General features: G+C 59.0%; 3 protein-coding genes across 5 annotated transcripts; all 3 read left to right on the plus strand.

The window, feature by feature from the left end:
* The first annotated feature begins 7,199 nt into the window (after positions 1-7,199).
* EIF4G3 (eukaryotic translation initiation factor 4 gamma 3) lies at positions 7,200-174,486 on the plus strand. Its single transcript, XM_054175939.1, has 36 exons — positions 7,200-7,280; positions 13,959-14,034; positions 24,467-24,610; positions 48,678-48,773; positions 54,353-54,385; positions 64,846-64,866; positions 66,235-66,414; positions 66,972-67,086; positions 71,461-71,561; positions 75,715-75,837; positions 80,898-81,009; positions 88,467-89,336; positions 99,999-100,087; positions 102,800-103,049; positions 108,250-108,383; positions 110,814-110,939; positions 112,568-112,678; positions 122,644-122,814; positions 124,491-124,688; positions 127,104-127,250; positions 127,548-127,784; positions 134,631-134,735; positions 138,601-138,733; positions 140,450-140,544; positions 140,925-141,018; positions 141,508-141,625; positions 143,729-143,952; positions 147,086-147,201; positions 153,479-153,651; positions 159,419-159,544; positions 161,397-161,478; positions 165,504-165,602; positions 167,252-167,398; positions 169,101-169,182; positions 172,606-172,752; positions 174,166-174,486. Exons 4-36 carry the CDS (start codon positions 48,744-48,746, stop codon positions 174,345-174,347), a joined length of 4,971 nt encoding a protein of 1,656 aa, XP_054031914.1. The 5' UTR covers positions 7,200-7,280; positions 13,959-14,034; positions 24,467-24,610; positions 48,678-48,743; the 3' UTR covers positions 174,348-174,486.
* Positions 174,487-193,196: 18,710 nt separating this feature from the next.
* HP1BP3 (heterochromatin protein 1 binding protein 3) lies at positions 193,197-225,961 on the plus strand. Of its 3 annotated transcripts, XM_054175729.1 has the most exons (14): positions 193,197-193,292; positions 208,234-208,436; positions 208,832-208,934; positions 210,923-210,976; positions 211,416-211,566; positions 211,949-212,108; positions 214,327-214,470; positions 215,267-215,347; positions 217,231-217,385; positions 218,307-218,397; positions 219,071-219,230; positions 222,919-223,030; positions 224,702-224,842; positions 225,562-225,961. In XM_054175729.1, the coding sequence occupies exons 2-14, from the start codon at positions 208,341-208,343 to the stop codon at positions 225,836-225,838; spliced, it is 1,725 nt and encodes a 574-aa protein (XP_054031704.1). In that variant the 5' UTR covers positions 193,197-193,292; positions 208,234-208,340; the 3' UTR covers positions 225,839-225,961. The 3 variants fall into 3 exon arrangements, with proteins under 3 accessions (XP_054031704.1, XP_054031705.1, XP_009909638.1); XM_054175730.1 differs by lacking the exon at positions 208,234-208,436 and having other exon boundaries at positions 193,199-193,292; XM_009911336.2 differs by lacking the exons at positions 193,197-193,292; positions 210,923-210,976.
* A 4,776-nt stretch (positions 225,962-230,737) lies between these two features.
* SH2D5 (SH2 domain containing 5) lies at positions 230,738-240,287 on the plus strand. Its single transcript, XM_054175874.1, has 9 exons — positions 230,738-231,591; positions 231,758-231,838; positions 231,945-232,019; positions 232,232-232,375; positions 232,472-232,675; positions 237,519-237,687; positions 237,778-237,874; positions 237,981-238,140; positions 239,957-240,287. Exons 1-9 carry the CDS (start codon positions 231,508-231,510, stop codon positions 240,164-240,166), a joined length of 1,224 nt encoding a protein of 407 aa, XP_054031849.1. The 5' UTR covers positions 230,738-231,507; the 3' UTR covers positions 240,167-240,287.
* The last annotated feature ends 22,873 nt before the right edge of the window (positions 240,288-263,160 follow it).

Below are 263,160 nucleotides of genomic sequence, written 5' to 3' on the forward strand. Positions count from 1 at the left end.
CCTGCAGGGGGTTGGGCTGGATGACCTCTGGGGGTCCCTTCCAACCCAGTGCAAGCTGTGGTGAATTCTGGGGGCCTTGGGTGCTTTGCTGGATGTAGCTTCACATCAGGGTGAAGGGGATGGAGCCATGAGCTGCAGCTGAGAGGGTGGATCTGCTGTCACTGGGCTGTGTCTTGGTGCTGGCTGCCTTGTCTGGGCTGTCACCATCATGTGAGCCTTGGGTGAGTTAAAGCAGCTCATGGAATCCACTGAAAAAAAATAGCTGTGTGTTGAGTCAGTGCTGAGCTGGGCACAGCCTTGTGATCTCTGTGCTCCCAGCAGGCAGCTGGCAGGGGCTGCCTTGGGCTGGAGCAGCTGGGCAGCAGCAGGGGTGCCATGAAAGCTGCCCCAGGGCAGGTGGCAGAGGCAGAGGGAGCCCAGTGCCCCCAGGCAGGCTGCCCAGGGGGGTGGTGGAGTCCCCAGCCCTGGAGGTGCTGAAGAAACCTCTGGCCATGGTTTGATGGCCATGGTGGTGCTGGGCTGATGGCTGGGCTGGCACAGGCTGCCCAGGGAGGTGGTGGAAGCCTCCTGCCTGGAGGTGTTTGCAGCCAGGCTGGAGGTGGCTGTGAGCAACCTGCTGTGGTGTGAGGTGTCCCTGCCCATGGCAGGGGGCTGGAGCTGGCTGAGCCTTGAGCTCCCTTCCAGCCCTGGCAGTTCTGTGGCTCTGTGATTCTTTGAGCTGGGAGAGGGGAGACTGAGAGTGGAGATGAGGAAGAAGCTCTTTCAAGTGAGGGTGAGGAGGCTCTGGCACAGGCTGCCCAGGGAGGCTGTGTGAGGGGTCCCTGCCCATGGCAGGGGGCTGGAGCTGGGTGATCTTTGAGGTCCTTTCTGAGCCTGACAGTTCTGTGGTTCTGTGTTGCTTTGGGCTTAGGCCCAGGCTGATAAATCCAGAGCAGCAGATCCCCAAAGCACAAAGAGCAGCACCACCCAAAGCCTTGCAAGCCTCACCCTCTGTTCTTGGGCAGAAAGCAAAGGGAAGCTCAGTGATTGATGAGAGCAGCAGAGCCCCAGCAGATGAGGCCTGAATGAAGAGCCCTCAGCCCAGCATTGCCTGGCTTGAGCCCAGCTCCCTGGCATCTCCCTGCCTGGCACTTGTGGGCTTGGTTCCTGTCTCTCAGCAGCTCAGAGCTGGCAGGATGTGCATGGTGCTGGCACAACACATCCCTGCTGCTGGTTTCTGGGGTGGGTTTTGGAGTGCAGGCTTCATCTGGCCCATGATGGTCCTCTGAACCTTAGAGCAGAGCCTCCAGAGCTCAGCCTGGCTCAGGGCTCACCCTCTTCAGTCTTTCCCCCCCCATGTCAGTATTCTTGGCTCTTTATCAGGTCCCTCAGGGGGGCTGTGGCTGGAGGACCATGAGACATCCCTGTGAGCAGTGGGGGTGGTGGCTGAGCAGGGCAGGACCACTGCTGGGCAGAGCCTCTGGTGTGCTGGAGTGGGAGGTTGCATTAAGCATGGTCTTAGCAAACCCTCCTCAGTGAACTGGGCTTGTGAGGCCCCATCAGCATGTTCCCAGGATGCTGTTGCCTCCCTGGGGAGGTAACACCATGGCTCCCAGCTGCAAGGAGCTGAGGAAATCTGGGGACTTGTGCATCTCTTGGAAGAGTCAACCACAGAATCTTAGAGGCTGGGAGGGACCTCTGGAAATCATCCAGTCCCACCCCACTGCCAAGGCAGGGTCACCCAGGAGCACATCCAGCTGGGTTTGGAATGTCTCCAGAGATGGAGACTCCACCACCTCCCTGGGCAGCCTGCTCCAGGGCTCTGCCACCCTGGAATCCAAGAAGTTCCTCCTCATGTTCAGATGAAGCTTCCAGTGGTCATGTCTGTGCCCCTTACCCCTTGTCCTGGCCCTGGGCACCACTAAGCCTGGCCCCATCCTCCTGCCCCCCACCCCTGAAGTGTTGCTCAGCACTGCTGGGATGCCCCTCTCAGGCTGCTCTTCTCCAGCCTAACCAGCCTCAGTTCTCAGGCTTGCAGCATCACAGAGCTGTTCCAGGCCCCTCAGCACCTCTGTCCATAGGCTTCAGGAGCAAAGCAGGGCTTTGGGGAGCCTGCAGTGGTTGCTGCTTGGTGCTGCTGATCCAAGGCAGCTGCTGGCAGGCCTGGAATCCCCATGCCTGAGGGGCTGAGAAGCTGCAGAGATGTGGTGCTGAGGGCTGTGGTTCAGCCCAGACCTTTGGGTTAGAGAATGCTTGGACTGCATGAGCTGAAAGGTCTTTCCCACCCAGAGCCAGTCCATGAGCTCTGTAGCTGAGGCAGAGAGGCTCTCCTGGCACATTGCTGGGACCTGAGCTGGCACAGACAGGACCTGAGCTGCCTGCAGCTTGCTCTGAGCCTGGAGTTAAACTTGCTGAGGCTGTGTGTGGGAAAGCCACAGCTTGGAGGTGCTGTGGATAGAAATACAGCCAGGACAAAGCTCCCAGTCACAGCAGCCCTGTGGCTCCCAGAGCCATCCCCCACCCCCAGCCACCAGGCTGGCAGGAAAAGCCCAGCAGGATTAGCAAGGGTTAGACACAGTTTTCTTCCACCTCAAACAACCTTTCCAGATTTGAGCTGGAAATAGATGATTTGCCTTGCTGCTGGGGTTGCAGCTGAGAGCAGCCTGCAGGAGAGGGGTTTGGGGGGGTCAGGTGGTGACAAAGTGCCCAGGAGCCAGCAGTGGTCCCTGGCAGCCCAGAGCCTTCTGAGTGCAGCCAGAGCAGGGAGAGCAGCAGCACGGGGAGGGGATTCTGCCCCTCTGCTCTGCTCAGCCCCCACCTGCAGCACTGCCTCCAGCTCTGGGGCCCCCAGCACAAGGACCTGGAGCTGCTGGAGAGGCTCCAGAGGAGGCCACAGCGATGCTCAGAGGCTGCAGAGCCTCCCCTGTGGGGCAGGCTGGGAGAGCTGGGGCTGTTGAGCCTGGAGAAGGCTCCAGGGAGACCTCAGAGCAGCCTTCCAGGACCTGAAGGGCTCCAGGAGAGCTGGGGAGGGACTCTGGACAAGGGCTGGGAGGGACAGGGTGAGGACAATGGCTTTGAGCTGGGAGAGGGGAGACTGAGACTGGAGATGGGGAAGAAATTGTTGAGAGTGAGGCTGGGGAGACTCTGGCACAGGCTGCCCAGGGAGGCTGTGGCTGTGCCCTGCCTGGAGGTGCTGAGGGCCAGGCTGGATGAGGCCCTGAGCAGCCTGGGCTGGGGGGAGGTGTCCCTGCCCATGGCAGGGGGCTGGAGCTGGCTGAGCTTTGAGCTCCCTTCCACCCCAACCCATTCTACCAATCTGTGAATCAGATGGAGCTGAAGTACTCAAATTTGGTTGCCCTCAGAACCCCATCTGAGGGGCTGGGGGGGCTGCAGTGTGGGGGGGCCAGGGGCTGCCAGCTGCTGGCTCTGGGGCTGAGGGAGGTGCAGCAGGGGGAGGCCCTTGCTGCTGAGCTGGCTCCAGCTCTTTCCAATTTAGAGATGCAAAGCTGAGCCTGGAAGTAATGAGCTCTGGGTAATGAGGTGCTTGTCTGCAGGTGGAGCTGCTGCAGCTGCCTGCAGCCCCTGCTGAATGTATTTGCAAGCATTATGGGATGTGGAAACACAATGCATGGGCAGCAAGGGGGGGGCTGTGTCGTTATCTTCCCCTCTCCCCCCCAGCCTTGCTTTGGTGCTCCCAGTTGGCCTGGCTGGGAGATGTTAGCCAAGGCTGAAAGGAGCTGCTGGTGGTGGGCAGCCAAGTGTGTGACACCCCCAGGGGGGCTGGGCCTGCTCTGATTTTCTAATCACTGGTGATGAGCCAGATGGGAAGAGGGAGCCTCACAGAGTGGTAGGGGGTGGGAGGGAGCTCTGGGACCGTCGTGTCCGATGCCCCTGCCGAGCAGTTCCACCCGGGGCAGGCCACACAGCAGTGCATCCAGGTGGCTCTTGAAGCTCTCCTGAGAAGGCCACTCCACAACCCCTGGGCAGCCTGCTCCAGGCCTCCAGCACCCTCCCAGTAAAGAAGTTTCTCCTCATGGTGAGGTGGAATTCCCTGTGGTGGAGTTTCTGTCCCTGGGCATCGCTGCAGAGAGCCTGGCTGCATCCTCCTGACAGCCACCCTGCAGGTGCTTGTAGCCTGCAAGGTCTCCTTTCAGCCCTGTCTTCTCCAGGCTCAACAGCCCCAGGGTTCTCAGCCTGTCCTCCTGAGAGGTGCTCCAGGCCTTGGAATGAACCATCCCTGAATTGCTGCCTGGTGTGCAGTGGGAGAGAGCTGGAGAGCAGCCCTGTGCAGAAGGCCCTGGGAGAGCTGGCAGACAGCAGGCTGCCCAGTCCAGGGCCACAGTCCCTTGCTGATGCAGGCCTGGGTGCTGGTGGCCTTCTTGGCCTCCTAGCCCCAGGGCAGCTGTTCATCCCCACTTGGGTTCTATTGCATGGGGTGTTCACTGTCCATCTTCAGTCAGGGGTCTGTGGAGGAGCCCCCAGCTCCCTCAGCCTCTCTTCCTGCTGACCTAGCTTGGGAATTTGAAACCAGAGCCCCAAGTTTGCTACTCACAGACACCTTTTGTTTTGTTGCCTTCTCTTTAAAGTAGCTGCCTGGCCAGAAGGATGTCCTTACTGTCCTTAATGGTGGTGTGGGGCTGGCAGGGCCTGTCCTTGATGTCCCAGCTGAGTGGTGGTGTGGGGCTGGCAGGGTCTGTCCTTAATGTCCCATCTAAGGGGTGGTGTGGGGCTGGCAGGGTCTGTCCTTAGTGTCCTTAATGGTGGTGTGGGGCTGGCAAGGTCTGTCCTTGATGTCCTTAATGGTGGTGTGGGGCTGGCAGGGCCTGTCCTTGATGTCCCAGCTGAGTGGTGGTGTGGGGCTGGCAGGGCCTGTCCTTGATGTCCCAGCTGAGTGGTGGTGTGGGGCTGGCAGAGTCTGTCCTTAGTGTCCCAGCTAAGGGGTGGTGTGGGGCTGGCAGGGTCTGTCCTTAGTGTCCTTAATGGTGGTGTGGGGCTGGCAAGGTCTGTCCTTGATGTCCTTAATGGTGGTGTGGGGCTGGCAGGGCCTGTCCTTGATGTCCCAGCTGAGTGGTGGTGTGGGGCTGGCAGGGTCTGTCCTTAATGGTGCTGTGGGGCTGGCAGGGTCTGTCCTTAATGTCCCAGCTAAGGGGTGGTGTGGGGCTGGCAGGGTCTGTCCTTAATGGTGCTGTGGGGCTGGCAGGGTCTGCTGAGGAGGTCCTCACCTGCAGCTCTGCCCTCGGCTCAGCTGTGTGAGTGCCAGCACCGAGCTGGGTTGATGCTGTCCTGCTCTAATCACACCAAACACCGAAGCCAGCAGCCCCCCCTGGGCTCTGACCTGTGCTCCAGTCAGGGCTCTGAATCAGGCTTTGTTTGGACACCCCAGCACGTTGCACAAGGCCAGTTGCAGCCAGCTCAGAGAGCAACAACAACCCCAGGGAAGTGACCTCTCAGGGCAGAGGAGCAGCTCCCTCCTGGGGGTCCCAGCAGCAGGAATCTGCTAACAAAACAGCCCCAGAGACATGACCCCAGCCCCCCCCCCAGGAGATCCTGCAAGGCTGGGTGCAGAGATGGCCTTGCTTTTCAGCCCTGGTGCAGTGTAGCTGGAAGCCTGCAGCTGCTGCTGTTCCCCAGGGGTCAGGACCGGGGGCAGGCTTGCTCAGCATCATCAGTGCCCTGGATGAAGGGGCAGAGGGGACCCTCAGATGATCCAGAACTGGGAGGAGTGGCTGATAGTCCATTCAGCCAGACCTGGGCGTGCTGCAGAGGTGGGCAGAGGAACCTCAGGAAGCTTAACAAGGACAAGTGAAGTATCCTGGCCCTGGGGATGAGCAGCCCCCTGCAGCAGTACAGCTGAGGGCTGACCTGCTGGGAAGCAGCTCCATGTAGGAGTGCTGGGGGACAAGCTGCTCATGAGCCAGCAGTGTGCCCTCGTGGCCAAGAAAGCCAAAGCTGTCCTGGGTACGTGAAGAAGAGTGTGGCCAGCAGGGCAAGGGAGGTTCTCCTCCCCTTCCAGTCTGCCCCAGGGAGGCCACACCTGGAGTCCTGGGTCCAGTTCTGGGTTTCCTAGCTCAGGAGAGACAGGGAGATGCTGGAGAGAGTCCAGGGGAGGCTGGGAAGCTGCTGAGGGGCCTGGAGCAGCTCTGGGAGCAGCAAAGGCTGAGAGCCCTGGGGCTGAGAGCCTGCAGAAGAGCAGCCCCAGAGGGCAGCTGAGCAATGCTCAGCAAGAGCTAAAGGAGCTGTGGGGGGCAAGAGGCTGGGGCCAGACTCTGCTCAGTGGTGCCCAGGGCCAGGCCAAGGGGCACTGGGCACAAACTGGACCCCAGGAGGAGAAAGTTGTTTGGTGTGAGGGTGCTGAGCCCTGGAGCAGGCTGCCCAGAGAGGCTGTGGAGTCTCCTGGTGTGGAGAGTTTCCAACCCCCCCTGGGCCTTGTGCTGCTGGGCTGGGTGCTGTGGGTGCCCTGCTGGGGCAGGGCTTGGACTGGAGGAGCTCCAGAGGTCCCTTCCAACCCCAGTCCTGGTGGATTTGGTACTTCTGCAAAGGGTGGAAGATGTTGGGTGTCTGGCAGCCTGCTGGGGCTGGGGCAGTGCGGGGTCAGAGAGGGCTGAGCAGTAGCCTGGGCTTTCATTGGCTTCTTCTTCAGCTTTGAGACATTTTCCACAGTCCTTGAGTTCTGTTGCCTTTGATTTTGGTGCTGTTCCTTTCTCTCTCCTCTCTTACTAGCAGGAGGTGCTTGGCAGTGTGGGGTGGCAGGGACACCAGGGAGCCCAGCCTCAGCTCTGTCATTAAGGCTGGATCCCAGGGGGATCGAGCTGTGGTGGCTTGGGCAACCCTCATCCTGGTTTTCCCTAAGCTTGGGTTTGTTTGCTTTGTTCCATTAATTCCCCCCCTCTGGATGGATTTTGTTTGGCTGTAGTGAGGCTCTCAGCTTGGAGAGAGCAGGTGGTCTTGGCTTGCTGTGAGCTGGTTCTTTTCCCCCCACGTGATGTGGCACTTGGTGCACTTTGGGCTTGCTTTTGTTCCTTTGCAAGGCTGCAGCTCGTTGGAGCAGCATTCCTGCCCTGGAATTCTGGAAAGGCAAGTGGACTGAGAAGGAAAAATGGATTCCTGATGCTCTGGCTAAATTCAGGGCTCGCTGTCGCTGCCTCTTGGGGCGGTGAGCAGAAAGCTGAGGGCAGCAGGCTCCCGAATCCCCTCCTGAGGAGACTGTGCTGGGGTTGGGTTCCTGTTCCACAGGGAGCATCTGCACCTCCCCAGCTCTCCCTGCATTGCAATGCAGCTTTCTGGAGCACAGCCAGCTGTAGGTGAGTTCAGCTTTCCCCCTTCTGCTTTATTTCCTGAGCCTGCCTTGGTCTGTGTCTGCTGTGGCCCCCACGAGGAGCGCGGTGCTGCCTCCCAGCTCCGCTCCGCTGCCCGGGGAGCAGCAGAGGGATTTCGGCAGCGGGGATGCTCTTGGGTGCACCCCCCCCGAGCTGTCCCTGAGCCCCCCCGTTGCACTGCCTCTTTAAGAGCACCAGCACTGCGAGAGCTCTGCTTGCAAGGGGCAGGCAGGAGCTGAGGACTCATCCCCGGATGGCTCAGCTGCAGCCCAGGGCTCTGCTGCCGGAGGCTGCGGGGAGCGGAGCTGGCGCCTGAGGCTCGCTGACGGAGCCGGCTGCCAGGTAGGGTGGAGCACGCCCAGCGGAAGGCTTGGCAGGGTGGCAGAGCTGCAGAGGCTGGGGAGATGCTGGGCTGATGCTGGGGAGGTTTCAGCCATCTGCTGCCCCCGGGGCAGCTTGTCCCTGGCTGGGGTGGTGCCTGAGGCTGCTCACCGAGGCGCTGCTGCTCGCCGCTGCTTCGGTCGCGCCGTACGGAGAGGAGAGGCTGCAGGGGAGGAGGAGGCTGCGCTGCCTGCTCTCTGCCATCCATTGCTCCTTGCTTGGAGGGGTTTGAGCATGCCTTGCACCAGGCAGCTGAGGGAAGTGGGGGAGCCTGCTGGGCTTCCCTGCCCCTCTGTGGGCTCGCTGGGGGGTCGTGCCCCGGTGCTCCAGGGCTTTGCTGGGGTGGGAGCAGCGGGGCCAGGCTTACATAACCCCGGGGGTGGCAGGGGGGAGCCTCGCTCCCGAGCTTGTGCCAGGCACCAAAAGCCTTCCTTCTGGGCTGCTTCTGGGCTGAACCACACCCCTGGCTACCTGCAGGTGTTGCATTCCTCTGAGCAGTGCTCCCTGGGGTGCCTGAAGTGCCAGCAGAGGCCAGCAGCCTGTGCTGGGGGGAAGATGGTTGCTGAGAATGAGCTTAGGTGAGGAGCGCTGTTTGGGTGGGGAATGAATCCATCTGGAGGGAAGATGGAATAGTGGAGTTCCTTTCCCCTCCCAGTCTTGGAAGCAGCAGAGCCTGCACAAATTCTTGCTGTGTTTAGCTGCCTGTTCTCAGGGTGCCCATGGCTGGGAGAGCACCCAGCAGAGGCTTGCAGCCTTTGGGGTTTGGAGCAGGCTTGCAGCGGTGCAAGGGGGGAGCTTGCTGCAAGGGGTTGCTCCTGCCTTGCATTTAACTCTGTGTTTCTCAGCACCCCAGCAGCCAGGCAGCTCTGCTCTGGGTGGTTTTTAATCCTGTTATGGGGATGTCACAGAGCTGATTAAAAGATCCCCTCCTCCTTTTCGGGGAGAGCTCTGGTCTCCACCAGGGCTCCGTTTCCTCTCCAGCCGCTGCTGTCTCTGCCTGCCTTCTCCCACCAGGGCTTTCACAGCTCCTGAAATTCCCCAGCTTGCCATCCCTGCTGCAGCCAGATGGGGACTAGGTGGAAGTCCCCTTGCCTCTGCCAGGAGGAGCTCTCTTCCCTGCCTTTTGAAATCCCTTTATTTCCTCAGTTCCTGAGCCCCAGCAGCCGGGAGGAGAGGCCGGAGTCGGCGCTCCCCGCCGGCTGCCCTCCCGCTGGCTTTTGGCGAGCTGCTGCTGGAGGAGGGGGAGCTGCAGAGAGTCCTTCAGCCCCACACGAGCGTGGAGAGCAGAGCCTGAGTTCCACCTTCCCACCCTGCTGGCTGGGAGGCGATCGAAGAGCTTCCCCTGGCTCCTGCCCCTCTGGCTCGGCGTTGGCCTCGGCGCTGGCCCCGCGGCGATGGGAGGCTCTCTGCCAACCGGGTGAGCTTGGGGCTTAGCTTGGCTTTGCCACTCCCCCCCACTCCCCACCCTCCTGGATCATTTCAGAGCATGGCTGCACAAAGAGTTGAATCAGTGCAGCTGAAGAGGGTGACGTGGGTGGCGAGGGGGAGGGAGGGCAGAGGAACCTCCTGAATTGGATCTCGGCGTGCCGGAATAGTAACAGGAAGGAGCTGCCGGAATGATTCAGCCTGGCCTCCTTCCCTCGGCACTGCCGCTCCTCGAGGGCTGCCACAGGGCCAGGCTGGCCTTCTGCATCACTGGGGGTGATGGGGGCACTGGGGTGGTTTGCAGGGCAGCTTGGGCTGGGCAGCTCTGGATGCTACTGACACCTCTGCAGTGGAAGAGGATGAGGGTGGTTGGCTGTGGAGGATGAGGGTGGTTGGCTGTGGCTGTGGAAGATGGTTGGCTGTGGAGGATGAGGATGTTTGGCTATGGATGGTGAAGATGGTTGGCTGTGGAGGATGAGGATGTTTGGCTATGGATGGTGAAGATGGTTGGCTGTGGAGGATGAGGATGGTTTGCTGTGGAGGATGAGGATGTTTGGCCGTGGATGGTGAAGATGGTTGGCTGTGGAAGTTGAGGGTGGTTGGCTGTGGAGGGGGAGGATGGTTGGCTGTGGAGGGGGAGGATGGTTGGCTGTGGAGGGGGAGGATGGTTGGCTGTGGCTAGTGAGGCTGAGGATGGTTGCAGTTTCCTGCCTGCCCTGAGCCGTTCACATCCTGTGGTGGAGTCTTCTGTGCCATCACTCTCCTAGGAGAGAGAGCCTTGTTAGCAGGAGTCTGCTGGTGAGCTTTTGCCGTTGCCCTGGCGCACTTCACAGCAACTCTTAGCCCAGGACAGGCTCCTTTGGCAGACAGAAGGGGAAGGAGGGCAGCCACTTCTCCCAGGGGGCTGAAGGAAGCTCCAGGGAGCTTGTGGGGAAGTGGTGACCCCTCCCCCAGCCCAGCTCTTGGCAGGGGATCACTCCAGAGGTGCCAGGAGTTAGGTGTGGGCAGCAGTGGCCTCCAAGCAGCTCACGAAGGCTGCCTGGGAGCGAAGGGATTTTGGGCTCTGTCAGCCTCACCTCCTTTGGTGAAAAGGCCTTCCAAGGTTTCTTTTGAATCTGCTGGGACTCAGCACCTCCCAGCTGTGAGCCTGAGCAGCAGCCCCACACTCTGAAAGGCACCTGAGCTGCTCCTTCCTTTGGGCAGCTGCTGCTGGGTGCCCAAAGGGAGGCTGCCCTGCTCAAAGCAGATTAATTCCTCCTGCCTTATATAAGTTCTAAAATAAGAAAATAAATCCCAACCTTCTCCAGGCTGAAACAGTGTTTCCCAACTCAGGAAGGATCCCTTTGGAAGCTGCAGTTGTCAGAACTGCCTCCAGGCTGGGTGGGATTCCAAACCCTGCCTCTGTGCCCCCTTCCCTCACCAGGGGATGCCTGTGGGGGGCAGGGCAGGGCAGGGTGCTGCAGTGGCAGCCTGCAGAGCATCCCTGAGCTTTTGGTCCTGTTTCTAATCCTCATCTCCCAAACTCTGGCTTTCTGGTGGTGTTTGCTGAGGCTCAGGAGTGCAGCAGGGTGCTCAGGATGAAGGGTGGGGGTGGCACTGCTGGTAGGGCCCCTCTGGAGGGTGGGAGAGGCTCTGCTGCAGCCTGGGGCAGCTCCTCCTGGCGTTCTGCTGGAGGCAGGGTTTGGCAGCTGGCTGGGGTCTCAAGACCCTTCTTTTGCCAAACCCTGGCAAAGTGCAAAGGGAAGAGGAGCTTGAGACCCTGCAAAGGGCTGGGTTAGTTGAGCCTGGAGGAAAGGAGGCTGAGGGGAGACCTTGTGGCTCTTTACATGGTCCTGAAAGGAGGTTGGAGCCGGCTGTGGGTTGGTCTCTTCTGCCTAGTATTAAGTGATGGAATGAGAGGAAAGGGCCTCAGGTTGTGCCAAGGGAAGTTCAGGTTGGCTATTGGGAGGAATTTCTCCCCAGGAAGGCTTCTTAGGCATCGAGCCAGGCTGCCCAGGGGGGTGGTGGAGTCCCCATGCCTGGAGGTGTGGTGGGAGGGCCAGGGCTCAGTCACAGCCTGGTCAGTGCCCAGCTGATGAGTGGAGACTCCTGAAGGCCTTTCTGCTCCGGGCAATTCTGTGATGGAAGAAGCCCCCAGGAGATGCAGGCTGGGTGAGCACCACCCTGGGAGCCAGCAGTGCCCCCTCCTGTGGCTGTGGTGGGTGCAGAGCTGGTGTGGGTGTCCTGTGGCACAGCTGCCAGCCCCTCCCGGCGCAGCTCGGCAGCTCCTCTGCCGCCCCTCATGCTGTCGGCAGGGGTTAGCCTGTCTGGCCTGCACAGAACCAAACTGCCAGGCTTCAGACCCACTGCTCAGGCTGCTGGCCTCCTGAGTGAGGTGCTGGGGATGAGAGCTGCCTGCTCAGCTGAGCTGGGCTCTGCCGAGCCTGAGCGCTGCTCCTGGAGGAGAGGATCCGGCTGCGGCGTGCTGCAGAGCGCTGCGGCCCCGGCGCAGGTCACGCCGCAGCGGGAAGAGGCTGTGCTGCAGCCTGGGAAGGGGAAGGGAAGGGTGGGACTGGGCAGCTGGGATCACCTTGGAGTCTTGGCTGTGCTGTTGGGCCCTGCAAAGGCTCAGGCAGTAGTGTCCTGTGGAGATGAGACTTGGAGTGTGAAGGGAGGAGCGTGGCCAGCAGCTTCATCTGCCCCTTCAGTCGGCCCCACTGGAATCCTGGGACCAGATCTGGGCTCCCCAGTTCAGGGACAGGCAGGGAGCTGCTGGAGAGAGCCCAGTGGGGTCCAGAGCTGCTGAGGAGCCTGCAGAAGAGCAGCCCCAGAGGGCAGCTGAGCAATGCTCAGCAAGAGCTAAAGGAGCTGTGGGGGGCAAGAGGCTGGGGCCAGGCTCTGCTCAGTGGTGCCCAGGGCCAGGCCAAGGGGCACTGGGCACAAACTGGACCCCAGGAGGAGAAAGTTGTTTGGTGTGAGGGTGCTGAGCCCTGGAGCAGGCTGCCCAGAGAGGCTGTGGAGTCTCCTGGTGTGGAGAGCTTCCAACCCCCCCTGGGCCTTGTGCTGCTGGGCAGGGTGCTGTGGGTGCCCTGCTAGAGCAGGGGGCTGGACTGGGTGAGCTCCAGAGGTCCCTTCTGACCCCTGTCAGAGTGGGATTTGATGCTTCTGTGACTCTTGAAGGACCCAGACTGATCTCCTAGGGTCAGAATTTAACTGAGGGGTGTTGGTGTCCTCATTGAGCCAAACCCCAGAGATGCTTTCCTGGCACTTGGGGGGTTTTGAAGCTGTCAGGTTGGCAGCCAGGGCTGTGTGTGCCTGGGCAGCCAGGAGCCCTCAGCCTGCTCTGCCTCTCCAGGAGCCTCTGCCCTGCAAACTGTAAGCAGCAGGAAGGTGAAGGCTGAGTGTGCCTTGCAGTGGGAAATTCTGCAGGGAGTTCAGCAGGGCCTTTTGCTGAGGGTGGCTGCTGGGTGTGCAAATGTTGGCCAGAAGGCCACAAGGTGTTAGCTCAGCCAGGGGCTTTCTGCTCCCGAGGGCTGGAGCAGCTCTGCTGGGAGCACAGGCTGAGGGAGCTGGGGCTGTGCAGCCTGCAGGGGAGAAGGCTCCAGGGGGACCTCAGAGCTGCTGCCAGCACCTGAAGGGATCCTGCAGGAAGGCTGCAGAGAGACTTTTGCTGAGGGGGTCTGAGCCAGGCCAAGGGGGAAGGGTTTGGAGCTGAGGCAGAGCAGGGTTAGAGTGGAGCTGAGGAAGAAGTTCTTCAGAGTGAGGCTGCTGAGCCTCTGGCACAGGCTGCCCAGGGAGGCTGTGGCTGCCTCCTGCCTGGGGGTGCTGAAGGCCAGGCTGGATGAAGCCTTGAGCAGCTGAGTCTGGTTGAGAGGTGTCCCTGGGCCTGGCAGGGAGGTTGCAGTGGATGATCTCTGAGGTCCCTTCCAAGCTGAGCCATTTGAGTCTGGTTGAGAGGTGTCCCTGGGCCTGGCATGGAGGTTGCAGTGGATGATCTCTGAGCTCCCTTCCAAGCTGAGCCATCTATGATTCCATGAAGTGCCTGCAGCCCTCCCCTCCAGATTCTGCCTCATCTCTTCAGTGCTTGAAGTCTTCTTCCCCACCAACCCTTTCCAGTTTCAGAGGACCCCTGCAACTTTGCCTGTGGGCAGCCCTGCAGCAGCTCCTGCAAAGTGGAGCTCTCCCTGGCAGCCCCTTTTGGAGGCAGCTCTGGTGGGTGGATGAGGGAAGGAGGCAGTGGCTGCAGAGAGGCAAACAAGGAAACAATTCTGGGGCGCCCGCTGGGTGCTGGCAGGACAGGAGCTGCCTTTGTCAGCAGTGCCCTGCTGATCAGCACTCTTTGTCTCACCCAATGCCCAGGGCTTGGGGCTTCCCCCCCCTTGCTTTCTAAAAACCAACCCAAACAACAACAAAAAAGGGGGTGGGGGATTCTCTGTCAGAGGGAGAAAGGTTTGTGGCTGGGGCAGGGACTCTCTGCTGCCAGTTCCTCTCGCTCTGTGCCCTGGTGACTGCTGCCAGCCAGGCTCTGCTCCTTCAGTGGCTGACCCTGAGGGACCTGGCTGCATGGTGAGCACCTGGTAGGTGTTGGGGTGTCTAACCAACCTGCAAAATAAGGGGTGAAGGATTCTGTCTGACAGGGAGAAGGGTTTGTGGCTGGGTCAGGGACTCTGCTGCCAGTTCCTCTCGCTCTGTGCCCTGGTGACTGCTGCCAGCCAGGCTCTGCTCCTTCAGTGGCTGACCCTGGGGGACCTGGCTGCATGGTGAGCACCTGGTAGGTGCTGGGGTGTGTGCCTGAGTGAGGGAGGTGTCCTGCTGCCTGGCTGTGTGTGTGGCCCACCCTCCCTGGCAGGCTGCTTTCCTTGACGTGCTGTGTTGCAGAATCCCCCGAGGCCCTGTGCAGCAGCCCCTGGAGGAGCGAATCTTCACGCCCACCGTCTCTGCTGTCTACAGCACCGTGAGTATCCTGCTGCTCAGGGGGCCCTGGGGGCAGGGGGTGGGCTGGGAACCCCCCCCACAGCTCCCTGTGCCTTCTGAAGTGAGTGATGCTGGAGCACAGAATCGCAGGGGGGGTGGGGGTGGGTTTGGAAGGGACCTCTGGAGAGCATCCAGGCCAACCCCCCTGCCAAGGCAGAGTCACCCTGAGAAGGTCACCCAGGAGCACATCCAGCTGGGTTTGGAATGTCTCCAGAGATGGAGACTCCACCACCTCCCTGGGCAGCCTGCTCCAGGGCTCTGCCACCCTCAAGTTGTTCCTGCTTATGTTCTGATGGAGCTCCTTATGGTCAGGTCTGTGCCTCTCACCCCTTGGCCTGTCCCTGGGCACCACTGCCAAGAGCCTGGCCCCATCCTCCTGCCCCCCACCCTTGAAGCACTGCTCAGCATTGATGAGCTCCCTCCTCTGCCTGCTCTTTCCCAGCCCCAGCTCTCTCAGCCTTTCCTCAGCCCTGAGATGTTCCAGGCCCCCCAGCACCTTGTTTTCAACTGCTTGTGAGCAGGGCAAGGGAAAGGAGCTGGAGGGGACCTTGGGCTCCAGTCCTCTCCTTGCTGAGTGTGGGTTTCATTGAGCAGGGCTGAGAGTGGCTTTGCCCTGCAGGGTTCCACCTGAGGGCAGATGTTGCTGGCTGTGTTTCCAGGCTCTTGGCTGCCTGACTGCTGGAGTGCATTGGTGGCTGCCCCTCTCCAGGGGCTTCTCAGCAGAGAGGCAGTCAGGGCAGGTTTGTTCTGCACATGAAACATTCCCCTAGGCAGAGGCAGGCAGGGGTTGGGGGGAGGTTGGCTAGCTGGGGTAGGTGCTCTTGGCTCACTGTCTGCAGAACTGTTTAGAGAGCTGAGTTCTGGAGGAAATTCAGCTGAGGGAGGTTTATTTGTCACCATCTGATGCCATGTTCCTTTTATTCATTGCTCTTTATGTTTTTCCTCTTTCTCAGCTGGTAATAGCTGGCAGCTCAGTGTTATTTATAAGCTCTGCTAAATCAGCACAGCCCTGGGAAAGTCCCATGTTGCCTTTCTGGTGGGACAGTGCAAATATTGTTCATGCCAGCCCACATCCCCCTCCCCCCCTCCTGGTTCTGAAGCTGCTTTTGAATTGTTTGGAGAACAGGAAGAAAACCTGGAGAGGGGAGAGGTTTGCTGCCTCTCCTGCAGGGCCACACAGCTGCTCACAGGAGAGCAGGAGCTGCTGAGTGAGGATTTCTCCCTCCCCTCGTTGCTTCAGGAAGGGTTGAAAGGGTTATCAGCTCCATCTCCTGTGCAGAGCCTGGGCCTGCAGCATCTTTGGCCCCTTCCTTTTTAGGGCTTTAGAGAAGAGCTCTGTGAGCATCTGGAGCTGCTGGAGCAGGGCCAGAGGAGGCCACAAGGATGCTCAGAGGGCTGCAGAACCTCCCCTGTGGGGACAGGCTGGGAGAGCTGGGGCTGCTCAGCCTGGAGAAGAGAAGGCTCCAGGGAGACCTCAGAGCAGCCTTCCAGCACCTGAAGGGCTCCAGCAGAGCTGGGGAGGGACTCTGGACAGGGGCTGGGAGGGACAGGATGAGGAACAATGGCTTTGAGCTGGGAGAGGGGAGACTGAGACTGGAGATGAGGAAGAAATTGTTGAGAGTGAGGCTGGGGAGACTCTGGCACAGGCTGCCCAGGGAGGCTGTGGCTGTGCCCTGCCTGGAGGTGTTGAAGGCCAGGCTGGATGAGGCCCTGAGCAGCCTGGGCTGGGGGGAGGTGTCCCTGCCCATGGCAGGGGGTTGGGACTGGGTCATCATTGAGATCCCTTCCAGCCTGAACCATTCTGTGAGTCTGAATCTACCACACAGACCTCTGCCAAGGGATGCAGAGTCCAGCTCTGGCCAGGTCCAGATCCCAGCTGGTCAAGAAAGGTGGAGAGCCAGGGGAGTGGCTGTGTAGTAGCAGAGTTCCTGGTTATCCATGGAGGGTCTGGTGGTCAGCCAGCAGTGTGTCCAGCACCAGGACAGCTGCTGAGTGACCTGCTGGAAACCAGCTCCAAGGAGAAGTGCCTGGGGGTGCTGGGGGACAGCAGGGTACCAGGAGGCAGCAATGTGCTCTTGTAGCCAAGAGGCCAATGGTCTCCTGGGGTGCATGAAGAGTGTGGCCAGCAGGCCAAAGGAGGTTCTTCTGCCTCTACTCTGCCCTGGTGAGGCCATGTCTGGAGGACTGGGTCCAGTTCTGGGCTCCCCAGTTCAAGAGAGAAAGGGAACAGCTGGAGAGAGTCCAGGGGAGGCTCTGGGAGCAGCAAAGGCTGAGAGCCCTGGGGCTGAGAGCCTGCAGGAGAGCAGCCCCAGAGGGCAGCTGAGCAATGCTCAGCAAGAGCTAAAGGAGCTGTGGGGGGCAAGAGGCTGGGGCCAGGCTCTGCTCAGTGGTGCCCAGGGCCAGGCCAAGGGGCACTGGGCACCAACTGGACCCCAGGAGGAGAAAGTTGTTTGGTGTGAGGGTGCTGAGCCCTGGAGCAGGCTGCCCAGAGAGGCTGTGGAGTCTCCTGGTGTGGAGAGCTTCCAACCCCCCCTGGCCCTTGTGCTGCTGGGCAGGGTGCTGTGGGTGCCCTGCTGGGGCAGGGGGGGTTGGGCTGGCTGAGCTCCAGGGGTCCCTTCCAGCCACTCCATGCTGGGCTTTGCTGCTGCTGTGTGTCTCCATCCCTCTGTGTGCCTGCAGGAAGCACAAGCAGAGGCCCCCAAGTGTACAAACAGCTCTGCTAAATAATTCAGTGTGGTGTAGCCCTCAGATGCCCTCCCCAGCACTCCCAAACTCCTTTGAAATCCTCACCATTCTTTTTTATCCTTCTCTGGGTGTGGGGGGGGTAGCAGCAGGGGGATTTTTCTCTCCCCCCCCCTCCACTTCTTTCCTCCAAAGCCACAATCCAGGTGCCTGCAGGGAAAAGATGACTGTAAGAATTTAAATGAATGTAAAATAGAAAAGTAGCTGTGAAGAAGGAACCCAAAATAGCACTTTCAGGGTGGAAAAATAGCCCTGCTTGCTGTGCTCCAGGAATAGCAGCTGGGGCTGGGGGCAGCCTGCTTCCAGGCTGGAAGGAGAGACAAGCTGGAGAGAAAATGCCATGGTGTTAGGGAAAGGAGAAGCAATTTCCAGCTGCAATGGAATGAACCAGGTTGGAAGAGACCTCAGAGCTCATCCAGTCCAACATCTCCCCCAGCACCATCTGAGCAACTCAACCATGGCACCAGGGGCCTCAGCCAGGCTCTTCCTAAGCACCTCCAGGGATGGGGACTCCACCACCTCCCTGGGCAGCACATCCCCATGGCCAATCTCTCTTGCTGGGAAGAATTTCTTCCTAACATCAGCCTGAACCTCCCCTGGCACAGCTTGAGACTGTGTCCTCTTGTTCTGCTGCTGGCTGCCTGGGAGAAGAGCCTAACCCCCACCTGGCTCCGACCTCCCTGCAGGGAGTTGCAGAGAGCAAGAAGGTCTCCCCTGAGCCTCCTCTTCTCCAGGCTAAGCAACCCCAGCTCCCTCAGCCTCTCCTCCCAGGGCTGTGCTCCAGACCCCTCCCCAGCTCTGTTGCCCTTCTCTGGACACCTTCCAGCAGCTCAACCTCTTTCCTGACCTGAGGAGCCCAGAACTGGACACAGGACTCCAGGTGTGGCCTAAGCAGTGCTGAGCACAGGGCACAAGGACTTCCCTGCTCCTGCTGGCCACACTCTTCCTGATGCAGGCCAGGATGCCCTTGGCCTTCTTGGCCCCCTGGGCACGCTGCTGCCTCCTGTTCAGCTGCTCTCCACCAGCACCCCCAGGTCCCTCTCTGCCTGGCTGCTCTCAGCCACTCTGCCCCCAGCCTGTAGCACTGCCTGGGGTTGCTGTGGCCAATGTGCAGCCCCTGGCACTTGGCTGTGTTCAATCTCCTGCCCTTGGCCTCTGCCCCTCTGCCCAGCCTGGCCAGGTCCCTCTGCAGAGCCTCTCTACCCTCCAGCAGCTCAACTCCTGCCCCCAGCTTGGTGCCATCTGCACATTTCCTGCTGATGGACTCCATCCCCTCCTCCAGATCATCAATGAAGATATTGACCAGGCTGGGGCCCAGCACTGATCCCTGGGGCACAGCACTGGTGCCTGGCTGCCAGCTGGCTGTGGCACCATTCACCACCACTCTCTGGGCTAGGTTCATTCTGAGCTTCTGTTTGAAGCTGAGCTTGAGAGTAAGTGCTGGAGAAAACTGAGCTGGGGTGGAAGAGGCACAAGGGTGGTCTGGGGTCCTGCAGAGAGTCAGCCACCTGCAGTCTCTGTGCCACCAGGAGCAGTGTGGGTGCTGGGGGTCTGGGGGTGCAGCAGGCAGGTGAGGGTCAGCTGCTGGTTCCTGCAGGTGCTTTGTTCCACAGCAGTGCCATCAGGGGCAGGTGCTGAGGGATGTGTTGCTGAGCCCAGGCTGGCAGCAGTGGCTGACTGCCCCCAGGCTGTGCTGCCCCCCAGCCAGGCCTGGGCAGGCTGCAGAGCTGGGCAGAGGAACCTCCTGAAGTTCAACCAGGGCAAGGGTAGGGTCCTGGCCCTGGGGAGGAACAACCTCCTGCAGCAGGACAGGTGGGGAGGGAGCTGCTGGGAAGCAGCTGCATGGAGAAGGAGCTAGGAGTGCTGGGGGAAGGTGCCCAGCAGTGTGCCCTCATGGCCAGGAAGGCAAATGGGGTCCTGGGTGCAAGGAGTGTGGCCAGCAGGTTACAGAGGCAGCTTGTCCTCTCCCTCCACTCTGTCCTGCTGAGGCCATGGCTGGAGTTCTGGGTCCAGTTCTGGGCTCCCCAGTTCAGGAGAAACAGAGAACCACTGGAGAGAGTCCATCAGGGGCTCCAAAGCTGCTGAGGGGCCTGGAGCAGCTCTGGGAGCAGCAAAGGCTGAGAGCCCTGGGGCTGAGAGCCTGCAGAAGAGCAGCCCCAGAGGGCAGCTGAGCAATGCTCAGCAAGGGCTAAAGGAGCTGTGGGGGGCAAGAGGCTGGGGCCAGGCTCTTGTCAGAGAGGTGGGAGATGTCCATCCCTGCAGCCATTCCAGGTGAGGTTGTTTGGGGCTCTGAGCACCCCCAGGTGTCCCTCTGGCTGCAGGTTGGCCCTGATGACCTTGGCAGGTCCCATTCCAGGGTTCTGACAGTGCCTCCTGGGTGGGACTGGTTAGCAGCAGGGCTGGGTTGGTGTCCCTGCCTGGGGAGCAGTGGTGCATGGAGGCTGCTTGGGTGAGGCCTTCAGCAGAGGCTGCAGCACAGCCAGCTCCCAGGCTGCCCCTAACTGTCTGTGTCAGTTGGACTCTCACTGTGTCTCTGGAGCAGATGCCACCTTGTGCCAGGTACCCACCTCAGTGCCAGCTGATGGGGAGCAGGGCACAGGGACAGTGAGGTGCTGAGGAGCCTGCTTGGGCCAGATCTTGAGGCTGGACTCCATCCTCCATCTCTTCAGGTGTCCACTGGGGGCCTTGCTGCAGGGGGCTGCCCACTGCTGGACCCCAGTGAGCTCACATCCTGCAGAGGCACTGAGAGGGGCTCTGAGGAGACCTACTGGTGGCCTCCCAGCATCTGCAGGGGGCTCCAGGAAAGCTGGGGAGGGACTTCTGAGGGTGCCAGGGAGGGATAGGACTGGGGGGGATGGAGCAGAACTAGAAGTAGGGAGACTGAGATTGGCTGTGAGGAAGAAGTTGTTCCCCAGGAGGGTGGTGAGAGCCTGGCACAGGCTGCCCAGGGAGGTGGTGGAAGCCTCCTGCCTGGAGGTGTTTGCAGCCAGGCTGGAGGTGGCTGTGAGCAACCTGCTGTGGTGTGAGGTGTCCCTGCCCATGGCAGGGGCTTGGAGCTGGCTGAGCCTTGAGCTCCCTTCCAGCCCTGACAGCTCTGATTCTGTGTCCTTGAGGGGCAGAGAGGAGCTTGGGGAGGGTCAGAGCTGCTGCTGCCACCCTCTGGGGTGGGCAGGGTCTGGGTCAGGAGGTGACTCCTTCCCTGGGCAGAGCCTGCCAGGGGGATGGATGCTCAGGGCTGGGATGCTTGGAAGCTGTGCAGGGATGGAGAGCTGGCAGCAGAGAGGTTCTGTCCACAGCTGAACTCTCCCTGGGGAAGGATTTCTGTAGGGCAGGAGCAGGTCCTGGGCAGAAGCTGTCCCCATGGCATGGCCCCAGCTGCCCCAAGCCTGCTCTGCCCTGCAGGGGCTGTGGGCAGGATGGGTGTCTGCAGCTGGGCACCTGGAATGCAGTGCAGACCCTGGGAGAGATCACAGGGTGGGAGGGGTGGGAGGGGACCTCTGGACCTCCTCCCCAGGCAGGATGCCCCAGGGCAGCTCCCACAGCAGACCTGCAGCAGCTGGGCCCAGGGGCAGGGGTCCCTGCCCGTGGCAGGGTTGGAACTGGAGGAGCTCCAAGGTCCCTTCCAGCCCCTTCCCAGACCCCATGGTGAGGAACACAGCTGCAGAGCCCTGCTCAGCCTTCCCCCCCTGCAGCCTGCAGCTGGCATGCCAGCTCCTGGGGAGCACTCTGCTGGGGGAGCCAGGAGGGAGGTGCAGGGGGTCCTGGCTTCTTGCAGCTGGTGAGGAAGAAGAGTGTGCTGGGGGGGGGCAGAGAGGGGGCTGGGGGGGACAGAGAGGGGGCTGGTGCTGGGGGGGGACAGAGAGGGGGCTGGGGGGGGACAGAGAGGGGGCTGGTGCTGGGGGGGGACAGAGAGGGAGGTGGTGCTGGGGGGGATAGGGAGGTGGGGCTGTGGGGGACAGAGAGGGGGCTGGGGCTGGGGGGGGACAGAGAGGGGCCTGGGGGGGACAGAGAGGGGGCTGGAGCTGGGGGGGACAGAGGGGGGTGCTGGGATGGGCACTGTGCTGCTGGCAGGGCAGGGCAGGGCAGCTCAGCTCAGCTTCCTCTCTTGTGGCTCCATGGGGCCAGGCCTGGCTGGCCTTGGGAAGCCCTGTCAGGGGTCGAGTCCATGGGACCCTGCCCAGGTGTGTGGTGGCCTTGCTGGCCTTTGCTGGCTGTTTCCTTGCCTTGATGAAGCTTTCAGGCAGGGGTGCCCTCCGTGTGCCTGCTGCCCAGGGCTGTCCCATGGGCCAGCTCAGCCTTCCAGGGTCCTGCAGCCTTCGGTTCAGCCCAGCCTGGCTGGTGGCCATGCTCTGTCCCAGGCCTGCTGAATGCTCAGTGTGCCCCTGGAGGGTGCTGGAATCCCTGGGCCCTGGTCAGACATCTGTGTGGGCCTGGGTGCTGTTGGAGGTCAGAGGGCTCTGGGTGGCCTGGGCTGGAGCAGTGAGGGCAGTTGTGAGCCTGGGGAGATGGAAGGCAGCAGTGCCTGGAGTGCCTCAGCTGTGGCCTCCTCCTCTCCTCAAGAAGTGGCTCTCAGGGAGACATCCTGGTGGTGAGGACAGCCTCCCCCTGCTGCTGGGCTGCTGGTGCTGCTGGGCTGCTGGTGCTGCTGGGCTGCTGGTGCTGCTGGGCTGCTGGCTTCCTTGTTTGCCTGTTGCCTTTGCTTCCTTCTCCCCTTCTTGGCTCCATTGGTTGTTACCCATCCTGACTCCATCTCTCCAGGAGGGCCTCTGGGGGTAGGACCTGGAGCAGTGGTCTGGAACTGGAGCAGGGCAGAGTGAGGTTGGACACCAGGTGGAAGTTCTGCTCAGTGAGGCTGGGGAGAGCCTGGCACAGGTGCCCAGGGAGGTGGCTGGGGCTCTGTTCCTGGGGACATTCAGGGTCAGAGTGGCTGTGGCCCTGGGCAGCCTGCTCCAGCTGGAGCTGTCCCTGCTGCCTGCAGGGGTTGGACAGGATGAGCTTTGAGGAGCAGCCACCACATGATTGGCATGAAAAGGCTTTCAGGGTAGTCTCAGAGGCCATGAAGGAGACTTGGGCTGTCCTGGGGCTGGGATGTGGGAAGGTTTCTGATGCTCTCTGTGCTGCTGGGTTTGGTTCTGCTGCTGGAGGCTGTGTGCTGCCACCTGCCAGGCTGGAGCAAAGGCAAGAGAGGATGCCCCTGGGCTAGGGAGGGAGCCAGCTGGGGATGGAGGATGAGGAGCTCTGCCTTGGCCCACCCTTTCCTCTGCTGAGCACCAGGGTGCTGTAAATCTTCCAGCAGTGAATGGGCCTGGCCTGCTGCCAGGCCTGGGGAAATGGGAGCTCTGGCTGCTGCTGCAGCTCTTCTGCTAGGTTAGGTAATGGAACCAGAGGCCTGGACACTGGGAGTGCAGCAGGATGAAGTGAAGAAGGCATTCTAGACCTGAACTCAGTGACTTCTGCTCTCCTGGAGCTTGCTGCTAATGCTCTGTTCAGATCAAGAGCCAGGAGTTCCCTGCTGCTTCCTCTTCTGATGGTGACACTGGAGGCAGATTGGGCAGCAGGGAGTTGTGTGCAGGGGCTGGGGAGTGACACCCTGGGGCTCTGGGCTTCCTTTCATCCTCCTCCTCTTGACTGGAGTGGCCACAGTGTATTTAGAGACAGGGCAGTGTGGTTGCAGGGATTCCACAGACCTTGGTGGCTGGGGAGGAGCAGCTGAGGGGGCTGGGGGGGTCCAGCCTGGAGAAGAGGAGGCTGAGGGAGAGCTCCTTGCTCTCTGCAGCTCCCTGAGGGGAGGCTGGAGCCAGCTGGGGGCTGGGCTCTGCTCCCAAGGAACAAGGGACAGGACAAGAAGAAACAGCCTCAGGTTGCCCCAGGGGAGGTTTAGGTTGGACCTGAGGAGCAATTTCTGCCCCTTGAGGGTTGCCCAGGCCTGGCCCAGGGCAGTGGTGGAGCCTCCATCCCTGCAGGGGTGTCGGAGCTGTGGCAGTGTGGTGCTGAGGGCCATGTTCAGTGGTGCCCTGGCAGTGCTGGGTTAGGGCTTGGCCTGCATATGATCTGAAAGGGCTCTTCCAACCCAAACACTTCTGTGGTTCCCTCTGTGAGGCTCCATTTGAAGCCCTTCCAGCAGCAGTGTGAGCAGGGTGCTGTCAGCTCATGTGTCTGTCCTGCTCTGTGTATGTCAGCAGGAGCAGAGGCAGGAGGTGAGATCAGTGTGGGCAGGAGCTGCCCAGGACCTGTTTCAGCCTTCCCTGGGCTCAGGCCCTTCATGCAGCAGGGCCTCCCTGCTCTCCTGTGCTGCAGGGCACTGTGCAGCTTTGGCCCAGCCCTGGGGCCCTGGCAGCGTGCCCCAGCCCTTGCAGAGCCACAGTGCTGCTGCAGATGGTTTCTAAGGGCAGGAGCAGGAGATCCCAGATCTAAAGTCAAAGGGAGAAGGCAAAGGAAGCCCCCAGTGGTAAAACTCCTCCAGTTCCTACCCATTTCCACCAGCTAATGTTCCCAGCTGTAGGTCCTTCCTCATTGTGCTGTATCATGGAACTGTCTGGGTTGGAAGAGGCCTCTGAGGTCACCCAGTCCAGCCAGCAGCCCAACCCCACCATGGGCACCATAGCCACAGGGCTCTGGAACACCTCAGGCATGGGGACTCCACCACCTCCCTGGGCAGCCTGTGCCAACCCCTGACCACTCCTGCAGCAAAGAAATTGCTCCTCAGGTCCAACCTCAACTTCCTCTGCTGCAGCTTGGGACTGTTCTGTCTTGTTCTATCACCTGACACCAGGGAGCAGAGCCCAGCCCCCCCCTGGCTCCAGCCTCCTCTCAGGGAGCTGCAGAGAGCAAGGAGCTCTCCCTCAGCCTCCTCCTCCCCAGGCTGAACACCCCCAGCCCCCTCAGCTGCTCCTCCCCAGCCCTGCTCTCCAGACCCTTCAGCAGCTCCCTTGCCCTTCTCTGGCCCAGCTCCAGCCCTCAGTGTCCTTCTGGCAGGGAGGGACCCTGGCAAGCTGGCAGGGGGGGACCCTGGCTAACTGGCAGGGGGGGACCCTGGCTAACTGGCACGGGGGGACCCTGGCTAAGTGGCAGGGAGGGACCCTGGCTAACTGGCACAGGGGGACCCTGGCTAACTGGCACAGGGGGACCCTGGCTAACTGGCACGGGGGGACCCTGGCTAACTGGCAGGGGGGCACCCTGGCTAACTGGCAGGGAGGGACCCTGGCTAGCTGGCATGGAGGGACCCTGGCTAGCTGGCAGGGGGGCACCCTGGCTAACTGGCAGGGAGGGACCCTGGCTAGCTGGCAGGGGGGCACCCTGGCTAACTGGCAGGGAGGGACCCTGGCTAGCTGGCAGGGGGGCACCCTGGCTAACTGGCAGGGAGGGACCCTGGCTAGCTGGCAGTGAGGGACCCTGGCTAGCTGGCACGGGGGGGCCCTGGCTAACTGGCACGGGGGGACCCTGGCTAACTGGCAGGGAGGGACCCTGGCTAGCTGGCAGAGCCCTTCCCTAGCAGCAGTGCTGGGCTGGTGAGCTGCAGGCAGGGGCTTGGTCTCGATGCTCTGCCAGGTCTCCTCCTCTGATTCCCTGCAGCTGTTTTCTCTCTGTGGCTGAAGCTGCTGCTGGCTGTTCTCTGCAGAAGATCCAGGACCCACCCAGCCTGCCTTACTAATACTGTGTTTTACTAACAGTTTATCTCCACACAGGTGACCCAAGTAGCAAGACAGCCTGGCCCTCCTGCCCCTTCCCCTTACACTGCACATGAGATAACCAAGGGACACCCAAACCTTGCTGCCACGCCGCCGGGACATGCCTCGTCCCCTGGGCTGTCACAGGTAAGAGCTGCCCTCCCAGCAGAGCCTTCCCAGCCTCCCTCTTTCCCTCCTGCCCTCCTCTCAGCTCTGCTGCTCCAGCTGTGGCCCCAGGGTGCCTGCTGGGGCCGGCTGCAGGCTGGTTGGTGAGCGGTGGCTGCGGGGGGCCGGGTCCTGGCGCTGCCCTGTGACAACCCAAAGCAGCCTCGGGCAGGGGGAGAGCTGCTCAGTGCTGAGCAGTGCTGGGGCAGGCTGCTGTGGGCCATGGCCTCACACCCATGGCCTCTGCTAGGGGTTGTCCATGTCCATGCTTTGCAGGATGCTGTGGTTGGCTAAGGAGGGGGATGGGCAGGAGGCTGCAGGAGGGATTGCAGTGGGAGCAGCAGTGACAGCAGGGCTGGGGAAGCAGTGGGGAGTGAGGGCTGTGGAGTAGACTGGGCCTGGTGGAGTCCTCAGGAGCTGAACATCCTGCAGGGCTGACCTGGAAGTGCAGAAGCTTCCCTTCAAAAAGGGGCAAAGCAACAGAGGGAGGATTGCTCCCCCTCTACTCTGCCTGGTTGAAGCCACCTCTGGAGTCCTGGGTCCAGTGCTGGGCTACCCACAAGAGGCACTGGGAACTACCTGGAGAGAGTGCAGGGGAGGCTCCAAAGCTGCTGAGGGGCCTGGAGCAGCTCTGGGAGCAGCAAAGGCTGAGAGCCCTGGGGCTGAGAGCCTGCAGAAGAGCAGCCCCAGAGGGCAGCTGAGCAATGCTCAGCAAGAGCTAAAGGAGCTGTGGGGAGCAAGAGGCTGGGGCCAGGCTCTGCTCAGTGGTGCCCAGGGCCAGGCCAAGGGGCAGGGGCCACAAACTGGCACCCAGGAGGTTGGAGCTGAGCAGGAGGAGAAAGTTGTTTGGTGTGAGGGTGCTGAGCCCTGGAGCAGGCTGCCCAGAGAGGTTGTGGAGTGTCCTGGTGTGGAGAGCTTCCAACCCCCCTGGCTCCTGGGCAGGCTGCTGTGGGTGCCCTGCTGGAGCAGGGCTTGGACTGGAGGAGCTCCAGAGGTCCTTTCTGCCTCCTGCTGTTCTGTGAACCTGTGCAGTGGGGCACAGAAAGAGGGGAGATGAAAGACCCAGGACTGGGGAGAGCAGGATAAGGAGGAGCAGGGAGGTTTGAGGCAGAGGAAAGCCTTTGGTGCTGTTTGCTCTTGTTTAACTTCCACCTGTTGCAGCAAATGGAGTGAAGGAGCAGGGGCTGAGCAGGTGAGCTGGGCAGCAGCCAGGTTTGCTCCTGAGGATGATGGCAGGGGGCAGGCAGCACAGGCTGGGAGCCCTGAGCCTGTCACAGGGCTGGGTAAGAGCAGGACAGTCCTCTGCCAGCCACGTGGGGTGAAACACTGGAGGGCAGCTGAGCTCTGGGGCTGGCAGGTGTGTGCAGGCAGCAGGGGCCTGGCAGGAGCTCTGCTCCTTGCTGCTGCTGCTGCTGCATCCAGCTGGGGTTGGGTGGGAAAAGTGGAAACCTGTGCTGGGAAATGGGAGAATGCTCAGGGGTGACTCTGGGAAGGAATTCCTTCCACTGAGGGTGGGGAGGCACTGGAACAAGCTCCCCAGGGAGGCTGTGGCTGTCCCCTGCCTGGAGGTGTTCAGGGCCAGGCTGGCTGAGGCCCTGAGCAGCCTGGGCTGGGGGGAGGTGTCCCTGCCCATGGCAGGGGGCTGGAGCTGGCTGAGCTTTGAGCTCCCTTCCAGCCCAGCCCCTCCTGTGATTTGTGGAGGGGGAGAGGAGGGGCTGCAGTGTCTATTTCTGATCCCAGCTAGCTTGCAGGCATCGTGCCCCAGTGCTGGAGCCTTGGCTTGCCCTCCTGCTGCTGGTTGCTGGGAGTGAGCTCTGGTTGGGAGCCCGAGGCTGCCGCAGCAGCCCCCAGAGCCAGCTCTGCCTTCTGTCAGCTGTCAGCAAACTGCCTGCTGGCACAGCTCACCCACAGAGGCAGGCTGGTGGTGTGGGGAGGGAAGGGAGAGAACATTCTAGGCAGCCTCTTTCAGAAGGTCTCTGCTCCAGGGAGCTTTTCCTTCCCTGGTGTTCTGCTGTCGGCTCGGTGCAGGCGCAGGGAGCGGTGCCGGGGCCAGAGCTCCTCCCCTGCTGCCAGCAGAGTGCTGCTGCCCTGCCCTGCTGCCCCTCAGCACCTGGGAGATGCTCCTTAGACCCCCACCCTGCCCAGGAGCACCTGGACCTCACATCCTGCACAGCAGCTCAGGGAGGATCTTGGTCCTCTGTGTGCTTAGGGAGGGGAAGGGTTTGGAAAGGCTCAGGAGAAGCAGGTTTGGAGCTGGGAGAGGGAGACTGGAACTGGAGAGAAGGAAGAAATTGTTTACACTGAGGGTGGTGAGAGCCTGGCCCAGGCTGCCCAGAGAGGTGGTAATGTCCCACCCCTGGACCTCTTGCTGGTGAGGTTGGCTGGGTCTCTGAGCAGCCTGCTCTGGTAGTCCCTGCTGAGTGCAGGGGTTGGACTGGATGAGCTCCAGAGCTCCTTTCCCACCCAAAGCAGCCTGGGCCTCTCTGATTCTAAGATCCAAGGTGGAAGGCTTGGCCAAGCCTCAGTCATTGGCAATCCCAGGCACAACTCCAGGCTGGGCAGGGACTGGCTGGAAAGCAGCCCTGAGGAGAGAGCCTTGGGGGTGCTGGGGGAGGAGAAGCTCACCAGGAGCTCTCAGAGTGCACTTGCAGCCCAGAGAGCCAAGCAGAGCCTGGGCTGCAGCAAGAGAAGTGTGGCCAGCAGGGCCAGGGAGGGGATTCTCCCCCTCTGCTCAGCTCTGGGGAGACCCCACCTGGAGTACTGCCTCCAGCTCTGGATGGAGCCCCTCTGACAAGAGGGATCTGGAGGTGCTGGAAGGTGTCCAGAGCAGGGCCAGGAGGATGAGCAGAGGGCTGGAGCTGCTCTGCTGTGAGCACAGCCTGAAGGAGTTGGGGCTGTTCAGTCTGGAGAAGAGAAGGCTCTGAGGTGACCTCATTGTGGCCTTCCAGGATCTGCAGGGGGCTGCAAGCAGGCTGGGGAGGGACTGCTCAGGGTCTCAGGCAGGGATAGGACTGGGGGGGATGGAATGAAGCTGGGGGTGGGGAGATTGAGGCTGGAGGGGAGGAGGAAGTTCTTCCCCATGAGAGTGGTGAAGCCCTGGGATGGGTTGTCCAGGGAGGTGGTTGAGGCCCCAGCCCTGGAGGTGTTTAAGGCCAGGCTGGATGAGGCTGTGGGCAGCCTGCTCTAGTGTGGGGTGTCCCTGCCCATGGCAGGGGGGTTGGCACTGGCTGACCCCTGGGGTCCCTTCCAACCCTGACTGATTCTCTGACTGAGCACTTTGGGGGTGACAGAGGAGTGAGGCCTGGGGAGCTTTGCCTAAGGGACTCCTGCAGGGCTGAAATGGGGTAGCAAAGCATCCAGCCCAGTGGGTTCTGCTCATTCCCAGCACTCCCTGGCCCCTCCCCAGGTGTCTTCACCCTTGAGGTGTCCCATCCTGGGCAGCCTCTCCTTTATCACTGCAGGTGGTGGTGGAGAATCAAACTGGGAGTGCCTGCACGTGGGCCATTTCCAGCAGGAAGGCTGAAAGGGGCTCAGGCCTCTTGCCAGAAGCAGCTGCAGGGCAGGCTGGCTCCAGAGCAAGCTCTCCATCCCTCTGAAGTAGCAGGGCTTGGGGAAAGCTGAAGTGCTTTGGGGTTTTAACACTGGCAGTCTGAGTCTCCTTCTGTCCATCCTCCTCTGAGCCCTGCCAGGTGCTGAGTTTTGTGTTCTGCCAGGGTGAGAAATGGCCCAGCTGAGCAGGGGGGGGTTGGAAGGGGCTGGCCTGGGTCTGGTGCTCTTGAACATCTTTGTCAGCCCCATGGACAGTGCCACTGGCTGCAGCCTCAGCAGGTGTGCAGATGACACCAAGCAGTGTGAGCTGCACTCACTGGGGGCAGGGATGGCATCCAGCAGGGTCCTGAGAGGCTGGAGAAGTGGCCAGGGCCAGCTGCAGGAGGTTCAACAAGTCCCAGGGCAAGGTCCTGCAGCTGGGGCAGGCCAACCCCAGGCACAGATCCAGGCTGGGTGCTGAGTGGGTTGAGAGCAGCCCTGAAGGAAGAGCCTTGGGGGTGCTGGGTGCTGAGCAGCTCCCCAGGAGCCAGCAGTGCCTCCTGCAGCCCTCAGGCAGCTGTGTGCTGGCTGCAGCCAGAGCAGGGTGGGCAGAGGGCAGCAGAGGGGATTCTGCCCCTGGGCTCTGCTCTGCTCAGACCTCACCTCCAGCCCTGCCTCCAGCTCTGCTGTCCCCAGCAGCAGGAGGACACAGAGCTGCTGGAGGGAGGCCAGAGGAGGCCACAGAGATGCTCCCAGGGCTGGAGCAGCTCTGCTGGGAGCACAGGCTGAGGGAGCTGGGGCTGTGCAGCCTGCAGAGGAGAAGGCTCCAGGGAGACCTCAGAGCTGCTGCCAGGACCTGAAGGGATCCTGCAGGAAGGCTGCAGAGAGACTTTTGCTGAGGGGGTCTGAGCCAGGCCAAGGGGGAAGGGTTTGGAGCTGAGGCAGAGCAGGGTTAGAGTGGAGCTGAGCAAGTGTGAGGGTAGCCTGCAGTGAGGTTGGGATCTGCCTGTTACCAGGTGCCAGAGGGAGGAAATGACCTGAACCTGCCCCAGGGGAGGGTTGGGTTGGCCATGAGGAATGATTTCTTCCCTGCAGGAGTGGCCTGGCTGCCCTTGGAGCAGGCTGCCCAGGGAGGAGCCCTGGAGGTGTTGAAGCAATGTGTGGCCCTGGCCCTCTGGGGCATGGCTCAGTGGCCATGGTGCTGCTGGGCTGATGGTTGGACTCTGGTCTCAGAGGCCTTTGCCAGCCCAAACAGCTCCTTGATTCTGTGATTCTCTAACTCCTGCTCTGTCCCTCTGGGGCTCAGGGAGCCTGAGCTGGGTGGCTGCTGGTGGGTGGCTGCTGGCTGACTGCTGAGACACTGCACAGTGCTCAGGGGCTGGAGCAGCCCTGCTGTATGGGCAGAGCTTGGCTTTGCCCTGGCCCCCCTGTGCCTGAGGGTGAGGGGGGTGCTTGTGCCCACCAAGGGGTGGGGGCTGGGTTTGGCAGGCATGGAGAAAGGCAACAAAGCTGGTCTGGAGAACAGGTCTGGTGAGGAGCTGCTGAGGGGACTGGGGGTGTCCAGCCTGGAGTAAAGGAGGCTCAAGAGAGGCAGAGAACCACTGGAGAGAGTCCAGGGGAGGCTCTGGAGCTGCTGAGGGGCCTGGAGCAGCTCTGTGAGGAGCAAAGGCTGAGAGCCCTGGGGCTGAGAGCCTGCAGAAGAGCAGCCCCAGAGGGCAGCTGAGCAATGCTCAGCAAGAGCTAAAGGAGCTGTGGGGGGCAAGAGGCTGGGGCCAGACTCTGCTCAGTGGTGCCAGGCACAGGCCAAGGGGCACTGGGCACAAACTGGAACCCAGGAGGAGAAAGTTGTTTGGTGTGAGGCTGCTGGAGGCCTGGAGCAGGCTGCCCAGAGAGGTTGTGGAGTCTCCTGGTGTGGAGAGCTTCCAACCCCCCCTGGGCCTTGTGCTGCTGGGCAGGGTGCTGTGGGTGCCCTGCTGGGGCAGGGGGGCACTGGCAGAGGGTCTCTGGAGCTGATCTGATGCAGCTCTCACTGTGCTGGGAGTCTGTGCAAGCACAGCTCAGGACACTCAGTGCCTGCTGTGGGCAGCAGGTGCAGAGCTGGACCTTGGCTGCTGCCTTTCCTTGAGCTTCCTTGGAAGGAGCAGCAGCAGCTGGGGTGCTGCTCTGCTTCTGCCTCCCTTCATCCTCCACCTTTGCCTGGGACACAGCCCAGATGAGGAGGACTTGCTGCTTGACTTCCTGCAAGGGCCAAGCCCCGGCACTTCCCTGCCCTCCAGAAGTGCTTCCTGCAGCAGCAGGGGCAGAGCTTGGCAGTGGTGGGAGCAGTCCTACCCCCTGGCCCTGCAGCCCTGCTGCTGCCCAGATTCCAGGGCCCTGCAGCCCTGCTGCTGCTCTCAGGAATGTGGAGGGAATGCACAGCAGATGTTGCCACAGGGATGCTGTGGCCAGATGTGGCCCCACAGACCCCAAGCTTCCTCTTTCTCCTGCTCTTTGCACCAGAGGGCCCCTTGCAGGGGCTGGGAGAGGAGACCTCTCCCTTGCCTCCTCTTCTGGCTTGAAAGCTGCAGAGGTGGTTGGGCTGAGGGAACAGAGCAGCTCCAGAGAAGGGCAAGGAAGCTGGTGAGAGGGTTGGAGAGCAGCACTTGGGAGGAGAGGCTGAGGGACCTGGAGGGGATGCTGAGGGCAGACCTCATTGCTCTCTAAGCTCCCTGAGAGGAGGCTGGAGCCAGCTGGGGCTTGGTCTCCCCAGTATCAGGTAACAGGATGAGAGGAAACAGCCTGAAACTGTGCCAGGGGAGGGCTGGGTTGGGCAAGAGGAACAATTTCTGTCCTGCAAGTGTGGTCAGGGGTTGGGACAGGCTGCCCAGGGAGGGGGTGGAGTCCCCATGCCTGGAGGTGTTGAAGAAGTGAGCTGTGGCACTCAGGGCATGGTTTGGTGCTCCTGGAGGGCTGGGGTGGAAGGTTGGACTGGGTGATCTCAGAGGCCTTTGCCATCTTGAGTGGTTCTGTGAATCTACTTCCTCAGTGTCCAGGAGAAGTCACTGGGGGAGGAGTGGAGAAGTCCCTCCTGGGGCAAGGCCAGCAGGGCAGGGAGCTGTGGTGTGCCACAGGGGGACAGCCTGGCTGAGCACTCCTGGCATGGCTGGGGGGAGGCAGAGCAGGCAGGGAGCAGCTGCAGGCCTGGGAGCCTGCCCTGCCCTCAGCTCTGCTGGCAGTGGGAGCTGCCCCAGGGCAGCCAGGCTGGGGCTGGGCAGCAGGCAGCAGCAGAGTGCTGCCCTCTGTGCAGCAGGGGACAAGGAGAGGCTGCTCCAGTTGTACCATGAGCAGCAGGCTCTGGGGGAGGCTTGGGGCATCAGGAGCAGCCAGATCCATCCCTGCAGGATCCTGAGGAGCAAGGGCAGTGCTTCTGGTAGGTGAGGTGAGGCACCACAGGAAGGGAGGAGTTTGGCTTTCTCCATTCAGCTGCAGGGCTGTGAGGTGCCTGCTGAGGGGCTCCTGAGCAGCAGGTTGGTAACCACCCAGTGAGCACACTTGGAGCACAGCAATCCCCTCTGCACTCAGCTGTCCCTGGGGACTGAGCAGAGCAGTGCTCCACAGACTGATGGATTCATGGAATGGGTTGGGAGGGAAGGGAGCTCAAAGCTCAGCTCCAGCCCCCTGCCATGGGCAGGGACACCTCCCCCAGCCCAGGCTGCTCAGGGCCTCATCCAGCCTGGCCCTGAACACCTCCAGGCAGGGGACAGCCACAGCCTCCCTGGGCAGCCTGTGCCAGAGTCTCCCCAGCCTCACTCTCAAGAACTCCTCTCTCATCTCCAGTCTCAGTCTGCCCTCCTCAAGCTTCACTTCCCTGCCCCTCATCCTGGCACTCCAAGCCCTGGCTGCCTCCCAGGCTAAGGGCTGCAGTGCCAGGGGAGCAGAGGACCCTGGGCATCTGTGGAGACCTCTCTCTGGAGCCACTGGAGGGATTTGCAGCTGGGTTTGGTGATCCTTCTCCTCAGTGCCTCCCAGCACAGAGATCCAGCAGCCTCAGAGCTGAATTCTCTGCAGTTTGCTGCTCAGAGGCTTTGACTTCTGGGTGCCTGGGTGAAATCCAAACCAGATTGTCCTAGCTGCAACTTGTTACCATCTGCTTCTGTGCCTGAAGTGAAAAGAGTTTTGTGGTCTCATTCTGGTCCTCAGAAAATGTCCCCATGGCTGGGTGAGTGTTTGTGACAGCAGTGAGGCACTGCTCAGGGCCCTCAGGTCTGGGGATCCCTGCCAGGCAGCCTGGCTGCCATCTGTGCCAAGCCCCAAGCCCCTCTGGTATCAGCTTGGATGCCCTGTGCAGGAGCCAGGATCCTGCCAGAGCCATGAGCCATGGGTGGGGTTGGAAGGGAGCTCAAAGCTCAGCCAGCTCCAGCCCCTGCCATGGGCAGGGACACCTCCTACCAGCACAGGCTGCTCAGGGCCTCATCCAGCCTGGCCCTCAGCACCTCCAGGCAGGGCACAGCCACAGCCTCCCTGGGCAGCCTGTGCCAGAGCGTCCCCAGCCTCACTCTCAACAATTTCTTCCCCATCTCCAGTCTCAGTCTCCTCTCTCCCAGCTCAGAGCCATTGTCCTCACCCTGGCACTCCCAGCCCTTGGCCAGAGTCCCTCCCCAGCTCTCCTGGAGCCCTTCAGGCACTGGAAGGTTGCTCTGAGGTCTCCCTGGAGCCTTCTCCAGGCTCAACAGCCCCAGCTCTCCCAGCCTGCCCCACAGGGGAGGGTCTCAGCCCTCTGAGCATCTCTGTGGCCTCCTCTGGAGCCTCTCCAGCAGCTCCAGGTCCCCAGAGCTGGAGGCAGTGCTGCAGGTGGGGGCTGAGCAGAGCAGAGCAGAGGGCAGAATCCCCTCCCCGTGCTGCTGCTCTCCCTGCTCTGGCTGCACTCAGCTGGCTCTGGGCTGCCAGGGACCACTGCTGGCTCCTGGGCAGTTTGTCCCCAGCTGACCCCCCCAAGTCCTTCTCCTGCAGGCTGCTCTGGAGCCACTGCTCAGCCAGGCTGCATTTGTGCTTGGGATTGCCCTGACCTGCTAGCAGGACCTGGAACTTGGCTTTGCTGAACTGCATGAGGCTGGCTTGGGCTCACCTCTGCAGCCTGTCCAGGCCCCCCAGTGCTGCTCTCCCAGCCCAGTTCAGGGTTTAGCTGCTCTCAATCAAGGGAGGTTCATTAACAGACTGGGATGGGAGGAGGGATGGCATTGACTCCTGACCTCAGCCCTCTGTGCCCTCTAAGGCAGGAGCCAGGGGATGTGGTGGCACTTGGGGACGTGGTGGCACTTGGGGATGTGGTTTAATGGCCATGGTGGTGTGGGGTTGGTGGTTGGACCTGGTGATCTTTGAGGGCTCTTCCAACCCAAAGAGTTCTGTGGCCCCAGGGGTTGTGGGAGCTGTGCTGGAGGCAGCCTGCACTGGGGTTTGTTGCCCACAGCCTGCACATTGCCCTCATGGGGTCACCAAGGCACAGAATTGTTCTGGTTGGAAGAGACCTTGAAGCTCAGCCAGTCCAACCCTCACCCCAGCCCTGCCAGGGCTCCACTGAACCATGGCCTCAGCACCACCTCTCCAGGGCTGCCCTGGGCAGCCTGGGCCAGGCCTGGGCAGCCCTCAAGGGGAAGAAATTGTTCCTCATGGCCAACCTAAACCTCCCCTGGGGCAACTTCCCAGGTCCCTTCTTGTCCTAGTCAAGGTGTCCAAGTCTGTCTTTGCTGTCACCCTCTCAGTTCATCTTTGTCACAGCTCTGCCTGGCAGGGACTTGAAATTAGCTGGCTGGAAGGGACCTGCAAAGCTCATCCAGTCCAAGCCCTCTGCACTCAGCAGGGACCTCCTCAGCTAGAGCAGGTTGCCCAGAGCCCTCTTGGGCCTCCTCTTGAATCTCTGCAGGGCTGTTGCCTCAGCCACCTCCCTGGGGGGGGTGGTTTGAGCCTTAAGTGGAGTTTGAGAGCTGAGGTGGTAGCAAGAAACCAAGAACCCCTCCCCCTGCCCTCAAAGAGGCTGGAGGTGAACCTGCCAGGGACCCACCTGGAGTGGCTTTGGCAGTAGGAGAAGGAAAGCTGCTATCAATATGCTTGTGGAGCAGTCCCAGGGCGGGTTACAGGGGGAAGGAACAGGAGAATGTAGAACCCAGGTGTGGCTGCCCTTGTGTCTCCCTGGGTGTGTGTGGATTGGAGGCCTTCAGGGAAGCCTGGATGCAGCAGGGACAGGATCAGGCCTGGCCAGGTGGCAGAGCCAGGAGGCCAGCAGCAGCTCTTGGTCCTTTGGCACAGGGCAGGCAGGAGCCAAGAGAGAGAATGGCTGCCATGCCCTGCCCTTGGTAGGGTGCTTGGTGCCATGGTTCAGTTGATTAGGTGGTGCTGGGTGACACAATGATCTTGAGGGGCTCTTCCAGCCTGGTTTATCCTCTTCCATTCTTTGTAGTCTTGCTGGACAGGAAGGGGGAGAGGAGCAGAGCAGCTTAGAGCCTGGGGAGCCCTCCTCCTGGATCAGCTTTCTGTTGTCCCCTGGGGCTCTCATGACCCTCCCCCCCGCCCCAGGATGGCTGTAACCCAGCACACAGCTGATCACAGAATGCTCTGGGTTGGAAGGGACCTGCAAAGCTCATCCAGTCCAAGCCCTCTGCACTCAGCAGGGACCTCCTCAGCCAGAGAGGTTGCCCAGAGCCCTGTCCAGCCTCACCTGGAGTATGTGCAGGGCTGTTGCCTCAGCCACCTCCCTGGGCAGCCTGCTGCAGTGCCCCAGCAGCCTCCTGCTGCAGAACTTGTTCCTCACAGCCAATCTAATTCTGTTCTTCTCTGGTTTGAAGCCATTGCCCCTGGGCCTGTCCCTGCAGGCCCTTGCAAAGTCTCTCTCCATCCTTCCTGTAGCCCTTTCAGGTCCTGGCAGGCAGCTCTGAGGTCTCCCCAGAACCTTCTCTTCCCCAGGCTGCACAGCCCCAGCTCCCTCAGCCTGTCCCCAGGGCAGAGCTGCTCCAACCCCCTGAGCATTTTCCTGGCCTCCTCTGGACCCTCTCCATCAGCTCCAGGTCCTTCCTGTGCTGAGGGCTGCAGCCCTGCACACAGCCCTGCAGGTGAGGTCTCCCCAGAGCAGAGCCCAGTGCCAGAATCCCCTCTCTGGCTCTCTGGCAATGCTGCTTTGGATGCAGCCCAGGCTGCCCTTGGCCTTCTGTGCTGCAGTCTCACCCTGCCTGCTCCTGGGCAGCCTCTCCCCCACCAGCACCCCCAAGTCCTGTCCCTCAGGGCTGCTCTCTGTGCCCTCCTCCCCCAGGCTGTGCTGGCAGTGAGGGTTGTTGCTCTCAGGTCCCTTCCAGCCCCAAGCAGGCTGTGCTTCTGTGAGCATTTCCTGCAGCCCTCTAGTTCTGACCTTGGGGGAGTGCAGGTGGAGATTTGAAACTGCAAGTTATTTAATGGCTGATCAACCCAGGAGAGAGCTAATCCTCTTTTGGCCTTTGTCTCAGAGCCCTGCTGGAAGTGCTGCTGGCCTCTGGGCTCTCTAATAGGATTAGAGAGGGTTTGATGGGGTTAATGGAGCTGGGGATGTGTGCCCAGGGAGGGGGCTTGCAGCTTCTGCTTTCCTTCCTCTGCCTTTTCCCTCCTGCTTGGGAGTCTGGGCAGATCTCAGCTGGCAATGGGAAGCCCCTTGGGCTGCACAGTCACAGAGGGCTGGGGTTGGAAGGGACTTGTGGAGAGCATTGGCCAAGGCAGGGTCACCTGGAGCAGGTCACCCAGCTGGGACACATCCAGCTGGGTTTGGAATGTCTCCAGGGATGGAGACTCCACCACCTCCCTGGGCAGCCTGCTGCAGGGCTCTGTCCCCCTTAAAGGCAGGAGGTTCCTCCTCCTGCTTAGATGGAGTTTCCTGTGCCCAAGTCTGTGCCCCTTACCCCTTGCCCTGTCCCTGGGCAGCACTGCCAGGAGCCTGGCCCCATCCTCCTGCCCCCCCCCCAGAGTATTGATCAGCACTGCTGAGATCCCCCCCAGGCTGCTCTTCTCCAGCCTCTCTTCTCTCAGCCCTTCCTCATGAGGGAGCTGTTCCAGGCCCCTCAGCACCCCTGAGAAGGGATGCTCCATCCCAGGGCTGCCTTTGGTCTGGGCAGAGCAGCTGGCTGTGGGGGCTGCAGGAAGGGGGATCTGGAGCTGAGGGGAAGGCTTCAGCTGCTGCTGGATGCTGCTCAGTTGTGACAGGAGCAGAGGAAACAGCCCCAGGCTGCCCCAGGGGAGGCTCAGGGTGAATGGTAGAGCAGTTTGTTCCCAGGAAGGTCTCCCAGGCACTGGAACAGGCTGCCCAGGGAGGTGGTGGAGTCCCCATGCCTGGGGGGGTTTATGACACATGGATGTGGTGCTGAGCCTGGGAGTGGCTGGGGGTGACCTCAAAGGTCTCTTCCAAGCTCTCCACTGCTGTGGTTCTGAGTTTAATAATTATTTAACCCTGCAGACAATTAACTTCCAGAAAGCAGGAGGCAGGTGGAGTCCTCAGCTGGAGAAGGACATTGAGAGACTTGAAGGTGTCCAGAGAAGGGCAACAGAGCTGGGGAGGGGTCTGGGGCACAGCCCTGGGAGGAGAGGCTGAGGGAGCTGGGGTTGCTTGGCCTGGAGAAGAGGAGGCTCAGGGGAGACCTTCTTGCTCTCTGCAACTCCCTGCAGGGAGGTTGGAGCCAGCTGGGGGTTGGGCTCTGCTCCCAGGCACCCAGAACAAGAGGACACAGTCTCAAGATGTGCCAGGGGAGGTTCAGGCTGGAGGTGAGGAGAAAGCTCTTCCCAGACAGAGATTGGCCCTGGGGATGTGCTGCCCAGGAGGTGGTGGAGTCCCCATCCTGGAGGGGTTCAGGAGGGGATTGGATGTGGCCCTTGGAGCCATGGTTTGGTTGTCAGGAGGTGTTGGGGATTAGGCCCTAGGTTGGACTTGCTGAGCTCTGAGCTCTTTCCCAGCCTGGCTGATCCTGTGGTTGTGTCTGAGTCTGCAGTGGCCTTGCTGGGCCTCAGTGCAGTGACATTGGAGCCCTTAATGTGGCTGCTGCCATCAAATGACCAAGGCTGGAGGAGAGCCCAGAGCTCATCCAGCCCAGTGGCTGCTCAGAGCAGGGGGCTGTGGCCCAGGGCCACCTGGGGTTTGAGTCTCTCCCAGGATGGAAGTGTCCTTAGGGAGAGGCAGCAGGGGAGCAATTTGTGGAGCTTTGCTTGGCTCCTGGAGGGAAGGCTGAGACTTGCTGCTGCTCTTTTGAGCTGAGCATGGGGCAGGGCTCAGCTTGCTCCAGGCTGTGTGGGTCAGCAAAGGGACTGGCTCTCAGAGTTGGGCTCCTGCTCAGCTGGCACTAAATTCTACAGGGCCAGGGGGAAAACCCAACCAGTTTGGAAGCTCCAGGCTGCCTGCTGAGATTCCCAGGTCTGAGACTGGATGTTAGAGGAAGCTTCTTCACTGCCAGGACTCTCAGACACTGGCCCAGGCTGCCCAGGGAGGTGGTTCAATCCCCATCCCTGGAGATGTTTCAGAGCCATGGAGATGGGGTGCTGAGGGATGTGGCTCAGCCCCAGCCTTGGCAGAGTCAGAGAGGGGTTGGATGCAGTCATCTTAAAGGTCTTGTCCAGCCATAACCACTCTATGAGTCTGTCTTCCTCCAGCAGTGGAGCTGCTATGAGCCAGCAGAGTGAGCTGGTGGCCAAGAAGGCTCCCAGCAGCCTGGCTTGGGTCAGCAAGAGTGTGACAAGCAGTGGGGAAGTGGTTGTGCCCCTGGAGTGGGCACTGGTGACACCACAGCCTCAGCCCTGGCATCACTCCAAGAAGGTCATTGAGAGGTCCAGGGAAGGGCAACAGAGCTGGGGCAGGGTCTGGGGAGGAGCAGCTGAGGGAGCTGGGGAGGTTGAGCCTGGAGGAAAGGAAGCTGAGGAGAGACCTCCTTGCTCTCCACTGCTCCCTGAAAGGAGCTGCAGCGAGGTGGGGGCTGGGCTCTGCTCCCTGGTGTCAGAACAAGAGGAAATGGCCTAAGACTGTGCCAGGGGAGGCTCAGGTTGGACCTGAGGAACAATTTCTTTGCTGCAGGAGTGGTCAGGGGCTGGCAGAGGCTGCCCAGGGAGGTGGTGGAGTCCCCAGCCCTGGAGGTGCCCCAGAACCCTGTGGCCATGGCAGCTGGGGCCAGGGTTTGGTGGCCAGGGAGGGGTTGGGTTGCTGGCTGCACTGGGTGATCCCAGAGGCCTTTTGCAAGCAGCTCTGAGATTCTCTGGTGGAAGCTCTCCCTCATCACTCACAAGCAGGCACAAGACCTTTTGAGTCCCTAATCCTGACTGCCTCCATTCCAGCATGGCCTTTGCCCTGCAGCCCCAGGCTGGGAGCTGTGCTGCAGCCCAGGCAGGGCCTGGCACTCCTGCCTCTGTGGGGAGCCAAGGAGAACCCTCCTGGGGTTTACAGAGGCTAGGAAGTGATCTTCTCCAGAGGCCTTGGCTCAGGCCTTGGCTGACAAGAGTTTGGAGCTTCCTCTGTGGCTGGAGGACAGCCAGCAGCAGGACCTCTGCCCCCCCAGCATCTCCAGGTGGGCAGTGGGCTTAGCCTGGGGGACTTCTGCCTCCCCAGAGCTGCTGGAGCTGCACCTTTGCACCAGGGATGGCTGCAGATGAAGTCATTGCAATTACTGGGCTCAAAGCACAGGGCAAGCCTGGGCTTAGGATCAGGGAAGGATTTAGGAGCCCAACCCTCACCCCAGCCCTGCCAGGGCACCACTGAACCATGGCCCTCAGCACCACCTCTCCAGGGCTTTGACACCCCTGCAGGGCTGGGGACTGCAGCACTGCCCTGGGCAGCCTGGGCCAGGGCTCAACAACCCTTTTGGAGGAGAAATTGTTCCTCATGGCCAACCTAAACCTCCCTTGGAGCAGCTTGAGGCCATTTCCTCTTGTCCTGTCCCATGTTGTAGATGAGCAGAGCCCAACCCCCCCTGGCTCCAACCTCCTTTCAGGGAGTTGTAGAGATGCAGGAGGTCTCTCCTCAGCCTCCCTTACTCCAGCCCAAACCACCCCAGCTCCCTCAGCTGCTCCTCCCCAGCCCTGTTCTGCAGACCCTTCCCCAGCTTCCTTGCCCTTCTCTGGACCCCCTGTAGGTCCCCTCTCAGAGGGACACTTCCTGCCTGGCATTTCCTTTCCACCCTTCTCCTCTGTCCCCCCTCAGAGGCACAGCCACAGTGCTGGGAAGCAGGAAGGCCAGGAGTGAGTGTCCTGCCCTGCAGCCTCCTCTGCTCAAGCTGCCTTTGGCCAGGGCAGAGGAAGCTTCATTTCCTTTGCTGCCTTCCCCAGTGGGGTCTGGGTGTTTGTATCCAGCAAGCAATCAGAGCCCTGGCTGCAGTCCTGGGGCTGCTTCCCTCCTCTGCTCCCTGCCTTGGCCTGCTCCAGTGTGTGCCACAGGGACACCAAGCCATGAAACAGGTGTGGGAAATGCAGCAGGGCAGGACCCTGAGGGAAGCTGCTGCAGAGGAGCAACCAGAGGAGGGCTTGAGCCAAGTGTGTGTGTGGAGTGTTAGAAGGGACTCCAGGAGAACTGGGGAGGGACTTTGGGCAAAGGCTTGGAGTGACAAAACAAAGTGCAATGGCTTTGAGCTGGGAGAGGGGAGACTGAGAGTGGAGAGGAGGAAGAAATTGTTGGGAGTGAGACTGGGGAGACTCTGGCACAGGCTGCCCAGGGAGGCTGTGGCTGTGCCCTGCCTGGAGGTGCTGAGGGCCAGGCTGGATGAGGCCCTGAGCAGCCTGGGCTGGGGGGAGGGGTCCCTGCCCATGGCAGGGGACTGGAGCTGGCTGAGCTTTGAGCTCCCTTCCAACCCAACCCATTCTGGGAATCACAGAAATGTTTGGGCTGGAAAAGGCCTTCAAGGGCTTGCACTCCAGCAGCAGCTCAGCACCACCCTGGCCACTGAACCGTGGCCCCAGGTGCCATGGCCACACACTTCTTGAACACCTCTAGGGATGGGGACTCCACCACCCCCCTGGGCAGCCTGTGCCAGTGCCTGCCCAGCCATGGGTTGCTATTTGCCATCTCAAGGCAGAGGCTCTTTGAAAGGCCACCTGAGTGCCCAGCCCAGGTCCAGAGCACTGCAGGGAGCTGTGATGGTCTCCTGGCAGGATGGTGGTGCTTCCTGGGGTAGCCACAGGACAGATGGCCTTCTGGGCTGGGCAGGGGCAGCAGAGGGCTGCCTGTGGCCCCAGCACCCCCTGTGCTGTCACTCGAGGTTCTGCTTAGGCTCTCCCTCCCCTGCCACAGAGATCAAAGCTTTTTGCTGGCCTGCAGCTGGGTTGCAGCTTCCCACACTGCACTGGGTTGGAAGGGAGCCCCAAAGCTCATCTTGTCCAAGTCAGCAGGGACACCTCCAGCTGGAGCAGGCTGCCCAGGGCCACAGCCAGTCTGACCTTGAATGTCTCCAGGGATGGAGCCTCAACCACCTCCCTGGGCAGCCTGTGCCAGGCCCTCCCCAGCCTCCCTGTGCAGAACCTCCTCCTGCTGCCCAGCCTCACTCTGCCCTACTCCAGCTTCAAACCACTGCCCCTGGTCCTGCCCCCCACAGCCCCTCCTGAGCAGTCCCTCCCCAGCCTGCCTGGAGGTCCCCTTCAGACAATGAACTGCAGCTCTGAGCTCTCCCTGCAGCCTTCTCTTCTCCAGGCTGCACAGCCCCAGCTCTCCCAGCCTGCCCCAGAGGGGAGCTTCTGCAGCCCTCTGAGCATCTTTGTGGCCTCCTCTGGCCCTGCTCCAGCAGCTCCAGGTCCTGTTTGTGTTAGGGGTCCCACGGTTGGAGCCAGCCCTGCTCCCCAGAGCAGAGGGGCAGAATCCCCTCTCCCGCCCTGCAGCCCAGGCTGCCGTGGGTGCAGCCCAGCCCGGTGCCTGCGGTGCTGGAGCCGGGCGGCCGCCGAAGTTCTTGCCCAAGGTCACAGCCACGCCAAGGTTAGAGCAGCAGGCTCCTGAGTCACGGTCATGTGCTGGAGCTCCGGCACCATTCCTGCTCCCGGGCTGTAACTTCAGTAAATATAGCCCCGGCTGAGCCCCTTCCCGAGGCAGGGAGCAGCCCGGGGGGGGGGGCGCAGAGCTTAACCCTTCCCGAGGCAGGGAGCAGCCCGGGGAGGGCACAGAGCTTAACCCTTCCCGAGGCAGGGAGCAGCCCGGGGGGGGCGCAGAGCTTGACCCTTCCCGAGGCAGGGAGGGCACAGAGCTTAACCCTTCCCGAGGCAGGGAGGGCACAGAGCTTAACCCTTGCCGGGGCAGCCTTCCTGCCCGGCCCCGCGGAGCTTGGTGCCGCAGCCCCTGTCCGCCCGGGGCCGAGCTGTGGACTCTGCCAGCCGCTTCCCAGGCCGGGGGGGGGGTCGCGTTTCGCAGCCCTGTCGGCGAAGCGGCTGAGCTGAGAACAGCTGCGGGGCTTTGTGCTGCTGCGGAGCTGATCGCCGGGGGGTGCAGCCGGCAGCCCGAGGGGAGAGCCGCGCAGGAAAGGCAGGGAAGGGCTTTCCCCAGCCGCAGCACACAGACACCGCAACTGCTAGCAGCTTCCCCCCCGGGAACAGCCTTCCCTGCAGTCTAAAGGCAGGGATGTAAGAGCTGTGAGGAATGCAAACTGCTCTGCCTGGGACGTGGAGCAGCTCAGCAGCCAGCCCTCCTGCCCCAGCCCGGGGTGCTGCAGCAGCTTCAGGCCTTCTGAACCCCCCTTCTGCAGAGTGAGAGTCCCTTCCTGCCTTCCCCTTGGGGGTTACTGAGGGCATCTCCTCACTCTGCTTCCCTCTCCCCATCCTCTCTCACCCCTTCATCCCTCTCCTCATCCTCTCTGACCCCTTCATCCCTCTTCCCATCCTCTCTCATCTCTTCATCCCTCTCCCCCTCCTCTCTCACCCCTTCATCCCTCTCCCGATCCTATCTCACCCCTTCATCCCTCTCCCCATCCTCTCACCCCTTCATCCCTCTCCCCATCCTCTCACCCCTTCATCCCTCTCCTCATCCTCTCACCCCTTCATCCCTCTCCCCCTCCTCTCTCATCTCTTCATCCCTCTCCCCCTCCTCTCTCCCCCCTTCATCCCTCTCCTCATCCTCTCTCCCCCCTTCATCCCTCTCCCCATCCTCTCACCCCTTCATCCCTCTCCCCATCCTCTCTCACCCCTTCATCTCTCTCCCCCTCCTCTCTCCCCCCTTCATCCCTCTCCCCCTCCTCTCTCATCTCTTCATCCCTCTCCCCCTCCTATCTCCCCCCTTCATCCCTCTCCCCCTCCTCTCTCCCTGCTTCATCCCTCTCCCCCTCCTCTCTCCCTGCTTCATCCCTCTCCCCCTCCTCTCTCCCCCCTTCATCCCTCTCCCCATCCTCTCACCCCTTCATCCCTCTCCCCATCCTCTCTCACCCCTTCATCTCTCTCCCCATCCTCTCTTATCTCTTCATCCCTCTCCTCATCCTCTCTCACCCCTTCATCCCTCTTCCCCCTTTATCCCTCTCCCCATCCTCTCATCTCTTCATCCCTCCCCCCACCCCCCCCCTTCTTGCTCCCTGCCCCCATGCTCAGCATTCCAGCCCTGCTGCATGTTGCAGGGTGGCTGCATGTGCTGGGCACCACGTTCTGCACCTGCTGAGCAGCTTGGCACAGGAGCAAGGCCTCTGGGAGTGGTGTGGATGGAATCCCTCCCATCAGCTGGCTCCTGCAAAGCAGAGCAGGGCTGGGGGTGGTGCTGGCTGCCCTGTTAGCAGGGGTGAGCTCTGTCCCTGCAGCAGTTCAGCAGGCAGGGTTTGCTCCCTGTGCAGGGCAGCTGCTGAGCAGCAGCAGTTGGGTGACAGATGGGAAACATCCTCCTGGAGGTGATGTCTGCAGTGGGATTTGAGCTGCACTGCTTCCTGCAGGCTGCAGGTGGGACCCAGCCCCTGGGGTGGTTGTGTGGATGAGGAACTGCCCTGGCTGCCCAGATCCTTGTCACAGAATCTCAGCCTGCTGGGGGTGGAAGGGACCTCTGGAGCTCAGCCAGCCCAACCCCTGCCCCAGCAGGGCACCCACAGCACCCTGCCCAGCAGCACAAGGCCCAGGGGGGGTTGGAAGCTCTCCACACCAGGAGACTCCACAACCTCTCTGGGCAGCCTGCTCCAGGGCTCAGCACCCTCACACCAAACAACTTTCTCCTCCTGCTCAGCTCCAACCTCCTGGGTGCCAGTTGGTGCCCCCTGCCCCTTGGCCTGGCCCTGGGCACCACTGAGCAGAGTCTGGCCCCAGCCTCTTGCCCCCCACAGCTCCTTTAGCCCTTGCTGAGCATTGCTCAGCTGCCCTCTGGGGCTGCTCTCCTGCAGGCTCTCAGCCCCAGGGCTCTCAGCCTTTGCTGCTCCCAGAGCTGCTCCAGGCCCCTCAGCAGCTTCAGTCTCTCCAGGACTCTCTCCAGCAGTTCCCTTTCTTTCTTGAGCTGGGGAGCCCAGCACTGGACCCAGGACTCCAGGTGTGGCCTCCCTAGGGCAGAATAGGGGAGCAGGAGACCTTCTCTGGCCTGCTGGCCACACTCTTCATGCAGCCCAGGAGAGCTTTGGCTTTCTTGGCCACCAGGACACAGCTTGGTGGCAGCTGACTGGCAGCCACCCTTCAGCTGGAGCTCTTTCAGCCTTCCTGTGCTGTTCCTCATCCCTGCTGCTCAGAGCTCCCTCAGCACAGCACTTGGAGCACTCAGTTGTGTGTCCTGCGTTTGCCTCTCGGCCCTGCTCGTGTCGGGAGGGACAGCTGCTCACACAGGGCTGGCTCCTCCACACTCCACAATCCCTGCTCTACCTCTTGCTGCTCACACTCACCATTTCTTAGGCTTAGCTGGAGCTGCCCTTCCTCTGTTCAAAGCTGGCTTGAGAGCCTGGAGAAGTCTCAGGCTGGTTTGGAGGTCAGTAAGGACTGCTGGGGTCATAGCTTCACAGATTGCACTGGGTTGGAAGGGACCCTCAAAAGTCATCTGGTCCAACCCCCTGCACTCAGCAGGGACCTCTCCAGCTGGAGCAGGCTGCCCAGGGCCACAGCCAGTCGGAGCTTGAATGTCTCCAGGGATGGAGGATAGGATAGGGTAGGATAGGATAGGATAGGATAGGATAGGATAGGATAGGATAGGGTAGGATAGGATAGGATAGGATAGGATTAACCAGGTTGGAAAAGACCTCAGAGCTCATCCAGTCCAACCTCTCACCCAGCACCATCTGATCAACTAAACCATGGCACCAAGGGCCTCATCCAGGCTCTTCCTAAGTACCTCCAGGGATGGGGACTCCACCACCTCCCTGGGCAGCACATCCCAGTGGCCAATCTCTCTTTCTATGAAGAACTTCCTCACCTCCAGCCTGAACCTCCCCTGGCACAGCTTGAGACTGTGTCCTCTTGTTCTGGTGCTGGGTGCCTGGGAGGAGAGCCCAACCCCCAGCTGGCTCCAACCTCCCTTCAGGGAGTTGCAGAGAGCAAGAAGGTCTCCCCTGAGCCTCCTCTTCTCCAGGCTAAGCAACCCCAGCTCCCTCAGCCTCTCCTCCCAGGGCTGTGCCCCAGACCCCTCCCCAGCTCTGTTGCCCTTCTCTGGACACCTTCCAGCAGCTCAACCTCTTTCCTGACCTGAGGAGCCCAGAGCTGGACACCTCAGTTTAGAAAAGCCTCAGCCACCTCCCTGTGCAGCCTGTGCCAGCCTCTCCTCAGCCTCCCTGTGCAGAACTCCCTCCTGATGTCCAACCTAACTCTGCCCTGCTCCAGTTTCAAACCCCTGCCCCTCAGCCTATCCCCACAGCCCCTTCTGAACACTCTGATGAAGTTGTATCTGACTTGGCCTTTGTTCTGCTGTGTGAGTTTAGCCTGAAGCAGACCTGCCCTCCTGAGCCTGCAAAGGCACAGCAGTGGATGTGGTCTGCTCTCTTTTCTGAGCTGCTGTGGGAGCATCAGGTCAGAACCATCTGGGACAAGGTCTCTGAAGTGAGTGCTGGGGGTGCAAAGCTGGGCAGGAGCCAGCACCAGGCACTGCCAGCCCAGCCCCAGCCTGGCCTGGGCTGAGCCCCAGCAGTGTGGGCAGCAGGGGCAGGGAGGGGATTCTGCCCCTCTGCTGTGCTCTGCTGAGACCTCCCTGCAGGGCTGGGGCAGCTCTGGAGCCCTCAGCACAGACAGGGACCTGGTGGAGCAGGGCCAGAGGAGGCCACAGCAGTGCTGGCAGGGCTGGAAGCCCTCTGCTGGGAGGCCAGGCTGGGAGAGCTGGGGTTGGGCAGCCTGGAGAAGAGAAGGCTCCAGGGAGACCTTCTGGTGGCCTTGCAGTGCTTAAGGAGGCTGAGTGGAAATCTGGGGACAGACTTTTTCTCAGGACCTGTTGTGCAGGACAAGGTTTGGAGCTAAAAGAGTGAGATTCAGAATAGAGAAGGGAGAAGTGTTAGACCCTGAGGGTGGTGAGAGCCTGACCCAGGCTGCCCAGAGAGGTAGGAGATGTCCCAGCTGGAGCCATTCCAGGTGAGGTTGGTTGGGGCTCTGAGCAACCTGCTCTGGTTGCAGAGGTCCCTGCTGAGTGCAGGGGACTGGGCTGGATGAGCTTTGCAGGTCCATTCCACTCCAAGTGGCTCTGTGTGGTTGTGATTCCTCTCTGAAGGCACTGGGATGGATGCACAAGGAGCTGGAGCTCACCTGGGCCCTTTGCAGTGGGGTGTTGGAGATGTCTCCTGCCAGTCACCAGCTCTGCATGCTCAATAACCTTCATCCCTGGAGGTGTTTGCAGCCAGGCTGGAGGTGGCTGTGAGCAACCTGCTGTGGTGTGAGGTGTCCCTGCCCATGGCAGGGGGTTGGAACTGGCTGAGCCTGGAGCTCCCTTCCAGCCCTGCCAGCTCTGTGGTTCCAGTCTAGGATGAGCCCCCCAGGGGGGTGCTGGCTCCCCCTGCATTAGACACTTTCAAGGCCCAGCTTGAGAGAGTGCTGGGCCAGCTCTCCTCTTACCCAGAGAGGTTGGGCATGGATGGTCCTTGAGGTCCCTTCCAACCTCATGTTCCATGAATCTCTGAAGAGCAGCACCAAGACCTTCCACAGGGTGCATGAACTGACACAGAAAGTCTCTGATCCTCCAAGAGGAGACTCATCCTGGTCCCCAGGCTGGTGACACAGGGGTGTGATGGGTGACCACCAGATGGATACAGAACTGGCTTGAGGGCTGCACCCAAAGGGTGGCTGTCCATGGGTCCATGGCCCAGGGGAGGCCAGGGACAAGCAGAGTCCCTCAGGGATCAGTCCTGGGCCCAGGCTTGGTCAACATCTCTGTGGGTGCCAGGGACAGTGGCACTGAGTGCAGCCTCAGCAGGGTTGCTGATGGCACCAAGCTGTGTGGGGCAGCAGACAGCTGGAGGGAAGGGATCCATCCAGAGGGACCTGGGCAGGCTGCAGAGCTGGGCACAAGCCAACCTCAGGAGGGTCAACAAGACCAAGGGCAGGGTCCTGCAGCTGGGGGGAGGCAATGCCAGGCACAAATCCAGGCTGGGCAGGGACTGGCTGGAAAGCAGCCCTGAGGAGAGAGCCTTGGGGGTGCTGGGGGAGGAGAAGCTCAGCAGGAGCTCTCAGAGTGCACTTGCAGCCCAGAGAGCCAAGCAGAGCCTGGGCTGCAGCAAGGGAAGTGTGGCCAGCAGGGCAAGGGAGGGGATTCTGCCCCTCTGCTCAGCTCTGGGGAGACCCCACCTGGAGTACTGCCTCCAGCTCTGGAGCCCCTGGGTGGGGAGATTCAGGCTGGAGGGGAGGAGGAAGTTCTTCCCCAGGAGAGTGGTGAAGCCCTGGGATGGGTTGTCCAGGGAGGTGGTTGAGGCCCCAGCCCTGGAGGTGTTTAAGGCCAGGCTGGATGAGGCTGTGGGCAGCCTGCTCTAGTGTGGGGTGTCCCTGCCCATGGCAGGGGGGTTGGAACTGGCTGATCCTTGTGGTCCCTTCCAACTGATTCTATGATACTAAGAGGAGCTGGGCAGAGCCTTGAGGTGCAGGGAATCAGCAGCAGTGTCCTACAGAGGGAGGACAACTTCTGTAGGCTGTGGATGAGAAGCCAGCAGAGCTTCCCCAGGCCCTTAGCTGCCAGGGCTCATGGCTCTGCTGCCAGCCCTGCTGCCAGCTCTGTTTGTAGCAGAGCAGTGCCACAAGCAGCTCAAGCAGAGTCACACTTGTCAAATACAAGGGGAAAATATTTGGTGCTGCAGCTGACAGCTCCCAGAGAAGGCTCCTTGCAGATTAGCTGCTGATGGGAGGCAGGGGGGCTGCCAGTGGTGAGGAGGGAGGGAAGAGGAGTCTGGAGAGAGGGTTAAAGCAGCTGAGAGTTAACCCAACTGAGCTGCTGCAGGGGGGGACAGCAGGAGCCTGCCCTGCTTACAGGTTGCTGCTTCCAGAGCAGGAGCTGATGAAAACATTTGGTTGCTTCCCAGCCAGCCCTCTGCTGTGCTGACAGCAATTGCTGCAGAGCAGCAGCCTGCAGCAGAGCCCTGGGGGCTGGGGCTGCTCTCCTTAATGCCTTTGCCAGTGATCTGGAGCAGGGAATTGAGGGCACCCTCAGTGTGCAGGTGACACTCAACTGGGTGGGAAGTTGATCTGCTGAAGGGCTGGAGGCTCTGCAGAGGGATCTGTCCAGGCTGGATCCATGGGCCTAGGTCACTGGGCTGAGGTTCAACAAGGCCAAGGGCTGGGTCCTGCACCTGGGTCACAACAACCCCAGGAAGGCTCCAGGCTGGGGGCAGAGTGGCTGGTAGCTGCCCAGCAGAGAAAGCCCTGGGGGTGTTGGGTGACAGCAGCTGAAGAGGAGCCCAGGCTGTGCCCAGGTGGCCAAGAAGGCCACCAGCAGTCTGGCCTGAACCTGCAAGAGCCTGGCCAGCAGGAGCAGGGCAGGGATTGTCCCCCTGGACTGGGCACTGGTGAGGCCACACCTCCAATCCTGGGGGCAGTTTTGGACTCCTCATTTCAAGGACATTGAGGGCTGGAGCAGGGCCAGAGAAGGGCAACAGAGCTGGGGAAGGGTCTGGAGAGCAGGGCTGGGGAGGAGCAGCTGAGGGAGCTGGGGGTGGTTAGTGTGGAGAAGAGAAGGCTGAGGGAGACCTCGTTGGTCTCTACAGCTCCCTGCAAGGAGGCTGGAGCCAGGTGGAGGTTGGTCTCTTCCCCCAAGGAGCAAGAGAGAGGACAAGAGGAAATGACCTGAAGTTGTGCCAGGGGAGGGTTAGGTTGGACATGAGGAACAGTTCCTTTGCTGGTCAGGCCCTGGCCCAGGCTGCCCAGGGAGGTGGTGGAGTCCCCATCCCTGGAGGTCTTCAAGAAACCTGTGGCCATGGCACTTGGGGCCATGGTTTAGTGGCCAGGGTGGTGTTGGACTTGATGGTCCTGGAGGGCTTTTCCCACCCAGCCAGCTCTGATTCTGTGTTGCTGCCTTGGCTCCTTGGTGCAGAAGGCTTCCTGCATCACTCTCAGCTGTGTCATCCTTCTCTCAGCCTTACCTGCCTGTCCCTCTGTCAGCAGTGTCCTGTTCCTGCCTTTGGGGCTGAGGCATGCCCCACACTCATTTTGCTTTCCTTTTCTCATCCCCTGGCAGGCTCCTTACCCCTCAGGACAGAATGCAGCTCCAACCACGTTGGTGTACCCTCAAGCCCCTCAAACAATGAACCCCCAGCCTCAGACCCGCTCGCCGGTAAGGGACCCTGCGCTGTGCTCTCTCCTCTCCTTTGCCTCCTCGTTTGGCTGTTCCTCTGTGTGTTTGTGTGTGTCTGTGGCACTTGGCCAGCTCTCTGGAGCACATGTCCTGCTGGAGTGGAAGCACCTTCCAAGGGGCAGGGCTCGGGTGGTGTTGCCAGCCCTCGTCCTGCTGGGATGCTGTGCCTCGGGAAGTGGCTTAGGAGGAAGGAAGCGCCGGAGGGATTCTGGGCTCGGCTCAGACAGCCCCGGGGGGGGTTGAGCATGGTTGCTCTCAGGCTCATTGTAGACTTCAGGTTCATTACCAGAATCTTTCTCTTTTCTTCATGATTTGGTTTTTTGGTTGGTTTTCCTTGGAGGAAGTGTTTGGTGAAGTGATGGACCAGAGCTCAGCAAACAGAAGCCATTCTCTGCTCTCCACTCGCTCGGCGGTGGCCTCTGAGCCACACTTCCCCATCCCCCCACTCACTGCCCAGCACCCTGCAGGTGCTCACTCATTTCATGGGGAGCTTTTGAGTGCTCACATCCTTTTGTGGGAAGCCCCTTTCTCATCCAGCTTTAGGTTTGGTTGTCCTCCATGGTCTTTATTTGTTGCTTGTGTGTGTTGTGATCCTGCTCTGGTAGGACTTTGCCTCCCCGAACCAGGCTCTTCTGGGGGAGTCTCTGCTTGTAGTGCTTTTCCTCACAATGCTAGGAGAGACCCTCCCAGGGTGTCAGGATGCTTAGGGCAGCTTCTGGAGGCATGGGAGCCCCCATCAGGATGTCTGAAGCCTCAGTTAGCCAAGGGAGCAGCAACCCCTGCACCTCTTGCGAGTCTGCGCCGGAACCTCCAGACCCAGCACAGCCTTCCCAGCTCTCTTCTCTTTGTAGAGTGAGATGAACCCTGCTGAAAGCCTCCCAGACAGAAGCCTTCTGTTTGCCCACACCACAGCTCCACACCCCCCAGGCCAGCTTCCCACAGCAGTGCACCTGCCCCACTGGTGTGGGGGTTTGTGCTGCAGGAGGGTTAGGTCTGAGGCCCCTTCACCTCTGCGGCGCCGAAGCAGCCAATTCGCATCGGGTTGATGAAGGTTCTGGGACGTGGGCAGCTGCCAGCTTGTAACCCCAAGCACCTCCTTAGCACCCCCCCAGCAGCACCCCCTGGTCTGCCCCTGCTGGCACAGCCCCACTCCCCTCAGTAAGTGTTGCTCATCCTTTGCCTTTCCACTGCTGCGCAGCTGAGGAGGCAAAAAAAGGACTGAAGGAACTTTTGGTGTGGTTAGAGCTGGAGCAAAAGAGACCCAACAGAGAGAGCACAAAATCCTGACTGAAGAGCTGCATCTCTAAACCAGTTTTTTTGACAGCCCAGCAGAGCAGTGCCAATACATTGCACAGACAACTGGAAGAGGAGGAAGGTTTTGGAGCAGAGCCCGGTTTACAGGTCCCTGGCTGGAAGAGGCTGGATAAAATACTGCATTGTAAGCAAGATAACAAACTGTCCTCCTTCTTGCAGGCCACCCTGCCCACAGCACTGTTGTCATCTCTGCCTTCCTTTCTTTGGTTATTAGCATTAATTATTATTATTATTATTATTACTACTTTATTTTCTTTGGGGTTTCCTTTACCACATCTTTTGGTTTCGGTTGGGGGATTTTGGTTTGGTTGTTGGCTGCTCAAGAGCAATGCACTGGTTCTGCTTCTTTTGCTACCAGCATGAGCACCCTCCCCTCCCCTCCCCTAACCCTAAGGGCAGGTTCTAAGTGCCCCCACACCAAGGGCCCCAGAGTTTGGAGTGCAGCTGGGAGAGAGTGGGGCAGGACAGCAGATGGCCCGGGCAGGACCTTTGGGCTGCAGAGCTCAGCCCATCGTAGGGACTCGCCCCCCCAGCCCACCCCTTCATTGAGGAGGTGGTGAGGAAGAGTCTGCCTGCAGTTGTCAGCCACTTCTGCATTGGTTTTTGAAGCTCTCCTGTGTGCAGTTTTGCCATTGCTCTGCTGGTGACCATTTCCACCCCCATGCCTAAAAGCCACCCCCATAACATCTCATTCCACCTCCCCACCCCGAAGCCAATGCAAGGCTGGCCTCACCCTGAGCTGCTCTTGCATTTTCTCCTGGCCTTGATGGACTTTTGGTTGTTTCTGTTTGGTTGGGGTTTTTTTAACTTATTTCTGGGTTTGTTTCTTGTTTCTTTTCCTTTTGGTTGGTGGGGAGGGGAGGGCGAGGAGGGGCCGAGGCAGCTGGCAGGATGTCCTTGGCGCCCCCAGGCTCCCGCAGCGCCGTCCCGCGGGGCCGCTGCCGGAGCGGGCAGGCAGGCTGCTGCACCCAGGGAGGGTGACCCCAACCCTCCCTGCTTCCTCCAGCAGCTGGAGCTACCTCCAGCCTGTTTCTGCATCCCAGGGCCATTGGTGATTGCGTGGCTCAGGCTTTTCTGCTCCTTCCAGGGCGGCGGCAGCCGTTGCAATCCAAGTGGCTTCGTGTTCAAGGCCAGGCTGGATGAGGCCTTGAGCGGCCTGCTCTAGTGGGAGGTGTCCCTGCCCATGGCAGGAGGGTTGGAGCTGGATGATCTTCAAGGTCCCTTCCAACCCAGCCCATTCCATGGCTCTGGGGATCTCTCAGTCTCTGTTTCCTCCCCGCTAGCATCGCAGCATCGCTCCGGGAGCGACAGTTTCGGCTCCAGCTGGGGGCAGGCAAAGGGCAGTCAGAGTCCTTCAGCACGGCTGAGAATTATCCCTTCCCTCTTGCCCCCAGCACCAGCTGATTTTAACTCAAGTTGCCCAGTTCTGGGAGGCCTGTGCCAAGCCCCCCAGGGATCAGAGAGGGTGTCTGAGCCAGCCCAAAGAGGTTGTTTCCCGAGAGGCTTGAGCTGTGCCCGCTCGGCGCCGGCAGAGCCCCTGCCCCGTGGTGCCCAGAGCAGGGAGCAGGATCCACAGGCTGGGAGGGGCAGGAGAGTTGGGCCCAGCCTCAAAAGGGAGTTTTCCTTTCCATCTCCTGCCTTCAGCAGCCAGAGGAAAGCAGCCCAGAGTGTGCTTTACCTGAGCCAGCAGCGGCTACAGTTTGTTCTGTTGCTTACAGCTCCGTTAGCAATAAATCCTCTCCACCTGGACTGCCTCAAAACCTGACCAGTTCCAACCTCCATGGCCAGCAGTGACCAGCACCAAACAGACCCAGGAGGGTTTCCACTGACTTCCAGGCTGTGCTTCATTCCTTTCTTCTTGCAGCACTTCTCACCACGGACTAGGCTCCAGCTCCTTAAGACATCAGCTTCCAGCTCTTGGTTTAAGCACAGAGCCAAGCTTCCCTGTGGAGCAGCGAGCAGAGGGCTGCTTCAGCCCCCAGATTAAGCAGCACCAGGTGTTTGCACCCAACTGTTGGTCTTCTTGGTTCAGTTTTGGTCCTTGCTGTGTGCCATGGAGCCTGTCAGCCCTTCCAGGAGGAGCTTTGTTCCCTTTTCTCAAGCACAAGAGGTTGCAGCTGGTTCTGAGGAGTTCTTCCTGAGCAGGACTTGAAGCACATGGAGACTCAGCCCTGTAGGACCATCAGCACAGCCACCATCTCTTCACACCCTGAGCCCTGGGAGGATGCTGGGGGCTCTCTGAGGGCTTCTGTCCTGCTTTTCATCCTGAAGTGGACATTTTTAGCTTGCTGGGCTCACAAGGTGCTCCCCATTTACCTCTCCTTCTTTAATGTGAGGCTTAGGAAGAATCATCAAGGGTGGGAACCTCTTGAGTTGCATCAGTGCAGCTCATTCTCTGCCAGCTCTTGTACTGGAAAGAGTCCATTCCTGCCTCTTCTCTCATTTCTGAAGGCTTTTCTGCCTTCCCATCCAAGTGTCACAGTGAGGTGAAGGTAGGAGGAGTAGATAAACACAGGTTTCAGCAGCCTGGTTCTTGGAAATCTGAAGCAGAGGTGAGGAAATTGTTTGTGAGGGAGAAAAGCAGCTGGGGCAGTGACTGCCTACACTTTGCTCCTCAGCTTTGGGAGGCAGGGCTGCAGGTGAAGCCTCCCCATCCACTTTTTCTTGCTGAAAACCCTCTCTTAATTAAGCAAATCAGCAATTAGCAGGCAGTGGTGAGCCCTCTTCTGAGGCAGGAAGCAAAGCAGTGAAGCCTGGGGAGTCCCTGTGGCAGAGGTGGGCTGCACCCTGTGCTTCAGGGGGTGCAGGGAGTCCCTGTGGCAGAGGTGGGCTGCACCCTGTGCTTCAGGGGGTGCAGGGAGTCCCTGTGGCAGAGGTGGGCTGCACCCTGTGCTTCAGGGGGTGCAGGGAGTCCCTGTGGCAGAGGTGGGCTGCACCCTGTGCTTCAGGGGGTGCAGGGAGTCCCTGTGGCAGAGGTGGGCTGCACCCTGTGCTTCAGAGGGTGCAGGGAGTCCCTGTGGCAGAGGTGGGCTGCACCCTGTGCTTCAGGGGGTGCAGGGAGTCCCTGTGGCAGAGGTGGGCTGCACCCTGTGCTTCAGGGGGTGCAGGGAGTCCCTGTGGCAGAGGTGGGCTGCACCCTGTGCTTCAGGGGGTGCAGGGAGTCCCTGAGGCAGAGGTGGGCTGCACCCTGTGCTTCAGGGGGTGCAGGGAGTCCCTGAGGCAGAGGTGGGCTGCACCCTGTGCTTCAGGGGGTGCAGGGAGTCCCTGAGCCAGCAGACCCTGCAGCAGGTGGGCAAAAGGCCACCCCAGGATCCAGTCTCCTTTGCTCCCTTCAATTAGTGGAGCTGTTCTCAGCAGGTTTATCACCTCTCTTCCTGGGGCTCTGCTCATGACACTGAGACTTAAGGGTTTAAGGAGTGAGCTGGGCTGCTGGCAGAGGACACCTTCCTCATCTGTCTTTTCCATTTCCTGCATTCATCTTTATTTCTGTTCTAACAGCCAGCTGCTGCCTGGAAGCTGCTTGGAATGTTCACTGAGCATGTGCAGCCCTGAGCCCTCTGCTCCCTCTGGAGCTCCAGGGGCTGGGAAGTGCTGTAGGAGCCTGAGCACAGGGCTGGGCCCCAGCACCTGCCCTGCTCTGCCCCCTGGGGACATCAGGGGGTGCCCCATCTCCTCTGCTTCTAGATGGGGGTGACAAACCCACCTCAGAAAGAGGGTTCTGGGCACTGTCCCTGCCTGCCTGGCTCTCAGCCTCTCACAGCCACAAGTCTCCATCCTTTGCTCCCACCAGATGTTTGGAAGGGCTGAATCCAACTGCTTGAACCATTGGCCTCCCCCTGCAACACTCACAGTCCTCCACTGCTGCTTGTTTTGAGTTGGTTTTGTGGTTGGTTTGGTTTGGGTTTCTTATCCCAGGCAGGGTTCAGAATGCCTGTGTCCACACACTGCCTTCAGAATGCCCCCAGCAGCTTTGGCTGTGCCCTCCTGGCTCTGGAGCAGCACTTGGCCCCCGCTAGGCCTCAGCACCTCTGTCTGTCCCTGTCCTGCAGCCAAGCTTTCCACTGGGTTGTTTTTGTGGTTGTTTGTGTTTGGTTGCTTTGTTGGTTTTGGTTTGGTTTGGTTTGGTTTTTTTCCTGCCCCCTCCTGGGTTTGTTTTTGCATAGAGTGTGACATTTTGGTTCCCTTGTGGTGTTTCTGACTCTTTGTGCCTTTCCTTTTGTGTTTGTTTCCTCGCCTTGCCTCAGTTTGCAGCGGGGCCTCGACCTGCCCATCACCAGGTACAGTACCTGCCCCTTGCTTCTCACCCCCACTAACTGCCTGGGGAGGGGGGTGGAGGTGCTGCACCCACTAACCCCCCCTTCCCAAACCAGCCCCAGGAGGAGCTGCTGGCACCTGGCTAACCCTGCTGCTAACCAGCTGCCTGCAGCAGAGTCCCACAGGCAGGGCTCAGGCACCGCCGCCGCGCTGCACAGCCACCCCCTGGGCACCTCCTGCCTGGCACAGGGCAGCCTGGGGAGCTGCTGCCCAGCTGCTGCTGGCCACTGCTGCCCAGCTGCTGGCCAACTGCTGCTGGCCTCTGCTGGCCAACTGCTGCTGGCCTCTGCTGCCCAGCTGCTGGCCAACTGCTGCTGGCCACTGCTGGCCAACTGCTGCTGGCCTCTCCTGCCCAGCTCATAGAGGTGGTGGTCAGCTGCTCTTGGTCAGCTCCTAGAGGTGGTGGCCAGGTGCAGTTGGTCAGCTCCTAGAGGTGGTGGCCAGGTGCAGTTGGTCAGCTCCTAGAGGTGGTGGCCAGGTGCAGTTGGTCAGCTCCTAGAGGTGGTGGCCAGGTGCTGTTGGTCAGCTCACAGAGGTGATGGCCAGGTGCAGTTGGTCAGCTCCTACAGGTGGTGGCCAGGTGCTGTTGGTCAGCTCACAGAGGTGGTGGCCAGGTGCTGTTGGTCAGCTCCTAGAGGTGGTGGCCAGGTGCAGTTGGTCAGCTCCTACAGGTGGTGGCCAGGTGCTGTTGGTCAGCTCATAGAGGTGGTGGTCAGCTGCTGTTGGTCAGCTCATAGAGGTGGTGGCCAGGTGCAGTTGGTCAGATCATAGAGGTGGTGGCCAGGTGCTGTTGGGCTCTGCTGGTCTGCTCATAGTGATGGTGGCCAGCTGCTCCTGAGGTCTTCTACTCTGCTCATAGAGGTGGTGGCCACCTGCTGTTGGTCAGCTCATAGAGGTGGTGGCCAGCTGCTGTTGGTCAGGTCACAGAGGTGGTGGCCAGGTGCTGTTGGTCAGCTCATAGAGGTGGTGGCCAGGTGCTGTTGCTCAGATCACAGAGGTGGTGGCCAGCTGCTGTTGCTCAGGTCACAGAGGTGGTGGCCAGCTGCTGTTGCTCAGGTCACAGAGGTGGTGGCCAGCTGCTGTTGCTCAGGTCACAGAGGTGGTGGCCAGCTGCTGTTGGTCAGCTCATAGAGGTGGTGGTCAGCTGCTGTTGGTCAGCTCATAGAGGTGGTGGCCAGGTGCAGTTGGTCAGATCATAGAGGTGGTGGCCAGGTGCTGTTGGGCTCTGCTGGTCTGCTCATAGTGATGGTGGCCAGCTGCTCCTGAGGTCTTCTACTCTGCTCATAGAGGTGGTGGCCACCTGCTGTTGGTCAGCTCATAGAGGTGGTGGCCAGCTGCTGTTGGTCAGGTCACAGAGGTGGTGGCCAGGTGCTGTTGGTCAGCTCATAGAGGTGGTGGCCAGGTGCTGTTGCTCAGATCACAGAGGTGGTGGCCAGCTGCTGTTGCTCAGGTCACAGAGGTGGTGGCCAGCTGCTGTTGCTCAGGTCACAGAGGTGGTGGCCAGCTGCTGTTGGTCAGCTCATAGAGGTGGTGGCCAGGTGCTGTTGCTCAGATCACAGAGGTGGTGGCCAGCTGCTGTTGCTCAGGTCACAGAGGTGGTGGCCAGCTGCTGTTGGTCAGGTCACAGAGGTGGTGGCCAGCTGCTGTTGGTCAGCTCATAGAGATGGTGGCCAGCTGCTGTTGCTCAGGTCACAGAGGTGGTGGCCAGCTGCTGTTGGTCAGGTCACAGAGGTGGTGGCCAGCTGCTGTTGGTCAGCTCATAGAGATGGTGGCCAGCTGCTGTTGCTCAGGTCACAGAGGTGGTAGCCAGCTGCTGTTGGTCAGGTCACAGAGGTGGTGGCCAGCTGCTGTTGGTCAGGTCACAGAGGTGGTAGCCAGCTGCTGTTGGTCAGGTCACAGAGGTGGTTGCCAGCTGCTCCTGAGGTCTTTTGCTCTGCTCTTAGAGGTGGCTGCCAGCTGCTGCTGGGCTCTGCTGTTCTCAGCTTGCTAGAGCCTTGGCTGAGTGTTTCCCAGCCTTGTTGGTAGGTTCAGTGTCCTGAGCTGAGGACACCAAGATGAACCAGGCCTTTGCATCCTGGAGGGAATCCAGCCTGTCAGAGAGGAGCAAGGCAAAGGACTCTGCAGCTCAGGCCTGCTGGTGCCCTGGCATTCCAGTGTTGGGGTTGGTTGGACTCAGGCTGTGGCAGCAGGCTTTGAGGAGTCTTTGTTGTCTCGCTGGTGTGTGACCTGGGCTTTGTAAGCCAGCAGTGCCCTGAGGACAGGGACAGGAGCTGCTCTGGCTGGTGAGACTCGTGGGCAGGGCTTGGTGGGGTGGCAGAAATAGCCAGAGGACCTCTTCAGCAGCAGGGCAGAGAGAATCATAGAACCATCTTGGTTGGAAGAGACCTTTCAGATCACCCAGTCCAACCCAGCCCTGCCAGGGCTCCACTGAACCATGGCCCTCAGCACCACCTCTCCAGGGCTTTGAAACCCCTCCAGGGCTGGGGACTGCAGCACTGCCCTGGGCAGCCTGGGCCAGGCCTGGGCAGCCCTCAAGGGGAAGAAATTGTTCCTCATGGCCAACCTAAACCTCCCCTGGGGCAACTTCCCAGGTCCCTTCTTGTCCTAGTCAAGGTGTCCAAGTCTGTCTTTGCTGTCACCCTCTCTGTCCATCTTTGCCACAGCTCTTTTCCCCTGGCTGCTGATTTTACTTCTTGTAGCTTTTGAGAGGGCAGTGGTGGTGGTGGAGAGCAGGAGAAGAGCAGGGCAAGGGCAGGGAAGCTCTCAAGACTGAACTGTTGCTGTGTCACTCTTCCTGCTTTTGGCTGAGAAGGAGCCAGGTTGTTTCCACCAAGTGAAGAGGAAAAAGCCCAACTGCAGTCCCTGCAGGTGTGGGGCCAGGGCAGCCCTGGGAGGGTTATTCCAGGAGAATTATTCTCTTGTTCTCCCTTTGCCCCTCTCAGTCTGAGCAGTTTGTCACTGTGGAGCTGAGCACCTTGGGGGCAGTTGTGTGACAGGAGAGCAGCTAAGTGGGCACAGACCCCCAGAAAAGCTGATCACTCTCTGGGTGGGTTGGGTGGGAAGGGACCTTAAAGCTCAGCCAGTTCCAGCCCCCTGCCATGGGCAGGGACACCTCCCCCCAGCCCAGGCTGCTCAAGGCCTCATCCAGCCTGGTCCTGAACACCTCCAGGCAGGGGACAGCCACAGCCTCCCTGGGCAGCCTGTGCCAGAGTCTCCCCAGCCTCACTCTCAAGAATTTCTTCCTCATCTCCAGTCTCAGTCTCCTCTCTCCCAGCTCAGAGCCATTGTCCTCATCCTGGCACTCCCAGCCCTTGTCCAGAGTCCCTCCCCAGCTCTCCTGGAGCCCTTCAGGTGCTGGAAGGCTGCTCTGAGGTCTCCCTGGAGCCTTCTCCAGGCTGCACAGCCCCAGCTACCTCAGCCCATCTTCACAGGGGAGGGTCTCAGCCCTCTGGTCATAGAACCACAGAACTGTCAGGGTTGGAAGAGACCTCAAGGCTCATCCAGTTCTAACTCCCTGCCATGGGCAGGGACACCTCACACCACAGCAGGTTGCCCAGAGCCACATCCAGCCTGGCCTCCTCTGGAGCCTCTCCAGCAGCTCCAGGTCCTTCACCAGAGCTGGAGGCAGTGCTGCAGGTGGGGGCAGGGCAGAGCAGAGGGGCAGAATCCCCTCCCTGTGCTGCTGCTCTCCCTGCTCTGGCTGCAGGATCTTTGTTCCTTCTCCTCAGAGAGCAGCTTGCAGGCAGGGACCTGCCAGAGCAGGAGCAGAAGAGGCCTTTGCCCTTGTTTGTGCCTGGAGGGAGCTGCAGTGGCAGCAGCAGTGGAAGGATGCTTGTGGGGTGCTGGGGCCATGCAGGGGACAGCAGAGGTGACCTCTTGTTTAGATGCTTTTGCTGCTGACCCTAGCTTCAGGTCTGTGTCAGACTGCACAGTGCTGAGCACACCTGGCTGGGCAGCAGCTCCTTGGTTCTTGCCTTGGTCATTCCCAAGGCAGATGATCCAGGGGAGCCATTCCATGTCCTCCTGCCCCTTGGGGGGAAGCCCTGCAGCACTTGGTGGCTTTCCTGGTGGGACCTTTCCAGCAGTCTGTCATAACCTGATTTAAAGCTTCCCTCTGGAGCTGGCTGTGACCCTGGGCCCTGGCTCCCTGGGCCCCTGGTGTCTGCAGCTTAAATTGTGGCATTTCCAAGTGTGTTGCCCAGCTCTGTCCCTCCACAGCTGCCTTTCTGGTAGGGTTTTGACTCTGCTCCGTTTGGAGGGTGGTTGTGCTGGCCTGAGGGAAGCTGGCACCATCAGACTGGCACCTCAGGCTTCATTCCCAGTTGTGTCATCTGCTGGATCAGGCCAGGGAGCTGGGCTCTCTGCACAGGGCTGGGCTTCTCAGCAGCTCTGCATTCCCTTGAATCCCAAAGTCTCTGCCTCTGGTGGGGACTGAGAGTGGAGAGAAGAACATTTAACACCAGCCCATGCAGGAGGCTGATGGCTGTTGAGCTCTGTTCTTCCCAAAGCCAAGACATAGAGAAGGATTCCATCCTGGCCTGGATCAGCAGGGCTGGGGCCAGCAGGAGCAGGGCAGGGATGGTGCCCCTGGACTGGGCACTGGGGAAGTTGCACCTCCAATCCTGGGTTCAGTTTTGGGCTCCCCACTCCCAGAAGGACACTGAGGGCTGGAGCAGGGCCAGAGAAGGGCAACAGAGCTGGGGAAGGGTCTGGAGAACAGCTGGGGAGGAGCAGCTGAAGGAGCTGGGGGTGTTGAGCCTGGAGAAGAGGAGGCTGAGGGAGACCTCCTTGCTCTCTGCAGCTCCCTGAGAGGAGGCTGGAGCCAGGTGGGGGCTGGGCTCTGCTCCCAAGAAACAAGAGAGAGGGCAAGAGGAAATGGCCTGAAATTGTGCCAGGGGAGGTTTGGGTTGGAGATGAGGAACAATTTCTGTCCTGCAAGTGTGGTCATGGATTAGAACAGGCTGCCCAGGGAGGTGGTGGAGTCCCCATCCCTGGAGGTGCTCCAGAGCTGTGTGCCCATGGCACCTGGGGCCATGGTTTGGTGGCCATGCTGGGGTTGGGTTGCTGGTTGGGTTGGATCTTGGAGGACTTTTCCAACCCAAACAATTCCCTGACTCTGTGCTTGAGAGCAGATCTCACAGGGGGAACTTCCCTCATGCTTCAGTTGTGTAACTCAGGAGGGAGGCTTTGAGGCTGGGGTTGTGTAAGCTCAGCAGCACCAAAGCAGTCACTCGCCCCTGGCTGTGCTCACAGCTTTTGAACACCACCCCAAGCCCTGCAGAGAGAGCAGCAGAGAGAGCAGCAGCAGGGAGAGCAGCAGCAGAGAGAGCAGCAGGGATCCCTGTGTGAGTCCCAGGGTGATTTTAGCTCCAGTTTCCAGTTGAGGTTTTGCTGCTGTATTGCTTGGTGCTGGGACAGCAGTGCCTGGAGCCTGTGTGCAGTTCTGCCTCTTTGCCTTCCATGAAGGCTTCTTGAGCAGGTGGAGGAAGGGCAGCCAGGGTGGTGAGAGCCTGGGAAAGGAGCAGGCTGGAGGCACCTTAGGGAAGCAACAGCTGAGAGGGGTTTGGTTGTGCTCCTCTGTGAGTAGATAAAGAAGCAGCCTTAGGAGGAAAGAGTAAAAAGAGCATTTCATAGAACCCTGAATGGCTCAGGGTGGAAGGGATCTCAGAGGTTATCTACTCCAACCCCCTGCCATGGGCAGGGATGGCTCACAGCTAGCCCAGGTTGCTCAAGGCTTCCATCCAGCCTGGCCTTCAACACCCCCAGGCAGGAGGCAGCCACAGCCTCCCTGGGCAGCCTGTGCCAGAGGCTCAGCAGCCTCACACTGAAGAACTTCTTCCTCAGCTCCACTCTAACCCTGCTCTGCCTCAGCTCCAAACCCTTCCCCCTTGGCCTGGCTCAGACCCCCTCAGCAAAAGTCTCTCTGCAGTCTTCCTGCAGGATGCCTTCAGGTCCTGGCAGGCAGCTCTGAGGTCCCCCTGGAGCCTCCAGGCTGCACAGCCCCAGCTCCCTCAGCCTGTGCTCCCAGCAGAGCTGCTCCAGCCCTGGGATCATCTCTGTGGCCTCCTCTGGGCTCCCTCCAGCAGCTCTGTGTCCTTCTGCTGCTGGAGACACAGAGCTGGAGGCAGGATTGGAGGTGAGGTCACAGAATCACAGAATCAGTAAGACTGGAAAAGACCTCAGAGATCAGCAAGTCCAAGCTGTCACCCAGCACCTCCTGACAACTAAACCATGGCTCCAAGTGCCACATCCAAGCCTTTTTTGAACTCCTCCAGGGATGGGGACTCCACCACCTCTCTGGGCAGCACATTCCCCTGGCCAGTTACTCTTTCTGGGAAGAACTTTCTCAGCAGAGCAGAGCCCAGGGGCAGAATCCCCTCTCCTGCCCTGCTGCCCACACTCCTCTGGCTGCAGCCCAGCACACAGCTGCCAGCTGGGCTGCAGGAGGGCACTGCTGGCTCCTGGGGAGCTGCTCAGCTGCTCCCCTCCTTAGCAAAGGGGGGCAGATAAGGGATGGGACCATGGCTTGGAGATTGCCTGCACAGGAGCTGAGGTTGCTGGGTGGCTGTGTAGCAAGTTGCACTCTGATGTGACCATCATCACAGTATCACAGTCACAGTATAACTAAGGTTGGAAGAGACCCCAAGGATCATGGAGTCCAAGCTGTCTCCACAGACCTCACAACTAGACCATGGCACCAAGGGCCACATCCAATCCCCTCTTGAACACCTCCAGGGATGGGGACTCCACCACCTCCCTGGGCAGCACATCCCAATGATGAATGACTCTCTCTGTGTAGAACTTTCTCCTCACCTCCAGCCTAAACCTCCCCTGGCACAGCTTGAGACTGTGTCCTCTTGTTCTGGGGCTGGGTGCCTGGGAGAAGAGCCCAACCCCCACCTGGCTCCAACCTCCCTTCAGGGAGTTGCAGAGAGCAAGAAGGTCTCCCCTGAGCCTCCTCTTCTGCAGGCTAAGCAACCCCAGCTCCCTCAGCCTCTCCTCCCAGGGCTGTGCCCCAGACCCCTCCCCAGCCTTGTTGCCCTTCTCTGGACACCTTCAAGTCTCTCAATGTCCTTCTTCAACTGAGGAGCCCAGAACTGGACACAGGACTCAAGGTGTGGCCTAACCAATGCAGAGTCCAGGGGCACAATGACCTCCCTGCTCCTGCTGGCCACACTATTCCTAATGCAGGCCAGGATGCCCTTGGCCCTCTTGGCTACCTGGGCACACTGCTGGCTCGTGTTTAGGCAGCTGTCAATCAGCACCCCCAGGTCCCTCTCTCTTTGGCAGCTCTCAGCCACTCTGCCCCCAGCCTGTAGCTCTGCCTGGGGTTGCCGTGGCCAAAGTGCAGCCCCTGGCACTTGGACTTGTTGAATGCCATCCTGTTGGCCTCTGCCCATCTGCCCAGCCTGGCAAGGTCCCTCTGCAGAGCCCTTCTGCCCTCTAACTGACCAACATCTGCTCCCAGCTCGCTGTCAGCTGCAAACTTGCTGACACAGCAGGACTGTGATTTTGCAGAAGGCAGTCAGGGAAGGGTTGCTGTAACAGAGGATTCCCATCAGAAGCCTTGCTGTGGCCCAGGGAACCTTCATGCTGGTTCTGAGTGAGTCCTGTAGGTGCTCCACTCCAAACCCTGCACCCAGAAGAGAGACAGTGTCTGAGCTGTGACTCTCCTGGTGCTCAGGCTGGGGAGGCCTTGCTAAGAAGGACTTTGGTTATTGCTGGAGGGACAGGAACCAGGATGGAGCACACAGCAGTTTGCCCAGCAGGTGGTCCTCCTTCTGGACAGTAAACCCCTTCCAGATCACCTGCAGAGTGCTCTGCTGATGCCACAAGGCCTGGAGAATTGGTGCAAGTGGAGGAGCTGAAGGCACAGCAGACTTTGCAGAGAGACTCTGGAGGGACCTCAGAGCTGCCTGGCAGTGCCTGGAGGGATCCTGCAGGAAGGCTGCAGAGGGACTCTTCCTGAGGGTGTCTGAGCCAGGCCAAGGGGCAGAGCAGGGTTAGAGTGGAGCTGAGGAAGTGTGAGGCTGCTGAGGCTCTGGCACAGGCTGCCCAGGGAGGCTGTGGCTGCCTCCTCTGTGGGGGTGCTCAAAGCCAGGCTGGATGAGGCCTTGGGCAGCTGAGTCTGGTTGAGAGGTGTCCCTCCCATGGCAGGGAGGTTTGCCACTGGATCTCTGAGGTCCCTTCCACCCCAACCCTTTGTGTCAATCTATGAACCTAGAGTTGCCTCACTGGAGGTGCAGCTGCTGGGGAACAGCTTAGCACTGCCACAGTGGTGTCTGGTGCTGGATGCAGGAGCGAGCCTTGGAGCACACCTGGGGCACAGAGGCCTCTTCTCTGCCTCCTGCTGTGGCAGGAAGGAGATACTGGAGCTTCATCAGTGTGTCAGCCCCAGAGATGACATCTCAGCAGCTGGTGGGCAGCAGCTGGCACTGATGGGAGCAAGCAGCTCTCTGCAGACCAGGAGTCTGTGCTGCTGGCAGTGTCTCAGTGCTGTGTTGGCAGCTGCTGGAGGTGCAGCAGAAGCCTGAGGAGCAGGGTTCATGCCTGTGGCTCACACAGGTCTGGGCTCCATCCCTTGCAGTGAAGGTTTCTTCACCCTGCCCTGGGATGTGGTTTGCTGTCAGTGGAGGGTCAGGTCCCACCTCAGCCTCCAGCCCCTTTGCACGCTGCAGAGAGAGACAGAGAGAGGTGTGCTGGCTCTTGGCTTTGCTTCTCTCCACAACACCCTGTGGGGAGACTTCTGCTGTAACCTGCTGACCAGTGAGGAGCAGTCACTGCTCAGTGACAGGAGGCAGGACTTGCACTCGGGAGTGTGGCCAGCAGAGCCAGGGAGGTTCTCCTCCTCCTCTACTCTGCCCTGCTGAGACCTCACCTGGAATATTGCATCCAGCTCTGGGCTGCCCAGCTCAGGAGGGACAGGGATCTGCTGCAGAGAATCCAAGGGAGGGCTATGAGGATGCTGAAGGGACTGCAGCACTGCCTGGGGAGGAGAGGCTGAGAGCCCTGGGGCTGTTCAGTCTGGAGAGAAGACTGAGAGGGGATTTAATAAGTGTCTATAAATATCTGAGGGCTGGGGGTCAGGAGGGAGGGGACAGGGACAGGCTTTGCTCACTGTGCCCTGGGATAAGAGAAGGGGCAGTGGATATAAACTCCAGCACAGGAGGTTCCACCTCAGCATGAGGAGGAACTTCTTGACTGTGAGGCTCCCAGAGCCCTGGAGCAGGCTGCCCAGAGAGGTTGTGGAGTCTCCTTCTCTGGAGCCTTTCCAGCCCCATCTGGATGTGTTCTGTGTGCCCTGTGCTGGATTCTCTGCTCCTGCTCTGGCAGGGGGGTGGACTGGAAGATCTCTGGAGGTCACTTTCAACCCCTAACAACCTCTGATCCTGTGACTTTGTGAGGTCTTTGGCTGTGAAACGCTGCAGGCTCTCCCTGTGAGCTCAGCCTGTGCCCTTGGGCCATGCCCTGCTCCTGTGGTCCCCCCAGCTGGTTGGTAGAGATGCAGGAGCACGGTGGTGTGATGCTGGTTTGCTCTTTGCCAAGCTTTTCTCCTCAAGCTGTTGCCTTCTCCTTGTTCAGGTCACACAGGCAGTGTGCTGGTGGCAACTCTTCATCCAGGTCCACAGGGTTGGGTGTAAAACTGTTGTGCTCAGCTGAGGCACCTCTGGCTTTCCTGGAGAGATCATTTGCTATGGGGAACAATTTAGGTGGCAGAAGGTCTCCAGCAGCAGCAGCAGAAGGAGCATTTCCAGGTCATTGTCATGTCAGTGGCATCCCAGCTTCCTGCTGCCCTTGCCCATCCTTCCCAGCAGCAGATCACCCCAGCTCATGCCTTCACCCCTCAGTGCTCACCACTCTCCTCTCTTCTCACCACTCCCCACACCATTGCTCTTCTCATCAGTGCCCTTCACCACTCAGCAGCCTTCCAGGGGATCTTTGATGACTTAATGACTGCAGACCTGACAATGAAAGACCTGCCCTGGCTCGGGGCAGGAGTGGAGACCAACTCCATGCTCGGTGCCAGGCTTTCTGCTCTGGCTCCTGGCTCTGTAGCCCTGAAAGAGGCCAGAAGGGAAAGATGTTTGATGCTGTAGGAGCAGAGAGAGCAAAGTCTTTCTGCAGAGGCAGTTCAGCATGGTTTGCTTGGGGCTTTTTTTTGTCCTTTTTTACACTTCCATGTAAGATTTCCCAGCAGAGTTTCTGCCCCTGGCCTTGGGACTCTGCTAGGGGAGTCCTCGGTGGCCCTGCAGTGGCTTTCTCTTGCTGTCTCTGGGAGAGATGAGTGAGAGCAGGACAGAAAGGTGCCTGGAGCTGTGTGCAGTTAGGGTGCATGTGACCTCCTGTCCCTTCCTATTGATCTGTAAGCTGTTCCATTGGCTTTCTTTCTGTTTCCTGCTGCTTTCTTGCTTCGTTCTTGAAGGGAGGATTCAGACCCATACAGGTAATTTTCACTCCTGGTTCTGCATGGCCTCAGTGTCCCTCTCACTCCCCTCATCACCCCGTTGGTGAATGCCTCCATGTCTGATGCACATCTTACTGACTTGGGTTCCAAGACTGCAAAGAGTCCACAGCAAAGGTCCTGCAGTGCCATGAATGCTCCATGGATGCTGATGGAAGGGTGGAGGACGGAGCCTGCCCCAGTGGGTTGCTTGGTTTCCTGGACCTGGTCCATCTGCGTGGGGCATCACTTCATGCAAGCGTGGTAGAGGCGTTTGGTGCCACCCTGGGAGAGGTTGCCAGCTTTCTGGAAACAGAGGGCAAGTCACCTGGCTCAGCTTGGGTGAGGGGCAGGCACGAGGTGCCTCTGGCCTGGCTACAAACCTGGCTTTTGGGCTGCTCTGCAGCTCCTTGAGCTCCGCGGCATGAAGGTTGGAGTAGATGATCTCCAAGGTCCCTTCCAACCTGAGCCATACCTTGGATCAGTGGCCTTCAGTGTTCCCCCAGCAGACTGATGGAGGTGGCTTTTTGGCAGCCACCCCACCTCTGGAAAACCTCTGTGACAAACTGCTTTAGCTGAGGCTGGCTCTGCCAGCTGAGCCCTGCAATTCACCAGCTGCAAACAGCTGCTGGCCTTGAACCTTCCTTACCTTGTCCTGCCCTGTCAGTTTGAAGGCTTGAGCCTTGCCCTTTGCAGCCCCCTTTGCAGCCAGGCCTTGCCCTTTGCAGCTCCCTTTGCAGCCCCCTTTGCAGCCAGGCCTTGTCTTTTGCAGCCAGGCCTTGCCCTTTGCAGCCCCCTTTGCAGCCAGGCCTTGCCCTTTGCAGCCAGGCCGTGCCCTTTGCAGCCAGGCCGTGCCCTTTGCAGCCAGGCCGTGCCCTTTGCAGCCAGGCCGTGCCCTTTGCAGCCCCCTTTGCAGCCAGGCCTGGTCTTTTGCAGCCAGGCCTCGCCCTGTGCAGCCAGGCCTGGTCTTTTGCAGCCAGGCCTTGCCCTTTGCAGCCCCCTTTGCAGCCAGGCCTTGCCCTTTGCAGCCAGGCCTTGCCCTTTGCAGCCCCCTTTGCAGCCAGGCCTGGTCTTTTGCAGCCAGGCCTCGCCCTGTGCAGCCAGGCCTGGTCTTTTGCAGCCAGGCCTTGCCCTTTGCAGCCCCCTTTGCAGCCAGGCCTTGCCCTTTGCAGCCCCCTTTGCAGCCAGGCCTTGCCCTTTGCAGCCAGGCCTTGCCCTTTGCAGCCAGGCCTTGCCCTGCGGTTTCCTGGAGGCGTTGGCAACCCTTTGGAGGTAGCAGCACAACTGTCAGGCTGGAAGGATGCTGCCAATTCTTTCCCAGAAGGTCTGACCCTCTCTTTGTTCTCTCTCTCCCTCTCTCCCTGCCCCTAGTTTTTCCAGAGGCCTCAGATCCAGCCTCCCAGAGCCACCATCCAGAACAGCAGCCCTTCCATCCGTCCTGGTGCGCAGACGCCGACCGCGGTCTACCAAACCAACCAGCACATCATGATGGTCAATCACCTGCCAATGCCCTACCCGATGCCTCAGGGCCCCCAGTACTGTATCCCACAGGTAAAACAGCACAGCACCCCCACAGGGCAGCCTGTGCTCTCTGTTGGGATGCTCTCCAGGCCTGCCACAGAGCCGGGAGGGGAGGTGCAGGCAGGGCTGGGGGTGGCACATTCGGCCTCCATCCTTTCCTGGCTGGGAAAGAGTTTTCCTTCTGTGCATGGCAGTAAGACAGAATCCCCTGACCAGGTGATGTCTGCCTCCCAACCAGTGTGAAAGGAAGCTCCTGGAGAGCTTCAGTGCTGTGAATGTCTCTCAAGTGATTCACTGGCTCCACAATGGCTCTAAAACCTTTGGGCCTCATAAAAAACCTGCTGTGGATGAAGCCAGGGAGTGAGTGGTTTCTACTTCAGCTCTCCTGGCCTCCTCCTCTCATCCTTACAGGCCATAGTTAACCTCTCTTGCTTTTGTTGACCAGCACTTTCCTGACTCTAATTAATGGGGTTGATAACCAGATCCCTGCTGACCTGGGGGGGGGAGGGCTCAGTTCCAGATGCTGTCAGTGGCAGCAGGCAGTTGCCCAACTCTTTGCAAGCTGATGGTTGTTTTTTCCCTCCTAGTATCGTCACAGTGGCCCTCCCTATGTTGGGCCCCCCCAGCAGTATCCAGTTCAGCCACCAGGACCAGGGCCCTTTTATCCAGGACCAGGTCCTGGAGAATTCCCCAATGCCTATGGTGAGTTCTGCTTGGAGATTCTCTTACAAAGGGAGTTCTTTCCTGGGTGTGTTTCTGTGCTGTCCCAGCTGAAGATTTACAGCAGCAAAATGGATTAGCATTTGTTTGAACTTCCAAGAGCTGCTCCATTGGCTGTGTCACAGCCCTGATTAGTCACTCCTGAGGAGCTCCCTATGCCAGGGCATTGTTTGTGCTGCTGAAGGAGAGGCTGCAGCTCCCAGAGCTGCCCATAATCAGATGTGAACAAGAATGGAGGCTGCTCCTCAGGCCCTGCTCCATCATTGTTATTTATTAAGGTATTGTGACTGCATCTGGCAGCCCTGCCCCCAGCCAGCCCCCAGCCTGGCCACAGCAGCACAGCAGGCAGCAGTCCTGCTCCCAGCACTGACTGAGGGAGAAGCACAGCCCATGGGCTTCATCCTGCACTGGGCTGGGTTGGAAGGGACCTTAAAGCTCATCCAGTTCCAGCCCCCAAGGAACAAACAATAGGCCAAGAGGAAATGGCTTCAGGTTGCCCCAGGAGAGGTTTACGTTGGCCATGAGGAACAGTTTCTTCCTCCTGAGGGTCTCAAGGCCTGGCCCAGGCTGCCCAGGGCAGTGCTGCAGTCCCCAGCCCTGGAGGGGTTTGAAAGCCCTGGAGAGGTGGTGCTGAGGACCATGGTTCAGTGGTGCCCTGGCAGGGCTGGGGCCAGGGTTGGACTGGCTGAGCTTCGAGGTCTCTTCCAACCAAATCGATTCTGTGCTCCTGTGCTTGCAGCTTTGCTGCTCTCGTCCACCTTCCCCTCCTGTTGCTTCCTTGCTGTTCATAGAGGGCCTGGAAGTGTTTGGTCTCTCACCAGGCACTGGGAGACAACCAAACTGCCAGTGCAGGTCTGGCTACTGCTGCTGGCTGTGGGCTGTGCTCTGGAGCTCAGAGTCGCTGCAGGGTGGCAGAGCTGGCAAGGAGGTGAAGAGGGCAAATGCTGCAGCAGAGAAACCTTGGCCAGCTGGCCACTGCCTTCCACACCTCTCAGTTTGCCCATTTGATGCTCTTTTGATCCCAGTGAGCTTCCTTTGTGCTGGGCAAGAGCTTGGGATGGTGAATGGGAAGGAGGGAGAATGAAACCTGGGTGCTGCTGAGCTGGGAAGGAGCAGAGGGCAGGTGCAGAGCTGAGTGTTGTGTTGAAAATCCACTTGGCTGCTGGCCACAGGACCTCTGCTCCTTCCCAGGAGGGAGTCCTGCCCTTTGTAAAGGCTTTTGCACAAAGGAAGGATTCTTCCTGGAGCTGCTCACTGCCTGCAGTGTGGCTCCAGCTCCTCTCTGGCCAGGGTCACCAAGGGGCTCTGAGTAGGTCATGAGGGTGATGAACACATGGGAGGCTCCCAGGCTTCCTCCTGGCCTCCCATGCTCTCCAGGCTCTGGCTGTACCCCTGCCCAGCATGGCCTCAGTCTTGGTCTGAAGAGGCTGAGGCTTCATCACTGCTGCAGAAGGATTCTTGCTTCCCAAAGCTGTGAGGACAGCAATGGAGACTTCTGTGCCCAAGGCCAGACCTGGAGTCACTCTGCCAGCCCTGGAGTTCAGAATCTGAAGTTGCCTGAGTCATCCAGGCCACCCTCAGGGCAGCACCCAAGGGTGACCAGAGCCAGCAGGGCTCTAGCAGCCTGATCTGTCCCCATCCAGCAGGGAAGAGTCCTCACTCTGAGCATGCAGAGAGGAGCTGGCTCTGGGCTTTGCCTCTCCAGGTCTCCATTGGAGGAGTGCCTCCTCTGGAGGTTCTGGGCTGGCTTTGTTGCTTTCCTGGGATCTCTCCCAGAGCAGAGTCACAGAACAGTCAGGCTGGAGCAGAGCCTCAGGGTCACCAAGTCCAACCCAGAGCCCTGCTCTGCAAGGCTCACCCCTAAACCACAGCCCCAAGCACCACATCCACACCACCTTGAAACACAGCCAGGCTTGGGGACTCAGCCACCTCCCTGGGCAGCCTCTGCCAGTGCCTGCCCACTCTTGCCATGACAGAATCACCTCCTGCTTTGGTTGCAGGCCCCTGCAGGTTTCTGTGCCTGTTTCAGGGGTGGCTGAGTGGCAGAGCAGCTCCAGCTGTGAGGGCAGGCAGTGCAGCTGGCACCTGTGCCTAGAAGGGAAGAACCCAGCTCCATCTTAGAAGTTCCCCTGGCACCTGATCCACAGGCAGAAGCCAGCTCCACTCTGGCACCTTTAGAACCAGAGAACCATTGAGGTTGGAGAAGACCTCTAAAGTCCCTCAAGTCCAACTGTCAGCCCAGCACTGCCAGGGCACCACAGGACCATGTCCCACAGTGCCATGTCCACACATTTTCTGACCACCTCTGAGAGCCTGGCAGCCTGACCACTCTGCCAGCAAAGAAATTGTTCCTCATGTCCAACCTAAACCTCCCCTGGAGCAACTTGAGGCTGGCTCCTCTTGTCCTGTCCCTTGGGAGAAGAGCCCAACCCCCACCTGGCTCCAGTCTTCTTTCAGGGAGTTGGAGGGAACCAGAAGGTCTCCCCTCAGCCTCCTCTTCTCCAGCTCCCTCAGCTGCTCCTCCCCAGCCCAATTCTCCAGACCCTTCCCCAGCTTCCCTGCCCTCTTCTGGACCTGCTCCAGCCCTCAATGTCCTTCTAGGAGTGAGGAGCCCAAAACTGAGCCCAGGTCTCAAGGTGTGGCCTCAGCAGTGTACAGGGAGAAGATCCCTGCCCTGCTCCTGCTGCCCACACCATTACTGATCCAACCCAGGCTGCTGGGGACCTTCTTGGCCACCTGGGCACCCCCTGGGCTCATCTTCAGCTGCTGCCAACCAACACCCCGAGGTCTTTTTCTCTGCTGGGCACTTCCCAGCCACTCTGCCCCAGGCCTGGAGCCTTCATGGGGTTGTTGTGACCCAAGTGCAGGACCCAGCCCTTGGCCTAGTTGAACCTCATCCCACTGGCCTTGACCCAGCCAGCCAGCCTGGCCAGATCCCTCTGTGGTGCTTCCTGCCCTCCAGCAGACCAGCTTCCCACCCAGCTTGGTGTGCTCTGCAGACTGACTGAGGTGCTGCAATCCTCTCATCCATAGCAGTGATGAAGCTTTTCAAGAGAGCTGGTGCCAGCAGGGAGCCCTGGGGGCCACAGCTTGCCACTGGCCACCAGCTGGATTGGCTTTAGTTGTGCCTGGCACCTGCATGAAGCACTGGGGCATTCTGAGTCCCTCTTACACAACCATGATGGAACTGCTGTGGGTGTTGTGAGTGTCCTCAGCCTCACAGGGTGGGTCTGCAGTAACTATGGGCCTGCCTGTCTTGTCCTGCAGCCTGAGCACAGCAGGTCATGGAAATCAGTTTTCTGGCTGGAGCTGAGCTTCCAGTCCTTTGTGAGGCTTTGGCTGGATTTCTCTCCAAAGGGCAAATCAGTAAATGAATCCCAGGCCCAGCAACCCCCAACCTGTAGGTCAGGCAGAGGGCTCCCAGGATGGGCCAGGAGGCTTGTCCTGCCTGGGGTGCAGCAGCCTCTCAGGGTGGATGCACAGGATCAGCTTTTCTGTTCACAGAGACAAAACTGCAGTAGTGACTTCATGAGGATGGAGCAGCAGCTTCTGCTTTAGTGGGGGAAGAGCAAAACACAGGCTGGATACCAGCTGAGCTGAGCCAGCAATGTGCCCTGCTGGCCAAGAGGCCAATGGTCACCTGGGGTGCATGAAGAAGAGTGTGGCCAGCAGGGCAAGGGAGGTTCTCCTCCACTTCTCCTCTGCCCAAGGGAGGCCACATCTGGAGTCCTGGGTCCAGTTCTGGGCTCCCCAGTTCAAGAGGGACAGGGAACAGCTGGAGAGAGTCCAGGGGAGGCTCTGAAGCTGCTGGGGGGCCTGGAGCAGCTCTGGGAGGAGCAAAGGCTGAGAGCCCTGGGGCTGAGAGCCTGCAGAAGAGCAGCCCCAGAGGGGAGCTGAGCAATGCTCAGCAAGAGCTAAAGGAGCTGTGGGGGGCAAGAGGCTGGGGCCAGACTCTGCTCAGTGGTGCCCAGGGCCAGGCCAAGGGGCAGGGGGCACCAACTGGCACCCAGGAGGCTGGAGCTGAGCAGGAGGAGAAAGTTGTTTGGTGTGAGGGTGCTGAGCCCTGGAGCAGGCTGCCCAGAGAGGTTGTGGAGTCTCCTGGTGTGGAGAGCTTCCAACCCCCCCTGGGCCTTGTGCTGCTGGGCAGGGTGCTGTGGGTGCCCTGCTTTGGCAGGGGGGGTTGGGCTGGCTGAGCTCCAGAGGTCCCTTCCCACCCCAGCAGCCCTGGGGTGTGGGATTGTGTTAGAAGCTGTTTCCTGCCAAGAGTGAGGAGCAGGTTTCCAGTTCTACCTCTTGCACTGTGTTTTGTTTCATGAACAGAGTTTCTCACCCTGGTTTCTGCCCTGTCCCCCCCAGGAACACCTTTCTACCCAAGTCAGCCAGTCTACCAGTCTGCACCCATCATAGTGCCTACACAGCAGCAGCAGCCTCCACCAGCCAAAAGGGAGAAGAAAACGGTGAGTGCTGCCCCTCCCTGCTCCACCCCAGGAGATCTGTGCTGCTGCTGGGGCTGGAGGGCAGCCAGAACCCTCTGAGCCTTTAGACTGAGCTTTATCCTCACAGAGAGCCTGGGCCTTGCCTTGCACACCTGGGTGTGATTCAACATCTCACAGTGCTGCAGCCTCTGTCTGATTGCTCTCTGAGCTGCTGACATCTCAGCCAGGAGCAGCTCTGTGCCAGGGCTCCCCAGCTGCCTGCACCATGGCTGAGAGGCTGACCAAGGAGCCAGGTGGGAAGGAGCAAACTCAGATCAGTTTGGGAGAGGCTGGGAATTGACTGCCAAGAAATTGTTCAGCTGTTGTGCCTTGGCCAAGGTGGAGAGGCAGAGCCTGGTGGAGCTGCAGGCTGGAAGGAAGCTGAGCACACAACATCATCAAGGTGGGGAGAGGTTTGCAGACCTTCTGCAATGCCTGATTCCCTGGGCTGCATTTGAGGCACAGGGGAATGGAACTGGAGACCACCTGCAGGTGCATGGTGGTGGGGAGCAGCTCATGGAACATGGAAACAGCTCAGGGTGGGCTTGGATCCTTCTGAAGTTGTTGCAGAGGCAATGAGCTGACATCAGTGGGAGGGTGAGAGTGCTTTGGAAGCATGAAAGGGGGAAGAACATGGGCCTTGGACATGGCTCAGGACAGAGCATCTTTGTCTTGGGTTTTGAAGCTGATCTGAGGTGACACAGAGAAGGGCAACAAAGCTGGGGAGGGGTCTGGAGCACAGCCCTGGGAGGAGAGGCTGAGGGAGCTGGGGTTGCTTAGCCTGCAGAAGAGGAGGCTCAGGGGAGACCTTCTTGCTCTCTGCAACTCCCTGAAGAGAGGTTGGAGCCAGGTGGGGGTTGGTCTCTTCTCCCAGGCAGCCAGCCCCAGAACAAGAGGACACAGTCTCAAGCTGTGCCAGGGGAGGTTTAGGCTGGAGGTGAGGAAGAAATTTTTCCCAGCAAGAGAGATTGGCCATGGGAATGTGCTGCCCAGGGAGGTGGTGGAGTCCCCATCCCTGGAGGTGTTTAGGAAGAGCCTGGATGAGGCCCTTGGTGCCATGGTTTAGTTGATCAGATGGTGCTGGGTGAGAGGTTGGCCTGGATGATCTCTGAGGTCTTTTCCAACCTGGTTTATCCTATCCTATCCTATCCTATCCTATCCTATCCTATCCTATCCTATCCTACCCTATCCTCCCCTCCCCTCCCCTCCCCTCCTCTCCCCTCAGTAAAGGCCTCCTGCATGGCTGCTGCCAGCAAAGGGGGATGCCATGCTATTGCCAGCTCCTCACCACCCTCTTTGGTCTTGAGGAGCCTCTTTTCAGCATCCAGAACACATCAGAGGCCACCTCAGTGATGCCATGTGAAATGCTAAGGTGCTCAGAGAGGCTCAGTCGTGGCTGTGAGAGTTTTGTGCCAGCAGAGTTGTTTGCAGTGGCAAAGCAGCAGGGGCTTTGAATGCTTTGCTCTGAGTGTGCTGTTTCAGTTGGTTAATTGGTGTCACAGCTGAAGAACTGGAAGAGCAGTGCAGGCTCTGTCTGCACACACATCCACCTGCCCCAGCAGCTGAGTGTTTGAGGCAGGGAAAGCTGGCTTGATGCCCTTGACTCCTCATCAGGGGCAGAAGGGGGCAGCAGCTCCTGAGGCCTTGCTGCTGTGGTTAATTGAATGCTGCAGCAGCAGAACTCCATCCAAAGCAAGAGGAGGCCACATCCTGGCAGCATGCTGAGTGCCACATGAGGATGCATTTGTCCTCACCACCCAGAGGACCTCAGAGGGTGCTGAGGTCGCTCCATCACCAAAGGCCTCTGCAGCTGCATGTTGCTGAGTGAAGAACTCAGAGCCCTGCACTCTGGCAGGATGATGCCTCTGCCTTGGCTTCTGCTCAGCATTTGTGTGGAGTTCCACCAAGAGCCTTTGGGAAGGGGCAGAGGCAAACACTTCCACTGTCTTTGGGTTTGTGACATCTTCAGCTTGGTACCAAGCAGAATACAGAATTAACCAGGTGGGGAAAGACCTTCAAGTCATCCAGTCCAACCTCTCCCCCTGATCAACTCAACCATGGCACCAAGGGCCTCATCCAGGCTCTTCTGCACCACTTCCAGGGATGGGGACTCCACCACCTCCCTGGGCAGCACATTCCAATGGCCAGTCTCTCCTCCTGGGAAGGTTTAAAGCTGCTCCAAATGAACCCAGGAGCTTGGCTGGTCCCCATGGTCAGTACCCCAGCTTGGCTCCAGGGGCAGCTGAGGATTTAGCTGAGTGTGTTCTGGAGTGGTTTGCCCTGTGAGGAGAAGCTGAGGGAGCTGGGGTTGCTTAGCCTGGAGAAGAGGAGAGTCAGGGGTGACCTTACTGCTCTCTACAACTACCTTAAGGGAGGTTGTAGACAGGCAGAGGTTGGTCTCTTCTCCCAGGCCCCCAGCACCAGAACAAGAGGACACAGTGTTAGGCTGTGCCAGGGGAGGTTTAGGCTGGAGGTTAGGAGGAAGTTCTGCACAGAGAGAGTGATTGCCCATTGGGATGTGCTGCCCAGGGAGGTGGTGGAGTCCCCATCCCTGGAGGTGTTCAGGAGGAGACTTGATGGGGTGCTTGGTGCCATGGGTTAGTTGATTAGGTGGGGTTGGATGATAGGTTGGACACGAGGATCTTGAAGGTCTTTTCCAACCTGGTCTGGTCTATTCTATTCTATTCTATTCTATTCTATTCTATTCTATTCTATTCTATTCTATTCTATTCTATCTTCATAGCATCCAAGAATGGGTTGGGTTGGAAGGGAGCTTAAAGCTCAGCCAGTTCCAACCCCCTGCCATGGGCAGGGTCACCTCCCACCAGCCCAGGTTCATAGAATCAGAGAATCAATGAGGTTGGAAAAGACCTCAGAGATCACCAAGTCCAACCTATGACCTAATCCCCAGAACCTCCTGACAACTGAACCATGGCTCCAAGGGCCACATCCAAGCCTTTCTTGAACACCTCCAGGGATGGGGACTCCACCACCTCCCTGGGCAGCACATTCCCATGGCCAGTCTCTCTTGCTGGGAAGAACTTTCTCCTCACCTCCAGCCTAAACCTCCCCTGGCACAGCTTGAGACTGTGTCCTCTTGTTCTGGTGCTGGGTGCCTGGGAGAAGAGACCAACCCCCACCTGGCTCCAGCCTCCCTTCAGGGAGCTGGAGAGAGCAAGAAGGTCTCCCCTGAGCCTCCTCCTCTGCAGGTTGCTCAAGGCCCCATCCAGCCTGGCCTTGAACACCTATTTTCAAAGGGTTTGGGGGCTGTGAGCAGACTCAGCCCCAGAGCTGTTTCCTGAGTGCCAGTCACTTGGCAGGACATCGCTCTGCTCTTGCAGTTTCCCTTCCTCCACTCAGCAGTGTCTGCCCAGTGCCCTGTGCTGCTGGTGTGACTCTGCTCACTGTGCAAGGGACAAGCAGAAACAGCTGATGTGCTCCTCCCAGCAGCTGAGTTGGCAAGGTCATGGAGTTTGCTGTCAGGGTAGAGCATGGCCTTTGGTTTTCATTCCTGAGCTTTCCACTGCCTACCCAGCTGAGTTCTGCTGCTGAAGAGCTGCATGTTCTGAGGGACAGGGTCCTGCAGCTCCCCAGAGCTCCCTGCTGTGGCTGAGCAGTTTCCTTTAAATCAGGTTTGGAGATTGAGAGATTCATGGAAGGGTTTGGGTTTAAGGGGCCTGAAAGCTCAGCCTGTTCCAATCCCCTGCCATGGGCAGGGACACCTCCCACCAGCCCAGGCTGCTCAGGGCCTCATCCAGCCTGGCCCTGAACACCTCCGGGGAGGGGACAGCCACAACCTCCCTGGACAACCTGTTCAGTGTTTCCCCACCCTCACTCCCATGAATTTCTTCCTCATCTCCAGTCTCAGTCTCCCCTCTGCCAGCTCAAAGCCATTGTCCTCATCCTGGCACTCCCAGCCCTTGTCAGAAGTCCCTCCCCAGCTCTGTTGTGGCCCCTTCAGGTCCTGGGAGCTGCAGGCTGGCATCCCACACATTTCAGTTTACCAAACCACATTCCAGGGCTCCTGCAGAGCAGCAGCTCAAGCAAGTGTGGTGCCACTGTGTCCTGTCCATCCTCTCCTGCCCATAACCCCCAGGCCAGCCTGGCTGAGCTCTTTCTTTCCTCCATCCCCCAGATCCGGATCCGGGATCCCAACCAGGGAGGCAAAGACATCACAGAGGAGATCATGTCTGGAGGGGGCAGCAGGAACCCAACACCTCCCATCCTCAGACCTACTTCCACACCTACTCCACCTCAGGTAACCACCAGGCCATGGAGACTTCTGGGGCTCTCTGCTTGGCTTTGCTGCTTGGTGGAGCCAGTTCCACCTCAGCCCTCCCCTCAGACACCTGGGCCTGGGCTGTCCACCTTCTTCAAGGGCTGCTTGGGGGTTTTTGGTCCTTTTTACCAGCCTGGAGCTGCAGCACTGCTCCAGGCTCTGCACACCTAGGGTTGCATCAGCAGGAGGGCTTTGAGCTTGTGAAAGCTTTCAGTGTAGCCTCTGCTGGACTCTCTCCAGTAGTTCCCTGTCCCTCTTGAACTGGGGAGCCCAGAACTGGACCCAGGAGCCAGAGGTGTCCTCCCTAGGGCAGAGTACAGGAGGAGAAGCACCTCCCTCAGCCTGCTGCCCACACTCCAGGACACCACTGACCTCCTTGGCCACCAGGGCACATTGCTGGCTCCCTTGTCCTCCAGCACTGCACTCCCAGATCCTTCTCCTTGGAGCTGCTTTCCAGCAGGTCTCCCCTCACCTGCCCTGGTGCAGGGCTTGTTCCTCCCTAAAGGAGGTTCTCCTGGTGCAGGGTGGGCTTTAGATCTGAGCCTGGCCTGGGCTGGGTTGTGGTTTTTTGCTTCTCCAAGTTTTCCCTTGTTCAGTGCCACCAGGTTCTGCAGGCTTTCAGGTAAAAGCCTCTTCTGAGCTGGCCTCACTTTGCTCTGTGCCTGCATCATTTCTCTGCTGCCTGTCCCATGCTGAGGTGACAGCAGGAGCTTGTCTTGAGGCCCTGCTGGCCTGGGGCAGCTGCTGGAGGTTGCAGCTGAGCCAGTGAGGTGTCCCTGGGATCACTGTGCTGGAGCAGGGCCTGGCCTGCAGCTCTCCCCTCCCTGGGCACCAGTGGGATTGGGGCTCTGGTTCAGTCCAGTCACATGAAGGCATCTCCATGTGCTCTGGGGCACCTGCTTTCTCCTCCTGGCCTCCATCAAGAGGGGGAGATGGCAGGCAGCAGCAGGGCACCCTGCTGGAGCCATCCCAGTCAGTCATGGTTCTGCAGCAAGGTCTGTGGTGCTCAGCTGCCCAAAGCAGCTCTCTGCCAGCGGTGTCTGATGGTTTGGGACTGCAGCTGGAGGCAGGGAGCCAGGAGCTGGTTACCTGCAGGACCACTGAAGCTTCTTCCCAGGCACTCCCTGGAGTGGAGACACAGCAGTGATGTGAAGTGGGAGAGCTGCAGAATCAGTTTGGTTGGCAAAGACCTCTAAGGTCATTGAGTCCAACCAAGGCTGGGGCTAAACCCTGGCCCTCAGCACCACATCTCTGCAGCTTTCCAGCACCTCCAGGGGTGGGCATTCAACCACCTCCCTGGGCAGCCTGGGCCAGGGTTTGAGAACCCTTCCAGTGAAGAAGTTTCTTCTGATATCCAACTTAAACCTCCCCTGGTCAACTTCAGGCCATTTCCTGTCACTTGTGACTAGGGAGAAGCAACCAACCTCCCCCTCACTGCCTCTCCATGCTGGGGTCCTGCTGAGATCTCCTTCCCATTCCTCCCTGCTGAGTGACTTCCCCCTCTAGGAGTGGGGAAGAGCTGCCAGCAGCTGGGGTTTCACCTTGTGTTTATTGTAGCTAATCCCAGCACTTCCCAGCTCTGCAGTCTATTTTAAGATGCTGCAATTGAGCCAAAGAGGATGAAATAAACATTTTAGCAAGCAGAGGCTAAGAGGCAGGGATCTTGATCAGCTCTCATTTACATGCAGAGCACAGCAGTGATGTCCAATCATCTCCTCCAGGTGAGGGATGCAAATACTTCAGTGTTTCATACCCAGCCTGCCTCTTGATGAGGTGCTTGGCACCACTCTGGTTCCTCCCTGGGGAGCTCTGCTGTAGGGCTCACCAGCAGGACTTCATCAGTGCCACAGGACTGAGCACTGAACCCACCCAAGGCAGCAGATTCAAAGCTGTTGTCCCAACACCACCTCTAGGCCATTTCAGAGGATCACAGCAGGGCTCAGCTTGGAAGGGACCTCACAGATCAGCTACCCCAACCCCCTGCCATGCCCAGGGACACCTCTCAGCCAGGCTCAGCTGACCAAGGCCTCATCCAGCCTGGCCTTCAGCACCCCCAGGCAGGAGGCAGCCACAGCCTCCCTGGGCAGCCTGTGCCAGAGTCTCAGCAGCCTCACACTGAAGAACTTCTTCCTCAGCTCCACTCTAACCCTGCTCTGCCTCAGCTCCAAACCCTTCCCCCTTGGCCTGGCTCAGACCCCCTCAGCAAAAGTCTCTCTGCAGCCTTCCTGCAGGATCCCTTCAGGTCCTGGCAGCAGCTCTGAGGTCCCCCTGGAGCCTTCTCCTCTGCAGGCTGCACAGCCCCAGCTCCCTCAGGCTGTGCTCCCAGCAGAGCTGCTCCAGCCCTGGGATCAGCTTTGTGATGAAATTAGTTGGTGCCTTAATTGTGCTCAGTGGTTGAGTTCCAGTAGTGGAGTATCTGTAATGGCCTAGAATCAGTGAGCTTTAGCTGTTCAGCCCTAGCTTGGCTCTACAGCACACAACTGTCTGGGCTGTTGCAGGCCTCAGAGGTTGTGCTGTGGCTTTTTGTACTCCCTTCACCTGGCAGTTGAAAGCTGGGGCCAGTCAGTGTGAGCTTCCTGTGCAAGTACCTGACTGTTGAACCTTGGAATCATTAAGGCTGCAAAAGCTTTCTGAGATCCTCTGGTCCAGTCCTCAGCTCAGCACCACCATGGTCACCAAACCATGGCCCCAAGTGCTTTGTCCAGATGGTTCTTGAACACCCCCAGGGCAGCCTCTTCCAATCCCTGAGCACTCTTGCAGCAAAGAAATTGTTCTTCATGTCCAACCTAGACCTCCCCTGGGACAACTTGAGGCCATTTCCCCTTGTGTTATGTCTTGTTACTAGGAAGAGGAGACCAGCCCCAAGCCCAGCTCCTGTCAGGGAGCTGTACAGAGCAATGAGGTCTCCCTTCAGCCTTCTTTTCTCCAGCTCCCTCAGCTGCTCCTCCCCAGACCCTTCCCCAGCCTCCTTGCCCTTCTCTGGACCTGCTCCAGCCCTCAGTGTCCCTCTTGGAGTGAGGAGCCCAAAGCTGAACCCAGCACTCAAGCTGTGCCCTCACCAGTTCCCAGTCCAGGGGCACAGTCCCTGCCCTGCTCCTGCTGCCCACACCATTGCTGCTCCAGGCCAGGCTGCTGGTGGCCTTCCCACCCCCTGGGCTCATCTTCAGCTGCTGCTGACCAACATCCTCAGATCCTTTCTCCACCAGGCAGTTTCCAGCCTCCAGCCTTCGTGGGGTGGTTGTGACCCAGGTGCAGGACCCAGCCCTTGGCCAGCCAAAGACCTAATCCAAGTCACTCCCAGTCCAGTGGCATTTCAGAGCTGTGCTGAATCCTGGCAGGGCTTCTCTGTACAGGCAGCCAGGATCTGATTCTGTCAGCTCATCACTGGAGTGGCACAAGCACACAGAGAGCCTGGGAGCCACTGCTGCAGCCCAGGCTCTGTCCCAGCTCCTGCAGCTGAAAGCAAATCCATGTGAAGAGATTTCCAAATGTCCTTTCCCCCCCCTCTAGGTTTGGGTTCTTTGGTTTTTAACCCAAAACTCAGCTAGCACAGCCCCAAGCAGCCTCTTCCCTCTGTGGAGTAAGAGCTTCACACCACAAAGATGCTGGAGCTGGCCTTAAGCTGAGCACTGCTGCCAGGACTTGAGCTGTGTGGCTGTAGCCAGTCCCATGCTTTCCTATCTCCAGCTTTGCAGCCCAAGGAAGGGCTTTAGGTGGAGCCTAAAACACCTCAAAGCTCCTCCAAGAGAAGCAGGCAGGAGGTGCAGGACTCTGCTTTTCACACTGGGGGGGTTTGTTTGGCTGGGAAGATAAATGATAGAATCCTGGGATGGTGAGAGGTTGGAATAAGCCAGGCTGGAGGTGGCTGCTCATTGGAGGGGCTGCACCTTGGAGACACAGAGGTGGAAGTGCAGGAGCAAGGAGCAAGGGCTGTGCTCGTGCAGCTTTGGTCCTGGACTAGAGGCCAAGAGTCTTCTTTCCTAGAATCCTGGAATGGGTTGGGTTGGAAGGGGCCTCAAAGCTCATCCAGCTCCAGCCCCCTGCCATGGGCAGAGACACCTCCCCCCAGCCCAGGCTGCTCAGGGCCTCATCCAGCCTGGCCCTCAGCACCTCCAGGGAGGGGACAGCCACAGCCTCCCTGGGCAGCCTGTGCCAGAGTCTCCCCAGCCTCACTCTCAAGAATTCCTTCCTCATCTCCAGTCTCAGTCTCCCCTCTCCCAGCTCAGAGCCATTGTCCTCATCCTGTCCCTCCCAGCCCTTGTCCAGAGTCCTTCCCCAGCTCTCCTGGAGCCTTTTAGGTCCTGGAAGGCTGCTCTGAGGCCTCCCTGGAGCCTTCTCCAGGCTGCACAGCCCCAACTCTCCCAGCCTGTCCTCATAGCTGAGGTTCCCCATCCCTCTGGTTGGGTTCCCCAGCCCTGTGCTGCCAAGATGAAGTCAGTGCAGTCAAAGAGCTTGTGAGCCATGCCCAGTCCAGTCTCAGTCTGCACTCCTCAGGCTTCTGTCCATCCCCTCTCGAGGGCCCCATCCAGAGAGATGTCTGTGTGTGTGTGTCCACGTCTGCACTGTTCACACAGGCATGGTCTGATTTGTCTAACCCATACATCAAGTGAACAAAGCAGCAGCTACAGACTCTCCAAGGTGCTTGCAGTGCCTGGGCAGTGGGGAAGGAGCTGAGTCTGGGAAGCAAACAACTTACAGAGAGCTCCAGGAGTCTCTTGGTGCTCAGCTGACTCCTTGCAGGCTCTGCAGAGCAGCATTTGTGCTGCTCCTGGAGGAAGCACTGGGAGAATGAAGTGTGTTAATAACTGTGCTGTGCTGCCTCTGTCTTGCTGCTGTGACCATTAATCTTCTCTCTTTCCCCTCCTCCTGCTGCCTTCTCCTCCCTTTCCCCTGTCCTCAACTCAATTGCTCTCTGCATCTTTTCCCTGCCTTTGGTTCTTCTGTTCTGCCCCACTCCCCCCCACGTCCCCCCGCTCCACCTCGCTGCTCCTCCTCTCCACATGCTCATTGTCACCCCCTTTTTGTCCTTCACATCCCAGCAGCTGTCCAGCCAGGTCCCTGAGCACAGCCCTGTGGTCTATGGGACCGTGGAGAGCACCACCCACCTCGCTGCCAGCACCCCCGGCACGGTGACCAGCACCCCCAAGCAAGGTTTGTCGTTGGATCTCTCTCCTTCCTGATTACTCTCAGGCCTTGGCTTTTGGTTTGGTTTCAGTAGGTTTGGTTTGGTTTGAGTATTTTTGTCCTGGAGAGCAGCAGTCAGCAGCAGGAGGAGGAGGGGAGGGACTCCTTCTCCTCCAGCAGGATGTTTTACCAAGCTGGTGCTGAGGGAATTCATTGGCATCTGCCAGGGGGGAGCTGCTTCAGAGCAATCTGAGCCAATCTTGGATGTCCTGAAGGTTGTTCTCATGTGGGAACCTCCTCTCCCCCCTGTGCCACCCTTCAGAAACAAGTGGTGGTTGGTAAAGTGCTCTTGGCCAGAGAGGTTTTAGTCCATTTGGCCAATTTGCCACAGTGATGGCAGAGAAGCAGAGTGTGGCATGGCTCCTGCAGAGCTGCTGGAGGTGTTTGCTGGCCTGCAGCACGTGGGCAATGTCACACCAGAGCCCAGCAGCCTGCAGAGTGCCTCAGACATCACTCAGCACATTTTGCTGCCTTGAGGGAAAGCAGCATGGAGGGAGGAAGCTCCTGAAAGTGATTGATCCCTTCCCACACCTCAGAGTGAGGTAGCTTTGGTCAGAGTGCCCCAGGAGGGGAGGGAGTGTGCCAAGTCTCTTCCCACACTGAAGTGTTTGAGCCCCTGCAGAGCTGTTGTTAGTGCCATGTGTGCTGCTGTCACCTGCTTGGAGCCACAGGCTGCTTTGGGTAGGAAGGGACCTTGGAGATCAGCCAGTTCCAACCCCCTGCCATGGGCAGGGACACCTCCCACCAGCCCAGGCTGCTCAAGGCCTCATCCAGCCTGGCCTTCAGCACCTCCAGGCAGGAGGCAGCCACAGCCTCTCTGGGCAGCCTGTGCCAGAGTCTCCCCAGCCTCACTCTCAAGAATTTCTTTCTCATCTCCAGTCTCAGTCTCTCCTTTTCCAGCTCAAAGCCATTGTCCCTCGCTGTCACTCTCAGTCCTTGTCCAGAGTCCCTCCCCAGCTCTCCTGTAGCCCCCTTCAGGTCCTGGAAGGCTGCTCTGAGGTCTCCCTGGAGCCTTCTCCTCTCCAGGCTGCACAACCCCAACCCTCCCAGCCTGGCCTCTCAGCAGAGGGCTTCCAGCCCTGTCAGCCCTGCTGTGGCCTCCTCTGGCCCTGCTCCACCAGGTCTCTGTCTGTGCTGTGGGCTCCAGAGCTGCCCCAGCCCTGCAGGGCAGGTCTCAGCAGAGGGGCAGAATCCCCTCCCTGCCCCTGCTGCCCACACTGCTGGGGCTCAGCCCAGGACACAGCACATGGGGGCTGGCTCCTGTTGAGCTTCTCAGTGACCTTGGTGGTGCTGTGGAGTCCACACTGCTGATCACTGCCCACATGGCAGGGCTGGAGGCTTCTGCCTGCTGCAGCAAGTGCAGGGAGGCTGAGCTCTGCCTCCTTCCACCCCTGAGTGTGGGCTGCAAACGCTGAGCCTGCTTCCGCCTTCTTTCAGAGCATTTGCTGGAGGAAAAGTGAGCCCCAGAGAAGCACAGAAAAGAGGGGGAAAGCTGCCTGTGATGCTTCAGGAGGCACAAACAGCCTGGAAGGGAAGGATCCCTCGGGCTAAGGGGTCTCAGTCAGGGGTTCACTGGCAGCACTGCGCTGCGGCAGCCACGCTGCAGGCTGCAGGGCTTCCCTCGCTGCAGCTGTGCCAGAGGTGCACCTGGGCTGCTGCAGGGGCTGCAAGGGGCTGAGAAGGCTCCTCTGGAGGTCTTCTGGGCCTGTCTCCCACTCAGAACAGGACTATGGCTTTGCCTACATCTTTGTGGAAACCTTAGGACCACAGAGTCATGGAACTGTCTGGGCTGGAAAAGGCCTCTGAGGTCACCCAGTCCAACCAGCAACCCAACCCCCCCATGGGCACCAAGCCCTGGCCCCAGCTGCCATGGCCACACTTTTTTGAGCACCTCCAGGGATGATGACTCCACCACCTCCCTGGGCAGCCTATGCCAGTCCCTGACCACTCTTGCAGCAAAGAAATTGTTCCTCATGTCCAATGTAAACCTCCCCTGGGGCAACTTGAGGCCATTTCCTCCCATCCTGTCACCTCAGGGGAAGAGCCCAACCCCAGCCTGGCTCCAACCTCCCTTCCCAAGTCCAGACTCTTTGGGTGGCAGAGCAAATCCTCTCCCTAAGCTACCAGATGCTGGCTGCAGCTTTGCAGTTTGATCTGCACCAGGCAGGCTTCTCTGCTCTGAAGTTCTCCTGCCCAGGCAGCCCTCTGGGAAAGGAGAAGCTGTAGGCACAGAACCAGACTGGCAGCTTGGAAAGGACCCCAAGGCTCATCTGCTCCAACCTTGCTGGGTGCTGGTGGAGTTGCAGGGAGCTGGCCCAGCAGCCTGGCAAGCTGAGGCTCCAAGCTGCCCAGTGGAGGAGACTCCACCACCTCCCTTGGGAGGTGATTCCAGTCTCAGTTTCCTTGGGAGCTGCTGGCAGAGTCTGGCTGTGCTCATGGGGAAACATTTCCTGCTGGGGTGCAATGGGAATGTCCCCAGCAGTGGCTTGTCCCCACCCCCCCTTGTCTTTTCCATGGACTCCTTGGGAAAAGGGAGTCTCCATCCTGCTGGGAGCCTCCTTTTGTGTCCTGGTCCATGGTCAGAAGGTTCCCCCTAAGCCTTCTCTTCTCCAGGCTCAACAGCCTCAGGGTTCTCAGTGCTTCCTCCCCACAGAGCTGCTCCAGGCCCCTCAGCTCCTTCAGAGCCTCCCCTGGACTCTCTCCAGCAGTTCCCTGTCCCTCTAGAGCTGGGGAGCCCAGCACTGGACCCAGGACTCCAGATGTGGCCTCAGGAGGGCAGAGCAGAGGGAGAGGAGAGCCTCCCTTGCCCTGCTGCCCACACTCTTCCTCATGCACCCTCCTTGTCCACTTTTTATGTCCTGGTCCACGATCCCCCATGGAAGCAGAGCTGCCTGCTCTTCCTCAGCCCCACTGGCATGGTTGAGCTGCTGTCAGGGTGGGCTTTAACCTCTCCCCAAGCCCTGCAGTGCGTTGGCTGTGGAGAATGTACATAACATGGTTTGTGGAGAGGAGATTCATGGCAGATCCCAAAGCCTGGAACACTTTGAGCCCCTCTGCTGCCACGATGAGTCAGTGGCATGTGCTCCAGGGCTGCCTGGGAAGGCAGCACCTCGCCAGCGTTCGGCTGGGGACAGGGCCTGGAAAGATGGCAGCAAGCCAGAGAAGTGATCTCCAGATAAGCAGCACAAAGCAGAAACACTTCCCTGTATCCAGTGAAATCTTCCCCACCCAGCACTCTGGGCAAGCTTTGCCTCTGTGACCACCCAGGAGCCCAGCTCCCTGCCTGCCTTTGATGTCTCCACGTGGAGGGGAGCGCAGGACTCCTTCCTGCTGGGGCTGTGAGGGCAGCGCTGGTGCAGTGGAGTTCTGCAGGCTTTGTGCTTATCTGCAGATCTCAGGCAGCCCTGTGCTGGAGCCAGCTCTCCTCCTGAAGCCTTCCAGTAAACACTTGCTAAATATAAGCTGAGGAATGGTCTTGGCATGTCTGGCAGGAGGGATCTGACTGCGGTGAGTTCTGCCTGCCTGCCCGGCTCCCTGCGGTCTCTCGTGGCCGCTGCTGTGGGAGCTGGCAGGGCTCAGTGCTGCTCTGCCAGCACCTGGGCATCTCTTCTCCAGGAGGGTTGTTCACGTTCAGAGTTACTTCTTGTGGCCAAATCTGCTCAGTATCCCAGCATCACTGAATGGTGGGAGTGGGAAAGGACCTCTGGAGATCATCCAGTCCAGGGTCAGGTAGGGCAGGTCACACAGGAACATAACTGTACCTTTGAGTGTCTCCAGAGATGGAGACTCCACCACCACCACCTCTCTGGGCAGCCTGCTCCAGGGCTCTGCCACCTTTACATTCCTCCTGCTCAGATGGAACCTCCTGGGTTCCAGTTTGTGCCCACGTCCTGTCCCTGGGCACCACTGACAAAAGCTGGTCCCCATCCTCCTGCCACCTACCCTTGAAGTGTTGGTCAGCACTGATGAGCTCCCCCCCTCCCCAGCCTGCTCTTCTCCAGCCTCAGTCTCTCCTCACAAGAGGAATTAGCTCCTGGGACTGAGCTCTTCCAGTGCCTGTTGCCTAGGCCAGGGAAGGGGCAGGGTGCCGAAGGTGTTTGGCTGCAGGGGTTCCAGTGCCCTCAGCTGGTTTTGCTTTAGCTCTTGGAATGTTCTCCCAGCCCCTTCAGATGCTTTTGTGTTGTGGTTGGGGTTTAGTTTTGAGCCATCCCCTTTGATTCAGGGTGAGAGGATGCCCAGGCAGCTGCTCAGAGGGAGCTGGAGGTGGCAAGAATGCTCCAGGAGCTGCCTGCAGAAGACCTTCCGGAGCCCGGAGGGGAAGCGTTGGCTTCTCCAGACCCAGTCCTGGCTGCTTTCTTCTCTTCCATGGAGCCTGCAGAATCAAAATCAGCTGTTGGGAAACTTTCTCCCATCTTCTTCCCTCATTTTTCATCCTCCTCCAAAGCTGCCTCCCTCAGTGCCTCATTAAGTTGATAAACTACTGCTCTGGCCCTGCTCCTCCCCGTGACGCCGCTGGGGCTGGCGGTGGCTGCAGGCAAACCTCTGCATTGCTTCAGCTCCTCCTCAAGCTGGGACTTGATGCTCCAAGTGGCTTCTCCTGCACAACCTCCTTTCTCTTCAGAACATGTTGTATATGCCCCAGATGGAAAGCCAGCAGAGCTGGGAAAGGCCAGTCAGAGAACCACAGAATCAACCAGGTTGGAAAAGAGCTGAGAGCTCAGCAAGTCCAACCTGGGGCCTAATCCCCAACACCTCCTGACAACCAAACCAAGGCTCCAAGGGCCACATCCAATCCCCTCTTGAGCACCTCCAGGGATGGGGACTCCACCACCTCCCTGGGCAGCACATTCCAATGGGCAATCTCTCTGTCTGGGAAGAACTTTCTCCTCACCTCCAGCCTAAACCTCCCCTGGCACAGCTTGAGACTGTGTCCTCTTGTTCTGGTGCTAGGTGCCTGGGAGAAGAGCCCAACCCCCACCTGGCTCCAACCTCCCTTCAGGGAGTTGCAGAGAGCAAGAAGGTCTCCCCTGAGCCTCCTCTTCTGCAGGCTAAGCAACCCCAGCTCCCTCAGCCTCTCCTCACAGGAGAGAGGGAGACCACTTCAGTTCTACCTCAGTTGTGATGAGCTGGGGTTGGTTCCTTTGCTACCCAACTGGAGACAGGCAGGGGAGGTCATCACAATCAAAGGGGGTGGTCAGTGACCTATGCCACTTAGGTGCACACAGGTCTGTGGGGTGGATGGGTTACATCCAAGAGGACTCAGTGTGCTCACCAAGCCACTTCCCATTGCTTAGCAGAAGCCCTGGCTGCCTGGAGAGGTCCCAGTGGACTGGAGGGTAGCAAATGTGACACCCATCTACAAGAAAGGCTGAGAGAACATCTGGGGAGCTACAGACCTGTCAGTGTGACCTTGGTGCCAGGGGAGGTCAGGGACCAGCTCAGGGAGGTGGTGGAGTGGCCATCACTGGAGGTCTGTAAGGAAAGCTTGGCTGTGGCACTTGGTGGCAGGGTGCAGCTGATGTGGTGGTAGGTCATAGGCTGCCCTGGATGATCTCAGAGCTCTCTTCCAGCCTCTGTAATTCTGTGATTCTGGTTGTGGTCTCATCTGCACAGGGAGGTTGTGCAGAACTGATTTTGGCTGCTGTGGCAGTGTCCCAGAGGAGTTCCCTGGCACCTCAGGAACCCTGGGGCATTTTGCTTTGATGGAGCAGAGCCCAGCTCTGCCCCTGAGGACAGATCAAGCTGACCTCCTGGTCAGGAACAGGGCCACTGAGTCCCTGCCACCTCTGTGCTGACTTGGACCCAGACACATCTCACCTGTCTGTAGCATGGAGGTGCTTCCTAGGCAAGGTCTTGCAGCCTGCATCTTCTCATCAAATGGGAGCTGGGAGAGGGAGTAGCAGAGACCTTGCAGAGCCAAGATCCTAAAGGATCTTGATTCTCCAGCTGGTTTCAGATGGGTTCTCCTTCCAACCCCCCTTTCCCTTCAGCCTGCCTGTTGTATAACCCCCACACAGAAAGCCAGCAGACCAAGCAAAGCCAAATCCCTTCAGCTGTACCTGAATTGTGATGATTTGGGGGTAGGTTCAATCTGAGCAGTGGGGTTCAGGTCCTAAACAAAGCCCACAGGTCCTCAGAGAGCTTGGCTCCTGCTTTGCTTGAAGTGGGAATGTGTCAGGTGGAGCTGCAGCAGACCTGTGGGCGATGGGCAGGGATGGGGGCACAGAGCCTGCTGCCAACCACAGGGTGAGGTCAGGGACTTCCCTCTGCACAGTGTTTTGGGGGTGGTTTGATGGAGGTGTGCATTCTGGGTGCTGTTCCCTTCCAGCCATGGAGAAGGTGGAACAGAGAGGTCCCAGCAGGATGTGACAGTGCTGTCCCTTGGTGGCAGCTCTGCTCAGAGCCCTTTTGGGGTTTCCTTTCTTTGGGACAAGAGATCTTTGCTGGAATTCAGAAGACAAGCAGGGGGTTGTGTCCTCTGGTCTGAAGTGCTGGTGGGTGGCAGGAGTTGGGTGGAAGAAGGAGGTAGCTGGATGCCCTGTGATGGTCATGATATGACACATGGCAGCTGGAGAACACCCCAGCAGCTCCCCCAGTTCACAAGGAGGAGGAAGATTCACAGAGAGCATCTGCAGGTTCCTGGTGCTCTTGGTGCAGTCTCTGCTGCTCTTTGGCAGATGAGTTTGCCCAAGCTCACTGTTAAAAACCCAGAGTCATAGAACAGTTTGGGTTGGAAGGGACCTTAAATCTCATCCAGTTCCAACCCCCTGCATGGGCAAGGACACCTCCCACCAGCACAGGTTGCTCAGGGCCTCATCCAGCCTGGCCTTCAGCACCTCCAGGCAGGAGGCAGCCACAGCCTTCCTGGGTGACCTGTGCCAGAGTCTCCCCAGCCTCACTCCCAAGAACTTCTTCCTCATCTCCACTCTCAGTCTCCCTCTCCCAGCTCAAAGCCATTGTCCTCATCCTGGCACTCCCAGCCCTTGTCCAAAGTCCCTCCCCAGCTCTCCTGGAGCCCTTCAGGTGCTGGAAGGCTGCTCTAGGAGTCATTTGGGGCAGACTAAATAAAGATCATTTTTGCCTCCTATAAGGAAACATCCTGGGTGCAGGAGCAGCTCCTGGCAGAAGCCTCTGTTGTGTGGCTCTGCTGCCCAGGACAGCCACGGACTGCAGCCTCCACTCAGAACCCCAGGAGCAGCCTCTGGGGTTGCAGACTGTCTGCAGGTGCAGACTGGGGGTGCAGGCTGTCTGACCTGCCCCTTTAGATGCCACCTGAGCTGCAGGTGCCCCTGGGGGTCCTCCTGGGACCTTCTGGAATGGTTGGCAGGGTGGGGGGAAAGGAGCCAAGGGGGCTGAAGTTCAGCCAAGGCAAAGAGCATTGAGCTGCTCTTACAACATTGCCTTTTTTCCCTCTCCTCTCCCAGAAGAGAAGCCAAAACCAGATCCAGTATTAAAACCACCTCCAGTCCTCAGAGCTGAACCTGCTGGGGAGAGGAAAGATCAAGCTGGCCCGACGGCCGAGGCCGCCTCGGTGGAAACCTGCCCAGACCTTCCTCTCGCTCCATGCCCCAGCCCGGCCGCCGCCGTTCCCGGCAAACCTCCCCCCGCGGCTGACCCGGAGGAGAAGAGCGAACCGGCGCCCCCGAGAGAGGAGGCGCTGCCGGCGCCCCGCTCCGACACGCCGGAGCCCTCGCCCGCGGAGGAGGGAGGCTCCGGGGCCCGCCAGGAGCCCTGCGGCGCCGCCGCCGGCCCCGCGCCCGCCGCCAGCCCCGCGCCCGCCGCCGCCGGCCCCGCGCCCGCCGCCGCCAGCCCCGCGCCCGCCGGCCCCGGGCGGAGCGGCGAGCCCAGCGGCGGGGACAGAGGGACTGCCGCCGAGGGCGCGGCAGAGGCTGCCCCGGCAGAGGCTGCCCCATTGACTGTAGAGTCGGAGCCACCAGAAGCGCCCCCAGCAGAAGCGGAAAGCGTGCCAGCATCGTCCGCTGCGCCGCAGGCTGCGCCGCAGGCTGCTCCCTCTCCGCCGCCCACCCCGCCGCCCACCCCGCCGCCGCCCTCTCCTCCCACTTCCGTTGCTGCTGCTGCTGCTGTTACCACTACAACTCCTTCTCCACCTCCTCTCCCGTCTCCTAGTGCCCTCCCTGTTGTTCAGGGGGATGTAGAAGGAGAGGAGAGCACAAGAACTACTCTTAATGAAGAGGTAAAAGATGCTGAGAAGAAGGAAGAGACAGAAGCAGATGGGCAGCTGGAGGAGAGCCTGGAGGCTCCCAGCTTAAACTTGAGCAAGAGTCCTGTCCCAGGTAAGCCTTCACCTGTGGTTGTGTCTGGTAAGGCACAGGATAAAGGAGGGATCCTGGAGGTTCTTCATCAGATGTATGCCAAAACCAATCTGTGTGCTGCTCAGTCATTGTGATTGCACAAAGCTAATCTTGGTTTGCAGGGGCAAGGAACTCACTCAGAGCTGTTCATGAAAGAGGTGGCTGCAGGACAGTGTGTCCCAGGCCTGGCTTCGTGGCTGCTGGGCTGTGTGTCCCAGGGTTGGCTTTGTGGCTGCTGGGCTGTGTGTCCCAGGGTTGGCTTCGTGGCTGCTGGGCTGTGTGTCCCAGGGTTGGCTTTGTGGCTGCTGGGGCTGTGTGTCCCAGGGTTGGCTGCTGGGCTGTGTGTCCCAGGGTTGGCTTCGTGGCTGCTGGGCTGTGTGTCCCAGGGTTGGCTTCATGGCTGCTGGGGCTGTGTGTCCCAGGGTTGGCTTCATGGCTGCTGGGCTGTGTGTCCCAGGGTTGGCTTCGTGGCTGCTGGGGCTGTGTGTCCCAGGGTTGGCTTCATGGCTGCTGGGCTGTGTGTCCCAGGGTTGGCTTCGTGGCTGCTGGGGCTGTGTGTCCCAGGGTTGGCTGCTGGGCTGTGTGTCCCAGGGTTGGCTTCGTGGCTGCTGGGCTGTGTGTCCCAGGCCTGGCTTCGTGGCTGCTGGGCTGTGTGTCCCAGGCCTGGCTTCGTGGCTGCTGGGGCTGTGTGTCCCAGGCCTGGCTTCGTGGCTGCTGGGGCTGTGTGTCCCAGGCCTGGCTTCGTGGCTGCTGGGCTGTGTGTCCCAGGGTTGGCTTCGTGGCTGCTGGGCTGTGTGTCCCAGGCCTGGCTTCGTGGCTGCTGGGCTGTGTGTCCCAGGCCTGGCTTCGTGGCTGCTGGGGCTGTGTGTCCCAGGCCTGGCTTCGTGGCTGCTGGGCTGTGTGTCCCAGGGTTGGCTTCGTGGCTGCTGGGCTGTGTGTCCCAGGGTTGGCTGCTGGGCTGTGTGTCCCAGGGTTGGCTTCGTGGCTGCTGGGGCTGTGTGTCCCAGGGTTGGCTGCTGGGCTGTGTGTCCCAGGGTTGGCTGCTGGGCTGTGTGTCCCAGGGTTGGCTTCATGGCTGCTGGGCTGTGTGTCCCAGGCCTGGCTTCGTGGCTGCTGGGCTGTGTGTCCCAGGGTTGGCTTCGTGGCTGCTGGGCTGTGTGTCCCAGGCCTGGCTTCGTGGCTGCTGGGCTGTGTGTCCCAGGCCTGGCTTCGTGGCTGCTGGGCTGTGTGTCCCAGGCCTGGCTTCAGGGCTGCTGGGGCTGTGTGTCCCAGGCCTGGCTTCGTGGCTGCTGGGCTGTGTGTCCCAGGGTTGGCTTCATGGCTGCTGGGCTGTGTGTCCCAGGGTTGGCTTCATGGCTGCTGGGCTGTGTGTCCCAGGGTTGGCTTCATGGCTGCTGGGCTGTGTGTCCCAGGGTTGGCTTCGTGGCTGCTGGGGCTGTGTGTCCCAGGGTTGGCTTCGTGGCTGCTGGGCTGTGTGTCCCAGGCCTGGCTTCATGGCTGCTGGGCTGTGTGTCCCAGGGTTGGCTTCGTGGCTGCTGGGCTGTGTGTCCCAGGCCTGGCTTCGTGGCTGCTGGGCTGTGTGTCCCAGGCCTGGCTTCGTGGCTGCTGGGCTGTGTGTCCCAGGCCTGGCTTCATGGCTGCTGGGCTGTGTGTCCCAGGGTTGGCTTCGTGGCTGCTGGGCTGTGTGTCCCAGGCCTGGCTTCGTGGCTGCTGGGCTGTGTGTCCCAGGCCTGGCTTCGTGGCTGCTGGGCTGTGTGTCCCAGGCCTGGCTTCATGGCTGCTGGGCTGTGTGTCCCAGGCCTGGCTTCATGGCTGCTGGGCTGTGTGTCCCAGGGTTGGCTTCGTGGCTGCTGGGCTGTGTGTCCCAGGGTTGGCTTCGTGGCTGCTGGGGCTGTGTGTCCCAGGCCTGGCTTCGTGGCTGCTGGGCTGTGTGTCCCAGGGTTGGCTTCATGGCTGCTGGGGCTGTGTGTCCCAGGCCTGGCTTCGTGGCTGCTGGGCTGTGTGTCCCAGGGTTGGCTTCATGGCTGCTGGGGCTGTGTGTCCCAGGGTTGGCTTCGTGGCTGCTGGGCTGTGTGTCCCAGGCCTGGCTTCGTGGCTGCTGGGCTGTGTGTCCCAGGCCTGGCTTCGTGGCTGCTGGGCTGTGTGTCCCAGGGTTGGCTTCATGGCTGCTGGGGCTGTGTGTCCCAGGGTTGGCTTCGTGGCTGCTGGGCTGTGTGTCCCAGGCCTGGCTTCGTGGCTGCTGGGCTGTGTGTCCCAGGGTTGGCTTCGTGGCTGCTGGGCTGTGTGTCCCAGGGTTGGCTTCGTGGCTGCTGGGCTGTGTGTCCCAGGGTTGGCTTCGTGGCTGCTGGGCTGTGTGTCCCAGGGTTGGCTTCGTGGCTGCTGGGCTGTGTGTCCCAGGCCTGGCTTCGTGGCTGCTGGGCTGTGTGTCCCAGGGTTGGCTTCGTGGCTGCTGGGCTGTGTGTCCCAGGGTTGGCTTCATGGCTGCTGGGCTGTGTGTCCCAGGGTTGGCTTCATGGCTGCTGGGGCTGTGTGTCCCAGGGTTGGCTTCGTGGCTGCTGGGCTGTGTGTCCCAGGCCTGGCTTCGTGGCTGCTGGGCTGTGTGTCCCAGGCCTGGCTTCGTGGCTGCTGGGCTGTGTGTCCCAGGCCTGGCTTCATGGCTGCTGGGGCTGTGTGTCCCAGGGTTGGCTTCATGGCTGCTGGGGCTGTGTGTCCCAGGGTTGGCTTCATGGCTGCTGGGGCTGTGTGTCCCAGGGTTGGCTTCATGGCTGCTGGGGCTGTGTGTCCCAGGGTTGGCTTCATGGCTGCTGGGGCTGTGTGTCCCAGGCCTGGCTTCATGGCTGCTGGGCTGTGTGTCCCAGGGTTGGCTTCATGGCTGCTGGGGCTGTGTGTCCCAGGCCTGGCTTCATGGCTGCTGGGGCTGTGTGTCCCAGGGTTGGCTTCGTGGCCTGCCAGCAGTGACACAGGGCAGCACTCCCACAGGCTGCTGCTGCTTGGATTCTGAGGACATTGCTCTTGTTCACTCCACCATCTCCTCTTGCTTTGAGGATCTGTTGCTCTGGATTTTTCAGCCTGGGCTTATTCCCAGACCAAACAGAACCACAGAACTGTCAGGGTCAGAAAGGGTCAGAAAGGACCTCAAAGATTATCCTTCCCTGCCATGGGCAGGGTCCCCTCACACAGCCTCCCTGGGCTGCCTCTTCCAGTGTCTCCCCACCCTCTCTCTCAAGAATTTCTTCCTCATCTCCAGTCTCAATCTTCCCTCTCCCAGCTCAAAGAATCACAGAACCCCAGAGCTGTCAGGGTTGGAAGGGACCTCAAGGCTCAGCCAGCTCCAACCCCCTGCCATGGGCAGGGACACCTCACACCACAGCAGGTTGCTCACAGCCACCTCCAGCCTGGCTGCAAACACCTCCAGGCAGGAGGCTTCCACCACCTCCCTGAGCAGCCTGTGCCAGGCTCTCACCACCCTCCTGGGGAACAACTTCTTCCTCACAGCCAATCTCAATCTCCCCACTTCTACTTCTGCTCCATCCCCCCCAGTCCTATCCCTCCCTGACACCCTCAAAAGTCCCTCCCCAGCTTTCTTGCAGCCCCCTGCAGATCCTGGAAGGCCACAATGAGGTCTCCTGGGAGCCTTCTCCTCTCCAGCCTGCACAACCCCAACTCTCTCAGGCTGTGCTCACAGCAGAGCAGCTCCAGCCCTCTGCTCCCCCTCTGGGTGAACCTGCTGAGCCAGCAGTGTCTGGGCATTGGTGGGGTGGGAATGTTCCAACTCTAAACGTGTCTGCTGGGGTTACCAGCTGTGGGTAAAGGCAAAGAGGACCATTAAAGCTCTTCTGAACCCCCAAGTGTCCCACACCTCAGCCAGCCCAGCCTTAATTAACCACACAGCTGCCTTTCCTCTGCAAGAGTCATGTGAGCAAAATGCCCACATCTAGAACCACAGAATGGGTGGGCTGGAAGGGACCTCAGAGCTCAGCCAGTTCCAGGCCCAGGGGCAGGGACACCTCCCCCCAGCCCAGGCTGCTCAAGGCCTCATCCAGCCTGGCCTTCAACACCTCCAGGCAGGGAGCCCAGCTCAGCTGTTCCCATCCCACTGTTCTTGACATTGTCATGAGCAAGTCTGGGAGCTGTTACAAATCACTGGCCATGGCCATTTCACATCCTGGAGGTTCCTCCCAGTGGTGTTCTCTGCCTTGGGTTCCAGCACCTTGCCACATTACTGCTGATTGCTCCAGACCTCTCTCTTTGCTTTGATTCTCTATAGAAAACTTCTGTTTTTTCTCTCCTTTCCCTCTCTCCTTTCCCTCTCTCCTTTCCCTCTCTCCTTTCCCTCTCTCCTTTCCCTCTCTCCTTTCCCTCTCTCCTTTCCCTCTCTCCTTTCCCTCTCTCCTTTCCCTCTCTCCTTTCCCTCTCTCCTTTCCCTCTCTCCTTTCCCTCTCTCCTTTCCCTCTCTCCTTTCCCTCTCTCCTTTCCCTCTCTCCTTTCCCTCTCTCCTTTCCCTCTCTCCTTTCCCTCTCTCCTTTCCCTCTCTCCTTTCCCTCTCTCCTTTCCCTCTCTCCTTTCCCTCTCTCCTTTCCCTCTCTCCTTTCCCTCTCTCCTTTCCCTCTCTCCTTTCCCTCTCTCCTTTCCCTCTCTCCCTTCCCTCTCCCTTCCCTCTCCCTTCCCTCTCCTTTCCCTCTCCCTCCCCTCTCTCTCTTCCCTCGCTCCCTCCCCTCTCCCTTCCCTCTCTCTCCCTTCCCTCTCTCCCTTCCCTCTCTCCCTTCCCTCTCTCCCTTCCCTCTCTCCCTTCCCTCTCTCCCTTCCCTCTCTCCTTTCCCTCTCTCCTTTCCCTCTCTCCTTTCCCTCTCTCCTTTCCCTCTCTCCTTTCCCTCACTCCTTTCCCTCACTCCTTTCCCTCCCTCCTTTCCCTCCCTCCTTTCCCTCCCTCCTTTCCCTCTCTCCTTTCCCTCTTTTCTTTTTTTTTCCCTTGTCCTTCTCCCTCTGCTCCTTCATCTCTTCCTCTTTCCCTTTCCCTCTTTCTCTCCCTCTTTCCCTTTCCCTCTTTCTCTCCCTCTTTCCCTTTCCCTTTTTTCCTTTCTCTTTTTCTCTCTGCCTCTTCCCCTGCCTCTTCCCCTCTTCCCCTTTTTCCTTTTTTCTTTTCCTTTTCTTTTCCTATTCCTTTTTGCTTTTCTGTCCCCTGGACCTCCTTTAAATGAAGCTGTGGCCAAGCAGTTCAATCAGTCACTGACTTGTGCTTAGCTGCCGGGGCAGAGCATGCTGGTGGCCTTTGTGCAGGCCTGGCAGCGCTGGAGCCTTGCAGTGTCACATCTCTGACCCCCTGCTTTGCAGTCCTGGCAGAGCCCTGGGGCTGGGGGGGTTCCCTTCAATCCATCCTTTGAATTCCCTGCAGTTTGTGAGAGAAAGCCAAAGGAGGCTGGGATTTGCAAATGAACCCATGTAGAAGGGTTTGGAGTTCAGTGCTTGGGGGTAGGTGTGCGAGAGCCTCGGGGGCACGGAGGGCTGTGCTCTGCTGTGGGTCAGCTGGAATGGTTTAGTGGCCATGGTGGTGTCTTAGGTTGATGGCTGGATGGCTTGGAAGGGACCTCAAACCTCATCCAGTCCCAACCCCCTGACACAGGCAGGGACACCTCCCACCAGCACAGGCTGCTCAAGGCCTCATCCAGCCTGGCCTTCAACACCTCCAGGCAGGGCACAGCCACAGCCTCCCTGGGCAGCCTGTGCCTCACTCATTCACTCTAAAGAATTGCTTCCTCATCTCCAGTCTCAATCTTCCCTCTTCCAGCTCAAAGCCATTGTCCCTTGTGCTGTCCCTGGGCACCACTGAGCAGGGTCTGGCCCCAGCCTCTTGCCCCCCACAGCTCCTTTAGCTCTTGCTGAGCATTGCTCAGCTGCCCTCTGGGGCTGCTCTCCTGCAGGCTCTCAGCCCCAGGGCTCTCAGCCTTTGCTGCTCCCAGAGCTGCTCCAGGCCCCTCAGCAGCTTTCCAGCCTCCCCTGGACTCTCTCCAGTGGTTCTCTGTCTCTCTTGAACTGGGGAGCCCAGAGCTGGACCCAGTTCTCCAGATGTGGCCTCAGCAGGGCATGGCCAAGACAGTCTGGCAGTAAGGACTCTGCTGCTCTCTCAGCCTGCCCCCACGGGGGAGCTTCTGGAGCCCTCTGATCACCTTTGTGGCTTTGCCAACCAAAGCCCTTCTGTGACTCCATGCAAGGAAAAGCAGAGATGGGCCTGGATCCAGGCTTGGGGCAGAGCTGTGCTGGGTCACTAGGTTGACTCTTAAACAAAATCCAGTCTCTGGGCAAGATCAGAAGATCCTTTTGCTCTTCAGCAGCCACAGGGTTGGGTTTGGGTTGGATTTTTTCGCCCCCCCCAGTTAATCTATTTCTGTTTTCATTCCACTGGGGTCATTTCCACTGCTCTCTGGCACTTGTTGTTCTTGCAGCCTTCATAACCCACATTAATTTCCTTACAAAGCAGAGAAATCGACTCTCTCTGTAAATAAGGCAGGTTCCAGCTCCCAGGGTTATTGCCTGCATTGTAATGGCCTGGATGGGGTTTAACTGAAAGCCCAAAATTGCTTGGGAGTGTTTGGGGCTTTTAATTATGCAGAAGATGGCTGCTGGTGCTCCAGTGTCACCAGGCTGGAGGGCACAGGGTGGCTGTGGCAGCAAGGGAGCCAACATTGCTCAAGTCACTTACAAGATCCCAGAGTCACAGAGTGGTAGGGGGTGGAAGGGACCTCTAGAGCTCAGCCAGGCCAACCCCCTGCCAGAGCAGGGTGACCCAGGGCAGGGCACACAGCAGCACATCCAGGTGTGTTTGGGAGCTCTCCACACAAGGAGGCTGCACAGCCCAGGCAAAGGTGGAGGATGAAGGGAGGCAGAAGCAGAGCAGCACCCCAGCTGCTGCTGCTCCTTCCAAGGAAGCTCAAGGAAAGGCAGCAGCCAAGGTCCAGCTCTGCACCTGCTGCCCACAGCAGGCACTGAGTGTCCTGAGCTGTGCTTGCACAGACTCCCAGCACAGTGAGGGCTGCATCAGATCAGCTCCAGAGACCCTCTGCCAGTGCCCCCCTGCCCCAGCAGGGCACCCACAGCACCCTGCCCAGCAGCACAAGGCCCAGGGGGGAGTTGGAAGCTCTCCACACCAGGAGACTCCACAGCCTCTCTGGGCAGCCTGCTCCAGGGCTCAGCACCCTCACACCACAGCTTTCTTCTCCTGCTCAGCTGCAACTTCCTGGGTGCCAGTTGGTGCCCTCTGCCCCTTGTGCTGGCCCTGGGCAGCACTGAGCAGAGTCTGGTCCCAGCTCCTTTAGCTCTTGCTGAGCATTGCTCAGCTGCCCTCTGGGGCTGCTCTCCTGCAGGCTCTCAGCCCCAGGGCTCTCAGCCTTTGCTGCTCCCAGAGCTGCTCCAGGCCCCTCAGCAGCTTCAGAGCCTCCCCTGGACTCTCTCCAGCTGTTCCCTGTCTCTCTTGACCTGGGGAGCCCAGACCTGGACCCAGGATTCCAGATGTGGCCTCAGCAGGGCATGGCCAAGATAATCTGGCAATAAGGACTTTGTTGCTCCTCCCAGGCCTAGTGTGGATCCTTGTTGTCAGTGCTCTTATCTCTTATTTCTGTAAGCAGAGATAAGCAGGCAGCTGGGCAGCAGCACTCTGGGTCTGCTATCAGTACAAACTGAGGGAGGAGGGGATAGAAAGCAGCCCTGAGGAACAGGACTTGGGGATGCTGGTAGGGGAGAAGCTGGCCAGGAGCTGGCAGTGTGAGACTGCAGCACAGAAGGCCAAGGGCAGCCTGGGCTGCATCCAAAGCAGCATTGCCAGAGATCCAGAGAGGAGATTCTGCCACTTTGCTCTGCTCTGGGGAGACCTCACCTGCAGGGCTGTGTGCAGGGCTGCAGCCCTCAGCACAGGAAGGACCTGGAGCTGATGGAGAGGGTCCAGAGGAGACCACAAAGATGATCCCAGGGCTGGAGCAGCTCTGCTGGGAGCACAGGCTGAGGGAGCTGGGGCTGTGCAGCCTGCAGAGGAGAAGGCTCCAGGGGGACCTCAGAGCTGCCTGCCAGGACCTGAAGGGATCCTGCAGGAAGGCTGCAGAGAGACTTTTGCTGAGGGAGTATGAGCCAGGCCAAGGGGGAAGGGTTTGGAGCTGAGGCAGAGCAGGGTTAGAGTGGAGCTAAGGAAGAAGTTCTTCAGTGTGAGGCTGCTGAGCCTCTGGCACAGGCTGCCCAGGGAGGCTGTGGCTGCCTCCTGCCTGGGGGTGCTGAAGGCCAGGCTGGATGAGGCCTTGGTCAGCTGAGCCTGGCTGAGAGGTGTCCCTGGGCATGGCAGGGGGTTGGGGTAGCTGATCTGTGAGGTCCCTTCCAAGCTGAGCCCTGCTGTGATCCTCTGAAAGAAAGGCCTGGAGGTGGTGTTGGGACAACAGCTTTGAATCTGCTGCCTTGGGTGGGTTCAGTGCTCAGTCCTGTGGCACTGCCAACCCAAACCATTCTGTGGTTGCTCACTGTGTGTGTGTCCATCACTGCAGAGCCTTTCAGAGGGGGATTAGATGGGGATAAAAGAAGTGCCTGCTGTGGGCTTTCTGTAGCATCTGCTAGAAAGCAAAGGCTGGAGCTGGAAATGTGTTTGCAGTGAAGTCCAGTGGGGAAAGGGACCCTGCTGGCAGCCTGTGTGCAGCCCAGCCCTGTCCCTGCCCCCAGCACTGCTGCTGCTGGCACTCCCCACGGATGCTGAGTGTGTGGGGTTGGTGCTTTGTCAGCTCTGGGTGGGCTCTCTGCTTTCTGGTGCTCTTCAGGGAGCAAATGTGCTTCAATCCCTCCCAGGGTTAGGGCCTCTTTGCTTCCTGTCACTTGGCCAAGCTGAGGATGGGAGGCTCCTAACCTGCTTTAAACTGAGATCCAGCTCCAGCTCAGGAGAGGCTGCAGTGCTGCAGGCTGGAGGAGCTGCCCTGAGCCTCTGGAATGTTGGTGGTGTCTGTGGTCACTGTCCAGGTCATGGCTGATTCCTCTACAAATGTGTTGAGAGCAGCCTTCAGTCCTGGGCAGCTCCTGATCTTCCCCCAGAGTCCCCTTCCTGAAGGATTCCTGCTCCTTACCCTGCTGGTGCTCAGCTCCTTGCTCTCACAAGCAGCAGTTCAAGCTCCAATGAGCAGCTTGTAAAACAACTTCCCAGGCACCCTGCACCAGAACAAGAGGCCACAGCCTCAAGCTGTGCCAGGGGAGGTTCAGGCTGGATATTAGGAAGAAGTTCTTCACAGAGAGCTTTGCCTTTGGAATGTGCTGCCCAGGGAGGTGGTGGAGTCACCACCACTGGAGATCACAAAATCATAGAATCAATAAGGTTGGAAAAGACCTCAGAGCTCACCAAGTCCAAGCTGTCACCCAGCACCTCCTGACAGCTGAACCATGGCTCCAAGGGCCACATCCAGTCCCTTTTTGAACACCTCCAGTGACAGTGACTCCACCACCCCCCTGGGCAGCACATCCCCATGGCCAATTACTCTTTCTGTGAAGAACTTTCTCCTCACCTTGAGCCTAAACCTCCCCTGGTGCAGCTTGAGACTGTGTCCTCCTGTTCTGGTGTTCTGGGAGAAGACACCAAGCCCCACCTGGCTACAACCTCCCTGCAGGTAGTTGTAGAGAGAAGCACTTAACAGACTGCCCAGAGAGACAGTGGAGTCTCCATCTCTGGAGACACTCAAACCCACCCCTGCAGTCTGCTCTGTGAGAGCCTGCTCTGGGGGGCAGGTTGCAATGGATGATCTCCAGAGATCCCTTCCAACTCAGCCAGCAGTGCCTCCTGCAGCCCTCAGGCAGCTGTGTGCTGGCTGCAGCCACAGCAGGGTGGGCAGAGGGCAGCAGAGGGGATTCTGCCCCTGGGCTCTGCTCTGCTCAGACCTCACCTCCAACCCTGCCTCCAGCTCTGCTGTCCCCAGCAGCAGAAGGACTCAGAGCTGCTGGAGGGAGCCCAGAGGAGGCCACAGAGATGCTCCCAGGGCTGGAGCAGCTCTGCTGTGAGCACAGGCTGAGGGAGCTGGGGCTGTGCAGCCTGAAGAGGAGAAGGCTCCAGGGAGACCTTTTTGCTGAAGGGATCCTGCAGGAAGGCTGCAGAGAGACTTTTGCTGAGGGGGTCTGAGCCAGGCCAAGGGGGAAGGGTTTGGAGCTGAGGCAGAGCAGGGTTAGAGTGGAGCTGAGGAAGAAGTTCTTCAGTGTGAGGCTGCTGAGACTCTGGCCCAGGCTGCCCAGGGAGGCTGTGGCTGCCTCCTGCCTGGGGGTGCTGAAGGCCAGGCTGGATGAGGCCTGGAGCAGCTGAGTCTGGTTGGGAGATCTTCAAGCAAAGCCTGGGTGAGGCACTGAGTGCCATGGCCTGCTTGATTGGATGGGGCTGGGTGAGAGGTCGGACTGGATGATCTTGGAGGTCTCTTCCAACCTGGCTGATTCTGTGATTCTATGAGTTCCCATGGTTGAGTGTCCCACCAGCAGCTGGGTTGGCCCCACATGGAGAGCAGGGGTGGCTGCAGCCAGCTGAATGCAGCACAAGGCTGCCACTGCTTCGTGCTCCTGGCTGTGACCCCAGCACGGGAGAGGGAAGAGCCTCGGCCCCAGCCTGCTGCCTGGGGGTGGAGTTGTAACAGCTCTGTGCTTGCATTGCAGCCCCAACAGCTCTAACTGCACCAAAGACGTGGAAGAAACCAAAAGAGCGACCCCAAGGCACTGAGGAGGTGACAGAGGCAGACACAGAGGTGAGAGGGGACCACAGTTTGGCTCTGTGCAGCTTGGTGGTGATGCTGCTCTCTTCGAGCTGTGCTTAGGGCATGGTGCCTCCTGCTTGGCTCCCAGGAGCCAGGGCAGGCTGGCTCTGTCATGGCATCCCAGGCTGGTTCGGGTGGGAAGGGACCTCTAAAGGTCACCTGAGTCCAAGCCCCATGCTGGGGTAGGACATCTGCAGCTGGATCAGGCTGCTCAGAGCCCCAGACACCCTCACCTGGAATGGTTCCAGCCATGGGCAGCTCCCAGCTCTCTGAGCAAGCTCTTTGGAGGGGCAGCTGTGGTATTCTCCAGCAGTTTAGTCTGCTCCCTGTTGAGGCTCTTCAGCTTTCTTCCTTCTCCCCTGATTTGATGAGTCAGCATTCAGGAACGTGTGCCAGCAAGGGATGAGCTAAAAGAGGGGTTGGTTCCCTTGGCACTGTCCCATTTGGGTCCCAGGTTACCAGGGGGACCTTGGGCAGGTTCTGGTGGTGATGTCCTTGTGAGGTCAGCTTTCCCCATCACCACCTGATGGAGAAACTGGGAAAGGAAAGGAAGTTTCCTGCTCTTCTGGCCAGGGTACCACAGGAGGAGCCTCTCTCTTTAATACCCTGGGTAAAGGTGGGGTTAGAACAGATCACAGAGGGGCTGAGAGGGTGCAAAGGGGAAAGTTCAGCCTGCATGCAGCAGAAGTGCTGTGGGCCAGATGTGCCTCAGGGAAGCATCTCTGCCTCACTCCAGATTCTTCTTTGATCAGTGTTCCTCTGCTGTTCCCTTCTCAGCTTCCCCTTGCCACAAATAGCTGCTCTAGAGGCCTGTGGTGGCAGAGTGAATCCTGAGTCTAGTGGATGGTTCTTGATCCAGAAGTGCTGGAGGGGGTCCAGAGGAGGACAATTAAGCTGCTGGAGGGTTTGCAGAGCAGGTCTGGTGAGGAGCAGCTAAAGGAGCTGAGGTTATTCAGGCTGGAGAAAAGGAGGCTCAGGGGAGACCTCATTGCTCTCTACAGCTGCCTGAAGGGAGGCTGGAGCCAGGTGGGGTTGGGCTCTCCTGCCAAGGAACAAGGGACAGGACAAAAGGAAACAGCCTCAAGTTGTCCCAAGGGAGGTTTAGGTTGGACCTAAGGAACAATTTCTTCCCCTTGAGGGTTGTCAAGGCCTGGCCCTGGCTGCCCAGGGCAGTGGTGGAGTCCCCAGCCCGGAGGGGTTGATGTGGTGCTGAGCGCCATGGGTTAGTGGTGCCCTGGTAGTGCTGGTTAAGGCTTGGACTGGATGATCTGAAAGGTCTCTTCCAACCCAAACCCTTCTGTGGTTCTCAGGTCCTTCCTGGCAGCATTTGTGGTTTCTCCAGCAGCAGCAGCAGATCAGCTCCCTCACACATTAGGAATGGCCCAGGTGTGCTGTCCCCTCTCTCTGGGGGGAAACAGAGGCTGGAAAGACTCAAGGTGCAAGGTGCCCCCCAGTGTGTGCCACAGCAGAGCTGAGGGTTGAGCAATGCAAGGAAATCAGAAGCATCCCAGTGCTGGTTTGCAGGCCAGGGAGCAAAGGACAGCAAATTTCTCCTCTCTGTGCTTCCTCCATCCTCTGGTGCTGGAGCTGTGTCTCCTGCAGCTCCCAGGGTTTCACCCAGGCTGATTTTTCAGGGTCTTTCCTTGCAAAGCCTGCCAAAAGCATTTTAGGATGCAGTGCTCTCAGGTAGGGAGGAGAAAGGATCAAGAGTCTCTCCCAGAGGTTCCCCCTCTGAGCCTCTCCTTTGTTTAGCACTGAGGTTTCTCCCAGCAGGTTCCTGCTGCCTGCTCTGCATGCAGAATAAAGCTGTGTCCTTGGAGAGCTCTGGGCTGAGCAGCCAGGGATCCAGGAGCTCTTCTGCCTGCAACAAAGATGCTGAAATCGTGGCTCCCTGTCCCCTTCACTGCACCCTGCTGCAGTTAGCAGCACACAGTTAGAGGCAGGACCCCCTTCAAGGTGGCAGCAGGGCAGGAGAGCAGCCAGGCTGTCTTTCCAGGCTGGAATTGCACTGTAAGGCTGAACAGTTCCTTCCAGCCCATCCCAGTAGCTCCTGCAGACTTCGCAGGCAGCACAAAGTCTTGCCTGGTGCAGCATTAATCATTGCTGGGTCACCTCTGGGGATGAGCTGATCAGGGGTGCTGGGTGGTGGTCATGGAGCTGCTGAACATCACAGGATCACAGAACTGGGCTGGGACCTCTCCTCCAGTCCAACCCCCTGCACTCAGCAGGGACATCCCCAGCCAGAGCAGGCTGCTCACAGCCCCAGACAGCCTCACCTGGGATGGTTCCAGCTATGGGGCAGCTCCCACCTCTCTGGGCAGCCTGGGCCAGGCTCTCACCACCCTCAGGGGCAAACATTTCTCCCTTCTCTCCACTCTCAGTCTCCCTCTTTGAGTTCCAAACCATCCTCCCTTGGCCTGGCACAGCAGGCCCTGAGAAAAAGCCTCTGCCCAGCTTTCTGCTCAGCCCTTGAAGCACTGCAAGGCCACCAGAAGGTCTCCCTGGAGCCTTCTCCTCTCCAGGCTGCACAACCCCAGCTCTCCCAGCCTGGCCTCCCAGCAGAGGGCTTCCAGCCCCCTATCTTCTCCGTGGCCCTGCCCATGTCCTGCCCCAGGCAGAGTCCCTGTGGGTGGCTCAGTGAGGAGCTGCCTGCCCTGCCTTGGCCCCGGGCGGCGTTAACCTCTCTCTTCCCTCCGCGCTCAGCCCCAGGGAGAAGAGGAGCTTGTGGGTGACAAAGTACTTGAATCCGAGCAGGAGAAAATGAGCCCTGGCTTGCAGCTGGAGAGAGCCTGCCCTGGGCTGCAGAAGGCAAAGGCTGTGGAGGAGAATGGGGAGCAGGAGGCAGAGCCTGTGCGCAACGGCGCCGAGAGCGTGGCGGAGGGAGAGGGAGCCGAGGCCAACTGCGGCTCCCCGGAGAGCTCCAGCGACCTGCCCCTCTGCCACTACAAACCAGGTAACCCCTGCCCCAGGCTCTGCAGCCCCACCTGCCCCTCTGCCACTACAAACCAGGTAACCCCTGCCCCAGGCTCTGCAGCCCCACCTGCCCCTCTGCCACTACAAACCAGGTAACCCCTGCCCCAGGCTCTGCAGCCCCACCTGCCCCTCTACCACTACAAACCAGGTAACCCCTGCCCCAGGCTCTGCAGCCCCACCTGCCCCTCTACCACTACAAACCAGGTAACCCCTGCCCCAGGCTCTGCAGCCCCACCTGCCCCTCTACCACTACAAACCAGGTAACCCCTGCCCCAGGCTCTGCAGCCCCACCTGCCCCTCTGCCACTACAAACCAGGTAACCCCTGCCCCAGGCTCTGCAGCCCCACCTGCCCCTCTACCACTACAAACCAGGTAACCCCTGCCCCAGGCTCTGCAGCCCCACCTGCCCCTCTGCCACTACAAACCAGGTAACCCCTGCCCCAGGCTCTGCAGCCCCACCTGCCCCTCTGCCACTACAAACCAGGTAACCCCTGCCCCAGGCTCTGCAGCCCCACCTGCCCCTCTACCACTACAAACCAGGTAACCCCTGCCCCAGGCTCTGCAGCCCCACCTGCCCCTCTGCCACTACAAACCAGGTAACCCCTGCCCCAGGCTCTGCAGCCCCACCTGCCCCTCTACCACTACAAACCAGGTAACCCCTGCCCCAGGCTCTGCAGCCCCACCTGCCCCTCTGCCACTACAAACCAGGTAACCCCTGCCCCAGGCTCTGCAGCCCCCCCTGCCCCTCTACCACTGCAAACCAGGTAACCCCTGCCCCAGGCTCTGCAGCCCCACCTGCCCCTCTGCCTCTCCCCTCTGGGGGCTTCCAGCACCCCTGTGTCCTCCCCGTGTGAGGAGGGCTGGTTCCAGGGGGGCTGCTGAGCCATTCTCTGGTGTCCAGCTCCAGCACCCAGCAGGTTCAGGGACACCTCTCTGGGGGGCACAAGGGGAAAGTTGTTTTTCTCTTGCTGCTGGTAATGAAGAGAAGGGGAAATGCCCAATTCTGTGCATGGATTGCCTCTGGGGGTGCTGGCTGCAGCACAGTGGAAATGGGGGAGAATTGGTTCCCCTTTGATCAGCAGCTGGGAATGAAATTCCATGTAAGCAGAGATCCCTGAAGGGGCAGAGAGTGGCTTAGGTTGGAAGGGACCTTAAAGATCCTCTACTCCAACCCCCCTGCCATGGGCAGGGACGCCTCCCACCAGCACAGGCTGCTCAAGGCCTCATCCAACCTGGCCTTGAACACCTCCAGAGAGGGGACAGCCACAGCCTCCCTGGGCAGCCTGTGCCAGAGTCTCCCCAGCCTCACTCTCAAGAATTTCATCCTGCTCTTCAATCTCAATCTCATCTTTCCCAGCTCAAAGCCATTGTCCTCATCCTTGTCCAAAGCCCCTCCCCAGCTGGAAGGCTGCTCTAAGGTCTCCCTGGAGCCTTCTCTCTACCAGGCTGCACAGCCCCAGCTCCCTCAGCCTGTCCCCACAGGGGAGGTTTTCCAGCTCTCTGATCATCCCCATGGCCTCCTCTGGAGCCTCTCCAGCAGCTCCAGGTCCTTCTTGTGCTGGGGGCCCCAGAGCTGGAGGCAGTGCTGCAGGTGGGCTCTGAGCAGAGCAGAGCAGAGGGGCAGAATCCCCTCCCTGTGCTGCTGCTCTCCCTGCTCTGGCTGCAGCTCAGCACTCAGCTGCCTCTGGGCTGCATGGGCACTGGAGCTGATGATCTGTAAGGTCCCTTCCAGCCTTAGCCATGCTCTGACTGCAGTGCAGGCTCACAGGAAGCCATCCTTGCCCTGCTGGCCAGGCACTGGAGATGTTCTGCCTGAGGGCTGGGTTTGTCCTTTGTTAGGACACTGCATGTGCAGACCTGAGGCTCTCTGAGCTCACCCCACTCAGCCAGACCGTGAGGCTGACTTGACTCTTGCTTGCTACCCATTTTATAAAGGCTTTTTTTATGACCAAATCAGTCGTTTTCTGAAGAGCTCAGACACCAGAGGAGACAAGAAAAGGAGGAAGGAGGAAAAAGGAAGGAGAAAGGGAGGAAGAGCCTGGAGGAGGAGCAGCACAGCCCCACAGCGCAGTTCCGCCTCGGGGGTGGCTTCAGCCCTGCTTTGTTTGACAAAGCCCTGAGCTGCTTTGCTGTCATTAGTTTAATACTGACTCTTGTTAGGGGCAAAGGCAGAGGCCTCTTGCTAGCTCCCCACACACTTAGGGTAGCTTTAGCAGCTCATTAGTTGAGCACATCCTGAAGTTAATCCCCAATTCATCTCTCCGACACGCTCGGCGCGTTCAGAGCCAGCCCGCTTGGATCTGGGCTGCTCTGGGTCCATCCCATGGAACACTGCACACATTGCTCTTGGCTGCTGCAGGCCTGACCTGGCTGCTTGCTGCAGCAATCCTCCATCTCAGCTCTGCTCTTCTCAGAGAGGAGCTTCTTGCCTGTTGGTTGAGCACAGGAGGAGCTGTGTGTTTGATCCTGGTCTCCTCTCCCTGGGGATTCCACCTGCCTGGGACACTGCCCAGCTGCTTTTTACCTCCACACAGCTCCTGCCCAGGAGCAGGAAGCTGTGGATCTCAACTGTTTCTTCTTGCTGTCAGTGCTTTTCCAGGGAAAACTGGAGGGTGTGTGGCCCTGGGGATGGGCAGCTGGGCAGGAGCCCTGGCTGGGGCACAGAACCATTCTCTGCACCTCTTCATCCCCAGGCTCTGTCAAAATGAAGCTGCAGAAAGAGCTAAGAATGGTGATGACTTCTGTGCATTTCCACATCACTTGGGCTGGGGTCCTGCCTGTGGCCTTGGCAGGGATGAGGGTGTGAGAACCCAGAGGCCTACAGCTGTTGATCAGGGACTGAAATAACCAAACACAAAACTTGAACAGCAGCCCTGAAGGGCTGGGTGCAGGCAAAGCAGCTGTCTGGCAGCAGGGAAGCACAGAGGTGACAGCTCATACAGATCTTCTCCTCCAGATCAACCCTTGCCACCTGCTCAGGAGCCACAGTACTCTACCTGCCTGCTGAACAAGTCCCTTCCCAAGTCCAGACTCTTTGGGTGGCAGAGCAAATCCTCTCCCTAAGCTACCAGATGCTTGCTGCAGCTTTGCAGTTTGATCTGCACCAGGCAGGCTTCTCTGCTCTGAAGTTCTCCTGCCCAGGCAGCCCTCTGGGAAAGGAGAAGCTGTAGGCACAGAACCAGACTGGCAGCTTGGAAAGGACCCCAAGGTTCATCTGCTCCAACCTTGCTGGGTGCTGGTGGAGTTGCAGGGAGCTGGCCCAGCAGCCTGGCAAGCTGAGGCTCCAAACTGCCCGGTGGAGGAGACTCCACCACCTCCCTTGGGAGGTGATTCCAGTCTCAGTTTCCTTGGGAGCTGCTGGCAGAGTCTGGCTGTGCTCATGGGGAAACATTTCCTGCTGGGGTGCAATGGGAATGTCCCCAGCAGTGGCTTGTCCCCACCCCCCCTTGTCTTTTCCATGGACTCCTTGGGAAGAGGGAGTCTCCATCCTGCTGGGAGCCTCCTTTTGTGTCCTGGTCCATGGTCAGAAGGTTCCCCCTAAGCCTTCTCTTCTCCAGGCTCAACAGCCTCAAGGTTCTCAGTGCTTCCTCCCCACAGAGCTGCTCCAGGCCCCTCAGCTCCTTCAGAGCCTCCCCTGGACTCTCTCCAGCAGTTCCCTGTCCCTCTAGAGCTGGGGAGCCCAGCACTGGACCCAGGACTCCAGATGTGGCCTCAGGAGGGCAGAGCAGAGGGAGAGGAGAACCTCCCTTGCCCTGCTGCCCACACTCTTCCTCATGCACCCCAGGAGACCATTTGCTTTCTTGGCCATGAGGGCTGGCTCCTGGTGGACTTCTTGTGCTCCAGCACTCCCAGGTCCTTCTCCACAGAGCTACAATGGTTAGAAAGCACAACCAAGCTTTGGACAAACTCTTCCAGCATTCTCCTGGCCTTTCTCTTGGCTCTTTCTAGCCTGTCCACATCTGTTTTGTACAGCAGGGCCCAAAAGTGCAGGCAGAGCTCCAGGTGTGGCCTGACCAGCCCTGAGGAGAGCAAGACAATGACTCTGTCTCTGCTGGTGCTGCCCTGTTGGTGCAGCCCAGCTTCCTGCTGGCTTTCTGTGCTGCTGCAGAGCATGGCCTGTGCTGGTGTCTTCTCTTGGTTCCCACCAGGGTTGGTTGGTAGAGACTTGGAGCTTTCCCATTCTATCCCATTTTCAAAGGAAGCTCTGAGTGTGTGTGCTGCTCCCTGCTCCTCAGCTCTGCTTTGCTCACTGCCTGCTGGAGACCTGCAGAAGAGTTACAGAATGCTTTGGGCTGGCAGGGACCTCAAAGCTCATTCAGTTCCAACCCCCTGCCATGGGCAGGGACACCTCCCACCAGCCCAGGCTGCTCAAGGCCTCATCCAGCCTGGCCTTCAACACCCCCAGGCAGGGGACAGCCACAACCTTCCTGGGCAGCCTGTGCCAGAGTCTCACCACCCTCACACTGAAGAACCTCCTCAGCTCCACTCTAACCCTGCTGTCCCTCAGCTTCAAACCATTGTCCCTTGGCCTGGCTCAGCAAAAGTCTCTCTGCAGCCTTCCTGCAGGATCCCTTCAGGTCCTGGCAGCAGCTCTGAGGTCCCCCTGGAGCCTTCTCCTCTGCAGGCTGCACAGCCCCAGCTCCCTCAGCCTGTGCTCCCAGCAGAGCTGCTCCAGCCCTGGGAGCATCTCTGTGGCCTCCTCTGGCCTCCCTCCAGCAGCTCTGAGTCCTTCTGCTGCTGGGGACAGCAGAGCTGGAGGCAGGATTGGAGGTGAGGTCTGAGCAGAGCAGAGTCCAGGGGCAGAATCCCCTCTGCTGCCCTTGAGCACCTCCAGGCAGGGGCATCCACAGCCTCCCTGGGCAACCTGTTCCAGTGCCTCCCCACCCTGGCACTGAGTTCCTGTGACACAGAAGCAGAGACTGAGCTTTCACATCATCACCCAGCAACTGGGAATCATCCCCACCTCATTGTGTCCCAGGGGGGTGAGAGGCAGAGCTAAGAGGAGATGTCACAGGTTAGAAGTGGCCTTGGTGATGAGTTGTGTGTGTGGCTGCTGCTGCAGCCTGCTGCCCACCACTGATGTCCTCTCCTCAAAATGAAGGTAGAGCCCAGTCCAAAGTCCCCAGGCAGCCCTGGAGCCTTTGTCCCCTTTGGATCTCAGGCACCTTCTCTCCTTATAGAGCAGTGGAAGCCCCTGGACCCAGAGGGCAAGAAGCAGTACGACAGGGAGTTCCTGCTGGACATCCAGTTCCTGCCTGCCTGCATCCAGAGGCCTGAGGGGCTGCCTCCCATCAGTGATGTGGTCCTGGACAAGGTGAGAGGAGAGCCCATCAAACAGGTAAGTGCAGGAGGGCAGTGCCAGCCCACACCCCAGGGGCATGCTTCAGGCCTGGGCTGCTCTGCTGCTGGGCTGGGGAAACCTTTGGCTGGTCATGGAGTTGTAGAACTGTTTGGGTTGGGAAAGGCCTCTGAGATCATCCAGTGCCACCTCCAGCCCTGCAGCACCATGGCCACTAAACCATGGCCCAATGGCACCTCACAGAACTCCTCAGACAGAGGCTTGGTGTCCAGTGAGTGGTCACAGGTGGGGTGGAATCTGGAGCACTTCCCATGGGCTGTGCCTGGAGGCATACCAGCTGGTTATTGACAGCTGGGGTGGTAGAGCCATGGAGAGCTGAGGGTGGAAGCAAAGCCAGGCTGAGCAGAGAGCTGATGGCTTTTGTTAGAGCAGCTCTATACAGAATCACACAGAACCCCTGACCCCCAGCATGGAGTGGCTGGAAGGGACCCCTGTTGCTCAGCCAGTCCAACAGCACAGTGCAACAGCAGGGCACCCACAGCACCCTGCCCAGCAGCACAAGGGCCAGGGGGGAGTTGGAAGCTCTCCACACCAGGAGACTCCACAGCCTCTCTGGGCAGCCTGCTCCAGGGCTCAGCACCCTCACACCAAACAACTTTCTCCTCCTGGCTTCCAGTTTGTGCCCTCTGCCCCTTATGCTGTCCCTGGGCACCACTGAGCAGAGTCTGGCCCCAGCCTCTTGCCCCCCACAGCTCCTTTAGCCCTTGCTGAGCATTGCTCAGCTGCCCTCTGGGGCTGCTCTTCTGCAGGCTCTCAGCCCCAGGGCTCTCAGCCTTTGCTGCTCCCAGAGCTGCTCCAGGCCCCCCAGCAGCTTCAGAGCCTCCCCTGGACTCTCTCCAGCAGTTCCAGAGCCCAGAACTGGACCTAAGTCTCCAGGTGTGGCCTCACCAGGGCAGAGTAGAGGAGGAGGAGAAGCTCCTTGCCCTGCTGTCCACACCCCAGGAGGCCATTGGCTTTCTTGGCCATGAGGGCTGGCTCCTGGTGGACCCCTGGTCCTCCAGCACTCCCAGGTCCTTCTCCACAGGGCTGGAATGGTTAGAAAGCACAGCCAAGCTTCAGGCAGCCCCTTGGTTTAGGTCTGAAGCAGTTGGGTGACTCTTTATGAGCTGATCTAATCAAAGGCCTTCAGAAGCTGCTCTCTGCAGATGCTGGCTGGTTCCTCTCCAGCCTCATCAGAGCTGATTTGCTCTGCTGTGTGTCTGCACTTCCTGAGGCAGTTGTTATTGCTGGCACCAGCACCTCATTCTCCTCTCAGTTAGAGCTCTGCAGTTCATTGATTTTGGTGTAACCACCTCAGTCATGCTCTGAAGATTCAAGGCCAGGGGATCCTCGTGCACAGCAGCATTCCCACCCTGGATTTCAGGGCTTGGCACAGGCAGCTTTGCTCCCAAAAGGATTCTCATCCCCCTCCCAGTTTGCCATGGCTGCCTCTCACTGCTCTGTCTGCTCTGCAGCTCCCTGTGCTCTGTTGCCCAGCTGCCTCCTGAACACAGGAGATGTTTGTTGGAGGGCAGGTGGCAGCTGTGTGATCCTGGAGCAGGGCTGTCACATTCCTTTTGCACCAGGGCTCAGCTCAGTGGGATTTCATCCTCCAGAAGCCCTGCTCAGCCTTGGAACGTTGCTGAGCTCAGCCTGCTCCCTCAGTAGCCACCTGTGGAAGATGCATTTTAAATCCAAAGTGTATTTTTACAGAAACAGAGAGTCATAAAGGTTGGAAAAGGCCTCTAAGGTCATCCAGTCCAACCAGCAGCCCACCACCACCACGGCCATCAAACCCTGGCCCCAAGTGCCATGGCCACAGGTTTCAGGAGCACCTCCAGGGATGGGGACTCCACCACCTCCCTGGGCAGCCTGTGCTAGGCTCTGTTCTTGCAGAACAGAAATTGTTCCTCATCTCCAACCCAAACCTCCCCTGGCACAATTTCAGGCCATTTCCTCTTGCCCTCTCTCTTGTGCCTTGGGAGCAGAGCCCAACCCCCACCTGGCTCCAGCCTCCTCTCAGGGAGTTGTAGAGAGCCAGAAGGTCTCTCCTCAGCCTCCTCTTCTCCAGGCTCAACACCCCCAGCTCCCTCAGCTGCTGCTCCCCAGCCCTGTTCTCCAGACCCTTCAGCAGCTTTGTTGCCCTTCTCTGGACCTGCTGCAGCCCTCAGTGTCCTGCCTGGAGAGGAGCTCCCAGCTGTGCCCAGGGCTGGAGGTGCAGCCCCAGCAGTGCTGTGTGAAGCTTTGTGGTGAACGTCTGCTGGGAACGTGGCTGCCTGGAGCCTTGCTGAGCTTGTTGGAAGCTTTGCTCTGGGTGTCCCAGGTGGTGTGCAGAGCTGCAGGGAGGTTGGTGGCTGCAGCCCTCACTGAGCAGCTGCTCTCTGTGTGTTCTGCTCCTGGCTGCAGGTCAACCAGCCCAAGCTGCCCCTGCGGACCCTGGACCCCCGGATCCTGCCCCGAGGCCCTGACTTCACTCCGGCCTTCGCTGACTTCGGGAGGCAGACCCCGGGGGGCAGAAACGTTCCTGGAAGTGTGAGTCTGTCCCACCTTGCTCCTCTCCACACTGGCCTGAAGGCTGGAGAAGGCCTTGGGCCTCTGCTGCTGCTGGTTTGGGGAAGAGCTGTGAGGGTGATGATCTCTCCATCCTCACACCCTGGGCCTCTGCTGCTGCTGAGGTGGTTCTGGTTCGGTCCAGATGTGAGAGTGATGTTCTCTCCATCCTCACTCAGGCTCTGCTGATGCTGAGGTGGTTCTAGTTTGATCCAGTTGCAAGAGTGATGTTCTCTCCATCCTCATGTCTTGGGCCTTTGCTGATGGTGGTTCTGGTTTGGGGATGAGCTGTGAGGGTGATGTTCTCTCCATCCTCACACCCTGGGCCTCTGCTGGTGCTGAGGTGGGTCTGGTTTGGCTAGGGTGAGGTGTGAGGGTGATGTTCTCTCCATCCTCACACCCTGGGCCTCTGCTGCTGCTGAGGTGGGTCTGGTTTGGCTAGGGTGAGGTGTGAGGGTGATCTTCTCTCCATCCTCACACCCTGGGCCTCTGCTGGTGCTGAGGTGGGTCTGGTTTGGCTAGGGTGAGGTGTGAGGGTGATCTTCTCTCCATCCTCACACCCTGGGCCTCTGCTGGTGCTGAGGTGGGTCTGGTTTGGCTAGGGTGAGGTGTGAGGGTGATCTTCTCTCCACCCTCACACCCTGGGCCTCTGCTGGTGCTGAGGTGGGTCTGGTTTGGCTAGGGTGAGGTGTGAGGGTGCTGTGTTGTTGGCTGCCAGGGCGCAGGCAGGTTAGACACAGGCTGTGGATGTTTGGAACTGGTTTTAAATGGGTTTGATCTTTTCCCTGTGTTCAAGAGGGGTGGAAGCACATTTCCACACTGAGGGCCTGGCAGTGGCAGGTGTGTGAGCACAGGTTTGTGGTGGAGTGAGCTGCTGTGGGGGTGTGTGGCAGGAGCAGGGCTGTGTGGAAGCTGCCAGCAGGGCAAACGTTTTGCTGACCCAGCAGAGCCTTCGGCCGCGCTCGGCCCTGCTGTCTGTGCATCCACATCTTGCTTCCCTCACTTCATTCCTGCTTTTCCTGCCTTTTCCTCTGCTTTGCTCTTGCTTTCTCTTCCTCTCCTTGTGTCTGGCTTTGCCCAAGCTCTGAACTCTCTCTGAGTGTTGCCTCCTTGCTTTCTCCATCCCTGGTCGTCGGGGTCGCCCGGCAGCCCCAGCTGGAGGAGCAGTCCTTGGGTGCCCATCCATCTGTCAAGACACACCCATAGCAGCCATCCAGATGCATCTAATGACACTGCCATCATTTCTCTTTCCAAACTGCTGGTGCCAGAAGAGGTCCCTGAATGCCCTGGACTTCCACGCACGCAGGCTGCCAGGAGGCTCGGCGGCAAACCCGGCGGCGCTGAGCTGATGCAGCCTTTCTGCCTCGAGAGCGGTGCCAGGGCCACTGCCCCGCTCCTGGGCGCTCTGTGGCCACCCCTTGGAGCAGCTTCAGGGCTGTGCTTCCCCTCAGGGCACCCTCCAGCCCCACAACGCTGTTGGAGGTGGACGTGGCTTCCTGGAGGCGGGACTTGCAGGCCGTCCTCTGGGGCCTGCCGTGCAGCCCTGCTCCGGGTGTCCCCAGCCCCCGGGCCCCTGGGTAACCTTCCTGTCACTCTTTCTCTTTCTGCAGGCCTGCAAAGTGCAGAGCAGCCCTGGATTGCCCTCCCTGGCTCGCTGTGGGTCCCCAGCATGCCCTCTCTTGGTCTCGCCTCACCCCCCATTGAGGAACCTGCCACTAGGGGTAAGCCAATCCCCCCCCTCCCCCCCAGCTCCTTGCACCTTTTTGTAGAGTTGTCTTTCTCCCCTCCCCTCCCCTGCCCCCTCCCCCCCCAGCTGTTGGTAACAAAAGCCTGGCAGAAAGCTTTACAAAAAGGTGCAACCTCCTCCAGAACAAAGAGGAAACCAGACTTGCATTGTACCCCTCCAGGCAGCCTTCAGTGGTGGGTGGGACAGCACCAGCTGAGGGCATGCTGGGACCTTGGCCCGAGCGGCACCGCGAGGGCTCTGCACTTTGCAGCCCTGTGGAAAGGGGGAGCCAAGGTAAGTGCTGCCCTGCCCTGCCCACCGGGCACCAGCTCATTGCCCATCCCACCCCGTGCTGCAGAGCTGCCCCTGCCTGCCTGCTGCTGGGGAGGGCTGCAGGGGAAGGTTGGTTACAGAGCTCAGAGAGCTGCTGAGGAGAGCTGCAGGGGAAGGTTGGTTGCAGAGCTCAGTGAGCTGCTGAGGAGGGCTGCAAGGGAAGCTTAGTTACAGAGCTCTGCTGCCCCATGAGCTGCTGAGGAGGGCTGCAGGGGAAGGTTGGTTACAGAGCTCTGCTGCCCCATGAGCTGCTGAGGAGGGCTGCAGGGGAAGGTTGGTTACAGAGCTCAGAGAGCTGCTGAGGAGAGCTGCAGGGGAAGGTTGGTTACAGAGCTCAGAGAGCTGCTGAGGAGGGCTGCAGGGGAAGGTTGGTTGCAGAGCTCAGAGAGCTCCTGAGGAGGGCTGCAGGGGAAGGTTGGTTACAGAGCTCAGAGAGCTGCTGAGGAGGGCTGCAGGGGAAGGTTGGTTGCAGAGCTCTGCTGCCCCATGAGCTGCTGAGGAGGGCTGCAGGGGAAGGTTGGTTGCAGAGCTCAGTGAGCTGCTGAGGAGGGCTGCAGGGGAAGGTTGGTTGCAGAGCTCTGCTGCCCCATGAGCTGCTGAGGAGGGCTGCAGGAGAAGGTTGGTTGCAGAGCTCTGCTGCCCCATGAGCTGCTGAGGAGGGCTGCAGGAGAAGGTTGGTTACAGAGCTCAGAGAGCTGCTGAGGAGAGCTGCAGGGGAAGGTTGGTTGCAGAGCTCTGCTGCCCCATGAGCTGCTGAGGAGAGCTGCAGGGGAAGGTTGGTTACAGAGCTCAGAGAGCTGCTGAGGAGAGCTGCAGGGGAAGGTTGGTTGCAGAGCTCTGCTGCCCCATGAGCTGCTGAGGAGGGCTGCAGGGGAAGGTTGGTTACAGAGCTCAGTGAGCTGCTGAGGAGGGCTGCAGGGGAAGGTTGGTTACAGAGCTCTGCTGCCCCATGAGCTGCTGAGGAGGGCTGCAGGGGAAGGTTGGTTACAGAGCTCAGAGAGCTGCTGAGGAGAGCTGCAGGGGAAGGTTGGTTACAGAGCTCTGCTACCCCATGAGCTGCTGAGGAGGGCTGCAGGGGAAGGTTGGTTACAGAGCTCAGTGAGCTGCTGAGGAGGGCTGCAGGGAAAGGTTGGTTGCAGAGCTCAGTGAGCTGCTGAGGAGGGCTGCAGGGGAAGGTTGGTTGCAGAGCTCAGAGAGCTGCTGAGGAGAGCTGCAGGGGATGGTTGGTTACAGAGCTCAGAGAGCTGCTGAGGAGAGCTGCAGGGGAAGGTTGGTTACAGAGCTCAGTGAGCTGCTGAGGAGGGCTGCAAGGGAAGCTTAGTTGCAGAGCTCTGCTGCCCCATGAGCTGCTGAGGAGGGCTGCAAGGGAAGCTTAGTTACAGAGCTCTGCTGCCCCATGAGCTGCTGAGGAGGGCTGCAGGGGAAGGTTGGTTACAGAGCTCAGAGAGCTGCTGAGGAGAGCTGCAGGGGAAGGTTGGTTACAGAGCTCAGAGAGCTGCTGAGGAGAGCTGCAGGGGAAGGTTGGTTACAGAGCTCTGCTACCCCATGAGCTGCTGAGGAGGGCTGCAGGGGAAGGTTGGTTACAGAGCTCAGTGAGCTGCTGAGGAGGGCTGCAGGGAAAGGTTGGTTGCAGAGCTCAGTGAGCTGCTGAGGAGGGCTGCAAGGGAAGCTTAGTTGCAGAGCTCTGCTGCCCCATGAGCTGCTGAGGAGGGCTGCAAGGGAAGCTTAGTTACAGAGCTCTGCTGCCCCATGAGCTGCTGAGGAGGGCTGCAGGGGAAGGTTGGTTACAGAGCTCAGAGAGCTGCTGAGGAGAGCTGCAGGAGAAGGTTGGTTACAGAGCTCAGAGAGCTGCTGAGGAGGGCTGCAGGGGAAGGTTGGTTACAGAGCTCTGCTGCCCCATGAGCTGCTGAGGAGGGCTGCAGGGGAAGGTTAGTTACAGAGCTCAGAGAGCTGCTGAGGAGAGCTGCAGGGGAAGGTTGGTTACAGAGCTCAGAGAGCTGCTGAGGAGAGCTGCAGGGGAAGGTTGGTTACAGAGCTCAGTGAGCTGCTGAGGAGGGCTGCAGGGGAAGGTTGGTTACAGAGCTCAGTGAGCTGCTGAGGAGGGCTGCAGGGGAAGGTTGGTTGCAGAGCTCAGTGAGCTGCTGAGGAGGGCTGCAAGGGAAGCTTAGTTGCAGAGCTCTGCTGCCCCATGAGCTGCTGAGGAGGGCTGCAGGGGAAGGTTGGTTATGGAGGGCTGCAGGGGAAGGTTGGTTGCAGAGCTCAGTGAGCTGCTGAGGAGGGCTGCAGGGGAAGGTTGGTTGCAGAGCTCTGCTGCTCCCTGAGCTGCTGAGGAGAGCTGCAGGGGAAGGTTGGTTACAGAGGTCTGCTGCCCCATGAGCTGCTGAGGAGGGCTGCAGGGGAAGGTTGGTTACAGAGCTCAGTGAGCTGCTGAGGAGGGCTGCAGGGGAAGGTTGGTTGCAGAGCTCAGTGAGCTGCTGAGGAGGGCTGCAGGGGAAGGTTGGTTACAGAGCTCTGCTGCCCCATGAGCTGCTGAGGAGGGCTGCAGGGGGAGGTTGGTTACAGAGCTCTGCTGCTCCCTGAGCTGCTGAGGAGAGCTGCAGGGGAAGGTTGGTTACAGAGCTCAGTGAGCTGCTGAGGAGGGCTGCAAGGGAAGCTTAGTTACAGAGCTCTGCTGCCCCATGAGCTGCTGAGGAGGGCTGCAGGGGAAGGTTGGTTACAGAGCTCTGCTGCTCCCTGAGCTGCTGAGGAGGGCTGCAGGGGAAGGTTGGTTACAGAGCTCTGCTGCCCCATGAGCTGCTGAGGAGGGCTGCAGGGGAAGGTTGGTTACAGAGCTCAGTGAGCTGCTGAGGAGGGCTGCAGGGGAAGGTTGGTTGCAGAGCTCAGTGAGCTGCTGAGGAGAGCTGCAGGGGAAGGTTGGTTACAGAGCTCAGAGAGCTGCTGAGGAGGGCTGCAGGGGAAGGTTGGTTGCAGAGCTCTGCTGCCTCATGAGCTGCTGAGGAGGGCTGCAGGGGAAGGTTGGTTACAGAGCTCAGAGAGCTGCTGAGGAGGGCTGCAGGGGAAGGTTGGTTGCAGAGCTCTGCTGCCTCATGAGCTGCTGAGGAGGGCTGCAGGGGAAGGTTGGTTACAGAGCTCAGAGAGCTGCTGAGGAGGGCTGCAGGGGAAGGTTGGTTACAGAGCTCTGCTGCCCCATGAGCTGCTGAGGAGGGCTGCAGGGGAAGGTTGGTTATGGAGGGCTGCAGGGGAAGGTTGGTTACAGAGCTCTGCTACCCCATGAGCTGCTGAGGAGGGCTGCAGGGAAAGGTTGGTTACAGAGCTCAGTGAGCTGCTGAGGAGGGCTGCAGGGGGAGGTTGGTTGCAAAGCTCAGTGAGCTGCTGAGGAGGGCTGCAGGGGAAGGTTGGTTATGGAGGGCTGCAGGGGAAGGTTGGTTGCAGAGCTCAGTGAGCTGCTGAGGAGGGCTGCAGGGGGAGGTTGGTTACAGAGCTCTGCTGCCCCATGAGCTGCTGAGGAGGGCTGCAGGGGAAGGTTGGTTATGGAGGGCTGCAGGGGAAGGTTGGTTGCAGAGCTCTGCTGCCTCATAGGCTGAGAGGCTGTCCAGGCTCTGGCAGAATCAGAGGTTGTCTTCTCATGAAGCATGGCAACCCCCTGTGTGTGCACTGCCTGCCCACCTGGTCATGCCCCCTCTGCTCAGGCCATGCCCATCACCCACCCAGCCCCCTCCTCCTCCTCGCCCTGGGCAAAGCTTTCCTCACGCTGAGAATCTTTGTTTTGCTGCCTTGGCTTTTGTCTCCATTTCCTCCTCCTGGCTCAGAGCTGTTGTGTGACTGGCTGTAGAACTAACCACCACTGCCTCCAGCACAGGGGGGCACGGCAGAGGAGGAGGTGCTGCTGAGGGGAGGTTAGAGGAGCCCAGAGGTGCAGGCACAGAGGGTTGGAGGGCACTGCTCTGTCCCCGTGTGCTGACACAGGATGCCTCTGCTCTGTACCTCCTTAGAAGCACAGAATCACAGCATGGTCTGGGTTGGAAGGCACCTCCAAAGGTCATCTGCTCCAGCCCCTCTGCAGTCAGCAGGCTCATCCTGATCAGGTTGTCCAGAGCCCTGTCCAGCCTCACCCTGAATGGCCTATCACCAGGCATGGGCCCCAGCCACCTCCCTGGGCAGCCTGCTGCAGGGTTCCAGCAGCCTCCTGGGGCAGAACTTGTTCCTCACAGCCAATCTCAATCTGCTCTGCTCTGCTTTGAAGCCATTGGCCCTGGGGCTGGCCCTGCAGGCCTTTGCACACAGTCTCTCTGCAGCCTTCTTGCAGCCCCTTCAGGCACTGGCAGGCTGCCATTAGATCTCCCTGGAGCCTTCTCTTCTCCAGGCTGAACACCCCCAGCTCCCTCAGCCTGGCCCCAGAGCAGAGCTGCTCCAACCCCCTGAGCATCTTTGTGGACCTCCTCTGGTCCTGCTGCATTAGAGGTGATGGAAACCTTCCCAAGAGCTGATGGAAGCTCAGATCACCTCTGCCCTTGAGCTGTCCTGGAAGGCAGAGTCACTTCTAGCAGCTGCCCTCAATTTCCCCTTCTGCCTTTGAGGCCTGTTGTGAAGGGAGAAGCAGTTCTGTGACCTCTTGGGTGGCTTGGGCCTGGCAGTGGAAGCAGAGGGTTGAGCACCAGGGAGTACTGAGCTGCTCTGAGTCTTCATAGGGCCATAGAATTGTTTGGGTTGGAAAAGGCCTCTAAGGTCACCCAGCCCAACCAGCAACCCAAGACCTCCATGGCCATTAAACCATGGCCAGAAGTGGTCATGGAGCAAGCCTCCTGCAGTCCTCTGCACCTCCTCCTTTCTGCCTTGCTTTCCCCCCCTGCCCCTGTGGGCAAGAGGCCATTCAGACTGCTGTGGGGAATCTGGTGAGCACCTCCCAGTGCCACCCCACTGCAGGCTGCCCCACTGCCATGGCAGGCCCTGCAGAGCTGCTGTTGCTCAGAACCATGGACTTGAGAGTTGTTTGGGTTGGAAGAGCCCTCTGAGCTCACCCAGTCCAACCAGCAGCCCAACCCCACCATGGCCACCAAACCCTGGCCCCAAGTGCCATGGCCACCTGGAACACCTCCAGGCATGGGGACTCCACCACCTCCCTGGGCAGCCTCTGCCAACCCCTGACCACTCCTGCAGAGCAGAAATCGTTCCTCATGCCCAACCCAAACCTCCCCTGGCACAATTTCAGGCCCTTTCCTCCTATTACCTGAGACTGTGGAGAAAAGACCAACCCCCACCTTAAACACCTCCAGGCATGGGGACTCCACCACCTCCCTGGGCAGCCTCTTCCAACCCCTCACCCCCTCCTTGCAGGGAAGAAATTGTTCCTGATGTCCAACTGGGTTGCAAGGAGGAGGCTGGGAGCAAGCTCAGGCACCTTCCACTTGTCCCCCTCTGAATCTGGGGGCAGACCCTCCCCACATTCCCTCTGGTTTCAGCCCTGTGCTGTTTCCTTGCCCCTTCGGAGGAGGCCTCTGCTGGCTGCTCCTGCAGCCTGAGCAAACAGCTGGGACCAAATTTGTTCTGAGATACCAAAAGCCACAGCCCTGAAGGGAGGCCTTGTGCTTTCAGGGCTCTTGGAGGTCTGAACTCACAGATCCACAGAGGGCTTGGGGTTGGAAGGGACCCTCAAAGGTCATCAAAGATGACCTTTGAGGGTCCCTTCCAACCCCAGGCCCTCTGTGGATCTTGTCCAATAACGACTCCCACTGGCTCAGGCTGCCCAGGGTGACATCAAATCTGCCCTTGCTGGCAGCCAGCTGTGAGGAGGCTGTGCCATGGGCCATGCTGCCCCTCAGGAGGTGGCCCAGGCCCCTCCTGCCAGGGCAGTGGTCACCTCCTGCCCCACGCTTGAGCTCTGCCGAGCCTGCGCCTTCCGTCTGGACCCGGCCCCGGGGCAGCCTGGGGCTCTGTCCTCGCCTCTCACAGCCTGGCCACCCCTGGAAGGGCCTTGAGAAGAGGGCTGGGGTGGCTCCAGGTGACCTTTCCTTGGCTTTGCCTCATTTCTGGGGGAAAATGAGGCCCAAATGGTTTGGCTTGCAGGGCAGGCTGCCCGGCCAGCTGCGGTTGGCAGGCTCTCCCTGGGCCAGGAGGGGTGTGAGGAGCTCTGGGGGTGTGTGGCTGAGGCTGGGGCACTTTCCCCTTGCCTTGGCTGGCTGCTTTTGGCAGCTGGAGGGAAGATGCTCCCCTGCATGTGTGCAGTGTGGGTAGAACCTGAGCAGGGCTGTGTGGAATTGCATCAGAGCAGAGGGGCATGGCTCAGCACAGGGCTGTGCTGTGTCCTGCTGCTGGAGTTGATGGAAGGCTCTGGGTGGGGGCAGAGAGGAGCCATAGGGAAGGATCAGCAACTGGTTTCATTGAACCATTGAGGTTGGCAAAGCCCTTCAAGGTCATCACTGCAAGCATTACCCCTGCTCCACCAACACCACCACCAAGCCATGGCCCCAGGCACCACAGCTCCACAGCTTGCCAACCCCTCCAGGGGTGCTGACTCCAGCAGCTCTCTGGGCAGCCTGGGCCAGTGCCTCAGAACCCTGCCAGTGCAAAAGCCCCAAGCTGCTAATGTCCAGCCTCAGCCTAAACCTCCCCTGTGCAGCCTGAGGCCAGCCCCTCCTGCTCCATCTCCAGCCACCAGTCAGGGCAGTTGCAGCTGGAGCCTTGCAGCCTGTGCAGAGCACCAAGAACTTCTCCCTCTCCAGCAGCCCCCAACACAGAGCAGCTGCCTCCACCTGAGGGACCTCTTAACCCAGGGCTGCTCTTGTTTCACACAGCTCACCTCTCTTTCCAGCCAGCCATGAAAACCCCAGCACTGCACCCCCAAGCAGAGAAACTGCAGCAGCTCCCAGCCCCAGGCAGCCAGGGGCTGGACTCTGAAGTCCAAGCAACCAGCAGAGGGCCAGGGGCACCTCCCTGGGCAGCCTGAGAACCATTTCAGTCCTGCTGTGCAACCTAAACCTCCCCTGGTGCAGGCAGAGGCCATTCCCTCTTGTTCCATCACTGCTTCCTTGAGACACCAACCTCCACCTCACAACAACCTTCCTGCCAGGAGGTGTGGAGAGCCATTGGGGTTGGAGTGCCAGGACAAGGGGCAGTGACTGCAAGCTGGAGGAGGGGAGACTGAGACTGGAGATGAGGAAGAAGTTCTTTAGAGGGAGGGTGGGGAGACTCTGGCACAGGTCACCCAGGGAGGCTGTGGCTGTCCCCTGCCTGGAGGTGTTGAAGGCCAGGCTGGATGAGGCCTTGAGCAGCCTGGGCTGGGGGGAGGTGTCCCTGCCCATGGCAGGGACTTCAAAGGGTTTGAACCCTTCTTGTGCTGGGGGCCCCAGAGCTGGAGGCAGTGCTGCAGGTGGGCTCTGAGCAGAGCAGAGGGGCAGAATCCCCTCCCTGTGCTGCTGCTCTCCCTGCTCTGGCTGCAGCTCAGCACTCAGCTGGCTCTGGGCTGCCAGGGACCACTGCTGGCTCCTGGGCAGTTTGTCCCCAGCTGACACCCCCAAGGCCTTCTCCAGGCTGCTCTCAGCCACTCCTCACCCAGCCTGGGTTTGTGCTCAGGATTGCCCTGCCCCAGCTGCAGGACCTTGCCCTTGGCCTTTTGACACACTTGGCACTTCTGACATCATCTTCCTCTGCTGAAGCCCAGAGGAGAGCTCCAGCAGTGCTGCTGTTGGTTTGCTCCCAGCAGTGCCACTCAGAGCCAGGTCACAGGGACAATGTCCTGCCTGTGAGGAGCATTTTGGGTTCTGAAGTGCAAACCCAAGTCTGGGACTGGTGGATGACAGCAGAGCCACCAGCTGAGAGCCCTCTCCTCCTGTCTTGGGTGAGGCTGCCTGAAGAACTGAGAGGGTTTTGCCTCTCTGCTGCTCACTGAAGGCCTTTGTGGAGCACAGGAAGGTTTTCAGGGCTCATCCTTCACCTGGAGGCTGCCTCCTGCCCACTGAAGAGATTCATTAGTGCTGTGGAGAGGAACAGGGCTTGCTAATGGGGCTTGGTTGCTGTGCTAATTGCTACCTTGAGGTTGGACCTTTCTAATGCAGGGCTTCACAAAGATGAAAGTGCAGGGGAAGAGGAAAACCCCTGCCAGCATCTGAGGCCTTCAGCCCTTAATCAGAAGGCCCTGGAGGATGGAGAGGGAGTCTGGGGGTGTCTTGAGTCCTGACACTTGTGCAGCTGATGACAAACTCCCCACTTCCAGCAGCTTCATCCCTGGTTTGCCTGGGGGACTGCAGAGGGATGCTGGCTGCTGCCTCAAGCAGCCTGCCCTGCTCCTCCTCCTGTCAGACCACAGAGGCTGACCCATTGCTGGCAGGAGCTCTGCTGCCACCATGCAGGAGCTGCACTGAGGCTCCATTCTGAGTGTTTTCTCTCACTCCTGTCTCAAAGTGGCTCTGTTGGAAGTGATCTCCAGTGAAGCTTCACCTTTTTGGCAGAGCTTCTAATGTAGTGTTACCTGATGGCTTGGGATGGGACCCTGGGAACAGCTGCAAGGCTTTCCTTAGTCATGAGGGGATGGAACCATGGAATGGCCTAGGATGGAAGGGACCTCAGAGATCATCTCCCCCAACCCCCTGCCATGCCCAGGGACACCTCTCAACCAGACTCAGCTGCTCAAGGCCTCATCCAGCCTGGCCTTGAACACCCCCAGGCAGGAGGCAGCCACAGCCTTCCTGGGCAGCCTGTGCCAGAGGCTCAGCAGCCTCACACTGAAGAACTTCTTCCTCAGCTCCACTCTAACCCTGCTCTGCCTCAGCTCCAAACCCTTCCCCCTTGGCCTGGCTCAGACCCCCTCAGCAAAAGTCTCTCTGCAGCCTTCCTGCAGGATCCCTTCAGCTCCTGGCAGCAGCTCTGAGGTCCCCCTGGAGCCTTCTCCTCTTCAGGCTGCACAGCCCCAGCTCCCTCAGCCTGTGCTCACAGCAGAGCTGCTTCAGCCCTGGGATCATCTCTGTGGCCTCCTCTGGCCTCCCTCCAGCAGCTCTGAGTCCTTCTTGTGCTGGGGACAGCAGAGCTGGAGGCAGGCTTGGAGGGTGAGGTCTGAGCAGAGCAGAGCCCAGGGGCAGAATCCCCTCTGCAGCCCTCTGCCCACCCTGCTCTGGCTGCAGCCAGCACACAGCTGCCTGAGGGCTGCAGGAGGCACTGCTGGCTCCTGGGGAGCTGCTCAGCACCCAGCACCCCCAAGTCCCTTTCTTCGAGGCTGCTCTCAACCCACTCAGCACCCAGCCTGGATCTGTGCCTGGGGTTGGCCTGCCCCAGCTGCAGGACCTTGCCCTGGGACTTGTTGAACCTTGGAGAGGACTTTGCTGTGAGGTCTCAGGTGGCTTCTGGTTCCCTTTTGGTCAGTCAGGTCCAGTTCTGTAGCACCTAAGCATCCAGAGCATCATTGCTGACTATAGGCTGTGGTCATCCTTTATGGTTTGGGTCATCTGCCCTGGAGGAACATGTTTGGTGTCCTCACACTCCCTCTGACCAGCCCAGGTGGCTGTGTTGGGTCTGAGGGAGCCCTCCCAGTGCTGGGAGTCCTTGCTGGTTCCTGGTGTTGCTGTCAGCGCTGCGCCCTGGCTGGGTTACGAGGTGGGGGCTGAAAAGGGGATGTAAGAGGGACTGTTTCTGTCCTAGTTGTTGAATGTTGGACCAAGGAGATCTCAGCCAGGCCAGAGGAGAGAGCCCAGGAAGATCATCACTGTGTGTGTGAAGGAGGATGTCCACCTGAAGAAGGCAGAGAATGCCTGGAAGCCAAGCCTGAAGAGGGAGAACCAGACAGAGGACCCAGAAAACGTCAAGACTCAGGTGAGAGCTCCTGGAGGAGTGTCCTGGGGCAGGGGGAGGCTGGAAACCTGCCCCTGCTGCTGTGTAAGAGAGGGAAAGAGGGCACCCAAGCCCAGTCTGCACCACAGCCTTCCCCCAACCCCTTGGTGCCTGGGTGTTTGTTCTTGCCCTGCAGTGTAAGTGGCAGTGCTGGGCAGGAGGTGAGGCTGAGCCTGACCCCAGGCAGCCTGCTGCCTCTCCCCAGGAGTGGCTCTCTTCCTGCTTCCCTGAGCTGTCCCTGGCTCCATCCTGAAGCCAACATCCTCAGGCTTGAGCACAGAACCTGCTTTTCATCCCCTTTTAGCCTGGATTTGTGCCCTGACCCTCAGCAGGACTGTGGTTCCTCTGGCAGGTGCCCTCCATTTGTCCTGCCCAGCCCCACAGTGCTGGCCCTGAGGCTTCCTCTGGGGCCTCCTCCCTGCTCTCTGCTCCATGGGCAGCCATGCTGGGTGGAGATGCTTGCCTGTGTGCCTGGAGGCCACACTGGTGATTTGTAGGGCAAGTTGGGATGGTCTTGGAGGACCCTGGAATTCATTCCCAGGGCTGGTGGCAGCTCTGTTGCCTAACCATCATCTGCAGTGGAAAAAAGGGCCCTAAGTGAGTCTGGGAGGAGCTGCTCTCTGCTTGAGAGAAGGGAAGAGAAGAGAAGGCCACTCTCTGCTCATTTCTGCCTCCTGATACCAAGTTGATACCAAAGAGAACATTTCAGTGAGTGACAGCCAAGGCTCTTCCTAAAGCCCTGCCCCACAGCCTTGGTCTCTGGTAGCCAATAGCTGAGTTAGGACTGGAGCTGGGTGGTGCACAGATGTGTCCCTCTCTGACTCAGCTTCCTTGGGCCATCTGTGGACAGCAGGGGCAGGGAGGGGATTCTGCCCCTCTGCAGGGCTGGGGCAGCTCTGGAGCCCTCAGCACAGACAGGGACCTGATGGAGCAGGGCCAGAGGAGGCCACAGCAGTGCTGGCAGGGCTGGAAGCCCTCTGCTGTGAAGCCAGGCTGAGAGGGTTGGGGTTGTTCAGCATGGAGAGGAGAAGGCTCCAGGGAGACCTTCTGGTGGCCTTGCAGCGTTTCAAGAGACAGCTGGGGACAGACTTCGTTGTGACAGGATGAGAGAGGATGGTTTGAACTAAAAGAGGGAGATGGAGAGAGGGGAGAAATGTTTGCCCCTGAGGGTGGTGAGAGCCTGCCCCAGGCTGCCCAGAGAGGTGGGAGCTGCCCCATGGCTGGCACCAGTCCAGGTGAGGCTGTCTGGGGCTGTGAGCAGCCTGCTCTGGCTGGGGATGTCCCTGCTGAGTGCAGGGGGGTTGGTCTGGATGACTTTTAAAGGTCTATTCCAACCCAAACCATTCTATGATCTTCTCCATTCACCCTTGAGGTTCATCCCAGCTCACTCCTGGTAGCCTCCTGCTGGCTCTGGGTCTCGAGCTGTGCCAGGGGAGGCTTAGGCTGGAGGTGAGGAGAAAGTTCTTCACAGGAAGAGTAATTGGCCAGGGGAATGTGCTGCCCAGGGAGGTGGTGGAGTCCCCATCCCTGGAGGTGTTGAAGAGGGGATTGGCTGTGGCCCTTGGAGCCAGGGTTTGGTTGTCAGGAGGTGCTGGGAGGCAGGCTGGGCCGGCTGAGCTCTGAGCTCTCACTGACCCCGTGGCTTTGCTGCCCCGCAGGAGCTGTTCCGCAAGGTCCGAAGCATCCTGAACAAGCTGACGCCGCAGATGTTCAACCAGCTGATGAAGCAAGTGACAGATCTGACAGTGGACACAGAGGAGAGGCTGAAGGGAGTCATTGACCTGGTCTTTGAGAAGGCCATCGATGAGCCCAGCTTCTCCGTGGCCTACGCCAACATGTGCCGCTGCCTCGTGACGGTGAGGCCCCGCGCCGCCCGGCCCGCGCCGCCGGGGCAGAGCGCAGCCCGGGGGGACAGAGCCCCTGGGCGTGCTGGGGGGCTTCTTCTGCCCTGGCTGGCCATGCTGGGGGTCTTCATCTGCCCTGGCTGGCCCTGCTGGGGGTCTTCATCTGCCCTGGCTGGCCATGCTGGGGTCTTCTTCTGCCCTGGCTGGCCCTGCTGGGGGGCTTCATCTGCCCTGGCTGGCCATGCTGGGGGGCTTCTTCTGCCCTGGCTGGCCATGCTGGGGGGCTTCATCTGCCCTGGCTGGCCATGCTGGGGGGCTTCTTCTGCCCTGGCTGGCCATGCTGGGGGTCTTCTTCTGCCCTGGCTGGCCATGCTGGCAGGCACAGGCAGGTGTAACAACCCCAAGCAACGCTACAGGCTGGGGGCAGTGTGGCTGGAAAGCTGCTGGCAGAAAGGGCCCTGGGGGTGCTGATGGGTAAGCGGCTGAACAGGAGCCAGCAGTGTGCCCAGGTGGCCAAGAAAGCCCCAGGGGTGCTGATGGATAAGTGGCTGAACAGGAGCCAGCAGTGTGCCCCAGGGTGCTGATGGATAAGCAGCTGAACAGGAGCCAGCAGTGTGCCCAGGTGGCTGAGAAAGCCTTGGGGGTGCTGATGGATAAGCAGCTGAACAGGAGCCAGCAGTGTGCCCAGGTGGCCAAGAAAGCTCTGGGGGTGCTGATGGATAAGCAGCTGAACAGGAGCCAGCAGTGTGCCCAGGTGGCTGAGAAAGCCCCGGGGGTGCTGATGGATAAGCAGCTGAACAGGAGCCAGCAGTGTGCCCAGGTGGCCAAGAAAGCCCTGGGGGTGCTGATGGACAAGCAGCTGAAGAGGAGCCAGCAGTGTGCCCAAGAAAGCCAAAGGCCTCCTGGCTGGGCTCAGCAATGCTGTGTCCAGCAGGAGCAGGGAGGGGACTGACCCCTGGGGCTTAGCTCTGGGGAGGCCACACCTCGAGGGTTGAGTCCAGTTTTGGGCACCTCAATACAAGAGAGATGTGGAGGTGCTGGAGCCAAGGCAGAGGAGGGCAAGGAAGCTGTGAAGGGCCTGGAGAATAAACCTGGTGAGGAGAGACTGAGGGAGCTGGGGATGGTTAGCTTGGAAAAGAGGAGGCTGAAGAGAGACCTCATTGCTCTCTACAAATACCTGCAAGGAGGTTGTGGAGAGGCTGCTGCTGGTCTCCTCTCACAGGTAATTAGTGATAGAGCAAGAGGGAATGGCCTCAAGCTGCCACTGGATAGGTTTAGACTGGACAGCAGGAAAAAAAATTTCCCAGCAAGAGTGGTCAGGGACTGGAATGTGCTGCCCAGGGGGTGGTGGAGTCCCCAGGCCTGGCTGTGTTTCAGGGTGGTTTGGATGTGGTGTGTGGGGCTATGGTTTAGGGGTGACCCTTGTAGAGCAGGGTTCTGGGCTGGACTCGGTGATCCTGAGGGTCTGTTCCAACCTGACTGTTGCTGTGGTGGTGTTTGGAGCTGAGGAGGCTTGGCTCAGCCTGCTCACAAAGTGCCAGGAGTCCCCTTTGGAAAGTGCCACTGAAAGTCCTCATTTCAAAAGGGAGCCCAAGGTGCTGAGCCAGGCTTTGGGCAGCTGGGTTTCAGATGATGAATCTGGGACAAAATAACTCTCTTCATCCCTCATCCATTCATCCCTTCTCCCCCCCATCCCTTCTTCCCTCCAGAGGAGGGTGGGCAGCAGGGCAAGAGAGAGGATTCTGCCTCTTCTCTGCTGAGACCTCACCTCCAATCCTTCCTCAGTTCTGTGTCCCCAGCAGCAGAAGGACTCAGAGCTGCTGGAGGGAGCCCAGAGGAGGCCACAGAGATGCTCCCAGGGCTGGAGCAGCTCTGCTGGGAGCACAGGCTGAGGGAGCTGGGGCTGTGCAGCCTGCAGAGGAGAAGGCTCCAGGGGCACCTCAGAGCTGCTGCCAGGACCTGAAGGGATCCTGCAGGAAGGCTGCAGAGAGACTTTTGCTGAGGGGGTCTGAGCCAGGCCAAGGGACAATGGTTTGAAGCTGTGGCAGAGCAGGGTTAGAGTGGAGCTGAGGAACAAGCTCGCAGTATCACAGTCTCACAGTATAACTAAGGTTGGAAGAGACCCCAAGGATCATCAAGTCCAACCTGTCCCAACAGACCTCACTAGACCATGGCACCAAGTGCCAAGTCCAATCTCCCCTTGAACACCTCTTGAACAGCTCTTCAGTGTGAGGCTGCTGAGCCTCTGGCACAGGCTGCCCAGGGAGGCTGTGGCTGCCTCCTGCCTGGGGGTGTTCAAGGCCAGGCTGGCTGAGGCCTGGAGCAGCTGAGTCTAGCTGAGAGGTGTCCCTGGGCATGGTGGGAGGCTGGGGGAGATGATCTCTGAGTTGCCTTCCCAGCTGAGGCCTTGTGCTTGCCCCTGGCCAGCTGAAGGTGCCGATGGCAGACAAGCCTGGCAGCACGGTCAACTTCCGCAAGCTGCTGCTCAACCGCTGCCAGAAGGAGTTCGAGAAGGACAAGGCTGACGACGACGTCTTCGAGAAGAAGCAGAAGGAGCTGGAGGCTGCTACCACTGTAAGTGGTGGATGGGTGGTTGCCCCTGGAGTCCTCAGAGCTCCCTCTGGAGTGCTGCCTTCGGAAGGTGGCAGTGGGGCTGCGGGGGGAGGATTCGGGAGCCGAGAGCTTGGCTCCCGCAGCGTGGCCGAGGACGGCACAAAGCCTCCGCCCCGCCGCAGGGTCTGCCCGGCCTCCTCCTGCTTGTGAGGAGAAAGAGAGACCCCAGGGAGAGCAGCAGGCCCCAGCCCCTGGCTGTGCCTGAAGCCTCCTCCCCCCTCTGGAGGTGCTGCTCTCTGAGCCGCGGTTGTCTTGCAGCCCGAGGAGAAGACGCGGCTCCACGACGAGCTGGAGGAGGCCAAGGACAAGGCCAGGCGGAGGTCCATCGGCAACATCAAGTTCATTGGGGAGCTCTTCAAGCTGAAGATGCTGACAGAGGCCATCATGCACGACTGCGTGGTGAAGCTGCTCAAGAACCACGACGAGGAGTCCCTGGAGTGCCTCTGCCGCCTGCTGACCACCATCGGCAAGGACCTGGACTTCGAGAAGGCAAAGGTAGGGCAGGGCCGGGAGGGAGGCCTGCAGGGCAGGGAGGAGCAGCAGGCCCGGGGGGGGATTGGCCCTTCTGCAGGAACTGTTCGGCAGAAGAGGGACCTGGAGCTGCTGGAGAGGCTCCAGAGGAGGCCACAAAGATGATCAGAGGGCTGCAGAACCTCCCCTGTGGGGACAGGCTGGGAGAGCTGGGGCTGTGCAGCCTGCAGAAGAGAAGGCTCCAGGGAGACCTCAGAGCAGCCTTCCAGTACCTGAAGGGAGCTCCAGGAGAGCTGGGGAGGGACTTGTGACAAGGGCTGCCAGAACAAGGGACAATGGCTTTGAGCTGGGAGAGGGGAGAATGAGACTGGAGATGAGGAAGAAACTCTTGGGAGTGAGGCTGGGGAGACTCTGGCACAGGCTGCCCAGGGAGGCTGTGGCTGTGCCCTGCCTGGAGGTGTTCAAGGCCAGGCTGGATGAGGCCTTGAGCAAGCTGTGCTGGTGGGAGGTGTCCCTGCCCATGGCAGTGCGTTGGCACTGGACACCCCAGGAGTGTGTGGGATGGAGCACTGCACACCCCAGCAGTGTAGGATGGAGCACTGCACACCCCAGCAGTGTAGGATGGAGCACTGCACACCCCAGGAGTGTAGGATGGAGCACTGCACACCCCAGGAGCATAGGATGGAGCACTGCACACCTCAGGAGCGTAGGATGGAGCACTGCACACCCCAGCAGTGTAGGATGGAGCACTGCACACCCCAGCAGTGTAGGATGGAGCACTGCACACCTCAGGAGCGTAGGATGGAGCACTGCACACCCCAGCAGTGTAGGATGGAGCACTGCACACCCCAGCAGTGTAGGATGGAGCACTGCACACCCCAGGAGCATAGGATGGAGCACTGCACACCCCAGGAGCGTAGGATGGAGCACTGCACACCTCAGGAGTGTAGGATGGAGCACTGCACACCGCAGGAGCATAGGATGGAGCACTGCACACCCCAGGAGCGTAGGATGGAGCACTGCACACCCCAGGAGCATAGGATGGAGCACTGCACACCCCAGGAGCATAGGATGGAGCACTGCACACCCCAGGAGCATAGGATGGAGCACTGCACACCTCAGGAGCGTAGGATGGAGCACTGCACACCTCAGGAGTGTAGGATGGAGCACTGCACACCTCAGGAGCGTAGGATGGAGCACTGCACACCCCAGGAGCATAGGATGGAGCACTGCACACCTCAGGAGCGTAGGATGGAGCACTGCACACCCCAGGAGTGTGTGGAATGGAGCACTGCACACCCCAGGAGCATAGGATGGAGCACTGCACACCTCAGGAGCGTAGGATGGAGCACTGCACACCTCAGGAGTGTAGGATGGAGCACTGCACACCCCAGGAGCATAGGATGGAGCACTGCACACCTCAGGAGCGTAGGATGGAGCACTGCACACCCCAGCAGTGTAGGATGGAGCACTGCACACCCCAGGAGCATAGGATGGAGCACTGCACACCTCAGGAGCGTAGGATGGAGCACTGCACACCTCAGGAGCGTAGGATGGAGCACTGCACACCCCAGGAGTGTGTGGAATGGAGCACTGCACACCCCAGGAGCATAGGATGGAGCACTGCACACCTCAGGAGCGTAGGATGGAGCACTGCACACCCCAGGAGTGTGTGGAATGGAGCACTGCACACCCCAGGAGCATAGGATGGAGCACTGCACACCTCAGGAGCGTAGGATGGAGCACTGCACACCTCAGGAGTGTAGGATGGAGCACTGCACACCCCAGCAGTGTAGGATGGAGCACTGCACACCCCAGGAGCATAGGATGGAGCACTGCACACCCCAGGAGCGTAGGATGGAGCACTGCACACCCCAGCAGTGTAGGATGGAGCACTGCACACCCCAGCAGTGTAGGATGGAGCACTGCACACCCCAGGAGCATAGGATGGAGCACTGCACACCCCAGGAGCATAGGATGGAGCACTGCACACCCCAGGAGCGTAGGATGGAGCACTGCACACCCCAGCAGTGTAGGATGGAGCACTGCACACCCCAGCAGTGTAGGATGGAGCACTGCACACCCCAGGAGCATAGGATGGAGCACTGCACACCTCAGGAGCGTAGGATGGAGCACTGCACACCTCAGGAGTGTAGGATGGAGCACTGCACACCCCAGGAGTGTGTGGAATGGAGCACTGCACACCCCAGGAGCGTAGGATGGAGCACTGCACACCCCAGGAGCGTAGGATGGAGCACTGCACACCTCAGCAGTGTAGGATGGAGCACTGCACACCCCAGGAGCGTAGGATGGAGCACTGCACACCCCAGCAGTGTAGGATGGAGCACTGCACACCCCAGGAGCATAGGATGGAGCACTGCACACCCCAGGAGCATAGGATGGAGCACTGCACACCTCAGGAGCGTAGGATGGAGCACTGCACACCCCAGCAGTGTAGGATGGAGCACTGCACAGCCCAGGAGCTTCTGGCACAGCCAATCTGCTGCTCCTCTGCAAAGCCAGGCCTGGGGTAAGAAGGGGCTGGAGGCTTCTGCCAGCAGTCAGTGAGCTCTGGAAACAAACTGAGCTAATCGTTTTCAGGTGCCTGGGGAAGGGAGTTCCCTGGATTGCAGGGGTCATGGTGGATCAATCCTGATCCTTCTGGGCACACAGCCTCCCAGGCTCTTCTGTGCAGCACCTTGACCACAGCAGCCCAGTTCAGCACCAGGCCCCCAGGCTAAGGCAGCAGCACGTGAGGGATGGCCACAGGTTTGGGAAGGGCCAGGAGCAGGGCTGGAATTTCTCCTGGGAGGAAGACAGGGAGCAGTAGCTGAGCTGGCTGAGCCTGGGAAGTTTTGAGCTTTGGGAGCATGGCAGCACCCTCAGAGCCAAGGGTTTGGTGCAGGGTTTGGTTCCCTGGCCGTGGCGGCAGGGCCTGGTGCCTGCCCGGGGGGGAGCTGCCCCAGTGCCAGCTTAGCCTTGGGGCTTATTTGCATCAGGACTGTGTGAGGATCCATAGCTCATCTCCTGGTCATGGGGTGGATGCTTTATGGTCTGTTTTTGTTGAGGCTGAAGTGGTAGTGATAGTTGCAATTCAAGGTCCTGGAGCAGGCCCAGCTCAAATGTTTCCCCTGCCCTTCCTCAGGCTGGGAACATCTGCTCAGGGAGCTGAAGCTTTGCAGGGCAAGGCCAGGAGCAAAGCTCTAAGGGGATCTTTCTGGGTGATTTAAGGGGGTGGCTCCCTTTTAGCAAAGGAAATGGGAAGCATTTTGTAAAGCTGCCCTGCAACTCCCTGTTTCACTCAGCCTGAGCCCTGCTGGGGGGGAGAGAAGCTTTACAGAGGCTGCAGAGTCCAGGTCAGACCTCATGGAGACTTCTGATGGCAGCATTTGAGGTCCTGGTGCAGGCTGCTTTGGGTTGCTTAGCCCTGGGGAAGAGGAGGCTCAGGGGAGACCTTCTTGCTCTCTGCAACTGTCTGAAGGGAGGTCGTAGTCGGGGGGGGGTTGGTCTCTTCTCCCAGGCACCTGGCCCCAGAACAAGAGGACACAGTCTCAAGCTGTGCCAGGGGAGGTTCAGGCCGGAGGTGAGGAGAAAGTTCTTCCCAGAGAGAGTTGTTGGCCGTTGGGATGTGCTGCCCAGGGAGGTGGTGGAGTCCCCTTCCCTGCAGGTGTTCAGGAGGGGATTGGATGTGGCCCTTGGAGCCAAGGATTTGGTTGTCAGGAGGTGTTGGGTGACAGCTTGGACTTGATGACCTCTGAGGTCTCTTTAAACCTTACTGATTCTATGGTTCTATGATTCCATCACATCATGGCACCCTGGAGGGGTTCAAGGCCAGGCTGGATGAGGCCTTGAGCAACCTGGGCTCAACCTGGGAGGTGTCCCTGCCTTGGACCTGGGTGAGCTTTAAGGTCCTTTCCAAAGCAAACCACTCTGGACTCTGTGAGCAGGAGCTTGTGGGACCTCACTCTGCAGCTAAGCCTCTTAGCTTGTTGCTGAGAGAAGCAGAGCTTCTGCCCCCACTTCCCTCCCCTGAGCCCAGCTGGGAGAGCCCAGGGAGGCCAAGCATCAAGCCCAAGTGCAGAGTTACTTTGGTGCCCAGCTGTCCTGAGCCAGCTTTCTGGGGCTGAGGTCAGCAAACCTGCTGACAGTACAGGAGGAGCTCAGGGGCAGGGCAGGACTCCTCTTTGGTGGCAGCTGGCCAACAGAGCACCTTAGCTGGCCCTTGGGAGCATCCACAGGGATTTTTCTGTTTCAGTGGAGCACAAGGCTGTTACAGACTCAGGGACCTGCTGAGATCACCTCTGAGGCCATCAAGTCCAGCACCTCACCCAGAGCTCACAGCCCCAGCGCTGCTGCTGAGCCACTGCCACCAAACCACCTCCCTCAGCACCACATCCATGCAGCTTTTGACCCCCTCCAGGGCTGGGGGCTCCACCACCCCCTGGGCAGCCTGGCCTGAGTGGAAGGTTTTCCTGACAGCCACCCTGAGCCTGCCCTGCCACAGCTCAAGGCTCCTTCCTCTTGGCCTGCCACTTGCTGCACCTGAGAAGAGGCCAACCCCCAGCTGGCTCCAGCCTCCTTTGAGGCAGTTGCAGAGGACAAGGAGGTCTCTCCTCAGCCTCTCCTTCTCCAGACTGAACCCCCCCAGCTCCCTCAGCCGTGGTGCATGTGCAGGGGGTGTAGGCTGTCTGAAATGCAGGGCATGGAGGTGCCCCCAGGTGAGTGCTCCACCTCTGCACACACTCAAGTCTGACCTGGAAGAGCTCCCAGGGCCCAGCAGTCCCTTCTGCAGCCAGCAGCTCTGGGGCTGCAGCTCTGCCTCCAGCACCAAAGTGCTGTGGGTGCTGCCAGGGGGAGAGCTCTCAGGGCCTTCCAAGACACAGCAGTGATGGTGGTGGTGGTGATGGTGGTGATGATTGTGGTGGTGATGATGATGATGGTGGTGATAATGGTGGTGATGATGGCAATGGTGATGGTGATGGTGATGATAGTAATGATGATGATGATGGCAATGGTGGTGATGATGATGGTGACAATGGTGATGATAGTGATGGTGATGATGGTGATGGTGATTGTGTTGATGATAATGGTGGTGGTGATGATGATGGTCATGATGGTGATGTTGATCATGATGGAGATGGTGATGATGATACTAATGGTGATGATGAGAGTAGAACGGAAGAGACCAGGTTGGAAGAGACCTTCCAAGATCAAGTCCAACCTATCACCCAGCACTGCCTAATCGGCTAAACCATGCAGCCAAGCACCCCATCAAGTCTCCTCCTCAACACCTCCAGGGATGGGGACTCCACCACCTCCCTGGGCAGCACATTCCCATGGCCAGTCTCTCTCTCTCTGTAGAATTTCTTCCTCACCTCCAGCCTAAACCTTCCCTGGCACAGCTGGAGACTGTGACCTCTTGTTCTGGTGCTGGGTGCCTGCCTGGGAGAAGAGACCAACCCCCAGCTGGCTCCAACCTCCCTGCAGGGAGTTGCAGAGAGCAAGAAGGTCTCCCCTGAGCCTCCTCTTCTGCAGGCTAAGCAACCCCAGCTCCCTCAGCCTCTCCTCCCAGGGCTGTGCTCCAGACCCCTCCCCAGCTCTGTTGCCCTTCTCTGGACACCTTCCAGCAGCTCAACCTCTTTCCTGACCTGAGGAGCCCAGAGCTGGACACAGGACTCCAGGTGTGGCCTCAGCAGTGCTGAGCACAGGGCACAAGGACTTCCCTGCTCCTGCTGGCCACACTCTTCCTGATGCAGGCCAGGATGCCCTTGGCCTTCTTGGCCCCCTGGGCACACTGCTGGCTCATGTTCAGCCTACCATCGACCAGCACTCCCAGGTCCCTCTCTGCCTGGCTGCTCTCAGCCACTCTGCCCCCAGTGATGATGATGATGCTAATGGTAGTCATGATGATGATGGTGGTGGTGGTGATAATGATGGTGATGCTTATGGTGATGATGATGATGATAATGGTGATGATGATGATGGTGATCATGATGATGATGGTGATGCTGGTGCTGATGGTGATGATGATAGTGATGCTAATGATGGTGATGATGGTGGTGGTGATGATGGTGATGGTGATGATGGTGGTGATGATGATGGTGATGATGATGATGGTGATGATGATGATGGTGCTGGTGCTGATGATGGTGATGGTGCTGGTGCTGATGCTGATGATGCTAATGGTGATGATGGTGCTGATGCTGCTGGTGCTGATGATGGTGATGCTAATGGTGCTGGTGCTGATGATGGTGATGCTAATGGTGATGCTAATGGTGATGATGATGATGGTGCTGGTGATGCTGATGGTGATGATGCTAATGGTGCTGGTGCTGATGATGGTGATGCTAATGGTGATGATGGTGCTGGTAATGGTGATGGTGCTGATGGTGCTGGTGCTGGTGGTGATGATGGTGCTGGTGCTGGTGGTGCTGGTGGTGATGCTGGTGCTGTTGGTGATGCTGGTGCTGGTGGTGATGGTGATGCTGGTGCTGGGGGTGATGGTGATGCTGGTGGTGATGGTGATGCTGGTGCTGGGGGTGATGCTGGTGCTGGTGGTGCTGGTGATGCTGGTGCTGGGGGTGCTGGTGATGCTGGTGCTGGGGGTGATGGTGATGCTGGTGCTGGGGGTGATGCTGGTGCTGGTGGTGATGGTGATGCTGGTGCTGGGGGTGATGCTGGTGCTGGTGGTGCTGGTGATGCTGGTGCTGGTGGTGCTGGTGGTGATGCTGGTGCTGGTGGTGATGCTGGTGCTGGTGGTGGTGCTGGTGGTGATGCTGGTGCTGGTGGTGGTGCTGGTGCTGGTGGTGCTGGTGCTGGTGCTGGTGGTGCTGGTGCTGGTGGTGCTGACGGTGCGGTGTCTCCCCGCAGCCCCGCATGGATCAGTATTTCAATCAGATGGAGAAGATTGTGAAGGAGAGGAAAACGTCCTCCAGGATTCGGTTCATGCTGCAGGATGTCATAGACCTGAGGCTGGTAGGTACTGGCTCAAGGGAGCAGCAGAGCTTCTTCCCTTCCCTGCCTGGGCTGGGAGAGGCCTCAGGGCGCGGGAGGGGTTTCCCTGGGCTGCCAGGGGGAGCTCTGCCCCCGGCCCTGGTGAGGTTGCTCCAGCTGGCCCCCTGAGGGCAGGCAGCTGAGCTGCTTGTGCCAGGTGTGGGCTCATGCTGCCCTCTGCCACCCAGCCAGCCCCACTGCAGCACAGCCCCCTGAGCTTTCCCCAGCACAGCTGCTGGGTGCTTTTGCCCCACTGCTTGGCCGTTGGTCTCAGCTCTGCTGGCTTCCTCTCACAGTGTCACAGGGTATCACAGTGTCACCAAGGTTGGAAGAGACCTGGAGGATCATCGAGTCCAACCTGGCACCACAGACCTCATGACCAGACCCTGGCACCAAGGGCCACATCCAATCCCCTCCTGAACACCTCCAGGGATGGGGACTCCACCACCTCCCTGGGCAGCACATTCCCATGGCGAATGACTCTCAGTGAAGAACTTTCTCCTCACCTCCAGCCTAAACCTCCCCTGGCACAGCTTGAGACTGTGGCCTCTTGTTCTGGTGCTGGGTGCCTGGCAGAAGAGCCCAACCCCCACCTGGCTCCAACCTCCCTTCAGGGAGTTGGAGAGAGCAAGAAGGTCTCCCCTGAGCCTCCTCTTCTGCAGGCTAAGCAACCCCAGCTCCCTCAGCCTCTCCTCCCAAGGCTGTGCTCCAGACCCCTCCCCAGCTTTGTTGCCCTTCTCTGGACACCTTCAGTCTCTCAATGTCCTTCTTAAACTGAGGGGCCCAGAACTGGACACAGGACTCAAGGTGTGGCCTCAGCAGTGCTGAGCACAGGGCACAAGGACTTCCCTGCTCCTGCTGGCCACACTCTTCCTGATGCAGGCCAGGATGCCCTTGGCCCTCTTGGCCCCCTGGGCACACTGCTGGCTCATGTTTAGGCAGCTGTCAATCAGCACCCCCCAGGTCCCTGTCTGGCAGCTCTCAGCCACTCTGCCCCCAGCCTGTAGCTCTGCCTGGGGTTGCTGTGGCCAAAGTGCAGCCCCTGGCACTTGGACTTGTTGAATGCCATCCTGTTGGCCTCTGCCCATCTGTCCAGTGGGTCGAGGTCCCTCTGCAGAGCCCTTCTGCCCTCTAACTGACCAACATCTGCTCCCAGCTTGGGGTCATCTGCAAACTTGCTGCTGACTGACTCAATGCCCTCATCCAGATCATCAATGAAGATGTTAAAGAGGCTGGGGCCCAGCACTGATCCCTGGGGCACACCACTGGTGCCTGGCTGCCAGCTGGCTGTGGCACCATTCACCACCACTCCATCTGCCCCAGGTGGAGCTGCTGCCTCCAGCTCTGCCTGCTGCTGGGACTGGAGTGCTGTGAGGTGTGAGCCCCACAGGGGAGGGGGAGCAGTTGGTGTCAAAACCATGAGGGCTGCTGCTCAGCAGTGTGGCTCTCATCAGAAGATGCTCCTATTGGCACCACCTGGCATCTGCTGGTTGCTTGCTGGCCCTCCAGTGCAGGCAGAAGCAAACAGAGGCTGTGCTCCACCAGAATGTGATGGTGCTGGGTCCACATGAAGCTCTAGAAGTTCATAACCTGATGCAGACAACTGTGCACACAGTGCAGACAGGGACCTGCCCATGGCCATGGTCTGGCCAGGCTGAGGCAAGGGCTGAGTCCTGCACACAACCATCCCAGGAAGGCTCCAGGCTGGGGGCAGAGTGGCTGAGGACTGCCCAGCAGAGAAAGACCTGAGGGTGTTGATGGACAGCTGCTGAAGATGAGCCAGGGGGTGCCCAGGTGGCCAAGAAGGCCAGCAGCAGCCTGGCCTGGAGCAGCAGTGGTGTGGGCAGCAGGGGCAGGGCAGGGATTGTGCCCCTGGACTGGGCACTGCTGAGGCCACACCTCATGTCCTGGGTTCAGCTTTGGGCTCCTCACTGCATGAAGACACTGAGGGCTGGAGCAGGTCCAGAGAAGGTCAAGGAAGCTGGGGAAGGGTCTGGAGAACAGGGCTGGGGAGGAGCAGCTGAGGGAGCTGGGTGTTGAGCCTGGAAAAGAGGAGATTGAGGGGAGACCTTCTGGCTCTCTACAAGTCCCTGACAGGAGGCTGGAGCCAGGTGGGGGTTGGTCTCCTCTCCCAAGAAACAAGATAGAACAAGAGGAAACAGCCTCCAGGTGCCCCAGGGGAGGTTCAGGTTGGACTTGAGGAACAATTTCTTCCCCTTGAGGGCTGTCAAGCCCTGACTCAGGCTTCCCAGGGCAGTGGTGGACTCCCCAGCCCTACAGAGACTTCATGGCCATGGTTTAGTGGTGCCCTGGCACTGCTGAGTTAAGGGTTGGACCTGATCTCAAAGGTCTCTTCCAACCTAAACCATTCTGTGTTGTGACCAGGCAGTGTTTTGGAGGCACTGAAGCTGTGCCCTGTGCAGGGTCTCTGCACTGTTACTGAAAGTGTGAGTGCAGCTTGCACAGAGCTTCCCCAGCAGCTCTGATTTCCCCCTGGAGGTGCTGGCCACAGCCTGGCTTTAGCCACCAGACAGCACTGGGCTGAAATCCTGAGCAGCTGCTTCTCAGATTGGGGCCTTGGGGTTCTGGGGAGCTGAAGACACCATCTGGGCTGCAGGATATGCAGAGAGAATCACCCCACAAGCTGCAGTGGGGCTGGAGCAGGCTGGGTCTGAGCAGCCACAGCAAGCAGTGGAGATGCTGTGTGGAGAGGCAGCTCCACCTCCCTCTGCAGGATCCCCTCCTGAGCCTTCACCATCCCTGGGTGGCAGATCCCAGTCTCCAGGTGCAGTGCAGTCACTCCTGGCTGCTTTAGCTCCAGAGTCTCATTTTGCACTCATGCTGGGAGGAAGGACTCCAGCAAAGTGCCAGTGACAGATGGAGAGAGAGCCACAGCAGCCTCCCTCTGCTCCTGCTCTTCCCTCAGAACCTAGAAAGACTGGAAGCTGGGGATGTGCAGGATGCTGGAGGTTAAAATGTCTCAAACTCAGTTGTGCCTCTGCACTGCAGCCTCCATTCTCCACCAGACCTCTACCAGGATACACAGCTTGGATTGGTACAGCATGTGCTGGCTGCAGCTAGAGCAGGGTGGGCAGAGGGCAGCAGAGGGGATTCTGGCCCTGGGCTCTGCTCTGCTCAGACCTCACCTCCAAGCCTGCCTCCAGTTCTGCTGTCCCCAGCACAAGAAGGACTCAGAGCTGCTGGAGGGAGCCCAGAGGAGGCCACAGAGATGATCCCAGGGCTGGAGCAGCTCTGCTGTGAGCACAGGCTGAGGGAGCTGGGGCTGTGCAGCCTGCAGAGGAGAAGGCTCCAGGGGGACCTCAGAGCTGCTGCCAGGACCTGAAGGGATCCTGCAGGAAGGCTGCAGAGAGACTTTTGCTGAGGGTGTCTGAGCCAGGCCAAGGGGGAAGGGTTTGGAGCTGAGGCAGAGCAGGGTTAGAGTGGAGCTGAGGAAGAAGTTGTTGAGTGTGAGGCTGCTGAGCCTCTGGCACAGGCTGCCCAGGGAGGCTGTGGCTGCCTCCTGCCTGGGGGTGCTGAAGGCCAGGCTGGCTGAGGCCTGGAGCAGCTGAGTCTGGCTGAGAGGTGTCCCTGGGCATGGCAGGAGGCTGCAGTAGATGATCTGTGAGGTCCTTTCCAGCCTGAGCCATTCTGGGATTCTCTGACCTGTGGTGCTGGGGTAGCCATGGCCACAACTTGATCCAGCAGCACAGAATCTCTCCTGGCCCCTCAGGGAGCAGCCCCCCTGGCACAGAGCAGAGGGGGAGGCTCAGGCCTCAGTCCTGGTGTTCCAAGTCCCCCATGGATGATGTTGGCCTGGAGTCTGAGCACATCTTTGCTTCCTTCCTAGTGCAACTGGGTGTCAAGAAGAGCAGACCAGGGCCCCAAGACCATTGAGCAGATTCATAAAGAGGCCAAGATTGAAGAGCAGGAAGAGCAGAGGAAGGTCCAACAGCTCATGACCAAAGAGAAGAGGAGGCCAGGTAAAGCCCAAGCCCAGCTGGCTGCTCACCTCACAGGGGTCACAGGGGGGATCCTACAGGAAAGATGAAAACTGGGGGGGTTATGATGAGGACAGGGAACTGGGAGCTGATTCTGGCTTGCTGCTGGGGGAGGAGCAGGCTTGCCATGCCTGGCTCTGGGGGTTGTTGGGGAGCAAACCCCCAGGGTAAAAGTAAAACAACCCCAGGCCAATGGTGCTGAAGCTTCACATGGCTGGAAAGCAGCTTGGGGTTTGTGCTGGGCTGCCAGAATCCTGCCAGAGCAGGTCCCTGCCAGCCAGCTTGGCCATCCCCTCCTCATCTGATTGCAGCAGGAGCTGATCTGATGTCAAGGGGAACCACTTTGAAGTTGTGAGGTGGGAACTCAGCAGGCAAAAGTGCCTCAGCATCACCTCAGAGTGGTACCCAGCCCTCAGCCTGGCACTGCCTCAGTGGCTGGGAAAAGGAAGCCTGGGATGGAGAGGGGCAGGGAGAAAATCCTGGCTGGGGTTCTTCAGTCCTAAGGGTTTGTCAGAGGGAAGGGCTGTGAAAACAGAGCATGAGCAAGATGCAGCCTGGGCTCTGGGCTGGGTGGCCTCAAAGGGACCTCAGGAGAAGGAGAGGAGCTTGGCACTGAGTGGTTCTGTGCCTGGCACTGCTGGAAGCTGTGCCACAGGGGTGGCTTGGGGGTAGCAGAGGCTCCTTGCCTGCACCTCCTGGGAGCTCACAGAGTGTGCTGCTGTGTCCAGACCACAAGAGCAAGCACTGGGAAACCCAACCAGGAGGAACCACCCCCAAAAGCAGCTTGGGAACAGTTGAGGTCTCCTCTGGCAGGGTTGTTCTGGAACAGTGAAGTCAGGCAGGATGGTTGTGTCTGCTTGGCCTGAAGGGACACTGCATGGAGAAACAGCTCCATGGAGAGGGACCTTGGAGTCCTGGGGGACAGTGAGTTACCCATGGGCCAGCAATGTGTCCTCATGGCCAAGAAGGCCAGTGGTCCCCTGGGGTGCATTAAAGAGAGTGTGGCCAGCAGGTCAAGGAGGTTCTCCTCCCCCTCTGCTCTGCCCAAGAGAGACCACATCTGCAGGCCTGGGCCCAGTGCTGGGCTCCCCAGTTCAGGAGAGGCAGGGAACTGCTGGAGAGAGCCCAGGGGAGGCTGTGAGGAAGATGAAGGGACTGGAACAGCTGTCTGAGGAGCAAAGGCTGAGAGCCCTGGGGCTGTTGAGCCTGGAGAAGGCTGAGAGGAGATCTGATCAAAGTCTACAAATGTCTGAAGAGTGGGGGGCAAGAGGCTGGGGCCAGACTCCCTCAGTGGTGCCCAGGGATAGGATGAGGGTCAGCAGGCACAGACTGGCACCTAGGAGGTTCCAGCTGAGCAGGAGGAGAAAGTTGTTTGGTGTGAGGGTGCTGAGCCCTGGAGCAGGCTGCCCAGAGAGGCTGTGGAGTCTCCTGGTGTGGAGAGCTTCCAACCCCCCCTGGGCCTTGTGCTGCTGGGCAGGGTGCTGTGGGTGCCCTGCTGGAGCAGGGGCTTGGATGGATGAGCTCCAGAGGTCCCTTCCCACTGCTGTGTGGTTCTGTGCAGCACTCTTGCACAGAGCCAGGCTGAGGCTCAGGAACTGTGTCCTTCTCTGCTCCTCCTCCTGCTGAGCTCAGGGGGATGTGGCTGGGCTGCAGCTGGGGCAGAGGCTGAGCTGAGGCTCTTGTGTTTGTCACTGGCAGGTGTGCAGAGGGTCGATGAAGGTGGCTGGAACACTGTGCAGGGGGCAAAGAACAGCAGAGTGCTGGACCCCACCAAGTTCCTTAAAATCACCAAGGTAGGTGCCAGCACTGCCACTGAGGTGCCCAGCTCTTGCCCCACTGCATCTGTCTGGCCAGGACAGGACCATTCTGGGGGCTACAGGTCAGAACCTGGGGTCTGAGGGCATTTTAAATGCCTAGAGGTAGTGCTGGGCAGAAACAAAGCACAGAGGAAGCCTGCTGGCTTCTGCATGCTCCTGTTTGGCTGTGGCTGCCTCCTGCCTGGGGGTGCTGAAGGCCAGGCTGGATGAGGCCCTGAGCAGCTGAGTCTAGCTGAGAGGTGTCCCTGCCCGTGGCAGGGGGGGGTTGCAGTAGCTGATCTCTGAGGTCCCTTCTGACCTGAGCCATTCTGTGGGCTGTGGCCCCGTGTCATGGTGTGCCCTGGTGTGTTTTCCAGCCCACAATAGATGAGAAGATTCAGCTTGTGCCTAAAGCCCAGCTGGGCAGCTGGGGAAAGGGCAGCAGCGGTGGAGCCAAGGCGAGCGAGATGGGTGAGTCACCTCGGGGGGGCCTCCCCCTCTGCCTCCCTTGCCAGGAGGCCTCAAGAAATGGCCTCCAGCTGCACCAGGGGAGGGTTAGGCTGGACACTAGGAATCATTTCCTTCCTGCTCAGGCACTGGCACAGGCTGCCCAGGGAGGTGGTGGAGTCCCCATGCCTGGAGGTGTTCCTAGTTCCTGTGGCCATGGCACCTGGGGCTGTAGTTGAACAGCTGTGGTGGTGCTGGGTTGCTGGTTGGACTGGGTGATCTTAGAGGCCCTTCCCAACCTTTATGACCTATGATTGTGAGAGCAGATGTGGGTGAAAAGCTCATCCCTGTGCCTGTCTGCCTGGCTCTGGGGTTAGAGTGGCGCAGGAGCAGCCCTTCGCTGTGGGCTCTCCTCCTGTCGCCCCGCAGACAGCAGCTGCTGAGGCCTGGGTGGTGTCAGCAGCTGCTGACCTTGCTGCCACTCTTCTCTGTGTTGTCTCTCCCCCCTGCCAGACTCCTTACGACCAAGTGCCACTAGTTTGAACAGGTTCTCTGCCCTGCAGCCCCCAGGCTCAGCTGTGTCTGCCTCACCTGCAGCTGCAGAGCTGGACTCTCGCAGGGCCTTAACGAGGTAAGGCTCAGGCTGCCCCCCACCTGCCCTGCCCCAGCAGGGCCTGGGGCTCTCCTCCCCATGGGGGCTTGGCTTAACCTGGGCCACCTGCACCCTCCATAATGTCATGAGGGAGGCAGGCAGTGTTCACAAGGGGGGCTGGGGACAAGTCCCTGCTGGGGACATTCCCACTGGGCTCCAGAAGAAAAATGTTTCCCCATGAGAAGAGTCAGAGGTGGGGATCAGCTCCCAGGGGAAGTGCTGCAGCCCCCTGCACTGGGCAGGCCTCAGCTTGGCAGGCTGCTGGGCCAGCTCACTGCAGCTCTGAGCTAGACTGTATGGCCCTGCTCTGGCAGGGGGGTTGGGCTTGATGACCTCTTTGGGTCCTTTCCAACCCCTGACATCCTCTGATCCTGTGATCCACCCAGCAAGGTTGGAGCAGATGATCCCTGGGGTCCCTTCCAAGCTGCCATTCTGGGATTTATAAAGCCAGGGAGGCTGTGGCTGTGCCCTGCCTGAAGGTGTCCAAGGCCAGGCTGGATGAGGCCTTGAGCAAGCTGGGCTGGGGGGAGGTGTCCCTGCCCATGGCAGAAGATCTCTGAGGTCCCTTCCAACCTGAGCCATTCTGTGGGCTGTGTCCCCATGCCATGGTGTGCCCTGGTGTGTGTCCAAGCCATGGCTTGAAGTGGCCAAGTCAAAGGTTAATCCCTTTCAGCAGCAACAACCAGCCACAGCCAGGACAAGAGTGTTTGCTGTGCAGGTGAGATTCCTGCCACAGCTTCAGAGAAGAAAGCCAGGAAGGGACTTCTGGCAAGGGCTGGGAGTGATAGGATGAGAGGGAATGGATTGAAGCTGGGAGAGGGGAGACTGAGACTGGAGATGAGGAAGAGATTCTTTCAGGTGAGGCAGGGGAGACTCTGGCACAGGCTGCCCAGGGAGGCTGTGGCTGTGCCCTGCCTGGAGGTGTTCCAGGCCAGGCTGGATGAGGCCTTGAGCAGCCTGGGCTGGTGGGAGGTGTCCCTGCCCATGGCAGGGGGCTGGAACTGGCTGAGCTTTGAGGTCCCTTCCAGCCCAACCCATCCTGTGATCTATGAAGTCCACTCCACGGAGATTTTTGGCTTCTCTGACCCCTGGGTGAATTTTGCTGATACTCAGCTTAGCTCAGACTGCAAAAAGCCCAAGCAGCCTCCCTGCTGGGTTTGGCTGCAGGTTTGGTTTCCCCTGTCAAACCCTCCACATCCCAGCAGATTGATCACTGACTCCAATGCAGTGATTGAAGATACTGAGGGCAAATTTATTAACACACCTGAGGGCCTTAAATATCCCCAGAATGGCTGAGGGAAGAGCCCCCAGAGCTGTGCCCAGCAAAGCCTGTCAGCAAACAGATTCTTTCACTTACCTACAAGCTGTCCAGCTCTGGGCTCCCCAGCTCAGGAGGGACAGGGAGCTGCTGCAGAGAGTCCAAGGGAGGGCTGCAGGGATGCTGAAGGGACTGCAGCACTGCCTGGGGAGGAGAGGCTGAGAGCCCTGGGGGTGGTTAGTCTGGAGAGGAGAAGGCTGAGAGGGATCTGATCAATGTCTATCAATAGCTGAGGGCTGGGGGTCAGGAGGGAGGGCACAGGGACAGGCTCTGCTCAGCTGCACCCTGGGACAGGACAAGAGGCAGTGGATATAAACTCCAGCTCAGGAGGCTTCACCTCAGCATGAGGAGGAACTTCTCTGTGAGGGTCCCAGAGCCCTGGAGCAGGCTGCCCAGAGAGGTAGGGGCTGGAGCCTTTCCAGCCCCATCTGGATGTGCTCCTGTGTGCCCTGTGCTGGATTCTATGTCCTGCTCTGGCAGGGGGTTGGACTGGATGATCTTCAGCGGTCCCTTCCAACCCCTGACATCCTCTGATCTGTGATGCTGAGCTCAGGGCAGCCGCAGGGCAGCTGCCTGCTGCAGGCAGGTCCCAGGAAGCTTTCATCCCAGGGGTTCTGAGCTGACGAGCACAGCGCTTAGCCACCTGCCTGATCCCTTCTGGGGGCCCGAGACCCTGCTGGTTCCAGCCCTGCTGGGAGGGGCCCGGGGCGGTGGGCAGGCCTCGCCCTGCGCCCCCAGCTCAGGCTCTGCCTCTCCGGCGGCAGCCGCGGCAGCACCGGCAGGGAGAAGAACGACAAAGCTCTGCCGCCGGCCCTGGCCCGCCCCAACACCTTCCTGCGGGGCAGCGGCAGCAAGGAGCTGCTGCTGGACAACCAGGCGCAGGAGGAGCAGCGCAGGGAGATGCTGGAGACGGTGAAGCAGCTGACGGGAGGCGTGGAGCTGGAGAGGAGCGGCGCGGAGGCAGAGCGCAGCAGAGCCAAGGAGCCCGGTGAGCGGCGGCCCCCTGCCCGCGGCGGCGCACCCCTGCCCGCGGCCGCCCCCTGCCCACTGCGCCCTGCCCGCGGCCGCCCCCTGCCCGTGGCGGCCCCCTGCCCACTGCGCCCTGCCCGCGGCGGCCCCCTGCCCGCGGCGGCCCCCTGCCCGCGGCCGCCCCCTGCCCGAGGCCGCCCCCTGCCCGCCCCTACCCACTGCGCCCTGCCCGCGGCCGCCCCTGCCCGTGGCAGCCCTGCCCGCGGCCGCCCCCTGCCCACTGCGCCCTGCCCGCGGCCGCCCCTGCCCGTGGCAGCCCTGCCCGCGGCAGCCCTGCCCGTGGCAGCCCTGCCCGAGGCCGCCCCCTGCCCGCCCCTACCCACTGCGCCCTGCCCGCGGCCGCCCCTGCCCGTGGCAGCCCTGCCCGCGGCCGCCCCCTGCCCGCGGCCGCCCCCTGCCCGCGGCCGCGCCCTGCCCGCGGCCGCCCCCTGCCCGCGGCCGCCCCCTGCCCGCGGCCGCCCCCTGCCCGCGGCCGCGCCCTGCCCGCGGCAGCCCTGCCCGCGGCAGCCCTGCCCGCGGCGGCCCCCTGCCCGCGGCGGCCCCCTGCCCGCGGCAGCCCTGCCCGCGGCCGCCCCCTGCCCGCGGCCGCCCCCTGCCCGCGGCGGCCGCTCCCTGCCCACTGCGCCCTGCCCGCCCCCTGCCCGCCCCTACCCACTGCGCCCTGCCCGCGGCCGCCCCCTGCCCGCGGCAGCCCTGCCCGCGGCCGCCCCCTGCCCGCGGCAGCCCTGCCCGCGGCTGCCCCCTGCCCGCGGCCGCCCCCTGCCCGGCTGGGGAGGGCCTCCAGGGGGCAGCCCCGGGGGCAGGGCCAGGTTGCTGTGCGGGGCTGGCTCGCAGTGATGCACTGGGAGAGCTGGGAGCTGCCTCCCAAGGGGCTGGAGCACAGCTCATTCGTGCAGACCTCACCAGCTCCTCCTCAGGGGGCAGCAGGGCTGAAAGGCTGCAGAGAGCAGCACTGCACTCCTGCCTGCTCAGCCCCTGGCACTGCTGCTGCTGCCTTCTGGGCTCAGGGTCCCCAGAAAGGAGGGCCTGTGGGGACAGGCTGAGGGGCAAGGGTTTGAAACTGGAGCAGGGGAGGTTTAGGTTGGAGATCAGGAGGGAGTTCTGCACAGGGAGGCTGGGGAGAGCCTGGCACAGGCTGCCCAGGGAGGTGGCTGAGGCTCTGTTCCTGGAGGCATTCAAGCTCAGAGTGGCTGTGGCCCTGGGCAGCCTGCTCCAGCTGGAGCTGTCCCTGCTGCCTGCAGGGGCTTGCACCAGATGACCTTTGGGGGTCCCTTCCAACCCAGGCAGAGTTGTGCAGGGCTGCTTCTGCAGTGCCCCCTAAAGCCATGCCCACCCTTGCCAGGTGTTTCCCAGGGCCCCAGCAGTGATGAGGGTCTGGGGCAGACCATGGCTGGCACTCCATTGTTGCCAGGCCTGGTTCCCAGCAGGGCTGGGTGCAGCCTGGCACTGGCACCCACCGGGGTGGCTTGGCACTGCTCGGTGCTTCAGCTCCCTCCTGCCAGCCTGAGCTGATTTGTTGGTGAGAAAACGCTGAGGACACTGAGGGTGAGGATCCCTGTGGGCAGAACCTTTGTGATGAGCAGCTCTGCTCCCTGGGAACCACCTGGAAACCTCTCCAGTGAGGAACACCCCTCAGGTGCCACAGCACACACTGCTCTTGGGGCTTTGTGAGCACCAAGGTCGTGGGGATGGGATCAGCAGGTGGCTTTGGGCTGCTGCCCATCACAGTTGGCACATTTTACATGTGCAGCACATGGTGACAGCTCAGGCTGCAGTTATTTAATGCTGACAGAGAGGGCTGAAGGTGTTGCAGCCTGAGTCCCTGCAGCTGTGCTCCTGTGGGAAGGCTGCTGAGAGGAATCAGCTCATGGCCTGGGCTGCACCACAGGCAGGGAGAGCAGGGAGGGGATTCTGCCCCTCAGCTCTGCCCAGGTCCCTCCTGCAGCACTGCTTCCAGTTCTGCAGCCCCCAGCACAAGAAGGACCTGGAGCTGCTGGAGAGGGTCCAGAGGAGGCCACAGAGATGATCAGAGGATTGGAGAACATCCCCTGTGGGGACAGGCTGGGAGAGCTGGGGCTGTGCAGCCTGGAGAAGGCTCCAGGGAGACCTCAGAGCAGCCTTCCAGTACCTGAAGGGCTCCAGGAGAGCTGGGGAGGGACTCTGGACAAGGGCTGGGAGGGACAGGATGAGGACAATGGCTTTGAGCTGGGAGAGAGGAGACTGAGACTGGAGATGAGGAAGAAATTGTTGAGAGTGAGGCTGGGGAGACTCTGGCACAGGCTGCCCAGGGAGGCTGTGGCTGTGCCCTGCCTGGGGGTGTTAAAGGCCAGGCTGGATGAGGCCTTGAGTAGCCTGGGCTGGGGGGAGGTGTCCCTGCCCATGGCAGGGGGCTGAAGCTGGCTGAGCTTTGAGCTCCCTTCCAACCCATTCTGTGGTCTATGAAATCCTGGGAGGTGCTGCAGGAGGAAGCAGCCAAGGGGGCAGGGAGCTGTGGCTGAGGTGGGGCAGGGGCAGGGAGCTGTGCCTCAGGTGGAGCAGGGGCAGGGAGCTGTGGCTGAGGTGGGGCAGGGGCAGGGAGCTGTGGCTGAGGTGGGGCAGGGGCAGGGAGCTGTGCCTCAGGTGGGGCAGGGGCAGGGAGCTGTGGCTGAGGTGGGGCAAGGAGCTGTGGCTGAGGTGGGGCAGGGGCAGGGAGCTGTGCCTGAGGTGGGGCAGGGGCAGGGGCAGGGAGCTGTGGCTGAGGTGGGGCAGGGGCAGGGAGCTGTGGCTGAGGTGGGGCAGGGGCAGGGAGCTGTGCCTCAGGTGGGGCAGGGGCAGGGAGCTGTGCCTCAGGTGGGGCAGGGGCAGGGAGCTGTGCCTGAGGTGGGGCAGGGGCAGGGAGCTGTGCCTCAGGTGGGGCAGGGGCAGGGAGCTGTGGCTGAGGTGGGGCAGGGGCAGGGAGCTGTGCCTCAGGTGGGGCAGGGGCAGGGAGCTATGCCTCAGGTGGGGCAGGGGCAGGGAGCTGTGCCTCAGGTGGGGCAGGGGCAGCCCTGCTCCCCTGGCCTCTGCTTCTGCTTTTCTTAATGTGGTTTCTTTGGTGTCTTTTACTCCCCCAGCCAAGCCTGAGGCTCCCCAAGCTCCAGCACAAGAAAAACCTTCCCTGTCAGAAGAGGAGGTAGAGAGAAAATGCAAATCCATCATTGATGAGTTCTTGCATATTAATGATTTTAAGGTAAGCAAAATGAAAACCTCCTGCAGGTGCCACAGAGCTCTGCTCTGCTCTACTCTGCTCTGCTCTCTCTCCAGGGCCAGAGGCTCTGGCAGGCCTCACCTCACACACAGCTGGCAGGAGTGGGGGGATCTGGGCTGTGCCAGGCCAGGTTCAGGTTGGAGGTTAGGATAATTTCTCCCCAGCAAGAGTTCCCAGGCACTGTCCCAGCCTGCCCAGGGGGGTGGTGGAGTCCCCATCCCTGGAGGGGTTTAAAGGCCACCTGGGAGGTGGTTTGGTGGCAGGGGCTGAGCAGCAGTGCTGGGGTTGTGAGCTCTGGGTGAGTGGTTGGACTTGATGAGCTCAGAGGTCTCTTCCAGCCTCAGCAGCTCTGTGAAGGTTTGGGCAGCAGCAGCTCCAAGAGTGGCTTCAGGAGAGCTGTCCCTGAAACTTGTTTGCTGCCCACTGGTAACAGGAGAAGGATTCTGCCCCTGGGCTCTGCTCTGCTCAGACCTCACCTCCAACCCTGCCTCCAGCTCTGCTGTCCCCAGCAGCAGAAGGACACAGAGCTGCTGGAGGGAGCCCAGAGGAGGCCACAGAGATGCTCCCAGGGCTGGAGCAGCTCTGCTGTGAGCACAGGCTGAGGGAGCTGGGGCTGTGCAGCCTGCAGAGGAGAAGGCTCCAGGGGGACCTCAGAGCTGCTGCCAGGACCTGAAGGGATCCTGCAGGAAGGCTGCAGAGAGACTTTTGCTGAGGGGGTCTGAGCCAGGCCAAGGGGGAAGGGTTTGGAGCTGAGGCAGAGCAGGGTTAGAGTGGAGCTGAGGAAGAAGTTCTTCAGGGTGAGGCTGCTGAGCCTCTGGCACAGGCTGCCCAGGGAGGCTGTGGCTGCCTCCTGCCTGGGGGTGCTGAAGGCCAGGCTGGATGAGGCCTGGAGCAGCCAAGCCTGGCTGAGAGGAGTCCCTGCCCATGGCAGGGAGGTTGCAGGAGATGATCTCTGAGCTCCCTTCCCAGCTGAGCCATTTATGATTCTCTGAAGAGCTTTCTGGGGTTGGAGCTCAAGAGCAAAGCTCTCTCTGCAGTCAACCCTTCCAACCCAAACCTTCCTCTCATGCTCTGAACTCCCCCAGCTCATGGTTTCAGGAACTTGTTAAGGTGTCAGAGGGTAAAGGCTCTGCAGAGGGCCCTGGCCAGGCTGGAGAGAGGGGCAGAGGCCAAGGGCAGGAGGTGTAACAAGTCCAAGTGCCAGGGGCTGCACTTTGGCCACAACAACCCCAGGCAGTGCTACAGGCTGGGGGCAGAGTGGCTGAGAGCAGCCAGGCAGAGAGGGACCTGGGGATACTGGTGGAGAGCAGCTGAACATGAGCCAGCAGTGTGCCCAGGAGGCCAAGAAGGCCAAGGGCATCCTGGCCTGCATCAGGAAGAGTGTGGCCAGCAGGAGCAGGGAAGTCCTTGTGCCCTGTGCTCAGCACTGCTTAGGCCACACCTGGAGTCCTGTGTCCAGCTCTGGGCTCCTCAGGTCAGGAAAGAGGTTGAGCTGCTGGAAGGTGTCCAGAGAAGGGCAACAAAGCTGGGGAGGGGTCTGGAGCACAGCCCTGGGAGGAGAGGCTGAGGGAGCTGGGGTTGCTTAGCCTGCAGAGGAGGAGGCCCAGGGGAGACCTTCTTGCTCTCTGCAGCTCCCTGAAGGGAGGCTGTAGCCAGGTGGGGGTTGGTCTCTTCTCCCAGGCAAGCAGCCCCAGAACAAGAGGACACAGTCTCAAGCTGTGCCAGGGGAGGTTCAAGCTGGAGGTGAGGAGAAAGTTCTAACCAGCAAGAGAGATTGGCCATGGGAATGTGCTGCCCAGGGAGGTGGTGGAGTCCCCATCCCTGGAGGTGTTCAAGAGGGGATTGGATGTGGCCCTTGGAGCCATGGTTTGGTTGTCAGGAGGTGTTGGGGATTAGGTCCTAGGTTGGGCTCTGAGGTTGATACTGTGCTTGTGTGCCTGCAGGAGTCACTGAGCAGCTCCATAGCAATGGCCCTTTGGGAGGCAGGAGAGGCAGTGGGAATGCAGCTGGAGGTTTCCACTGGGCTCCCAAGGCAAGGAGGCAGCTAAAGCACCAACAAATCCTGAGCCAAGCAGCCCAGAGGGTTTGTGCCACCTGGGGCTGCCAGCACATCCTGGCTGCAGGCTGGGAGTGGAGTTCTCTTGTCCATGGAGTTTTAGCTTCTGCAGGCAGTTTGCAGGGAGGCTTCCCCTGGCTGCAGAGCTGAGAGGTTTGACCTTCCCCTCAAAGAGCCTCCAGGTGTGAGGTGGCAGCACCAGGGAGCTGCTGGCTGGGCACCCTCAGAGCAGAGCAGTGCTGGCACCTCCATTACAGTCAGGAAGAGGATTCTTGCCCTGGACTCAGAATCATTAAGGCTGCAGAAGACCTCTAGAGATGAAAGCCAACCAGCAACCCCACAGCTCCATGGCCACCAAACCATGGCCCCAAGTGCCATGGCCACAGGTTTCCTCAGCACCTCCAGGGATGAGGACTCCCATCACCTCCCTGGGCAGCCTGTGCCAGTCCCTGACCACTCTAATGAAGAAATTGTTCCTCATGTCCACCCTGAACCTCCTTTGGTGCAGCTTGAGGCCTTTTCCTCCTGTGCTGTCATCCCCACCTGGCACCAGCCTCCTTTCAGGGGGTTGCAGAGAGCCAGAAGCTCTTCCCTGAGTCTCCTATTCTCCAGGCTGAGCAACCCCAGGTCCCTCAGCTGCTCCTCACCAGCCCTGTCCTCTAGACCCTTAACCATCTTCCTTGGACCTCCTCAATGTCCTTGGAGTGAGAGGCCCAAAACTGAGCCCAGCATTCCACCAGGGCTGAGTCCAGGGGGCAATCCCTGCCCTGGCCCTGCTGGCCACACTCTTACTGATCCAGGCCAAGCTCCTTGTGCTGGGTTGGTTTGGGGCCATGTCTGGTTATTATTCAGTGCTGGTGTGGAGAAGAGAAATCCTCCCCTTGGGTTCCCCATGAGCCCCAGGCAGGCAGGCCTGGGCAGGAGGAGTCAGGGGTGGTGGCACTGCCTAAGCCAGGAGTCTCCTGGCCCTCTGCTGGTTGCTTGGACTTCAGAGTCCAGCCCCTGGCTGCCTGGGGCTGGGAGCTGCTGCAGTTTCTCTGCTTGGGGGTGCAGTGCTGGGGTTTTCATGGCTGGCTGGAAAGAGAGGTGAGCTGTGTGAAACAAGAGCAGCCCTGGGTTAAGAGGTCCCTCAGGTGGAGGCAGCTGCTCTGTGTTGGGGGCTGCTGGAGAGGGAGAAGTTCTTGGTGCTCTGCACAGGCTGCAAGGCTCCAGCTGCAGCTGCCCTGACTGGTGGCTGGAGATGGAGCAGGAGGGGCTGGCCTCAGGCTGCACAGGGGAGGTTTAGGCTGAGGCTGGACATTAGCAGCTTGGGGCTTTTGCACTGGCAGGGTTCTGAGGCACTGGCCCAGGCTGCCCAGAGAGCTGCTGGAGTCAGCACCCCTGGAGGGGTTGGCAAGCTGTGGAGCTGTGGTGCCTGGGGCCATGGCTTGGTGGTGGAGTTGGTGGAGCAGGGGTAATGCTTGCAGTGATGACCTTGAAGGGCTTTGCCAACCTCAGTGGTTCTGTGAGGGGGATCAGATCTGAGGGAGGCTCTGGCACAGGCTGCCCAGGGAGGCTGTGGCTGCCTCCTCCCTGGAGGTGTTCAAGGCCAGGCTGGATGAGGCCTTGGGCAGTCAAGTCCAGTTGAGAGGTGTCCCTGCCCGTGGCAGGGGGTTGGAGTAGATGATGTCTGAGGTCCCTTCCAGCCTGAGCCCCTCCATGGCTCTGTGCTCACATCCCCCCAGGGCAGTGCCTGTGTCCATGCCCTCAGCACTGATGCAGGCTGCAGCTCAGAGCTCTGTGGTGGCAGCAGGGTCAGGTGGTGCCATGGTCACTTGTCCATCCTGGAGCACAGTGATGGAGGAGCTCTGACCCCAGCCTGTGCTCTGGGACCAGCAGGCCCCTGGCCTGCAGAGCTAAGCCCTTCCAGGCCTGCAGGCACAGGTCTGGGCTGCCAGCTCCTGCACAGCCCAAGCAGAGAGCAAATGTCCCCAGCCAGGGAGCTGTGCAGCTCTGTTGGGCTGAAGGGAGGAGGTCAGTGGAAGGTCTTTGCTGGTGGCAGTGGAGGTGGCTGCAGTGTGACCCTGAGTGCTTCTGTGACAGGCCCTGAGGTGCTTTCTTTGTTAGGTTACACAAAGCACAGGCCAGAAAGAAGGAGCTCCACAAGAGGATCCTCCAGATGCTCCCCAGCTGTTCTCTACTTCTTGGTGTGGTGTGGAGGAGGCTGAGGGCAGGGCAGACCTCATTGCTCCCTGTGGATACCTGAAAGGAGATGGGGTTGGTCTCTCCCATATCAGGTGGTAGGACAAGAGGAAATGGCCTCAAGTTGCCCCAGGGGAGGTTTACATTGGACATGAGGAACAAGTTCTGTGCTGCAGGAGTGGTCAGGCACTGGCACAGGCTGCCCAGGGAGGTGGTGGAGTCCCCAGCCCTGGAGGTGTTCCAGAACCCTGTGGCCATGGTTTGGTGGCCATGGTGGGGCTGGGTTGCTGGTTGGCCTGGGTGACCTTGGGGAGCTTCTCCAACCCCAGCAGTTCTGGGAGTCTCTGGACCTGTGACAGGGACATTTCTGTGCCAGATCAGAGCAGGAACCCAACCTGATGGCAAGGCCTCACCCAGGCCCCCCAGGGCAGTGGTGCAGTCCCCATCCCTAGAGGGGTTTCAAAGCTGTGTAGCTGTGGTGCTGGGGCCATGGCTCAGTGGTGCCCTGGCAGGGTTGGGGGCAGGGCTGGGCTCCATGAGCTGTCAAAGTCTCTTCCAACCAAACCAACTCTGTGACTCTAGGAGTAGACCAGGGGCTCACCACAAAAGCAGCCAGCAGCAGGCAGGGGAAATCATCTCTCAGCCCCTGGGCCCTGGATGTGAGCCCAGTCTGGCTGCTTGCATTTGCATCCTCCCTGAGCACTCTGAGAGGCTCTCCCTGCCCCTGGCTCTGGCAGTGGTTTCAGCCTGCTGCAGCCCAGTGGCTCACAGGAGAAGCTGAGGCAGCCTGGCTTGAGAGGGGTGTGGGAGAGCAGCAGAAACTCATCCAGAGGGAATGCACAGCCCCTGGGAAGAGGCTGCCCAGGGAGGTGGTGGAGTCCCCAGCCCTGGAGGTGCTGAGGAACCCTGTGGCCATGGGGGGGTTGGGTTGCTGGTTGGCCTGGGTGACCTTGGAGGGCTTCTCCAACCCCAGCAGTTCTGTGACTCTGTGAGTCTCTGGATCTGTGACAGGGACATTTCTGTGCCAGATCAGAGCAGGAACCCAACCTGATGTCCTCCATGTGCCTGCTTTGGTATTTGCTGAAGGAGTAGGTGTGGTGGTGGCACCCAGGAGACCATTTCCATCCTCTCACTGAGCAGCTGAGCTGCAGCCTGCCTCTGTAGTTTAGGATTTGCTGCCTGTGTGCTGTGACTCCTGCTCTCTTCAGCAGGCTTGCTGCTGCCCCTGTCCCCAGCCCCATGGCTAGCAGCAGTGAGTTGTGAGGAGGGTCCACAGCCCGGCTCAGCAGCTTGGCCTGGCAGCTTCACTGCACTGCTCAGTGCTGCCCAAGGCAGAACTGAGTCACAGAACCACAGAATGCTTTCTGCAGCCCCTGTCAGGTTTAGGCTGAGATCCTCAGTGGGGCTGGGTGGGGGATTGTTGATGCATGCAGTGCTCTGCTTGCATAGAGTCACAGAGTGAACCAGGCTGGAAAAGAGCTCAGAGCTCAGCAAGCCCAACCTAGGACCTAACCCCAGCACCTCCTGACAACCAAACCAAGGCTCCAAGGGCCACATCCAAGCCCCTCTTGAACACCTCCAGGGATGGGGACTCCACCACCTCCCTGGGCAGCACATCCCCATGGCCAATCTCTCTTGCTGGGAAGAACTTTCTCCTCACCTCCAGCCTGAACTTCCCCTGGCACAGCTTGAGACTGTGTCCTCTTGTTCTGGGGCTGGCTGCCTGGGAGAAGAGACCAACCCCCAGCTGGCTCCAACCTCCCTTCAGGGAGTTGCAGAGAGCAAGAAGGTCTCCCCTGAGCCTCCTCTTCTGCAGGCTAAGCAACCCCAGCTCCCTCCCAAGGGGTTGGGCTGGAAGGGAGCTCAGAGCTCACCCAGCTCCAGCCCCCGCCGTGGGCAGGGACCCCTCCCAGCAGCCCAGGGGGCTGGAGGCCTCCTGCAGCCTGGCCTCGAGGGCCTGTGGGGAGGGGGCAGGCCGGGGCCGGGGGTGGGCTGAGCGCTGTCCCCGTGTGCCCGGCGCAGGAGGCGACGCAGTGCGTGGAGGAGCTGAGCGCCCGGAGCCTGCTGCCTGTCTTCGTGCGAGTGGGAGTGGAGTCGACGCTGGAGCGGAGCCAGCTCACCAGGGACCACCTGGGCCAGCTCCTGCACCAGCTGGTGCAGGCAGGCAAGCTGAGCAAGCAGGACTTCTTCAAGGGGTTCGTACGCCCTGCGCCCCTGCCCTCGGCCGCCGCGGCGCGGGGTCCTGCCTGCCCCTGGGGTCCCGCCGGGCCTCGGGGTCCCGCCTGGGCTGGGGGTCCCGCCAGGGCTCAGGGTCCTGCCAGGGATCGGGGTCCTGCCTGGCCTTGGGATCCTGCCCACCCCTGGGGTCCCACCTGGGCTGGGGGTCCTGCCAGGGCTCAGGGTCCTGCCAGGGATCGGGGTCCTGCCTGCCCCTGGGGTCCCGCCAGGGCTCAGGGTCCTGCCAGGGATCGGGGTCCTGCCTGCCCCTGGGGTCCCGCCAGGGCTCAGGGTCCCGCCAGGGCTCAGGGTCCTGCCAGGGATTGGGGTCCTGCCTGCCCCTGGGGTCCCGCCGGGGCTCAGGGTCCTGCCAGGGATCGGGGTCCTGCCTGCCCCTGGGGTCCCGCCAGGGCTCAGGGTCCTGCCAGGGATCGGGGTCCTGCCTGCCCCTGGGGTCCCGCCAGGGCTCAGGGTCCCGCCAGGGCTCAGGGTCCTGCCAGGGATTGGGGTCCTGCCTGCCCCTGGGGTCCCGCCGGGGCTTGGGGTCCCGCCAGGAATCGGGGTCCTGCCTGGCCTCGGGATCCTGCCTGCCCCTGGGGTCCTGCCCAGGCTCGGGGTCCTGCCCAGGCTCAGGGTCCCACCAGGGCTCGGGGTCCCACTGGGGCTCAGGGTCCCTCCTGCCCTTGGGGTCCCGCTGGGGCTCAGGGTCCCTCCTGCCCTTGGGGTCCCGCTGGGGCTCAGGGTCCCTCCTGCGCTTGGGGTCCCGCTGGGGCTCGGGGTCCCGCCTGCCCCTGGGGTCCCGCCTGCCCCCGCCACGGCCGCCCCCAGCGCCCCGGCCCGGTGGCTCCCCCAGGGCTGCCTCCTGGGGGGGACTGTGGAGTGGGTCAGGGGCTGGGGGCAAGGGCAGTGTGCTCAGGGTTCAGCTGGGTGTCTGCTTCGCTCCCGTGCTGCCTCTGGCCGTGTTTGGCTTCTGGCAAAGCTCTGAAGCCCACTGAAGGGGGAGGGAGGGCTCAGGAGTCTCCAGATGAGGTTAAGGCAGGAGGCTGTGCAGCCCCAGGGCCCTCTGCCGCCCCAGGGCCCTCTGCCGCCCCAGGGCCCTCTGCCGCCCCAGGGCCCTCTGCCGCCCCAGGGCCCTCTGCCGCCCCAGGGCACAGCCACTGCTGGACCAGGCTCACCCATATGGTGCCACTTAGCCTTACAGTGGCCAAGTCCCCAAGGGCTGAAGAGGAGAGCAGGCAGCAGCTGCAGTGCCAGATGGGTTAGACCTTCCCCAGGAGATCCTGAGGTTCAGCTGCTGCTTCATGTCCGCTCTGGGTTCTGTGTGCCCAGCCTGCAGTTGAACAGGGGGCCAGCTGGGAAGGGATCCCTGCTCCCAGGGAGGTCCCTGGCACCCACTCAGTCCTCACCAGGGCACAGAGCAGGCAAGGAAGCTGCTGAAGGGTCTGGAGAGCAGGGCTGGGGAGGAGCAGCTGAGGGAGCTGGGGGTGTTGAGCATGGAGAAGAGGAGGCTGAGGCTCATTGCTCTCTGCAGCTCCCTGGGAGGAGGCTGGAGCCAGGTGAGGGTTGGGATCTTCTCCCAAGGAACAAGGGACAGGACAAGAGGAACAGCCTCAGGCTGCCCCAGGAGAGGTTTAGCTTGGACATGAGGAACAATTTCTTCCCCTTGAGGATTGTCAGGGCCTCACCCAGGCCCCCCAGGGCAGTGGTGCAGTCCCCATCCCTAGAGGGGTTTCAAAGCTGTGTAGCTGTGGTGCTGGGGCCATGGCTCAGTGGTGCCCTGGCAGGGCTGGGGGCAGGGCTGGGCTCCATGAGCTGTCAAAGTCTCTTCCAACCAAACCAACTCTGTGACTCTAGGAGTAGACCAGGGGCTCACCACAAAAGCAGCCAGCAGCAGGCAGGGGAAATCATCTCTCAGCCCCTGAGCCCTGGGTGTGAGCCCAGTCTGGCTGCTTGCATTTGCATCCTCCCTGAGCACTCTGAGAGGCTGTCCCTGCCCCTGGCTCTGGCAGTGGTTTCAGCCTGCTGCAGCCCAGTGGCTCACAGGAGAAACTGAGGCAGCCTGGCTTGAGAGGGGTGTGGGAGAGCAGCAGAAACACATCCAGAGGGAATGCACAGCCCCTGGGAAGAGGCTGCCCAGGGAGGTGGTGGAGTCCCCAGCCCTGGAGGTGCTGAGGAACCCTGTGGCCATGGGGGGGTTGGGTTGCTGGTTGGCCTGGGTGACCTTGGAGGGCTTCTCCAACCCAAATAATTCCATGATTGCAGAGAGCAAACTGGTCCTGAGTCCACAGAGTCAGTGATGGCCAAAAGGGTTGGTCTGGGGTGGTCACTTCAGGAGGGAGTGGGATTGAAGCCATTCCCCAGAGGAGGGAAAGTGGTCGTGATGTCAGACAGGTAGGACCTGGGTGAAACAGTGAGAGATGCAGCCTGAGTGTGGCATGGAGAAGCTGAAACAGCTCCTGGAGGGGATGAAAGGGCAAGAGAAGTTCAGGGGGCCCAGGAGAACCCCCAAAACACTGCACTGAGTCACCCCTGCCAGGCTGCTGTGGGATGAGCACTGCACTCAATCATCTTTGAGGTCTCTTCCCATCTTGGTGATACTGTGATACCTGGCAGGACCCCAGCTTCTGGCTGAGTCACTTGGGGCAGCCTGGCTGGCTGAGGACACAAAGACAAAGCAAAGGAGGAGTTCCCCAGGAGCCAGCAGTGCCTCCTGCAGCCCTCAGGCAGCTGTGTGCTGGCTGCAGCCAGAGCAGGGTGGGCAGAGGGCAGCAGAGGGGATTCTGCCCCTGGGCTCTGCTCTGCTCAGACCTCACCTCCAGCCCTGCCTCCAGCTCTGCTGTCCCCAGCAGCAGAAGGACTCAGAGCTGCTGGAGGGAGCCCAGAGGAGGCCACAGAGATGCTCCCAGGGCTGGAGCAGCTCTGCTGGGAGCACAGGCTGAGGGAGCTGGGGCTGTGCAGCCTGCAGAGGAGAAGGCTCCAGGGGGACCTCAGAGCTGCTGCCAGGACCTGAAGGGATCCTGCAGGAAGGCTGCAGAGAGACTTTTGCTGAGGGGGTCTGAGCCAGGCCAAGGGGGAAGGGTTTGGAGCTGAGGTAGAGCAGGGTTAGAGTGGAGCTGAGGAAGAAGTTGTTGAGTGTGAGGCTGCTGAGCCTCTGGCACAGGCTGCCCAGGGAGGCTGTGGCTGCCTTGAATACAAGGCCAGGCCTTGAGCAACCTGGGCTGGTTGTGATCCATCCCTCCCATGGCAGGGGCTTGGGGTAGATGATCTCTGAGGTCCCTTCCAAGCTGAGCCCTGCTGTGATCCTCTGGGTTGGAAGCTCAGGAGCAAGGCTGTCAGTGTGGTCACTCACCTGGCCCCAGAGTGCTCAGGGAGGAAGGAATCATGGCCAGCAGGAGAGCCACAGAAATGGTGTCCTCGTCCCAGGCCTGGGCAGGGGCTTCACCTGCAGGCTCTGCCCAGGAGGAAGAACTGTGAGCAGTTCTGGAGGGCCTCTCTCCAGAGCTGGGGAGGGGTCTGTGCCTTGTCCTGCTGTGGTTTGTGTTGTGGGTGCAATCCTCCCTCTGCCCTCAGCGCTCGTGGTGCTGTGTCACACACCTGTGGCTGCTTGCCCTTGGTGCTTCTGCCATCACTGCCCCCTCTGCAGGGCTGGATCATAGCCCTGGCAGGGCAGGAGGGCTCCAGACCTGCCCAGGTTTGTGCTTGCCAGCACAGCTCCTGGGCAGCTGTTAGCCAATGGTTTCCTGCTGGGACATCCAGGAGTGCTCTGAGTGCAGCTTCCTGATGGCTCTGAGAGGCCCTTTGCACACTCTGCCCCTGGGGCTGTGCAGAGACATTCGCTGCCTGCAAGCACGGGAGGGCAGGAGGGGGCTGGTACCCTTGTGGTGCTCTTCATTGCTCACTCTCCTCTTTTCTCTCCTTTCCTCCTTTCTGCCTCCCTCCTCCTGCTCTCTCTCCCCCTCCCTCTCCTCCTGCTCTCTCTCCCCTCCCTCTCCTCCTGCTCTCTCTCCCCCTCCCTCTCCTCCTGCTCTCTCTCCCCTCCCTCTCCTCCTGCTCTCTCTCCCCTCCCTCTCCTCCTGCTCTCTCTCCCCCTCCCTCTCCTCCTGCTCTCTCTCCCCCTCCCTCTCCTCCTGCTCTCTCTCCCCTCCCTCTCCTCCTGCTCTCTCTCCCCTCCCTCTCCTCCTGCTCTCTCTCCCCTCCCTCTCCTCCTGCTCTCTCTCCCCTCCCTCTCCTCCTGCTCTCTCTCCCCTCCCTCTCCTCCTGCTCTCTCTCCCCTCCCTCTCCTCCTGCTCTCTCTCCCCTCCCTCTCCTCCTGCTCTCTCTCCCCTCCCTCTCCTCCTGCTCTCTCTCCCCTCCCTCTCCTCCTGCTCTCTCTCCCCTCCCTCTCCTCCTGCTCTCTCCCCTCCCTCTCCTCCTGCTCTCTCTCCCCTCCCTCTCCTCCTGCTCTCTCTCCCCCTCCCTCTCCTCCTGCTCTCTCTCCCCTCCCTCTCCTCCTGCTCTCTCTCCCCTCCCTCTCCTCCTGCTCTCTCTCCCCTCCCTCTCCTCCTGCTCTCTCTCCCCTCCCTCTCCTCCTGCTCTCTCTCCCCTCCCTCTCCTCCTGCTCTCTCTCCCCTCCCTCTCCTCCTGCTCTCTCTCCCCTCCCTCTCCTCCTGCTCTCTCTCCCCTCCCTCTCCTCCTGCTCTCTCTCCCCTCCCTCTCCTCCTGCTCTCTCTCCCCTCCCTCTCCTCCTGCTCTCTCTCTCCCCCTCCCTCTCCTCCTGCTCTCTCTCCCCCTCCCTCTCCTCCTGCTCTCTCTCCCCTCCCTCTCCTCCTGCTCTCTCTCCCCCTCCCTCTCCTCCTGCTCTCTCTCCCCTCCCTCTCCTCCTGCTCTCTCTCCCCCTCCCTCTCCTCCTGCTCTCTCTCCCCCTCCCTCTCCTCCTGCTCTCTCTCCCCCTCCCTCTCCTCCTGCTCTCTCTCCCCCTCCCTCTCCTCCTGCTCTCTCTCCCCCTCCCTCTCCTCCTGCTCTCTCTCCCCCTCCCTCTCCTCCTGCTCTCTCTCCCCCTCCCTCTCCTCCTGCTCTCTCTCCCCCTCCCTCTCCTCCTGCTCTCTCTCCCCTCCCTCTCCTCCTGCTCTCTCTCCCCCTCCCTCTCCTCCTGCTCTCTCTCCCCTCCCTCTCCTCCTGCTCTCTCTCCCCCTCCCTCTCCTCCTGCTCTCTCTCCCCCTCCCTCCTGCTCTCTCTCCCCTCCCTCTCCTCCTGCTCTCTCTCCCCTCCCTCTCCTCCTGCTCTCTCTCCCCCTCCCTCTCCTCCTGCTCTCTCTCCCCCTCCCTCTCCTCCTGCTCTCTCTCCCCCTCCCTCTCCTCCTGCTCTCTCTCCCCCCTCCCTCTCCTCCTGCTCTCTCTCCCCTCCCTCTCCTCCTGCTCTCTCTCCCCTCCCTCTCCTCCTGCTCTCTCTCCCCTCCCTCTCCTCCTGCTCTCTCTCCCCCCTCCCTCCTGCTCTCTCTCCCCTCCCTCTCCTCCTGCTCTCTCTCCCCTCCCTCTCCTCCTGCTCTCTCTCCCCCTCCCTCTCCTCCTGCTCTCTCCCCCCCTCCCTCTCCTCCTGCTCTCTCTCCCCCTCCCTCTCCTCCTGCTCTCTCCCCTCCCTCTCCTCCCTCCCCTTTCCTTCTCTCTCTTGTCTCTGCTCTTCCCTCCCCCAGGGGATGCTCTCAGGTGCCCCTTTGCAGGCCAGCTCTCCCTTCCCTTTGCTGACATTTCTTCCCTTCCTTTCCTCAAGCTTCTCAGAGACCTTGGAGCTGGCAGACGACATGGCCATCGACATCCCCCACATCTGGCTGTACCTGGCTGAGCTGGTGACCCCCATGTTAAAAGAAGGAGGAATCTCTATGAGAGAACTTATACAGTAAGCAGAGCTGGTCCCTTGCAGCCTGCCTGTGCTGTGTGCTGCCAGCCTGGCTCCCAGAGCAGCAGGGTTGGAGCTGCAGCCTCTGCAGGAGCTGCTGCAGTCCTTGCTGCACATGGTGGCTGCAGGGAGCTCACTGCTCTCCTGCCCTCCACTCACCCCTCAGGCCTGAGCCTTTTCTCCTGCAATCCTCTTTGGTTCAACTGAGCCAAAAAGTCCTCCAATGTGGTGCACTGGAGTGCCCTGGGAGCGTGCTGAGGCTGTGAGGAGGGATGGGTTGAAGCTGGAAAAGGGCAGGTTGAGAGTGGAGAGCAGGAAGAGGCTGGGGAGACTCTGGCACAGGCTGCCCAGGGAGGCTGTGGCTGTCCCCTCCCCAGAGGTGTTCAGGGCCAGGCTGGATGAGGCCTGGAGCAGCCTGGGCTGGGGGGAGGTGTCCCTGCCCAGGGCAGGGGGCTGGAGCTGGGGGATCTTTAGGGTCTCTTCCAAGCCAAGCCATTGCAGGATTCTGTGAAGCTGTGTGCAGGGAGGGAGCTGTCAGGCAGGAGCCTCAGGGGGTGGTAACTCCCTGCAGGGCAGCAGCTTCAGCAGGCACAGAACCTCCCTGCCAGGCTGGAAGCTGCTCCCAGGAGCAGAGCTGCTGTGTGTCACACATGGCCAAGGTGCTGGGGGGGATGCACTAGAAGCCAGCTGCATGCTTCCCCTTAACTCCTGGGTGCAGAAAAGCCTTTTCCCTCCCAAAAAAAAGGGTCCTGCCAGCCAGAAATCAAGGGTTTGAGGTCACAGAGAAAGCCAGTCCAGCCTCTGTGGTCAGCCCTGCTGTGGCAGGAGCTCTGCACACTGCAGCTGGCTTCAGCCAAACCCTGCCCCAAACCCTCCACCCCTGGCAGAAGCTGGAGCTCATTTCCCTGCCTCAGTTTTGAGCACTGCTCCTTGCCTGGCAGTGGGATGAGGCTCAGCAAGACCAAGGGCCAGGCCCTGCACTTGGGTCACAACAACCCCAAGCACTGCCACAGCCTGGGGGCACAGTGGCTGGAAACTGCCTGGGGAAAAGGATCTGGGGGTGCTGGTGGATGGCTGAACAGGAGCCAGGCTGGGCCCAGGTGGCCAAGGAGGCCACCAGCATCCTGGCCTGGGTCACAGCCAGTGTGGGCAGCAGGGGCAGGGCAGGGAGGGTGCCCCTGGACTGGGCACTGCTGAGGCCACAGCTGGAGCACTGGGTTCAGATCTGGGCACCACAGGACAGGAGGCACTGAGGGGCTGGAGGGTGTGCAGAGAGGAGCAGCAAGGCTGGGGAGGGGTTTGGAGGGCATCACAGAGGAGTGGCTGAGGGAGCTGGGGGTGCTCAGCGTGGAGGAGGCTGAGGGGAGACCTCCTTGCCCTCTGCAGCTGCCTGAGAGGAGGCTGCAGGGAGGCTGGGCTTGGTCTCTCCTCCCAGGTAAGCAGCAACAGGATGAGAGGAAATGGCCTGAAGCTGTGCCAGGGGAGGGGTAGGTTGGACAGGAGGAACAATTTCTGTCCTGAGAGAGTGGTCAGGGGTTGGAAGAGGCTGCCCAGGGAGGTGGTGGGGTCCCCATCCCTAGAGGTGCTCAGGAGGTGTGGGGCACGTTGGGACACAGTGTGGTGGCCATGGTGGTGTTGGGCTGGTGCCTGGGGTGGATCTCCAGAGCTTTGTTCCAGCCTGAAGCTGTAGCTGTGGGGCTTCAGGATGTGCTTTGGTGGCTGTGGGGGTTGGGTTGTGGTTGGGCTCCATGACCTTCGAGGTCTCTTCCAGCCTGGATGGTTGTGGGAGGGGGCAGGCACCTGCAGGCAGGGCAGGTGCTGAGGATCCCTCTCTCTTTTCCTTGCATTCCAGAGAATTTAGCAAACCTTTGCTTCCTGTGGGAAGAGCTGGGGTCTTGCTTGCTGAAATCTTGCACCTTCTATGCAAACAAATGGTAAGTGCCCAGCTGTGCTGCCCTGAGCCTGCAGGCAGGAGGTGTTCCTGCAGGAAAGCTCCACATGGCCCTCCTGCACATCCCTAGGCTTGGGGCCAGCCAGGCCAGCCAGCCTCGGGAAGCTGCCTCCTCTTCCTCCTCCTCCTCCTCTCCTCTTCCTCCTCCTCCTCCTCCTCTCCCCCTCCTTCCTCTCCTCCTCCTTCCTCTCCTCCTCCTTCCTCTCCTCCTCCTTCCTCTCCTCCTCCTTCCTCTCCTCCTCCTTCCTCTCCTCCTCCTTCCTCTCCTCCTCCTTCCTCTCCTCCTCCTCCTCTCCTCCTCCTCCTCTCCTCCTCCTCCTCTCCTCCTCCTCCTCTCCTCCTCCTCCTCTCCTTCCTCTCCTTCCTCTCCTCCTCCTCCTCTCCTTCCTCTCCTCCTCCTCCTCCTCTCCTTCCTCTCCTCCTCCTCCTCTCCTCCTCCTCCTCTCCTCCTCCTCTCTCCTCTCCTCCTCTCCTCCCTCTCCTCCCTCTCCTCCTCCTCCTCTCCTCCCTCTCCTCCTCCTCCTCTCCTCCTCCTCCTCCCCTTCCTCCTCCTCTCCTCCTCCTCCTCCTCTCCTCCTTCTCCTCCTCCTCCTCCTCCTCCTCCTCCACTCCTCCTCCTCCTCCTCCTCCTCCTCCTCCTCCTCCTCCTCTTCCTCCTCCTCCTCTTCCTCCTCCTCTCCTCCTCCTCTCCCCCTCCTCCTCCTCTTCCTCCTCCTCTCCTCCTCCTCCTCTTCCTCCTCCTCTCCTCCTCTCCTCCTCCTCCTCTCCTCCTCCTCCTCCTCCTCCTCCTCCCTCTCCTCCTCCTCTTCCTCCCTCTCCTCCTCCTCCCTCCTCTCCTCCTCTTCCTCCTTCCTCTCCTCCTCCTCCCCTCCTCCTCCTCCTCTCCTCCTCCTCCTCTCCTCCTCCTCCTCCTCCTCTCCTCCTCTCCTCCTCCTCCTCTTCCTCCTCTTCCTCCTCCTCCTCTCCTCCTCCTCCTCTTCTTCCTCCTCACGTCCTCCTCTCCACCTCCTCCTCCTCCTCTCCTCCTTTCCTCCTCCTCTCTTCCTCCTCCTCCTCTTCCTCCACCTCTTCTCCTCCTTTTCCTCCTCTTCCTCCTCCTCCTCCTCTCCTCCCTCCTCCTCCTCACCTCCTCCTCCTCTCCTCCTCCTCCTCTCCTCCTCCTCCTCTTCTCTCTCTCTGCCTCCTCCTCCTCTCTCTCTCTGCCTCCTGCCTCCTCCTCCTCCTCCTCTCCTCTCCTCCTCCTCTCCTCTCTCCTCCTCCTCTCCTCCTCCTCCTCCTCTCCTCCTCCTCCTCCTCCTCCTCCTCCTCCTCCTCCTCCTCCTCCTCCTCCTCCTCCTCCTCCTCCTTCTCCTCCTCCCCCTCCTCCTCCTCCTCCCCCTCTCCTCCTCCTCCTCTCCTCCTCCTCCTCTCCTCCTCCTCCTCCTCTCCTCCTCCTTCTCCTCTCCTCCTCCTCCTCCTCCTCCTCCTCCTCCTCCTCCTCCTCTCCTCCTCCTCCTCCTCTCCTCCTCCTCCTCCTCCTCTCCTCCTCCTCCTCCTCTCCTCCTCCTCCTCCTCGCCTCCTCCTCCTCGTCCTCCTCTTCCTCTGCCTCCTCCTCCTCTTCTCCGCCTCCTCCTCCTCTTCCTCCTCTTCTTCCTCCTCTCCTCCTCCTCCTCCGCCTTTCCTCCTCCTCTCCTCCTCCTCTCCTCCTCCTCCCCAGCCTCACAGCCTGGCCAGGTGCCACAAAGTTCACTCTTGTCTGGGTTTTATCTTCTCAGCACTGTTCCCTTTGCAGGCACCTCTGCACCTTGCTTCTTGCAGGGCCCAGAGTGCTGCAGTGCTGCAGGAGAGAGCATCCCCAAGGCACTCCTGGGCTGGCCAGAAGCAGCAGGGGCAGGAAATGGTTGTGAGAGAGCTGCTCCTGCAGACCAGAGAGGTTCTGGGGGTGTGGATAAGCTCCAGGTGGCCAAGCTGGCTGCTTGTCCAAACTGACCCTGCCAGCTCTTGGGAGCCACCCAGCACTAGGGCTTTTCACCCTCTAACTCCTAGAGCTCTCTTTGCAGCTCTCACAGTGGTGTGGCCAGGCTGGGGAGCTCCCCTGCAGCTCCTGGCTCCCCTGCAGCTCCTGGCTCCCCTGCAGCTCCTGGCTCCCCTGCAGCTCCTGGCTCCCCTGCAGCTCCTGGCTCCCCTCCCCAGCCTTTGTTTGCTTGGGGGTTTTGTCTCTCTGGGTTTGGTTTCAGTGCAGCTGAGCAGTGCCCTGGGGGCAGTGGCTGTTTCCAGCCCTCTCAAGCCCCTCACCTGCCCGTTGTTTGGGCAGGGGGGTGGTGGTTGTTGTTGCTGCCCAAGCAGGCATTCAGCTAGGGTGCAGTGTTCCAGGAGCAGTGCAGAGAGTGGCTTTGGTCTGTGTTTGGCTCTCCTGGCTGGAGCACTCAGCTCCCTACTTGCTGCCCCTGCTCTCTTGGGCTGTGCTGTGGGGGGTGAGGCACAGCTTTGGCTTTCTCTTCCAAGCTGCTCTCATCCAGACCAGCACTCAGCCTCAGGGGGTTTCAGGGTGAGATCAGGCTCCTCCCTTCAGGTCCTGCTGAGCTGTGGCAGGAGCCATGCACAGGGAGCTCTTGGTGCTCTGAACTGCAAACCTGAGCTCACAGCCTGCTCTGGAACCTGCAGCCCAGGCTGCTGCTGCCCCCTGGGCTCTGCAGTGGCCTCCCCTGGGTGGCTGCCAGAGGGGGAAGGAGCTGGCAGAGCATTTGGGTTGCTCCTGGGGGGGTTTGTCAGAGCTGTACCTTGGGCAGGACACCAGAAGGTGACTGTGACAGGAGAGGCTGCAGGAGGCTGAGCTGGGAGTGTGCAGAGGCACTGCTGGAGCCCTGCTGGGAGCTGAGCAGGGAGCTCAGCATCATCTGCATGGAACCTCTGCACAGAGAGCAGCCCCCTGAGCACTGCTGTTCAGAGCAGCTCAGCTGCTGCTGCCCTCAGCTCAAGGCAGAGGGAGAAGGAGGCTGGGAGCAGGCTCATGGCAGAGGCAGGAGAAGACTCTCAGCTCTCCACATGGCAGCTCTGTGTGGGCCCCAGGGTGCTGCTCCCAGGGGTGCTGCTCCCAGGGGTGCTGCTCCCAGGGGTGCTGCTCCCAGGGTGCTGCTCCCAGGGGTGCTGCTCCCAGTGTCTGCCTCCCAGGGTGCTGCTCCCAGGGGTGCTGCTCCCAGTGGCTGCCTCCCAGGGTGCTGCTCCCAGGGGTGCTGCTCCCAGTGGCTGCCTCCCAGGGGTGCTGCTCCCAGTGTCTCCCTCCCAGGGGCCCTGCTCCCAGTGTCTCCCTCCCAGGGCCCTGCTCCCAGTGGCTGCCTCCCAGGGTGCTGCTCCCAGGGGTGCTGCTCCCAGTGGCTGCCTCCCAGGGTGCTGCTCCCAGTGCCTGCCTCCCAGGGGTGCTGCTCCCAGTGCCTGCTTCCCAGGGTGCTGCTCCCAGTGCCTGCCTCCCAGGGGTGCTGCTCCCAGTGCCTGCTTCCCAGGGGTGCTGCTCCCAGTGGCTGCCTCCCAGGGTGCTGCTCCCAGTGGCTGCCTCCCAGGGTGCTGCTCCCAGGGGTGCTGCTCCCAGTGCCTGCCTCCCAGGGGTGCTGCTCCCAGTGCCTGCCTCCCAGGGGTGCTGCTCCCAGTGCCTGCTTCCCAGGGTGCTGCTCCCAGTGCCTGCCTCCCAGGGGTGCTGCTCCCAGTGCCTGCTTCCCAGGGGTGCTGCTCCCAGTGTCTCCCTCCCAGGGCCCTGCTCCCAGTGTCTCCCTCCCATGGGTGCCCTCTGGCTGGAGTTGCTGCCACCCCCCCATGTGCCACCCTCTGCCCTGTCTCTTCCCCATCAGCTCAGGGTGTGCAGAGCTGTGGCTCTGCTGTCTGGGGGCTGGAGCTGCCCTCACCTGGCTGCCAGGCACCGTGGGGGCTGGCTGAGCCCTTCTGGTCCCCCCTGCACAGCTGCACCTCCCTGGCTTGCCTGGGCTGCCCTGCTTGGGCCTCCTCTCCTTCAGCAGGGCAACCTGTGTGTGTTGCAGAGCCATAAGAAAGTGGGAGCCTTATGGAGGGAGTCTGGCCTCAGCTGGAGGGACCTCCTGCCCGACGGGGAGGACGTGCAGACCTTTCTCCTGGAGCAAGTGAGTGCACAGCAAGCTGTGCAGCCTGGGCAGGCTGCAGCTTGGCCCCACAGCCCCTCTGGGGCATCTCCTTCCCCCCCCAGTCCCACCCCCAGGTCTGCCTGGGGTGGGGGGTGGGCTGAAGAGCCTCCCTCCCCAAGCTGGGCTTAGGCTGTTCCAGCAGCTCCCTGCTGAAGCCCCAGCAGCAGGGGCCCAGGCCCAGGCCTGCTGCCAGGGGCAGAGCCCTGCCTCCAGCTGGGCAGGGAACTCGAGCAGGAGCTCTGACACAAGCAGAGGCCATCCAGAAGGGGCAGAATCAGAGCATCATGGAAGGGTTTGGGTTGGAAAGGAGCTTTAAGGCTCATCCAGTCCAACCCCCTGCAGTCAGCAGGGACACTTGGCTAGAGCAGAGCCAACCTCTCCTGCACTGGCTCCAGCTGGGACATCTCCCACCTCTCTGGGCAGCCTGGGCCAGGCTCTCAGCACCCTCAGGGGCAAACATTTCTCCCTTCTCTCCACTCTCAATCTCCCTCTTTTAAGCCCCAAACCATCCCCCCTTGGCCTGGCACAGAAACAGTCTCTCCCCAGCTTGCTGAATGGCTTTTCAGGTCCTGAGAGGCCACCAGGAGGTCTCCCTGGAGCCTTCTCTTCTCCAGGCTGCACAAGCCCAACCCTCCCAGCCTGGCCTCCCAGCAGAGGCCTTCCAGCCCTGCCAGCACTGCTGTGTCCTCCTCTGGCCCTGCTCCAACAGGTGCCTGTATAAAGGGCAGCAATTGCTCACCCATCCCACCCCATGCTGGGGCCCCAGGGGGTTTCACAGCTGAGAGGAGCCAGGTCTGACACAGCTCTGCAGCTCTTGCAGCTGCTGCTGGTGGTGTCTTGAGGAAGAAGCTGGAGGTCTCCCTTTGGAGCTCCAGGGGATCCTCTGCCATGTTTTAGCACTTGGGAGGTGCTGCAGTGCAGGAAATGAACTAATGCCTGGGGCTGGGGCAGGGCTGGAGATCCTCTGCTGCATCTTGCAAAGCCCTGGGGGGTTGGCTGCAGCTTCTTCCAGCATCTGCAGGGGGCTACAGGAAAGCTGGGGAGGGACTTCTGAGGGTGTCAGGGAGGGATAGGACTGGGGGGGATGGAGCAGAACTAGAAGTGGGGAGATTGAGATTGGATGTGAGGAAGAAGTTGTTCCCCAGGAGGGTGGTGAGAGCCTGGCACAGGCTGCCCAGGGAGGTGGTGGAAGCCTCCTGCCTGGAGGTGTTTGCAGCCAGGCTGGAGGTGGCTGTGAGCAACCTGCTGTGGTGTGAGGTGTCCCTGCCCATGGCAGGGGCTTGGAGCTGGCTGAGCCTTGAGCTCCCTTCCAGCCCTGGCAGCTCTGGGGTTCTGTGACTGGCACAGGTGCCAGCTCTGGGCAGTGCAGTCAGGCTCCCAGGGGCTCCAGCTGAGCAGCACTGCCTGTGTTCAGTGCACCCTGCCCTGAGCTGGGCTGGAGCCACTCTCAGGTGCTGGCTGAGGTGGTGCCCAGGTGCCTGGAAAACCCTCTCTGATCTCTGGGGCAGACCAAGGCTCACTGTGATGATGACTTAGCAGCTGGGAGAGGCCAGAAAGCAGCAGGCTGCTGTCAGCCAGCACTGGGAGGTGCCCTTAGCTAACTGCCCTCTGCCCTTCTGGTGTTGCAGAAGTTGGACTTCACCGAGTCTGACAGCTCCAGTCCCTCAGAAGCACTTTCAGAGAAGGAACTCTCTGCAGAGGAGCTGAGCAAGCAGCTGGACAAACTCATTGTGGAGGACAAGGCCAATGATGAGCAAATCTTTGACTGGGTAGAGGTACAAGGACTGTTCCCAGCCTCCCTGCACACAGGTCATGAGCAGCCTGGATAGACATTTCCTCCTCTGAAGGAGCAGCTCTGCAGCCTCCTGCCCAGGCACAGGGCATGGAGAGGATTGGATCTGTGCAAGGAACCCAAATCATCATTTCATCAGGCAGCAGCTGGCTCACAGCAGCTTCAGCAAGAGAGGGTTTGAGCCACTGGCTGTGTGACTGCCTCTGAAGTCACAGCAGCCCAGCATGGGGGGGTGGGAAGGGACCTCTGGAGCTCTAGCAGGGCACCCACAGCACCCTGCCCAGCAGCACAAGGCCCAGGGGGGGTTGGAAGCTCTCCACACCAGGAGACTCCACAGCCTCTCTGGGCAGCCTGCTCCAGGGCTCAGCACCCTCACACCAAACAACTTTCTCCTCCTGGGTGCCAGTTTGTGCCCTCTGCCCCTTGGCCTGGCCCTGGGCACCACTGAGCAGAGCCTGGCCCCAGCCTCTTGCCCCCCACAGCTCCTTTAGCTCTTGCTGAGCATTGCTCAGCTGCCCTCTGGGGCTGCTCTTCTGCAGGCTCTCAGCCCCAAAGTGCTGTAGACTTTATGCTGCTTATTACCCCTCAGCTCCAGTGCTCTGCTCCCTTCACTTGGTGCCATGGCTGAGTTGCTCAGATGGTGCTGGGTGATAGGTTGGACCTGATGACCTGGAAGGTCTTTTCCAAGCTGGTTAATCCTATCCTATCCTAGTCTTATCCTTATCCTTATCCTTCTCCTTATTCTATCCTTCTCCTTATCCTCCTCCTCCTCTCCTTCTCCTCCTCCTCCTCCTCTCCTTCTCCTCCTCCTCCTCCTCTCCTTCTCCTCCTCCTCCTCCTCTCCTTCTCCTCCTCCTCCTCCTCTCCTTCTCCTCCTCCTCCTCCTCTCCTTCTCCTCCTCCTCCTCCTCTCCTCTCCCCTCCCCAGAGCAGAGGCCAGCAGCTGCTCACTGCTTTTTTTTCCCCCTTCAGAGCATCCTGGGCAGGCCCTCAGGGCCCTTGCACCTTTCCCACTCCATTGGGCCAGGCACTGTAAGAGAAACTAAAGGAAAGGCCTTGGCAGCCACTGAGCTTTTGCCCTCTCCCTCTGGCTGCATCCTGTCAGCCAATGCTTCACCTGCTGCCTGCAGTTGCACCCAGCCTGATCCATTTGGATCTTAATTTAGTCCTGAGTGGGTTAGGGCTGCTCTGGCAGCCCCACTTCAGAGAGTTCCATGGCTGGAGCAGGGTTGGAAGTGTCTTCTATTGGTGCTGGTAGAGACCTGGGGAGCAGAGCAGTGCTGAGGACCCAGGGCCACCCAAGGGCTCTTTGCAGCCTTGCACAAGTGACATCTCCAGGCAGTGTCCTCCCCAAAGGCAGCAAGGCCCCAGGCAAGGAGCAGGCTGGAAAAGCTGCTGGGGAAGCCTAAAGCTGTCAGCCAGTGTGGCAGGGGGTGGCTGGAGCCCTCCTGGCTGGGGTGGCTGCTTCTGCAGACAGAGAGCTGCCCATGGGGGTGCTGAGCTGGCTGTGCTGGCCACAGAACTGCTGCTGTGTGCTGAGGCACCTGTGCTGCTCTGGAGGAGGGAAGGGGGAGGCTGAGCTGTGGCTGAGGGCTGGGGGAGGGCTTTCTGCTGAGCTGCAGGTTGCTGTTGGAAGCCCTCCCCCAGGGCTGTGTTCTGAACTGCTCCCTTTGCTCTTGGTTTCAGGCTAATCTAGATGAGAGCCAGATGAGTTCACCTACATTCCTTAGAGCTTTAATGACAGCAGTTTGTAAAGCAGCTATTATAGGTGAGTAACCTGCAGGGGAGCACCAGGCAGAGCAAAGCTGCCAAGGACAGCTCCACATTTGTCAGGCTCCTGTCCCTTCTCCCTCCCCTGAGGCAGTGTGTGGGCAGCACTCAGGCCTGGGCAGCACACTGGGCCCAGGGCTGGGCAGTGTGGGGGCAGCACAGTGGGCCCCAGGGCTGGGCAGTGTGGGGGCAGCACACTGGGCCCAGGGCTGGGCAGTGTGGGGGCAGCACACTGGGCCCAAGGCTGGGCAGTGTGGGGGCAGCACACTGGGCCCAGGGCTGGGCAGTGTGGGGGCAGCACACTGGGCCCAGGGCTGGGCAGCACACTGGGCCCAGGGCTGGGCAGTGTGGGGGCAGCACACTGGGCCCAGGGCTGGGCAGCACACTGGGCCCAGGGCTGGGCAGTGTGGGGGCAGCACACTGGGCCCAGGGCTGGGCAGTGTGGGGACAGCACACTGGGCCCCAGGGCTGGGCAGTGTGTGGGCAGCACTCAGGCCTGGGCAGCACACTGGGCCCAGGGCTGGGCAGTGTGTGGGCAGCACACTGGTCCCAGGGCTGGGCAGCACTCAGGCCTGGGCAGCACACTGGTCCCAGGGCTGGGCAGCACTCAGGCCTGGGCAGCACACTGGGCCCAGGGCTGGGCAGTGTTTGGGCAGCACACTGGGCCCAGGGCTGGGCAGTGTGGTGGTGAGCTCACAGGAGCAGATGCTGCAGAGGGCTCTGAGTGATGGCAGCTCACCACTGGTGGTTCTGGGGAAGGTGCAGGTGCACTGGATGGCACCAAGGCAGTCAGCACTTCCACCCCTGTGCCAGTGAGCTCCTGTGGGCACCGAGTGCCAGGCCTGAGCTGGCAGCATGGGCAGGGGAAGAGCCACCCTGGGCCACAGCATCTCAGCCTGCTGGGGGTGGAAGGGACCTCTGGAGCTCCTCCATCCCAAGCCCTGCCCCAGCAGGGCACCCACAGCACCCAGCCCAGCAGCACAAGGCCCAGGGGGGGGTTGGAAGCTCTCCACACCAGGAGACTCCACAACCTCTCTGGGCAGCCTGCTCCAGGGCTCAGCACCCTCACACCAAACAACTTTCTCCTCCTGGGTGCCAGTCTGTGCCCAGTGCCCCTTGGCCTGGCCCTGGGCACCACTGAGCAGAGCCTGGCCCCAGCCTCTTGCCCCCCACAGCTCCTTTAGCTCTTGCTGAGCATTGCTCAGCTGCCCTCTGGGGCTGCTCTCCTGCAGGCTCTCAGCCCCAGGGCTCTCAGCCTTTGCTCCTCCCAGAGCTGCTCCAGGCCCCTCAGCAGCTTCAGAGCCTCCCCTGGGCTCTCCCCAGCAGCTCCCAGTCCCTCTTGAACTGGGGAGCCCAGAACTGGACCCAGGACTCCAGGTGTGGCCTCACCAGGGCAGAGTAGAGGAGCAAGAGAACCTCTCCCTGTGCCCTGCTGGCCACACTCTCCATGCACCCCAGGAGGCCACTGTCCTTGCTGGCTCCTGAGCAGCCTGCTGTCCCCCAGCACTCCCTGCTCCTTCTCCCAGCTCCCCCCTCCCCTGTCCTGCTGCAGGAGGTTGTTCCTCCCCAGGGCCAGGACCCTACCCTTGCCCTGGCTGAACTTCAGGAGGTTCCTCTGCCCAGCTCTCAGCCTGCCCAGGCCTGGCTGGGGGGCAGCACAGCCTGGGGGCAGTCAGCCACTGCTGCCAGTTTGGGATCTTCAGTGGAGTGGCTGGGGAGCCACTCTGCCACTTCATCCAGGGGAGGGTGGTGAACAAATCCAGACCCAGTCCTGGTCCCTGGAGAGCTCCAGCAGCCTCAGGCCTCCAATCAACTCTGCCCCACTGCTCACTGCCCCCTGCCCTGCTAACTGTTGCTGTCCAAAGCTGGGACTGGGGCTGGGTGGTTTCTGTGCACTGCTGGAGTGCAGGGCAGCCAGCTGGGCAGGGAGGAAAGGCTCCAAGGCAGTGAGCCTCAGGCCTCCTGCAGGGAGGAGCCTTGAATAAAGCCAAACCCATCTGGTCTGGGCCCTTCAGCTTCACTCCTGGCAGCTGGCAGGGCAAAGGTTGTGCTCACTGAGGGCCTGGTGCTGCTCTTGGCTGTAAGGCTCACACTTGGTGGAGCCTGAACCTCGTGGTAGGGCTGGGACAGCCCAGCTGGGTTCCCCTCCCCAGCTTCTCCTCCCTTCTGATGCCACCTAGTGTGGGTGCCACCACTCAGAGGGGGGTAGAGGCCTTGGGGTGTGCCCTGAGAGGTGTCAGGAGCAGCTCCTTCTGCTTCAGGTTTTGATCTTGCCTCTGATTGATTTCTTTCTTTGATTCTCCCCTTTTGTTTTCCAAACCTCTCTGAGCTGTGGGCTGAGCCCCTGGGAAGCTGCTGCCTTGGTTAGCCCTGGGGCTGATGGCCTTGCTGTGTGTTTGTTACCTGCTGCTGCCTCCTGTGGCACCCACAGCTGTGGTTCTGCTTCTGCCATAAAAGCCTTCCAGTTGGTGCCCAGTGCCCCTGGGCACCACTGAGCAGAGCCTGGCCCCAGCCTCTTGCCCCCCACAGCTCCTTTAGCTCTTGCTGAGCATTGCTCAGCTGCCCTCTGGGGCTGCTCTTCTGCAGGCTCTCAGCCCCAGGGCTCTCAGCCTTTGCTGCTCCCAGAGCTGCTCCAGGCCCCCCAGCAGCTTCCCAGCCTCCCCTGGACTCTCTCCAGCAGTTCCAGAGCCCAGAACTGGACCTAAGTCTCCAGGTGTGGCCTCACCAGGGCAGAGTAGAGGAGGAGGAGAAGCTCCTTGCCCTGCTGTCCACACCCCAGGAGGCCATTGGCTTTCTTGGCCATGAGGGCTGGCTCCTGGTGGACCCCTGGTCCTCCAGCACTCCCAGGTCCTTCTCCACAGGGCTGGAATGGTTAGAAAGCACAGCCAAGCTTCAGGCAGCCCCTTGGTTTGGGTCTGAAGCAGTTGGGTGACTCTTTATGAGCTGATCCAATCAAAGGCCTTCAGAAGCTGCTCTCTGCAGATGCTGGCTGGTTCCTCTCCAGCCTCATCAGAGCTGATTTGCTCTGCTGTGTGTCTGCACTTCCTGAGGCAGTTGTTGTTGCTGGCACCCTGTCTCTTGAGCTGGGGAGCCCAGGACTGGTCACAGTGCTCCAGCTGTGGCCTGAGATTTCAGCCCTAGCACAGAGGCTGTGCTTTGGCTCTGCCAGCTGCCTGTGGTCTGCACCCACAGCACAGCTTTGGTTCCCTCTGTGTCGGAAAGCATTGGAGCCAGAGCTGCGCGAAGCAGCCTGTGGGGAGGGGGAAGATCCCAGAGCTCCAGAGGAAGCCCTTGCACAGCAGTGCTGTTGCTTCCCCCCTTTTCTCTCCACACTAACCTGTGCTTTGAGCCCATGGGGGTGAGGAAGGAGCTGCCCCCACTGCCTGGTGCCAGAGCTGACCCTGTTGTGCTCTGCCCTCAGCGGACTCTGCCAGCTTCCGCGTGGACACCGCGGTGATCAAGCAGAGAGTGCCCATCCTGCTCAAGTACCTGGACTCAGACACAGAGAAGGAACTACAAGCACTTTATGCACTACAAGCATCAATAGTAAAACTTGATCAGCCTCCTAGTAAGTGATGTCTGTGTGCTGGGAGTTTGAGCCCTGACACTGTAGGGCTGCTTCCCTTCTTCCCTTCCCTGCACCCTGGCAGCTGTGCCCCTTGCTCCCATCCCTGAGTGCAGTCTGACATCCCTGCAGTGCACCCTGGCAGCTGGTCCCCATCCCTGCAGTGCAGTCTGACATCCCTGCAGTGCACCCTGGCAGCTGTGCCCCTTGCTCCCATCCCTGAGTGCACCCTGGCAACTGTTCCCCATCCCTGAGTGCAGTCTGATATCCCTGCAGTGCACCCTGGCAGCTGTTCTCCTTGCTCCCATCCCTGCAGTGCACCCTGGCAGCTCTTCCCCTTGCTCCCATCCCTGAGTGCACCCTGGCAACTGTTCCCCATCCCTGAGTGCAGTCTGACATCCCTGCAGTGCTCTCTGGCAGCTCTCTCCCCTGTTGCCCATCCCTGCAGTGCTCTCTGGCAGCTCTCTCCCCTCTTCCCCATCCCTGCAGTGCTCTCTGGCAGCTCTCTCCCCTGTTGCCCATCCCTGCAGTGCTCTGTGGCAGCTCTCTCCCCTGTTGCCCATCCCTGCAGTGCTCTCTGGCAGCTCTCTCCCCTGTTGCCCATCCCTGCAGTGCTCTCTGGCAGCTCTCTCCCCTGTTCCCATCCCTGCAGTGCTCTCTGGCAGCTCTCTCCCCTCTTCCCCATCCCTGCAGTGCTCTCTGGCAGCTCTCTCCCCTGTTGCCCATCCCTGCAGTGCTCTGTGGCAGCTCTCTCCCCTGTTGCCCATCCCTGCAGTGCTCTCTGGCAGCTCTCTCCCCTGTTGCCCATCCCTGCAGTGCTCTCTGGCAGCTCTCTCCCCTGTTCCCATCCCTGCAGTGCTCTCTGGCAGCTCTCTCCCCTGTTCCCATCCCTGCAGTGCTCTCTGGCAGCTCTCTCCCCTGTTCCCATCCCTGCAGTGCTCTCTGGCAGCTCTCTCCCCTGTTGCCCATCCCTGCAGTGCTCTGTGGCAGCTCTCTCCCCTGTTGCCCATCCCTGCAGTGCTCTCTGGCAGCTCTCTCCCCTGTTGCCCATCCCTGCAGTGCTCTCTGGCAGCTCTCTCCCCTGTTCCCATCCCTGCAGTGCTCTGTGGCAGCTCTCTCCCCTGTTGCCCATCCCTGCAGTGCTCTCTGGCAGCTCTCTCCCCTGTTGCCCATCCCTGCAGTGCTCTCTGGCAGCTCTCTCCTCTCTTCCCCATCCCTGCAGTGCTCTCTGGCAGCTCTCTCCCCTCTTCCCCATCCCTGCAGTGCTCTCTGGCAGCTCTCTCCCCTGTTCCCATCCCTGCAGTGCTCTCTGGCAGCTCTCTCCCCTCTTCCCCATCCCTGCAGTGCTCTCTGCCCTCTTCCCCACCCCAGCAGCCTGACAGCCTTTCCCCCCTCTGCCGTCCCCCCGCGCTGCAGATCTGCTGAGGATGTTTTTCGACTGCCTGTACGACGAGGAGGTGATTTCAGAGGATGCCTTCTACAAGTGGGAGAGCAGCAAGGACCCAGCGGAGCAGAACGGGAAAGGGGTGGCGCTGAAGTCCGTCACTGCCTTCTTCACCTGGCTGCGGGAGGCGGAGGAGGAGTCGGAGGATAATTAAGCCCCGCTCGGAGGCCCCGGGAGGAGCCGGAGGAGCATTAAGGCTTCAAAACAAAAACCCCACCGAGGGGAGCGAGGAAACAAAGACAGACAGAGAGACAAAAGCAAGCCAATTACAAACATTAAAGAAACAAAACAAACCCCCCACACACACACCCCCAACAAAAAGGAAAGCAGAGCAGAGCAAACAAAACCCAACCAGAAACCAAACAAACAGTTGAAGTATTTTTTTAAAGCGTTTCACTTCTTCGCCAATCTTCGCAGTGCAGCAAAGGCCAACTCCGGAGCAGGCCACCCCCACCCCCTGCCCACCTCATGCACACGAGTGGGAGAGCTTCAGAAACTCTTTTCTTTTTCAGAGCCTAAACAAAAAAACCACCACCCCACCCCCCCCGCCCCAAGAGGCCGGTGGTGAGCCCGGAGGAGAGGAAACGAAGGAGGCAGCCAGAGGTACTTGAACAGAACCCATTCAATAAAGAGATAAATAAAGAAACCGACCCGGTGCAAGTTGCAACCCTGAGGGCTTGGGAGCAGCAAAGCCGAACAAGCTCTGATTATAGAAAACGTTTGCTGGTGGAATCTCTTTTTGGGTTGTTTTGGGGGGGGGGGGGGGGGGGCTGGGGGTTTGGGTTGGGTTTGGATTGGGTTTTTTAATCCTTTTTTGTTCTTGCTCCCTTTTCTCTTCCCCCCCTTTTCCCCCGGCTGCCCCTCTTTCCCTTGCTGCCCCTCTTCCCTTGCTGCCCCTCTTTCCTGCTGCCCCTCTTTCCTGCTGCCCCTCTTTCCTGCTGCCCCTCTTTCCTGCTGCCCTTCTTTCCCTGCTGTCCCTCTTCCCTTGCTGCCCCTCTTCCCTGCTGCCCCTCTTCCCTGCTGCCCCTCTTCCCTTGCTGCCCCTCTTCCCTTGCTGCCCCTCTTCCCTTGCTGCCCCCTCTTCCCTTGCTGCCCCCTCTTGCTGCCCCCTCTTTCCCTTGCTGCCCCTCTTCCCTTGCTTGCCCCTCTTCCCTTGCTGCCCCTCTTCCCTTGCTGCCCCCTCTTTCCCTTGCTGCCCCCTCTTTCCCTTGCTGCCCCTCTTTCCCTTGCTGCCCCTCTTTCCTGCTGCCCCTCTTTCCTGCTGCCCCTCTTTCCCTTGCTGCCCCTCTTTCCCTTGCTGCCCCTCTTTCCCTTGCTGCCCCTCTTTCCCTGCTGCCCCTCTTTCCCTTGCTGCCCCTCTTTCCTGCTGCCCCTCTTTCCCTTGCTGCCCCTCTTTCCCTGCTGCCCCCTCTTTCCCTTGCTGCCCCTCTTTCCCTTGCTGCCCCTCTTTCCTGCTGCCCCTCTTTCCCTTGCTGCCCCTCTTTCCCTGCTGCCCCTCTTTCCCTTGCTGCCCCTCTTTCCCTTGCTGCCCCTCTTTCCTGCTGCCCCTCTTTCCTGCTGCCCTTCTTTCCTTGCTGCCCCTCTTCCCTTGCTGCCCCCTCTTCCCTTGCTGCCCCCTCTTCCCTTGCTGCCCCCTCTTTCCCTGCTGCCCCCTCTTTCCCTGCTGCCCCTCTTCCCTTGCTGCCCCTCTTTCCCTTGCTGCCCCTCTTTCCCTTGCTGCCCCTCTTTCCCTGCTGCCCCTCTTCCCCTGCTGCCCCTCTTTCCCCTGCTGCCCCTCTTTCCCTTGCTGCCCCTCTTCCCTTGCTGCCCCTCTTTCCCTTGCTGCCCCCTCTTTCCCTTGCTGCCCCCTCTTTCCCTTGCTGCCCCCTCTTTCCCTTGCTGCCCCCTCCTTCCCTTGCTGCCCCCTCCTTCCCTTGCTGCCCCTCTTTCCCTCCTGCCCCTCTTCCCTCCTGCCCCTCTTCCCTCCTGCCCCTCTTCCTTGCTGCTCCTCTTTGTTCTTATTGTTCTTTTTTTGTTGTTCTTTTCTTGTTGCTCTTTTTGGGGGGGGGGAGGTTTCCTTTTTTCTGTTGTTGTTCTTTTCTTGGTTGTTGTTCTTTTCAAACCAGGACTCCTAGCCTCAGAAACACAGAAATCTGTTTAGCAGGCAAAGAAACCACAAAAGCAAACCAAAACAAAAAAAAAACAAAGAGGAAAAATGATAAAAAGAGGCTAAAAAAAAAAGAAGACAAAAAAGGACAAAAAAATAAGCTCAAAAGGACCAAAAAAAAAGGAAAAAAATGAGAGTAAAAAAAGGGGGGGAAAGAGATTAAAAAAGGGAAAAGGAAATTTAAAAAGGGAAAAGGAGATTTAAAAAGGACACCAAAAAAGAAAGGGAAAAGTTAGGTAAAGGACAAGAAAAAAAGAAAAAAAAGGGAAAAATTAGATAAAAGGGAAAAAATGAGACATAAAAGTAGGGGGAAATGAGATATCAAAGGAGAAAAAATGATATAAAAGGAGAAAAAATTATATAAAAGGACAAAAAAGGAAAACTGAGATAAAAAAGGAAAAAACTATTTTAAAAAGGAAAAAGTAAGATTAAAAAGTACCCTAAAAAAGGAAAAAATAAAAGTAAAAATACAAAAAAAAAGGAAAAAAATGGAAAAAAAAAAAAAGACAAAAAAAAATTAAGACAAAAAAGGGGTAAAAAAAGATAAAAAAGGAAAAAATAAAAAGACAAAAAAAAAAGACAAAAAAAAGGGGGAAAAGATAAAAAATGGAAAAAATAAAAAGACAAAAATAAAAAATTTAAGACAAAAAAGGGGAAAAAAGATAAAAAAGGAAAAAATAAAAAGCAAAAAAAAAAGAAAATGAAAAAATGGAAAAAATAAGACCAAAAAAAAGGAAAAAAATTAAAACAAAAAAATAGGGAAAAAAAGGAAGAAAAAAATAAAAATAAAAAGCAAAAAGAAGGGAAAAAAAAAGACAAAAAAAGGAAAAAAAACATAAAAAATGGGAAAAATAAAAAGACAAAAAAGGGGAAAAAAATAAGACAAAAAAGAGGAAAAAAAAAGACAAAAAAAAAAAGCCCAAAAAAAGGGAAAAAAGATTAAAAAAAAAAAAAAAGAAAAAACATAAAAAAGGGGGGGAAAAAAAAAGCCAAAAAAAAAGGGGAAAAATTAAGACAAAAAAGGGGAAAAAAAGACCAAAAAAAAGTAAAATAAAAAGCCAAAAAAAGGGAAAAAAATATTTTAAAAATAAAAAACCGTAAAAAATGGGAAAAATAAAAAGACCAAAAAAAGGAAAAAAATTAAGACAAAAAAGAGGAAAAAAAAGACAAAAAAAAAGATAAAAGGAAAAAATTAAGACAAAAAAAGTAAAAAGAAAAAAAGGGAAAAAGATAAAATGGAGGAAAAATGAAAAAATAAAAAGACCAAAAAAAAGGAAAATAAAAATACAAAGGGGAAAAAAAAAGTCAAAAAAAAGGAAAAATAAAAAGGCAAAAAAAAAGGGGGGGGGGAATAAAATTTTAAAAGGGGAAAAAATAAAATCAAAAAGAGGGAAAAAAGGAAAAAATAAAAATCATCTCAAAAAAAAAGACAAAAAGACAAAAAAATTAAAAGGTTAAAAAAAAAAATATTGGGAAAAAAAAAAATACAACCAAGGTGCAGAGTTGTCCTTCCTGCTGTGCAGGGCTGCTGCTGCACCTGCTGCTGCACCTGCTGCTGCACCTGCTGCAGGCAGTTTGTATCCCCGAGCCCCAAGCAAGCAGGGAAGGAGAAGTCCCCTCCCCTCCAGCTGCCCCCCAGCTGTGGTGCAGAGCAGCAGCCCCGAAGCCTTTCCCCGAGGGGGCTGAGGGTGAGGCAGATGAGGAAGAGCTTCCTTGGCTTTCTGCTGCTGCTGCTTGGGGTTCGGCTTTGGTTTGCTTTGGGGTTGGTTTGTTTCAGTGGCAGATTTTTTTTCCTGCCTGCCTCTCTCCCAGCTTGCTTCGGAGCAGGGAGCAAAGAGTGATCGACCCCCAGCCAATAAACATCCCCGGGACGGGAGGAGATGCGTTGGGGGAAGCAAAAAAGGATCTTGGAGCAGAGAGCAACAAAAAAAAGCCAACAATAATCAATTCACTTTGGTCAAAAGCCGGGGGGGGAGGAAGGGGGAGAGGGGGAGATACAACCAAATGCAAAACAAAGTCCTAGGGAGACTTTCAGAACCTTTAGAGCAGCTTTAAGGCCTGTACAGATAGAGAACTGGTAGTTAAAAGGGGGAAAAAGCAGGAAAAGGGGGGGGGAAAGGAAAGAAAAAGGAAAAAAGGGGGAAAAGAAATAAGGAAAAAAAAGAAGGGGGAGAAAGAAGGGGGGGAAGCAAAAAAGGGGGAAAGGAGAAAAAAGGGGAAAAGGAAAAAGGGGAAAAGGAAAAAGGGGGGGAAGAAGGGGGAGAAAGGGGAGGGAAGAAGGGGGGGAAGGGAAAAAGGGGGGAAAAGAAGAGGTAAAAAGGGGGGGAAAGGAAAAGGAAAAAAGGGAAAAGAAGGGCAAAAGGAAAAAAGGGAAAAGAAAAAAGGAAAAAGGGGAAAAGAAGGAAAAAAGGGGAAGGAAAAAAAGGGGGAGAAGGGGAAAAAAGGAAAAAGGGGAAAAGGAGGAAAAAAAGGAAAGACGAAAAAGAAAAAAGGGGGAAAAGAAGGAAAAACGGGAAAAATAAAGGGAGAAAAGGAAGGGAAAAAGGGGGGGCAAGAAGGAAAAAAAAGGAAAAGGCGAAAAAAAGGAAAAAGGGAAAAAAAGGAAAGAAGGGGGAAAGGAAAAAGGGAAAAAGAAGGGGAAAAAGGGGGGGAAGAAGGGGGGAAGGGAGAAAAGGGGAAAGAGAAAGGGGGAAGAAGGGGGGGAAAAAAAGGGAAAAAATAAGGGGAAAAAGGAAAAAAAGGGAAAAAGGAAAAAACGGGGAAAAGAAAGGAAAAATGGAAAAGGGAAAAAAAAAGGGAAAAGGGGAAAAAAGAAAGAAAGAAGGAGGCACAAAAGGAAAAACCCAGAGCCCCCGCGCCTCGCTCCTGTTTCTTTTCACTTTGCAAACCTAAAGACCAAACTAAGCCTTGCAAGCTTAAACAAACCAAACGGAAGGACAGAAGGAAAACAAACCTAAACCCAAAGGCAAGACCTCGACTTCTCCTTTGGCAGCTGCTGAATGTGCGCCCCCCCGAGCGCGGCTGGGGGCGGCGGCTTCCTCCCCCTCGCCTCCAAAGGGCCTCGGTGCCAAGTTGTGTCCGTCTCCTCTGCGTGTCCTGGCTGGGTGCTGCCAAGCGCAGGGGGGAGAGCAGTTGTCTGCGAGCGCCCAACCGAGCAGGGGGTTGCTTTGGGGATACCTTTTCTGCAGAGAGAAGAACCTGGGGGCTGCGGCACCCCCGGAGGTGCCGCTGGGTCCCGGCGCGGTGCGACGAGGCGAGGCTGGGAGGCGACCTCGGGGGCGGTCGCCGCTTGCTCCCGGCTCGGTTTGTGCGCCCGCGGTGGCTCTCGTGTGACTTGGAGCGGTTCTGGCGACTCGGGACCCTGCTGCCGGTGGCATCCGAAGCGACAGCCTTGTGCCGTGCCGTGTTGCCAGCCGTTGGCAGCCAGCTCCCACCCGTGGCGTCCGCCGCTGCCTCGCTGTGCCTGAGGAGCCCTGAGACCCGCGGGGGTGAAGCTCAAGGCGCCCTGCGCAGCCCGGAGATGGATCCAGTGCTGTCCTGCGCTCCCTGTGGTGGTGTCAAGGCTGAGCCCAGCCCGGAGGTGGATCCAGTGCTGTCTTGCGCTCCCTGTGCCGGTGTCAAGGCTGAGCCCAGCCCGGAGGTGGATCCAGTGCTGTCCTGCGCTCCCTGTGCCGGTGTCAAGGCTGAGCCCAGCCCGGAGGTGGATCCAGTGCTGTCCTGCGCTCCCTGTGCCGGTGTCAAGGCTGAGCCCAGCCCGGAGGTGGATCCAGTGCTGTCCTGCGCTCCCTGTGCCGGTGTCAAGGCTGAGCCCAGCCCGGAGGTGGATCCAGTGCTGTCCTGCGCTCCCTGTGCCGGCGTCTGAAGCTCACAGCGGCGGTCAGAGTCCTGCTCCAGCTGCTGCCGAGCACGTCGGAGTCTCTTCTGTGTCTCTCTTCCACAACCAAAGGCGCCCTGCGGGCTCCCACTGTGCAAAGCGTCCACGCAGCTGGTGGAGCCCCGCGGCGTGGAGCCCCGCGGCGTGGAGCCCCGCGGCGTGGAACGGTGCTCCCTGCACCACGAGCAGCCTGTGGAGCGTGGTCCGTGCAGCGCTGGCTGCTTCGCTGCTGCTTTGCAGCTGCTCTGTCACTGCAGTTTGCAACCAGCGGCAGGAACACCGAGGGCAGAAAAGGCTTCCGAGTACCTGAAGCCCTTTGCTGGTCGTTGCCATGTAACACACTGCTGTACCTGCAGAGTTCTGCGAGCACTGAGGGGAAGGGAGGAGGGTGCCCGGCTGTGGCTGCAGGGGAGATGTCCACCAGATGCTTTCCCTGTTTGCCTGTGCTCCAAGCCATGAGTCTGAGCCAGAGAATCCATGGCCTAAAGCACCAGAGAAATGTTTGGGAGGGGTTTTTTAGTAACAATAAAACACTTTTCTCTGATGGTCTGTTAAAAGAACAAGAAGAAGATAAAGAGGGGAAAGGGGAAAAGCTCTTCTCACCCTGCCTGCCTGCCTGCACAGGAGGGGAGCTGCTCCTACAGCAGCCACCTCCCACCTCACAGGAGAGCACAGCAGTTGTGCAGCAGGCAGTCTGGAGACATCCAAAAGGCTCTGCACGGAAACCCCCCCCCAGCAGCTCCTGAGGGGCATGTGTTGGACTCCTGCAGGAGGTGGGGTGGCTGCTGCCCTCACAACAGTCACTGGTGACCCACAGCAGCTCCTGGGGGGCATGTGTTGGACTCCTGCAGGAGGTGGGGTGGCTGCTGCCCTCACAACAGTCACTGGTGACCCACAGCAGCTCCTGGGGGGCATGTGTTGGACTCCTGCAGGAGGTGGGGTGGCTGCTGCCCTCACAACAGTCACTGGTGACCCACAGCAGCTCCTGGGGGGGGAGGTGTTACACCTCTGCAGAGGGTGTGGGTGCTCACCTTACCAAAGCAGAGTCTTGCACCTGGGAAAGCACAGCCCCATGGATCAGGATAGGTTGGGGACTGAGCTGCTGGAGGGCAGTGAAGGGCAAAAGGACCTGGGGGTCCTGGTGGATGGAAGGATGACCATGAGCCAGCAATGTGCTCTGGTGGCCAAGAAGGCCAAGGGCATCCTGGGGTGGATTAGAAGGGGTCAGTAGGTCAGAGAGGTTCTCCTCCCACTCTGCTCTGCCCTGGTGAGGCTGCATCTGGAATATTGTGTCCAGTTCTGGGCCCTCAGTTTAGGAAGGACCTCAGGGAACTCCTTGAAGGAGTCCAGCACAGAGCCACAACAATGCTGAAGGCAGAGGAACATCTTCCTCATGGGGAGAGCCTGAGGGAGCTGAGGGCTCTGGAGCTTGGAGAGGAGGAGCCTGAGGGTGACCTCATTGCTGGGGATGAAGATGTGCAGGGTGAGTGCCCAGAGGCTGGAGCCAGGCTCTGCTGGGGGATGCCCAATGCCAGCCAAGGGGCAGTGGTGGGAGCTGAGGCAGAGGAAGTGCCATGGGAACAGGAGGGAAGATTTGTTTCACTGTGAGGGTGGCAGAGCCCTGGAGCAGGCTGCCCAGGGGGGTTGTGGAGTCTCCTCTGGAGATATTCAAGACCTGCCTGGATGTGCTCCTGTGTGAGCTGCCCTGGGTGACCCTGCTGTGGCAGGGGGCTTGGACTGGATGAGCTCTGGAGGTCCCTTCCAGCCCCTGACATTCTGTGAAGATGTCCAAAAGGCTCTGCAAGGAAACCTCCCCCCAGCAGCTCCTGAGGGGCATTTGATAGACCTCTGCAGAAGGTGGTGTGGCTGCTTTCCTCACACACCTCATTGGTGTCCTACCCCAGGTCTCAAGGTGCCTTTGTTAGACCTGTGCAGAAGGTGTGGGTGCCCTCCTCACCTCACTGGTGAGCCACAGCAGCTCCTGAGGAGTGTTTGTAGGCCCTGTGCAGAAGGTGTGGGTGCCCTCCTCACCTCACTGGTGACCCACAGCAGCTCCTGAGGAGTGTTTGTAGGCCCTGTGCAGAAGGTGTGGGTGCTCTCCTCACCTCACTGGTGACCCACAGCAGCTCCTGAGGAGTGTTTGTAGGAGCTGAGCAGAAGGTGTGGGTGCTCTCCTCACCTCACTGGTGAGCCAGCACATCAGCAGGTGGTGTGTAGCAGCTGAGAAGTGGCATCCAGTGGGTGTGAGCTGGACCTGAATGAAGGCAGAGCTTTGCCAAGGGGGTGGTGTGTACCTGAAGAATTTCCTCTGAGGATGGGCAGCACCAAGAGCCTGCTGGGAACAGGAGTGTGCAGCACCAGAGCCCTGAGGGCTGTGTCATTGCTCAACCTGAGTCAAGAAGAAATGGTTGCAGAGCTTTTGGGTCTGGGCAGAGCAGTCTGGGGAGCTGGAACGTTTTGGCTGGAAGGGGAAAGCAGCAGCTGGAGGGAGTGGGAACAGTGAGCCTGTGGGTGGGGAAGAACTCTTAAATGCTCCAGGGGTTGAGCCCCTGCCCTGCTGGTGTCCTGCAGATGCCAGGAAGGAGTTTTCAGAGGTTTTCTCTTGGGGTTTCTTTCAGCACTTCATAAAGGCTCTGAAAAGCAGCAGCATGGCAGGCTGGGGGCTTGCTGAAGCCAGAGCAGCTAAGCTGTGTGTGGAAGCAGCTCATGCATGAGACCTTGAGGTGCCCTGGTGTGGGTGTGGGACAGCCCCATGAATGTCTCTGCAAGGAGCACATCCAGCACCACTCTTGGACTGAAACTCCTTCCTCTGCCCCCCTTCACCACTTACCACTGGCTTACCTGCACCAAGCTCTGCTAGCTCTTCAGTCACCTTCTAGGTCAGTACAGGCTCTCGGTGGCTCCTCAGGCTCCAGCCTCTGGTCCCAGCAGATCTTTGCAGCACCTCCTCTGTAGGGCATGAGAATACAAAAAGTGCTTGGGGATAAACCTTTAGAAGCTAAGGGAAAACATGGAGTTGGTAGTGCTGGGGTAAAGGTTGGACCTGATGAGCTGAACGGTCATTTCTAGCCTAAAGACATCAAAACCAGAGGGGCTCAGGTTGGAAGAAGCCTCAGAGACCTCCAACCTCTCAACCAGACTCAGCTGCTCAAGGCCTCATCCAGCCTGGCCTTGAACACCCCCAGGCAGGGAGGAGCCATCCACAGCCTCCCTGGGCAGCCTGTGCCAGAGTCTCAGCAGCCTCACACTGAAAAACTTCTTCCTCAGCTCCAGCCTAACCCTGCTCTCCCTCAGCAGGGAGCCTGTGAACCTCTACTGACCTGGAAAGTGACCTAGAAGCTGCTCCAGCCCTTGGAGCATCTCTGTGGCCTCTGGACTGCCTCCAGCAGCTCTGTGTCCTTCTCCTGCTGGGGACAGCAGAGCTGGAGGCAGGCTTGGAGGTGAGGTCTGAGCAGAGCAGAGTCCAGAGGCAGAATCCCCTCTGCTGCCCTGCTGCCCACACAGCTCAGGATGGGGTTTGCTTTCTGGGCTGCATGAGGGCACTGCTGGCTCCTGGAGAGCTTCTCAGGGTTTAACCTAATTTTCTCAAGGTCCAGGAGCAGACCTTGGTGTGTGGGACAATCCTTTGCCCAGCATCAGCTCTGCCTGGTGCAGGAGCTGGCAGCAGGAGGCAGAGAGCTGGCTGAGAGGCCAAGCAGCAGGAGAAGATTCCTGAACAGAGATGGGGTTTAGCATGCCCAAAGCAGGGTTAAGCCAATGCTAACTTAGGTCATTGCTGCACTGCTGCAGCCCACAGAGCTTTGGGTTCCAACCCTACAGACTGGATTGTTTGGGGTTGTTTTTTTCTGGTGAAGGGAAAAGAGAGCCTCTAAAAAGTATTGCTAACTAACTGAGCATCCTGGCAAGGTTGCAAACCAGCTGCAGCTGGTGGCATCTGGTGGCCAAGAGGGTGGCTGTGGGCACTGCTGTGCTGTGTTTCCTTCCAGCACATCTGGGTTTGCAGACAGAGGGCCCTGGAGCTGTTTGCCTGGTCAGAAGCAGTGGCTGCAGAGCAGGGCAGCTCTCACAGCTGTGCCCCTGGGGCTGCTGACTTTGTTGCACAGATGTGAGGGGATTGCACTTTGGGGGGGGGGAGTAAGCTCAAAATCAGCAACCCCCAGAATGCTTTTGTGCCCTCAGATCCAGCCCCTCCTGCCTCGAGGCACTGAGCAGGTTGGGTGAGGGCTGCAGGTTGGTAGCTGGTGGTGGTGAGGTGGCAGGGGTTGGGTGAGGACTGCTGGGAGCTGCCTGGGGGTGAAGCCATCAGGAGATGTTTGGGCTGGCAAGGGCCCCAAGCTCCTGCTTTATGCAGTCAGGCTGGCAGGGATGGCCTGACCTTTCTGCTCCTTGGAAGGTGTTGGCCCTCTGCTGCTGCCTGCTCCTGGGCCAGCTGAGAGGCACCTCCAGCCCAGCAGCGTCAGCAGGAGTGGGAGCTCTTTGCACACCACTTTGTTTTAAGGAGGGGCCAGCCTGGAAGCTTGCACAAGACACCACAGGCTGAGGCAACCTCCCAAGCAACAGTTTGCTGTGGCCTGGGGGCCACAGGCAAGCTGCAACAACCCTGGGATGGAGCCTGGGCATGAGGAGGCTTCAGCCCAGAGGGTCCTCCTTGGCTGCCAGGCTCTGTGGGTAGATAACCTGCTGCAGGAAATCCAGGGGGATGGAAAGGTAACCACAGCAAGGATGGCTGAACCCCCTCAGCTCCCAGCTAGCATCCCAGGAAACTCAGCTCCAAGCTGTCTACCTTTGTGTTTCCCATGGAGCTCTGCTTGCCACCTCCAGCTGCCCATCATGGGACTGTGGCCTGCTGAACTAACTCCTGCTGTGCCCAGCTGTGACCTGTGGGGAGCATTGGTCATGTGGCACCTGCTTCTCTGCCTCCTTGCCAGCTGCTGCACTGGGCTGAAGGGTGGCACCAGTGCATAACAGAGGAGTCCTTCATCACTTCACATTCTGCATTCTGCAGGAGGAAGGCTGCTGGAAGCTGGAGTGTGGGGCAGCGAGGGGCAAGTGAGCCCCCAGCTGATGGAAGGTTTTGATCCTGTGATGTCTGCAGAAGAGCTCTGCTGGGCACCGCTCCCTGTGCAAGTCCAGCAGGTCAGGCTGCAGCCAGCAGTGAATCCAGAGATGCCCTCCCGTGGCTGGGGGTGCCACAACATCAGGGCAGAAGAGGAAGGCTTCTGCTCATCCAAAACAGCCTCCCTTGGGTGCTCACTCAGGGCTCACCAGAGCTAAGGGCAAGAAGCCTCTCAGGGAAGAGTTGATTTGTTTCTCCAAGCACAAGCAGCTGAAGAAGCAGCAGGGATGAAAGAGGGAGGAGGCAGGAAGGAGCTCCCCAGCCTGCTGGAGGTTAGACACAGGAGGAGGTGGAGAAGGACTCCAATTCTCCCAGAGCCAGGTGGGCTGTGGGCCAAAGCCCTCTGAAAGTCTAGAGACAAAAGGGCAAACCTTGAGGTGAAAACAGAAACAAACCAAAACCTCCCCAAAATCTCAAGGTGATGACACCAGAGGGAAGGCCTAAATATAAGTGGAGATGACCAGAGCTGAGGTTTGGAGCTGCAGGGCAGTGCTGGAGCAGAGTTTGGCCACCGAGAGGCTGCTTGCAGAGCCAGCAGGGGCAGGATGGTGTCAGCAGGAGCTGACTGCAGGGTGCAGGGCGTCAGAAGGGTCACACAAATGCACATCACAGCCTGGTGCTTTGTAACGCAGGCAGGAGGTGGCTGTGACACAGCAGCCTGGGCAGCCTGCAGCGCTGGGCAGAGGAACCCAGGAAGTTCAACCAGGGCAAGGGCAGGGTCCTGCTGCCGGGGAGGAACAACCTCCTGCAGCAGGACAGGCGAGGGGGGACCTGCTGGGAAGCAGCTCCACGGAGAAGGAGCTGGGAGTGCTGGGGGACAGCAGGTTGTGTCTGATCCAACAGTGTGCCCTGGTGGCAAAGGAGGCAAATGGTGTTCAGAGGAGGAGTGTGGCCAGCAGGACACGGAGGGAGGTTCTCTTGCCCCTCTCTACTGCGCCCTAGTGAGGACACTGAGGGAAAGGGAGAGGGAGGCAGGGGACGTGAGCCAGCCCAGAAAGCAGGGCAGGGGAGGTGGAGCAGTGGCGCTGGGGCTGCAGCCGCCTTGCCCTGGGGCATTTTCGGGGGCAGCAGGCGTGTGGCTGCCGAGGAATGTGCCGAGCCCGCAGCTCCTCCTCTCTGGGGTGGATTCTGGGACAAAACCAGGCGACCACAAAAGCTTTCCTCCTCCTCTGCTTGCTCTGTGGCTCAGCGGTGCGGGTGCTGGGGCTTCAGACAAAGGCTTGCAGTGAGCAAAGGGAGGGCAGCTGCGGAGGTTTCATCTTTCCCTCTTTGCATCTTGAAAGTCGGCAGGAAGGAGCCCATTCCCTCCTGCTCCCCTCTCCTCCACCTTCCCATCCCTCCTGCCCTGCCAGAGGCACAGCAAGGGGAGGAAGGCCAAAGAACACATTCATCTCCAGCTGCAGGGCTGTCGTTTGGAGCTCACAAGCAAGGCAGGAACGCTTAGCAAAGCAGAGCCGTCTGGCTGAGACACTTCCAGGGCTGTGGGGTGCGGGAGACAAAGGGCTCTAGGAAGGGAAAGCATCACAGGGAGGTGCCAGGGGAGGAGCAGGGTGGCCATTAGGGAAGATTTCTTCGTGGAAAGGGCTGTCAAGGATTGGAACAGCCTGCCGAGGGAGGTGGTGCAGTCACCATCCCTGGAGGTGTGTAAAAGACACATGGACGTGGTGCTGAGGGAGGTGGTTTGGTGGTTAGTGGTAGGATTGTGAGCTCTGGGTGAGCTGTTGGTCCTGATGAGCTCAAAGGTCTCTTCCAACCTCAACAGCTGTGTGGTTCTATAACCTGGAGTAAAGAAGAAGACACTGAGCAAGGCCAGGCCACTGTCACAGCAGCTTGGCTGGGGAAGGTGATGCTCTTGGGTGTAGTACACTGTTGTGGCAGCCACCTAAGGGAGATAAAAGCATTGGGGGAAAAGCTTAGACAAGAAATATTCAAGGCACCAGTGCAGAAGCAACCTCTGTGGTGCTCTGGTGGCTTGCAAGGGCTCTGGTTAATAGGCCAGAGACATTCTCCCCCTCCTCTGCTCTGCCCTGGTGAGGCTGCATCTGGAGTATTGTGCCTGGTTCTGGGCCCTCAGTTCAGGAAGGACCTCAGGGAGCTGCTTGGAAGAGTGCAGAGCAGAGCCACAACAATGCTGAAGGCAGAGGAACATCTTCCTCATGGGGAGAGCCTGAGGGAGCTGAGGGCTCTGGAGCTTGGAGAGGAGGAGCCTGAGGGTGACCTCATTGCTGGGGATGAAGATGTGCAGGGTGAGTGCCCAGAGGCTGGAGCCAGGCTCTGCTGGGGGATGCCCAATGCCAGCCAAGGGGCAGTGGTGGAAGCTGAGGCAGAGGAAGTGCCATGGAAACAGGAGGGAAGATTTATTCACTGTGAGGGTGGCAGAGCCCTGGAGCAGGCTGCCCAGGGGGGTTGTGGAGTCTCCCTCTCTGGGGATACTCAAGACCTGCCTGGATGTGTTCCTGTGTGAGCTGCCCTGGGTGACCCTGCTGTGGCAGAGGGCTTGGACTGGATGAGCTCTGGAGGTCCCTTCCAGCCCCTGACATTCTGTGATTCAGGGCTCTGAATGGTTTATATGCTTCCAGAAAGTTCTCACAGAGGGGATTCCCACCCACAGGAGGGATAAAAGCACCCAAATAAGATTGTCAGTGCCTGCACAGCCTTCAAATGGAACAGCTCAGGTGGAGAGAGAGGTTGGCAGCACTTGAGCAAGCATCCCATGCAGAAAGCAAAGGTGAGAAGCTGCCTGGGCAGGGGACTGCAGAGCTCTGCATTTGGAGATGGTCTGCAGAAAGCCTACTCAGGGCAGGAAGGAAAACCAGAGCAGGCAGGGAAGGGAATTGAGGAGTGGTACAATTAATACACATGGAATGAAGAGAAAGTAGAGGGATTTGGGGGAAGAAAAACAAACCAAACTGTCCACAGGCCTAGCCACAAAACAGCAACAACCAAACCAGCCTGGAGCAAGAGCACAGCAAAAGGTTTTCACCTCAGTGTGCTTTGCACAGACCTAAACCAACCACCATGGTGAGAGCACCACCGTGGGTCCCACCTCTGCAGGGCTAATCCTCACCTAAGGCAGCTGAGGCCCAGGCAGAGGAGCTGCCTGCAAGGAAATAGAACCAGGAACTGGATAATTCACACAAGTGAGAGCTTGTTAGTGAGCTGGGACAGGGAATTTCCAGCTCGCAGCCAGAGTTCAGCAGTGAAGCTCACACACAGGAACTGCAGAACAACAACAGGGCAGGGAGCCTGGGGAGGGTCTGCAGCACAGCCCTGGGAGGAGAGGCTGAGGGAGCTGGGGTTGCTTAGCCTGCAGAAGAGGAGGCTCAGGGGAGACCTTCTTGCTCTCTGCAACTGCCTGAAGGGAGCTTGGAGCCAGGTGGGGGTTGGGCTCTTCTCCCAGGCACCCAGCCCCAGAACAAGAGGACACAGTCTCAAGCTGTGCCAGGGAAAGTTTAGAATCATGGAATCAATAAGGTTGGAAAAGACCTCAGAGATCATCAAGTCCAATCTGTCACCCAGCACCTCCTGACTAATTAAACCATGGCTCCAAGTGCCACATCCAGTCCCTTTTTGAGCACCTCCAGGGATGGGGACTCCACCACCTCCCTGGGCAGCACATTCCCATGGCCAATCTCTCTTGCTGGGAAGAACTTTCTCCTCACCTCCAGTGGCTGGAGAGCAGCCAGGTAGAGAGGGACCTGGGGGTACTAGTGGATGGTAGGCTGAACATGAGCCTGCAGTGTGCCCAGGTGGCCAAGAAGGCCAAGGGCATCCTGGCCTGCAGCAGGAAGAGTGTGGCCAGCAGGAGCAGGGAGGTCATTCTGCCCCTGTACACTGCACTGGTTAGGCCACACCTGGAGTCCTGTGTCCAGTTCTGGGCTCCTCAGTTTAGGAAGGAGGTTGACTTGCTGGAAGGTGTCCAGAGAAGGGCAACAAAGCTGGGGAGGGGTCTGGAGCACAGCCCTGGGAGGAGAGGCTGAGAGAGCTGGGGTTGCTTAGCCTGGAGAAGAGGAGGCTCAGGGGAGACCTTCTTGCTCTCTGCAACTCCCTGAAGGGAGCTTGGAGCGAGGTGGGGGTTGGTCTCTTTTCCCATGTAGCCAGCACCAGAACAAGAGGACACAGTCCCAGGCTGCACCAGGGGAGGTTTAGGCTGGATGTTAGGAAGAAGTTCTACACAGAGATAGTGATTGCCCATGGGAATGTGCTGCCCAGGGAGGTGGTAGAGTCACCATCACTGGAGGTGTTTAGGAGGAGACTTGATGGGGTGCTTGGTGCCATGGCTTAGTTGATTAGGTGGTGTTGGATTGGTTGATAGGTTGGACACGATGATCTTGAAGGTCTCTTCCAACCTGGTGTATTCTATGTATTCTAAACCTCCCCTGGCACAGCTTGAGACTGTGTCCTCTTGTTCTGGTGCTGCTTGCCTGGGAGAAGAGACCAACCCCCACCTGGCTCCAACCTCCCTTCAGGTAGCCATAGAGAGCAATAAGCTCTCGCTGAGGAGAAAGTTCTTCCCAGCAAGAGAGATTGGCCATGGGGATGTGCTGCCCAGGGAGGTGGTGGAGTCCCCATCCCTGGAGGTGTTCAAAAAAGGCTTGGATGTGGCACTTGGAGCCATGGTTCAGTTGTCAGGAGCTGTTAGGTATTAGGTCCTAGGTTGGACTTGATGAGCTCTCAGTTTTGTTCCAAGCTGGTTGATTCTATGATTCTCCAGGAGTGGCACAGAGTGCCCATCACTGGAGGCTTTGTAGATGCAGTTGGACAGGATGCTCAGTGTCCCATGCAAGGTTGGACTGGAGGTCCTTTTCAACCTGGACCGTTCTAGGATTCTACAGGAGTGCAGTGAGGGCTCCAAAGCGACTGAGGGGCCTGGAGCAGCTCTGTGAGGAGCAAAGGCTGAGAGCCCTGGGGCTGAGAGCCTGCAGAAGAGCAGCCCCAGAGGGCAGCTGAGCAATGCTCAGCAAGAGCTAAAGGAGCTGTGGGGGGCAAGAGGCTGGGGCCTGGCTCTGCTCAGTGGTGCCCAGGGACAGCACAAGGGGCAATGGACACAAACTGGAACCCAGGAGGTTGGAGCTGAGCAGGAGAAAGTTGTTTGGTGTGAGGGTGCTGAGCCCTGGAGCAGGCTGCCCAGAGAGGTTGTGGAGTCTCTGGAGGCATTCCAAACCCAGCTGGACAGGTTCTCCTGTGCTTCAGTCTAGGTGATGCAGTTCTAGCAGCGATCCCTTCCAGTCCCCACAGCTGAGTGCTAAACGAGGCAGGGTGTCAGTCACACAGGTAACGAGACCAGCCGGCAGGGAGCTAAGGAGCCTGAGGCAGAGTCAAGGCAGGCACTGGAGGAAGCACAAAGGGCGGGAACGGGGCAGAGCAAGAGGTCAGGGCAGCAATGCAGAGCTCCAAGGCAGGCACCCCGGCCCCGGGCAGGCTAAGGCAGGGGCGATGCAGAGCTCCAGGGCAGGCACCCCGGCCCGGGCAGGCTAAGGCAGGGGCGATGCAGAGCTCCAGGGCAGGCACCCCGGCCCCGGGCAGGCTAAGGCAGGGGCGATGCAGAGCTCCAGGGCAGGCACCCCGGCCCGGGCAGGCTTAGGCAGGGGCAATGCAGAGCTCCAGGGCAGGCACCCCGGCCCCGGGCAGGCTAAGGCAGGGGCGATGCAGAGCTCCAGGGCAGGCACCCTGGCCCGGGCAGGCTTAGGCAGGGGCGATGCAGAGCTCCAGGGCAGGCACCCCGGCCCCGGGCAGGCTAAGGCAGGGGCGATGCAGAGCTCCAGGGCAGGCACCCCGGCCCCGGGCAGGCTTAGGCAGGGGCGATGCAGAGCTCCAGGGCAGGCACCCCGGCCCGGGCGGGCTAAGGCAGGGGCGATGCAGAGCTCCAGGGCAGGCACCCCGGCCCCGGGCAGGCTAAGGCAGGGGCGATGCAGAGCTCCAGGGCAGGCACCCCGGCCCCGGGCAGGCTAAGGCAGGGGCGATGCAGCGCTCCAGGGCAGGCACCCCGGCCCGGGCGGGCTAAGGCAGGGGCGATGCAGAGCTCCAGGGCAGGCACCCCGGCCCGGGCAGGCTAAGGCAGGGGCGATGCAGAGCTCCAGGGCAGGCACCCCGGCCCCGGCCGGGCAGAGGCAGGGGCGATGCAGAGCTCCAGGGCAGGCACCCCGGCCCGGGCAGGCTAAGGCAGGGGCGATGCAGAGCTCCAGGGCAGGCACCCCCGCCCCGGGCAGGCTAAGGCAGGGGCGATGCAGCGCTCCAGGGCAGGCACCCCGGCCCCGGGCAGGCTGAGGCAGGGGCGATGCAGCGCTCCAGGGCAGGCACCCCGGCCCCGGGCAGGCTAAGGCAGGGGCGATGCAGCGCTCCAGGGCAGGCACCCCGGCCCGGGCAGGCTAAGGCAGGGGCGATGCAGCGCTCCAGGGCAGGCACCCCGGCCCCGGGCAGGCTAAGGCAGGGGCGATGCAGAGCTCCAGGGCAGGCACCCCGGCCCCGGGCAGGCTTAGGCAGGGGCGATGCAGAGCTCCAGGGCAGGCACCCCGGCCCGGGCAGGCTAAGGCAGGGGCGATGCAGAGCTCCAGGGCAGGCACCCCGGCCCGGGCGGGCTAAGGCAGGGGCGATGCAGAGCTCCAGGGCAGGCACCCCGGCCCCGGGCAGGCTAAGGCAGGGGCGATGCAGAGCTCCAGGGCAGGCACCCCGGCCCCGGGCAGGCTAAGGCAGGGGCGATGCAGCGCTCCAGGGCAGGCACCCCGGCCCGGGCGGGCTAAGGCAGGGGCGATGCAGAGCTCCAGGGCAGGCACCCCGGCCCGGGCAGGCTAAGGCAGGGGCGATGCAGAGCTCCAGGGCAGGCACCCCGGCCCCGGGCGGGCAGAGGCAGGGGCGATGCAGAGCTCCAGGGCAGGCACCCCGGCCCGGGCAGGCTAAGGCAGGGGCGATGCAGAGCTCCAGGGCAGGCACCCCCGCCCCGGGCAGGCTAAGGCAGGGGCGATGCAGCGCTCCAGGGCAGGCACCCCGGCCCCGGGCAGGCTGAGGCAGGGGCGATGCAGCGCTCCAGGGCAGGCACCCCGGCCCGGGCAGGCTGAGGCAGGGGCGATGCAGAGCTCCAGGGCAGGCACCCCGGCCCCGGGCAGGCTGAGGCAGGGGCGATGCAGAGCTCCAGGGCAGGCACCCCGGCCCCGGGCGGGCTGAGGCAGGGGCGATGCAGCGCTCCAGGGCAGGCACCCCGGCCCGGGCAGGCTTAGGCAGGGGCGATGCAGCGCTCCAGGGCAGGCACCCCGGCCCCGGGCAGGCTAAGGCAGGGGCGATGCAGAGCTCCAGGGCAGGCACCCCGGCCCCGGGCGGGCAGAGGCAGGGGCGATGCAGAGCTCCAGGGCAGGCACCCCGGCCCGGGCGGGCAGAGGCAGGGGCGATGCAGAGCTCCAGGGCAGGCACCCCGGCCCCCGGCGGGCAGAGACAGGGGCGATGCAGAGCTCCAGGGCAGGCACCCCGGCCCCGGGCGGGCAGAGACAGGGGCGATGCAGAGCTCCAGGGCAGGCACCCCGGCCCCGGGCGGGCAGAGGCAGCGCGCGTCGCGGGGGGGCTGAGCGGGCAGGGCGCCTCAGCGCCCTCAGGGGGCGGAAGGGCGGGAAAGCGCCCCAGCGCGACGGCGGGAAGCGCGCGCAGGCGCACGCGAGGCGCACGCGTGACGCCCGCGCCGTCGCGCCGGGCGAGGCGGGTCGGCGCGCGCGCCGCTCTCCCTTCTGCTCGCCCCGCCCCGTCGCGCGCGACGTGGAGGCGGGGAGGGGAGTGGGGGCCGGCGTTCGAAAAATGCCCGCGGCCTCCCATTGGCCGCCGGCTCCGGCGCGGCCCCGCCCACCCCCGTCGCGCGCCGCGGCCACACCCCCGTCGCGGCGGTCCCGCCCCCGCCCCTTTGCCCCCGGCCCCCCCCAGCCGCCGGTTCCCCGCCGCCGCCGCCATTAGAGGGGCCGCTTTGTGTCCGCCGGGCCCGCTGGTGAGTTCCCCCCGCCTCGCCCGCCTGCCCCATCCTGGCCCCGGGGAGGGGGGGGTGGGACTAGGCCCGGTAGGCCGTGGGGCGGCTGCCTGTGAGGCGCTGGGGCCGCTGCAGGGGCCTGGGAACTCCCTTCAGTGCCGCGCCCCCTCCTGACAGGCCTCGGGAGGGGCCTGTCGTGACAGAGGCTGTTGTCGCGGTGGGCAGCGCAGCCCGGCTTCTTTCCCCGCTCGCTCCCCTCGACCCTGGAGAGGCTCGCGGTGTGCCGGGCTCGCCCCCATCCAGGCCCGAGGAGGAGCCCCGGCCTTCGGGTGTCGGCGGGCGCGGGGCGGAGCGGCGGCGCGGTTGGGCCTGGCAGGGTTCGGGGCCTGGCCGGGTTCGGGACCCGGCCCTGCGCTCTCGCGGAGGAGGTGCGGGCGTCACCACCCTGCTCTCCCGTGCCGCTGACGCTCCGTAAACAGCGGCGGGTGTGCCCCGGGCCGCGGGGGGAAGGTCAGCGCTGGAAGGGGCTGCGGGGGGAGCGACACAATAAATGATGGCTATTTATAAACTTAGGAAGTGCCTTGGCTCCCGCAGTAGCCTTCCCGCGTTCGCGTTGCTTGGTTGTGTTGTTCCTTCCCCAAACTCACTTCGTCAGAGGTCGGAGCAGTGCTGCCGCTCCAGGAAAGCCTCTGTCGAAGACGTCGGTGTGGCTCTGCTGCCGGAAAGAAGACCTTAATCCTCGGTGCTGCCGGAGGTGGATGTGGGCCTAAGCGTGAGACCAACGCGGCCCTTCTGAGCCCCTGCGGTGGTCACAGCCTGTTAAAGAGTGCTAATTACCCTTCTCCCCTCATTGCACATGCCTTAGGGAAGGCTGTGAAATTCCAGTCTGGAGCAGGACTGTTCCAGAGGGACTTCCATTCCAGGTTCAGAGCCAGCAGTTTTATTTTGGGTTTGTTGTCACTAAAGCCTGTGGTTTTGGGGGTAAAACCTTGCAAAGACTTACAAGGAGCAGTGTACCAAAATCTCACCTGGGGTAGCTCTGGCTAGGCCAGGCTTGGCTTCACCAGCTTATGGTCCTGAGGACAGCTCCAGACCAGGGGATGCTGCTCAGCACAAATCTTTCCTGCCTCTATTTCAACTATTTTCACAGTCACAGGTGTCTGCAAATCACAGGGGCCAGAGCTGCAGGAGGTTGCAAATCACAGGGGCCAGAGCTGCAGGAGGTGGAAGGTTGCAAATCACAGGGGGCAGTGCTGCAGGAGAAGGGAGGTTGCAAATCACAGGGGCCAGTGCTGCAGGAGGTGGAAGGTTGCAAATCACAGGGGGCAGAGATGCAGGAGGTGGAAGGTTGCAAATCACAGGGGGCAGAGATGCAGGAGGTGGAAGGCTGCAAATCACAGGGGCCAGAGCTGCAGGAGGTGGAAGGTTGCAAATCACAGGGGGCAGTGCTGCAGGAGAAGGGAGGTTGCAAATCACAGGGGCCAGTGCTGCAGGAGGTGGAAGGTTGCAAATCACAGGGGCCAGAGCTGCAGGAGGTGGAAGGTTGCAAATCACAGGGGGCAGTGCTGCAGGAGGTGGAAGGTTGCAAATCACAGGGGCCAGTGCTGCAGGAGAAGGGAGGTTGCAAATCACAGGGGCCAGAGCTGCAGGAGGTGGAAGGTTGCAAATCACAGGGGGCAGTGCTGCAGGAGGTGGAAGGTTGCAAATCACAGGGGGCAGTGCTGCAGGAGAAGGAAGGTTGCAAATCACAGGGGGCAGAGCTGCAGAAGGTGGAAGGTTGCAAATCACAGGGGGCAGTGCTGCAGGAGGTGGAAGGTTGCAAATCACAGGGGCCAGTGCTGCAGGAGAAGGGAGGTTGCAAATCACAGGGGGCAGTGCTGCAGGAGAAGGGAGGTTGCAAATCACAGGGGGCAGTGCTGCAGGAGAAGGAAGGTTTGAGAATGTAGGGTTGTGGTTGTGTCCTTTCAGAGTGGCATTTCACAGTTACTCTTTTCAGGAGTCTTGCTTGGCTGCTGAGTTGTCTCTGGGTTAACGTCTGTGTCATATCTCTGTTCTTATCAGGCCTTTTGAGTAATAGCTGCAGTCTGCTCTCCAGGCACGTGGCTTTGTTTGTTTGCTTGGGTTTTAGCCTAAATAATATTTTTAGCATCTTCAAGAAATAGTTGGCCAGCAGGCTTTGGCAGGCAGCTCTCTCACTCAGGCAGGAGAGGTTGGGATGTGCTCCTGTTTATAAACAGTGTTGCTGATAAGCTGCTCCCTCCATGGGAGGGAGGAAAAGGAGGGAGAGGCAGACACTTCTGGTGAGTTCAGTTAAAGAATGGAGGTGGTTTGGTGGCACTTTCCTTCTTCAGCAAAGACTGAGTGGTGGGTAGAGTGGGGAATCTTTGGGAAAGAGGAATAGGTAGAGAAAAAAGAAACAAACCACAGAATTTCTGCTAGGAGGAAGAATTTAAAGCAAGGGTGGGTGAGGCCTGGAGCAAGCTGGTCTGGTGGGACGTGTCCCTGCCCATGACAAGGAGTTGGACCTCGATCTTTAAGGTCATTTCCAACTCAGACCATTCAGCCTGAAGAAGAGAAGGCTTCAGGAAGACCTTAGAGCAGCCTTCCAGTGCCTGAAGGGAGCTACAGGAGAGCTGGGATGGACTTTTTCTGAGGGCTCTGAACTGCTTTGAACTTGAGGAGGGCAGATTTAGACTGGGGATGAGGAAGAAATGCTTGACAGGGAGGGTGAGGATATACTGCAACAAGTTGCCCAGGGAGGCTGTGGCTGCCTCCTCCCTGGAGGTGTTCAAGGCCAGGCTGGATGAGGCCTTGAGCAGCCTGGGCTGGGGGGAGGTGTCCCTGCCCATGGCAGGGGGTTGGGACTGGATGGTCTTTAAGGTCCCTTCCAACCCAAGCCTTGAAACCGTGTGCTGGCTGTTGTAGCCTTCCTCCCCTTTACCTGCCTGTGCCTCCTAATTAATTCCCCCTTCCATGCATTGTGCACTTTCCTCAGCTCATAGGGAGCTGCTGGAGTTACTTTTGTTGCCAGACTTTTCCCTTTGTGTTTTCCCTCTGAACAGAAGCTGCCCTGTGAATCCTTTGCCAGTCTTTTGTTACAAGTGACCCAGGGTGCTCTGAGGATTTTAACTTCCATGAGGGAGAGTAAAAGAAGTTTTACATGGATGGACATTGTCAGGTGTGAGTAGGCTGCAAGGAAATTGTAGCTTTGGGGAAGAAGTTGTTGCCCATGAGGGTGGTGAGAGCCTGGCACAGGTTGCCCAGGGAGGTGGTGGAAGCCTCCTGCCTGGAGGTGTTTGCAGCCAGGCTGGAGGTGGCTGTGAGCAACCTGCTGTGGTGTGAGGTGTCCCTGCCCATGGCAGGGGGGTTGGAGCTGGCTGAGCCTTGAGGTCCCTTCCAACCCTGACAGCTCTGTGATGCTGTGTGGTTTTGTACCAAAGAATAATCAATAATAGTTTGGAAGGAGAGGTTGTGGAGTGGGTTTGAATGCAGTCCCTCTAAGCAGAGGAGGCTGTGACCCAGCAGAGACTCTTACCTGCTGTGCATTGTTAGCAGCCTGCATTTTCATCCCAGTGTCAGGGTTTTTTTTGTCAGAATTCCTAACACTGGATCCTGGAATGGAAATATTTCATCCCAGGCTGTGGAGTTGTCAGCAGTAGATTTTCACAGGGGACTGTGATTGAAGTTGGTGACTTAAACCTGTCTGAAACTTCACACAGAGCCCCTGTGCTGCTCACAGGCCCTTTCATTCCTCAGCTGCTTGTGACAGTGGCAGCAGGTGGAGAATCTGAACCAAGGGCCAGGAATTGTTCAAAAGCTGGCAGCCCACAGGGGCTGTCACTGTCCCAGCCCTGAGCATCAGTGTGCAGAGGGATTGGGTTCTTTTGAGAGAGCTGGGCAAGCAGAAATTCAGCTTTGTAGCCAACTCTTAGCTGGAGGTTTTGGTGAGTTGCTGGGTGTGGTGGTGGCACAACTGAAGTGGCACAGTCCCTGGCTTTGGCTGTGTGCTGGGGCATGTGAGGGAAAGCTCCTGGCTCTAGGAAAAGACAACCCAGGCCATGGAGATGCTCTCCTGTTGCTGTCTGCCATGTAGGGCAGAGGTGGATGGAGAAAGCATCTGAAACCTCTGGGGGTGGTGAGGGGAGGGTTGTTACTTGTGCTTTAATTAACATCTGCTGAGGTTGAGCTGCCTTTGAGCTGTGGTATCAACTCCTAGCAGAGAGGAGGGGCTGTGCTCAGCCCCTGGGGGGCAGGCAGAGCATCAGCCTGGCTGGAGGAGCGTGCCTGGATCCTGCAGGGCAAGCAGCAGCTCTGTGTGCAGGCTTTGATCTTTGCTTTGCTCTGTGAGAGCAGGCAGGGCAGGCAAGGTGCAAGTCAGGTTGCACTTGCAGCATTTGGAGTCCCAGCTTCAAATTGTCTGCTAGCCTGGAATGAAAATGCATCCTCAGATGTAGAAAAGCCTCCCCTTTGGGTGTCAGGGGGCAGGAATGGCTGTGCTGGGATGCCAGAAAGGGGGAGGATTTTCTGTGCCTCCCCCAACCCTGAGGCACTCAGGATTTGCATCAGGAAGGATGGGATGGAAATGAAAGCTGGAACACTAGTCAAGTGAAAGCATTCCTTGCCTGGCATGTGGTGAGCTGTTGGATCTTTGTACTGGGACACTTTAATTGAAACAAGATGGTTTGTGGTGCTGGGAGTGGCGTGGGGCTCAGGCTGCAACAGATCTCTGGGAGCCTGAGCCGCAGGAGACCTGCAGAGCCAGCCCTTGTAGCTTGGTCAGGAGGCAAGGGAGTGAGAGAGCCCTTAAGGAGGACTCCTCCCAGGGATTCCATGAGGGCCCTGACAAAGTGAGCACAAAACTTGCTGGGTGCCAGCAAAAGGGATGGGGAGGAACAGTCAGCCAGATGCAAGGGGAGTGAATTTCTGAGCAGGTTGCCAGACAAGGATTAGAAGTGGGGACTGACTCCTTAAGTCTGCTTTCTGTGAGGTACTTTGTTCCTCTGCATGTTTGTAGGCTGTTTTAAATGCCTAAATGCTGCTGGCCTGAGTTAATCATGACACCAGGCAGCTCAGAGAGCTGCACAAACAAGAGGGAGATCAGTAGGTGCTGGAACATCCTTGTGGAGCAGGCAGTCTTAACAGGTATGTTTAGTAAAGGACAAATTGCTGTCTAAGCTGTTCTGTAACTGTATAGGTGGCCAGGGGGTTGCTGAGGTATCACAGGATGTCAGGGGTTGGAAGGGACCTCTGAAGATCTTCCAGTCCAACCCCCTCTGCCAGAGCAGGAGCATAGAATCCAGCACAGGTCACACAGGAACACATCCAGATGGGGCTGGGAAGGCTCCAGAGCAGGAGACTCCACAACCTCTCTGGGCAGCCTGCTCCAGGGCTCTGGGACCCTCACAGAGAAGTTCCTCCTCATGCTGAGGTGGAGCCTCCTGTGCTGGGGTTTACATCCACTGCCCCTTGTCCTATCCCAGGGTGCAGCTGAGCAGAGCCTGTCCCTGTGCCCTCCTTCCTGAGCCCCAGCCCTCAGCTATTGATAAACATTGATCAGATCCCTCTCAGCCTTCTCTCCACACTAATCACCCCCAGGGCTCTCAGCCTCTCCTCCCCAGGCAGTGCTGCAGTCCCTTCAGCATCCTTGCAGCCCTCCCTTGGACTCTCTGCAGCAGCTCCCTGTCCCTCCTGAGCTGGGGAGCCCAAAACTGGCATCTTCTACTGGAGCTGGATGTTTAGGGAAGAGCTTTAAGGATTTCAGGGAGCCAGAAGTTTTGGGGCAGTCATCCAGCTTGCAGTTCAGAAGGTAATCTTGTGGCATGTTTGGCTTACAAGGATATTACCATTTCCTGTGCTGTTTTTTCCTGCACCTTCTGAGACCTGTCAATGCCCTTCTGCAGAACTCAGCTTTAGAGACTGATAGATAACCACCCACTGATCAATAGCCCTTACTGGAAATCAGTTACTTTGCTTTGCAAGGCTTTCTGAAACTAAACTAGAGGCAAGTCAAGCTCGGCCTGTGTCCCTCTCGGCCCTGTGTCCCTCTCGGCCCTGTGTCCCTCTCGGCCCTGTGTCCCTCTCGGCCCTGTGTCCCTCTCGGCCCTGTGTCCCTCTCGGCCCTGTCTCCCTCTCGGCCCTGTCTCCCTCTCGGCCCTGTCTCCCTCTCGGCCCTGTCTCCCTCTCGGCCCTGTCTCCCTCTCGGCCCTGTCTCCCTCTCGGCCCTGTCTCCCTCTCGGCCCTGTCTCCCTCTCGGCCCTGTCTCCCCTGCAATGTCATGGAGCAGGTTCTCCTGGAACCTTTGCCACAGCACACAAAGCCTCTGGGCTGAGAGAGTTGGGGTTGTTCAGTCTGGAGAAGAGAAGGCTCCAGGGAGACCTTAGTGCAGCCTTTCATTATTTGAAGTGGGCTCCAGGAGAGCTGGAGAGGGACTTCCAACACAGGCATGGAGTGACAGGGTGAGGGGGTGGTGGCTTCAAACTGGAAGAAGCTGGATTTAGATTTGCCATGAGGAAGAAATTCTTCCCCAGGAGGGTGGTGAGGCACTGGAACAGGTTGCTCAGAGAAGCTGTAGAGGCTCCAAGCCTGGAACCACTGAAAGCCAGGCTGGCTGAGGCCTTGAGCAACCTGGAATAGTGGAAGGTGTCCCTGCCCATGGGAGGGGGGGTTGGAACTGAATGATCTTGAAGCTCCCTTCCACCCCAGCCCCTTCTGTGATTCTCTTGCTCTGCCTGAACAAGTCATTCCTGCTGGTGTTGCTGGTGGGGTTGGTGGCTTTGCATCTGTTTGCCTTCCAGCCTGCATGAACACAAAGCCTTCTTTCCAGCCCTGCTGTGTCCTGTGCCACCTCCCACCTGTGTGTGAGAGCACATGGCTGCCTGCTGGGTTGTGTAACAGTAAGTGGACACCCCCAAGGGCACAGCCCTGGCCATGCTTCCTCCTTTCTCCAGTGCATATTTGCTTTCAGCCCATGCACCCTAGCCTGACTCCTTGTGACCTGGAGTTTCCAGCAGCCTGCCAGTGAACCTGCCAAGGTTCAGACCTGCTTTTTTTTCCCCTTATCCTGAAATATTTTCCCTTGAATGAGACTGAAGCCTGAGAGCAGCTGGAAAAGTCTTTAAGAGGCAGCAGAAACTCGAGGAGTCAGCCAAAATATGCCTCAGATTCTCTTGCATTTCTTACATTCTTGTCTGTACATTGGTAGGGAGACTCCAGTCTGAAATGTTATCCAAATATTATCCAAAATGCCTCTTTCTTCCCCCTTTTTTTTTTTACCCCTAACACTGTGCTGATAGCTCAGGTGGAAATGGATGTATTTGCTTATACCAGCTCCTGAAAGCTCCCTGTACCTTTGGCTGCTTCTGCCATTAGTGGTCCCTCCCTGAGCTGGGGCACTGAACATTCCCAACCATTTCTCCTCATCATCCAGGGAGTTGGGGGTGGGGGTGGGGGAGGGGTGGCTTATCAGCTCCTTTGTAGTTGACCAACATTGAATTGACTCCTTTGGGCTCCCCAGCTCAGGAGGGACAGGGAGCTGCTGCAGAGAGTCCAAGGGAGGGCTATGAGGATGCTGAAGGGACTGCAGCACTGCCTGGGGAGGAGAGGCTGAGAGCCCTGGGGGTGCTTAGTGTGGAGAGGAGAAGACTGAGAGGGGATTTGATCAGTGTCTATCAATAGCTGAGGGCTGGGAGTCAGGAGGGAGGGCACAGGGACAGGCTCTGCTCAGCTGCACCCTGGGATAGGACAAGGAGCAATGGATATAAACTCCAGCACAGGAGGTTCCACCCCAACATGTGCAGGAACTTCTTCCCTGTGAGGGTCCCAGAGCCCTGGAGCAGGCTGCCCAGAGAGGTTGTGGAGTCTCCTTCTCTGGAGCCTTTCCAGCCCCATCTGGCTGTGTTCCTATGTGACCTGTGCTGGATTCCCTGCTCCTGCTCTGGCAGGGGGTTGGACTGGAAGATCTTCAGAGGTCCCTTCCAACCCCTGACATCCTGGGCAGGTGACCCATAGGAAGGGAGGTGAGTAGCTGTGTCAGGAGTTACTGTCTGTGCTTCCAGGCAGCTTTCTGAAGGGGTCTCTGCCCTGGTGACTCCTTTGTTGCTGATGTGACTGGTTTATTTTTTCTCTGGCAGTTGATCAGGTTTCAGTGTGCAGGAGAGTTAACCAAAACCACCCTGAAGCCTGCCCCCCTCAGCTGGTGGCTGCTTCCTGAGCACAGCATTTCTTCCTTTGACACTTGTGTAAATGCAGAGCACAGGGACTGCTTTCCAGTTAGGTATTAAAAGCTGCTCCAAAGCTGCTGAGAGGCCTGGAGCAGCTCTGTGAGGAGGAAAAGCTGAGAGCCCTGGGGCTGAGAGCCTGGAGAAGAGCAGCCCCAGAGGGGAGCTGATCAGTGCTCAGCAAGAGCTAAGGGCTGGGGGTGAGAGGCTGGGGCCTGACTCCTGTCAGCGCTGCCCAGGGACATCCATAGGGTGTCCTGGTGCCAGCTGGTTTGGGTCCCTTGGTTTCTCCACGACAGGAAAGCTGCTGCTTTATTTGGAGGGGACAATGGGAGCTTTTCTGCAGTGCTGTTGCAAAACCTTCCAGTCTTTTGCTTTGTCTTTCTGAAACACTAAATTCAGCCTTGTGTGTAGGTGACATTTCACACCCAGCACAGAGAAACTGCTTTTGATCCCTCCCTGGGAAGAAACAGGCTGAGCAAGAGCAGTCCTTTGAGCTGGGATGCTTTCACTAGGTGATGCTTGTGACTTTGCCTCTTGAATATCAGTGCTTTGAAACCAACAGGAGATTATCCTCCTGCTCCTTTGATTCCCTTGGCCTTTGGAGCAGGAGAAGGTGCAGCCATGGCAATGTGGAGGGAATCAACAAGCTCCTGTGGGGGTTGCTCTGCATTTCTGTTGGGTGATGGTTTGTTTGCATGGAGCAGTGGATGTAAAGCTGCAGCACAGGAGGCTCCACCTCAGCACCAGGGGGAACTTCTTCACTGTAAGGGTCCCAGAGCCCTGGAGCAGGCTGCCCAGAGAGGTGGTGGAGTCTCCTTCTCTGGAGCCTTTCCAGCCCCATCTGGATATGCTCCTGTGTGACCTGAGCTAGATTGTGTGGGTCCTGCTCTGGCAGGGGGGTTGGACTCTAGGCTCTCTTTGGGTCCCTTCCAGCCCCTGACATCCTCTGATGCTGTGATTGTGCTAAAATTTCACTCCTGAGAGCAAAAAGACTCAGGAGTTGTGTACCATGATCTAAACCAAGGTAGGGTTTTGGGGCTTTGGTTTGGAATGTGAGGACTTGGTAAGTCAGAGCTGGGAGTGCTGTGTTCCCATGCATGTGCCAGGCAGGTCACACAGCTCAGAAACAACTGCACCCCAGGAGTGGGGCAGCCCACTCCTGCCTGAGTGCTAACAGTCCCTGGGGGAAAGCATCTTCTGGAGCTCCCAGCTGATTTCCCTGAGGATGGATCTGTCATTGGTTATTTTAGGACTGCTTTCAAAGTGCTGGTGTTTCTTTGGAAGGGCTTCAGGCTGTATCTGCCAGGGGGGAAAAAAACCACCCCAAACATTTGGGACTTCTTAGGGTGTCAGGGAGTGACAGAACTAGGGGGGGTGGGAAAAACCCAGAAATGGGGAGATTCAGATTGGATGTCAGGAAGAAGTTTGACATGGATGGATATGGTAAGGTGTGAGTAGACTGCAAGGAAATTGTAGCTTTGGGGAAGAAGTTGTTCCCCAGGAGGGTGGTGAGAGCCTGGCACAGGCTGCCCAGGGAGGTGGTGGAAACCTCAGCCCTGGAGGTGTTTGCAGCCAGGCTGGAGGTGGCTGTGAGCAGCCTGCTGTGGTGGGTTGGAGTTTCCCATTCACATTAACCAAGCACAACTAACTCAGCTGGAAGCAAATGGAAGCTGTATTTCCAAGCAAAAGCTACACTCTGCAATGGGATGCAATGAATGTGTACAGAATACACAGGAGTTACAATATAGTGCAGGTATTTACAGTGAGCAACACAGGAAACCTCCCTGTACCCCCTGTGGGTCCCCAGAGAGCAGGGAAGCTGCTCTGCTCCCCCCTAAAAAAACCTCCTCCCCTCCCCCTTGTAACAGAGGAGTTGAGAGGAAGGGATGTTAGTTTAGAGAAGCAATGGTGGTGGTGGCATCTTTTCTCAAGGCCAGCCAGGAGTGGTTCTTGTCTCCCCAGCTCAGACCACAGGAGGAAAGAAGAGGAATGGGAATGGAAGTGAAATGTGAAAGATGTTCTGGAACAGCTGCCCAATGAATGTGTTTAGGGACCTTGCCAGGCTGGGCAGATGGGCAGAGGCCAACAGGATGGCATTCAACAAGTCCAAGTGCCAGGGGCTGCACTTTGGCCACAGCAACCCCAGGCAGTGCTACAGGCTGGGGACAGAGTGGCTGAGAGCAGCCAGGCAGAGAGGGACCTGGGGGGAGTGGTTGGCAGCAGCTGAACAGGAGCCAGCAGTGTGCCTAGGTGGCCAAGAAGGCCGAGGGCATCCTGGCCTGCAGCAGGAAGAGTGTGGCCAGCAGGAGCAGGGAAGTCCTTGTGCCCTGTGCTCAGCACTGCTTAGGCCACACCTGGAGTCCTGTGTCCAGTTCTGGGCTCCTCAGGTCAGGAAAGAGGTTGAGCTGCTGGAAGGTGTCCAGAGAAGGGCAACAGAGCTGGGGAGGGGTCTGGGGCACAGCCCTGGGAGGAGAGGCTGAGGGAGCTGGGGTTGCTTAGCCTGCAGAAGAGGAGGCTCAGGGGAGACCTTCTTGCTCTCTGCAACTCCCTGAAGGGAGGTTGGAGCCAGGTGGGGGTTGGGCTCTTCTCCCAGGCAGCCAGCCCCAGAACAAGATGACACAGTCTCAGGCTGCACCAGGGGAGGTTTAGGCTGGATGTTAGGAAGAAGTTCTACACAGAGAGAGTGATTGCCCATGGGAATGTGCTGCCCAGGGAGGTGGTGGAGTCCCCATCCCTGGAGGTGTTCAGGAGGGGATTGGATGTGGCACTTGGAGCCATGGTTTAGTCATGAGGTCTGTGGTGCCAGGTTGGACTTGCTGATCTCTGAGGTCTCTTCCAACCTTGGTGATACTGTGCTAACCTCTTGCTTTCCTTTTTACACCCAATGGTGAACTGTTTCTGGTTTTCTACTTTTCTGCTCAAAATCTGCAGCTCAGTTTTAAAGGCCTAGCCCAAAACTGCCACCCCTGCTGCAGTGTGAGGTGTCCCTGCCCCTGGCAGGGGGCTTGGAACTGCCTGATCCTCGAGCTCCCTTCCAACCCTGACAGCTCAGTGATTCTCAGCTGAAGCCTGGTGGAACATTGCATTTTCCCCTCCTGACTTTGCACACCTGACTCAGGAAGGTCCCCAGACAAGGTGCTGGGCTGTAGTTTGTGTGTCCCTAGTTGGCCATTGGTTATTTCTCTGTCCTGGGACAGCTTCATCCACCTTGTTTGTTTTGCTGGTGGCATGTGGTGTGTTTTGAGTGATTGGTTTAGCCTTCTGTTTTCTCTCAGAAGAACACATCTGGGGCTGGCCCCCTGGCTGGCTTTTGGGGGTGCTGAGGCAGGCCCAGCTCGTGCTCAGTTTGCACAATGGCTGCTGGGGATCCAAGGAGCAGTTGTAGATGTCCCAGGAGGGGACTGGCTGCCTTTGGCTGTCAGAAGTGCTGGGTTTTGAAGGTGGCCAGCTAGATGAGCTCTCTCAGAGCATCTTTGGTGGAAATGCTTCCCACTGATCACAGGATCCCAGAAGGCCAGGTTGGAAGGGACCCCAAGGCTCATCTGCTCCAACCTTTCTAGGTGATGGCAGAGTTGAAATGAGCTGGCCCAGCAGCCTGGCAAGCTCCTGTGGAGAGAGGGGGGGTCCACAGCAGTGTGCCCAGGGGGCCAAGAAGGCCAAGGGCATCCTGGCCTGCATCAGGAAGAGCGTGGCCAGCAGGAGCAGGGAAGTCCTTGTGCCCTGTGCTCAGCACTGGTTGGGCCACACCTGGAGTCCTGTGTCCAGTTCTGGGCTCCTCAGTTTAGGAAGGAGGTTGAGCTGCTGGAAGGTGTCCAGAGAAGGGCAACAAAGCTGGGGAGGGGTCTGGAGCACAGCCCTGGGAGGAGAGGCTGAGGGAGCTGGGGTTGCTTAGCCTGCAGAAGAGGAGGCTCAGGGGAGACCACCTTGCTCTCTGCAACTCCCTGAAGGGAGGTTGGAGCCAGGAGGGGGTTGGTCTCTTCTCCCAGGCACCCAGCCCCAGAACAAGAGGACACAGTCTCAAGCTGCACCAGGGGAGGTTTAAACTCGAGGTGAGGAGAAAGTTCTTCACTGAGCGAGCTGTTCGTCGTTGGGATGTGCTGCCCAGGGAGGTGGTGGAGTCCCCATCCCTGGAGGTGTGCAGGAGGGGATTGGATGTGGCACTTGGTGCCATGGTTTAGTTATGAGGTCTGTGGAGACAGGTTGGACTCGATGGTCCTCGAGGTCTCTTCCAGCCTTAGTTACACTGTGAGACTGTGATGCCACTTCTCTTGGCAGGTGATTCCAATGTCTGCCTGTTCCCATGGGGACACATTTTCTTCTGGATTCCAATCAGAAGCTCCTCAGGAGCAACTTGCATCCACTGCCCCTTGCCTTTTCCATGGGGCTCCTTGTAGAAAGGGCATCTCTGTCCTTTGGGTAGCCACATGTGTCTGGTTCTCCTGCAATGAAGCTCTCTGGGTTGGTTGTGGCATAGGTGTGTGCACCTGCTGTCCCACTGCACCCCCCTGCAGCAGCAGTGGCACCAGTGCCCATTTGTTGTTTGTGGAGGAGCTCCTGGAGGTGCAGTGATGTAGCCTCTTGCATCAGCAGTCCCTGTGAGCCATTGTGTCTTGAGACACCTGGCTGTGTTTTCAGCCTGGAGACTGAGAGGGGTTCTCATTAATGCTTAGGAATGTCTAAAGGGTGTCAGGAGGTGTCCAGTGACACGGCCAGGGGCACTGGACACAGACTGGAACCCAGGAGATTCCCCATGAACAAAAGGAGAAGAAGATCTTCCCCATGAGGATGGCTGAGCCCTGGAGCAGGCTGCCCAGAGAGGTTGTGGAGCCTCCTTCTCTGCAGACAGCCAAAACCCACCTGGATGTGTCCCTGTGTGACCTGCCCTGGGTGATCCTGCTCTGGCAGGGGGGTTGGACTGGATGATCCCCAGAGGTGCCTCCCAACCCCTAACCATTCTGGGATTCCATGACCTTAGCCTTGAGTTCCCCTCAGCTCTTCTTTCTCTGCTGCTGCTTTCTACATGGAAACCACTTACACAGCTTGGGGATTGAGCTGGGCTTGGGTTTGCCTGAGCAGATAACGGAGGCAGAGAGAATGCTACTGTTTGATTAGGAGCCCCCACTGCTGAGTAGTATTTTTGGGTAAGAATGTGGAGTAATTGAGATGGGTTTGATGTGCATGGAGCTCCCACACACACAATGGAGAATTCAGGGCCAAGAGCTGACACTGTGGTGAAAGCCATCTTGAAATCTGTGGCAGGAGTGATGTTAGCTCTGAGCTCAGGAGGAAGACACTCAGGCTGGGGGAAGTGCCTGTTAGAGGTGAACGTTCATGGTAAGTGTCTGCCTGCTCCTCTGAGCACAACAACATCCAGAGCAGGTGGAAATGGGAAGCATTTGGCTGTTTCTCTGGAAGGAAGGGGAGAGAGCAGTCTAGGGGGAGGGGGGAGAATGGGGCCAGTCCTGGTTTGCTAGAGGTGAGGCTTTGCTCTTGCTGAGAAGAGGAAGTGCAGGGGCAGCAGAGCCCCTGCTTGGTGATGCAGATAGTGGAGCTCCCTTAGGGCAGGCTGATGCAGGATGGGCCACAGGTAAGAGAGGCTGTGGAGGTGTAATGGCAGTAAGGGCTGAGGCTGGTGAGGGTCGAGAGTGGCAGTGCATGTGTTTGGAGGAGAGGTTTGTGGAAGGTGTGGAGACAGTGGCTTTGGTTACCTCCTTCTTCAGGGACTCCTTCGTTTCCTTCCATTGCACGGGGCTCAGGCTGGGAGGGGCATGGTTTGGGTCCCCATTGGCTGCCCGGCAGGGGGAATGGCTCGGCAGAGGCTGGCTCGCTGCGTCAGCCGCTGCTCTTAGGCAGGTCAGTGAGGCAGCGGTGCCCTGCTGGAGGCGTGCTGCCACATCTGCCTGCCCCGGCGCTCGCTCCTCCCTTGAGGAGCCCTCTTCACGCTGCCAGCCGGGCTCTGCCGGAGCGGGCTGCCACATCTGCCTGCCCCGGCGCTCGCTCCTCCCTTGAGGAGCCCTCTCCCGCTGCCAGCCGGGCTCTGCCGGAGCGGGCTGCCACATCTGCCTGCCCCGGCGCTCGCTCCTCCCTTGAGGAGCCCTCTCCCGCTGCCAGCCGGGCTCTGCCGGAGCGGGCTGCCACATCTGCCTGCCCCGGCGCTCGCTCCTCCCTTGAGGAGCCCTCTTCACGCTGCCAGCCGGGCTCTGCCGGAGCGGGCTGCCGCATCTGCCTGCCCCGGCGCTCGCTCCTCCCTTGAGGAGCCCTCTTCACGCTGCCAGCCGGGCTCTGCCGGAGCGGGCTGCCGCATCTGCCTGCCCCGGCGCTCGCTCCTCCCTTGAGGAGCCCTCTCCCGCTGCCAGCCGGGCTCTGCCGGAGCGGGCTGCCGCATCTGCCTGCCCCGGCGCTCGCTCCTCCCTTGAGGAGCCCTCTCCCGCTGCCAGCCGGGCTCTGCCGGAGCGGGCTGCCACATCTGCCTGCCCCGGCGCTCGCTCCTCCCTTGAGGAGCCCTCTCCCGCTGCCAGCCGGGCTCTGCCGCTCTGGCTCCCACCCCGCCTGCTCCCTCCACGGCGGCCCAGCCTTTAGCAGGTTTTTAGCGGCTGTGTGGAATGCCACCGTGGGTTGTCAGTTGTGCCAGTCGTTTGTTTACCCTGTGCTGTTCCTTTGTTAACCTTTGGTTTGTCAGCTACCTGGACGCAGACGGATTCGGCCTTTGTTAATTTTCACACCCCATCTTTTCTGTACTTTAGGTTGGCTTCCTCACTGCACTGGGAAAACCATTAGGAAAAAGTCCTTGGGGTTAAAAACCTGGGGCTCCAACCCTATTACCTGCACTTGGGGCTAGACATTAATTTAAATGGCGACTGATCTGTCTGAAGCTGAACCCGTGCATCATAAGGCGCTTCCACTCTTAACGGGAGCTCAGCTGATCCACACGGACAAGTTAAGTGAGGTAGGGGCTGGCCCTTGGATCAGTCCTCCACTTCCAGACCTGCTGAAGGGTACTCGGTACTTTCTCCCCTCGCTCGTAGGGAACTCAGCTGGGAGCCTAATCCACCCTGTAGGTGCTCTCCCTCCCCTCCCCTGCTTCCCCCCAGCCGCTGGAGTTGTCCAACTCCTCAGGCGTTGGCAATCGCGCTGGCGAGCGGCAAGCTCTCCTCTCCGAACCTCTCCTTTCCGAACCTCTCCTCTCCTAGTACGCTTCTCAGAAGCTGGTTTGAGGGCTCCTGGCTTTTAAAACTCTGGACAGTCTAAAACTCTAACCAGAACGCTGCTTTGCTTTAATCCCGTTGCAAAGCCCCTGGTGGCTGCCCGCGGTTCCCGTGCTGATCCTTGTGTGCTTTGCAGAAGGCTGAAGAGGACGCGATGCCGATCCGCCGCTCCGTCAACTCCTCCTCCCGGGAAACTCCTCCCAAAAGCAAACCTGCTGAGGGGGAAGAGGTGAAAGCAGGTACAGTAGAGGTGCTGGGCTGTGTATTCAAACCTAAGCTTGTGTGCTGAAACCCCTGCAAAAAACCTTGCTGCTGGCTTAAGCTTCCCTGCTTGCCCAGCAGCCCAAACGGTGACAGACTGAGGTTGCCTCCCCTCTCCCCTTCCTCCCAGGGGGTGGGGGGGGAAGCAAATTAGGCAGGAGGAGGAAAGAGAGGTAAAGTTACAAAAGAAGCACTCTTGCCTCGATTTGGAAGTAGAAAGGGAAGTGTAACAAAATAGAAAAGGGATTTGAGTAAAAGGAAGGTCACAAAGGTATAAGGAAAAAGGGTAGATAAAAATAGACCCAAACCCAGGTGCAAAAGGATTCTCTGGATGCAAGGTGGAGTCTCTTTAGATGCAGTCCTTAGGAGCCTGGAGCAGTGTGGACCAGGCCCCACCACAGGGCTAACAGCAAACAGCAGCAGCAGGGGGGCAGCAAAAGGAGGGCAGGAGAAGAGAGGGAGGCAGGGAATGGCTTCCTCTTAAATAGGGTTGTGGGCAGGAAGGGGGAGTGGAATAGACTTTGACCTGGGGACCCCTCCCCTCTCTGCCCACCTGGGTCAGGTTTCTTTGTCCACCTGGGCTAAGTTCTTTTTCAGCCCACCCCTTCCTGGGCTGGGTTTAACCTAGCACAGGGCATTAAAATGCTCAGCTCCTTTTGCTGTGGTATTGGCAAGCTGTGCTTTGCAGCCACTCTCTTTTTCAGTGTGAACCTCACTGGTTTGTTCTTCATACCCTGTGGCAAAGCCCTGGCACTCCAGATACAACCAAATACAATCCCTTGGAAACTTCAGAGTGAAGGTAGAAGTTGTGAAGCTTCAGCAGCATCACTTGAAAGTGAAGCCTGGAGCTAATGAGTGGAAAACCAAAGCCTTTAGTCTGCTACTAACACATCTTGGTGCCATGGTTTAGTTGATCAGAGGGTGTTGGGTGGTAGGTTGAACTTGATGATCTCAAAGGTCTTTTCCAACCTGGTTAATTCTATTCTATTCTGTTCTGTTATATCTGCTCTGAGCAGCTTCACCAAGGTTTCTCTGGATGTGTCATTTCATCAAAACACTCTAGAATGGCTCAGGTTGGAAGGGACCTCAGAGATCACCTCCTCCAACCTCCCTGCCATGGGCAGGGACACCTCTCAACCAGGCTTGGTTGTTCAAATCCACAGCCTCCCTGGGCAGCCTGTGCCAGAGTCTCATGACCCTCCAACTGAAGAACTTCTTCCTCAGCTCCACTCTAACCCTGCTCTCCCTCAGCTTTAAACCATTCCCCTTGGCCTATCTCAGACACCTTCAGGAAAAGTCCCTCTGCACCCTTCCTGTAGAATCTCTTCAGGTATTGGAAGGCAGCTCTGAGGTCCCCCCCAAAGTCTTCTCCAGGCTGCAGAGCCCCAGCTCCCTCAGCCTGTGCTCACAGCAGAGCTGCTCCAGCCCTGGGATCATCTTTGTGGCCTCCTCTGTATTCACTCCAGCAGCTCTAGGGACACCAGACCTGGAGGCAGTATTGGAGGTGTGGGCTCAGCAGAGCAGAGTGAAGGGGCAGAATCCCCCCTCCTGCCCTGCTGCCCACACTCCTCTTGATAGTTTTACTGACTTGGCCCTCTTTGGTGTCCCAGAGAAATCAGCTGCCTATCACACTAATTGTTCATACACTGTGTGCTCTCCATGCATGATGCCTCCATGGCAACACTCTGCAGAGGGATGCAGCAGGAGTCCTTAAGGTCTTTATTGGAGCTAGCAAACCTGTCAGGGTGAACAGCTACACACCAAGTGGTAGTGGCCATTTATATGCACCTTACCTAGCAGGCAGCCCAGCCTCTGACCTACTCTCAGCTGAATCTGCTGGAGTTCCTTTGCTTGGGAAGTTGCTTTCTGACTGGGCTTGATCCTGCTGTGCTAGAAAAGTGCTGCTGCCAGTGCATGTGCAACCTGAAGCTCTTGAAAAGTGTGATTGAGAGTTCAAATCCTTCAGGTGCTGCAGAAGCAGAGGTGGTGGAGGACAAGCTGGTCATCAACAAGGCTGCTTGTAGGTATCTGTCCAGGTTTGTAGAAATGTAGGGGTTGCACCTTTTGGGGTTAAAAACATCAACCTCAACCTAGGGGGAAAATCTTAGTGCTTCATGGTACTGACTTCCTCCTCCCCTCCCCACCCAGAGCTCTCTGATGGGGGCTGGTTGCACTTAGTAACTTGTGGAGTGTAGAGGAGACTGGCAAGGAGTTCATTGTGAAAATGCTCCAGGGATGTTGTCTGAAGCTGCTCTGGCAGCTGATGGCTGATTGCACCTGGGCAAAGCTCTTGTCAGTAGCTTTGGTCACTTAAGTTGCATTCAAATCACCTCTTTAAATTAGAGCAAAGAAATTCTCTGATGGGGAATTAGTTTTGGGGTGTGTTCTGAAGCTTTTGGGTTATTCCCCCCACCCCCTTCCTGAAGAGCAGTAACTGGATGCACTGTCACATCTCTTAGATGCAGAAGTCTCCTCTGAGGAATCTGCCTCTGCTGGAGAAGAGCAAGAGAATGAAACCCTGCCTGCTGCATCTGCTGAGGCAGAACAGCCAAAGGAACCTGAGAATGAGGGGAAGGGGGAAACCAAGTCCTCAGAAGAAACCAAAAAGGAGTAAGTTTTGCCTAGTGCTGAATTCAGGGATTTGGGGAGGGGGCTGGGGACAGTCAGGTTTGGGGGACAAGGAGAACAGACTTGGCTTGGCTCAATCTTAAAGGTCTTTTCCACCCTCAGTGATTCTAGGGGGGAAATAGGATAGGTCCTTTAAAGAGGTGCTCCTATTGCCCAGGAGGAAGCTACCAGGCAGGTGTAGCTGCTCTTCTAGCACATGGATGTGACTATCAAGGTCGTGTTTTCCAGCAGGAAGAGCCAAGTGTTCTCTGGCTGGTGTTCAGTGCCAGCTGGGGGGGGCTGGTGCTGCTGGGCTGCTGTTGCCACTCTGCTGTTGCCTTGCTTTGCAGTGCCCGTTGTCTTACTGTCTCCTTGTGTTCTTAAGTGAGAAGGATCAGTCCAAGGAAAAGGAGAAGAAGGTGAAGAAGACCATTCCTTCATGGGCTACTCTGTCTGCCAGCCAGCTAGCCAGAGCACAGAAGCAAACTCAGATGGCTGCCACCTCCCGTCCCAAAATGGATGCGATTCTGACTGAGGCCATCAGGGTAAGCAGCAGGCAAATGTTTCTCCTCTTCATCTGTCACAAAGCACAATCATTGGCTTGCCTAGAATCCACACTCCCAGCTTTGCTGATGGTGCAGACTGCAGTGCTGGCTGCTAGCAGGAAACTGCCTGTGCCTGTGGAAGCCCCTGGAGCTGAAATGTGAGGCCATGATGGCCCTGTCGATTGTTGGCTTTGTTTAGTATTTGTTTCCTTCCCTAATTCTGTTGTTAGGAGCAGCCAGGGTGGCACAACCTGGCTGATGGCTGTCAGCAGTTAAAGTGGTGCCTTCTGGCCACACTGGACTCCATTTACCTTGACCAATCTCTGGTGGCCAAGAAGGCCAATGCCGTTCTGGGGTGGGTTAGAAGGGATGTAGTTAATAGGTCCAGAGAGCTTCTCCCCCTCCTCTGCTCTGCCCTGGTGAGGCTGCATCTGGAGTATTGTGCCTGGTTCTGGGCCCTCAGTTCAAGAAGGACCTCAGGGAACTGCTTGACAGAGTCCAGCACAGAGCCACAGAGGTGATGAAGGCAGTGGAAGATCTTCCTCATGGGGAGAGCCTGAGGGAGCTGAGGGCTCTGGAGCTTGGAGAGGAGGAGGCCTGAGGGTGACCTCATTGCTGGGAATGAAGATGTGCAGGGTGAGTGCCCAGAGGCTGGAGCCAGGCTCTGCTGGGGGATGCCCAATGCCAGCACCAGGGGCAGTGGTGGAAGCTGAGGCAGAGGAAGTGCCATGGAAACAGGAGGGAAGATTTATTCACTGTGGTGGTGACAGAGCCCTGGAGCAGGCTGCCCAGGGGGGTTGTGGAGTCTCCCTCTCTGGAGATATTCAAGACCTGCCTGGATGTGTTCCTGTGTGAGCTGCCCTGGGTGACCCTGCTGTGGCAGGGGGCTTGGACTGGGATCTCTGGAGGTCCCTTCCAGCCCCTGACATTCTGTGAAGATGTGAGATGTCCAGAAGGCTCTGCAAGGAAACCCCCCCACAGCAGCTCCTGAGGGGCATTTGATAGACCTCTGCAGAAGGTCCTGCTGGAATCTCTGTGTTTTGGCCTCCCCAATTCCAGAGAGAGCAGAATCTGCTGGAGGAGCCCAGTGGAGAGCTACAAGGATGACTGGTTGAACATCTCTGTTGTGAAGGAAGGCTGAGAGCCCTGGGGCTGTTTAGGCTGGAGAAGAGGAGGCTGAGAGGGGATCTGATCAGTGTCTATAAATACCTGAAGGCTGGGGGTCAAGAGGAAGGGGGCAGGTTCTTTGTGGTGGTGCCCAGTGATAGGCCAAGGAACAATGGGTACAATCTGAAGCCCAAGAGGTTCCACCTCAACACTTCTTTACTGAGGGTGGCAGAGCACTGGAACATGCTGCCCAGAGAGGTTGTGGAGTCTCCTTCTCTGGAGACTTTCCAAACCTGCCCTAGGTGACCCTGCTCCAACTCCATCATCTCTGGAGGTCCCTTCCAACCCCTTCCGTTCTGTGAGTCATATTTGGAGTCCAAGAAGGCCAAGGGCATCCTGGTCTGCATCAGGAAGAGTGTGGCCAGCAGGAGCAGGGAAGTCCTTGTGCCCTGTGCTCAGCACTGCTTAGGCCACACCTGGAGTCCTGTGTCCAGTTCTGGGCTCCTCAGTTGAAGAAGGACATTGAGAGACTTGAAGGTGTCCAGAGAAGGGCAATGAGGCTGGGGAGGGGTCTGGAGCACAGCCCTGGGAGGAGAGGCTGAGGGAGCTGGGGTTGCTTAGCCTGCAGAAGAGGAGGCTCAGGGGAGACCTTCTTGCTCTCTGCAACTCCCTGAAGGGAGCTTGCAGCCAGGTGGGGGTTGGGCTCTTCTCCCAGGCACCCAGAACAAGAGGACACAGTCTCAAGCTGTGCCAGGGGAGGTTCAGGCTGGAGGTGAGGAAGAAATTCTTCCCAGCAAGAGAGATTGGCCACTGGGATGTGCTGCCCAGGGAGGTGGTGGAGTCCCCATCCCTGGAGGTGTTCAGGAGGGAACTGGATGTGGCCCTTGGAGCCATGGTTTGGTTGTCAGGAGGTGCTGGGTGACAGCTTGGACTTGCTGATCTCTGAGGCCTTTTCCAGCCTGGTTGATTCCATGATGCTATGTAAAAGGCCAGCCCTGGCAGGCTGTGTTGCTGTGCTGGCCCAGGTGCATGGGTCCAAGCTCTGTTCCTGCAGTCCCACAGCCAGGTGAGTGCAGTGCAGGCTTCTGCTGACCTCTTGCTCCTGCCCTAGGCCTGCTTCCAGAAGAGCGGCGCCTCGGTCGTGGCCATACGGAAGTACATCATCCACAAATACCCTTCCCTGGACCTGGAGAGGAGAGGCTACCTGCTGAAGCAAGCACTGAAAAGGGAGCTGGAGAGGGGAATCATTAGGCAGGTGAGCTTAGAGCAGTGCTGGAGGGGGCTTTTATCACATAGGACTTCCTTAAAGCCCACTGGCCAGCCTCTGGGGTGGCCCTGTGCCCCCTGGGGGGGGTCAGTTAGGCTCTGTCTCCACTTTGCTAGAGCCCAACAGCACTTCAGCGTTGTCCTGTCCACCAGACCCTTTGCAGGGCTGTCTGCTGTGCAGGTGGTGTAGCCTTGCAGCAGCATGTGTCTTCCACCTGAGTCTAGCAACACCCCTTCTGCAGCAGCACTTGGGTTAATGGTTGGACTCAGTGATCTGCTGTCTTAGGAAGAAATTCTTCCCAGCAAGAGAGATTGGCCATGGGAATGGGCTGCCTGGGGAGGTGGTGGAACCACCATCCCTGGAAGTGGTTAAAAGAGGACTGGATGGAGCACTCAGTGCCATGGTTGAGTTGATTAGATGGTGTTGGGGGACAGGTTGGACTTGATGATCTCAAAGGTCTTTCCCAGCCTGGTCTCAAAGATCTCAAAGATCTTCTCCAACCAAAATGATGTTGTGGTTCTCTTTCTTCTAGCACTGGGATTTATGCCTGTGATAGCTGTGGGGGCCTCCTGGGCAGCACAGCAGAGCATGTTGTTAATGTCTGGCTGTGGTTTCTGATCTTGGTGATGTGTCAGTGGGCTCAGATCAGGCCTCTGCCATCACAGCCCCCTGCCAGGGTGGCTGCATTCCAGATCTGTCTGGTGATGTCTCTTCATCTCTTTCAGGCTGTTGTTACTGTGAGTGACTTTCTTACAGACTGAAATGGATTTCTCTTTCCAACTAGGTGAAAGGAAAAGGAGCTTCTGGCAGCTTTGTTGTGGTATCTAATGCAGGAAAAACTGTTCCAAAATCCAGAGACAGAAAGGTGAGATGGATCACTTGAAACACCAGCACTCTGCACTGCACCACATGGATCTTACCAAGGGCTTTTGTGTCTAGCCCCAGCCCAAACAGTATTCTCCTCCTTGCTGCACTGTCCCTCCCCAAGTACAGTAAGGAAAACACTCATTCCACTGGAGTGAGAAATTAAAAGCAAGTGAGAGGATCAAAATCTGAGTCCTAAACCCAAGCCCTGGGCTTTGGTTCAGAGGCAGAAAACTCAGTGGCCATGAAGCTCCTCTCCTGCCTTTCCCTGTCAGAGAGAGATGCCTCTCAGGTGTTGGAAGAGAGCTTCCTGCTGCTGCTGTTTCATTTGTTGCATGGATCAATGGAAGCCTCCAGGACTGTCAAAGGAACATTCTTTTCATCAGCTGTGAGGGCAGAGGGAGGAAGAGGAAAACACCCTAAGGTTTCTGTTAGAAAGCTGCTGCTGGGTGTTCTGAGGGAGTAAAATGGGCTGTGGGGCCTTAAGAGCCTCCTCCTTCCCAGGAGCTGTGGTCCCAGCAGCGCTGTTCTCCTCTCCCTGCTGTGCTGGGTGTAGGAAACATGTTTCCAACTCTGCAACTACAAAACTCTGCTGGAACTGCTGCTCCCCTTCCAGCTTAGGCAGGTGAAGCCAGAGAGCACTGTACCACCTTGGGGCTTGTCCCTCTGTGACTGGGGAGACCAAAAGCCCTGAAGCTGAGGGGGGACAGGGACTCACTGGGTGCCAGGGCACTGAAGGAAAGGCGTTGCAGTGTAACTTCAAACAGAGCTCACTGGCTCCACCAGCAGCTGGAGCAAGGCCCCTGCTAACACATCACTTTTCCTGTTCCCAGCCTATCTTTGTCTTTGTTCTGAGTTGCTTCTCTGTGGTGCAGCAAACCAAACAGCTTGCTTTTGTTTCTGGTGAATTCAGCTCCCAGCCCAGCAGCTGTCTGGGTGAGCAGCACCCTCATCCGTCTGCCTGCTTGCAAAGCTGCTGCTCTTCAGCATCCAAATCATTAAACTGCAGCACATTATCCCAGTGTCTCTTTTGTGTGAAGAACAGACTGCTGGAAAGAACAAGACTGGTGGTGGTGGTTGGTTTGGTTTTCCCCCTCCCCAGTCACTTCCTCCTCAAAGTAGCAGAGGGCTGGAGGAGAATTCAGAAGGGAGTGTTCCCTTCAGTCAAGATTCTGTTTTGTCATGAAAGGAACAGAAGCCCTGCACTCCCCTTTAGCTGTTTGTCTGGGGGAGGATTTGCCCTGTGTGAACAGCTCTTGCCTTTAGCTTTTGAGCTCCCTCTCAGCCCTGTGTCATTTTCACCTGTCTCACCCAACAGCAGCAGGGGAAAATGGCTGCAGATGGAGGAAGGAAGTGGCTGGAAATGCAGATCTTGTAGCGTTAGGATGAGGGCAGCGGTTTGAAACTGGTTGGACATCAGGAGGAAGTTCTGCACAGTGAGGGTGGGGAGACACTGGAACAGGTTGCCCAGGGCTGTGGTTGAGTCTCCATCCCTGGAAAGATTCAAGGTCAGACTTGCTGTGGCCCCGGGCAGCCTGGTCAAGTCTGGAGGTGTCCCTGCTGAGTGCAGGGGGGTTGGCCAAGATGAGCTCGGAGGGTCCCTCCCACCCCGAGGCAATCTGTGAATCTGTGCTGTTAAATACCCAGCAGTTGACACTGGTGAAACATTCCTCCTGCTCCCCTGAAAGCTCCAGCCACATTTGCTGGATCTCACTCAAGCTGTTCACCTTCTGAAGCTGTTCACTGAAAGCTCTGCCTTACAGAGCTTTGTTTTCCAGCTCTGGGGCCAGGGTCAGGAGCACTTCTCCTCCTCTGTGCGTTGCTGGCTCAGAAAAACTCCAGAGTTTTAGACCTCACTGATGGCTAAAAGTATGTGTATTGCAGAAAAGCACTTCAGCCTCCCCTGCAGAGCAGCAAGTCAAGCTGGAAGATGTCCTGCCCCTGGCTTTCACTCGCCTCTGTGAGCCCAAGGAAGCTTCTTACAGCCTGATCAAGAAATACGTGTCTCGGTATTACCCCAAGCTCAAAGTAGATATCAGGTAGGTACAGGAGCACACAGGGCTGAGGAGGAGCAGTGAAGAGCAGCCTTCCTCTGGCTCTGCCTCTCAGTTCAGTATTGCAGCTGGCAGGTGGTGCTCTGGGAGCTGGAGCCTGCGGGAGAGCTGATACTGGAGAGAAGAGACCAACCCCCCCCCGGGCTCCTGTGTCACCAGGGGAGGTTTAGGTTGGACTTGAGGAGCAATTTCTGTCCTGCAAGAGTGGCCCAGGCTGTCCAGGGAGGTGGTGGAGTCACCATCCCTGGGGGGTCTTCAAGAAACCTGTGGCCATGGCACTTGGGGACATGGTTTAATGGCTGGTTGGACTCCATGATCTTCGAGGCCTTTGCCAACCCACCCAGTCCTGTGGTACTGTAAAGGCTCTGCCTTCCCTGCATCCCTCCACACCCAGGCTTTGTTCCTGATGCCCACAGCAGCATTGTGCCACTCAACCTCCACCCAAAAAACCCCAGATGCCTTTAGTGGTGTGGATGTGAAGGTCTCCCCTTGAGACCTTGTCCCACTTGCTTCTGGGTGCTGTGGCTTACAGAACCCCCGAAGTTTGCCCATCCAGAGCTGCTCAAGGACGTGAGGACAAAGCACATCTAGGCAAACCCTGTGCATCACCTCCCACAGGGGCTTGTGCTCAGCCTCTCGTTTGTGAGCCGAGTCCAAAGGTGCTTTCTGCAGGGGGTGAAGCTTGTCTGAGGAGGCAGCGACCCCAGGCGAGCGCTGCGGTGGCTTTCCCCTGGCGCCGCTGTGGCGCTGCGCTCAGCGGCTGCTGACAGCTCTCCATTAAGGTGTCTGCTCGCAGGCAGGCGGCCCCCTGAGCACGGCTGGGCTCGCTCCGGCACGCCTCGCTGCTCTGTTTGTTTGCTAAGCTGTCGCTGTGTGTCACTAAAGCTTTCTCCTCCTCTGTTTCAGACCCCAGCTGCTGAAGAACGCCCTGCAGAGAGCTGTAGAGAAGGGCCAGTTAGAGCAGATCACAGGCAAGGGAGCGTCTGGGACATTCCAGGTCAGAGCCAGAGTTCATCTTGTTTTGTTGGCTGACCGCCAGCCTTGGACTCAAGTTAACCTGCACTTCCCCCCTGCTTTCCTGGGGACACCTTTCTTCAGCAGCCTGGCCTGTTCAGGAGCTGCCAGACCCTGAAGCAGGAGGACTTTGACTCTCCTCTTGCTCTGCATTTCTGGAGCAGACCCTTCCTCGCTTAGCATGTGCTCCCCAGGCTGCTTCAGCTCTGACTCACTGGCACAGTAGGGGAGCTGGTGGGGTAAGCTCTCCTCTCCATCACTGCCTGCCAGTGCAGCAGGTGCCCCAGCTGCCTGCAGTGCCTTCTCCTCACGTCTGTGCCACGCCAGTCTCTTGGGCACATTTGCTCTGAGGGGCAGAGAAAGATCCGATGCCTCGCCTTCCCCGAGCGACAGGCCTCGCAGCTTGCCACATCCTTGTGGTGTGTTTGGGGCCTGGGACACTGTTACCAACCCAAAGCCCTCCTCCAGGCCAGCTGCCTGAGCAGGCCTGGCCTGTGCTCCCAGCTGGGAGAGCTGCCTTCCCTCGGCAGGGTTTTAATATCCAACGTATCTGTGCTCATGCAGGAGCGCCGACACACCTGCTGCAGAGGAGCTTGTCCTGACCTGGTTTGGGAGAATTTTGTCTTGATGCTTTTCTCTTCCTCCTTGGAAAATAGCTGAAGAAGTCAGGGGAGAAGCCCCTGCTGGGTGGGACTGTGATGGAAGATGCCATCCTGTCTGCTATTGCGGCCATGAACGAACCGAAGACCTGCTCCACCACAGCGCTGAAGAAGTATATCCTGGAAAACCACCCAGGGACCAACTCCAACCTGCAGGGTAAAGTAGCCAGCCCTGTGCCACCTCCCTTCTGCCTGCTGAAAGAGCCCTGCAGCTGCAGACGCCTAGGCAGCACCTCTGAACTGCTCTGTTGGGCTTGCTGGGGAGCTGACAGCTGCTCAGCTCTTTGTGCTGCAGAGCTGCTCAGTGGGTTTCGTTCCCATCCGCTCTTTTCAAGCCTGACAAAGGCTGTTTCTGAGGCAGAAAGCATCTTTCCCTCCTCTACAGCACGTTCCCAGGAAAGGGGAAGAGCATTCAGATAGTTTGTTTGGTTTCAGTCCCTAAGCTGATGTAATCTGTCTGTGTTTTGAAAGGCTGCAGCTTGGCATTAAGGCAGCTCCTTGCTGCTTTTTGTTCAGGGAACTTGCTTAGGCTAACTTCAAGGAAGAGATCCCAAGCACCACTCTTGCTGATGTGTTTGAGCTTCTCCTTTGGCTCTGAGTTTAAAAGGGCAGGCAAGTGAGCAGAGAAGCAGCCTCAGCCCTGCAGGTTGTTAAGGCCAGGCTGGGTGTGACTCTGAGCAACCCTGATCTAGTGTGATCCAGGGGGGTTGGAACTGGCTGATCCTTGAGGTCCCTTCCAACCCTGACAATTCTCTGTTGTATTTGGGAAGGGCTCTGGCATCTCTTTCTTCCCAGGAATGACACTGATGTCTGCTTTGACTTTTGCATGACCAGCAGCAATGCCAACAGAGACTTCACAGCAGATCTAGTGGCTCATCTGCATTATCTGCTCTCAGCCCTGCTGCAGTTTAACAGAGGCTGGAGGGCATTTGAAGCAGGTGGAGCTCACAGATCACTTTGTTACTGTGGTGTACAGAGCCACAGAGATGCTGAGGGACCTGGAGCAGCTCTGTGGGGAGCAAAGGCTGAGAGCCCTGGGGCTGAGAGCCTGCAGAAGAGCAGCCCCAGAGGGGAGCTGAGCAATGCTCAGCAAGAGCAGGAGGCTGGGGCCAGGCTGGGTGGGGGGCACTAGTGCCCAGTGACAGGACAAGGGGCAATGGGCACAAACTGGAACCCAGGAGAAGAAACTTGTTGGGTGTGAGGGTGCTGGAGCCCTGCAGCAGGCTGCCCAGGGAGGTTGTAGAGTCTCCTTCCCTGGGCTAGCTGCTGTGGGTACCCTGCTTTAGCAGGGGGATTGGACTGGATGATCACCAGAGGTCCCTTCCAAACCCCAGCACGCTGAGACTGTGTCACAGTGCTGGTGCCATCCCTCAGGACATGGGGCCAGAGAGTGGGTGACTGATTCCACACTCCCCAGCATCAGCAGGGCTCTTGAGTGCAGAACTTGCCAACACCCAGAGGGGTGCAGGTTCCCTGGCAGCTATGTGGGCTAGAGAAGTTGCCTGAGGCCTTCTGCCATTTAGAGACTGGTGTGAAGTGTGGCTTGCTAATCCTGGGCAGGGAGGAGAGTTTCCAGGCTTACTAAGCCCTTGCAGGCTTTGTCTTCAGGACTGTTGGAAATTGCTCTGGACCTTGGAGGCCTGTGTTGAGCCAGCCCTTGGAGCTCCTCAGTCTTGCAAGGCAGATAAGGGAATTTCAATGTGCAATCTGTTGTTTTCTTCTCCTCCATTGCATGAGAGGATGTGGCATGGTCCCAAGTGATTCTCTGGCTCTGAAATGTCAGTTCTTGATAAAAGCCCTTTTCAGGAGCACTGAGTAGGTGGTTGGGGTGAACACCTTTGCATGAATCACACAGAGGAGGTTCAGGTGACAGTGCTGCCAGCATGTTTTGGGGTCTTCTCTCTTTTCATGCCTTGAGTGAACCTCTTGGGGCAGGCCTTGCTTTTCCTTTGGTCTGGAGGTCTCAAGCTGCACCAGGGGAGGTTTAGGCTGGAGGTGAGGAGAAAGTTCTTCCCAGCAAGAGAGATTGGCCACTGGGCTGTGCTGCCCAGGGAGGTGGTGGAGTCCCCATCCCTGGAGGTGTTCAAAAAAGGCTTGGATGTGGCCCTTGGAGCCATGGTTCAGTTGTCAGGAGCTGTTAGGTATTAGGTCCTAGGTTGGACTGGATGATCTCTGAGCTCTTTTCCAACCTTATTTATTCCATGATAAATATGTAAATGTTCCCTCTCATTCAGGCTGCAAATAGTTTTGAGCTGAGTAAGCAACTTCAGCCCTTTGCCAGAGACAAAGACCCCCCTGTACTTGCACATCTGTGGTTACAGTTCTTGCTCAGCAGGCAACAGAACAGAGAACTGGATTCAAAAGTGCATCTTACTGAGTCCTAGACCAAATGGTTTCCCTTTTTGAAAAGGAGCAACTCCAAACCCAAACACAGAACAGGGAAAGATGCAGCACATGAGAAGTGTAGGCTAGGAGGAGGGGGAAAGCAGGGTAAAGACCCTCTGGGGAACAGGCTGAAGAAAGCTGAGCCTTGGGTTAAACCTGGACAGAAGGAATTCCCTGCTGCTGCTGCTGTGTTCATAAAGGAGGATCCCTGGATCATGACATCAAAACCATGAAGAGTTTTTGACTTGGGAGAATGTAAAGCCCTCCCCACTGAGTGTTGAGGAGCAAGCACACTCTTGGCTTTGTGCCTTGATGGGAAATTAGCTCTTGAGAGAATTAAAGACCTGCCAGATCTTGTACATGCAGTGGCCTAGCTGGGCCCCACATGCAGCAGCTGCTCTTGGCTGGGTGCATGTGGTGATGTCTTCAGTGGCTTTGGGTCTGTGCTGCTGTTCCATTTCTCTGTAGCTGTCCTGAGCAAAGGAGACTCATCCTGACTCTCCCTGTCTGATTTTGGAGAGCAGTGAGGGTAGACAAGTGGATGACACCAAGTTTGGGGCAGGAGTTGATCTGTTAGAGGGCAGGAGAGCTCTCCAGAGGGACCTTGCCAGGCTGGACAGATGGGCAGAGGCCAACAGGATGGCATTCAACAAATCCAAGTGCCAGGGGCTGCACTTCGGCCACAACAACCCCAGGCAGTGCTACAGGCTGGGGGCAGAGTAGCTGAGAGCAGCCAAACAGAGAGGGACCTGGGGGTAGTGGTTGAGAGCAGCTGAAGAGGAGCCAGCAGTGTGCCCAGGCAGCCAAGAAGGCCAAGGGCATCCTGGCCTGCAGCAGGAAGAGTGTGGCCAGCAGGAGCAGGGAAGTCCTTGTGCCCTGTGCTCAGCACTGCTTAGGCCACACCTGGAGTCCTGTGTCCAGCTCTGGGCTCCTCAGGTTAGGAAAGAAGTTGAGCTGCTGGAAGGTGTCCAGAGAAGGGCAACAGAGCTGGGGAGGGGTCTGGGGCACAGCCCTGGGAGGAGAGGCTGAGGGAGCTGGGGTTGCTTAGCCTGGAGAAGAGGAGGCTCAGGGGAGACCTTCTTGCTCTCTGCAACTCCCTGAAGGGAGCTTGGAGCCAGGTGGGGGTTGGGCTCTTCTCCCAGGCAGGCACCCAGCCCCTGAACAGGAGGACACAGTCTCAAGCTGTGCCAGGGGAGGTTTAGGCTGGAGGTGAGGAGAAAGTTCATCCCAGCAAGAGAGATTGGCCACTGGGATGTGCTGCCCAGGGAAGTGGTGGAGTCCCCATCCCTGGAGGTGTTCAGGAGGGGATTGGATGAGGCCCTTGGAGCCATGGTTTAGTTGTCAGGAGGTGCTGGGTGACAGCTTGGACTTGCTGAGCTCTGAGGTCTTTTCCAACCTGGTTGATTCTCTGACAGATGAACACAACCTTTCCCTGATTTCATTTCTCTTTCACTTCACAGTGCACCTACTGAAGAGAACCCTGCAGAAGTGTGAGAAGAATGGCTGGATGGAGCAGATTTCTGGAAAGGGATTCAGTGGAACCTTTCAGCTTTGCTTCCCTTATTATCCCAGGTAAAGAGCTTGGCTGCAAAACAGTGTTCAAGTGTCACACAGGACAGGCAGAGAGCAGTGCTGAAGCTCTTTATCTGCAGGGAAGTTTGGAGGGTTTAAGAACTGATGAACCACAACATTGCCACCCATCCTCTAGACAAGGACAGGAACTGAGTCACTGTGAGCAGGCAAAGCTGGCTGCATTAGCAAGGGAAGATTCTAAGGGCAATAATTGGCCTCAGTGCTCTCAGGTACTCTGTGGTGATGCTGCTGCTGTTCTTGCAGGGTTCAGCTTTGTTTCAGTGTTCCTCTGCTAAACCAGGTTGGCCTGAGCAGGTCTTGGGGTGGTGGTGTTACTGCAGGGCTGCTCCAAGGGGAGGACCCAGCTGTTTGCCTTCCTTAATGCTGATGTGGAGGGGAGGTGGGAGGAGGGAAGATGACCTAGATTAGCTACCTTGAGACTAAATCAGCCTTGCTGCTCCTGCTGTGGGCCTGTATGGTGCTGGGCCACGTGGAGCCCGGAGATGGTGGTTTGCTGTCCCAGGGTGAGCCAGATGGCAGCATAGTTATTAAAGTCTCTGCCCCCACACCTTTTAGAATAGAATAGAATTAACCAGGTTGGAAGAGACCTCAGAGATCATCGAGTCCAAGCTGTCACCCAGCACCATCTGATCAACTCAACCATGGCACCAAGGGCCTCATCCAGGCTCTTCCTAAACACCCCCAGGGATGGGGACTCCACCACCTCCCTGGGCAGCACATCCCAATGGCCAATCTCTCTTGCTGGGAAGAACTTGCTTCCTCACATCCAGCCTAAACCTCCCCTGGCACAGCTTGAGACTGTGTCCTCTTGTTCTGGGGCTGGCTGCCTGCCTGGGAGAAGAGACCAACCCCCACCTGGCTCCAACCTCCCTTCAGGGAGTTGCAGAGAGCAATGAGGTCTCCCCTGAGCCTCCTCTTCTGCAGGCTAAGCAACCCCAGCTCCCTCAGCCTCTCCTCCCAGGGCTGTGCTCCAGACCCCTCCCCAGCTCTGTTGCCCTTCTCTGGACACCTTCCAGCAGCTCAACCTCTTTCCTGACCTGAGGAGCCCAGAGCTGGACACAGGACTCCAGGTGTGGCCTAAGCAGTGCTGAGCACAGGGCACAAGGACTTCCCTGCTCCTGCTGGCCACACTCTTCCTGCTGCAGGCCAGGATGCCCTTGGCCTTCTTGGCCCCCTGGGCACACTGCTGGCTCATGTTCAGCCTACTATCAACACAGGGCCAAAGTCCTCAGTGGCTTCAGCCTGCATTCAGGGTCACCAACATCTGATCTTTGTTGTCCACCTTCCTGTGTCTGTGCAGGAGGAGTGATGGGGAAGAGAGAGAGAGGAAGGGCAGCTTAGTTCCTGGTGCAGAACACAGAATTAACCAACACCATCTAATCAACTAAACACCTCCAGGGATGGGGACTCCACCACCTCCTGGGGCAGCACATCCCAATGGCCAGTCTCTCTGTGCAGAGCTTCCCCCTAACCTCAGCCTTGTCAGGCTTGTGCCACTGCAGAGAGTGAGCAGTGGTGGTTCAGACTGCAGCAAGCACAGAGATCCTGGGGGTGTTGGGAATATCTCAGCTTGCTTGGGTTAGCCAAGGCTTGCTGCCCCTGGAGCTGTGTCCTCAGCAGCAATTCCCACTGACAAGAACCCTTTTGTAGCCCAGATGTGCTCTACCCAGAGAAGCAGCAGGATGAGGACTCTGAGGAATCCGATGAAGACGAAGAGGAGGAATCTGAGGACGAGGAAGAGGAATCTGAAGAGGAAGAGTCTGAGGAGGAAGAGCCACCACCAAAGAAGAGGTATGGCAGTGTGAGAGAGAAGTGGATGAAGCAGAGGTGCTTGTCACAGCTGTAGAGCAGAGGGGTGGTCATTTATGCAGGAGGCTGTTGCTCAGAGGTGCCTTGCTCTAGGAACACTGATCTCCCATTCCAGCATTTTGAGCTTGTCTCTGGTTGTTTTTCCCCTCCAGATGAGGAGAGAGCCAGAGCCTGTGGTTGGTCTTTGTATTGTCTCCTGAAGCCACCTTTTGAGCTTTACAGAAGTGTCAGGTTTCACGTGGGACTTCTTGTACTGAAGTGTTTCCTCAGGAAGAGTTTTCCCTCTGGTATTTGCAGTCCTGTGGTCAGATCTGAAGCTCGGGATGTAGGCTTGAGATCAGTTAAGTGCTAAGATCCCCTTTAGAGAGGAGAGAAGAGTGCTTAGGTCTCTTAACTGTTCTGACAATTGACTCTGAGTCCTTGTCATTACTTGGATGTTTATGTGGCTAAGGAAGGAGCTGGAAACCTCTCTGGCAGAGCACTGTGGGGATGGAGAAGTGCTTAGCCTGGCAACATCCAGCAGAGGAGTTCTGGCTCGTTAGGATTTAGCTAATGAAATGTGCTGCTGCACAAAGGAACAGCTGTGGGGAAGGAGGAGGATGCCAAGATCTGCCTCATCGATGCACATTGACGACAGCAGCTCTGCTCTGAGTAGTGTTTGTGCCTCCTCTGAGCTCTTGTGCTCTCTCTCTCTCCGACAGGATGCAGAAGAGGCCACCCCCCAAGGCCCGGAGCAGGGCCCCTCCCATGAAGCGAAGGGAATCCAAACCCAAGCCCAGGAAAACCCCCGCAGCCCACCGGGGCAAAGCCAAGCCCCCTCCCAAGGTGAAAACCCCTGCTAAGAAAGCCAAACCAGCAGCCTCAGCCATCAAGAAGCCTTCTGGGGGCAGCTCTTCCAAAAAGCCAGCAGCCGGCGGGAGGAAGGAGGTTGCCAAGGGCAAGGCCACCATGAGGAAATCCCTGCGGGCAAAGAAGTAGAGGAAGAATCTTTCCCAACCCTCAGGGGGTCCTCCTGGGCAAAATCCACAGCCTTGTTTTCTAAGTCACCCTGCATTTGTATTTTAGTTCTGATGCTTCAACTCTTCTTTCATTTCTTTTCTTTTTTTTTTTTTTTTTAATTTGTCTTTTCTTCTCCTTCTTGAACGTTTGGGGGGGGGGGAGGGGGGGGGAGTGAGGGGGGAGGGGGAACCAAAACGAAAGCACCACAACAAAGAAGCTGAAAGCTAAACTCAACCAACCCCAGTTTGCTGTGCCTGGAGCTGCCCCTCCCCTGCAACAAATCATCTTTAGTTTCTGCCAAGAAGTGTAGGACTTTTCTAGGCCATATGTAATCTGTACATTTTATGGTGTTCCTCTTGGGCTGGGAGGTGGGGGGAGGGGAAGGGGAGGGAGGGGGGAGGGGGGAGGGGCTTTCAAAACTTCTTCAAAGAAGATCTTTTTACTCTTCAGACAGCAGGAACAGGATGATTGGGGGAATGTGATTCTTAAGGAGGAGGTGCAGCCAGCAGCAGGAGAGTTCCTCCCTAGATCCCCTGCATGACGAGGTCCTTAACGCTTCTGTGAAGAAGCAGTGTAAATACAGCACTTGCACTGAGCCCTGGAGGTGCTCCTGATGGGCTGAGGGGATGGCACCTTCTGCTCCTCCAGGCCAGCCAGGTTTGTGTGACAGCAAGGCAGACCCCCCCCCCCGGGCCCTTCCAGCCAGGGTCTGGCCCTGGAGGGGCGGTGCTGGGTTAGGTGGGTGATTCCAATTCGTGTTCCCAAGGCCACTTCTGCTCCCTGGGAAAACCAAAATATATTCCAGAAGTCTTCTCCAGTCCAACCTTGACTTGTTTTTAAGAGGGGAAGAGCCTGAGTTTGTTTACCCCTTTTTTTAAAGAGAAGTTGGAGAGCTACACAATTGCTAATGTAGAGCTGTTGATAAGTGAAGAACATGCAGTTTGCTACAATAAAATGAAACTAGATTCCAGGCCTGCTCCTCTGTGTCCTTTCTTCTCCTTGCCAGCTTTCTTCTCCTGGAAGTGTAGAGAGGAGGGAATTACAGTCAGCAGAAAGGCAAATGTTGGTCAAAAGTACCTTGCCAGCCTGAAAACCTCGGGCTGTTTCTGCCTGAGCCCCTGCCAAGCTCTGTAGCTGGACAGACCTCTCAGCTTTTCCTTCCCTGGTTTCTCTGGAGACAAAGGTGAGCCAGAAGAAAGCTCTGTTTGAACCTCATGCTGCTCCTCTTCTCCCTCTGCCCCCCCTGTCAGTGGGCACACAAAAAAGACTGGCTGAAATCATGCCCCCCCCTCTTGCCTTGCTCAGCCTGTGTTTGGGTCGTGCTCTGCCACATCCCTGCTTCTCCCTCGGACAGGGCAGCGCCGGCGACTGGGGTGAGACCTGGCAGCCTTCCCTTAACCTGCTTCAGGAGAGAGCTTTGCACCTACCCTGCTGAGAGGAGTGCAGGTACCTCTGGAAACACCCTGGAAAAGGAGGAGAAAATAGCCTTAGTGAATGGATTCTTTTCAGCTGCCATCCCAGTGTGCTGCTGCTGCCCCCAGCAACTGGGAGTGACAAAGTCCTGATAGAAAGACCCTGAATTGTTCCCAGCCCTGTAAGGGAGGGCAACCAGCGGCTTGAAGAAAAATCACAGCTGCTGGGGACCTGGGAGAGTGAAAGCCCTGATCAAAGAGCAATCCACAGGGATGGAAAACAATTAGAAACCTTTATGGCTCTTTCCTGGGGCTACTTTTACCCAAACTGAGGGGGGTTTCTTGCAGGCAGGGTTACAGGGAGGGCTGTTATGTCATTGGGGTCTTCTGGGGGAGCTCAGGAGGGTATTTTTAGGGGACAGGGAGCTCGGTGGGGTATTCCCTGACAGAATTGTCAGGGTTGGAAGAGACCTCAAGGCTCATCCAGCTCCAACCCCCTGCCATGGGCAGGGACACCTCACACCACAGCAGGCTGCTCACAGCCACCTCCAGCCTGGCTGCAAACACCTCCAGGCAGGAGGCTTCCACCACCTCCCTGGGCAACCTGTGCCAGGCTCTCACCACCCTCCTGGGGAACAACTTCTTCCTCACATCTAATCTAAATCTCCCCTCCTCCAGCTCGGATCCATCCCCCCCAGTCCTACCTGACAGCCTCAAAAGTGCCTCCCCAGCATTCTTGGCAGACTCACAGGACTGTCAGGGTGGGAAGGGACCTCAAGGATCATCTGGTTCCAGCCCCATTCCTCGGGGGTGAGGAGCTCCCTGGGCCGTGTCTGGGGACAAGAAGCTCAATAGGTTATTTCTGGAGAGGAGCTGTTCAATAGGTTATTTCTGGGGATGATGAGAACTCAGCCAGCTCCAGGGCATTTTGTGACCTCCCCTTTCCCAGTGACATTCCCACCCCACAGGGGTGTGGTAAATCACTGCTCTGGATGATGCTGGTTTTCCACACGTGGTCAGGGTTGAGGTTTGCTGTGGGGCACTTTGCACTCAAGGGTGGATGCTACAAACTGCTCATCACCAAACCTCCTTGACAGCACAAGGGCCAGTGGGTGGAAGTTGAGGCACAGTAAGTTCCATGTGAGCATGAGGAAGAATTTTTTTCCCTGTGAGGGTGGCAGAACCCTGGAGCAGGCTGCCCGGGGGGGCTGTGGAGTCTCCTTCTCCGGAGATATTCAAGACCCACCTGGATGTGTTCCTGTGTGACCTGCTCTGGCAGGGGGTTGGACTTGGATGAGCTTTGAAGGTCCCTTCCAGCCCTTTGGTTGTGGTTGCAAGGCTGATTAGGTGGTTTCTGCACACTGAGCCAACAGGAAGAGCCCTGGCTCTGGTTGTATTTCACCCAAGGGACCGATCCTCGCTTCCTGGGAGCAGCAACTGGGATGGAACGGGAAAAACCTTCATCCTGTGGCAGCTCTGCTGCGTGTTCAGGGAGGTTCATACCAGCTCTGCCGCTCCCTCTGCTCCAGTCTCTGCTTCCTGGCCAGACTGGGCTCCATTCTGTTCCTTCTTCAGCCCCATCTGGCCTGCTTTGTGTCGGCTTTCCGCTCTCTCTGCGCTCTCCTCCCGGGACAGCTCGCGGCGCCGCCAGGCAGCTGGTGCTGGCAGGGACCCAGAGGGTGAGCACTGCATTAGGGAGCCTTTTCCTCACACCTTGGGGTGCAAGACAGGGATTGTTGGGTGCACCCCAAGGGTTAGATCCCCTCTCTCCTCCCTAAACTGTTGCTTTGCCTTTCCAGTGATTGTGGGGCTGGGGGCAGCCTTCACCCTGGCTGGCTGGAGGGTTTGGGGGATCCATGGCTCTGGGTTTGCATGGAGGCTGGAGCCATCCTTTTTCTGGGCAGACAGCAGTGGACATAACCCTGGGGAATTCAGAAATCGGGGTGAAAAGGCTCTGAGCCAGTATTCCATGGGGAGCACTGCATCCAGTTCTGCAGCCCCCAGCATAAGAAGGGCATGGAGCTGCTGGAGAGGGTCAGGAGGAGGCCAGGAAGATGATTACAAGGCTGGAGAACCTCCCCTCTGGGGACAAGCTGGGGGAGTTGGAGTTGTTCAGCCTGGAGAAGGCTCCAGGGAGACCTCAGAGCAGCCTTCCAGTACTTGAAGGGGCTCCAGGAGAGCTGGGGAGGGACTTGGGACAAGGGCTGGGAGTGCCAGGACAAGGGACAATGGCTTTGAGCTGGAAGAGGGGGAGAGAGACTTCAGCTGAAGAAGAAATTCTTTCCACTGAGTGGGGGGAGACACTGGACCAGGTTGCCCAGGGAGGCTGTGGATGTCTCCTCCCCGGAGGTTGCTGGATGGGACCTTGAGCAACCTGGGCTGGTGGGAGCTGTCCCTGCCCACGGCAGGAGGGTTGGAACTGGATGAGCTTTAAGGTCCCTTCCAACCCAAACCGTTCTATCAATCAATGACTCTCTCTGCGTGTCCGGGTTGGCAATTGCTTCTCTGCTGGGCATTGCTGGAGGGGTGGAGGGGAGGGGAAGGCACCAGAGGGGGGGGAGAAAAAACCAATCCTCCTCAGCCGCGTTTTCCAAAACGCCGGAGCCTCGCTGCTCGCCGTCGCTTCCAAGTAACGGAGCAAGCCGGGGAGGCAAATTGCAGTGATTCATCGCGGGCAGATCGGAGGCAGGAAACGGGAGTTTGCCGCCTGCCCCGTGCCCGGCGTGGGCTCGGTCTCGCCGAGGCCTGGCTGCCGCCGAGGCCCTGACGCCCACGGGCCGAGCGCCCCTGCGCCGCGGCGGGGAGCAGCCGGGGGAGCCCCGCGGGGGAAGGCCAACCGCTGGCGGAGGCCGAGCGCTGGAGCCGGGGATTTTTCGCCTGCGTTTCTCCCGGAGCCTTCGGAGCCAGCTGCCCGTGAGCCGGCAGGAGCACAGCGGCAGGGGGGGCCCTCGGGGTGCCGCGCTCCGCTCCCCAATTCTGGGGGGCGTGCTCCCCTCCCCTGGGGACCTCCAGGGTGGCCGGGGGCTCGGGGGGGGGGCTCCATTGAGAAATGGAGCGTGGGAAAAAGGGGGTGGGGCTTGGGGGCTGCCTGCCTGCGGATTGGCTGAGGGGGGAGAGACCCCCGAAATTGGAGAGGGGCAACCCTGAGCGCACCAACGGGATGGGGGCACCGTAGGGACCCCCTCCACGCCGTTAGGATGAGCGTGGGGCAGCCAGCCCCCTCCCCTCCCCCCTTTCCCGGTGCTTGCAGCCAGGGGTTGCGGCGTAGCCTCGGTGACAGGAGCGGTGCCGGTCCCAGCCCGGTCGGGGCTGCGGCGGGCGAAACCCTCCTGGTGGCGGAGGGGGGCCGGCTGCATCTCTTGGTGGCTGCTCAGGCTGGAAAAGCAGCCCCAGACCTGCTGCTGGGGGTTTGGGGATCATCCCAAAGGACAGCCGAGGGATTGTCGGTGCTGCGTGGCCGGTGGGGAGTGGGACAGAGCACTGTGGAGGGTGGGATGGGGGAGATCCCAAAACCTCAGTGGGATTTGGGGTGTGGGACTGCCTTGCTTGGGGACCGGACTGCATGCTCAGGGTGTGGGGAGCACTTTTATCTTGCTCGGGGTCAGCACAGTGGGTTTCATGCATCGTGGTTGGGGTTGGGATCTGAAGCCCCTGACATTGCTTTTGGGTTCAGGAGGTGGAGACTACCTGCATCCCGCTCCGGGCAGGGACGTGGCACCTTCACATGGTGCTCAGGGGCAGAACATGGGGGGGACATGCTCTGGGTCAGGCTGCTGGGACCCTTGATGGGGACTGGGGCATGAGGACCTTCGCAGCAGGATTGGGGTCAGACTGTGGGGGCCCTTGCATGGTATTTGAGGTCACAAGGAGAGCCTCATGCTGGAGTGAGGATGAGGAGGACCCTTGCGTGGGAGTTGGCCATGGGGATCCTTGCCCTGGGGCCAGGACTTGGGGACCCTTTCGTTTGGGTTGGTAGGAGGGACCATCAGGGCCAGCACTCGGGAACATCGGCACTGGGGTCAGGACCTGGAGACCACTGCACAGGTCTGCAGCATCTCCCTGGGCTCAGCAGGCTGGAAACAGCGGTCAGTGAGGGCAGGTTGTGTCTGTCCCCTCCCTCCTCGCAGGGACCGTGACCAGGCTGCTTAACACCCTGGGTGGCTCCGGATAGTTCCAATGCGGTACTGGCGTCTTTTAACCCCATCCTGATCCAGTGTCCCCCCAAACCCTGCTGCCATGAAGAAGAAGCCAGCCAATGGGAGGGGGCTGGATCCTGCACTCCCCCAGCAGCGATCCCGGGGCATCACCAAGCCAGCAGAGGTGATTTACACATGGGGGGCCACCCTGAGAATGAGGTTTGGGTGTGGGTACATCCCTGTGACCCCCTGAGCCATCACCTCAGGGTGCTCTAGTTGCCCTGGGGGGCGCAGCTGCAGCATCGTGGGGGGGTTGTTGCTGACACGGGTGGGATTTTACCCCCCCCCAGTACGTGGGTTCCTTCGTGGTGGAGAACTTGGACCTGCAGCAGCAAGCAGGACGTCTGGAGGAGCAGCTGCGGGCTCTGAAGGTCAGGCACCCACGCTGCTCCCCCTGGCTGGGAAACGGGGGGACCCCAGAAGTTGGGGGGGACCCGCAGGTAACAAGGCCTCCAACACTGCTTCTCTCTTGGCCAGGACTGCCCCAGGAGGAGGTTGGTGCTGCTGAGGTTCAGCTTGCAGGGGCTGAAGGTCTATGGTGCGGATGGGGAGGTAGGGGTGCCCCGTCATGGGGGGCTCGGGGAGGGTCGTGGATGCTGGGGGGGTGCTCTCTTGAGCGTTGCTTCTCGCCTGGGAACCTGCTCTGTATTTGCAGGGCTGCAGCTTGCCGTGCAAACAGGGGTGAGCCCAGCACCGCTTGCGGCACACGTGGGGGTCCAGCGGTGCTCGGTGCCAGTGACCCCCCCCCGATCTCGTCCGCACAGACGCTGCTGATGGCTCACGCCCTGCGCCGCATCCTGTACAGCACCTGGCGCCACGCCGACCGCCAGTTCGCCTTCGTGGCCCGCAACCCCCGCAGCGCCCCCAGCAGCCTATTCTGCCACCTCTTCGTGGGGCTTCCCGGCGAGGTGCATGGCCCAGGCCACCTCCCCCCTCCCTCGCCCCCCAGCCGACTCCCCTTACTACTTCTGAAGTTTGCCCTTCGCTTCTCTTGCCTCGCCCAGGTGCAGACCCTGCACCACTTGCTCTGCCGCTCCTTCCAGCTCAGCTACCTCCAGGCCCACCCTGAGGAGCAAGCAGCTGAGGGGGACCCCCCGGGGCTGGGGGTGCTGCGGGAACCCCTCAACCCTGAGGAGGTGTCGCGCAACGTCAACGCCCTCGTCTCCTTCCGCCGCCTGCCCGCTGCCCTCGGCTCCTTGGGCACAGGGGTAAGTGCACCCTGCCAGGGTGCTGGATGCTGCTCCACCAGCCTTGGCACAGCCTCTCCCTGCGTGATGGGTTCACACATGGGACTTCTGTGTGGCATTTTGCATGGTGCAGCTTTGCACGATGCGGCTTTGCACGGTGCCTTGCACGGTGCCTTGCACGGTGCCTTGCACGGCTTTCTCACACAACCTTTTTATCACACAGCACCACAGGGCACTTTCTGCAGGGCTTTTCTTTATGCACGGTGGTATTTGCACAGTGTTTTGCCTGGTGCCCCTTGCACAGCCTTTTCTTGCACAGCCTTTTCTTGCACAGCCTTTTCTTGTACAGCCTTCTCTTGCACAGCCTTCTCTTGCACAGCTTTGTCTTGCACAGTCTTCTCTTGCACAGCTTTGTCTTGCACAGCCTTGTCTTGCACAGCTTTGTCTTGCACAGCTTTGTCTTGCACAGCTTTGTCTTGCACAGCCTTGTCTTGCACAGCCTTTTCTTGCACAGCCTTTCCTTGCACAGCTTTGTCTTGCACAGCTTTGTCTTGCACAGCCTTTCCTTGCACAGCTTTGTCTTGCACAGCCTTGTCTTGCACAGCCTTGTCTGGCACAGCTTTGTCTTGCACAGCCTTTTCTTGCACAGCCTTCTCTTGCACAGCCTTGTCTGGCACAGCTTTGTCTTGCACAGCCTCGTCTTGCACAGCCTTTTCTTGCACAGCTTTGTCTTGCACAGCCTCGTCTTGCACAGCTTTGTCTTGCACAGCTTTGTCTTGCACAGCCTTGTCTTGCACAGCCTTGTCTGGCACAGCCTTGTCTGGCACAGCCTTTTCTTGCACAGCCTTTTCTTGCACAGCCTTCTCTTGCACAGCCTTCTCTGGCACAGCCTTGTCTGGCACAGCTTTGTCTTGCACAGCCTTTTCTTGCACAGCCTTCTCTGGCACAGCCTTGTCTGGCACAGCTTTGTCTTGCACAGCCCTTTGCACAGTGTGTTATATTGCACAGCACAGTCTTGCACGGTGTTTTGCATGGTGCCTTGCATGGCTTTATCCTGCACAGCCCTTTGATGACACAGCAGCACCTGCATGGCATTTTTAGCACAGTGTTTTCTCCCACAGCACGTTTTTGCACAGCCATTTCCTTGCACATGTTTGTACAGCGTTCCCCTGCACATGGGTAGATGCACAGCTTGTTGCATGTCCCTGCCTTGCACAGTGCATTTTTAAGTGGTGTGCTGCATGGCTTTTCTTGCACAGCAGCATGTGCAGGGCACTTTCTCTGCAGGGCATTCTTTTGCACAGTGATTATCTGCAGGGCTTATTTTGCACAGTGTTTTGTTGCACGACTTTTTACCTGGCAGTTCCTGCACAGCATCTTCTTGCACAACTCTTTGCACGGTGTGGTGTTGGACAGCACCTTTTCTTGGCCTGGTGTCTTGCACATCTCTTTCTTGCACAGTGATTCCTTGCACATAATTTTCTTGCACAGTGATTTCTTGCACATCACTTTCTTGCACAGCAGCTTCTTGCACATCATTTTTATGCACAGTGGTTTCTTGCACATCATTTTCTTGCACAGTAATTTCTTGCACATCACTTTCTTGCACATCATTTTCTTGCACATCTCTGTGTTGCACATCAATTTCTTGCACATCAATTTCTTGCTCAGTGATTTCTTGCACATCACTTTCTTGCACAGTGATTTCTTGCACATCTCTTTCTTACACATCATTTTCTTGCACAGTGATTTCTTGCACATCACTTTCTTGCACAGTGATTTCTTGCACATCTCTTTCTTACACATCATTTTCTTGCACAGTGATTTCTTGCACATCAATTTCTTGCACAGTGATTTCTTGTACATCTCTTTCTTGCACAGTGGTTTCTTGCACAACACTTTCTTGCACATCTCTTTCTTGCACAGTGGTTTCTTGCACATCATTTTCCTGCACAGTGGTTTCTTGCACATCACTTTCTTGCACAGTGGTTTCTTGCACATCATTTTCCTGCACAGTAGTTTCTTGCACATCACTTTCTTGCACAGTGGTTTCTTGCACATCATTTTCCTGCACAGTAGTTTCTTGCACATCACTTTCTTGCACATCATTTTCTTGCACAGTGATTTCTTGCACATCTCTTTCTTGCACAGTGGTTTCTTGCATATCATTTTATTGCACATCTCTTTCTTGCACATCATTTTCCTGCACAGTGGTTTCTTGCACATCTCTTTCTTGCACAGTAGTTTCTTGTACATCTCTTTCTTGCACAGTGATTTCTTGCGCATCACTTTCTTGCACAGTAATTCCTTGCACAGTGGTTTCTTGCACATCATTTTCTTGCACAGTGATTTCTTGCACATCAATTTCTTGCACAGTGATTTCTTGTACATCTCTTTCTTGCACAGTGGTTTCTTGCATATAATTTTCTTGCACATCTCTTTCTTGCACATAATTTTCTTGCACATCATTTTCCTGCACAGTGGTTTCTTGCACAACACTTTCTTGCACATCTCTTTCTTGCACATAATTTTCTTGCACATCATTTTCCTGCACAGTGGTTTCTTGCACATCACTTTCTTGCACATCTCTTTCTTGCACAGTGGTTTCTTGCACATCATTTTCCTGCACAGTGGTTTCTTGCACATCTCTTTCTTGCACATCACTTTCTTGCACATCTCTTTCTTGCACAGTGATTTCTTGCACATCACTTTCTTGCACAGTAATTCCTTGCACAGTGGTTTCTTGCACATCATTTTCTTGCACAGTGATTTCTTGCACATCACTTTCTTGCACATCTCTTTCTTGCACAGTGATTTCTTGCACATCCCTTTCTTGCACAGTGATTCCTTGCACAGTGGTTTCTTGCACATCAGTTTCTTGCACAGCAGCTTCTTGCACATCTCTTTCTTGCACAGTAATTCCTTGCACAGTGGTTTCTTGCACATCATTTTCTTGCACAGTGATTTCTTGCACATCTCTTTCTTGCACAGTGATTTCTTGCACACCAGTTTCTTGCACATCAATTTCTTGCACATCACTTTCTTGCACATCATTTTTATGCACAGTGATTTCTTGCACAGCAGTTTCTTGCACAGCAGCTTCTTGCACATCACTTTCTTGCACAGTGATTTCTTGCACATCCCTTTCTTGCACAGTGATTTCTTGCACACCAGTTTCTTGCACATCAATTTCTTGCATATCACTTTCTTGCACATCATTTTTATGCACAGTGATTTCTTGCACATCAGTTTCTTGCACAGCAGCTTCTTGCACATCACTTTTCTTGCTCAGTGATTTCTTGCACATGACTTTCTTGCACAGCAATTTCTTGCACACTGATTTCTGCACGTCACTTTCTTGCACGTCCTCCTTGTACCATTTCTTTGCACAGTGGGAGATGCAGACCACTTTACATGACCTTTCCTTTTGCACAGCAGATTCTTGCATGGCTTCTAGCATGGCTTTTCTTGCACAGCAGCACGTGGAAGGCTTCTCCCCTTCCCCCCCCTCCCCAACTATTTACCTGGTAGTTCTTGCATGGCCTTTTCCTGCAAGGCCTTTTCCTGCATGGCCTTTTCTTGCAAGACCTATTCTTTCAAGGCCTTTTCCTGCATGGCCTTTTCCTGCAAGGCCTTTTCTTGCAAAGCCTTTTCTTGCAAGACCTCTTCCTGCATGGCTTTCTCTTGCACAGCATTTTGTGTTGAGGCTGTTTGCATGGCAACTTTTGTTTGCACAGCAGTTTTGCATGGAGTTTTTCTGCAGCATTTCCTCCACAGGATGTTTTGCAGTGTCTTCTGCCCAGCATTTCTTGCAGGCCATGCTTATAAATAGCATTTTTGACAGGATTCTGATTGCCTGGTGGCTCTTCTTGGCATGGCCTTTCTTGCAAAGCATTTCTGCATGATGGTGTGAATCACAGAATTGTCAGGGTTGGAAGGGACCTCAAGGATCAGCCAGTTCCAACCCCCCTGCCATGGGCAGGGACCTCTCACACTAGAGCAGGTTGCTCACAGCCACATCCAGCCTGGCCTTAAAAACCCTTCACCCAGCACTGCCAGGGCACCACTGAACCATGGCCCTCAGCACCACAGCTCCAGGGCTTTGAAACCCCTCCAGGGATGGGGACTGCAGCACTGCCCTGGGCAGCCTGGGCCAGGCCTTGACAAGCCTTCAAGGGGAAGAAATTGTTCCTTGTGTCCAACCTAAACCTCCCCCAGGACAACGTGAAGACATTTCCTCTTGTCCTATGGCTTCTTCCTTGGGAGAAGAGACCAACCCCCACCTGGCTTCAGTCTCCTTTCAGGCAGTTGCAGAGAGACAAAGGCTCTATAAGCAATCAGACATCTAGGAATCAGAGGCAAAACTTCCAGGCAGGAGGCTTCCACCACCTCCCTGGGCAACCTGTGCCAGTGTCTCACAACCCTCATGGGGAACAACTTCGTCCTCACATCCAATCTCAATCTCCCCTCTTCTAGTTTTGCTCCACCACCTCCTCCCCAAGTCCTATCAGTCCCTGACACCCTCAAAAGTCCCTCCCCAGCTTTCCTGCAGCCCCCTGCAGATCCTGGAAGGCCACAATGAGGTCTCCTGGGAGCCTTCTCCTCTCCAGCCTGCACAACCCCAACTCTCTCAGGCTGTGCTCACAGCAGAGCAGCTCCAGCCCTCTGCTCCTCCTCGTGGCCCTTCTCTGGGCACCTTCCAGCACCTCCAGCCCTTTGCATGGTGTTTGGCACAGCCTCTTTTGCCCAGTGAGTGTTGGTTTTGCACTGTTTGCTGTGGCGCTTTCGGGGTGGCGCTCCGTGTGCCAGTTCACACAGCTGGAGCCCCCCAGAATGCGGCTCACAGCCCTGTCCCTCACCCCAGGAGCGGCGACTGGAGGCGGAGGGCAGAGGCAGCGCCTGGCGCCCGGGGAACCCCTACTGCTCCCCGGTGCTGGTGCGCAAGAAGGCCATCCGCAGCAAGGTGCTGCGCTCCGGGGCCTACCGCGACTGCGGCGCCGACGGCCAGCTGCACCCCCGCGACGCCGGTGAGTGCCGGAGGGGCGTGGAGGGCACGGGGCACCCCGCTTTCCTGGGCTTTCTTGGGGGGCAAAGAGGGCATTAAGGGGCTCCCGCTGCAGCAGCAGGATGCGAGAGCAAAGGGGCAAGGAGCTTGGCCTTCCTCCCTGAGAACGAGAGCGTCCTCGCCGAGAGCGTCTGGGCCTTCGCCGGCATCGCCAGGTGAGCGCCCGAGCACCCCACTGCCCGCCACGTCCCTCACGTCCCCCCACTCCTCACCACGCCCCCTGGTGCCCTGCCCTGTGCCCACCCCCTGCCTTGTGCCCAGGGACGCTGGCATCGCGCTGCTGCGGCAGGACGTCCCTGGCGCCTTCCTGCTGCGCCCCGAGCCGGGGCTGCCCAAGCGCTGGTGCCTGTGGGTGCGGACACCCTGCGGCGTTGTGCCCTACTGCCTCTTCAGGACCCACCAGGGCAGGTTCTGCGTGGAGGTGAGGGGGCTGAGTGGGGGCATTTGGTGCAGGGGGGGTTCTTTGTGGCTGCAGTGGTGGGTAGCTGCACCTGGGTGTGTGCATTTGGTGTGGGTGCATGGGTGCAGCCATGCCTTCCACGTACTGTGAGCTCACTTGGTGCATGGGTGCATGGGTGCACTGCTGTGCAGGTGCATTTGGTGCAGGGGTGCACCTGTGTATTTAACACTCTGTAAGCTCACTCAGTGCATGGATGCACAGCTCTGTGGGTGCATTTGGTGCATGGGTGCACCTGTGTATTTAACACTCTGTAAGCTCACTCAGTGCATGGATGCACAGCTCTGTGGGTGCATTTGGTGCAGGGGTGCACCTGTGTATTTAACACTCTGTAAGCTCACTCAGTGCATGGATGCACAGCTCTGTGGGTGCATTTGGTGCATGGGTGCACCTGTGTATTTAACACTCTGTAAGCTCACTCAGTGCATGGATGCACAGCTCTGTGGGTGCATTTGGTGCATGGGTGCACCCATGCATTCCACATACTGCAAGCTCACTTTGGTGCATCGGTGCATGGATGCACTGCTGTGCAGGTGCACTTGGTGCATGGGTGCATCCGTGGATTTAACACTCTGTAAGCTCATTCAGTGCATGGATGCACTGCTCTGTGGGTGCCTTTGGTGCAGGGGTGCACCCATGCATTTAACACACTGTAAGCTCCTTCAGTGCATCAGTGCATGGTATATGGGTGCATTTGGGGCATGGGGACAGTTGTTCCCTGGTTGCAACAGTGCAGTGTTTGCATACCTGTGTGTGTGCATTTGCTGCATGGGTGCATGGGTGCACTGAGATCTCAGGGTGTGCTTTTTGTGCCTTGTTGCATGTGCATTTACTGCTCCTGTGGATTTGATGCGCTCAGGAAGTTCATTTGGTGCAGGGCTGTATGCTTCCAGTGTTGCACCAGTGCAGAGGTGTGTGGGTGCACTGGTGGAGAAGTGCCTTTGCTTTGTCAGTGCATGGTGCACACAGGTGTTTGCTTAATGCTTACCCAGGTGCATCTCTGCAGGGGTGCCCAGGGGTGTTGGTGCATGGGTACTTTGATTGGTGGCTGCATTGGTGCAGGGGTGCATCTGTTCATGCTGCAGGGGGGTGGGTGCCTGGCTGTTTCCATGCTTTCTCTGCAGTCCCAGTTGGTTCCTGCATGCAGGAGTGCATCCATGCAAGTGCACATGGTGCATGGGAGTGTTGAGGTGATCCTGTTTGGTTGCACAGGTGTATCTGCATTGGGGGGGGGGGCACCTGTGCAGGTGATTCATGGCTCAGTGCACAGGGTGCAGCTGTCTGTGCATGCACCATGCACAGGGGTACATCAGCACAAGCATGCAGAGGTGCAGTGGGTGCAGGAGTGTACTGCAGGAGTGTCTTTGATTCACGTGCTTGGATGCATTGGGCTAATGGGTGCATGGTGCACAAACACATGGGTGCCTCTGGTGCATGGGTGCACCAGTGCACAGCTCCATAGGTGCTTGGCTGACTGGTGCATGGGTGCCCCTGTGCATGGCTCCATAGGTATTTGGTTGACTGATGCATGGGTGCATATGTGCATGGCTCCATAGGTGTTTGGTGCATGTGCATGGCTCCTCAGGTGTTTGGTGCATGTGTGCATGGCTCCATAGGTGTTTGGTGCATGGCTGCATTCGTTCAGGGGCACCTGGGTGCACTGGTGCGTGGGTGCCCGGCACCCATACATCCCAGCAAGGACCCTTGGGGGCTGGGGCCTCTGCCCGAGCGGTGCCCTCACCTCTGCCTCTCTCCCCGCGGCGCTTGGCCCCGCCGGCAGCACTCCAGCGCCGAGTTCTCCAGCGTGGCCGCTCTCCTGACGCACTACTCCGGGGCACCGGGAGGCTGCTTCTGCCGCCTGGCCCCCGGCCGCCGCAACCCCGGCTACGAGGAGCAGGACCCCGGCTGTGAGGAGCAGGACCCCGGCGCCTGGGGAGAGGCCGCCTGGGCCCCCGCCAGCCCCATTGGGGTGCAGCATGAGCGGGGCTAGACCTGGGGCCGCCCCCCGCAATCCCCTCGAGCTTTAAACCGCTGCCGTCTGCCTTATTTATTCCCTCTCCCGCGGGCTGTGTGCGCTGGGCGGGCTGCAGGGCGCCGCCGCAATAAACGGCTCTGTGCCCCCGAGCAGAGGCCTCCTCTTCCCTCGGCGCTCCCCTGCGCGCCCCTGCACACGCTCGTGTGCCGGGCACCCCCCTGAGCTTGCCCTCCCGCCGTGCCGTGCCCCTGTGCCCTCCCGCTGGCACACACGTGTGTGGCACTGTGCGGGGCGCTCCTGCGCTGCCGCCGCACCCCCAGGCCTGCATCGCTGCTGGGCTGCAGGGCTGCACTCCTGAGCTCCCATGCAGGCACAGGCTCAAGCCCAGGCTCAAGCTCCTGCAGCTGTACAGTCACGCTTCTGCACACTTGGGCACTCATCCTCTGTTGTGCACTCATCCTCTCTTGGGCACTCTCATACACTCATCCTCTTGTACACTCACCTTGTGCACTCACACTCTTGTGCACTCACCGTCTCTTCTGCCCTCACCCTCTTCTGCCCTCACCCTCTCTTCTGCCCTCACCCTCTTCTGCCCTCACCCTCTTCTGCCCTCACCCTCTCTTCTGCCCTCACCCTCTCTTCTGCCCTCACCCTCTTCTGCCCTCACCCTCTCTTCTGCCCTCACCCTCTTCTGCCCTCACCCTCTCTTCTGCCCTCACCCTCTTCTGCCCTCACCCTCTCTTCTGCCCTCACCCTCTTCTGCCCTCACACTCTCTTCTGCCCTCACCCTCTCTTCTGCCCTCACCCTCTCTTCTGCCCTCACCCTCACTTGTGCACTCAGCCTCTCCTGTACACTTACCTTGTCTTGTGCACTCACTCTCTCTTGTGCACTCACTCTCTTGTACACTCAGCCATCATCCTCACACACTTGCACTCCCCTGTGTTTGCAGCCTCAAGCCCTTCTGCTCCTGCACCCCTGTGCACTGCTACAGTCACACTCTTGCACACTTGTGCAACTGCACACCCATGCACTCACCTGCTCTTGCATGCTCACCCCTGTGCACCAGCACATCCCCATGACCATGCACTCCCATGCATTGCAGTCTCAACCTCTCCTGCTCTTGCACCCCTGTGCAGTTGTGCAATTGCACTCTTGCATGCTTGGGCAGTTGCACACTCATGCTCACCCCCTCTTGCACACTCAGCCACCATACTTGTCAATTGGCACAGTTGTGAACTTGTGAAATTGCTCTCTCATGCACTGGGGGTTGCACACTCATGCACTCACCTTCTCTTGCACACTCAGGGGTCACCCTCATGCACCAGCACATCTGGGCATGTGTGCAATTGCAATTGTTCACCTCAGCTTTCCCTCTGCTCCCTCAGCCTTGGCCAGGGCCTAGGGATTTACCTCAGGTTTTCTCTTGCTCTGTCCCTCACAGGCCTGTCCTGGCTCCCCAGAGTCACCCCAGCCCTTGGCTCCCCAGGGTCACCCCAGCCCTTGGCTCCCCAGAGTCACCTCAGCCCTTGGCTCCCCAGAGTCACCCCAGCCCTTGGCTCCCCAGAGTCACCCCAGCCCTTGGCTCCCCAGGGTCACCCCAGCCCTTGGCTCCCCAGAGTCACCCCAGCCCTTGGCTCCCCAGAGTCACCTCAGCCCTTGGCTCCCCAGAGTCACCTCAGCCCTTGGCTCCCCAGAGTCACCTCAGCGCTTGGCTCCCCAGAGTCACCCCAGCCCTTGGCTCCCCAGAGTCACCTCAGCCTTTGGCTCCCCAGAGTCACCTCAGCCCTTGGCTCCCCAGAGTCACCTCAGCCCTTGGCTCCCCAGAGTCACCTCAGCGCTTGGCTCCCCAGAGTTACCTCAGCCTTTGGCTCCCCAGAGTCACCTCAGCCCTTGGCTCCCCAAAGTCACCTCAGCCTTTGGCTCCCCAGAGTCACCTCAGCCCTTGGCTCCCCAGAGTCACCTCAGCCCTTGGCTTCCCAGAGTCACCTCAGCCCTTGGCTCCCCAGAGTTACCTCAGCCTTTGGCTCCCCAGAGTCACCTCAGCCCTTGGCTCCCCAAAGTCACCTCAGCCTTTGGCTCCCCAGAGTCACCTCAGCCCTTGGCTCCCCAGAGTCACCTCAGCCTTTGGCTCCCCAGAGTCACCTCAGCCCTTGGCTCCCCAGAGTCACCTCAGCGCTTGGCTCCCCAGAGTTACCTCAGCCTTTGGCTCCCCAGAGTCACCTCAGCCCTTGGCTCCCCAAAGTCACCTCAGCCTTTGGCTCCCCAGAGTCACCTCAGCCCTTGGCTCCCCAGAGTCACCTCAGCCCTTGGCTTCCCAGAGTCACCTCAGCCCTTGGCTCCCCAGAGTTACCTCAGCCTTTGGCTCCCCAGAGTCACCTCAGCCCTTGGCTCCCCAAAGTCACCTCAGCCTTTGGCTCCCCAGAGTCACCTCAGCCCTTGGCTCCCCAGAGTTACCTCAGCCTTTGGCTCCCCAGAGTCACCTCAGCCCTTGGCTCCCCAGAGTCACCTCAGCCCTTGGCTCCCCAGAGTCACCTCAGCCCTTGGCTCCCCAGAGTCACCTCAGCGCTTGGCTCCCCAGAGTCACCCCAGCCCTTGGCTCCCCAGAGTCACCTCAGCCTTTGGCTCCCCAGAGTCACCTCAGCCCTTGGCTCCCCAGAGTCACCTCAGCCCTTGGCTCCCCAGAGTCACCTCAGCGCTTGGCTCCCCAAAGTCACCTCAGCCTTTGGCTTCCCAGAGTCACCTCAGCCCTTGGCTCCCCAGAGTCACCTCAGCCTTTGGCTCCCCAGAGTCACCTCAGCCCTTGGCTCCCCAAAGTCACCTCAGCCTTTGGCTCCCCAGAGTCACCTCAGCGCTTGGCTCCCCAGAGTCACCTCAGCCCTTGGCTCCCCAAAGTCACCTCAGCCTTTGGCTCCCCAGAGTCACCTCAGCCCTTGGCTCCCCAAAGTCACCTCAGCCTTTGGCTCCCCAGAGTCACCTCAGCCTTTGGCTTCCCAGAGTCACCTCAGCCTTTGGCTCCCCAGAATCACCTCAGCCCTTGGCTCCCCAGAGTCACCCCAGCCCTTGGCTCCCCAGAGTCACCTCAGCCTTTGGCTTCCCAGATTCACCTCAGCCCTTGGCTCCCCAGAGTCACCTCAGCCTTTGGCTCCCCAGAGTCACCTCAGCCCTTGGCTCCCCAGAGTCACCTCAGCCTTTGGCTTCCCAGAGTCACCTCAGCCTTTGGCTCCCCAGAGTCACCTCAGCCCTTGGCTCCCCAGAGTCACCTCAGCCCTTGGCTCCCCAGAGTCACCTCAGCCTTTGGCTCCCCAGAGTCACCTCAGCCCTTGGTTCCCCACAGTCACCTCAGCCTTTGGCTCCCCAGCATCACCTCAGCGCTTGGCTCCCCAGAGTCACCTCAGCCTTTGGCTCCCCAGAGTCACCTCAGCCCTTGGCTCCCCAGAGTCACCTCAGTGCTTGGCTCCCCAGAGTCACCTCAGCTTTTGGCTCCCCAGAGTCACCTCAGCCCTTGGCTCCCCAGAGTCACCTCGGCCCTTGGCTCCCAAAGTCACCTCAGCCTTTGGCTCCCCAGAGTCACCTCAGCCCTTGGCTCCCCAAAGTCACCTCAGCCTTTGGCTCCCCAGAGTCACCTCAGCCCTTGGCTCCCCAGAGTCACCTCAGCCTTTGGCTCCCCAGAATCACATCAGCCTTTGGCTCCCCAGAGTCACCTCAGCCCTTGGCTCCCCAGAGTCACCTCAGCCTTTGGCTCCCCAGCATCACCTCAGCCCTTGGCTCCCCAAAGTCACCTCAGCCTTTGGCTCCCCAGCATCACCTCAGCCTTTGGCTCCCCAAAGTCACCTCAGCCTTTCCCCTCCCCAGCTTCCCCTCAGGTTTCCTTGCCCTGGTCCTGTCCCAGCTCCCCCTCAGACATGTATCTCCCTTTCTCTTCATCTCTCCCAAGCTTTTCTCCTCCTTGCTCTCATGACCACTCCCTTGGTGCTCACACCAAGTTTTGGGGGGGTCTTTCCAGCCCCACTGAGGGGTGCCTGCCCCGGGGGCACACTTGCCTAGGCCCCTGTGCTCCCTCCACCTCCTAAGGTGAGCACATTGGGGGCTGAGCCTTCAGAATGGCCTCAGGGGTGGTGAAGGTGATGGTGATGGTGAAGGTGATGGTGATGGTGCACTGCTGGGCCATGAACAAACACAAGAGAGCTTCTGGCTGCATGCTGGTGGTCAGCATGGAGAGCAGCCTCCAACACCCCTCTGCCCTGCAAGCCTCCAGAGCAGTTCACCTTGGGTGGGCTGCAGAGCACAGGGCAGACCTCCAAGGAGATCACACAGCCTCTGCTGGAGCTGAGGGGTGCCCAGGCAGGCCAGGCTCAGCCACTGCCTGTAGGACAAGAGGTAATGGCCTCAGGTTGAACCAGGGTAGGTTTAACTTGGACACGAGGAGACATTTCATTCCCCAAAGGGTTGCCAAACCTGGCCCAGGCTGCCCAGAGCAGTGGTGGAGTCCCCATCCCCAGAGGGGTTTCAAAGCTGTGGGGATGTGGTGCTGAGGGCCCTGGGCTCACAGGAGAGAATGAGTGCCTCTGCCCTGCTCTGGTGTGACCCCCACCTGCTGCACTGGGTCCAGTTCTGGGGCCCCCAGCACAAGGACCTGGAGCTGCTGGAGAGGCTCCAGAGGAGACCACAAAGAAGATCAGAGGGCTGCAGAACCTCCCCTGTGGGGACAGGCTGGGAGAGCTGGGGCTGTGCAGCCTGGAGAAGAGAAGGCTCCAGGGAGACCTCAGAGCAACCTTCCAGCACCTGAAGGGCTCCAGAAGAGCTGGGGAGGGACTCTGGCCAAGGGCTGGGAGGGACAGGATGAGGAACAATGGCTCTGAGCTGGGAGAGAGGAGACTGAGACTGGAGATGAGGAGGAAGTTCTTGAGAGTGAGGCTGGGGAGACTCTGGCACAGGCTGCCCAGGGAGGCTGTGGCTGCCTGGAGGTGCTGAGGGCCAGGCTGGATGAGGCCCTGAGCAGCCTGGGCTGGGGGGAGGTGTCCCTGCCCATGGCAGGGGGCTGGAGCTGGCTGAGCTTTAAGGTCTGGCACCATTCCAGGTGAGGTTGCCTGGGGCTCTGAGCAGCCTGCTCTGGTTGCAGATGTCTCTGCTGACTGCAGGGGGTTGGACTAATGGCCTTGAAATGTCCCTTCCCAAAGCACTCTGACTGCATTCTGTGACTCCATTCTGTGTGCTCCACCCGGGAATGCCAGGGGAGCCTCCATGAAGTGCTGCCAGGAGGGGGGCTCCCAGCTGGCACGGAGGGCCTTTGGGGGCTGCCTCCTCACCATCCTTCTGAGAACCTCACCCCAAAACTGATCCTGCTTTGAGCAGTGTGCTGAGAACAACGCATGCTTGATCAGAGAATCACAGAACAGTATGGGTTGGAACGGGCCTCAAGAGCTCATCCAGTCCAACCCCTCTGCCAGAGCAGGAGCACCCAGGGCAGGTCACACAGGAGCTCACCCAGGAGGGTGAACAGCAGGACATGAAGTTAGTGATGGGTGTGGAGGCCAGGAGGAGACTTTGTAGGGCTTCAGTGAAAGCTTAGTGAGAGAAGGAACAGGATCCAGTCAGAGATGTGTTCTCTGTGCCCTGCCTGGTAGATGTCAGCAGCTTAGAAGCAGCTGAGTGAAGACCAGGCCAAGTGCAAGGTTCTGCATCTGGCCTGGGGCAGCCCCTGGTGCCAATCCATGCTGGGGATGAAGGGCTGGAGAGCAGCCCTGAGGAGAAGGACTTGGGGTGCTGGAGGTGCAAAGCTGGACAGGAGCCAGCCCCAGCCGTGTCCTGGGCTGATCCCTGGCAGCAGGGGCAGGGAGGGGATTCTGCCCCTCTGCTGTGCTGAGGCCCCCCCTGCAAGGAGGGAGTAAAGTGCTCATGGGGCAATTTCCTCCTAATCCTCTCCATAGACTCATTTAGGTTGGAAAAGACCTTTGAGGCCATCAAGTCAATCTCCCAGCTGTCTCCAAAGCTGGGGGATTCTGTGCTGTACCAGTGGGTGAGGGAGGGGATTCTCCCCCTCTACTGTGCTCTGCTGAGACCCCACCTGGAGCTCTGTCCAGTTCTGGAGCCTCTGTGCCAGGAAGGCTCTGGAGGGGCTGGAAGGTGTCCAGAGAAGGGCCACGAGGAGGAGCAGAGGGCTGGAGCTGCTCTGCTGTGAGCACAGCCTGAGAGAGTTGGGGTTGTGCAGGCTGGAGAGGAGAAGGCTCCCAGGAGACCTCATTGTGACCTCCCAGGATCTGCAGGGGGCTCCAGGAAAGCTGGGGAGGGACTTCTGAGGGTGTCAGGGAGGAATAGGACTGGGGGGGATGGAGCACAACTAGAAGTGGGGAGATTGAGATTGGCTGTGAGGAAGAAGTTGTTGCCCAGGAGGGTGGTGAGAGCCTGGCACAGGCTGCCCAGGGAGGTGGTGGAAGCCTCCTGCCTGGAGGTGTTTGCAGCCAGGCTGGAGGTGGCTGTGAGCAACCTGCTGTGGTGTGAGGTGTCCCTGGCCATGGCAGGGGGTTGGAGCTGGATGAGCCTTGAGGTCCCTTCCAGCCCTGACAGCTCTGTGATTCTATGATTCTAATGTTTGATCTGCTCTCATGATCTGTCCAAAACAGAGAGGCTGATCCTGTTCTGAGAGCAGGCAGCAGCTATCAATCCCCATGGGAACACAAGGAGAAGGTGGCCACTTGCCAGGAATGCAGGAGGGTGAACTTGCCTGAGCTCCCAGTCAGGAGGCTGATCCTTGCAAAAGTGGCTTTGCAGATGCCTTTGCACATGTCCTGGAGGGAGCTGCAGGTCTTCTGTCCTCCTCCCCTTCCCCACAGGACTGCCCTGCTGCAGAAAGCCAAGGCAGGGGCAGCCTCTGGCACACAGAGGTGCTGAGGTGGTGCCAGGACCTGGCTGCCTTGCAGGGCAGGTTGGATTTCGGATGCTCCTGGCTTTCAGGGGGACAAACCCTCTCTCTGCTCCATGTTCCCAGTGTGCAGGGAGAGGGAGGGGGGGAGAAGAGGACTGGCTGGTGCTGCAGGTTCCCAGCCTTTGTTCCACAGCAGCAGTGCCACAGGTTTCCATGACGACTGCAGTTGGCACTGGGAGGGCTGGAGCTGGGCAGAACAGTTGCCAGGGTAACAGCATCCCAGCAGTGACAGCCACTGCCTGGAGCTGCCTCCACTGAGGGACTCAGGGAGGCCTGTCCCATGGAGTCCAAAAGCTGAGGCTGCCCTACTGCCTTCTTCTGTGCCCCCCCAGTTCTCCCCCAGAATGCCATTTCTGTGCCTTACAACGTGACCTTTGGTGAGGCTGGGGCCCCACTTCACTTCCTCCGAGGAGCAGGTTTCATGGAGCCCAGCCAGGATGTGGCTCCCCTCAGGCTGCAGTAGAGTCAAACAGCCTCAGTCCTCAGCTGGGTTGATCTGGGGACTGCAACATCTCTCCTGGAGGAGAGGCTGAGAGGGCTGGGGCTGGGCAGCCTGGAGAAGAGGAGGCTCAGGGGGGATCTTGCCAATGCTCACACCCTGAGTGCTGTGTCCAGGTCTGGGCTCCTCAGGTCAGGAAAGAGGTTGAGCTGCTGGAAGGTGTCCAGAGAAGGGCAACAAAGCTGGGGAGGGGTCTGGGGCACAGCCCTGGGAGGAGAGGCTGAGGGAGCTGGGGTTGCTTAGCCTGCAGAAGAGGAGGCTCAGGGGAGACCTTCTTGCTCTCTCCAACTCCCTGAAGGGAGGTTGGAGCCAGGTGGGGGTTGGTCTCTTCTCCCAGGCAACCAGCACTAGAACAAGAGGACACAGTCTCAAGCTGTGCCAGGGGAGGTTCAGGTTGGATGTTAAGGAAGAAATTCTTCCCAGCAAGAGAGATTGGCCATGGGAATGTGCTGCCCAGGGAGGTGGTGGAGTCCCCATCCCTAGAGGTGTTTACAAAGGAGCTGGATGAGGCCCTTGGTTTAGTTATCAGATGGTGCTGGGTGCTAGGTTGGGCTTGATGGTCTCTGAGGTCTTTTCCAACCTGGTTAATTCTGTGATTCTGTGAAGTATCTCAGGGGGGGCAGGAGGATGGGGCCAGACTCTCCTCAGTGGTCCCCAGTGACAGGGCAAGAGGTAATGAGCACAAACCTGAACCCAGGAAGCTCCTTCTAAACGTGAGGAGGAACTTCTGGACTTTGAGGGTGGCAGAGCCCTGGAGCAGGCTGCCCAGAGAGGTGGTGGAGTCTCCTCTGGAGCCTTTCAAGGCCCACCTGGAAGTGTTCCTGTGGGATCTGCTGTAGGTGATCCTGCTCTGGCAGCGGGGTTGGACTCGATACAGGCTGCCCAGAGAGGTTGTGGAGTCTCCTTCTCTGGAGCCTTTCCAGCCCCACATGGATGTGTTCCTGTGGGACCTGTGCTGGGTTCTGTGCTCCTGCTCTGGCTGGGGCTTGGACTGGAAGATCTCCAGAGGTCCCTTCCAACCCCTAGCATCTTCTGATCCTGTGATGATCTTGGTTGGGCTCTAGAATAGGTTGGCCAGGGAGGCTGTGGCTGCCTCCTCCCTGGAGGTGTCCAAGGCCAGGCTGGATGAGGCCTTGAGCAGCTGAGTCTGGTTGGGAGCTGCCCCTGCCCATGGTGGGGCAGGGGGGGTGGAGCAGGTGATCTCTGAGGTCCCTTCCATTTACCCTTTGAACCCCACTCACTTTCTTGGCTCAGAAACCAGCAGCTTGGGCAGGGTTTGAAGCTGGGCAGCAGTAACAGGGAGAGGAATGCACCTGGGGTGCATCAGGAAGAGGGAGGCCAGCAGGTCAAGGAAGGTTCTTCTCATCCCCTGCTCTGCCATGGTGGGACCACATCTGTAGGATTGTGTCTGGTTCTGGGCTCCCCAGATCAAGAGGGACAGGGAAATGCAAGTGAGAGTCCAGCAGAAGCTATGAGGATGATGAAGGGCCTGGAACATCTGTGTGAGGAGGAAAGGCTGAGAACCCTGGGGCTGGTTAGGCTGGGGAGGGAAAGGCTGAGAGGGCATCTTGTGAATGGCTACAAATATCTGAGGGTGGGGGGCAAGAAGCAGAGGCCAGGCTCTTTGCAGTGGTGTCCTGGGATAGGACAAGGGACAATGGACACAAACTGGAAGCCAGGAAGTTCCACCTCAACATGAGGAGAAAATTCTTTGGTGTAAAGGTGCTGCAGGCTGCCCAGAGAGGTTGTGGAGTCTCCTTCTCTGGAGCCTTTCCAGCCCCATCTGGATGTGTTCCTGTGTGACCTGTGCTGGATTCTCTGCTCCTGCTCTGGCAGGGGGTTGGACTGGAAGATCTCCAGAGGTCCCTTCCAACTCCTAACAACCTCTGATCCTGTGGTGGTCTTGGTTGGGCTCTAGAATAGGTTGGCCAGGGAGGCTGTGGCTTCCTCCTCCCTGGAGGTGTCCAAGGCCAGGCTGGATGAGGCCTTGAGCAGCTGAGTCTGGGTGAGAGCTGTCCCTGCCCATGGTGGGGAGGCTGGAGCAGGTGATCCCTGAGATCCATAGAACCATAGAATCAATAAGGTTGGAAGAGACCTCAAGGATCAGCAAGTCCAAGCTGTCACCCAGCACCTCCTGACTGCTAAACCACGGCTCCAAGTGCCGCATCCAATCCCCTCTTGAACACCTCCCTTCCATCCTGAGCCATGGATGGAAGGGATCTCAGCCACAGCCTGAGCTGTGGAAGCCAGGCTGCAGTGTGTGTCAGGGTGACACCAGCCCGGGGTCCCATCCCTCCCCAGCCCAGCTGCCAGGGTAGGAGAGGAGCTGTGGAGCTGAGGCTGGCAGCCGTGGGCCGTGGCAGCGCCGTGGGAGCTGCAGGCAGCTGGCTCAGCGCTGCCAGCGTGGAGGGGGCTGCTGTAGGAGGGCAGGGAAGCTCTCTCCATTGTTTTGCACTTTTTATGTAGGTTCCATCAAGGTTTTGAACATTTCCATTTCAAATTTTAGCTTCTTCTTAAAGGTCTTCCCCAAGCTAGAGGCTCCTGATCCTGCCTGGCTGCTGCCTGCTCAGCAGATGCTGGCAGGTATTCATCAGCCTGCCCCTGCCCACCCCCACCCCCAGCCAGGATTTTAGAGCATCTGGAGAGAAATTTGCTGAGCCCATCTGAGTGTGAGGGGTAGGACTCTGGGAGTGCTGGCAAGGAGGTCAAGATGACCTCTCACAGCTGAGGGGTTCAGCAAAGCCCTGGCTGAGAGCTGTGAGTCCTGAGCCTGGGCTTTGATTGTAAAATGCTGCCTGCAGCTGAAGGGATTTCAGAGCCTTTGCCCCAGCACAGAATCACAGAACTGGTTTGGTTGGAGGAGACCTTCAAGCTCAGCCAGTCCAACCATTCTCTAACTCTGCCAAGGCTGGGGCTAAACCATGGCCCTCAGCACCACAGCTCTGAGGCTTTTAAACACCTCCAGGGATGGGGATTCAACCTCCTCCCTGGGCAGCCTGGGCCAGTGCTTGAGAGCCCTTTCAGGGAAGAAGTTTCTTCCAGTGTCCAATCTAATGGTGATTGGCAGCAGCTGAACATGAGCCAGTGTGTGGCCAGGAAGGCCACCAGCATCCAGGCCTGGATCAGCAGTGGTGTGGCCAGCAGGGCAGGGATTGTGCCCCTGGAGTGGGCACTGCTGGGGCCAGAGCTTGAGTCCTGGGCTCACTTTTGCAGCCTCCAGGGGCAGCCTGTCCCAGTGCCTCACCACCCTCATGGCAAAGAATTTTTTCCTCATGTCTCATCTCAGTTAAGCTTCTTCCAGTTCCAAACCATCACCCCTGGTCCTGGCACAACAGGACCTGACCCCCAGCTTTCTGATCGGGCCTTGAAGCCCTGAAAGGCCACCAGAAGGTCTCCCTGGAGCCTTCTCTTCTCCAGGCTGAACAACCCCAACCCTCCCAGCCTGGCCTCCCAGCAGAGGGCTTCCAGCCCTGCCAGCACTGCTGTGGCCTCCTCTGTGCTTTTTCCTTTGAAGCAAACCATGAAGCCTCTTGAACATCTCTGTCCAGAGAAGGGCAACAAAGCTGGGGAGGGGTCTGGGGCACAGCCCTGGGAGGAGAGGCTGAGGGAGCTGGGGTTGCTTAGCCTGCAGAAGAGGAGGCTCAGGGGAGACCTTGCTCTCTGCAACTCCCTGAAGGGAGGTTGGAGCCAGGTGGGGTTGGGCTCTTCTCCCAGGCACCCAGCCCCAGAACAAGAGCACACAGTCTCAAGCTGTGCCAGGGGAGGTTTAGGCTGGAGGTGAGGAGAAAGTTCTTCCCAGCAAGAGAGATTGGCCATGGGAATGTGCTGCCCAGGGAGGTGGTGGAGTCCCCATCCCTGGAGATGTTCAGGAAGAGCCTGGATGAGGCACTTGGAGCCATGGTAGAGTTGCTCAGATGGTGCTGGGTGAGAGGTTGGACTGGATGAGCTCTGAGGTCTTTTCCAATCTGGTCTATTCCATTCCATTCCATTCCATTCTATTCTATTCTATTCTATTCTATTCTATTCTATTCTATTCTATTCTATTCTATTCCATTCCATTCCATTCCATTCCATTCCATTCCATTCCATTCCACTCCATTCTGTTGGTGATGGCAGGCTGGATTCCAGCCCTGAGAAACGCTGGAGCTCATGGAAGAGCCTCTCCCAGGCAGGTGTCCTCCTCCAGCCTTTCCATCCAGTCTGCAGCAGCAGCCTTCCTGCCTGTCCCCAGGTGCTGCAGGAGCTGAGGGAGCCTTCTCCTTTGCCGTGTTTTCCACCCAGCCCTGCTGCAGCTGCTGCCTGTTGCCTCCTCAGGCTTCCTCCTTTCTTTCTCTCCATTGTTTAACTTCATCGAACAATCTGAGGAGGGGGAAGAAAAAAGAAGCAGAAAGTCGTGGTCTGACCTTGTTACTTGCAGAGGCTTTGTGTGAAGTTCCAACCCCGTGGAAATGTGTGGAGGGGGTGTGTGGAGGGGGTGTTTGCAGAGCTCACTGGCAGGGGGAGAGCGGGGAGGGATTCTCACCATGCAGGATCCTGTTGAGGGAAGCACTCAGAGGTGTGGAGCCAAGCTTCAACAACTATTTATGTGCTCAGGGGAGTCAGAGCCCAAATGCAGGCAGAGAACAGGGCTGAACTGCAGTGGAATGCCAGGAGGAGCCTGGGCTGTGAGGAGAGCTCTGCAGAGGGACCTTGCCAGGCTGGGCAGAGGCCAAGGGCAGGAGGTTGAACACATCCAAGTGCCAGGGGCTGCACATTGGCCACAGCAACCCCAGGCAGTGCTACAGGCTGGGGACAGAGTGGCTGAGAGCAGCCAGGCAGAGAGGGACCTGGGGGTAGTGGTAGAGAGCAGCTGAACAGGAGCCAGCAGTGTGCCCAGGCAGCCAAGAGGGCCAAGGACGTCCTGGCCTGCAGCAGGAAGAGTGTGGCCAGCAGGAGCAGGGAAGTCCTTGTGCCCTGTGCTCAGCACTGCTTAGGCCACACCTGGAGTCCTGTGTCCAGTTCTGGGCTCCTCAGGTCAGGAAAGAGGTTGAGCTGCTGGAAGGTGTCCAGAGAAGGGCAACAGAGCTGGGGAGGGATCTGGAGCACAGCCCTGGGAGGAGAGGCTGAGGGAGCTGGGGTTGCTTAGCCTGCAGAAGAGGAGGCTCAGGGGAGACCTTCTTGCTCTCTGCAACTCCCTGAAGGGAGGTTGGAGCCAGGTGGGGCTTGGTCTCTTCTACCAGGCAGGCACCCAGCAGCAGAACAAGAGGACACAGTCTCAAGCTGTGCCAGGGGAGGTTCAGGCTGGAGGTGAGGAAGAAATTCTTCTCAGAAAGAGTGATTGCCCATGGGGATGTGCTGCCCAGGGAGGTGGTGGAGTCCCCATCCCTGGAGGTGTTTAGGAAGAGACTGGATGGGGTGCTTGGTGCCATGGTTGAGTTGATCAGAAGGTGTTGGGTGATAGGTTGGACTGGATGATCTCAAAGGTCTTTTCCAACCTTATTAATTTTATTCTATTCTATTCTACTCTATTCTTAAGATGCTTCCTCTTAAGATGAGTCTAACCCAGGGTTGTTTTCTTGTGGATGGGTGAGGGCAGGACCCCCTGAGGGCCACAAAGCTCCTTGTAGTGATCTTGAGGAAGCAAGAAACTGTCCAAAAGTGGTGCCAGGGGGGAGCAGCTCAAAGAGGAACCAAATCACAGAACTGTCAGGGCTGGAAGGGAGCTCAAGGCTCAGCCAGCTCCAACCCCCTGCCATAGGCAGGGACACCTCACACCGCAGCAGGTTGCTCACAGCCACCTCCAGCCTGGCTGCAAACACCTCCAGGCAGGAGGCTTCCACCACCTCCCTGGGCAGCCTGTGCCAGGCTCTCACCACCCTCCTGGGGAACAACTTCTTCCTCACAGCCAATCTCAATCTCCCCACTTCTAGTTGTGCTCCATCCCCCCCAGTCCTATCCCTCCCTGACACCCTCAGAAGTCCCTCCCCAGCTTTCTTGCAGCCCCCTGCAGATCCTGGAAGGCCACAATAAGGTCTCCTGGGAGCCTTCTCCTCTCCAGCCTGCACAACCCCAACTCTCTCAGGCTGTGCTCACAGCAGAGCAGCTCCAGCCCTCTGCTCCTCCTCGTGGCCCTTCTCTGGACACCTTCCAGCCCCTCCAGAGCCTTCCTGGCACAGAGGCTCCAGAACTGGACCCAGAGCTCCAGGGGAGGTCTCAGCAGAGTGGAGCAGAGGGGCAGAATCCCCTCCCTGGCCCTGCTGGCCACACTTCTCTTGCTGCAGCCCAGGCTCTGCTTGGCTCTCTGGGCTGCAAGTGCTCCCTGCTGGCTCCTGCTGAGCTTCTCCTCCCCCAGCACCCCCAAGGCCTTTTCCTCAGGGCTGCTCTCAAGCCAGCCTCTCCCTCTTGTGTCTGGGCAGCGTCCCCTCGGCCCTGGTCCATGGCAGGCACAAGCACATGGCCTGCTGAGACTCAGAGCTGGCCAGGCTGCTGCCAGGCTCCCTCAGAGGGACCCCCAAGAGCCTGGGGGCAGCTTGCTGATCTCTGAGAGCAGCTGCAACAGCAACCTCCACACTCTGTGCTGCACCAGTTGGGCAGAACCCATCAGGAGCAAACCCTGTATCCACCAGCACCCTGAGGATGCTCTGCTGAAGGAGGGTCAGCCCTCTTCTTGTCCCATCACAACTCCACAGTGGAGGAGAGCAGGGGCTGGATGCTGACCTTGGCAACACCTCTGCAGGTATTCCATGCAGAATTTCCCATCATCTGTCCCTAGCAGCTGATTCTTGCTCTGCCTGCTGGAACCTCTCTGCTGTGACTGACCACATCCTAGCCAGCAGGAGCAGCTGAGGAGCTGAGTCACAGCAGTGTTCTCCAGCAGGATTGGTCATGATTGGAAGCCCTGGGTAATTGAGAAGAGCTTTAAGAGGGGAGTGAGGGAAGTTTGGGGAGGCAAAGCTCACTGCCAGGATGCAGAGCTCCTCCTCCAACAAGAAAGGGAAGAGCTGAGCTGAAGCCCAGTGAGCATTTTATGGGTAAAGACCTCATCTGCCAAAGGTAAAGCATCCATGCAGCCACCAAGGGCTTCACTACCTGGCAGGTCATCCATGTCCACCTCTTCAGCCTCTTCATCCCCTCCTGACGCTCCTTCAGCATCCTCAGGGTGCTGGTGGATACAGGGTTTGCTCCTGATGGGTTCTGCCCAACTGGTGCAGCACAGAGTGTGGAGGTTGATGTTGCAGCTGCTCTCAGAGATCAGCAAGCTGCCCCCAGGGCTCTTGGGGGTCCCCCTGAGGGAGCCAGGCAGCAGCCTGGCCAGCTCTGAGTCTCAGCAGGCCATGTGCTTGTGCCTGCCATGGACCAGGGCCGAGGGGACGCTGCCCAGACACAAGAGGGAGAGGCTGGCTTGAGAGCAGCCCTGAGGAAAAGGCCTTGGGGGTGCTGGGGGAGGAGAAGCTCAGCAGGAGCCAGCAGGGAGCACTTGCAGCCCAGAGAGCCAAGCAGAGCCTGGGCTGCAGCAAGAGAAGTGTGGCCAGCAGGGCCAGGGAGGGGATTCTGCCCCTCTGCTCCCCTCTGCTGAGACCTCCCCTGGAGCTCTGGGTCCAGTTCTGGAGCCTCTGTGCCAGGAAGGATCTGGAGGTGCTGGAAGGTGTCCAGAGCAGGGCCAGGAGGAGGAGCAGAGGGCTGGAGCTGCTCTGCTGTGAGCACAGCCTGAGAGAGTTGGGGTTGTGCAGGCTGGAGAGGAGAAGGCTCCCAGGAGACCTCATTGTGACCTCCCAGGATCTGAAGAGGGCTCCAAGAAAGCTGGGGAGGGACTTTGGAGGGTGTCAGGGAGGGATAGGACTGGGGGGGATGGAGCAGAACTAGAAGTGGGGAGATTGAGATTGGCTGTGAGGAAGAAGTTGTTCCCCAGGAGGGTGGTGAGAGCCTGGCACAGGCTGCCCAGGGAGGTGGTGGAAGCCTCCTGCCTGGAGGTGTTTGCAGCCAGGCTGGAGGTGTAGGAAGAGCAGATGTGGGAGCAAGGAGCAGTCCCTGGGCAGCTGCTCAGCTTTGGACAATGAGCCCCTAAAGGAAGGGCAACTTTCAGCAGAGCCATAGGGCTCCAAGATGACTTCCCCACACACACCTTGGCTGCCACCTCTGCAGCTGTGAAGAAAGAAGCCAATTTCCTTGCCATTGTCATCTTCTCTGTGTCTGTTGTGTCCCAAGCCTGTCAGCAGAGCCCTGGAAACAAATCTCCAGTTGCTCTGGGAAAGGGATGGGCTTCAGATTTGCTTCCACCCAGCCCCAGTTTAACTCTCTGCTGCTCTGCTCAGTGCTGCCTCAGCTGCCCCAGGCCAGAGGGCACTTTGGCAGGGCAGGGGCTGGCACATGAGAGCAGCTTAAAGGAGCCCATGGGTTGTGCAGCTCTGTGCTGGCAGCCAGCTGCTTCGTCCTCCTTCCAGGCATTCCCAGCTGGTAACTGTTGGTGATTTGCAGTTCTGCTTTGCTCTGCAGGGCCTCTACCTGCTGAGCCTGCTCAGCTGGCAGGGGAGGCAGCTGCCCTCCTCAAACCCCAGGCAGACCTTGGAGCAGAGGAGCAGCTGATCACAGAAGCAGGTCAGGAAGGGCTCTGCTGTAGTGTCTCTGGCTGAGGCTTGTGAGGGTTTGCAGCAGTCACTGCAGGTGTGGTGCAGGGCTGCCTGGTTCAGCCTCTCCTGCTGGGAGCCCAGGCTGGGAGAGCTGGGGGTGTTCAGCCTGGAGAGGAGAAGGCTCCAGGGAGACCTCCTGGTGGCCTTGCAGTGCTTCAAGGGGCTGAGAAGAAAACTGGGGAGAGACTTTTGAGCAGAGCCTTTTGTGCCAGGCCAAGGGGGGATGGATTGGAGCTTAAAAGAGGGAGATTCAGAGTGGAGAGAAGGGAGAAATGTTTGCCCCTGAGGGTGGTGAGAGCCTGGCCCAGGCTGCCCAGAGAGGTGGGAGCTGCCCCAGGGCTGGAACCATCCCAGGTGAGGTTGGACAGGGCTCCTGAGCAACCTTCTCAGTGCAGGGGGGGTTGGACTGGATGAGCTTAAAAGGTCCAACTTAGAGCACTCTGCATCAGGACATTTCCCTTTGTGTCCTTGGGCTTCCCCCATGGCAGGAAGATTTGTTGCTGGAGACCTTCTCCACAGGGCCACTTTCTCTGCATTCTTCCCAGCTCCCTGGAGGTGGAATGGAATGGGATAGAATGGAATAGAATAGACCAGACCAGGTTGGAAAAGACCTTTGAGATCATCAAGCCCAAGCTATCACCCAGCACCATCTGATCAACCAAACCATGGCTCCAAGGGCCTCATCCAGGCTCTTCTGAAACACCTCCAGGGATGGTGACTCCACCACCCCCCTGGATTCCCAAGAATTTCTGAAGTGACTGCATGTGAAACTTGGATTCCTCCTGTCAGAGGAGGGAGAGGTAGGTGGGAGGAAAGCAGTAGGCAGAGGTGTTAAGAAGAGTGCAAGGATGAAGATGAAGGGGGTGGGGGGGAGATCCAGGAGACAGAAGGAGGAGATGGGGACCAAAACGACATCAAATGCTCTCCTTGCTCTTCACAAAGCTCCTTCCAGAGCACCACATCTACCCAAGGCAGCAGTTTCCAGGGCTAATCAGACACCATCTGTGGGCACTCTGCCAACTTAAACCAGAGAGGAACTCGCTGGCTGCAGGATGGGCACCTTCTGTTGGGCTGGACAGGAGCCAGCAGTGTGCCCAGGGGGCCAAGAAGGCCAAGGGCATCCTGGCCTGCAGCAGGAAGAGTGTGGCCAGCAGGAGCAGGGAAGTCCTTGTGCCCTGTGCTCAGCACTGCTCAGGCCACACCTGGAGTCCTGTGTCCAGTTCTGGGCTCCTCAGGTCAGGAAAGAGGTTGAGCTGCTGGAAGGTGTCCAGAGAAGGGCAACAAAGCTGGGGAGGGGTCTGGAGCACAGCCCTGGGAGGAGAGGCTGAGGGAGCTGGGGTTGCTTAGCCTGCAGAAGAGGAGGCTCAGGGGAGACCTTCTTGCTCTCTGCAACTCCCTGCAGGGAGGTTGGAGCCAGGTGGGGGTTGGGCTCTTCTCCCTGGCAACCAGCACTAGAACAAGAGGACACAGTCTCAGGCTGTGCCAGGGGAGGTTCAGGCTGGATGTTAGGAAGAAATTCTTCCCAGCAAGAGAGATTGGCCATGGGAATGTGCTGCCCAGGGAGGTGGTGGAGTCCCCATCCCTGGAGGTGTTCAAGAGGGGACTGGATGTGGCCCTTGGAGCCATGGGTTAGCTGTCAGGAGGTGCTGGGTGACAGCTTGGACTTGCTGAGCTCTGAGGTCTTTTCCAACCTTAGTGATTCTATGACATAAGATGTGGCCTAGAGTGGACCTGGGCAGCCCCCAGCCCCTGGAGTCAACTCCGTGTGTGCAGAGTCCCTGAGGGATCAGCACCCTGAGGGACCAATCCTGTTGCACATCTTTGGCAGTAACATGAGGCAGAGGGCTGGGGGCAGCCTCAGCCAGTTCAGCAAGCTGTGTGTTCTGGAGCCTCTCTTACAAGAAGGATCTGGAGCTGACAGTGCTTAGAAGACCAGAATTGGTTTGAGGTTTTCTTTGCCATAGGGCAGAAAAATCCAGGAACCCCAGAGAGAGAGCTGGAGCACAGGCTGCCTGCAGGGAGCAGAGGGACAGGCCCCAGCCAGAGTCATTTCTCTTGCTGGCTGCAAGAGCCTTCACTTCCTCATGGTCCTGTTTCAGGGGAGCAAGGTGGGAACAGGAATTTGGATTTCTTAAGGTTTAAAGGTGCTGGAAGGTGTCCAGAGCAGGGCCACGAGGAGGAGCAGAGGGCTGGAGCTGCTCTGCTGTGAGCACAGACAGAGAGAGTTGGGGTTGTGCAGGCTGGAGAGGAGAAGGCTCCCAGGAGACCTCATTGTGGCCTCCCAGGATCTGCAGGGGGCTCCAGGAAAGCTGGGGAGGGACTTTTGAGGGTGTCAGGGAGGGATAGGACTTGGGGGGGGATGGAGCAAAACTAGAAGTGGGGAGATTGAGATTGGATGTGAGGAAGAAGTTGTTCCCCATGAGGGTGGTGAGAGCCTGGCACAGGCTGCCCAGGGAGGTGGTGGAAGCCTCCTGCCTGGAGGTGTTTGCAGCCAGGCTGGAGGTGGCTGTGAGCAACCTGCTGTGGTGTGAGGTGTCCCTGCCCATGGCAGGGGCTTGGAGCTGGCTGAGCCTTGAGCTCCCTTCCAGCCCTGACAGCTCTGTGATTTGGTTCCTCTTTGAGCTGCTCCTCCCTGGCACCACTTTTGGACAGTTTGTTGCTTCCTCAAGATCACTACAGGAGGTGGAAGCCTCATCCCTGGAAGTTTTGCCTCTGATTCCTAGATGTCTGATTGATGTAGAGCCTTTGTCTCTGCAACTGCCTGAAAGGAGGCTGGAGCCAGGTGGGGCTTGGTCTCTTCTCCCAAGGAAGAAGCCATAGGAGAAGAGGAAAGGTCTTCAAGTTGTCCTAGGGGAGGTTTAGGTTGGCCATGAGGAACAATTCCTTCCCCTTGAGGGCTGCCCAGGCCTGGCCCAGGCTGCCCAGGGCAGTGGTGCAGTCCCCAGCCCTGGAGGGCCCTGGAGATGTGGTGCTGAGAGCTGTGGTTCAGTGGTGCCCTGGCAGTGCTGGGGCCAGGGTTGGACTCAGTGATCTTCAAGGTCTCTTCCCACCACATCCTTCTGATGATGTTTGGAAGCTGTTGGCCAGAGCTGACACCAACCCTGCCCAATAATCCCATTGTAGGGGCAGTGTTGCCCCCAGGACCTGGAGCAGAGGGCTGGGACATGAGGGGGGCAGGCTCAGGGCTTGCTCCTGGCCCAGCCTGGAGGCATCCTGCCTTGGCTGTCCTCTGGGCCAGAGCCAGCTCGAGATGGAGTGAAGGAATTTCAGTGCCCCAGAGAGCACTGAATGAGACCCTTGGAGGGGTCTGCTTCCCCAGAAGTACAAACCCTGAGCCAATCCTGCTGCTTCCTCCTCGTGCCTCTGCTGTGTGGAATTGCATTAGGATGAGGAATGCTGCCCAGAAGCTCTCCAGGGGCTGCTGGAGGTGGAGGCTGGGGAGGGTTGTGGTTTTCAGCCACTCTTCCAGCTTCACTCTGAGCTCCTGTGGCAGCAGCTCGCTCCCTGGGGCCTCTGCCAGCTGAGGAGGGGAATCCAGAGCAGCAGTTTGTGGGCAGCTCTGGCTGTTGAAGCAGAGGTCTCTGCAGGACCTCCTGCTGCTGCCTGATCCTGCTGCTTACTGATTCCATGATTCTATGATCTCAAAGGTCTTTTCCAGCCTGGCTGATTCAGTGATTCTGAGTCCCTTTCCTTCCATGGTTGTCAGGGCTAAGAGAAGGCTCCTGGCTGCGTGGAAGGCTTCACACACACACAGAGGGCTACCTGCGAGCCTGTTCCCCTTCATCACCATTACACCTCAGCTGCAGCAGCCCTCGGGGACGGCGAATTAGAGTTGGCCGAGCCCCAACCGCTCGTCCTGGACGATGTCTGCGCTGGGCAGGGACGCGGCTCCCTCTGCTGCCCCTCGCCATCCACTGCACAGCTCCCTCCTGCCCTGCCGGCACCCCCGGGGGGAAAGGGAGAGGTTAAAAGCAGGGCTCTGGGACCCCCCCGAACATCAGGTTTGGCTCCGGCGAGGCTCTTTAACATCTTTGTTGATGAGCTGGAGGAGGGCACTGAGTCCATCAGCAGGAAATGTGCAGCTGACACCAAGCTGGGGGCAGGAGTTGAGCTGCTGGAGGGCAGAGAGGCTCTGCAGAGGGACCTGGCCAGGCTGGGCAGATGGGCAGGGGCCAAGGGCAGGAGATTGAACACATCCAAGTGCCAGGGGCTGCACATTGGCCACAGCAACCCCATGCAGAGCTACAGGCTGGGGGCAGAGTGGCTGAGAGCAGCCAGGCAGAGAGGGACCTGGGGGTGCTGGTCAATGGTAGGCTGAACATGAGCCAGCAGTGTGCCCAGGCAGCCAAGAAGGCCAAGGGCATCCTGGCCTGCAGCAGGAAGAGTGTGGCCAGCAGGAGCAGGGAAGTCCTTGTGCCCTGTGCTCAGCACTGCTGAGGCCACACCTGGAGTCCTGTGTCCAGCTCTGGGCTCCTCAGGTCAGGAAAGAGGTTGAGCTGCTGGAAGGTGTCCAGAGAAGGGCAACAGAGCTGGGGAGGGGTCTGGAGCACAGCCCTGGGAGGAGAGGCTGAGGGAGCTGGGGTTGCTTAGCCTGCAGAAGAGGAGGCTCAGGGGAGACCTTCTTGCTCTCTGCAACTCCCTGAAGGGAGGTTGGAGCCAGGTGGGGGTTGGTCTCTTCTCCCAGGCACCCAGCCCCAGAACAAGAGGACACAGTCTCAAGCTGTGCCAGGGGAGGCTCAGGCTGGAGGTGAGGAAGAAGTTCTACACAGAGAGAGTGATTGCCCATGGGAATGTGCTGCCCAGGGAGGTGGTGGAGTCCCCATCCCTGGAGGTGTTCAGGAGGAGACTTGATGGGGTGCTTGGTGCCATGGCTTAGTTGTTTAGGTGGGGTTGGATTGGTTGATGGGCTGGACATGATGATCTTGAAGGTCTCTTCCAACCTGGTTTATTCTCTTCTGTTCTAGTCTATTCTATTCTAAAAAGCAGAGGAGTAAGAAACAAATGTGTGTGCCAGGTCCTGTGCCCAGGCTGGGGGATGAGGGTGAGAGCAGCCCTGCAGGGAGGGACCTGGGGGAGAAGCTTGGGCAGGAGCTCAGCAATGGGCACTGGCAGCCCAGAAGGCCAATGGCAGCTGGGCTGCCATTGGCCTTCTGGGCTGCCAGTGCCCATTGCCAGAGGTGGGAGAGAGGGCTGCCAGGCTCCTGGGGGGTGGAAAGCTTCTCTGACACTGCCTGGATGCCATCATTGTGAAGTGTGGTGCAGCTCCTGCAGGAAGAAAGAGCTGGGTGGAGAGGAGCCTCAGGAAGCTCAGCCTGGGTCCTGCATGTGGGGAGAAAGAAGCTCCTGCAGGGGTAAAAGGCTGAGGTGCAGGGAAGCAGCTCCCTGGAGCAATGTGTCCTGGGGTGCAGTGTGGACAGCAAGCCAAGGGATGTTCTCCTGTCTCATCTACTCTGCCTTGCTGAAGCCACATCTGGAGTCCTGGGTCCAGTTCTGGGCTCTCCAGTTCAGGGAGAGAGTCCAAGGGAGGCTCTGAAGCTGCTGAGGGGCCTGGAGCAGCTCTGTGAGGAGCAAAGGCTGAGAGCCCTGGGGCTGAGAGCCTGCAGAAGAGCAGCCCCAGAGGGGAGCTGAGCAATGCTCAGCAAGAGCTAAAGGAGCTGTGGGGGGCAAGAGGCTGGGGCCAGGCTCTGCTCAGTGGTGCCCAGGGCCAGGCCAAGGGGCAGAGGGCACAAACTGGAACCCAGGAGAAAGTTGTTTGGTGTGAGGGTGCTGAGCCCTGGAGCAGGCTGCCCAGAGAGGTTGTGGAGTCTCCTGGTGTGGAGAGCTTCCAACCCCCCCTGGGCCTTGTGCTGCTGAGCAGGGTGCTGTGGGTGCCCTGCTGGGGCAGGGGGTTGGCCTGGCTGAGCTCCAGAGGTCCCTTCCTACCCAACCATGCTGTGGTTCAGGGAATTGGGATTTTGGTCATCAGGGAGAGCAGTCAGGAGGGCACTGACTGTTCCAGAGACCCCTTGATGCCATCTCTTCTCACTCCAGGTTCCAGTCCTGCCACAGCCCAAAGCTGCCTGAGGGGACCCCTCCAGCCGAGCTGGCAGCACTCTGAGCTCTTCCTCCTCTTCCCCAGCTATTTTCCTTGATTTCTGCCATATTTCTAAGCTGCAACTTGTGCAGAATCCAGCACTGCCAACAGCTTTTTCTGCATCCAGCCCAAGGAAGTCCTCTACAGGCTGGTGTTGAACAGAAGTGACAGTGAAGACAAAAGCCAACACCTCCTTCGACCCCAGGCAAGCCAGCCAGACCCTCCCCCCCGACTCAGATGAGAACCAAGGTCAAACCTACTTTTCCCACTGACTGTTGGTCTCCCCTTTCATCTTCCTGGTTGCTTCTTTTTGAGGGAACACTTTTGGCTCAACCCACTTGACCTCTGCAAGGATTTTCAGCAGAACAAGGCCAGTTTGGGGCATCCTATGAGGGCAGCTGCCCATCCCCCCAGCCCCCCTTCCTCTTCTCATAAAATCATAGAACTGTCAGGGTTGGAAGGGAGCTCAAGGCTCAGCCAGCTCCAACCCCCTGCCATGGGCAGGGACACCTCACACCACAGCAGGTTGCTCACAGCTACCTCCAGCCTGGCTGCAAACACCTCCAGGCAGGAGGCTTCCACCACCTCCCTGGGCAGCCTGTGCCAGGCTCTCACCACCCTCATGGGCAACAATTTCTTCCTCACAGCCAATCTCAATCTCCCCACTTCTAGTTTTGCTCCATCCCCCCCAGTCCTATCCCTCCCTGACACCCTCAAAAGTCCCTCCCCAGCTTTCTTGGAGCCCCCTGCAGATCCTGGAAGGCCACAATGAGGTCTCCTGGGAGCCTTCTCTCCAGCCTGCACAACCCCAACTCTCTCAGGCTGTGCTCACAGCAGAGCAGCTCCAGCCCTCTGCTCCTCCTCGTGGCCCTTCTCTGGACACCTTCCAGATCCTTCCTGGCACAGAG

Source organism: Dryobates pubescens, chromosome 33 (genome assembly GCF_014839835.1).
Source record: "Dryobates pubescens isolate bDryPub1 chromosome 33, bDryPub1.pri, whole genome shotgun sequence".
In the NCBI taxonomy this organism is placed as follows: domain Eukaryota; kingdom Metazoa; phylum Chordata; class Aves; order Piciformes; family Picidae; genus Dryobates; species Dryobates pubescens.

Excerpts from the sequence above, each read along its gene's own strand:
- HP1BP3 (XM_054175729.1), top strand. The coding sequence starts at position 208,341 with ATGGCGACTGATCTGTCTGAAGCTGAACCCGTGCATCATAAGGCGCTT. Across the intron at positions 208,935-210,922 it reads GGGGGAAGAGGTGAAAGCAG|GTGCTGCAGAAGCAGAGGTG; the intron begins GTACAGTAGAGG and ends CAAATCCTTCAG. Across the intron at positions 223,031-224,701 it reads TGCTTCCCTTATTATCCCAG|CCCAGATGTGCTCTACCCAG; the intron begins GTAAAGAGCTTG and ends ACCCTTTTGTAG.
- EIF4G3 (XM_054175939.1), top strand. The coding sequence starts at position 48,744 with ATGAACCCCCAGCCTCAGACCCGCTCGCCG. Across the intron at positions 81,010-88,466 it reads GACCAGCACCCCCAAGCAAG|AAGAGAAGCCAAAACCAGAT; the intron begins GTTTGTCGTTGG and ends CTCCTCTCCCAG. Across the intron at positions 124,689-127,103 it reads TGTGCCGCTGCCTCGTGACG|CTGAAGGTGCCGATGGCAGA; the intron begins GTGAGGCCCCGC and ends GCCCCTGGCCAG.
- SH2D5 (XM_054175874.1), top strand. The coding sequence starts at position 231,508 with ATGAAGAAGAAGCCAGCCAATGGGAGGGGGCTGGATCCTGCACTCCCC. Across the intron at positions 231,839-231,944 it reads AGCAGCTGCGGGCTCTGAAG|GACTGCCCCAGGAGGAGGTT; the intron begins GTCAGGCACCCA and ends TCTCTTGGCCAG. Across the intron at positions 237,875-237,980 it reads GCCTTCGCCGGCATCGCCAG|GGACGCTGGCATCGCGCTGC; the intron begins GTGAGCGCCCGA and ends CCTTGTGCCCAG.